Below are 288,358 nucleotides of genomic sequence, written 5' to 3' on the forward strand. Positions count from 1 at the left end.
ACACCTGTTACCCTGGACTGAGGACTACAACTACCATGAGTAAACCAGGTAAAGACTTTGCACACCTGTGTCCTCGTTCTTTGCTCATTTATCACCTTACACCATCTTGCCATACACTTGGGAAGCCCTGGGGACCCCGCTTCACCTGTGGGAAGCGTCACCATCTTGCTGCATACCATCACCCCAGAAGACGCCTTTAAGCAGCATTGGTCCTCACTGACCGAAATCCACAGGTGGCGTCACAAACATAGACATTACAAATTCCCTTAGAAGACCTTACCTTTTAATTGGACACCCAGGGCCACGGACCGGGTCGTAGCCACCGTGACAACCCCTTTAAGACCGGACCCGGTACCGAGTATCCCACGGCCCTGGCAGGGCACTCCAAGAGAGGTAAAGAAGAACGCCAAGATCACTGTGGCTGAGCTCCAGAGATGCAGTAGGGAGATGGGAGAAAGTTCCACAAAGTCAACTATCACTGCAGCCTCCACCAGTCAGGCCTTTATGGCAGAGTGGCCCGACGGAAGCATCTCCTCAGTGCAAGACATCTGAAAGCCCGCATAGTTTGCTAAAAAAAAGACATGAAGGACTCCCAGAGTATGAGAAATAAGATTCTCTGGTCTGATGAGACGAAGATAGACCTTTTTGGTGATAATTCTAAGCGGCATGTGTGGAGAAAACCAGGCACTGCTCATCACCTGCCCAATACAATCCCAACAGTGAAACATGGTGGTGGCAGCATCATGCTATGGGGGTGTTTTTCAGCTGCAGGGACAGGATGACTGGTTGTCATTGATGGAAACATGAATGTGGCCAAGTACAGAGATATCCTGGATGGAAACCTCTTCGGAGTGCTCTGGATCTCAGACGTGGCCGAAGCTTCAACTTCCAACAAGACAATGACCCTAAGCACACAGCTAAAATAACAAAGGAGCGGCTTCAGAACAACTCTGAGACCATTCCTGACCGGCCCAGCCAGAGCCCTGACCTAAACCCAACTGAGCATCTCTGGAGAGACCTGAAAATGGCGTCCACCAACGTTCACCATCCAACCTGACGGAACTGGAGAGGATCTGCAAGGAAGAATGGCCGAGGATCCCCAAATCCAGGGGGGGAAAACTTGTTGCATCATTCCCAAGAAGACTCATGGCTGTACGAGCTCAAAAGGGGCTTCTACCCAATACTGAGCAAAGGGGCTGAAGACTTATGACAATGTGATAGCTCAGTTTTTCTTTTTTAATAAATTTGCAAAAATTTCTACATTTCTGGGTTTTTTTCAGTCAAGAGTGTACATTAATGAGAAAAAAATGAACTTTTTTGAACTTACCAAATGGCTGCAATGAAACAGAGTGAAAAATTTAAAGGGGTCTGAATACTTTCCGTGCCCAATGTATAATCTCTGGTACTGTCACATATGGTCACCGGTACTATCACATACAGTTGTGGCCAAAAGTATACACACCCTGGCAGAATTTTTGCTTTCTTGGCCTTTTTTCAGAGAATATGAATGCTAGCACCAAAACCTTTTCTCCCCTCATGGTTAGTGGTTGGGTGAAGCCATTTATTGTCAGACTACTGTGTTTTCTCTTTTTAAATCATAATGACAACCCAAAACATCCAAATGACCCTGATGAAAAGTTCTCATCCCCCATTTCTTAATACCGTGTATTGGCCCTTTAACATCAATGACAGCTTGAAGTCTTTTGTGGTAGTTGTGGATGAGGTTCTTTATTTTCTCAGATGGTAAAGCTGCCCACTCTTCTTGGCATAAAGCCTCCAGTTCCTGTAAATTCCTGGGCTGTGTAGCATGAACTGCGCACTTGAGATCTCCCCAGAGTGGCTCAATGATACTGAGGTCAGGAGACTGAGATGGCTGTGATTGAAGACATTTTTGTTGGTCTACCTGACCGTGGTTTTTTTTTTTATAGAGCCCCTGATTTTCTATTTGTTAATTACTAGTGATGAGCGAGTATACTCGTTGCTCGGGTGGTCTCTGAGTATTTGTAAGTGCTCGGAGATTTAGTTTTTGTTGATGTAGCTGCATGATTTATGGCTGCTAGCCAGCCTGAGTACATGTGGGGGTTGCCTGGTTGCTAGGGAGTCCCCACATGCATTCAAGCTGTCTATCAGCTGTAAATCATGCAGCTGAGGCAACGAAAACTAAATCTCCGAGCACTTACAAATACTCGGAGATCACCTGAGTGTGCTCGGGAAAACCTGAGCAACGAGTATACTCGCTCATCACTATTAATACCAGTCAGCAGCGTTGAAACTGTGATTATCAGTTCCTTGGATATCTTGTTGTATCCCTTTCCTGTTTTTATACAGTTCAACTACCTTTTACTGTAGATCCGTTGACAATTCTTTTGTTCTCCTCATGACTGACAATCCAGAAATGTCAGTGGCTGGATGAAAGATGCAAGAGTCTGTCTGGATCCCAGAAACTCACTCCGCATTTATGCACACACTGATTACAAGCAAACAGGTCACAGGTGAGGATGTTACCTTTAGTAGTGTCACACCCAATTGTGTCACCTTCTGTGACAGATTCCTATGATCAGGTGTGGTAGGAGTCCCTGCCCCTTTGTATAATGTTATTAAAATATGAGCCTGTCTGAATGTGTGGTAGGAAGCTCCACTGCTGATTAGAATGTTAGAACAGATGCCTGTGAGCATGTGTTGTAGAAAGCGCCGCACGTGCATAGATTGTTATTAGGACAGGTGACTGCGAGCATGTGTGAGAGGAAGCTCTGCTCCTGCATAGAATGTTATTGGGACAGGTGCCTGTGGGCATGTGCAATAGTAAGTTCAGCCCTTGCGTAAAATGCTAGTAGGACAGGTGCCTATGTGCATGTGTGGTAGGAAGCTCCGCCCATGTGTAGAATGTTAGGATTGGTGCCTGTGAGCATGTGCGGTAGGAAGCTCCGCCCATGTGTAGAATGTTAGGATTGGTGCCTGTGAGCATGTGCGGTAGGAAGCTCCACCCATGTGTAGAATGTTAGAATTGGTGCCTGTGAGCATGTGTGGTAGGAAGCTCCGCCCCTGCATAGAATGCTAGGAAGATATTTACCCATGAGCATGTGTGGGGTAGAAGCTTCACCTGTGTAGAATGTTAGGACAGGTGCCTGTGAGCATGTGGTAGGAAGATCCGCCCCTGCATAGAATGTTAGGACAGGTGCCTGTGAGCATGTGGTAGGAAGCTCTGCCCCAGCATAGAATGTTAGGACAGGTGCCTGTGAGCATGTGGTAGGAAGCTCTGCCCCAGCATAGAATGTTAGGACAGGTGCCTGTGAGCATGTGTGGTTGGATGCTCCACCCCTTTGTAGAATATTATAAAGATAGGTGCCTGTGAGCATGTGTGGTAGGAAGCTCCACCCCTACATAGAATGTTATTACAGGTGCCAGTGAGCATGTTTGGTAAGCAGCTCTGCCCCTGTGTAGAATGTTAGGAGGGCAGTTGTTTGTGAGCATGTGTAATAGGAAGCTCCGCCCCTGTATAGAATGTTAGGCAGACTATTGTCTGTGAGCATGTGTGGTAGGAATCTCCACCGCTGTGTAGAATGTTAGTATGACGTGTGCGTGTGAGCATGTGCGATAGTAAGCTCCGCCCCTGCATAGAATATTAGGACAGGTTCTTCTGAGCATGTGTGGTAGGTAGGAAGCTCTGACCCTGCACAGAATGTTGAAGTAGAGTTGTCTGCGAGCATGTGTGGTAGGAAGCCCCACCCATTTGTAGAATGTTATTAGGATATGTGCCTGTCTGAATGTGTGGTAGCAAGCTCCACTGCTGCATAGAATGTTAGAACAGGTGCCTGTGAGCACATGTGGTAGGAAACTGCGCCCCTGTGCAGAATGTTATTAGGAGACGTTCCTGGGTGTTACAGTGGCATTGATTTCCTTACAGAGAGAGTGATGTCATGCTTGGAAGCGAGAAAGGATTCTCCTGTCTGTGTGTATATATATATATATATATATATATATATATATATATATATATATATATACACTCACCGGCCACTTTATTAGGTACACCATGCTAGTAACGGGTTGGACCCCCTTTTGCCTTCAGAACTGCCTCAATTCTTCGTGGCATAGATTCAACAAGGTGCTGGAAGCATTCCTCAGAGATTTTGGTCCATATTGACATGATGGCATCACACAGTTGCCGCAGATTTGTCGGCTGCACATCCCAAAGATGCTCCATACAAGGCAGGATGGATCCATGCTTTCATGTTGTTTACGCCAAATTCTGACCCTACCATCCGAATGTCGCAGCAGAAATCGAGACTCATCAGACCAAGCAACGTTTTTCCAATCTTCTACTGTCCAATTTCGATGAGCTTGTACAAATTGTAGCCTCAGTTTCCTGTTCTTAGCTGAAAGGAGTGGTACCCGGTGTGGTCTTCTGCTGCTGTAGCCCATCTGCCTCAAAGTTCGACGCACTGTGCGTTCAGAGATGCTCTTAGGCCTACCTTGGGTGTAACGGGTGGCGATTTGAGTCACTGTTGCCTTTCTATCAGCTCGAACCAGTCTGCCCATTCTCCTCTGACCTCTGGCATCAACAAGGCATTTCCGCCCACAGAACTGCCGCTCACTGGATTTTTTTTCTTTTTCGGACCATTCTCTGTAAACCCTAGAGATGGTTGTGCGTGAAAATCCCAGTAGATCAGCAGTTTCTGAAATACTCAGACCAGCCCTTCTGGCACCAACAACCATGCCACGTTCAAAGGCACTCAAATCACCTTTCTTCCCCATACTGATGCTCGGTTTGAACTGCAGGAGATTGTCTTGACCATGTCTACATGCCTAAATGCACTGAGTTGCCGCCATGTGATTGGCTGATTAGAAATTAAGTGTTAACAAGAAGTTGGACAGGTGTACCTAATAAAGTGGCCGGTGAGTGTATATATATATATATATATATATATATATATATATATATATATATATATATATATACACACACACACAGTATATATATATTCTGGTCTGTGAGAGGAGTTGGTCAGTCTGTCAGAGACAGGGAATGAGACAGTCTGTCAGAGGGACAGAACGGAGAGGAAGCGAACGGTGAGAGTGTGAGAGAGAAAGAGGGGGCCGTGCAGCCACAAGAGGTGCTGCAGCTCCTAGAAGGAATGAGAACAGAACACTTTGTAGAGACAGTGAAGGAGGAAAAGGAGCAAAGAGTTAAGAGCTGGAGCGAGAAGCTGCGACTGGGCTTCCTCTACGCTGAGCGCAGATACCAGTAGCCGGAAGACCGAGGTTGTGGGGGTAACTCTATGCCCCATGGCAGAATCCAGCGGTCAGCGGATTGCAAGTTACCTGTCCACCATTGACACCCGAGGACACAGTAGCAGATAGAGCCCGGGTCGTGTTAGAGATCCTGTAAAAAGGCTCGAGCTACCTGTTGTAAGGGTAGTGTCCTACCAACAAGGAGGACAGAAAAGAAATGTGAGGACCTTGTGTGAGGCCTAAGGCAGCAAGGGACTACAACGCAGCGCCAGTAGGAAGGCTTCCAACCCCACCTGGAAAAGGGGATTCCAGATTCGTTTCCAAGCCAGCCGGACCTTACCTGTACCTCTGATCCAGTCCCATGGACTGTGGCTACCTGAATTCATCAGTAAACCAGGTAAAGAGACTGCAACCCTGTATTTTCTGTTTATTTTCCAGCACCACACCATCCTTGCCAAACATCTCGGGAGCCCTGGGGACCCAGCTTCACCTGTGGGAAGCCATACTATCCCTGCTGCCATAACATCACTGTCACGATAATGTAAAAAATGCCATGCTCTGAGTAATTTTTTAGAAGGTACCATTGTGGCAGACACACGCTGTGGGCTCTCTGACCCACCCTCTTCACACTGCCTCGAAAGCTCTTCTCTCTTGGCCTGCAGGCAACTCCCTCCCCCTGCATGCAGCTGGAATGTGAAACCAGTGTACTGTGAGCAGGCCTACTCAGCCACCTGCAAAAAGCACATGGCCGGTGGGGCTTTCCCTTTGTTCTCTTAAACTGGTACATAATCGCGCAGGTTAGGTCTGGAAGGAGGACAAATACATTTTTGGCCTCTGCATCAGCCAGGCCATCACCCAGTGCATTTTCCAATTTCTTGTACCCTTGGTATCCGAGAAACGAAATACTGCTTACCCACGTGGCATAGCCAGGTCATGTTTGGTCTTAAAAGAATGCTAGTCGCAAAACAAGATCAATACTAATTCCGTTATCACTATACGAGGTTGCATCCTGGAGCTACGGTGGATATGAATGTTCCATAACTCTGAGTCCCTCTGAGAAAGTAAGAGTGCAATCCATAGCTCTGCCCACTCAGTGATGTAACGACCAGGGGTTATAAGACCGTGAGAGCTCATTTTTCACTAGTCTTTGCCCAGGAAAAGAGCTAACAGCAGCTCTGCACGCTGCTCCGATGCATTCTGATGTTTGCCCCTCCCCCAGCCACATGGTTTACCATGATCTGAAATGATATGAGAGAACTGTGGTTTGTTTCCAACTTTAATCCCTTTTTATTTGTAATCGTCTGTATATACATAATCGTCTCATTTTCTAATATCTTTTTACCCTTTTGTAAACACTGCCTATTTTTTTGGAGTAAAATACATAAAATTGCTAGCTTCGTTAGTCCTTGCTGTATAACGTACTGTCACGTCCTCTGAAGAGAATTACACTACTAATTGGGTTGGCTCCTGACCCCTTCATTCATAGATAGGAGCTGGTGGCAGCAGATTTGTCTTGCACGTTCGGGAAACCTGGCAGCGATGGACGGTGTTGATAATTATTATTCCCGCCTGAGTAAGAGTAGTTATATTGCCCTCGCTGCAGTGTGCCCATTAGCCAGTGCAAAGTAAGGCAGCCTTTCTGGCGACTAATTATCCTAGGTGCAGTACCCTAAATACAACAACCACTGATGCATGTCATTTGCAAAGCTCCAACCGGGAGTAGGCCCCGCAATAGACATGAAGGATAACAGGGAAACTCCACTAATACATAAATCCTATAGAAAAACTACGGAGTATAGATACCCATTGAATCATAAGTAAAAAATGATAACTTTTATTAAGCATAATCAAATCACATAAGTTACAAACATTACAGACAAAGTGCACGTATAATGCATGTGCGGCGGACAAACCACACTGTAGATATCACCTGGGGTATAGAAGAGGCAGAAATAGCTGACTACTCTGGGCCTGCTAATAAATCAATAGAGCATGTTTATCAATTTAAAGTGCATAGTGCTCCTTAAAAAACGGCATGTGCCTGGTCCTTCCATCCATATCACTGTTCCATAACCCACAGTAGGTATAAGTGCTAGTCATATACTACTGCCAATCTTACCCAAATGTCGTTGGTGTCAGTGTGTGTCCGGCGGCCCCGACGCGCGTTTCGCGTGAGCTTCCTCGGGGGGACGTCCACACTGACACCAACGACATTTGGGTAAGATTGGCAGTAGTATATGACTAGCACTTATACCTACTGTGGGTTATGGAGCAGTGATATGGATGGAAGGACCAGGCACATGCCGTTTTTTAAGGAGCACTATGCACTTTAAATTGATAAACATGCTCTATTGATTTATTAGCAGGCCCAGAGTAGTCAGCTATTTCTGCCTCTTCTATACCCCAGGTGATATCTACAGTGCGGTTTGTCCGCCGCACATGCATTATACGTGCACTTTGTCTGTAATGTTTGTAACTTATGTGATTTGATTATGCTTAATAAAAGTTATCATTTTTTACCTATGATTCAATGGGTATCTATACTCCGTAGTTTTTCTATAGGATTTAGGTGCAGTACCCTGTCTGACCTGAGGATAAGGGGGAGCCAGATAGCTGCGAGGTCCAAACCAGAACTGGGAAGTGGGATATAGATAATAGAACCAGGGGCAACCAAACAACCCCGATTCATGACATATTAGTGTGAGTGGTGGGGATGATAGAAATATCCTCCCTGTGTTTCGTGACATATTGGTGGCAGCGGTGGGATGATAACGTTATCCTCCCTGTGAATCCTGAGAATCACCCCAGAGGACCCCTTTAAAGCAGCGTCGGTCACCCCTGACCGAGTACCACAGGTGGCGTCACAAACTTTTATTATTTCACAAACCCCTTTAATGACCGTCCTTTTAACATGGGCGCCCAGGGCCACGGACCGGGTCACCGCCGCCGTGACACATCCCTTTAAGTACCGGACCTGGTACCGAGTACCCCACGGCCCTGGCGGGTGTTCCACCTGCATAGAATATTAGGACAGGTGCCTGTGAGCATGTGGTAGGAGCTCCGCCCCTGTATAGAATGTTAGGGCAAGTTGTATGTATGTGTGGTAGGATGGTCCGCCCCTGCGTAGAATGTTATTACAGGTGCTTGTGAGCATGTGTGGTAGGCGCTCCATCCCTGTATAGAATGTTAGGAGGACAGTTGTCTGTATGTGTGGTAGGAAGTTTCGCAGCTGCATAGAATGTTAGGATGACAGATGTCAGTGAGTATGTGTGGTAAGCAGGTCCGCCCATGCGTAAAATGTTTCTACAGGTGCCTGTGAGCATATGTTGTTAGTTCTCCACCCCTGCATAGAATGTTAGGACAGTTGTCTGTGAGCATGTGTGGTAGGAAGCTCCGCCCCTGCATAGAATGTTAGGACAGTTTTCTGTGAGTATGTGTGGTAGGAAGCTCCGCCCCTGCATAGAATGTTAGGACAGTTGTCTGTGAGCATGTGTGGTAGGAAGCTCCGCCCCTGCATAGAATGTTAGGACAGTTGTCTGTGAGCATGTGTGGTAGGAAGCTCCGCCCCTGCATAGAATGTTAGGACAGTTGTCTGTGAGCTGGGCTGTGCTTGGTATAGGTTATCTCCAGGTCATAGCAGCCACTCAGCAATTGAAAAGATGATGGGCTGCAGCATGAACTGCTTCTTACCTGAGCACCTCTGATATTTCCAGTGTGAGATTAGAATTTCCACTGGGGGCAGATCTTCTTACATTTGGCGGCAGGGTGGAGCTTCCTACCACACATGCTCACAGACATCTGTCCTAACACTCTATGCAAGGGCTGAGCTTCCTAGTGCACATGCTCACAGACAACTGCCCTAGCACTATGCATGGGCGGAGCTTCCTACTGCACATGCTCACAGATGATTATCCTAATATTCTACAAAGGGGTGGTGCTTCCTGCAGCACATGCTCACAGATGACTGTACTAACACTCTATGTCCCGCGGCGCTCATGTCAACTCTCGCCCCTCAAATTCCCACCATCCCTCATGTCCCCAGTTTCCCTTCATGTCCTCAGATCCCCTGGCACCATTCCTTTCACCCATCACCTCTCTTGTCCCCCAACACCCTTCTTGTCCCCTGGCGACCATCTTGTCCTCCGTGCTCCTCATGTCCTCCGTTGCTCCTCATGTCCTCCGGTCCCCTGGTGCCCCTCCTGTCACACATCAACACTCCATTGTCCCTCAGCACCCCTAATGTCCTCAGGTCCCCTGGTGCCAGGGTTGGATTGGCCCACCAGAGAACCAGACAATCCTCCGATGGGTCCTGGCTTCTCCTTGAGGAGAGTTCATAGTGCAAACCTTGTAATTGCTATGTGGCTCTTCAGTGAGGGGGAAAGGTGGGCCCTCAGAATCAAATCCTCCGGTGGGCCCACTGTTCTTCAGTCTGACACTGCCTGGCACCATTCCTGTCACGCATCACCTCTCTTGACCCTCGGCACAGCTCATGTCCTCCAGCACTCCTTTTGTCCCCTGGCACCCCTCTTGTTTCCCGACACCCTTATTGTCCCCTGGCGCCCCTATTGTCCCTCGGCGCAACTCATGTCCACCTGCAACCCTCTTGTCCCCCTCTGCCCCTCTTGTCCCCTGGAGCCCCTCATGTCCCCCGACACCCCTCTTGTCCCCCTCTGCCCCTCTTGTCCCCTGGAGCCCCCTCATGTCCCCCAGCGCCTCTAATGGCCAGTTGCAGATTCAGCGACACCTTCATAGAGAAGTATAAGATGAATTCTGCATGAGACGATACAAGTCGCCGGAGCCATCTGCTGATATGTCTCGTGTAGTGTTTGCAGCAGGCGGCATGTCTCACAGAACAGCACACACTTTGCACCCACCTGTAAAGTGGGGAAACACTACTAACAATGAGCCACTTTCTCCAGCATTGGTGGTGTGGATTGTGCTGGGAGATGTGACGGTTATTTTAGCTTTACACAAAGCGCAAATGATTGGACTCAGATTGAGAGGAGGAATATATAGGAAGAGAAAAAGGAGAAAGGGCATCAGCAAGGATTCGTGACGGCAATCACTGTATTCATGTATACGAAACTAAGACATGGATCGCCCCCACGCTAAGGGCAGTGGGGTACTCGGTACCGGGTCCTTCTCAGTTCTGGGGATGTCACGGTGGCCTGACCCGGTCCGTGGCCTTTCTGAGGGGCGTCCAATTAAAGGTGAAGTTTGTCTAGTGTTCGTGACGCCACCTGTGGTGTTCGGTCAGGGTGACCGATGCTGCTTAGCGGTCCGCTGGGGTGATGGAATGGCATCTAGATGGTATACCTTCCCACAGGTGAAGTATGTCCCCAGGGCTTCCCAGATGTGTAGGTGGTGATGGTGGACGATGTAAGGCACAATGAACAATGAGGACACAAAGGTTGCAGTCTCTTTACCTTTTACTGAAGACTTCAGCATCCACAGTCCAGGGTGCAGATCACAGGGTAGGCAGAGTCCGGCCGGTCCGAAGGCAAATCCAGAGTTCTCTTATCCAGGTGGAAATCAGTAGCCTTCCTACTAGCGCCTGTGTGTTGTAGTACCTCCCTGCTGAGCCCCACGGGAAAGTCCTCACAACCTTTGTAGATGTTCTAGATGTTATCTCTTCCTCTCTGACCACCAGATGGTATGGATAGGACAAACCCGTATGACTGATGGCCTGAGGCTTGTTTATAGGGACCCTAGAGACGCCCCGACCCCCACAATTTGCCACTGTGTCTTCTTAGGTATTAAGGTCGGGCAGCCAACTTGGAATTGACTGTCCTGCCAGTCTCTGAAGTAATGCGTAGAGTCAATTACTCCCTCGGTGTTCCGGCCACCGGCTACGCGCCTCAGAAGGAGGCAGCCTCTTACAGGACAGAACTCCTCCTGGTGTTATCTCCTTGTGCTGTGACTTCGTTTCTCACTCTCTGCAACACAGTTCTCTTCGTGTCCTTTCTTAGGATGCTGCCTCACGTGAGGCAGGCGCAGCTCCATGTTTTTCTGTCTCGTGCTAGGCCTCTGTCAGGATCCCACCCATGACAAGGCCCTCTGTCTGCAGCTCAGATGTTCCTCCTTTCCCCCTGTCTGCCTGACAGGTGTTGCCTGGGCTGAGCCCAGCCAGCTTTTCTCTCACTTTCTATCCAGCCCACCAGTTTTACCCTTCTGTGAGGAGTGCCCTACTAGATAGGAGCATGGCTCCCCCTGGTGGTCTGGAGTGTCAAGTGTAGTGTATGGTTTGTGATACCTGGAAAGATGAACTCCTTTATTACCTTCAGACGTAATATTACTCCCCCTGGTGGAAGAATGACATTACTGCAGCAACCAGGACTCTGGGTGGCCTGTCTTGCAGCGCCCTATGGAGACCCCGCTGTCTGCATCATCACCAACCCTGGCGCCTTCCCCGGAGGAGTGGAGTGGCACTGGAAGAGTCGTCCCATGTGCAGGTACTCGGTGCCATGATGTTCCGGGAGTCCGCCTTCCCCCCGCAATTGCCCCGTGCACCACCGCTACTGCTGGAGCCCCGGCGTCCCCGCCACCTGACCCCAGACCATCGGGAGGGCATGAGCTTGGGCCCTTTCCCTGGGGAGAATACCGGCAGCATCTGATCGCGGAATACCAGCGGGAAGTGGAGCGGGAGGCGCGAGGTGGATTGCTAGATGACTCGCCACCGAAGTGGGGTGTGGTGGTGGTCAACCAACCTCAGAAAAGAAAGGGATTCATACAAGAGATTGGGTCGTCGGTGAGAGTCCATGTTACCCGGGATGAGGTGGAGTCCTGCCTGTTGTCATGCACGCGCCGAGACTGGTTGGCGCGGGCGTGCGGGGGTGTGGCCCCACTGGACCACAGACCAAACTTCCCTGGAAGGGGCGTAACTAAGTAGCTTCCTAGGTGTTCGCTGGAGCCTCTGATGGTGAGGACAGACTTGTGCAATAGGAAGCTACCAGGTACCACTCCAGGGTGGAGTCGGACTGTGGATGCTGATCCCACTGGGGACAAGACACAGGCAGGCAGGCACGGCTGTGACACTGGCTGACGGACGGGTATGGCAGAGGTCCTGACGGGCAGACTGGCTTGACGGAGATACAGGCAGGCAGACGGCGCGGCTGGTACTCAGGCAGATAGGCGGGCACGGCTGGCACTGGCAGACAGGGCTGATACTCTGGTAGGAACTGGTATTCAGGTGCATGTATGGAAACAGGAAAGAACCTATTCAGACTGAAGAACATAAAGAAACAGGTAGAGACCCGTACGGCAAGTTGTAGAATAAAAGTAGAGCAAGAGTGGAAGCAAAGCAGAATCACAGGAGGCGGAGTAAGAGCAGGAGGTGGAGCTAAGAGCAGAGAAGGAGAAGGCAGAGAAAAGAGTAGAGAAAGAGAAGGCAGAGCCAAGGACGGAGCCGCTGGGGGCGGAGACGCTGGAGGCGGAGCCAAGAGCGGTGACGCTGGAGGCGGAGCCAAGAGCCAGAACCGCAGAAGGTAACGCCAAGAGCAAAAGAGCACAGAACCACAGGTTGTGGCAGTACTGAGCAGAGTAGCGCAGAACCACGGGTAGTGGCGAACAGAGCAGAGAGATGCACAACCACTGATAGTGGCGAACAGAGCAGAAAGATAAGGCGGAGGTACACACAAAACTTAGAAAGAAGGAATATAAACCAGCTCACCCGTGATGCAAGAACCAAACCTCGGGAGCACGGACCCGCTGTGTCCAGGCGTATAAAGTCCAAAAAAGAAGAGAATGTCCAGCTTCACCGAGTCCGTAAAAAAGAGTTTTCTTTATTCACAAACTTTAAACATGGAGGATACAGACTTCAGCACAACCATAATGGTAAGAATCGCAATGAGTTTCTGGAGACTAAGCTCCCTTAATCATGACAACTCAGACTTTTATTGCCGCGCACGACCTGACCGTGCAGGAAAAACAAACTCATGGAGTGTACCAGGCACCGGGAGGGAATCTGGATTCGAGTCATCCTAAGCCACAGAGGGCTACATGTCAGGTAAAGCCCTGGTGGAGACCTCCAGAACTACAATAAACCTCGAAACTACGACCATGTAAATAGTTAACTGTTCCTTCTTTGCTGCCTGTAACTGTTTCTTTGCTGCTTTACAAGTACTGAACCCGTCCAGGGTTATTTCCTTAAAGGGATCCCCTGTTTAAAGGGATCCTAAGTTTTTACACAAGTTCATCGTTGCTTTTAAAGAACTGCCGAATCATGGACGGTGAATGATTCACAAACTGTTGCTGTAAATAGTTTGCACCTTCTTAACCCCTTAATCCCATATGACGTACTATCCCGTCGAGGTGACCTGGGACTTAATTCCCAGTGACGGGATAGTACGTCATAGCGATCGGCTGCACTTCCGGGGGGAGCGCGGCCGATCGCGGCCGGGTGTCAGCTATCGCAGCTGACATCTGGCACTATGTGCCAGGAGCGGTCACGGACCGCCCCCGGCACATTAACCCCCGGCACACTGTGATCAAACATGATCGCAGTGTTCCGGCGGTATAGGGAAGCATCGCGCAGGGAGGGGGCTCCCTGCGGGCTTCCTTGAGACGATCGGTACAAGGCGATGTACTCACCTTGTACCGAGCGTCTCCTCCCTGCAGGCCCCGGATCCAAAATGGCCGCGGGGCTGCATCCGGGTCCTGCAGGGACTACTTCCGGGTCCAGAGCAGGCGCTGGTAAGCCTGCAGCACTGTAAGTCAGAAGAGAATATAATGGGCACACTGTAGAGTTCAATGAAGAAGGTGCTGGCTAGACATCCAACGTCAAATACACAAAAAGTAGCCGCACTCAAGTCTTGGAAATGTGGAGAATTTTCTTTGTTTTTATTCAAGTGTACAGGCACCACCAAGTGATTTTACAGAAACAACAAGTGGTTGCGGACCATAAGGTAAGGTAACGTTTCGACCTGGCACGGTCTTTTTCAAACCTCACTGCAATAATAAATACAACATATTACTGTGCTGTACATATATACATGTGTGTGAAAGAACATGCAATTAATAAAGACAAAAATAAAAATCAAACTTCCTAAATAAAGCTACAAAATATACGTAAAAAAAATTATATATATATATACATCCATGAAAATATACATGTATACCCACAGTTTGCAATGTACTGAATACGGATACGTCTATGCCTTTGGGCAATAAATCGTGGCATACAAAGAACAAGATAGAGATGCCCTGAAGCCAGGTTACATGTAAGGACTATTCAAAAGGACGTCACTGCACTGAGACCTGATCCTGGGCTGGAAGTGGGCACATAAATGTAAAAAACACTGTTCAAGATGCCATAATGATATACTGACCTTGAGTGAGAGGAGTGGTTTAGGAGGAAAGGAAGATAGAAAGAGAGTCTCCAAGGACTAGAGAAAAGCAGAAAGGATATGGTTAAATATATGATAAACTGAAAAAGGAGGGGAAAAAAGGTATAAAACATAGTGAAAGCGCAGTTTTTACCAGCTCACGGTAGATTTCAGGAGTAAGATGTCCGTCTTATTGGTGGTGCAGTGGCTGGTATGCACGCTGTTAGCGCTTTAAATACACCGCAGATGCGGTCATGTCCGGTGTGTCGGCGTGCCCCCTGTGTGTTGAAAGCGAGGTCTGACCCGCAGAGCGGCGTGCGCGTCAGCCCAGCGCATGCGCAGTAGTTGCTGGGTTCGGGGATAGATATTATGGCCGCACATTTAGTGCAAGAGGGCCTGGAGCATGCGCGGTGTGTTTAAGGAGACCGGACCAAGCAGCGCTCGTGCAGGGGGAGTGGAGGCAAAAGGTAGCGGCGATCAGGGGGCTGAGAAACCCTGCGCTAGGTATAGGGTGAACTTGTGTGTATGTAGGACCTCTCCTGTCACCTGAGGGCTAAAGGCAGAGACAATAGGAAGGCTGGGGTGTCGTCCTATCAGACAGAATGCGGGTTAGACGGGAAGGAGAAAGGGGAAGGGTTCTATGGGCAATATAAGTGTGAAAATATAGCAGGGAGAAGGATATAGATACATAAGTTCCACACATGGGGACCATAATCATGGTATTGTAGAGAGAAAAAAATATTTAGAACAAATTGGGGATGCATACTCTGCAGAAGTCCAAAATCGAAATGAAAAAATGAAAGAAAATAAAATAAAAAATGTAAAAAATGAAGAAAATGAAAAATTGTGAAAGAAATGAATGAAATGAATAAAATGAAAAAAAATGAAAAAATGGGCAAAGAAAATAAAATAAATATAGAATATAAAATAGAAAAATAATAAAAATAATAAAAATAAAAATGAAAAATAAAAAATAAAAAATAAAAATAAAACAAAACAAAGATTAAGAAACAAAAACGGGGGGAAGGGGGGCGGGAATTGAAAAATAAAAAAAAAAAATATGAAAAAGAAAAAAAAGAAAAAAAAAAAATGATAAAAAATAAAAAATAAATAAAAATAAAAATAAAATAAAAAATAAAAAATAAACCATGATCATGGTAGACTTACCAAGAATGGTAGATTGTGGTGGAAAAACATAGGGATTCCCGGTATTTCCTTCCTAAGAAGTCTAGAAAAGAAGGGGGAAGAAGCAAAAAACGATTATAGAGGCGGTCTTTTTACAGTGACAAAAAGAATAAAACACAAGATGATTAATATACATTCGGCCCATATTATTCTAAAAGGTGAAGTCCAGTTCCCTATTTAGGCCTTTGGGGGCCAAAGTCTGTAATGCGTAGATCCAGAATGATTCTCGTTCCTTGAGAAGTTTTATATGATCACCGCCCCGTCTTGGACGTTCCACTCTTTCTATTACCTGGTAACGGAGTTGAGATACGGAATGGTTGGCTGAGACAAAATGATGGGGGAGTGGAAGCCAGGTTTTCTTGAGTCTAATGGTAGACTTGTGACTGGAGATTCTGTCACGCACATGTTGTATGGTTTCTCCCACGTACATAAGACCACAGGGACACTTGATCAAGTACACAACAAAGTTAGTTTCACAGGTGTAAAATCCCTTAATGTTAAACTTCTTCCCCATGTGTGGATGTGTAAACTCGCTTGATTTAATTACGTTGGCGCAACAGGCACAACCTAGACAGGGAAATGTACCTGTCCTTTGAGTTCCAAGGAATTGTTGTTTTGGTTGTTTGATGAAGCTTCCAATATCGGCCTTGACCAGGTTGTCCCTAAAGTTCCTTGGTCTACGCTTGCACATTAGTGCTGGAGCTTGAAAGGCAGCTACCTGTGGGTAGGCCTCCTTGAGCAGGGGCCAGTGCTTATTAATGGTCTTATAGATCAGAGGCATAGTGGGATGGTGTGTGTGTATGAACGGGATCCGTTCCTGTTTAGGGGATCGTGGTCTAGAGGGGAGGTACTCAAGGGCCCTTGCTTTTCCTTTTTGAAGGATCCTGTCAGGATAATTCCTGTCTCTAAATTTTTGTACCATGTCATCCAGTCTGGACTCCGTCAGGTTAGTGTTTGACACAATGTTGGTCACCCTACGGAATTGGGAGTATGGAAGGCTCTCATGTGTAGACTTAGGATGGCAACTTGAAAACAAGAGCAGGTTGTTGGAATCGGTAGGCTTTGTATAGATATCGGTATCCAAGCCACCTTGGTTGTTCTTTGTAACCAAGGTGTCCAGGAATGGAATCTTATTGGTGTCCCAGTTAGGTGTAAACTGTAATTCGGGTCTGATCCCGTTGATCTGTGATACGAAGAGAGAAAAGGTGTCTGTTGGTCCGTCCCATAGACAAAAAATGTCATCTATGTACCGGAGCCAACATTTCGAGTGTGACTTAAAGAGGGCGTTGTTGTATATATATTTTCGTTCTCAAAGGTGTCCATGTAAATGTTGGCATATGCTGGTGCCATGTTGGACCCCGTGGCGGTACCGCAGGTTTGTAGGAAGAACTGGTCACCGAATAGGAAAAAATTCTCTCTGAGGACAGTGGAGAGGAGATCTAGTATAAGCTGTTGGACTTGTGGACCTAAGTCAGAGGTCTGTAGGAGGCTGCCTACTGCCTCCAGGCCTAAATCATGTTTAATCGCCGTATAAAGGCTTTTGACGTCCAGAGTTGCCAAGAGGCACTGTGGTGATAGGTTGGAGATCCGTTTGGTTATACCGATAAAATGACCCGTGTCGAGGACAAATGATTTGGTCTTTTTGACAAATGGAGTAAGGCATTTTTCCAAAAAAATGGACAAGGGAGAGAGGATAGAATTCGTTGATGCCACGATGGGGCGGCCCGGGGGATTTGACAAGGATTTATGGACTTTTGGAAGTACATAAAAAACCGGTATCGTTGGACATGGATTTGTTAAAAAAGTGGCTGTTTTCTGATCTATACAATTATTGGAGAGATATTTATCAAGAATTCCATTAATTTTGGACTTAATACTGGGGGTGGGGTCATGTGATAGCTTCTGATAGGTAGATGTATCGGCTAGTTGGTTGTTTATTTCTTTAATGTAATCATGACGATTCATGATTACTATGGCCCCACCCTTGTCTGCCGGTTTTATAACTATAGCCTTGTTGGTACGTAAGGATTCTATAGCCTGTTTCTCTATGGGTGTAGTATTATATTTAGTAGGGAAGCCTCCTTTTTGTTGTTTTGAGAGTAAATCCTGAGTGTCCCTTTGAATTAGATCAATCACTGCCTCTGCTGCAGAGAGGCCCATTTTTTCATTTTTTTTCATTTTATTCATTTCATTCATTTCTTTCACAATTTTTCATTTTCTTCATTTTTTACATTTTTTATTTTATTTTCTTTCATTTTTTCATTTCGATTTTGGACTTCTGCAGAGTATGCATCCCCAATTTGTTCTAAATATATTTTTCTCTCTACAATACCATGATTATGGTCCCCATGTGTGGAACTTATGTATCTATATCCTTCTCCCTGCTATATTTTCACACTTATATTGCCCATAGAACCCTTCCCCTTTCTCCTTCCCGTCTAACCCGCATTCTGTCTGATAGGACGACACCCCAGCCTTCCTATTGTCTCTGCCTTTAGCCCTCAGGTGACAGGAGAGGTCCTACATACACACAAGTTCACCCTATACCTAGCGCAGGGTTTCTCAGCCCCCTGATCGCCGCTACCTTTTGCCTCCACTCCCCCTGCACGAGCGCTGCTTGGTCCGGTCTCCTTAAACACACCGCGCATGCTCCAGGCCCTCTTGCACTAAATGCGCGGCCATAATATCTATCCCCGAACCCAGCAACTACTGCGCATGCGCTGGGCTGACGCGCACGCCGCTCTGCGGGTCAGACCTCGCTTTCAACACACAGGGGGCACGCCGACACACCGGACATGACCGCATCTGCGGTGTATTTAAAGCGCTAACAGCGTGCATACCAGCCACTGCACCACCAATAAGACGGACATCTTACTCCTGAAATCTACCGTGAGCTGGTAAAAACTGCGCTTTCACTATGTTTTATACCTTTTTTCCCCTCCTTTTTCAGTTTATCATATATTTAACCATATCCTTTCTGCTTTTCTCTAGTCCTTGGAGACTCTCTTTCTATCTTCCTTTCCTCCTAAACCACTCCTCTCACTCAAGGTCAGTATATCATTATGGCATCTTGAACAGTGTTTTTTACATTTATGTGCCCACTTCCAGCCCAGGATCAGGTCTCAGTGCAGTGACGTCCTTTTGAATAGTCCTTACATGTAACCTGGCTTCAGGGCATCTCTATCTTGTTCTTTGTATGCCACGATTTATTGCCCAAAGGCATAGACGTATCCGTATTCAGTACATTGCAAACTGTGGGTATACATGTATATTTTCATGGATGTATATATATATATATAATTTTTTTTACGTATATTTTGTAGCTTTATTTAGGAAGTTTGATTTTTATTTTTGTCTTTATTAATTGCATGTTCTTTCACACGCATGTATATATGTACAGCACAGTAATATGTTGTATTTATTATTGCAGTGAGGTTTGAAAAAGACCGTGCCAGGTCGAAACGTTACCTTACCTTATGGTCCGCAACCACTTGTTGTTTCTGTAAAATCACTTGGTGGTGCCTGTACACTTGAATAAAAACAAAGAAAATTCTCCACATTTCCAAGACTTGAGTGCGGCTACTTTTTGTGTATTTGGCACTATAAGTCAGATCGCTGATCTGACAGAGTGCTGTGCAAACTGTCAGATCAGCGATCTGTGATGTGCCCCCCTGGGACAAAGTAAAAAAGTAAAAAAAAAAAATTCCCACATGTGTAAAAAAAAAATAAAAAAATAAAATTCCTAAATAAAGAAAAAATATATATATTATTCCCATAAATACATTCCATTATCTAAATAAAAAAAAAACAATAAAAGTACACATATTTAGTATCGCCGCGTCTGTAACGACCCAACCTATAAAACTGTCCCACTAGTTAACCCCTTCAGTGAACACCGTAAGAAAAAAAAAAAAAATGAGCCAAAAAACAACGCTTTATTATCATACTGCCAAAGAAAAAGTGGAATAACACGCGATCAAAAAGACAGATATAAATAACCATGGTACCGCTGAAAACATCATCTTGTCCCGCAAAAAACGAGCTGCCATACAGCATCATAAGCAAAAAAATAAAAAAGTTATAGTCCTCAGAATAAAGCGATACCAAAATAATTATTTTTTCTATAAAATAGCTTTTATCGTATAAAAGCGCCAAAACATAAAAAATGATATAAATGAGGTATCGCTGTAATCGTACTGACCCGAAGAATAAAACTGCTTTATCAATTTTACCAAACGTGGAACAGTATAAGCGCCTCCCCCAAAAGAAATTCATGAATAGCTGGTTTTTGGTCATTCTGCCTCACAAAAATCGGAATAAAAAGTGATCAAAAACTGTCACGTGTCCGAAAATGTTACCAATAAAAATGTCAACTCGTCCCGCAAAAAAACAAGACCTCACATGACTCTGTGGACCAAAATATGGAAAAATTATAGGTCTCAAAATGTGGAGACGCAAAAACTTTTTTGCTATAAAAAGCGTCTTTTAGTGTGTGACAGCTGCCAATCATAAAAATCCGATATAAAAAACGCTATAAAAGTAAATCAAACCCCCCTTCATCACCCCCTTAGTTAGGGAAAATTAATAAAATTAAAAAAAATTATTTATTTCCATTTTCCCATTAGGGCTAGGGTTAGGGCTAGGGTTAGGGCTAGGGTTGGGGCTAGGGTTAGGGCTAGGGTTAGGGTTAGGGCTAGGGTTAGGGTTGGGGCTAGGGTTGGAGCTAAAGTTAGGGTTAGGGTTGGGGCTAAAGTTAGGGTTAGGGTTGGGGCTAAAGTTAGGGTTGGGGTTTGGATTACATTTACGGTTGGGATTAGAGTTAGGGGTGTGTCAGGGTTAGGGGTGTGGTTAGGGTTACCATTGGGATTAGGGTTAGGGGTGTGTTTGGATTAGGGTTTCAGGTAGAATTGGGGAGTTTCCACTGTTTAGGCACATCACGGGCTCTCCAAACGCGACATGGTGTCCGATCTCAATTCCAGCCAATTCTGCGTTAAAAAAGTAAAACAGTGCTCCTTCCCTTCCGAGCTCTCCCGTGCGCCCAAACAGGGGTTTACCCCAACATATGGGGCTAAACATCATTTTTGTGGGAAAAAAAAGGATTTTTTATTTTCACGGCTCTGCGTTGTAAACTGTAGTGAAACACTTGGGGGTTCAAAGTTCTCACAACACAACTATATAAGTTCCTTGGGGGGTCTAGTTTCCAATATGGGGTCACTTGTGGGGGGTTTGTACTGTTTGGGTACATCAGGGGCTCTGCAAATGCAACGTGACGCCTGCAGACCAATCCATCTAAGTCTGCATTCCAAATGGCGCTCCTTCCCTTCCGAGTTCTGCCATGCGCCCAAACAGTGGTTCCACATATGGGGTATCAGCGTACTCAGGACAAATTGGACAACAACTATTGGTGTCCAATTTACCCTGTTACCCTTGTGAAAATACAAAACTGGGAGCTAAAAAATCATTTTTGTGAAAAAAAATTTTTTTACTTTCACGGCTCTGCGTTATAATTTGTAGTGAAACACTTGGGGGTTCAAAGCTCTCAAAACACATCTAGATAAGTTCCTTAGGGGGGTCTACTTTCCAAAATGGTGTCACTTGTGGGGGTTTTAATGTTTAGGCACATCAGGGGCTCTCCAAACGCGACATGGTGTCCCATCTCAATTCCAGTCAATTTTGCATTGAAAAGTCAAACGGCGCTCCTTCCCTTCCGAGCTCTGCCATGCGCCCAAAAAGTGGTTTACCCCCACATATGGGGTATTAGCGTACTCAGGACAAATTGTACAACTTTTGGGGTCCATTTTCTCCTGTTACCCTTGGTAAAATAAAACAAATTGGAGCTGAAATAAATTTTGTGTGAAAAAAAGTTAAATGTTCATTTTTATTTAAATATTCCAAAAATTCCTGTGAAACACCTGAAGGGTTAATAAACTTCTTGAATGTGGTTTTGAGCACCTTGAGGGGTGCAGTTTTTAGAATGGTGTCACACTTGGGTATTTTCTATCATATAGACCCCTCAAAATGACTTCAAATGAGACGTGGTCCCTAAAAAAAATGGGGTTGTAAAAATGAGAAATTGCTGGTCAAATTTTAACCCTTATAACTCCCTAACAAAAAAAATTTTTGTTCCAAAATTGTGCTGATGTAAAGTAGACATGTGGGAAATGTTACTTATTAAGTATTTTGTGTGACATATCTCTGTGATTTAAGGGCATAAAAATTCAAAGTTGGAAAATTGCGAAATTTTCAAAATTTTCACCAAATTTCCATTTTTTTCACAAATAAACGCAAGTTATATCGAATAAATTTTACCATTATCATGAAGTACAATATCTCACGAGAAAACATTGTCAGAATTGCCAAGATCTACTGGTTTTACATAGGAGGCTTTTACAGAGACTGCCTCTTAACAGAAACTGCTGTTAATTATGCTGTAAAAATAACTGCTTTGCCTTACAGACCTGAAGAAAAACCCGTTGGTGCGGCAGAATTCCGGGTCAGGATTACACGTCTTGTAGCTCACCCAAGACCAACGTTCGGGGGTTCGTAACGGGTCCCTCATATTGCATCACGTCACCTTTGAACTGACTTGAATATTGATGATGTGATTGTTTGCCTTACCTCAGAAAAAGACTTGGGTTTCCTCTTAAAGGGAATGTTAGTTTGTTGCACTTTGCTCAAGAGTGATAATGTTGTCTTAGATAGTTAGATCGTAATAATGTTTATACATAGCAGATAGTATGTAGCCGAGAATAGGAAAATTGAGGTTAAATAAATTGAAAGAAGGATACGGTGAGCCCGTAGTGGGGGTGAAGCCTGCTCTGAATTTCAATAAAGTGAACCCGTAGGGGTTAGTGAGTCCTCTAGGGAGCCTTAGGAGGTGAGTTAAAAGATTTTGCACTTAGAGAAGAATAAAAATGTTAATTTATTGTTGTGTAAATGCACTTAGTAGATAGAATACCTGTATGGGTAATTGCGTTCCATAGATAGATAATAACTGCTTCCCAATTGCCTTATGCACAATGTACATATGTTCTTGTTTTGCAACGTTTAAGTGTCCTCACCTCCCATAAAGGGAAACACTGTTAAACTAACTTGTTTTATAGCATTACAAAATTTTGCATGTCTTTTGATAACCTGTAATTGTCGTTTTCTTTTCCCAGTCCCGGAGTACTGGATTTAACAGGGGGGGGGGGGGGGGCAAGACAGGCCACCCAAACTCAACAAAGAACATGCACGAGAACTCTGGAGGAAGAGAAGACAGGACAAAACACAAGATGGGAGATTCTAGAGATTCTAGAGTAACAAGATACTGGGCAAACTAGGAAAGTCAGAGCTAGATATCCGAAACATGACTATATATTCTGGAAGATGGAACATTCTGGAGAAACACAAACAAGATGTTCTGAAGAAACATAAGACTGGATATCCTGAAGGAACCAAAGGTGGGACAATATAGAGGAACAAAGGACTGGATATCTTGGGGGACCACAAGACTGCATAGCCTTTAGGAATATAAGATGGGACAATATGGATGAACACATAATTGGATATCCTGGAGGAGCACAAGCCGACACAATATGGACGAACATAAAACTGGATATTCTGGAGGAACCGAAGACAGGATGTTCTTCAGGAACGCAAGACTGAATATCCTGGAGGAACACAAGACTGGATATCCTTTAGGAACCAAAGATGGGATGTTATTGAGGAACACAAGGCTAGATATCCTGGAGGAACACAAGAAAAAACTATATGGAGGAACATAAGACTGGATATCCTGGAGGAACCGAAGACAGGATGTTCTTGAGGAACATAAGACTGGATATCCTGGAGGAAAATAAGATGGGACAATATGGATGAACACATAACTGGATATCCTGGAGGTGCACAAGCCGACACAATATGGACGAACATAAAACTGGATATTCTGGAGGAACCGAAGACAGGATGTTCTTCAAAAACACAAGACTGAATATCCTGGAGGAATACAAGACGGGACTATATGACGGAACACAAGACTGGATATCCTTTAGGAACCAAAGATGGGATGTTATTGAGGAACACAAGACTGGATATCCTGGAGGAACACAAGACAAAACTATATGGAGGAACACAAGACTGGATATCCTGGAGGAACACAAGATGGGACACTATGGAGGAACACAAGATTGGATATCCTGGAGGAACACAAGACAAAACTATATGGAGGAACACAAGACTGGATATCCTGGAGGAACACAAGATGGGACACTATGGAGGAACACAAGACTGCATATCCTTTAGAAACCTAAGATCGGATGTTAGTGAGGAACACAAGACTGGATCTACTGGAGGAATTGAAGACTGGTTGTTTTAAAGGAAATAAAGATGTGACCTTATTGAAGAACACAAAATGGATCATTCTGTAATACCCAAGTTGGGACATTTTAGAGGAGAAAGCAGGATATTTTGGAGGAACACAAGCTACAACTTTGAACTTTGTTGAGTAACAGAAGATGGAACTTTCTAGATAAGTAAATACAACGGACGGTACAAAAAGAGGAACACTTAAGGGATGCTTTAGTGTAGTGTGCTTCTGCCTGTGGCTGGGGGCCCGTGTGGCCCCAGTTCTTCTGCCTGTGGCTGGGGGCCCGTGTGGCCCCAGTTCTTCTGCCTGTGGCTGGGGGCCCGTGTGGCCCCAGTTCTTCTGCCTGTGGCTGGGGGCCCGTGTGGCCCCAGTTCTTCTGCCTGTGGCTGGGGGCCCGTGTGGCCCCAGTTCTTCTGCCTGTGGCTGGGGGCCCGTGTGGCCCCAGTTCTTCTGCCTGTGGCTGGGGCCCGTGTGGCCCCAGTTCTTCTGCCTGTGGCTGGGGGCCCGTGTGGCCCCAGTTCTTCTGCCTGTGGCTGGGGGCCCGTGTGGCCCCAGTTCTTCTGCCTGTGGCTGGGGGCCCGTGTGGCCCCAGTTCTTCTGCCTGTGGCTGGGGGCCCGTGTGGCCCCAGTTCTTCTGCCTGTGGCTGGGGACCCGTGTGGCCCCAGTTCTTCTGCCTGTAGCTTCAGGTGTTGTCATGTATCGGAGGCTCCATAGATGTGACGGCTCCTGGTAGTCCGGTAAGAGCCGCCTCACTGGGCACCAGACCGACAGATCTGCAGAGAGCAGTGCCTGTGTGATCCACGGTGCCCACCCTCCAGAGTGCAGACCCCAGCTGCCAGTCTCCGTGCAGGGTGCAGCTCCGCGCTCGGGCACCGGGGGGCGCTGCTGCCCATCACTGCTCTGCGCTCGGTGCGCTGTAGTGCGGGGCTGCGCTCAGTGCTGCTCTGAGGATCGCGGGCTGCACATGGCACCGGGAGCGGCGGAGCCGGGCACCGGGAGCGCCACTGACTGAGCTCTGACCGCTGGACATGGAGCCCGCACGGCTGCTGCCCGGGAACCTGAGCGTCCTGCAGGAGCTGCTGTGCCGCCGCAGCCTCCTCAGCCGCCTGCACAACCTGAGCAGCAGCAGCAGCAGCAATGCCACCTGGAACCTGACAGCTGCCCTCAACCTCACCTGTGACCTGGGCGGCAGAAGAGCGCAGAGCCCTGCAGGTGAGAGGACAGGGGGTCTGCGCCCGGGGACGGGGGGCACAGGAGGAGAGAAGGTGCAGACTGGCCGGAGCCAGCTGTCAGTGATCACAGACCCGCACCGGGCATCACCCTGACACCGGGCATCACCCTGAACCAGGGCATCATACTGACACCGGACATCACCCCGACACCGGACATCACCCTGACACCGGGCATCACCCCGACACCGACATCACCCCGACACCGGACATCACCCTGTCACCGGGCATCACCCCGACACCGGACATCACCCCGACACCGGGCATCACCCCGACACCGGACATCACCCTGTCACCGGGCATCACCCCGACACCGGACATCACCCCGACACCGGACATCACCCCGACACCGGACATCACCCTGTCACCGGGCATCACCCCGACACCGGACATCACCCCGACACCGGACATCACCCCGACACCGGACATCACCCCGACACCGGACATCACCCTGACACCGGACATCACCCCGACACCGGGCATCACCCCGACACCGGACATCACCCCGACACCGGACATCACCCTGACACCGGGCATCACCCCGACACCGACATCACCCCGACACCGGACATCACCCTGTCACCGGGCATCACCCCGACACCGGACATCACCCCGACACCGGGCATCACCCCGACACCGGACATCACCCTGTCACCGGGCATCACCCCGACACCGGACATCACCCCGACACCGGACATCACCCCGACACCGGACATCACCCTGTCACCGGGCATCACCCCGACACCGGACATCACCCCGACACCGGACATCACCCCGACACCGGACATCACCCCGACACCGGACATCACCCTGACACCGGACATCACCCCGACACCGGGCATCACCCCGACACCGGACATCACCCCGACACCGGGCATCACCCCGACACCGGACATCACCCTGTCACCGGGCATCACCCCGACACCGGACATCACCCCGACACCGGACATCACCCCGACACCGGACATCACCCTGTCACCGGGCATCACCCCGACACCGGACATCACCCTGTCACCGGGCATCACCCCGACACCGGACATCACCCCGACACCGGACATCACCCCGACACCGGGCATCACCCCGACACCGGACATCACCCTGACACCGGACATCACCCCGACACCGGACATCACCCTGTCACCGGACATCACCCTGTCACCGGACATCATCCTGTCACCGGGCATCACCCCGACACCGGACATCACCCCGACACCGGACATCACCCCGACACCGGACATCACCCCGACACCGGACATCACCCTGTCACCGGGCATCACCCCGACACCGGACATCACCCTGTCACCGGGTATCACCCCGACACCGGACATCACCCCGACACCGGACATCACCCCGACACCGGGCATCACCCCGACACCGGACATCACCCTGACACCGGACATCACCCCGACACCGGACATCACCCTGTCACCGGACATCACCCCGACACCGGACATCACCCTGTCACCGGACATCATCCTGTCACCGGGCATCACCCCGACACCGGACATCACCCCGACACCGGACATCACCCCGACACCGGACATCACCCTGTCACCGGACATCACCCCGACACCGGACATCACCCTGACACCGGACATCACCCCGACACCGGACATCACCCCGTCACCGGACATCACCCTGTCACCGGACATCACCCTGTCACCGGACATCACCCCGACACCGGACATCACCCCGACACCGGACATCACCCCGACACCGGACATCACCCTGTCACCGGACATCACCCCGACACCGGACATCACCCCGACACCGGACATCACCCTGACACCGGACATCACCCCGACACCGGACATCACCCTGTCACCGGACATCACCCTGTCACCGGACATCACCCTGACACCGGACATCACCCCGACACCGGACATCACCCCGACACCGGACATCACCCTGTCACCGGACATCACCCTGACACCGGCATCACCCCGACACCGGACATCACCCCGACACCGGACATCATCCTGTCACCGGACATCACCCTGACACCGGATATCACACTGACACCGGACATCATCCTGTCACCGGACATCACCCTGACACCGGGCATCACCCCGACACCGGACATCATCCCGACACCGGACATCACCCTGTCACCGGGCATCACCCCGACACCGGACATCACCCCGACACCGGACATCACCCCGACACCGGACATCACCCTGACACCGGGCATCACCCCGACACCGGACATCACCCCGACACCGGACATCACCCTTTCACCGGGCATCACCCCGACACCGGGCATCACCCCGACACCGGACATCACCCCGACACCGGACATCACCCCGACACCGGACATCACCCCGACACCGGGCATCACCCCGACACCGGACATCACCCTGACACCGGACATCACCCCGACACCGGACATCACCCTGTCACCGGACATCACCCTGTCACCGGACATCATCCTGTCACCGGGCATCACCCCGACACCGGACATCACCCCGACACCGGACATCACCCCGACACCGGGCATCACCCTGTCACCGGACATCACCCTGTCACCGGACATCACCCTGACACCGGACATCACCCCGACATCGGGCATCACCCTGAACCAGGGCATCATACTGACACCGGACATCACCCTGACAGGGGGCATCACCCCAACACCGGGCATCACCCCGACACCGGGCATCTCCCCGACACTGGACATCACCCTGAACCAGGGCATCATACTGACACCGGACATCACCCTGACAGGGGGCATCACCCCGACACCGGACATCACCCTGACACCGACATCACCCCGACACCGGACATCATACTGACACCGAACATCATCCTGACAGTGGGCATCACCCTGACACCGGACATCACCCTGACACCGGACATCACCCTGACACCGGACATCACCCTGACATCGGACATCACCCCGACACCGGACATCACCCTGACATCGGACATCACCCCGACACCGGACATCACCCCGACACCGGACATCACCTTGTCACCAACATCACCCCAACAACAGACATCACCCTGGTATCTTCTGCCCTACACGGACACCTTTCTCTCCAAGCGACATTTCTTCTCTCCCATTTATGAACTTTCCCATCGTATCTCTTTCTATCCTTGTCATCTCTCCTGGCATACTGTCCTCTCATATCTGACTGTCTCCTCTCGTATCTGTCTCCTCTCGCATCTCTTATTTTCTTTTCTACTGTCGCCTTTTATATCTGACTGTCTTATTCTTTTACCCATCACCTCTTCCATCCCGCTGTCAGTTCTCCTTTCTTTGTCACCTCTTCCATCCCGATGTCAGTTCTCCTTTCTTCCTGTCACCTCTTCATCCCGATGTCAGTTCTTTCCTTCTGTCACCTCTTCCATCCCGATGTCAGTTCTCCTTTCTTTCTGTCGCCTCTTCCATCCCGCTGTCAGTTCTCCTTTCTTTCTGTCACCTCTTCCATCCCGCTGTCGGTTCTTCATTCTTCCTGTCACCTCTTCATCCCGCTGTCAGTTCTCCTTTCTTCCTGTCACCTCTTCCATCCCGCTGTCAGTTCTCCTTTCTTCCTGTCACTTCTTCCATCCTGCTATCAGTTCTTTCCTTCTGTCGCCTCTTCCATCCCGATGTCAGTTCTCCTTTCTTCCTGTCACCTCTTCCATCCCGATGTCAGTTCTCCTTTCTTCCTGTCACTTCTTCCATCCCGCTGTCAGTTCTTTCCTTCTGTCACCTCTTCCATCCCGATGTCAGTTCTCCTTTCTTCCTGTCACCTCTTCATCCCGATGTCAGTTCTTTCCTTCTGTCACCTCTTCCATCCCGATGTCAGTTCTCCTTTCTTTCTGTCGCCTCTTCCATCCCGCTGTCAGTTCTCCTTTCTTTCTGTCACCTCTTCCATCCCGCTGTCGGTTCTTCATTCTTCCTGTCACCTCTTCATCCCGCTGTCAGTTCTCCTTTCTTCCTGTCACCTCTTCCATCCCGCTGTCAGTTCTCCTTTCTTCCTGTCACTTCTTCCATCCTGCTGTCAGTTCTTTCCTTCTGTCACCTCTTCCATCCCGCTGTCAGTTCTCCTTTCTTTCTGTCACCTCTTCCATCCCGCTGTCAGTTCTTCATTCTTCCTGTCACCTCTTCCATCCCGCTGTCAGTTCTCCTTTCTTTGTCACCTCTTCCATCCCGATGTCAGTTCTCCTTTCTTCCTGTCACCTCTTCATCCCGATGTCAGTTCTTTCCTTCTGTCACCTCTTCCATCCCGATGTCAGTTCTCCTTTCTTTCTGTCGCCTCTTCCATCCCGCTGTCAGTTCTCCTTTCTTTCTGTCACCTCTTCCATCCCGCTGTCGGTTCTTCATTCTTCCTGTCACCTCTTCATCCCGCTGTCAGTTCTCCTTTCTTCCTGTCACCTCTTCCATCCCGCTGTCAGTTCTCCTTTCTTCCTGTCACTTCTTCCATCCTGCTATCAGTTCTTTCCTTCTGTCGCCTCTTCCATCCCGATGTCAGTTCTTCTTTCTTCCTGTCACTTCTTCCATCCCGATGTCAGTTCTCCTTTCTTCCTGTCACTTCTTCCATCCCGCTGTCAGTTCTTTCCTTCTGTCGCCTCTTCCATCCCGCTGTCAGTTCTCCTTTCTTCCTGTCACTTCTTCCATCCCGCTGTCAGTTCTTTCCTTCTGTCGCCTCTTCCATCCCGCTGTCAGTTCTCCTTTCTTCCTGTCACCTCTTCCATCCCGATGTCAGTTCTCCTTTCTTCCTGTCACTTCTTCCATCCCGATGTCAGTTCTTTCTTTCTGTCGCCTCTTCCATCCCGATGTCAGTTCTCCTTTCTTCCTGTCACTTCTTCCATCCCGATGTCAGTTCTTTCCTTCTGTCGCCTCTTCCATCCTGCTGTCAGTTCTCCTTTCTTCCTGTCACTTCTTCCATCCTGCTATCAGTTCTTTCCTTCTGTCGCCTCTTCCATCCCGCTGTCAGTTCTCCTTTCTTTCTTCACCTCTTCCATCCCGATGTCAGTTCTCCTTTCTTCCTGTCACTTCTTCCATCCCGATGTCAGTTCTTTCCTTCTGTCGCCTCTTCCATCCTGCTGTCAGTTCTCTTTTCTTTCTGTCACCTCTTCCATCCCGATGTCAGTTCTCCTTTCTTTCTTCACCTCTTCCATCCCGATGTCAGTTCTCCTTTCTTCCTGTCACCTCTTCTATCCCGCTGTCAGTTCTTCATTCTTCCTGTCACCTCTTCCATCCTGCTATCAGTTCTCCTTTCTTTCTGTCACCTCTTCCATCCCGCTGTCGGTTCTTCATTCTTCCTGTCACCTCTTCATCCCGCTGTCAGTTCTCCTTTCTTCCTGTCACCTCTTCCATCCTGCTATCAGTTCTCCTTTCTTCCTGTCACCTCTTCCATCCTGCTATCAGTTCTTTCCTTCTGTCGCCTCTTCCATCCCAATGTCAGTTCTCCTTTCTTCCTGTCACCTCTTCCATCCCGATGTCAGTTCTCCTTTCTTCCTGTCACTTCTTCCATCCCGCTGTCAGTTCTTTCCTTCTGTCGCCTCTTCCATCCCGCTGTCAGTTCTCCTTTCTTCCTGTCACCTCTTCCATCCCGATGTCAGTTCTCCTTTCTTCCTGTCACTTCTTCCATCCCGCTGTCAGTTCTTTCCTTCTGTCGCCTCTTCCATCCTGCTGTCAGTTCTGTTTTCTTTCTGTCACCTCTTCCATCCCGATGTCAGTTCTCTTTTCTTTCTGTCACCTCTTCCATCCCGATGTCAGTTCTCCTTTCTTTCTTCACCTCTTCCATCCCGCTGTCAGTTCTCTTTTCTTTCTGTCACCTCTTCCATCCCGCTGTCAGTTCTCTTTTCTTTCTGTCACCTCTTCCATCCCGATGTCAGTTCTCCTTTCTTCCTGTCACCTCTTCCATCCCGCTATCAGTTCTCCTTTCTTCCTGTCACCTCTTCCATCCCGCTGTCAGTTCTCCTTTCTTCCTGTCACTTCTTCCATCCCGCTATCATTTCTTCATTCTTCCTGTCACCTCTTCCATCCCGATGTCAGTTCTTTCCTTCTGTCGCCTCTTCCATCCTGCTGTCAGTTCTCTTTTCTTTCTGTCACCTCTTCCATCCCGATGTCAGTTCTCTTTTCTTTCTATCACCTCTTCCATCCCGATGTCAGTTCTCCTTTCTTTCTTCACCTCTTCCATCCCGCTGTCAGTTCTCTTTTCTTTCTGTCACCTCTTCCATCCCGCTGTCAGTTCTCTTTTCTTTCTGTCACCTCTTCCATCCCGATGTCAGTTCTCCTTTCTTCCTGTCACCTCTTCCATCGCGATGTCAGTTCTCCTTTCTTCCTGTCACTTCTTCCATCCCGATGTCAGTTCTTTCCTTCTGTCGCCTCTTCCATCCCGCTGTCAGTTCTCTTTTCTTTCTGTCACCTCTTCCATCCTGATGTCAGTTCTCCTTTCTTTCTGTCACCTCTTCCATCCTGATGTCAGTTCTCCTTTCTTCCTGTCACCTCTTCCATCCCGATGTCAGTTCTTTCCTTCTGTCACCTCTTCCATCCCGCTGTCAGTTCTTTCCTTCTGTCGCCTCTTCCATCCCGATGTCAGTTCTTTCTTTCTGTCACCTCTTCCATCCTGATGTCAGTTCTCTTTTCTTTCTGTCACCTCTTCCATCCTGATGTCAGTTCTCCTTTCTTCCTGTCACTTCTTCCATCCCAATGTCAGTTCTTTCCTTCTGTCGCCTCTTCCATCCCGCTGTCAGTTCTCCTTTCTTCCTGTCACTTCTTCCATCCCAATGTCAGTTCTTTCCTTCTGTCGCCTCTTCCATCCCGCTGTCAGTTCTCCTTTCTTCCTGTCACTTCTTCCATCCCAATGTCAGTTCTTTCCTTCTGTCGCCTCTTCCATCTTGATGTCAGTTCTTTCCTTCTGTCACCTCTTCCATCCCGCTGTCAGTTCTCCTTTCTTTCTTCACCTCTTCCATCCCGATGTCAGTTCTCCTTTCTTCCTGTCACTTCTTCCATCCCGATGTCAGTTCTCCTTTCTTTCTGTCACCTCTTCCATCCCGATGTCAGTTCTTTCCTTCTGTCGCCTCTTCCATCCCGATGTCAGTTCTCCTTTCTTTCTTCACCTCTTCCATCCCGATGTCAGTTCTCCTTTCTTCCTGTCACCTCTTCCATCCCGCTGTCAGTTCTCCTTTCTTTCTGTCACCTCTTCCATCCTGATGTCAGTTCTCCTTTCTTTCTGTCACCTCTTCCATCCTGATGTCAGTTCTCCTTTCTTCCTGTCACCTCTTCCATCCCGATGTCAGTTCTTTCCTTCTGTCACCTCTTCCATCCCGCTGTCAGTTCTTTCCTTCTGTCGCCTCTTCCATCCCGATGTCAGTTCTTTCTTTCTGTCACCTCTTCCATCCTGATGTCAGTTCTCTTTTCTTTCTGTCACCTCTTCCATCCTGATGTCAGTTCTCCTTTCTTCCTGTCACTTCTTCCATCCCAATGTCAGTTCTTTCCTTCTGTCGCCTCTTCCATCCCGCTGTCAGTTCTCCTTTCTTCCTGTCACTTCTTCCATCCCAATGTCAGTTCTTTCCTTCTGTCGCCTCTTCCATCCCGCTGTCAGTTCTCCTTTCTTCCTGTCACTTCTTCCATCCCAATGTCAGTTCTTTCCTTCTGTCGCCTCTTCCATCTTGATGTCAGTTCTTTCCTTCTGTCACCTCTTCCATCCCGCTGTCAGTTCTCCTTTCTTTCTTCACCTCTTCCATCCCGATGTCAGTTCTCCTTTCTTCCTGTCACTTCTTCCATCCCGATGTCAGTTCTCCTTTCTTTCTGTCACCTCTTCCATCCCGATGTCAGTTCTTTCCTTCTGTCGCCTCTTCCATCCCGATGTCAGTTCTCCTTTCTTTCTTCACCTCTTCCATCCCGATGTCAGTTCTCCTTTCTTCCTGTCACCTCTTCCATCCCGCTGTCAGTTCTCCTTTCTTTCTGTCACCTCTTCCATCCCGATGTCAGTTCTTTCCTTCTGTCGCCTCTTCCATCCCGCTGTCAGTTCTCCTTTCTTCCTGTCACTTCTTCCATCCCAATGTCAGTTCTTTCCTTCTGTCGCCTGAAATATTTTATCTCTTGCCTCTTTTTCAAGTGTCTCACCTACTGTCAAACTATTCCCTCATTTGTGCCACTGTTGCTCCTCACATCCGTGTTCCCGGCCATAACCAGCTGTCTTTTGTACTATTTCTCATGCTTCTCTCATTTCCTGACTCTTCCTTTCTCACTATCTTTGCCTTTTATCCCTCGTCTCCCCTCTTAGGCTACTTTCACACTAGCGTCGGTACGGGGCCGTCGCGCTGCTTCGGCCCGACTTACCGACGCATACTGTGCAAGCGCCGCACAACGGGGGCAGCGGATGCTGTTTTTCCACGCATCCGTTGCCCCATTGTGAAGTGTGGGGAGGTGGGGGCGGAGTTCCGGCCGCGCATGCGCGGTCGGAAATGGCGGACCGTCGGCACAAAAAAAGTTACAGGTTGCGACGTGTGTCAATACGTCGCAATGCGTCGCTAATGTTAGTCTATGGGGAAAAGACGCATCCTGCAGACGACTTTGCAGGATGCATTTTTTCGCCAAAACGACGCATTGCGACGTATGCAAAAAAACGCTAGTGTGAAAGTAGCCTTACTGCTTTTTTTTTTTCCCACTACCGTGTCTCCTTTCCCAAAGTCTCATCTGTTGTATCTCCAGCTCCTATCCCTCAGTATTTTGCCTTACTCCGCTGACAGCTCTTCTCTTTATACTGATCTGTTTCCTCTCCTACATTCAGTGCTGCTGTAACGTGTTATATTTACTGATGCTGAAACCTGATATAATCTTTGTCACTGAATCATTTTTATACCTCGAGCTGCTGTAACCTGCTGTACTCCATACACTGAACCTTTTATACTCAGTGCCACAGTAACCCTGTGTCGGTGTTGTTGTAATAACATGATATACTTGTTGTTGCTGTAGCTTATTATACTTATTTACTTACTATAATTATAACCTGTTGTATTAATATGATTTACTTAGCACTGCTGTGACCTGTTATTCTTGGTGCAGTTCTGATATATCTAGTGCTGCTGTGACCTGTTATTCTTGGTGCAGTTCTGATATATCTAGTGCTGCTGTGACCTGTTATTCTTGGTGCAGTTCTGATATACCTAGTGCTGCTGTGACCTGTTATTCTTGGTGCTGTTCTGATATATCTAGTGCTGCTGTGACCTGTTATTCTTGGTGCTGTTCTGATATACCTAGTGCTGCTGTGACCTGTTATTCTTGGTGCAGTTCTGATATACCTAGTGCTGCTGTGACCTGTTATTCTTGGTGCTGTTCTGATATATCTAGTGCTGCTGTGACCTGTTATTCTTGGTGCTGTTCTGATATACCTAGTGCTGCTGTGACCTGTTATTCTTGGTGCAGTTCTGATATATCTAGTGCTGCTGTGACCTGTTATTCTTGGTGCTGTTCTGGTATATGTAGTGCTGCTGTGACCTGTTATTCTTGGTGCAGTTCTGATATATCTAGTGCTGCTGTGACCTGTTATTCTTGGTGCTGTTCTGATATATCTACTGCTGCTGTGACCCATTATTCTTGGTGCTGTTCTGATATATCTACTGCTGCTGTGACCTGTTATTCTTGGTGCTGTTCTGATATACCTACTACTGCTGTGACCTGTTATTCTTGGTGCTGTTCTGATATACCTACTGCTGCTGTGACCTGTTATTCTTGGTGCAGTTCTGATATACCTAGTGCTGCTGTGACCTGTTATTCTTGGTGCAGTTCTGATATACCTAGTGCTGCTGTGACCTGTTATTCTTGGTGCTGTTCTGATATACCTAGCGCTGCTGTGACCTGTTATTCTTGGTGCTGTTCTGATATATCTACTGCTGCTGTGACCCATTATTCTTGGTGCTGTTCTGATATACCTAGTGCTGCTGTGACCTGTTATTCTTGGTGCAGTTCTGATATACCTACTGCTGCTGTGACCTGTTATTCTTAGTGCTGTTCTGATATACCTACTGCTGCTGTGACCTGTTATTCTTGGTGCAGTTCTGATATATCTAGTGCTGCTGTGACCTGTTATTCTTGGTGCTGTTCTGATATACCTACTGCTGCTGTGACCTGTTATTCTTGGTGCTGTTCTGATATACCTAGTGCTGCTGTGACCTGTTATTCTTGGTGCTGTTCTGATATACCTAGTGCTGCTGTGACCTGTTATTATTAGTGCTGTTCTGATATACCTAGTGCTGCTGTGACCTGTTATTCTTGGTGCTGTTCTGATATACCTACTGCTGCTGTGACCTGTTATTCTTGGTGCTGTTCTGATATACCTACTGCTGCTGTGACCTGTTATTCTTGGTGCTGTTCTGATATACCTAGTGCTGCTGAGACCTGTTATTCTTGGTGCTGTTCTGATATACCTACTACTGCTGTGACCTGTTATTCTTGGTCCTGTTCTGATATACCTACTGCTGCTGTGACCTGTTATTCTTGGTGCTGTTCTGATATATCTAGTGCTGCTGTGACCTGTTATTCTTGGTGCAGTTCTGATATATCTACTGCTGCTGTGACCTGTTATTCTTGGTGCTGTTCTGATATATGTAGTGCTGTGGTGACCTGTTATTCTTAGTGCAGTTCTGATATACCTAGTGCTGCTGTGACCTGTTATTCTCGGTGCTGTTCTGATATATGTAGTGCTGCTGTGACCTGTTATTCTTAGTGCTGTTCTGATATACCTACTGCTGCTGTGACCTGTTATTCTTGGTGCTGTTCTGATATATGTAGTGCTGCTGTGACCTGTTATTCTTGGTGCAGTTCTGATATATGTAGTGCTGCTGTGACCTGTTATTCTTGGTGCAGTTCTGATATATCTAGTGCTGCTGTGACCTGTTATTCTTGGTGCTGTTCTGATATACCTAGTGCTGCTGTGACCTGTTATTCTTGGTGCTGTTCTGATATACCTAGTGCTGCTGTGACCTGTTATTCTTGGTGCTGTTCTGATATACCTAGTGCTGCTGTGACCTGTTATTCTTGGTGCAGTTCTGATATACCTACTGCTGCTGTGACCTGTTATTCTTGGTCCTGTTCTGATATATCTACTGCTGCTGTGACCTGTTATTCTTGGTGCTGTTCTGATATACCTACTGCTGCTGTGACCTGTTATTCTTAGTGCTGTTCTGATATACCTAGTGCTGCTGTGACCTGTTATTCTTGGTGCAGTTCTGATATATCTAGTGCTGCTGTGACCTGTTATTCTTGGTGCTGTTCTGATATATGTAGTGCTGCTGTGACCTGTTATTCTTGGTGCTGTTCTGATATACCTACTGCTGCTGTGACCTGTTATTCTTGGTGCTGTTCTGATATACCTACTGCTGCTGTGACCTGTTATTCTTAGTGCTGTTCTGATATATCTAGTGCTGCTGTGACCTGTTATTCTTGGTGCTGTTCTGATATACCTAGTGCTGCTGTGACCTGTTATTCTTGGTGCTGTTCTGATATACCTAGTGCTGCTGTGACCTGTTATTCTTGGTGCTGTTCTGATATATCTAGTGCTGCTGTGACCTGTTATTCTTGGTGCTGTTCTGATATATCTAGTGCTGCTGTGACCTGTTATTCTTGGTGCAGTTCTGATATATCTAGTGCTGCTGTGACCTGTTATTCTAGGTGCAGTTCTGATATATCTAGTGCTGCTGTGACCTGTTATTCTTGGTGCTGTTCTGATATATCTACTGCTGCTGTGACCTGTTATTCTTGGTGCTGTTCTGATATACCTACTGCTGCTGTGACCTGTTATTCTTGGTGCTGTTCTGATATACCTAGTGCTGCTGTGACCTGTTATTCTTGGTGCTGTTCTGATATACCTAGTGCTGCTGAGACCTGTTATTCTTGGTGCTGTTCTGATATACCTACTGCTGCTGTGACCTGTTATTCTTGGTGCTGTTCTGATATACCTAGTGCTGCTGTGACCTGTTATTCTTGGTGCTGTTCTGATATACCTACTACTGCTGTGACCTGTTATTCTTGGTCCTGTTCTGATATACCTACTGCTGCTGTGACCTGTTATTCTTGGTGCTGTTCTGATATACCTAGTGCTGCTGAGACCTGTTATTCTTGGTGCAGTTCTGATATACCTACTACTGCTGTGACCTGTTATTCTTGGTGCTGTTCTGATATACCTACTGCTGCTGTGACCTGTTATTCTTAGTGCAGTTCTGATATACCTACTGCTGCTGTGACCTGTTATTCTTGGTGCAGTTCTGATATATCTAGTGCTGCTGTGACCTGTTATTCTTGGTGCAGTTCTGATATACCTACTGCTGCTGTGACCTGTTATTCTTAGTGCTGTTCTGATATACCTAGTGCTGCTGTGACCTGTTATTCTTGGTGCTGTTCTGATATACCTAGTGCTGCTGTGACCTGTTATTCTTGGTGCTGTTCTGATATACCTAGTGCTGCTGTGACCTGTTATTCTTGGTGCTGTTCTGATATACCTACTGCTGCTGTGACCTGTTATTCTTGGTGCAGTTCTGATATATCTACTGCTGCTGTGACCTGTTATTCTTGGTGCAGTTCTGATATACCTAGTGCTGCTGTGACCTGTTATTCTTAGTGCTGTTCTGATATACCTACTGCTGCTGTGACCTGTTATTCTTGGTGCTGTTCTGATATATGTAGTGCTGCTGTGACCTGTTATTCTTGGTGCAGTTCTGATATATGTAGTGCTGCTGTGACCTGTTATTCTTGGTGCAGTTCTGATATATCTAGTGCTGCTGTGACCTGTTATTCTTGGTGCTGTTCTGATATACCTAGTGCTGCTGTGACCTGTTATTCTTGGTGCTGTTCTGATATACCTAGTGCTGCTGTGACCTGTTATTCTTGGTGCTGTTCTGATATACCTAGTGCTGCTGTGACCTGTTATTCTTGGTGCAGTTCTGATATACCTACTGCTGCTGTGACCTGTTATTCTTGGTCCTGTTCTGATATATCTACTGCTGCTGTGACCTGTTATTCTTGGTGCTGTTCTGATATACCTACTGCTGCTGTGACCTGTTATTCTTAGTGCTGTTCTGATATACCTAGTGCTGCTGTGACCTGTTATTCTTGGTGCAGTTCTGATATATCTAGTGCTGCTGTGACCTGTTATTCTTGGTGCTGTTCTGATATATGTAGTGCTGCTGTGACCTGTTATTCTTGGTGCTGTTCTGATATACCTACTGCTGCTGTGACCTGTTATTCTTGGTGCTGTTCTGATATACCTACTGCTGCTGTGACCTGTTATTCTTAGTGCTGTTCTGATATATCTAGTGCTGCTGTGACCTGTTATTCTTGGTGCTGTTCTGATATACCTAGTGCTGCTGTGACCTGTTATTCTTGGTGCTGTTCTGATATACCTAGTGCTGCTGTGACCTGTTATTCTTGGTGCTGTTCTGATATATCTAGTGCTGCTGTGACCTGTTATTCTTGGTGCTGTTCTGATATATCTAGTGCTGCTGTGACCTGTTATTCTTGGTGCAGTTCTGATATATCTAGTGCTGCTGTGACCTGTTATTCTAGGTGCAGTTCTGATATATCTAGTGCTGCTGTGACCTGTTATTCTTGGTGCTGTTCTGATATATCTACTGCTGCTGTGACCTGTTATTCTTGGTGCTGTTCTGATATACCTACTGCTGCTGTGACCTGTTATTCTTGGTGCTGTTCTGATATACCTAGTGCTGCTGTGACCTGTTATTCTTGGTGCTGTTCTGATATACCTAGTGCTGCTGAGACCTGTTATTCTTGGTGCTGTTCTGATATACCTACTGCTGCTGTGACCTGTTATTCTTGGTGCTGTTCTGATATACCTAGTGCTGCTGTGACCTGTTATTCTTGGTGCTGTTCTGATATACCTACTACTGCTGTGACCTGTTATTCTTGGTCCTGTTCTGATATACCTACTGCTGCTGTGACCTGTTATTCTTGGTGCTGTTCTGATATACCTAGTGCTGCTGAGACCTGTTATTCTTGGTGCAGTTCTGATATACCTACTACTGCTGTGACCTGTTATTCTTGGTGCTGTTCTGATATACCTAGTGCTGCTGAGACCTGTTATTCTTGGTGCAGTTCTGATATACCTAGTGCTGCTGAGACCTGTTATTCTTGGTGCAGTTCTGATATACCTACTACTGCTGTGACCTGTTATTCTTGGTGCTGTTCTGATATACCTACTGCTGCTGTGACCTGTTATTCTTGGTGCAGTTCTGATATACCTAGTGCTGCTGTGACCTGTTATTCTTGGTGCATTTCTGATATACCTACTGCTGCTGTGACCTGTTATTCTTGGTGCTGTTCTGATATATCTAGTGCTGCTGTGACCTGTTATTCTTGGTGCAGTTCTGATATATCTACTGCTGCTGTGACCTGTTATTCTTGGTGCTGTTCTGATATATGTAGTGCTGTGGTGACCTGTTATTCTTAGTGCAGTTCTGATATACCTAGTGCTGCTGTGACCTGTTATTCTCGGTGCTGTTCTGATATATGTAGTGCTGCTGTGACCTGTTATTCTTAGTGCTGTTCTGATATACCTACTGCTGCTGTGACCTGTTATTCTTGGTGCTGTTCTGATATATGTAGTGCTGCTGTGACCTGTTATTCTTGGTGCAGTTCTGATATATCTAGTGCTGCTGTGACCTGTTATTCTTGGTGCTGTTCTGATATATGTAGTGCTGTGGTGACCTGTTATTCTTAGTGCTGTTCTGATATACCTAGTGCTGCTGTGACCTGTTATTCTCGGTGCTGTTCTGATATATGTAGTGCTGCTGTGACCTGTTATTCTTAGTGCAGTTCTGATATATCTAGTGCTGCTGTGACCTGTTATTCTTGGTGCTGTTCTGATATACCTACTGCTGCTGTGACCTGTTATTCTTGGTGCTGTTCTGATATACCTAGTGCTGCTGAGACCTGTTATTCTTGGTGCTGTTCTGATATACCTAGTGCTGCTGTGACCTGTTATTCTTGGTGCTGTTCTGATATACCTACTGCTGCTGTGACCTGTTATTCTTGGTGCTGTTCTGATATACCTAGTGCTGCTGAGACCTGTTATTCTTGGTGCTGTTCTGATATACCTAGTGCTGCTGTGACCTGTTATTCTTGGTGCAGTTCTGATATACCTACTGCTGCTGTGACCTGTTATTCTTAGTGCTGTTCTGATATACCTAGTGCTGCTGTGACCTGTTATTCTTGGTGCTGTTCTGATATACCTACTGCTGCTGTGACCTGTTATTCTTGGTGCTGTTCTGATATACCTAGTGCTGCTGTGACCTGTTATTCTTGGTGCTGTTCTGATATATCTAGTGCTGCTGAGACCTGTTATTCTTGGTGCTGTTCTGATATACCTAGTGCTGCTGTGACCTGTTATTATTGGTGCTGTTCTGATATATCTAGTGCTGCTGTGACCTGTTATTCTTGGTGCTGTTCTGATATACCTAGTGCTGCTGTGACCTGTTATTCTTGGTGCTGTTCTGATATACCTAGTGCTGCTGTGACCTGTTATTCTTGGTGCTGTTCTGATATACCTACTGCTGCTGTGACCTGTTATTCTTGGTGCAGTTCTGATATACCTAGTGCTGCTGAGACCTGTTATTCTTGGTGCTGTTCTGATATATCTAGTGCTGCTGTGACCTGTTATTATTAGTGCTGTTCTGATATACCTAGTGCTGCTGTGACCTGTTATTCTTAGTGCTGTTCTGATATACTTAGTGCTGCTGTGACCTGTTATTCTTGGTGCTGTTCTGATATATCTAGTGCTGCTGTGACCTGTTATTATTAGTGCTGTTCTGATATACCTAGTGCTGCTGTGACCTGTTATTCTTGGTACTGTTCTGATATACCTACTGCTGCTGTGACCTGTTATTCTTGGTGCTGTTCTGATATACCTACTGCTGCTGTGACCTGTTATTCTTGGTACTGTTCTGATATACCTACTGCTGCTGTGACCTGTTATTCTTGGTGCTGTTCTGATATACCTAGTGCTGCTGTGACCTGTTATTCTTGGTGCTGTTCTGATATATCTAGTGCTGCTGTGACCTGTTATTCTTGGTGCATTTCTGATATACCTACTGCTGCTGTGACCTGTTATTCTTGGTGCAGTTCTGATATATCTACTGCTGCTGTGACCTGTTATTCTTGGTGCTGTTCTGATATATGTAGTGCTGTGGTGACCTGTTATTCTTAGTGCTGTTCTGATATACCTAGTGCTGCTGAGACCTGTTATTCTTGGTGCTGTTCTGATATACCTAGTGCTGCTGTGACCTGTTATTCTTGGTGCAGTTCTGATATATCTACTGCTGCTGTGACCTGTTATTCTTGGTGCAGTTCTGATATACCTACTGCTGCTGTGACCTGTTATTCTTAGTGCTGTTCTGATATACCTAGTGCTGCTGTGACCTGTTATTCTTGGTGCTGTTCTGATATACCTAGTGCTGCTGTGACCTGTTATTCTTGGTGCAGTTCTGATATACCTAGTGCTGCTGTGACCTGTTATTCTTGGTGCTGTTCTGATATATCTAGTGCTGCTGTGACCTGTTATTCTTGGTGCTGTTCTGATATACCTAGTGCTGCTGTGACCTGTTATTCTTGGTGCTGTTCTGATATACCTAGTGCTGCTGTGACCTGTTATTCTTGGTGCTGTTCTGATATATCTAGTGCTGCTGTGACCTGTTATTCTTGGTGCAGTTCTGATATATCTAGTGCTGCTGTGACCTGTTATTCTTGGTGCTGTTCTGATATATCTACTGCTGCTGTGACCCATTATTCTTGGTGCTGTTCTGATATATCTACTGCTGCTGTGACCTGTTATTCTTGGTGCTGTTCTGATATACCTACTACTGCTGTGACCTGTTATTCTTGGTGCTGTTCTGATATACCTACTGCTGCTGTGACCTGTTATTCTTGGTGCAGTTCTGATATACCTAGTGCTGCTGTGACCTGTTATTCTTGGTGCAGTTCTGATATACCTAGTGCTGCTGTGACCTGTTATTCTTGGTGCTGTTCTGATATACCTAGCGCTGCTGTGACCTGTTATTCTTGGTGCTGTTCTGATATATCTACTGCTGCTGTGACCCATTATTCTTGGTGCTGTTCTGATATACCTAGTGCTGCTGTGACCTGTTATTCTTGGTGCAGTTCTGATATACCTACTGCTGCTGTGACCTGTTATTCTTAGTGCTGTTCTGATATACCTACTGCTGCTGTGACCTGTTATTCTTGGTGCAGTTCTGATATATCTAGTGCTGCTGTGACCTGTTATTCTTGGTGCTGTTCTGATATACCTACTGCTGCTGTGACCTGTTATTCTTGGTGCTGTTCTGATATACCTAGTGCTGCTGTGACCCATTATTCTTGGTGCTGTTCTGATATATCTAGTGCTGCTGTGACCTGTTATTATTAGTGCTGTTCTGATATATCTACTGCTGCTGTGACCCATTATTCTTGGTGCTGTTCTGATATACCTAGTGCTGCTGTGACCCATTATTCTTGGTGCTGTTCTGATATACCTAGTGATGCTGTGACCTGTTATTCTTAGTGCTGTTCTGATATATCTACTGCTGCTGTGACCCATTATTCTTGGTGCTGTTCTGATATATCTAGTGCTGCTGTGACCTGTTATTCTTGGTGCTGTTCTGATATACCTACTGCTGCTGTGACCTGTTATTCTTGGTGCTGTTCTGATATATCTACTGCTGCTGTGACCTGTTATTCTTAGTGCTGTTCTGATATACCTAGTGCTGCTGTGACCAGTTATTCTTGGTGCTGTTCTGATATACCTAGTGCTGCTGTGACCTGTTATTCTTGGTGCTGTTCTGATATACCTAGTGCTGCTGTGACCTGTTATTCTTGGTGCTGTTCTGATATACCTACTGCTGCTGTGACCTGTTATTCTTGGTGCTGTTCTGATATACCTACTGCTGCTGTGACCTGTTATTCTTGGTGCTGTTCTGATATACCTAGTGCTGCTGAGACCTGTTATTCTTGGTGCTGTTCTGATATACCTACTACTGCTGTGACCTGTTATTCTTGGTCCTGTTCTGATATATCTAGTGCTGCTGTAACCTGTTATTCTTGGTGCTGTTCTGATATACCTACTGCTGCTGTGACCTGTTATTCTTGGTGCTGTTCTGATATATCTAGTGCTGCTGTGACCTGTTATTCTTGGTGCAGTTCTGATATATCTACTGCTGCTGTGACCTGTTATTCTTGGTGCTGTTCTGATATATGTAGTGCTGTGGTGACCTGTTATTCTTAGTGCAGTTCTGATATACCTAGTGCTGCTGTGACCTGTTATTCTCGGTGCTGTTCTGATATATGTAGTGCTGCTGTGACCTGTTATTCTTAGTGCTGTTCTGATATACCTACTGCTGCTGTGACCTGTTATTCTTGGTGCTGTTCTGATATATGTAGTGCTGCTGTGACCTGTTATTCTTGGTGCAGTTCTGATATATGTAGTGCTGCTGTGACCTGTTATTCTTGGTGCAGTTCTGATATATCTAGTGCTGCTGTGACCTGTTATTCTTGGTGCTGTTCTGATATACCTAGTGCTGCTGTGACCTGTTATTCTTGGTGCTGTTCTGATATACCTAGTGCTGCTGTGACCTGTTATTCTTGGTGCTGTTCTGATATACCTAGTGCTGCTGTGACCTGTTATTCTTGGTGCAGTTCTGATATACCTACTGCTGCTGTGACCTGTTATTCTTGGTCCTGTTCTGATATATCTACTGCTGCTGTGACCTGTTATTCTTGGTGCTGTTCTGATATACCTACTGCTGCTGTGACCTGTTATTCTTAGTGCTGTTCTGATATACCTAGTGCTGCTGTGACCTGTTATTCTTGGTGCAGTTCTGATATATCTAGTGCTGCTGTGACCTGTTATTCTTGGTGCTGTTCTGATATATGTAGTGCTGCTGTGACCTGTTATTCTTGGTGCTGTTCTGATATACCTACTGCTGCTGTGACCTGTTATTCTTGGTGCTGTTCTGATATACCTACTGCTGCTGTGACCTGTTATTCTTAGTGCTGTTCTGATATATCTAGTGCTGCTGTGACCTGTTATTCTTGGTGCTGTTCTGATATACCTAGTGCTGCTGTGACCTGTTATTCTTGGTGCTGTTCTGATATACCTAGTGCTGCTGTGACCTGTTATTCTTGGTGCTGTTCTGATATATCTAGTGCTGCTGTGACCTGTTATTCTTGGTGCTGTTCTGATATATCTAGTGCTGCTGTGACCTGTTATTCTTGGTGCAGTTCTGATATATCTAGTGCTGCTGTGACCTGTTATTCTAGGTGCAGTTCTGATATATCTAGTGCTGCTGTGACCTGTTATTCTTGGTGCTGTTCTGATATATCTACTGCTGCTGTGACCTGTTATTCTTGGTGCTGTTCTGATATACCTACTGCTGCTGTGACCTGTTATTCTTGGTGCTGTTCTGATATACCTAGTGCTGCTGTGACCTGTTATTCTTGGTGCTGTTCTGATATACCTAGTGCTGCTGAGACCTGTTATTCTTGGTGCTGTTCTGATATACCTACTGCTGCTGTGACCTGTTATTCTTGGTGCTGTTCTGATATACCTAGTGCTGCTGTGACCTGTTATTCTTGGTGCTGTTCTGATATACCTACTACTGCTGTGACCTGTTATTCTTGGTCCTGTTCTGATATACCTACTGCTGCTGTGACCTGTTATTCTTGGTGCTGTTCTGATATACCTAGTGCTGCTGAGACCTGTTATTCTTGGTGCAGTTCTGATATACCTACTACTGCTGTGACCTGTTATTCTTGGTGCTGTTCTGATATACCTACTGCTGCTGTGACCTGTTATTCTTGGTGCAGTTCTGATATACCTAGTGCTGCTGTGACCTGTTATTCTTGGTGCATTTCTGATATACCTACTGCTGCTGTGACCTGTTATTCTTGGTGCTGTTCTGATATATCTAGTGCTGCTGTGACCTGTTATTCTTGGTGCAGTTCTGATATATCTACTGCTGCTGTGACCTGTTATTCTTGGTGCTGTTCTGATATATGTAGTGCTGTGGTGACCTGTTATTCTTAGTGCAGTTCTGATATACCTAGTGCTGCTGTGACCTGTTATTCTCGGTGCTGTTCTGATATATGTAGTGCTGCTGTGACCTGTTATTCTTAGTGCTGTTCTGATATACCTACTGCTGCTGTGACCTGTTATTCTTGGTGCTGTTCTGATATATGTAGTGCTGCTGTGACCTGTTATTCTTGGTGCAGTTCTGATATATCTAGTGCTGCTGTGACCTGTTATTCTTGGTGCTGTTCTGATATATGTAGTGCTGTGGTGACCTGTTATTCTTAGTGCTGTTCTGATATACCTAGTGCTGCTGTGACCTGTTATTCTCGGTGCTGTTCTGATATATGTAGTGCTGCTGTGACCTGTTATTCTTAGTGCAGTTCTGATATACCTACTGCTGCTGTGACCTGTTATTCTTGGTGCTGTTCTGATATACCTAGTGCTGCTGAGACCTGTTATTCTTGGTGCTGTTCTGATATACCTAGTGCTGCTGTGACCTGTTATTCTTGGTGCAGTTCTGATATACCTACTGCTGCTGTGACCTGTTATTCTTAGTGCTGTTCTGATATACCTAGTGCTGCTGTGACCTGTTATTCTTGGTGCTGTTCTGATATACCTACTGCTGCTGAGACCTGTTATTCTTGGTGCTGTTCTGATATACCTAGTGCTGCTGAGACCTGTTATTCTTGGTGCTGTTCTGATATACCTAGTGCTGCTGTGACCTGTTATTCTTGGTGCAGTTCTGATATACCTACTGCTGCTGTGACCTGTTATTCTTGGTGCAGTTCTGATATACCTACTGCTGCTGTGACCTGTTATTCTTAGTGCTGTTCTGATATACCTAGTGCTGCTGTGACCTGTTATTCTTGGTGCTGTTCTGATATACCTAGTGCTGCTGTGACCTGTTATTCTTGGTGCTGTTCTGATATACCTAGTGCTGCTGTGACCTGTTATTCTTGGTGCTGTTCTGATATACCTACTGCTGCTGTGACCTGTTATTCTTGGTGCAGTTCTGATATACCTAGTGCTGCTGAGACCTGTTATTCTTGGTGCTGTTCTGATATATCTAGTGCTGCTGTGACCTGTTATTATTAGTGCTGTTCTGATATACCTAGTGCTGCTGTGACCTGTTATTCTTAGTGCTGTTCTGATATACCTAGTGCTGCTGTGACCTGTTATTCTTGGTGCTGTTCTGATATATCTAGTGCTGCTGTGACCTGTTATTATTAGTGCTGTTCTGATATACCTAGTGCTGCTGTGACCTGTTATTCTTGGTACTGTTCTGATATACCTACTGCTGCTGTGACCTGTTATTCTTGGTGCTGTTCTGATATACCTACTGCTGCTGTGACCTGTTATTCTTGGTACTGTTCTGATATACCTACTGCTGCTGTGACCTGTTATTCTTGGTGCTGTTCTGATATACCTAGTGCTGCTGTGACCTGTTATTCTTGGTGCTGTTCTGATATATCTAGTGCTGCTGTGACCTGTTATTCTTGGTGCATTTCTGATATACCTACTGCTGCTGTGACCTGTTATTCTTGGTGCAGTTCTGATATATCTACTGCTGCTGTGACCTGTTATTCTTGGTGCTGTTCTGATATATGTAGTGCTGTGGTGACCTGTTATTCTTAGTGCTGTTCTGATATACCTAGTGCTGCTGAGACCTGTTATTCTTGGTGCTGTTCTGATATACCTAGTGCTGCTGTGACCTGTTATTCTTGGTGCAGTTCTGATATATCTACTGCTGCTGTGACCTGTTATTCTTGGTGCAGTTCTGATATACCTACTGCTACTGTGACCTGTTATTCTTAGTGCTGTTCTGATATACCTAGTGCTGCTGTGACCTGTTATTCTTGGTGCTGTTCTGATATACCTAGTGCTGCTGTGACCTGTTATTCTTGGTGCTGTTCTGATATACCTAGTGCTGCTGTGACCTGTTATTCTTGGTGCTGTTCTGATATACCTACTGCTGCTGTGACCTGTTATTCTTGGTGCAGTTCTGATATATCTACTGCTGCTGTGACCTGTTATTCTTGGTGCAGTTCTGATATACCTACTGCTGCTGTGACCTGTTATTCTTAGTGCTGTTCTGATATACCTACTGCTGCTGTGACCTGTTATTCTTGGTGCTGTTCTGATATATGTAGTGCTGCTGTGACCTGTTATTCTTGGTGCAGTTCTGATATATGTAGTGCTGCTGTGACCTGTTATTCTTGGTGCAGTTCTGATATATCTAGTGCTGCTGTGACCTGTTATTCTTGGTGCTGTTCTGATATACCTAGTGCTGCTGTGACCTGTTATTCTTGGTGCTGTTCTGATATACCTAGTGCTGCTGTGACCTGTTATTCTTGGTGCTGTTCTGATATACCTAGTGCTGCTGTGACCTGTTATTCTTGGTGCAGTTCTGATATACCTACTGCTGCTGTGACCTGTTATTCTTGGTCCTGTTCTGATATATCTACTGCTGCTGTGACCTGTTATTCTTGGTGCTGTTCTGATATACCTACTGCTGCTGTGACCTGTTATTCTTAGTGCTGTTCTGATATACCTAGTGCTGCTGTGACCTGTTATTCTTGGTGCAGTTCTGATATATCTAGTGCTGCTGTGACCTGTTATTCTTGGTGCTGTTCTGATATATGTAGTGCTGCTGTGACCTGTTATTCTTGGTGCTGTTCTGATATACCTACTGCTGCTGTGACCTGTTATTCTTGGTGCTGTTCTGATATACCTACTGCTGCTGTGACCTGTTATTCTTAGTGCTGTTCTGATATATCTAGTGCTGCTGTGACCTGTTATTCTTGGTGCTGTTCTGATATACCTAGTGCTGCTGTGACCTGTTATTCTTGGTGCTGTTCTGATATACCTAGTGCTGCTGTGACCTGTTATTCTTGGTGCTGTTCTGATATACCTACTGCTGCTGTGACCTGTTATTCTTGGTGCAGTTCTGATTTACCTAGTGCTGCTGAGACCTGTTATTCTTGGTGCTGTTCTGATATATCTAGTGCTGCTGTGACCTGTTATTATTAGTGCTGTTCTGATATACCTAGTGCTGCTGTGACCTGTTATTCTTAGTGCTGTTCTGATATACCTAGTGCTGCTGTGACCTGTTATTCTTGGTGCTGTTCTGATATATCTAGTGCTGCTGTGACCTGTTATTCTTGGTGCTGTTCTGATATATCTAGTGCTGCTGTGACCTGTTATTCTTGGTGCTGTTCTGATATACCTACTGCTGCTGTGACCTGTTATTCTTGGTGCTGTTCTGATATATCTAGTGCTGCTGTGACCTGTTATTCTTGGTGCAGTTCTGATATATCTAGTGCTGCTGTGACCTGTTATTCTAGGTGCAGTTCTGATATATCTAGTGCTGCTGTGACCTGTTATTCTTGGTGCTGTTCTGATATATCTACTGCTGCTGTGACCTGTTATTCTTGGTGCTGTTCTGATATACCTACTGCTGCTGTGACCTGTTATTCTTGGTGCTGTTCTGATATACCTAGTGCTGCTGTGACCTGTTATTCTTGGTGCTGTTCTGATATACCTAGTGCTGCTGAGACCTGTTATTCTTGGTGCTGTTCTGATATACCTACTGCTGCTGTGACCTGTTATTCTTGGTGCTGTTCTGATATACCTAGTGCTGCTGTGACCTGTTATTCTTGGTGCTGTTCTGATATACCTACTACTGCTGTGACCTGTTATTCTTGGTCCTGTTCTGATATACCTACTGCTGCTGTGACCTGTTATTCTTGGTGCTGTTCTGATATACCTAGTGCTGCTGAGACCTGTTATTCTTGGTGCAGTTCTGATATACCTACTACTGCTGTGACCTGTTATTCTTGGTGCTGTTCTGATATACCTAGTGCTGCTGTGACCTGTTATTCTTGGTGCAGTTCTGATATACCTAGTGCTGCTGTGACCTGTTATTCTTGGTGCATTTCTGATATACCTACTGCTGCTGTGACCTGTTATTCTTGGTGCTGTTCTGATATATCTAGTGCTGCTGTGACCTGTTATTCTTGGTGCAGTTCTGATATATCTACTGCTGCTGTGACCTGTTATTCTTGGTGCTGTTCTGATATATGTAGTGCTGTGGTGACCTGTTATTCTTAGTGCAGTTCTGATATACCTAGTGCTGCTGTGACCTGTTATTCTCGGTGCTGTTCTGATATATGTAGTGCTGCTGTGACCTGTTATTCTTAGTGCTGTTCTGATATACCTACTGCTGCTGTGACCTGTTATTCTTGGTGCTGTTCTGATATACCTAGTGCTGCTGTGACCTGTTATTCTTGGTGCAGTTCTGATATATCTAGTGCTGCTGTGACCTGTTATTCTTGGTGCTGTTCTGATATATGTAGTGCTGTGGTGACCTGTTATTCTTAGTGCTGTTCTGATATACCTAGTGCTGCTGTGACCTGTTATTCTCGGTGCTGTTCTGATATATGTAGTGCTGCTGTGACCTGTTATTCTTAGTGCAGTTCTGATATACCTACTGCTGCTGTGACCTGTTATTCTTGGTGCTGTTCTGATATACCTAGTGCTGCTGAGACCTGTTATTCTTGGTGCTGTTCTGATATACCTAGTGCTGCTGTGACCTGTTATTCTTGGTGCAGTTCTGATATACCTACTGCTGCTGTGACCTGTTATTCTTAGTGCTGTTCTGATATACCTAGTGCTGCTGTGACCTGTTATTCTTGGTGCTGTTCTGATATACCTACTGCTGCTGTGACCTGTTATTCTTGGTGCTGTTCTGATATACCTAGTGCTGTGGTGACCTGTTATTATTGGTGCTGTTCTGATATATCTAGTGCTGCTGTGACCTGTTATTCTTGGTGCTGTTCTGATATACCTAGTGCTGCTGTGACCTGTTATTCTTGGTGCTGTTCTGATATACCTAGTGCTGCTGTGACCTGTTATTCTTGGTGCTGTTCTGATATACCTACTGCTGCTGTGACCTGTTATTCTTGGTGCAGTTCTGATATACCTAGTGCTGCTGAGACCTGTTATTCTTGGTGCTGTTCTGATATATCTAGTGCTGCTGTGACCTGTTATTATTAGTGCTGTTCTGATATACCTAGTGCTGCTGTGACCTGTTATTCTTAGTGCTGTTCTGATATACCTAGTGCTGCTGTGACCTGTTATTCTTGGTGCTGTTCTGATATATCTAGTGCTGCTGTGACCTGTTATTATTAGTGCTGTTCTGATATACCTAGTGCTGCTGTGACCTGTTATTCTTGGTACTGTTCTGATATACCTACTGCTGCTGTGACCTGTTATTCTTGGTGCTGTTCTGATATACCTACTGCTGCTGTGACCTGTTATTCTTGGTACTGTTCTGATATACCTACTGCTGCTGTGACCTGTTATTCTTGGTGCTGTTCTGATATACCTAGTGCTGCTGTGACCTGTTATTCTTGGTGCTGTTCTGATATATCTAGTGCTGCTGTGACCTGTTATTCTTGGTGCATTTCTGATATACCTAGTGCTGCTGTGACCTGCTATTCTTGGTGCTGTTCTGATATACCTAGTGCTGCTGTGACCTGTTATTCTTGGTGCTGTTCTGATATACCTATTGCTGCTGTGACCTGTTATTCTTGGTGCTGTTCTGATATAGCTAGTGCTGCTGTGACCTGTTATTCTTGGTGCATTTCTGATATACCTAGTACTGTGGTGACCTGTTATTATTAGTGCTGTTCTGATATATCTACTGCTGCTGTGACCTGTTATTCTTGGTGCAGTTCTGATATATCTACTGCTGCTGTGACCTGTTATTCTTGGTGCTGTTCTGATATATGTAGTGCTGTGGTGACCTGTTATTCTTAGTGCTGTTCTGATATACCTAGTGCTGCTGAGACCTGTTATTCTTGGTGCTGTTCTGATATACCTAGTGCTGCTGTGACCTGTTATTCTTGGTGCAGTTCTGATATATCTACTGCTGCTGTGACCTGTTATTCTTGGTGCAGTTCTGATATACCTACTGCTGCTGTGACCTGTTATTCTTAGTGCTGTTCTGATATACCTAGTGCTGCTGTGACCTGTTATTCTTGGTGCTGTTCTGATATACCTAGTGCTGCTGTGACCTGTTATTCTTGGTGCTGTTCTGATATACCTAGTGCTGCTGTGACCTGTTATTCTTGGTGCTGTTCTGATATACCTACTGCTGCTGTGACCTGTTATTCTTGGTGCAGTTCTGATATACCTAGTGCTGCTGAGACCTGTTATTCTTGGTGCTGTTCTGATATATCTAGTGCTGCTGTGACCTGTTATTATTAGTGCTGTTCTGATATACCTAGTGCTGCTGTGACCTGTTATTCTTAGTGCTGTTCTGATATACCTAGTGCTGCTGTGACCTGTTATTCTTGGTGCTGTTCTGATATATCTAGTGCTGCTGTGACCTGTTATTATTAGTGCTGTTCTGATATACCTAGTGCTGCTGTGACCTGTTATTCTTGGTGCATTTCTGATATACCTACTGCTGCTGTGACCTGTTATTCTTGGTGCAGTTCTGATATATCTACTGCTGCTGTGACCTGTTATTCTTGGTGCTCTTCTGATATACCTAGTGCTGCTGAGACCTGTTATTCTTGGTGCTGTTCTGATATACCTAGTGCTGCTGAGACCTGTTATTCTTGGTGCTGTTCTGATATACCTAGTGCTGCTGTGACCTGTTATTCTTGGTGCAGTTCTGATATACCTACTGCTGCTGTGACCTGTTATTCTTGGTGCAGTTCTGATATACCTACTGCTGCTGTGACCTGTTATTCTTAGTGCTGTTCTGATATACCTAGTGCTGCTGTGACCTGTTATTCTTGGTGCTGTTCTGATATACCTAGTGCTGCTGTGACCTGTTATTCTTGGTGCTGTTCTGATATACCTAGTGCTGCTGTGACCTGTTATTCTTGGTGCTGTTCTGATATACCTACTGCTGCTGTGACCTGTTATTCTTGGTGCAGTTCTGATATACCTAGTGCTGCTGAGACCTGTTATTCTTGGTGCTGTTCTGATATATCTAGTGCTGCTGTGACCTGTTATTATTAGTGCTGTTCTGATATACCTAGTGCTGCTGTGACCTGTTATTCTTAGTGCTGTTCTGATATACCTAGTGCTGCTGTGACCTGTTATTCTTGGTGCTGTTCTGATATATGTAGTGCTGCTGTGACCTGTTATTCTTGGTGCTGTTCTGATATATCTAGTGCTGCTGTGACCTGTTATTATTAGTGCTGTTCTGATATACCTAGTGCTGCTGTGACCTGTTATTCTTGGTACTGTTCTGATATACCTACTGCTGCTGTGACCTGTTATTCTTGGTGCTGTTCTGATATACCTAGTGCTGCTGTGACCTGTTATTCTTGGTGCTGTTCTGATATATCTAGTGCTGCTGTGACCTGTTATTCTTGGTGCATTTCTGATATACCTAGTGCTGCTGTGACCTGTTATTCTTGGTGCTGTTCTGATATATCTAGTGCTGCTGTGACCTGTTATTCTTGGTGCTGTTCTGATATATGTAGTGCTGTGGTGACCTGTTATTCTTAGTGCTGTTCTGATATACCTAGTGCTGCTGTGACCTGTTATTCTCGGTGCTGTTCTGATATATGTAGTGCTGCTGTGACCTGTTATTCTTGGTGCTGTTCTGATATACCTAGTGCTGCTGTGACCTGTTATTCTTGGTGCTGTTCTGATATATCTAGTGCTGCTGTGACCTGTTATTCTTGGTGCTGTTCTGATATATGTAGTGCTGCTGTGACCTGTTATTCTTGGTGCTGTTCTGATATATCTACTGCTGCTGTGACCTGTTATTCTTGGTGCTCTTCTGATATATGTAGTGCTGCTGTGACCTGTTATTCTTAGTGCAGTTCTGATATACCTACTGCTGCTGTGACCTGTTATTCTTGGTGCTGTTCTGATATACCTACTGCTGCTGTGACCTGTTATTCTTGGTGCTGTTCTGATATATCTAGTGCTGCTGTGACCTGTTATTCTTAGTGCTGTTCTGATATACCTAGTGCTGCTGAGACCTGTTATTCTTGGTGCTGTTCTGATATACCTAGTGCTGCTGTGACCTGTTATTCTTGGTGCAGTTCTGATATACCTACTGCTGCTGTGACCTGTTATTCTTGGTGCTGTTCTGATATACCTACTGCTGCTGTGACCTGTTATTCTTGGTGCTGTTCTGATATACCTAGTGCTGCTGTGACCTGTTATTCTTGGTGCTGTTCTGATATACCTAGTGCTGCTGTGACCTGTTATTCTTGGTGCTGTTCTGATATACCTAGTGCTGCTGTGACCTGTTATTCTTGGTGCTGTTCTGATATACCTAGTGCTGCTGTGACCTGTTATTCTTGGTGCAGTTCTGATATACCTACTGCTGCTGTGACCTGTTATTCTTGGTGCTGTTCTGATATACCTACTGCTGCTGTGACCTGTTATTCTTAGTGCTGTTCTGATATACCTAGTGCTGCTGTGACCTGTTATTCTTGGTGCTGTTCTGATATACCTAGTGCTGCTGTGACCTGTTATTCTTGGTGCTGTTCTGATATACCTAGTGCTGCTGTGACCTGTTATTCTTGGTGCTGTTCTGATATACCTAGTGCTGCTGTGACCTGTTATTCTTGGTGCTGTTCTGATATATCTAGTGCTGCTGTGACCTGTTATTCTTGGTGCTGTTCTGATATACCTAGTGCTGTGGTGACCTGTTATTCTTGGTGCTGTTCTGATATATCTAGTGCTGCTGTGACCTGTTATTCTTGGTGCTGTTCTGATATATCTAGTGCTGCTGTGACCTGTTATTCTTTGTGCTGTTCTGATATACCTACTGCTGCTGTGACCTGTTATTCTTGGTGCTGTTCTGATATACCTAGTGCTGCTGTGACCTGTTATTCTTGGTGCTGTTCTGATATACCTAGTGCTGCTGTGACCTGTTATTCTTGGTGCTGTTCTGATATACCTAGTGCTGCTGTGACCTGTTATTCTTGGTGCAGTTCTGATATACCTACTGCTGCTGTGACCTGTTATTCTTGGTGCTGTTCTGATATACCTACTGCTGCTGTGACCTGTTATTCTTAGTGCTGTTCTGATATACCTAGTGCTGCTGTGACCTGTTATTCTTGGTGCTGTTCTGATATACCTAGTGCTGCTGTGACCTGTTATTCTTGGTGCTGTTCTGATATACCTAGTGCTGCTGTGACCTGTTATTCTTGGTGCTGTTCTGATATACCTAGTGCTGCTGTGACCTGTTATTCTTGGTGCTGTTCTGATATATCTAGTGCTGCTGTGACCTGTTATTCTTGGTGCTGTTCTGATATACCTAGTGCTGTGGTGACCTGTTATTCTTGGTGCTGTTCTGATATATCTAGTGCTGCTGTGACCTGTTATTCTTGGTGCTGTTCTGATATATCTAGTGCTGCTGTGACCTGTTATTCTTTGTGCTGTTCTGATATACCTACTGCTGCTGTGACCTGTTATTCTTGGTCCTGTTCTGATATACCTACTGCTGCTGTGACCTGTTATTCTTAGTGCTGTTCTGATATACCTAGTGCTGCTGTGACCTGTTATTCTTGGTGCTGTTCTGATATACCTAGTGCTGCTGTGACCTGTTATTCTTGGTGCTGTTCTGATATACCTAGTGCTGCTGTGACCTGTTATTCTTGGTGCTGTTCTGATATACCTAGTGCTGCTGTGACCTGTTATTCTTAGTGCTGTTCTGATATACCTACTGCTGCTGTGACCTGTTATTCTTGGTGCAGTTCTGATATACCTAGTGCTGCTGAGACCTGTTATTCTTGGTGCTGTTCTGATATATCTAGTGCTGCTGTGACCTGTTATTATTAGTGCTGTTCTGATATACCTAGTGCTGCTGTGACCTGTTATTCTTAGTGCTGTTCTGATATACCTAGTGCTGCTGTGACCTGTTATTCTTGGTGCTGTTCTGATATATCTAGTGCTGCTGTGACCTGTTATTATTAGTGCTGTTCTGATATACCTAGTGCTGCTGTGACCTGTTATTCTTGGTACTGTTCTGATATACCTACTGCTGCTGTGACCTGTTATTCTTGGTGCTGTTCTGATATATCTAGTGCTGCTGTGACCTGTTATTCTTGGTGCATTTCTGATATACCTACTGCTGCTGTGACCTGTTATTCTTGGTGCAGTTCTGATATATCTACTGCTGCTGTGACCTGTTATTCTTGGTGCTGTTCTGATATATGTAGTGCTGTGGTGACCTGTTATTCTTAGTGCTGTTCTGATATACCTAGTGCTGCTGTGACCTGTTATTCTCGGTGCTGTTCTGATATATGTAGTGCTGCTGTGACCTGTTATTCTTGGTGCTGTTCTGATATACCTAGTGCTGCTGTGACCTGTTATTCTTGGTGCTGTTCTGATATATCTAGTGCTGCTGTGACCTGTTATTCTTGGTGCTGTTCTGATATATGTAGTGCTGCTGTGACCTGTTATTCTTGGTGCTGTTCTGATATATCTACTGCTGCTGTGACCTGTTATTCTTGGTGCTCTTCTGATATATGTAGTGCTGCTGTGACCTGTTATTCTTAGTGCAGTTCTGATATACCTACTGCTGCTGTGACCTGTTATTCTTGGTGCTGTTCTGATATACCTACTGCTGCTGTGACCTGTTATTCTTAGTGCTGTTCTGATATACGTAGTGCTGCTGAGACCTGTTATTCTTGGTGCTGTTCTGATATACCTAGTGCTGCTGTGACCTGTTATTCTTGGTGCAGTTCTGATATACCTACTGCTGCTGTGACCTGTTATTCTTGGTGCTGTTCTGATATACCTACTGCTGCTGTGACCTGTTATTCTTGGTGCTGTTCTGATATACCTAGTGCTGCTGTGACCTGTTATTCTTGGTGCTGTTCTGATATACCTAGTGCTGCTGTGACCTGTTATTCTTGGTGCTGTTCTGATATACCTAGTGCTGCTGTGACCTGTTATTCTTGGTGCTGTTCTGATATACCTAGTGCTGCTGTGACCTGTTATTCTTGGTGCAGTTCTGATATACCTACTGCTGCTGTGACCTGTTATTCTTGGTGCTGTTCTGATATACCTACTGCTGCTGTGACCTGTTATTCTTAGTGCTGTTCTGATATACCTAGTGCTGCTGTGACCTGTTATTCTTGGTGCTGTTCTGATATACCTAGTGCTGCTGTGACCTGTTATTCTTGGTGCTGTTCTGATATACCTAGTGCTGCTGTGACCTGTTATTCTTGGTGCTGTTCTGATATACCTAGTGCTGCTGTGACCTGTTATTCTTGGTGCTGTTCTGATATATCTAGTGCTGCTGTGACCTGTTATTCTTGGTGCTGTTCTGATATACCTAGTGCTGTGGTGACCTGTTATTCTTGGTGCTGTTCTGATATATCTAGTGCTGCTGTGACCTGTTATTCTTGGTGCTGTTCTGATATATCTAGTGCTGCTGTGACCTGTTATTCTTTGTGCTGTTCTGATATACCTACTGCTGCTGTGACCTGTTATTCTTGGTGCTGTTCTGATATACCTACTGCTGCTGTGACCTGTTATTCTTGGTGCTGTTCTGATATACCTACTGCTGCTGTGACCTGTTATTCTTGGTGCTTTTCTGATATACCTAGTTCTGTGGTGACCTGTTATTATTAGTGCTGTTCTGATATACCTAGTGCTGCTGTGACCTGTTATTCTTGGTGCTGTTCTGATATACCTAGTGCTGCTGTGACCTGTTATTCTTGGTACTGTTCTGATATATCTAGTGCTGCTGTGACCTGTTATTCTTGGTGCTGTTCTGATATACCTAGTGCTGCTGTGACCTGTTATTCTTGGTGCTGTTCTGATATACCTAGTGCTGCTGTGACCTGTTATTCTTGGTGCTGTTCTGATATACCTACTGCTGCTGTGACCTGTTATTCTTAGTGCTGTTCTGATATACCTAGTGCTGCTGTGACCTGTTATTCTTGGTGCTGTTCTGATATACCTAGTGCTGCTGTGACCTGTTATTCTTGGTGCTGTTCTGATATACCTAGTGCTGCTGTGACCTGTTATTCTTGGTGCTGTTCTGATATATCTAGTGCTGTGGTGGCCTGTTATTCTTGGTGCTGTTCTGATATACCTAGTGCTGCTGTGACCTGTTATTCTAGGTGCAGTTCTGATATATCTAGTGCTGCGGTGACCTGTTATTCTTGGTGATGTTCTGATATACCTAGTGCTGCTGTGACCTGTTATTCTTGGTGCTGTTCTGATATACCTAGTGCTGCTGTGACCTGTTATTCTTGGTGCTGTTCTGATATACCTAGTGCTGCTGTGACCTGTTATTCTTGGTGCTGTTCTGATATAGCTAGTGCTGCTGTGACCTGTTATTCTTGGTGCAGTTCTGATATACCTACTGCTGCTGTGACCTGTTATTCTTGGTGCTGTTCTGATATACCTACTGCTGCTGTGACCTGTTATTCTTAGTGCTGTTCTGATATACCTAGTGCTGCTGTGACCTGTTATTCTTGGTGCTGTTCTGATATACCTAGTGCTGCTGTGACCTGTTATTCTTGGTGCTTTTCTGATATACCTAGTGCTGCTGTGACCTGTTATTCTTGGTGCTGTTCTGATATACCTAGTGCTGCTGTGACCTGTTTTTCTTGGTGCTGTTCTGATATACCTAGTGCTGCTGTGACCTGTTATTCTTGGTGCTGTTCTGATATACCTAGTGCTGCTGTGACCTGTTATTCTTGGTGCTGTTCTGATATACCTAGTGCTGCTGTGACCTGTTATTCTTGGTGCTGTTCTGATATATCTAGTGCTGCTGTGACCTGTTATTCTTGGTGCTGTTCTGATATATGTAGTGCTGCTGTGACCTGTTATTCTTGGTGCTGTTCTGATATATCTACTGCTGCTGTGACCTGTTATTCTTGGTGCTCTTCTGATATATGTAGTGCTGCTGTGACCTGTTATTCTTAGTGCAGTTCTGATATACCTACTGCTGCTGTGACCTGTTATTCTTGGTGCTGTTCTGATATACCTACTGCTGCTGTGACCTGTTATTCTTAGTGCAGTTCTGATATACCTAGTGCTGCTGTGACCTGTTATTCTTTGTGCTGTTCTGATATATGTAGTGCTGCTGTGACCTGTTATTCTTGGTGCTGTTCTGATATACCTAGTGCTGCTGTGACCTGTTATTCTTGGTCCTGTTCTGATATATCTAGTGCTGCTGTGACCTGTTATTCTTGGTGCAGTTCTGATATACCTACTGCTGCTGTGACCTGTTATTCTTGGTGCTGTTCTGATATACCTACTGCTGCTGTGACCTGTTATTCTTAGTGCTGTTCTGATATACCTAGTGCTGCTGTGACCTGTTATTCTTGGTGCTGTTCTGATATACCTAGTGCTGCTGTGACCTGTTATTCTTGGTGCTGTTCTGATATACCTAGTGCTGCTGTGACCTGTTATTCTTGGTGCAGTTCTGATATACCTAGTGCTGCTGTGACCTGTTATTCTTGGTGCAGTTCTGATATACCTATTGCTGCTGTGAACTGTTATTCTTGGTGCTGTTCTGATATACCTACTGCTGCTGTGACCTGTTATTCTTGGTGCTGTTCTGATATACCTAGTGCTGCTGTGACCTGTTATTCTTGGTGCTGTTCTGATATACCTACTGCTGCTGTGACCTGTTATTCTTGGTGCTTTTCTGATATACCTAGTGCTGCTGTGACCTGTTATTCTTTGTGCTGTTCTGATATACCTAGTGCTGCTGTGACCTGTTATTCTTAGTGCTGTTCTGATATATGTAGTGCTGCTGTGACCTGTTATTCTTAGTGCTGTTCTGATATACCTAGTGCTGCTGTGACCTGTTATTCTTGGTGCTGTTCTGATATACCTAGTGCTGCTGTGACCTGTTATTCTTGGTGCTGTTCTGATATATCTAGTGCTGCTGTGACCTGTTATTCTTTGTGCTGTTCTGATATATCTAGTGCTGCTGTGACCTGTTATTCTTGGTGCTGTTCTGATATACCTACTGCTGCTGTGACCTGTTATTCTTGGTGCTTTTCTGATATACCTAGTTCTGTGGTGACCTGTTATTCTTGGTGCTGTTCTGATATACCTAGTGCTGCTGTGACCTGTTATTCTTAGTGCAGTTCTGATATACCTACTGCTGCTGTGACCTGTTATTCTTGGTGCTGTTCTGATATACCTAGTGCTGCTGTGACCTGTTATTCTTGGTGCTGTTCTGATATACCTAGTGCTGCTGTGACCTGTTATTCTTGGTCCTGTTCTGATATACCTAGTGCTGCTGTGACCTGTTATTCTTAGTGCTGTTCTGATATACCTAGTGCTGCTGTGACCAGTTATTCTTGGTGCTGTTCTGATATATCTACTGCTGCTGTGACCTGTTATTCTTGGTGCTGTTCTGATATATCTACTGCTGCTGTGACCTGTTATTCTTAGTGCTGTTCTGATATACCTAGTGCTGCTGTGACCTGTTATTCTTGGTGCTGTTCTGATATATCTAGTGCTGCTGTGACCTGTTATTCTTAGTGCAGTTCTGATATACCTAGTGCTGCTGTGACCTGTTATTCTTGGTGCTGTTCTGATATACCTAGTGCTGCTGTGACCTGTTATTCTTGGTGCTGTTCTGATATACCTAGTGCTGCTGTGACCTGTTATTCTTGGTGCTGTTCTGATATACCTAGTGCTGCTGTGACCTGTTATTCTTGGTGCAGTTCTGATATACCTACTGCTGCTGTGACCTGTTATTATTGGTGCTGTTCTGATATACCTACTGCTGCTGTGACCTGTTATTCTTAGTGCTGTTCTGATATACCTAGTGCTGCTGTGACCTGTTATTCTTGGTGCTGTTCTGATATACCTAGTGCTGCTGTGACCTGTTATTCTTGGTGCTGTTCTGATATATCTAGTGCTGCTGTGACCTGTTATTCTTGGTGCTGTTCTGATATACCTAGTGCTGCTGAGACCTGTTATTCTTGGTGCTGTTCTGATATACCTACTACTGCTGTGACCTGTTATTCTTGGTCCTGTTCTGATATACCTACTGCTGCTGTGACCTGTTATTCTTGGTCCTGTTCTGATATATCTAGTGCTGTGGTGACCTGTTATTCTTGGTGCAGTTCTGATATACCTAGTGCTGCTGTGACCTGTTATTCTTGGTGCTGTTCTGATATATCTAGTGCTGCTGTGACCTGTTATTCTTAGTGCTGTTCTGATATACCTAGTGCTGCTGTGACCTGTTATTCTTAGTGCTGTTCTGATATACCTAGTGCTGCTGAGACCTGTTATTCTTGGTGCTGTTCTGATATACCTAGTGCTGCTGTGACCTGTTATTCTTGGTGCAGTTCTGATATACCTACTGCTGCTGTGACCTGTTATTCTTGGTGCTGTTCTGATATACCTACTGCTGCTGTGACCTGTTATTCTTAGTGCTGTTCTGATATACCTAGTGCTGCTGTGACCTGTTATTCTTGGTGCTGTTCTGATATACCTAGTGCTGCTGTGACCTGTTATTCTTGGTGCTGTTCTGATATACCTAGTGCTGCTGTGACCTGTTATTCTTGGTGCAGTTCTGATATACCTACTGCTGCTGTGACCTGTTATTCTTGGTGCTGTTCTGATATACCTACTGCTGCTGTGACCTGTTATTCTTAGTGCTGTTCTGATATACCTAGTGCTGCTGTGACCTGTTATTCTTGGTGCTGTTCTGATATACCTAGTGCTGCTGTGACCTGTTATTCTTGGTGCTGTTCTGATATACCTAGTGCTGCTGTGACCTGTTATTCTTGGTGCTGTTCTGATATACCTACTGCTGCTGTGACCTGTTATTCTTAGTGCTGTTCTGATATACCTACTGCTGCTGTGACCTGTTATTCTTGGTGCTGTTCTGATATATCTAGTGCTGCTGTGACCTGTTATTCTTGGTGCAGTTCTGATATATCTACTGCTGCTGTGACCTGTTATTCTTGGTGCTGTTCTGATATATGTAGTGCTGTGGTGACCTGTTATTCTTAGTGCTGTTCTGATATACCTAGTGCTGCTGTGACCTGTTATTCTCGGTGCTGTTCTGATATATGTAGTGCTGCTGTGACCTGTTATTCTTAGTGCTGTTCTGATATACCTAGTGCTGCTGTGACCTGTTATTCTTGGTGCTGTTCTGATATATGTAGTGCTGCTTTGACCTGTTATTCTTGGTGCTGTTCTGATATATCTAGTGCTGCTGTGACCTGTTATTCTTGGTGCTGTTCTGATATATGTAGTGCTGCTGTGACCTGTTATTCTTGGTGCTGTTCTGATATTTCTACTGCTGCTGTGACCTGTTATTCTTGGTGCTCTTCTGATATATGTAGTGCTGCTGTGACCTGTTATTCTTGGTGCTGTTCTGATATATCTACTGCTGCTGTGACCTGTTATTCTTGGTGCTCTTCTGATATATGTAGTGCTGCTGTGACCTGTTATTCTTAGTGCTGTTCTGATATACCTACTGCTGCTGTGACCTGTTATTCTTGGTGCTGTTCTGATATACCTACTGCTGCTGTGACCTGTTATTCTTGGTGCTGTTCTGATATACCTACTGCTGCTGTGACCTGTTATTCTTGGTGCTTTTCTGATATACCTAGTTCTGTGGTGACCTGTTATTATTAGTGCTGTTCTGATATACCTAGTGCTGCTGTGACCTGTTATTCTTGGTGCTGTTCTGATATACCTAGTGCTGCTGTGACCTGTTATTCTTGGTACTGTTCTGATATATCTAGTGCTGCTGTGACCTGTTATTCTTGGTGCTGTTCTGATATACCTAGTGCTGCTGTGACCTGTTATTCTTGGTGCTGTTCTGATATACCTAGTGCTGCTGTGACCTGTTATTCTTGGTGCTGTTCTGATATACCTACTGCTGCTGTGACCTGTTATTCTTAGTGCTGTTCTGATATACCTAGTGCTGCTGTGACCTGTTATTCTTGGTGCTGTTCTGATATACCTAGTGCTGCTGTGACCTGTTATTCTTGGTGCTGTTCTGATATACCTAGTGCTGCTGTGACCTGTTATTCTTAGTGCAGTTCTGATATATCTAGTGCTGCTGTGACCTGTTATTCTTGGTGCTGTTCTGATATATCTAGTGCTGCTGTGACCTGTTATTCTTGGTGCTGTTCTGATATACCTAGTGCTATGGTGACCTGTTATTCTTGGTGCTGTTCTGATATACCTAGTGCTGCTGTGACCTGTTATTCTTGGTGCTGTTCTGATATACCTAGTGCTGCTGTGACCTGTTATTCTTGGTGCTGTTCTGATATACCTAGTGCTGCTGTGACCTGTTATTCTTGGTGCTGTTCTGATATAGCTAGTGCTGCTGTGACCTGTTATTCTTGGTGCATTTCTGATATATCTAGTGCTGCTGTGACCTGTTATTCTTGGTGCAGTTCTGATATACCTACTGCTGCTGTGACCTGTTATTCTTGGTGCTCTTCTGATATATGTAGTGCTGCTGTGACCTGTTATTCTTAGTGCAGTTCTGATATACCTACTGCTGCTGTGACCTGTTATTCTTGGTGCTGTTCTGATATACCTAGTGCTGCTGTGACCTGTTATTCTTGGTGCTGTTCTGATATACCTAGTGCTGCTGTGACCTGTTATTCTTGGTCCTGTTCTGATATACCTAGTGCTGCTGTGACCTGTTATTCTTAGTGCTGTTCTGATATATCTAGTGCTGCTGTGACCTGTTATTCTTGGTGCTGTTCTGATATATGTAGTGCTGTGGTGACCTGTTATTCTTGGTGCTGTTCTGATATACCTACTGCTGCTGTGACCTGTTATTCTTTGTGCTGTTCTGATATACCTAGTGCTGCTGTGACCAGTTATTCTTGGTGCTGTTCTGATATATCTAGTGCTGCTGTGACCTGTTATTCTTGGTGCTGTTCTGATATACCTAGTGCTGCTGTGACCTGTTATTCTTGGTGCAGTTCTGATATACCTACTGCTGCTGTGACCTGTTATTCTTGGTGCTGTTCTGATATACCTACTGCTGCTGTGACCTGTTATTCTTAGTGCTGTTCTGATATACCTAGTGCTGCTGTGACCTGTTATTCTTGGTGCTGTTCTGATATACCTAGTGCTGCTGTGACCTGTTATTCTTGGTGCTGTTCTGATATACCTAGTGCTGCTGTGACCTGTTATTCTTGGTGCTGTTCTGATATACCTAGTGCTGCTGTGACCTGTTATTCTTGGTGCTGTTCTGATATATCTAGTGCTGCTGTGACCTGTTATTCTTGGTGCTGTTCTGATATACCTACTGCTGCTGTGACCTGTTATTCTTGGTGCTGTTCTGATATACCTACTGCTGCTGTGACCTGTTATTCTTTGTGCTGTTCTGATATACCTACTGCTGCTGTGACCTGTTATTCTTGGTGCTGTTCTGATATACCTAGTGCTATGGTGACCTGTTATTCTTGGTGCTGTTCTGATATACCTACTGCTGCTGTGACCTGTTATTCTTGGTGCTGTTCTGATATACCTAGTGCTGCTGTGACCTGTTATTCTTGGTGCTGTTCTGATATACCTACTGCTGCTGTGACCTGTTATTCTTGGTGCTGTTCTGATATACCTAGTGCTATGGTGACCTGTTATTCTTGGTGCTGTTCTGATATACCTACTGCTGCTGTGACCTGTTATTCTTGGTGCTGTTCTGATATACCTAGTGCTGCTGTGACCTGTTATTCTTGGTGCTGTTCTGATATACCTAGTGCTGCTGTGACCTGTTATTCTTTGTGCTGTTCTGATATACCTACTGCTGCTGTGACCTGTTATTCTTGGTGCTGTTCTGATATACCTACTACTGCTGTGACCTGTTATTCTTAGTGCTGTTCTGATATATCTACTGCTGCTGTGACCTGTTATTCTTGGTGCTGTTCTGATATACCTAGTGCTGCTGTGACCTGTTATTCTTGGTGCTGTTCTGATATATCTAGTGCTGCTGTGACCTGTTATTCTTAGTGCTGTTCTGATATACCTACTGCTGCTGTGACCTGTTATTCTTGGTGCTGTTCTGATATACCTAGTGCTGCTGTGACCTGTTATTCTTGGTGCTGTTCTGATATACCTAGTGCTATGGTGACCTGTTATTCTTGGTGCTGTTGTGATATACCTACTGCTGCTGTGACCTGTTATTCTTGGTGCTGTTCTGATATACCTAGTGCTGTGGTGACCTGTTATTATTGGTGCTGTTCTGATATATCTACTGCTGCTGTGACCTGTTATTCTAGGTGCAGTTCTGATATATCTAGTGCTGCGGTGACCTGTTATTCTTGGTGCTGTTCTGATATATGTAGTGCTGTGGTGACCTGTTATTCTTGGTGCTGTTCTGATATATCTAGTGCTGCTGTGACCTGTTATTCTTGGTGCTGTTCTGATATACCTAGTGCTGCTGTGACCTGTTATTCTTGGTGCTGTCTTGATATACCTACTGCTGCTGTGACCTGTTATTCTTGGTGCTTTTCTGATATACCTACTGCTGCTGTGACCTGTTATTCTTGGTGCTGTTCTGATATACCTACTGCTGCTGTGACCTGTTATTCTTGGTGCTGTTCTGATATACCTAGTGCTGCTGTGACCTGTTATTCTTGGTGCTGTTCTGATATACCTAGTGCTGCTGTGACCTGTTATTCTTGGTGCTGTTCTGATATATCTAGTGCTGCTGTGACCTGTTATTCTTGGTGCTGTTCTGATATACCTAGTGCTGCTGTGACCTGTTATTCTTGGTGCTGTTCTGATATACCTAGTGCTGCTGTGACCTGTTATTCTCGGTGCTGTTCTGATATACCTACTGCTGCTGTAACCTGTTATTCTTGGTGCAGTTCTGATATACCTAGTGCTGCTGTGACCTGTTATTCTTGGTGCTGTTCTGATATACCTAGTGCTGCTGTGACCTGTTATTCTTGGTGCTTTTCTGATATATCTAGTGCTGCTGTGACCTGTTATTCTTGATGCTGTTCTGATATATCTAGTGCTGCTGTGACCTGTTATTCTTGGTGCTGTTCTGATATATCTACTGTTGCTGTGTCCTGTTATTCTTGGTGCTGTTCTGATATATCTACTGCTGCTGTGACCTGTTATTCTTGGTGCTGTTCTGATATACCTAGTGCTGCTGTGACCTGTTATTCTTAGTGCTGTTCTGATATACCTAGCGCTGCTGTGACCTGTTATTCTTGGTGCTTTTCTGATATACCTACTGCTGCTGTGACCTGTTATTCTTGGTGCTGTTCTGATATACCTAGTGCTGTGGTGACCTGTTATTATTGGTGCTGTTCTGATATATCTACTGCTGCTGTGACCTGTTATTCTAGGTGCAGTTCTGATATATCTAGTGCTGCGGTGACCTGTTATTCTTGGTGCTGTTCTGATATATGTAGTGCTGTGGTGACCTGTTATTCTTGGTGCAGTTCTGATATATCTAGTGCTGCTGTGACCTGTTATTCTTGGTGCTGTTCTGATATATCTAGTGCTGCTGTGACCTGTTATTCTTGGTGCTGTTCTGATATACCTAGTGCTGCTGTGACCTGTTATTCTTGGTGCTGTTCTGATATACCTAGTGCTGTGGTGACCTGTTATTATTGGTGCTGTTCTGATATATCTACTGCTGCTGTGACCTGTTATTCTAGGTGCAGTTCTGATATATCTAGTGCTGCGGTGACCTGTTATTCTTGGTGCTGTTCTGATATATGTAGTGCTGTGGTGACCTGTTATTCTTGGTGCAGTTCTGATATATGTAGTGCTGTGGTGACCTGTTATTCTTGGTGCAGTTCTGATATATCTAGTGCTGCTGTGACCTGTTATTCTTGGTGCTGTTCTGATATACCTAGTGCTGCTGTGACCTGTTATTCTTGGTGCTGTTCTGATATACCTAGTGCTGCTGTGACCTGTTATTATTGGTGCTGTTCTGATATATCTACTGCTGCTGTGACCTGTTATTCTTGGTGCTGTTCTGATATATGTAGTGCTGTGGTGACCTGTTATTCTTGGTGCTGTTCTGATATATCTAGTGCTGCTGTGACCTGTTATTCTTGGTGCTGTTCTGACATACCTAGTGCTGTGGTGACCTGTTATTCTTGGTGCTGTTCTGATATACCTAGTGCTGTGGTGACCTGTTATTCTTGGTGCAGTCTTGATATACCTACTGCTGCTGTGACCTGTTATTATTGGTGCTGTTCTGATATACCTACTGCTGCTGTGACCTGTTATTCTTGGTGCTGTTCTGATATATGTAGTGCTGCTGAGACCTGTTATTCTTGGTGCTGTTCTGATATACCTAGTGCTGCTGTGACCTGTTATTCTTGGTGCTGTTCTGATATACCTAGTGCTGCTGTGACCTGTTATTCTTGGTGCTGTTCTGATATATCTAGTGCTGCTGTGACCTGTTATTCTTGGTGCTGTTCTGATATATCTAGTGCTGTGGTGACCTGTTATTCTTGGTGCTGTTCTGATATACCTAGTGCTGCTGTGACCTGTTATTTTTGGTGCTGTTCTGATATACCTAGTGCTGCTGTGACCTGTTATTCTTGGTGCTGTTCTGATATACCTAGTGCTGTGGTGACCTGTTATTCTTGGTGCTGTTCTGATATACCTAGTGCTGCTGTGACCTGTTATTCTTGGTGCTGTTCTGATATACCTACTGCTGCTGTGACCTGTTATTCTTGGTGCTGTTCTGATATACCTAGTGCTGCTGTGACCTGTTATTCTTGGTGCTGTTCTGATATATCTACTGCTGCTGTGACCTGTTATTCTTGGTGCTTTTCTGATATACCTAGTTCTGTGGTGACCTGTTATTCTTGGTGCTGTTCTGATATATCTAGTGCTGCTGTGACCTGTTATTCTTTGTGCTGTTCTGATATACCTACTGCTGCTGTGACCTGTTATTCTTGGTGCTGTTCTGATATACCTACTGCTGCTGTGACCTGTTATTCTTGGTGCTGTTCTGATATACCTAGTGCTGCTGTGACCTGTTATTCTTGGTGCTTTTCTGATATACCTAGTTCTGTGGTGACCTGTTATTATTAGTGCTGTTCTGATATACCTAGTGCTGCTGTGACCTGTTATTCTTGGTGCTGTTCTGATATACCTAGTGCTGCTGTGACCTGTTATTCTTGGTACTGTTCTGATATATCTAGTGCTGCTGTGACCTGTTATTCTTGGTGCTGTTCTGATATACCTAGTGCTGCTGTGACCTGTTATTCTTGGTGCTGTTCTGATATACCTAGTGCTGCTGTGACCTGTTATTCTTGGTGCTGTTCTGATATACCTACTGCTGCTGTGACCTGTTATTCTTAGTGCTGTTCTGATATACCTAGTGCTGCTGTGACCTGTTATTCTTGGTGCTGTTCTGATATATGTAGTGCTGCTGTGACCTGTTATTCTTGGTGCTGTTCTGATATACCTAGTGCTGCTGTGACCTGTTATTCTTGGTGCTGTTCTGATATACCTAGTGCTGCTGTGACCTGCTATTCTTGGTGCTGTTCTGATATACCTAGTGCTGCTGTGACCTGTTATTCTTAGTGCTGTTCTGATATACCTAGTGCTGCTGTGACCTGTTATTCTTGGTGCTGTTCTGATATACCTAGTGCTGCTGTGACCTGCTATTCTTGGTGCTGTTCTGATATACCTAGTGCTGCTGTGACCTGTTATTCTTAGTGCTGTTCTGATATACCTAGTGCTGCTGTGACCTGTTATTCTTGGTGCTGTTCTGATATACCTAGTGCTGCTGTGACCTGTTATTCTTGGTGCTGTTCTGATATACCTAGTGCTGCTGTGACCTGTTATTCTTGGTGCTGTTCTGATATACCTAGTGCTGCTGTGACCTGTTATTCTTGGTGCTGTTCTGATATAGCTAGTGCTGCTGTGACCTGTTATTCTTGGTGCATTTCTGATATACCTAGTACTGTGGTGACCTGTTATTATTAGTGCTGTTCTGATATATGTAGTGCTGCAGTGACCTGTTATTCTTGGTGCTGTTCTGATATATCTAGTGCTGCTGTGACCTGTTATTCTTGGTGCATTTCTGATATACCTACTGCTGCTGTGACCTGTTATTCTTGGTGCTCTTCTGATATATGTAGTGCTGCTGTGACCTGTTATTCTTAGTGCAGTTCTGATATACCTACTGCTGCTGTGACCTGTTATTCTTGGTGCTGTTCTGATATACCTAGTGCTGCTGTGACCTGTTATTCTTGGTGCTGTTCTGATATACCTAGTGCTGCTGTGACCTGTTATTCTTGGTCCTGTTCTGATATACCTAGTGCTGCTGTGACCTGTTATTCTTAGTGCTGTTCTGATATACCTAGTGCTGCTGTGACCAGTTATTCTTGGTGCTGTTCTGATATATCTAGTGCTGCTGTGACCTGTTATTCTTGGTGCTGTTCTGATATACCTAGTGCTGCTGTGACCTGTTATTCTTGGTGCAGTTCTGATATACCTACTGCTGCTGTGACCTGTTATTCTTGGTGCTGTTCTGATATACCTAGTGCTGCTGTGACCTGTTATTCTTGGTGCTGTTCTGATATACCTAGTGCTGCTGTGACCTGTTATTCTTGGTGCTGTTCTGATATACCTAGTGCTGCTGTGACCTGTTATTCTTGGTGCTGTTCTGATATACCTAGTGCTGCTGTGACCTGTTATTCTTGGTGCTGTTCTGATATATCTAGTGCTGCTGTGACCTGTTATTCTTGGTGCTGTTCTGATATACCTACTGCTGCTGTGACCTGTTATTCTTGGTGCTGTTCTGATATACCTACTGCTGCTGTGACCTGTTATTCTTTGTGCTGTTCTGATATACCTACTGCTGCTGTGACCTGTTATTCTTGGTGCTGTTCTGATATACCTAGTGCTATGGTGACCTGTTATTCTTGGTGCTGTTCTGATATACCTACTGCTGCTGTGACCTGTTATTCTTGGTGCTGTTCTGATATACCTAGTGCTGCTGTGACCTGTTATTCTTGGTGCTGTTCTGATATACCTAGTGCTGCTGTGACCTGTTATTCTTGGTGCTGTTCTGATATACCTAGTGCTATGGTGACCTGTTATTCTTGGTGCTGTTCTGATATACCTACTGCTGCTGTGACCTGTTATTCTTGGTGCTGTTCTGATATACCTAGTGCTGCTGTGACCTGTTATTCTTGGTGCTGTTCTGATATACCTACTGCTGCTGTGACCTGTTATTCTTGGTGCTTTTCTGATATACCTAGTGCTGTGGTGACCTGTTATTATTAGTGCTGTTCTGATATACCTAGTGCTGCTGTGACCTGTTATTCTTGGTGCTGTTCTGATATACCTAGTGCTGCTGTGACCTGTTATTCTTGGTGCTGTTCTGATATACCTACTACTGCTGTGACCTGTTATTATTGGTGCTGTTCTGATATATCTACTGCTGCTGTGACCTGTTATTCTTGGTGCTGTTCTGATATATCTAGTGCTGCGGTGACCTGTTATTCTTGGTGCTGTTCTGATATACCTAGTGCTGCTGTGACCTGTTATTCTTGGTGCTGTTCTGATATATCTAGTGCTGCTGTGACCTGTTATTCTTGGTGCTGTTCTGATATACCTAGTGCTGCTGTGACCTGATATTTTTGGTGCTGTTCTGATATACCTAGTGCTGCTGTGACCTGTTATTCTTGGTGCTGTTCTGATATACCTACTGCTGCTGTGACCTGTTATTCTTGGTGCTGTTCTGATATACCTACTGCTGCTGTGACCTGTTATTCTTAGTGCTGTTCTGATATATCTAGTGCTGCTGTGACCTGTTATTCTTGGTGCTGTTCTGATATACCTACTGCTGCTGTGACCTGTTATTCTTGGTGCTGTTCTGATATACCTACTGCTGCTGTGACCTGTTATTCTTAGTGCTGTTCTGATATATCTAGTGCTGCTGTGACCTGTTATTCTTGGTGCTGTTCTGATATACCTACTGCTGCTGTGACCTGTTATTCTTGGTGCTGTTCTGATATACCTAGTGCTATGGTGACCTGTTATTCTTGGTGCTGTTCTGATATACCTACTGCTGCTGTGACCTGTTATTCTTGGTGCTGTTCTGATATACCTAGTGCTGCTGTGACCTGTTATTCTTGGTGCTGTTCTGATATACCTAGTGCTGCTGTGACCTGTTATTCTTTGTGCTGTTCTGATATACCTACTGCTGCTGTGACCTGTTATTCTTGGTGCTGTTCTGATATACCTACTACTGCTGTGACCTGTTATTCTTAGTGCTGTTCTGATATATCTACTGCTGCTGTGACCTGTTATTCTTGGTGCTGTTCTGATATACCTAGTGCTGCTGTGACCTGTTATTCTTGGTGCTGTTCTGATATATCTAGTGCTGCTGTGACCTGTTATTCTTAGTGCTGTTCTGATATACCTACTGCTGCTGTGACCTGTTATTCTTGGTGCTGTTCTGATATACCTAGTGCTGCTGTGACCTGTTATTCTTGGTGCTGTTCTGATATACCTAGTGCTATGGTGACCTGTTATTCTTGGTGCTGTTGTGATATACCTACTGCTGCTGTGACCTGTTATTCTTGGTGCTGTTCTGATATACCTAGTGCTGTGGTGACCTGTTATTATTGGTGCTGTTCTGATATATCTACTGCTGCTGTGACCTGTTATTCTAGGTGCAGTTCTGATATATCTAGTGCTGCGGTGACCTGTTATTCTTGGTGCTGTTCTGATATATGTAGTGCTGTGGTGACCTGTTATTCTTGGTGCTGTTCTGATATATCTAGTGCTGCTGTGACCTGTTATTCTTGGTGCTGTTCTGATATACCTAGTGCTGCTGTGACCTGTTATTCTTGGTGCTGTCTTGATATACCTACTGCTGCTGTGACCTGTTATTCTTGGTGCTTTTCTGATATACCTACTGCTGCTGTGACCTGTTATTCTTGGTGCTGTTCTGATATACCTACTGCTGCTGTGACCTGTTATTCTTGGTGCTGTTCTGATATACCTAGTGCTGCTGTGACCTGTTATTCTTGGTGCTGTTCTGATATACCTAGTGCTGCTGTGACCTGTTATTCTTGGTGCTGTTCTGATATATCTAGTGCTGCTGTGACCTGTTATTCTTGGTGCTGTTCTGATATACCTAGTGCTGCTGTGACCTGTTATTCTTGGTGCTGTTCTGATATACCTAGTGCTGCTGTGACCTGTTATTCTTGGTGCTTTTCTGATATATCTAGTGCTGCTGTGACCTGTTATTCTTGGTGCTGTTCTGATATACCTACTGCTGCTGTAACCTGTTATTCTTGGTGCAGTTCTGATATACCTAGTGCTGCTGTGACCTGTTATTCTTGGTGCTGTTCTGATATACCTAGTGCTGCTGTGACCTGTTATTCTTGGTGCTTTTCTGATATATCTAGTGCTGCTGTGACCTGTTATTCTTGATGCTGTTCTGATATATCTAGTGCTGCTGTGACCTGTTATTCTTGGTGCTGTTCTGATATATCTACTGTTGCTGTGTCCTGTTATTCTTGGTGCTGTTCTGATATATCTACTGCTGCTGTGACCTGTTATTCTTGGTGCTGTTCTGATATACCTAGTGCTGCTGTGACCTGTTATTCTTAGTGCTGTTCTGATATACCTAGCGCTGCTGTGACCTGTTATTCTTGGTGCTTTTCTGATATACCTACTGCTGCTGTGACCTGTTATTCTTGGTGCTGTTCTGATATACCTAGTGCTGTGGTGACCTGTTATTATTGGTGCTGTTCTGATATATCTACTGCTGCTGTGACCTGTTATTCTAGGTGCAGTTCTGATATATCTAGTGCTGCGGTGACCTGTTATTCTTGGTGCTGTTCTGATATATGTAGTGCTGTGGTGACCTGTTATTCTTGGTGCAGTTCTGATATATCTAGTGCTGCTGTGACCTGTTATTCTTGGTGCTGTTCTGATATATCTAGTGCTGCTGTGACCTGTTATTCTTGGTGCTGTTCTGATATACCTAGTGCTGCTGTGACCTGTTATTCTTGGTGCTGTTCTGATATACCTAGTGCTGTGGTGACCTGTTATTATTGGTGCTGTTCTGATATATCTACTGCTGCTGTGACCTGTTATTCTAGGTGCAGTTCTGATATATCTAGTGCTGCGGTGACCTGTTATTCTTGGTGCTGTTCTGATATATGTAGTGCTGTGGTGACCTGTTATTCTTGGTGCAGTTCTGATATATGTAGTGCTGTGGTGACCTGTTATTCTTGGTGCAGTTCTGATATATCTAGTGCTGCTGTGACCTGTTATTCTTGGTGCTGTTCTGATATACCTAGTGCTGCTGTGACCTGTTATTCTTGGTGCTGTTCTGATATACCTAGTGCTGCTGTGACCTGTTATTATTGGTGCTGTTCTGATATATCTACTGCTGCTGTGACCTGTTATTCTTGGTGCTGTTCTGATATATGTAGTGCTGTGGTGACCTGTTATTCTTGGTGCTGTTCTGATATATCTAGTGCTGCTGTGACCTGTTATTCTTGGTGCTGTTCTGACATACCTAGTGCTGTGGTGACCTGTTATTCTTGGTGCTGTTCTGATATACCTAGTGCTGTGGTGACCTGTTATTCTTGGTGCAGTCTTGATATACCTACTGCTGCTGTGACCTGTTATTATTGGTGCTGTTCTGATATACCTACTGCTGCTGTGACCTGTTATTCTTGGTGCTGTTCTGATATATGTAGTGCTGCTGAGACCTGTTATTCTTGGTGCTGTTCTGATATACCTAGTGCTGCTGTGACCTGTTATTCTTGGTGCTGTTCTGATATACCTAGTGCTGCTGTGACCTGTTATTCTTGGTGCTGTTCTGATATATCTAGTGCTGCTGTGACCTGTTATTCTTGGTGCTGTTCTGATATATCTAGTGCTGTGGTGACCTGTTATTCTTGGTGCTGTTCTGATATACCTAGTGCTGCTGTGACCTGTTATTTTTGGTGCTGTTCTGATATACCTAGTGCTGCTGTGACCTGTTATTCTTGGTGCTGTTCTGATATACCTAGTGCTGTGGTGACCTGTTATTCTTGGTGCTGTTCTGATATACCTAGTGCTGCTGTGACCTGTTATTCTTGGTGCTGTTCTGATATACCTACTGCTGCTGTGACCTGTTATTCTTGGTGCTGTTCTGATATACCTAGTGCTGCTGTGACCTGTTATTCTTGGTGCTGTTCTGATATATCTACTGCTGCTGTGACCTGTTATTCTTGGTGCTTTTCTGATATACCTAGTTCTGTGGTGACCTGTTATTCTTGGTGCTGTTCTGATATATCTAGTGCTGCTGTGACCTGTTATTCTTTGTGCTGTTCTGATATACCTACTGCTGCTGTGACCTGTTATTCTTGGTGCTGTTCTGATATACCTACTGCTGCTGTGACCTGTTATTCTTGGTGCTGTTCTGATATACCTAGTGCTGCTGTGACCTGTTATTCTTGGTGCTTTTCTGATATACCTAGTTCTGTGGTGACCTGTTATTATTAGTGCTGTTCTGATATACCTAGTGCTGCTGTGACCTGTTATTCTTGGTGCTGTTCTGATATACCTAGTGCTGCTGTGACCTGTTATTCTTGGTACTGTTCTGATATATCTAGTGCTGCTGTGACCTGTTATTCTTGGTGCTGTTCTGATATACCTAGTGCTGCTGTGACCTGTTATTCTTGGTGCTGTTCTGATATACCTAGTGCTGCTGTGACCTGTTATTCTTGGTGCTGTTCTGATATACCTACTGCTGCTGTGACCTGTTATTCTTAGTGCTGTTCTGATATACCTAGTGCTGCTGTGACCTGTTATTCTTGGTGCTGTTCTGATATATGTAGTGCTGCTGTGACCTGTTATTCTTGGTGCTGTTCTGATATACCTAGTGCTGCTGTGACCTGTTATTCTTGGTGCTGTTCTGATATACCTAGTGCTGCTGTGACCTGCTATTCTTGGTGCTGTTCTGATATACCTAGTGCTGCTGTGACCTGTTATTCTTAGTGCTGTTCTGATATACCTAGTGCTGCTGTGACCTGTTATTCTTGGTGCTGTTCTGATATACCTAGTGCTGCTGTGACCTGCTATTCTTGGTGCTGTTCTGATATACCTAGTGCTGCTGTGACCTGTTATTCTTAGTGCTGTTCTGATATACCTAGTGCTGCTGTGACCTGTTATTCTTGGTGCTGTTCTGATATACCTAGTGCTGCTGTGACCTGTTATTCTTGGTGCTGTTCTGATATACCTAGTGCTGCTGTGACCTGTTATTCTTGGTGCTGTTCTGATATACCTAGTGGTGCTGTGACCTGTTATTCTTGGTGCTGTTCTGATATAGCTAGTGCTGCTGTGACCTGTTATTCTTGGTGCATTTCTGATATACCTAGTACTGTGGTGACCTGTTATTATTAGTGCTGTTCTGATATATGTAGTGCTGCAGTGACCTGTTATTCTTGGTGCTGTTCTGATATATCTAGTGCTGCTGTGACCTGTTATTCTTGGTGCATTTCTGATATACCTACTGCTGCTGTGACCTGTTATTCTTGGTGCTCTTCTGATATATGTAGTGCTGCTGTGACCTGTTATTCTTAGTGCAGTTCTGATATACCTACTGCTGCTGTGACCTGTTATTCTTGGTGCTGTTCTGATATACCTAGTGCTGCTGTGACCTGTTATTCTTGGTCCTGTTCTGATATACCTAGTGCTGCTGTGACCTGTTATTCTTAGTGCTGTTCTGATATACCTAGTGCTGCTGTGACCAGTTATTCTTGGTGCTGTTCTGATATATCTAGTGCTGCTGTGACCTGTTATTCTTGGTGCTGTTCTGATATACCTAGTGCTGCTGTGACCTGTTATTCTTGGTGCAGTTCTGATATACCTACTGCTGCTGTGACCTGTTATTCTTGGTGCTGTTCTGATATACCTAGTGCTGCTGTGACCTGTTATTCTTGGTGCTGTTCTGATATACCTAGTGCTGCTGTGACCTGTTATTCTTGGTGCTGTTCTGATATACCTAGTGCTGCTGTGACCTGTTATTCTTGGTGCTGTTCTGATATACCTAGTGCTGCTGTGACCTGTTATTCTTGGTGCTGTTCTGATATATCTAGTGCTGCTGTGACCTGTTATTCTTGGTGCTGTTCTGATATACCTACTGCTGCTGTGACCTGTTATTCTTGGTGCTGTTCTGATATACCTACTGCTGCTGTGACCTGTTATTCTTTGTGCTGTTCTGATATACCTACTGCTGCTGTGACCTGTTATTCTTGGTGCTGTTCTGATATACCTAGTGCTATGGTGACCTGTTATTCTTGGTGCTGTTCTGATATACCTACTGCTGCTGTGACCTGTTATTCTTGGTGCTGTTCTGATATACCTAGTGCTGCTGTGACCTGTTATTCTTGGTGCTGTTCTGATATACCTAGTGCTGCTGTGACCTGTTATTCTTGGTGCTGTTCTGATATACCTAGTGCTATGGTGACCTGTTATTCTTGGTGCTGTTCTGATATACCTACTGCTGCTGTGACCTGTTATTCTTGGTGCTGTTCTGATATACCTAGTGCTGCTGTGACCTTTTATTCTTGGTGCTGTTCTGATATACCTACTGCTGCTGTGACCTGTTATTCTTGGTGCTTTTCTGATATACCTAGTGCTGTGGTGACCTGTTATTATTAGTGCTGTTCTGATATACCTAGTGCTGCTGTGACCTGTTATTCTTGGTGCTGTTCTGATATACCTAGTGCTGCTGTGACCTGTTATTCTTGGTGCTGTTCTGATATACCTACTACTGCTGTGACCTGTTATTATTGGTGCTGTTCTGATATATCTACTGCTGCTGTGACCTGTTATTCTTGGTGCTGTTCTGATATATCTAGTGCTGCGGTGACCTGTTATTCTTGGTGCTGTTCTGATATACCTAGTGCTGCTGTGACCTGTTATTCTTGGTGCTGTTCTGATATATCTAGTGCTGCTGTGACCTGTTATTCTTGGTGCTGTTCTGATATACCTAGTGCTGCTGTGACCTGATATTTTTGGTGCTGTTCTGATATACCTAGTGCTGCTGTGACCTGTTATTCTTGGTGCTGTTCTGATATACCTACTGCTGCTGTGACCTGTTATTCTTGGTGCTGTTCTGATATACCTACTGCTGCTGTGACCTGTTATTCTTAGTGCTGTTCTGATATATCTAGTGCTGCTGTGACCTGTTATTCTTGGTGCTGTTCTGATATACCTACTGCTGCTGTGACCTGTTATTCTTGGTGCTGTTCTGATATACCTACTGCTGCTGTGACCTGTTATTCTTAGTGCTGTTCTGATATATCTAGTGCTGCTGTGACCTGTTATTCTTGGTGCTGTTCTGATATACCTAGTGATGCTGTGACCTGTTATTCTTGGTGCTGTTCTGATATACCTAGTGCTGCTGTGACCTGTTATTCTTTGTGCTGTTCTGATATACCTACTGCTGCTGTGACCTGTTATTCTTGGTGCTGTTCTGATATACCTAGTGCTATGGTGACCTGTTATTCTTGGTGCTGTTCTGATATACCTACTGCTGCTGTGACCTGTTATTCTTGGTGCTGTTCTGATATACCTAGTGCTGCTGTGACCTGTTATTCTTGGTGCTGTTCTGATATACCTAGTGCTATGGTGACCTGTTATTCTTGGTGCTGTTCTGATATACCTACTGCTGCTGTGACCTGTTATTCTTGGTGCTGTTCTGATATACCTAGTGCTGTGGTGACCTGTTATTATTGGTGCTGTTCTGATATATCTACTGCTGCTGTGACCTGTTATTCTAGGTGCAGTTCTGATATATCTAGTGCTGCGGTGACCTGTTATTCTTGGTGCTGTTCTGATATATGTAGTGCTGTGGTGACCTGTTATTCTTGGTGCTGTTCTGATATACCTAGTGCTGCTGTGACCTGTTATTCTTGGTGCTGTTCTGATATACCTAGTGCTGCTGTGACCTGTTATTCTTGGTGCTGTCTTGATATACCTACTGCTGCTGTGACCTGTTATTCTTGGTGCTTTTCTGATATACCTACTGCTGCTGTGACCTGTTATTCTTGGTGCTGTTCTGATATACCTACTGCTGCTGTGACCTGTTATTCTTGGTGCTGTTCTGATATACCTAGTGCTGCTGTGACCTGTTATTCTTGGTGCTGTTCTGATATACCTACTACTGCTGTGACCTGTTATTCTTGGTGCTGTTCTGATATACCTAGTGCTGCTGTGACCTGTTATTCTTGGTGCTGTTCTGATATACCTAGTGCTGCTGTGACCTGTTATTCTTGGTGCATTTCTGATATACCTACTGCTGCTGTGACCTGTTATTCTTGGTGCTCTTCTGATATATGTAGTGCTGCTGTGACCTGTTATTCTTAGTGCAGTTCTGATATACCTACTGCTGCTGTGACCTGTTATTCTTGGTGCTGTTCTGATATACCTAGTGCTGCTGTGACCTGTTATTCTTGGTGCTGTTCTGATATATCTAGTGCTGCTGTGACCTGTTATTCTTGGTGCATTTCTGATATACCTACTGCTGCTGTGACCTGTTATTCTTGGTGCTCTTCTGATATATGTAGTGCTGCTGTGACCTGTTATTCTTAGTGCAGTTCTGATATACCTACTGCTGCTGTGACCTGTTATTCTTGGTGCTGTTCTGATATACCTAGTGCTGCTGTGACCTGTTATTCTTGGTGCTGTTCTGATATACCTAGTGCTGCTGTGACCTGTTATTCTTGGTCCTGTTCTGATATACCTAGTGCTGCTGTGACCTGTTATTCTTAGTGCTGTTCTGATATACCTAGTGCTGCTGTGACCAGTTATTCTTGGTGCTGTTCTGATATATCTAGTGCTGCTGTGACCTGTTATTCTTGGTGCTGTTCTGATATACCTAGTGCTGCTGTGACCTGTTATTCTTGGTGCAGTTCTGATATACCTACTGCTGCTGTGACCTGTTATTCTTGGTGCTGTTCTGATATACCTAGTGCTGCTGTGACCTGTTATTCTTGGTGCTGTTCTGATATACCTAGTGCTGCTGTGACCTGTTATTCTTGGTGCTGTTCTGATATACCTAGTGCTGCTGTGACCTGTTATTCTTGGTGCTGTTCTGATATACCTAGTGCTGCTGTGACCTGTTATTCTTGGTGCTGTTCTGATATATCTAGTGCTGCTGTGACCTGTTATTCTTGGTGCTGTTCTGATATACCTACTGCTGCTGTGACCTGTTATTCTTGGTGCTGTTCTGATATACCTACTGCTGCTGTGACCTGTTATTCTTTGTGCTGTTCTGATATGCCTACTGCTGCTGTGACCTGTTATTCTTGGTGCTGTTCTGATATACCTAGTGCTATGGTGACCTGTTATTCTTGGTGCTGTTCTGATATACCTACTGCTGCTGTGACCTGTTATTCTTGGTGCTGTTCTGATATACCTAGTGCTGCTGTGACCTGTTATTCTTGGTGCTGTTCTGATATACCTAGTGCTGCTGTGACCTGTTATTCTTGGTGCTGTTCTGATATACCTAGTGCTATGGTGACCTGTTATTCTTGGTGCTGTTCTGATATACCTACTGCTGCTGTGACCTGTTATTCTTGGTGCTGTTCTGATATACCTAGTGCTGCTGTGACCTGTTATTCTTGGTGCTGTTCTGATATACCTACTGCTGCTGTGACCTGTTATTCTTGGTGCTTTTCTGATATACCTAGTGCTGTGGTGACCTGTTATTATTAGTGCTGTTCTGATATACCTAGTGCTGCTGTGACCTGTTATTCTTGGTGCTGTTCTGATATACCTAGTGCTGCTGTGACCTGTTATTCTTGGTGCTGTTCTGATATACCTACTACTGCTGTGACCTGTTATTATTGGTGCTGTTCTGATATATCTACTGCTGCTGTGACCTGTTATTCTTGGTGCTGTTCTGATATATCTAGTGCTGCGGTGACCTGTTATTCTTGGTGCTGTTCTGATATACCTAGTGCTGCTGTGACCTGTTATTCTTGGTGCTGTTCTGATATATCTAGTGCTGCTGTGACCTGTTATTCTTGGTGCTGTTCTGATATACCTAGTGCTGCTGTGACCTGATATTTTTGGTGCTGTTCTGATATACCTAGTGCTGCTGTGACCTGTTATTCTTGGTGCTGTTCTGATATACCTACTGCTGCTGTGACCTGTTATTCTTGGTGCTGTTCTGATATACCTACTGCTGCTGTGACCTGTTATTCTTAGTGCTGTTCTGATATATCTAGTGCTGCTGTGACCTGTTATTCTTGGTGCTGTTCTGATATACCTACTGCTGCTGTGACCTGTTATTCTTGGTGCTGTTCTGATATACCTACTGCTGCTGTGACCTGTTATTCTTAGTGCTGTTCTGATATATCTAGTGCTGCTGTGACCTGTTATTCTTGGTGCTGTTCTGATATACCTAGTGATGCTGTGACCTGTTATTCTTGGTGCTGTTCTGATATACCTAGTGCTGCTGTGACCTGTTATTCTTTGTGCTGTTCTGATATACCTACTGCTGCTGTGACCTGTTATTCTTGGTGCTGTTCTGATATACCTAGTGCTATGGTGACCTGTTATTCTTGGTGCTGTTCTGATATACCTACTGCTGCTGTGACCTGTTATTCTTGGTGCTGTTCTGATATACCTAGTGCTGCTGTGACCTGTTATTCTTGGTGCTGTTCTGATATACCTAGTGCTATGGTGACCTGTTATTCTTGGTGCTGTTCTGATATACCTACTGCTGCTGTGACCTGTTATTCTTGGTGCTGTTCTGATATACCTAGTGCTGTGGTGACCTGTTATTATTGGTGCTGTTCTGATATATCTACTGCTGCTGTGACCTGTTATTCTAGGTGCAGTTCTGATATATCTAGTGCTGCGGTGACCTGTTATTCTTGGTGCTGTTCTGATATATGTAGTGCTGTGGTGACCTGTTATTCTTGGTGCTGTTCTGATATACCTAGTGCTGCTGTGACCTGTTATTCTTGGTGCTGTTCTGATATACCTAGTGCTGCTGTGACCTGTTATTCTTGGTGCTGTCTTGATATACCTACTGCTGCTGTGACCTGTTATTCTTGGTGCTTTTCTGATATACCTACTGCTGCTGTGACCTGTTATTCTTGGTGCTGTTCTGATATACCTACTGCTGCTGTGACCTGTTATTCTTGGTGCTGTTCTGATATACCTAGTGCTGCTGTGACCTGTTATTCTTGGTGCTGTTCTGATATACCTACTACTGCTGTGACCTGTTATTCTTGGTGCTGTTCTGATATACCTAGTGCTGCTGTGACCTGTTATTCTTGGTGCTGTTCTGATATATCTAGTGCTGCTGTGACCTGTTATTCTTGGTGCTGTTCTGATATACCTACTGCTGCTGTAACCTGTTATTCTTGGTGCAGTTCTGATATACCTAGTGCTGCTGTAACCTGTTATTCTTGGTGCAGTTCTGATATATCTAGTGCTGCTGTGACCTGTTATTCTTGGTGCTTTTCTGATATATCTAGTGCTGCTGTGACCTGTTATTCTTGATGCTGTTCTGATATATCTAGTGCTGCTGTGACCTGTTATTCTTGGTGCTGTTCTGATATACCTACTGCTGCTGTGACCTGTTATTCTTGGTGCTGTTCTGATATATCTACTGTTGCTGTGTCCTGTTATTCTTGGTGCTGTTCTGATATATCTACTGCTGCTGTGACCTGTTATTCTTGGTGCTGTTCTGATATACCTAGTGCTGCTGTGACCTGTTATTCTTAGTGCTGTTCTGATATACCTAGCGCTGCTGTGACCTGTTATTCTTGGTGCTTTTCTGATATACCTACTGCTGCTGTGACCTGTTATTCTTGGTGCTGTTCTGATATATCTAGTGCTGCTGTGACCTGTTATTCTTGGTGCTGTTCTGATATACCTAGTGCTGTGGTGACCTGTTATTATTGGTGCTGTTCTGATATATCTACTGCTGCTGTGACCTGTTATTCTAGGTGCAGTTCTGATATATCTAGTGCTGCGGTGACCTGTTATTCTTGGTGCTGTTCTGATATATGTAGTGCTGTGGTGACCTGTTATTCTTGGTGCAGTTCTGATATATCTAGTGCTGCTGTGACCTGTTATTCTTGGTGCTGTTCTGATATATCTAGTGCTGCTGTGACCTGTTATTCTTGGTGCTGTTCTGATATACCTAGTGCTGCTGTGACCTGTTATTCTTGGTGCTGTTCTGATATATCTAGTGCTGCTGTGACCTGTTATTCTTGGTGCTGTTCTGATATACCTAGTGCTGCTGTGACCTGATATTTTTGGTGCTGTTCTGATATACCTAGTGCTGCTGTGACCTGTTATTCTTGGTGCTGTTCTGATATACCTACTGCTGCTGTGACCTGTTATTCTTGGTGCTGTTCTGATATACCTACTGCTGCTGTGACCTGTTATTCTTAGTGCTGTTCTGATATATCTAGTGCTGCTGTGACCTGTTATTCTTGGTGCTGTTCTGATATACCTACTGCTGCTGTGACCTGTTATTCTTGGTGCTGTTCTGATATACCTACTGCTGCTGTGACCTGTTATTCTTAGTGCTGTTCTGATATATCTAGTGCTGCTGTGACCTGTTATTCTTGGTGCTGTTCTGATATACCTAGTGATGCTGTGACCTGTTATTCTTGGTGCTGTTCTGATATACCTAGTGCTGCTGTGACCTGTTATTCTTTGTGCTGTTCTGATATACCTACTGCTGCTGTGACCTGTTATTCTTGGTGCTGTTCTGATATACCTAGTGCTATGGTGACCTGTTATTCTTGGTGCTGTTCTGATATACCTACTGCTGCTGTGACCTGTTATTCTTGGTGCTGTTCTGATATACCTAGTGCTGCTGTGACCTGTTATTCTTGGTGCTGTTCTGATATACCTAGTGCTATGGTGACCTGTTATTCTTGGTGCTGTTCTGATATACCTACTGCTGCTGTGACCTGTTATTCTTGGTGCTGTTCTGATATACCTAGTGCTGTGGTGACCTGTTATTATTGGTGCTGTTCTGATATATCTACTGCTGCTGTGACCTGTTATTCTAGGTGCAGTTCTGATATATCTAGTGCTGCGGTGACCTGTTATTCTTGGTGCTGTTCTGATATATGTAGTGCTGTGGTGACCTGTTATTCTTGGTGCTGTTCTGATATACCTAGTGCTGCTGTGACCTGTTATTCTTGGTGCTGTTCTGATATACCTAGTGCTGCTGTGACCTGTTATTCTTGGTGCTGTCTTGATATACCTACTGCTGCTGTGACCTGTTATTCTTGGTGCTTTTCTGATATACCTACTGCTGCTGTGACCTGTTATTCTTGGTGCTGTTCTGATATACCTACTGCTGCTGTGACCTGTTATTCTTGGTGCTGTTCTGATATACCTAGTGCTGCTGTGACCTGTTATTCTTGGTGCTGTTCTGATATACCTACTACTGCTGTGACCTGTTATTCTTGGTGCTGTTCTGATATACCTAGTGCTGCTGTGACCTGTTATTCTTGGTGCTGTTCTGATATACCTAGTGCTGCTGTGACCTGTTATTCTTGGTGCTGTTCTGATATATCTAGTGCTGCTGTGACCTGTTATTCTTGGTGCTGTTCTGATATACCTACTGCTGCTGTAACCTGTTATTCTTGGTGCAGTTCTGATATACCTAGTGCTGCTGTAACCTGTTATTCTTGGTGCAGTTCTGATATATCTAGTGCTGCTGTGACCTGTTATTCTTGGTGCTTTTCTGATATATCTAGTGCTGCTGTGACCTGTTATTCTTGATGCTGTTCTGATATATCTAGTGCTGCTGTGACCTGTTATTCTTGGTGCTGTTCTGATATACCTACTGCTGCTGTGACCTGTTATTCTTGGTGCTGTTCTGATATATCTACTGTTGCTGTGTCCTGTTATTCTTGGTGCTGTTCTGATATATCTACTGCTGCTGTGACCTGTTATTCTTGGTGCTGTTCTGATATACCTAGTGCTGCTGTGACCTGTTATTCTTAGTGCTGTTCTGATATACCTAGCGCTGCTGTGACCTGTTATTCTTGGTGCTTTTCTGATATACCTACTGCTGCTGTGACCTGTTATTCTTGGTGCTGTTCTGATATATCTAGTGCTGCTGTGACCTGTTATTCTTGGTGCTGTTCTGATATACCTAGTGCTGTGGTGACCTGTTATTATTGGTGCTGTTCTGATATATCTACTGCTGCTGTGACCTGTTATTCTAGGTGCAGTTCTGATATATCTAGTGCTGCGGTGACCTGTTATTCTTGGTGCTGTTCTGATATATGTAGTGCTGTGGTGACCTGTTATTCTTGGTGCAGTTCTGATATATCTAGTGCTGCTGTGACCTGTTATTCTTGGTGCTGTTCTGATATATCTAGTGCTGCTGTGACCTGTTATTCTTGGTGCTGTTCTGATATACCTAGTGCTGCTGTGACCTGTTATTCTTGGTGCTGTTCTGATATACCTAGTGCTGTGGTGACCTGTTATTATTGGTGCTGTTCTGATATATCTACTGCTGCTGTGACCTGTTATTCTAGGTGCAGTTCTGATATATCTAGTGCTGCGGTGACCTGTTATTCTTGGTGCTGTTCTGATATATGTAGTGCTGTGGTGACCTGTTATTCTTGGTGCAGTTCTGATATATGTAGTGCTGTGGTGACCTGTTATTCTTGGTGCAGTTCTGATATATCTAGTGCTGCTGTGACCTGTTATTCTTGGTGCTGTTCTGATATACCTAGTGCTGCTGTGACCTGTTATTATTGGTGCTGTTCTGATATATCTACTGCTGCTGTGACCTGTTATTCTTGGTGCTGTTCTGATATATGTAGTGCTGTGGTGACCTGTTATTCTTGGTGCTGTTCTGATATATCTAGTGCTGCTGTGACCTGTTATTCTTGGTGCTGTTCTGACATACCTAGTGCTGTGGTGACCTGTTATTCTTGGTGCTGTTCTGATATACCTAGTGCTGTGGTGACCTGTTATTCTTGGTGCAGTCTTGATATATCTACTGCTGCTGTGACCTGTTATTCTTGGTGCTGTTCTGATATATGTAGTGCTGCTGTGACCTGTTATTCTTGGTGCAGTTCTGATATACCTACTGCTGCTGTGACCTGTTATTATTGGTGCTGTTCTGATATATCTAGTGCTGCTGTGACCTGTTATTCTTGGTCCTGTTCTGATATACCTACTGCTGCTGTGACCTGTTATTCTTGGTGCTGTTCTGATATATGTAGTGCTGCTGAGACCTGTTATTCTTGGTGCTGTTCTGATATACCTAGTGCTGCTGTGACCTGTTATTCTTGGTGCTGTTCTGATATACCTAGTGCTGCTGTGACCTGTTATTCTTGGTGCTGTTCTGATATACCTAGTGCTGCTGTGACCTGTTATTCTTGGTGCTGTTCTGATATATCTAGTGCTGCTGTGACCTGTTATTCTTGGTGCTGTTCTGATATACCTAGTGCTGTGGTGACCTGTTATTCTTGGTGCTGTTCTGATATACCTAGTGCTGCTGTGACCTGTTATTTTTGGTGCTGTTCTGATATACCTAGTGCTGCTGTGACCTGTTATTCTTGGTGCTGTTCTGATATACCTAGTGCTGTGGTGACCTGTTATTCTTGGTGCTGTTCTGATATACCTAGTGCTGCTGTGACCTGTTATTCTTGGTGCTGTTCTGATATACCTACTGCTGCTGTGACCTGTTATTCTTGGTGCTGTTCTGATATACCTAGTGATGCTGTGACCTGTTATTCTTGGTGCTGTTCTGATATACCTAGTGCTGCTGTGACCTGTTATTCTTGGTGCTGTTCTGATATATCTACTGCTGCTGTGACCTGTTATTCTTGGTGCTTTTCTGATATACCTAGTTCTGTGGTGACCTGTTATTCTTGGTGCTGTTCTGATATATCTAGTGCTGCTGTGACCTGCTATTCTTGGTGCTGTTCTGATATACCTAGTGCTGCTGTGACCTGTTATTCTTGGTGCTGTTCTGATATACCTATTGCTGCTGTGACCTGTTATTCTTGGTGCTGTTCTGATATAGCTAGTGCTGCTGTGACCTGTTATTCTTGGTGCATTTCTGATATACCTAGTACTGTGGTGACCTGTTATTATTAGTGCTGTTCTGATATATGTAGTGCTGCAGTGACCTGTTATTCTTGGTGCTGTTCTGATATATCTAGTGCTGCTGTGACCTGTTATTCTTGGTGCATTTCTGATATACCTACTGCTGCTGTGACCTGTTATTCTTGGTGCTCTTCTGATATATGTAGTGCTGCTGTGACCTGTTATTCTTAGTGCAGTTCTGATATACCTACTGCTGCTGTGACCTGTTATTCTTGGTGCTGTTCTGATATACCTAGTGCTGCTGTGACCTGTTATTCTTGGTGCTGTTCTGATATACCTAGTGCTGTGGTGACCTGTTATTCTTGGTGCTGTTCTGATATACCTACTGCTGCTGTGACCTGTTATTCTTGGTGCTGTTCTGATATACCTAGTGATGCTGTGACCTGTTATTCTTGGTGCTGTTCTGATATACCTAGTGCTGCTGTGACCTGTTATTCTTGGTGCTGTTCTGATATATCTACTGCTGCTGTGACCTGTTATTCTTGGTGCTTTTCTGATATACCTAGTTCTGTGGTGACCTGTTATTCTTGGTGCTGTTCTGATATATCTAGTGCTGCTGTGACCTGTTATTCTTTGTGCTGTTCTGATATACCTAGTGCTGCTGTGACCTGCTATTCTTGGTGCTGTTCTGATATACCTAGTGCTGCTGTGACCTGTTATTCTTGGTGCTGTTCTGATATACCTATTGCTGCTGTGACCTGTTATTCTTGGTGCTGTTCTGATATAGCTAGTGCTGCTGTGACCTGTTATTCTTGGTGCATTTCTGATATACCTAGTACTGTGGTGACCTGTTATTATTAGTGCTGTTCTGATATATGTAGTGCTGCAGTGACCTGTTATTCTTGGTGCTGTTCTGATATATCTAGTGCTGCTGTGACCTGTTATTCTTGGTGCATTTCTGATATACCTACTGCTGCTGTGACCTGTTATTCTTGGTGCTCTTCTGATATATGTAGTGCTGCTGTGACCTGTTATTCTTAGTGCAGTTCTGATATACCTACTGCTGCTGTGACCTGTTATTCTTGGTGCTGTTCTGATATACCTAGTGCTGCTGTGACCTGTTATTCTTGGTGCTGTTCTGATATACCTAGTGCTGCTGTGACCTGTTATTCTTGGTCCTGTTCTGATATACCTAGTGCTGCTGTGACCTGTTATTCTTAGTGCTGTTCTGATATACCTAGTGCTGCTGTGACCAGTTATTCTTGGTGCTGTTCTGATATATCTAGTGCTGCTGTGACCTGTTATTCTTGGTGCTGTTCTGATATACCTAGTGCTGCTGTGACCTGTTATTCTTGGTGCAGTTCTGATATACCTACTGCTGCTGTGACCTGTTATTCTTAGTGCTGTTCTGATATACCTAGTGCTGCTGTGACCTGTTATTCTTGGTGCTGTTCTGATATACCTAGTGCTGCTGTGACCTGTTATTCTTGGTGCTGTTCTGATATACCTAGTGCTGCTGTGACCTGTTATTCTTGGTGCTGTTATGATATACCTAGTGCTGCTGTGACCTGTTATTCTTGGTGCTGTTCTGATATATCTAGTGCTGCTGTGACCTGTTATTCTTGGTGCTGTTCTGATATACCTAGTGCTGCTGTGACCTGTTATTCTTGGTGCTGTTATGATATACCTAGTGCTGCTGTGACCTGTTATTCTTGGTGCTGTTCTGATATATCTAGTGCTGCTGTGACCTGTTATTCTTAGTGCTGTTCTGATATACCTACTGCTGCTGTGACCTGTTATTCTTGGTGCTGTTCTGATATACCTACTGCTGCTGTGACCTGTTATTCTTTGTGCTGTTCTGATATACCTACTGCTGCTTTGACCTGTTATTCTTGGTGCTGTTCTGATATACCTAGTGCTATGGTGACCTGTTATTCTTGGTGCTGTTATGATATACCTAGTGCTGCTGTGACCTGTTATTCTTAGTGCTGTTCTGATATACCTAGTGCTGCTGTGACCTGTTATTCTTGGTGCTGTTCTGATATACCTAGTGCTGCTGTGACCTGTTATTCTTGGTGCTGTTCTGATATACCTAGTGCTGCTGTGACCTGTTATTCTTGGTGCTGTTATGATATACCTAGTGCTGCTGTGACCTGTTATTCTTGGTGCTGTTCTGATATATCTAGTGCTGCTGTGACCTGTTATTCTTAGTGCTGTTCTGATATACCTACTGCTGCTGTGACCTGTTATTCTTGGTGCTGTTCTGATATACCTACTGCTGCTGTGACCTGTTATTCTTTGTGCTGTTCTGATATACCTACTGCTGCTTTGACCTGTTATTCTTGGTGCTGTTCTGATATACCTAGTGCTATGGTGACCTGTTATTCTTGGTGCTGTTCTGATATACCTACTGCTGCTGTGACCTGTTATTCTTGGTGCTGTTCTGATATACCTAGTGCTGCTGTGACCTGTTATTCTTGGTGCTGTTCTGATATACCTACTGCTGCTGTGACCTGTTATTCTTGGTGCTGTTCTGATATACCTAGTGCTATGGTGACCTGTTATTCTTGGTGCTGTTCTGATATACCTACTGCTGCTGTGACCTGTTATTCTTGGTGCTGTTCTGATATACCTAGTGCTGCTGTGACCTGTTATTCTTGGTGCTGTTCTGATATACCTACTGCTGCTGTGACCTGTTATTCTTGGTGCTTTTCTGATATACCTAGTGCTGTGGTGACCTGTTATTATTAGTGCTGTTCTGATATACCTAGTGCTGCTGTGACCTGTTATTCTTGGTGCTGTTCTGATATACCTAGTGCTGCTGTGACCTGTTATTCTTGGTGCTGTTCTGATATATCTACTGCTGCTGTGACCTGTTATTCTTGGTGCTGTTCTGATATACCTACTACTGCTGTGACCTGTTATTATTGGTGCTGTTCTGATATATCTACTGCTGCTGTGACCTGTTATTCTTGGTGCTGTTCTGATATATCTAGTGCTGCGGTGACCTGTTATTCTTGGTGCTGTTCTGATATACCTAGTGCTGCTGTGACCTGTTATTCTTGGTGCTGTTCTGATATATCTAGTGCTGCTGTGACCTGTTATTCTTGGTGCTGTTCTGATATACCTAGTGCTGCTGTGACCTGATATTTTTGGTGCTGTTCTGATATACCTAGTGCTGCTGTGACCTGTTATTCTTGGTGCTGTTCTGATATACCTACTGCTGCTGTGACCTGTTATTCTTGGTGCTGTTCTGATATACCTACTGCTGCTGTGACCTGTTATTCTTAGTGCTGTTCTGATATATCTAGTGCTGCTGTGACCTGTTATTCTTGGTGCTGTTCTGATATACCTACTGCTGCTGTGACCTGTTATTCTTGGTGCTGTTCTGATATACCTACTGCTGCTGTGACCTGTTATTCTTAGTGCTGTTCTGATATATCTAGTGCTGCTGTGACCTGTTATTCTTGGTGCTGTTCTGATATACCTACTGCTGCTGTGACCTGTTATTCTTGGTGCTGTTCTGATATACCTAGTGATGCTGTGACCTGTTATTCTTGGTGCTGTTCTGATATACCTAGTGCTGCTGTGACCTGTTATTCTAGGTGCAGTTCTGATATATCTAGTGCTGCGGTGACCTGTTATTCTTGGTGCAGTTCTGATATATCTAGTGCTGCTGTGACCTGTTATTCTTGGTGCAGTTCTGATATATCTAGTGCTGCTGTGACCTGTTATTCTTGGTGCTGTTCTGATATACCTAGTGCTGCTGTGACCTGTTATTCTTGGTGCTGTTCTGATATATCTACTGCTGCTGTGACCTGTTATTCTTGGTGCTGTTCTGATATACCTAGTGCTGCTGTGACCTGTTATTCTTGGTGCTGTTCTGATATACCTAGTGCTGTGGTGACCTGTTATTCTTGGTGCAGTCTTGATATACCTACTGCTGCTGTGACCTGTTATTATTGGTGCTGTTCTGATATATCTACTGCTGCTGTGACCTGTTATTCTAGGTGCAGTTCTGATATACCTAGTGCTGCTGTGACCTGTTATTCTTGGTGCTGTTCTGATATATGTAGTGCTGTGGTGACCTGTTATTCTTGGTGCAGTTCTGATATATGTAGTGCTGTGGTGACCTGTTATTCTTGGTGCTGTTCTGATATATGTAGTGCTGTGGTGACCTGTTATTCTTGGTGCAGTTCTGATATACCTACTGCTGCTGTGACCTGTTATTATTGGTGCTGTTCTGATATATCTACTGCTGCTGTGACCTGTTATTCTAGGTGCAGTTCTGATATACCTAGTGCTGCTGTGACCTGTTATTCTTGGTGCTGTTCTGATATATGTAGTGCTGTGGTGACCTGTTATTCTTGGTGCAGTTCTGATATATGTAGTGCTGTGGTGACCTGTTATTCTTGGTGCTGTTCTGATATATCTAGTGCTGCTGTGACCTGTTATTCTTGGTGCAGTCTTGATATATCTAGTGCTGCTGTGACCTGTTATTCTTGGTGCTGTCTTGATATACCTACTGCTGCTGTGACCTGTTATTCTTGGTGCAGTTCTGATATACCTAGTGCTGTGGTGACCTGTTATTCTTGGTGCTGTTCTGATATACAGGTGCATCTCAAAAAATTAGAATATCATCAAAAAGTGAATTTATTTCAGTTCTTCAATACAAAAAGTGAATCTCCTATATTCTATAAAGTCATTACACACAGAGTGATCTATTTCACGTGTTTATTTCTGTTAATGTTGATGATTATGGCTTACAGCCAATGAAAACCTAAAAGTCATTATCTCAATAAATTAGAATACTTTATAACACCAGCTTGAAAAATTATTTCAAAATCTGAAATGTTGTCCTACTGAAATGTATGTTCAGTAAATGCACTCAATACTTGGTTGGGGCTCCTTTTGCATCAATTACTGCATCAATGCGGCGTGGCATGAAGGCGATCAGCCTGTGGCACTGCTGAGGGGTTATGGAAGCCCAGGTTGCTTTGATAGCAGCCTTCAGCTCGTCTGCAGTGTTGTGTCTGGTGTCTCATCTTCCTCTTGACAATACTCCATAGAGTCTCTATGGGGTTAGTGTCAGGTGAGTTTTCTCGACAATCAAGCCCAGCGATACTGTTGTTGTAAACCAGGCATTGGTACTTTTAGCAGTGTGGACAGGGGCCAAGTCCTGCTGGAGAATGACATTTCCATCTCCATAAAGCTTGTCGGCAGAGGGAAGCATGAAGTGCTCTAAAATGTCCTGGTAGACGGCTGCGCTGACTTTGGTCTTGATAAAACACAGTGGACCTACACCAGCAGATGACATGGCTCCCCATGGCTCATGTGTTCCGGCACAAGGATCTTGAAATCACTGATTTGGGGCGATTTGGCATCCGTCCCTCACATTTGTCATGCTTTTCCAAAGATGGATGATATGTCATTAGGTTTTCAATGGATGCCTCAAGTGGTGAGATGCGATGAGTGGTCTTAGTCTCCCCTTGTGATCAGTAACTGGTAGCGTCCTGCCACCAGGAGGACTATTAACGAACTATCATGTCTGCTCCCACGCTCCTCCAGCAGATCTTGGCTCAGATGTAATGGGGATTCCACGTTCTGATTTTTTGGGGGCGATTACTAATTTATTAGCACTTCAAACCCGTGCGCAGCGCTCTCCTTCCTGATCAAAGTGAGATTTCCTGTGAAGAACGCCAGAAGCGAGTGAATTGCGAGTGTCTCCCCGACAGCGAGGCCAGATCCAGGGTTCACGCTGGGGACATCTCCAGCCCATCTCATCGGATCTAAGAGAGATGGAGCGATGGCCTGCAGACTGATGACCGCCCCAGCAGGAGGCCGCGGGAACTGGCGGAGAAGCAGCGTGACATAGGAGTGCATTATGATGCCATCATGGTGTCACATTTTTCCTACTTCATTGCTTTGTGATTACGGTATTTATGGATCTGAAGCTCATAATTTCTGTGAGATCCTGCCAGACAAATCTTCTGACCCGCTCTCATCAGCTGTACCCAAGGACTATAACTCAAGGACGATGAGTTCTGGGGAGAGTAGGTGACCGAGGCACTACAGGCCAGTGACACCTGGACGACCATTCATCACAGCCGCCACCTAGAGGTTCTGTGGATCCCTCGGCCTCAGGATCTGCAGCTATTCCTCATAGCACCGAGTCCCCCAGGTAATGAGGCCACAGGACAATGTGGAGCCGCTGACCTCCTGGAACATCCCTTGATCTGCAGGATGAAGAGAAGCAACGTCCCGCCACGTATCTGGAAACAATCCACAAGGACAACATATAGGGCCGTGGGGCTTCCTACTGCCACAGTGCAGACCACTGCCAGGAATGGGGGAATTTGGGCGGCCATCATGCTTAGACAATCGTCACTGCCCAAACCAGGGCGCACCAAGAAAACCTTCCCCACCATTACTGCACAACCACCAGCCTGACAGGAAGAAGCTATCCATCCGCAGGAGCCAGGCTGCACAAAGAAATCCTTCCCCATTACTGCACAACCACCAGCATGACAAGAAGCAATCCTTATGCAGGAGCCAGGGTGCACCAACAAAACCTTCCCCACCATTACTGCACAGCCACCGGCCTGACAAGAAGGAGCCATTTTTCTGCAGGGGCCAGGGTGCACCAAAAAAAACTTTCCCACCATTATTGCACAGCCACCAGCCTGACAGGAAGGAGCCAGGGTGTACAAGGTAAACTTTACCTACCACTACTGCACTACCATCAGCCTGACAGGAAGGAGCCATCCATCCGCAGGGGCCATGGTGTACCAAGAAAACCTTTCCCACCTTTACTGCATAGCCACCAACCTGACAGGAAGGAGCCATCCATCTGCAGGAGCCTGGATGCACCAAGAAAACCTTCACCACCATTACTGCACAGCCACCAGTCCGACAGGAAGGAGCCATCCATCCGCGGAGCCTGGATGCACCAAGAAAACCTTCACCACCATTACTGCACAGCCACCAGTCTGACAGGAAGGAGCCATCCATCTGCAGGAGCCAGGAAGCAGCAAGAAAACCTTCTCCACCTTTACTGCACAGCCACCAGTCTGACAGGAAGGAGCCATCCATCCGCAGGAGCCAGGGTGCACCAAGAAAACCTTTCCCACCATTACTGCACAGCCACTAGCCTGATAAGAAGGAGCCACCCATCCACCGGAGCCTGGATGCACAAAGACAACCTTCTCCACCATTACAGCTCAGCCACCAGTCCGACAGGAAGGAGCCACCCATCCGCGGAGCCTGGATGCACCAAGAAAACCTTCACCACCATTACTGCACAGCCACCAGTCCGACAGGAAGGAGCCATCCATCTGCAGGAGCCAGGAAGCAGCAAGAAAACCTTCTCCACCATTACTGCACAGCCACCAGTCTGACAGGAAGGAGCCATCCATCCGCAGGAGCCAGGGTGCACCAAGAAAACCTTTCCCACCATTACTGCACAGCCACCAGTCTGATAAGAAGGAGCCACCCATCCACCGGAGCCAGGCTGCACAAAGACAACCTTCTCCACCATTACAGCTCAGCCACCAGCCTGACAGGAAGGAGCCATCCATCCACAGGAGGCACCAAGAAAACCTTTCCCACCATTACTGTGCAGCCTGACAGTAAGGGGTTGTTCCTTCATTCTGCTCTGTGCACAGAAGTCTGGATTCAGCAGATCCAGTGATGCTTCTCCTGTTCCTGCCAACGCCATCTTTGCTTTGTGCAGTTACCTTTCTGTTTCGCTAGCTTCTTCCTCTCTGTGTACCTCCTTTAGCTCCTCCCACTGTGTCTCCTATAGCTCCTCCCCCTGTGTCTCCTATAGCTCCCCCCTGTGTCTCCTATAGCTCCTCCCCCTGTGTCTCCTATAGCTCCCCCCCTGTGTCTCCTATAGCTCCTCCTCCTGTGACTCCTATAGCTCCTCCAGCTCTTCTCTAGCTCCTTCCCCTTGATCCCCTCTCAGGATGGGGTGGTTCGGCTCTGCCATGGCTGGGTCAGGGTTACGTTTGTCCACCTCTCTTTGGTTCTGGGGTGGCTATTTAATGCTGGTAGTTCCTGAATCCAGTGTCGGTGATACTTCTGTTTACTCGGCTAGGGATTGCTGACCCAGGTTACTCGTCTGTAATCGCTGTTCCTCTGCGTGTGTGAGTTTCACTGACCCGGTTTGTCCCTATACTACTGTCTCTGTCTCCCTGCTCGGTACTGCTTTGTCCCTCTTGGTATTCTGACCCCTTGGCTCGTCCCTGTTTCCTCGTCTGTTTCCCCTGGTTACCTCGCACTTGTCTGGCTTCTGACCCTTGGCTTTGCTTTGACTACGTTATTCGGTTTGCGCACCTTTCTCCACACCACGGTTGGCTCTCTGTCCACTCACTGGGTAGCTCCGCCATTGTGGTCCCGTGATCAGCTTAGCCCCGCCCCTGTGGTCATGTGATAGGCCTAGCTCAGGTCTTGTGCGCTCTGCACACCTTGGTCTTCTTGCTCCGTGTGTATCGGCTCGCGTTCCCGGGTAGCGCCCCTGGCCTTAACCCCGGTGACACTATCCCCATGTCACTACAACTCCTTCCCCTTGGTCTCCTCTAGCTCCTCTCCCTCGGTCTCCTCTAGCTCCTCTCCCTCAGTCTCCTCTAGCTCCTCTCCCTCAGTCTCCTCTAGCTCCTCCCCTAGTCTCCTCTAGCTCCTCCCCTAGTCTCATCTGGCTCCCCCTCAGTCTCCTCTAGCTCCTCCCCTAGTCTCCTCCAGCTCCTCCCCCTCAGTCTCCTCTAGCTCCTCTCCCTCAGTCTCCTCTAGCACCTCCCCCTCAGTCTCCGCTAGCTCCTCCCCCTCAGTCTCCTCTAGCTCCTCCCCTAGTCTACTCTAGCTCCTCCCCTAGTCTCCTCTAGCCACTCCCCCTCAGTCTCCTCTAGCTCCTCTCCCTCAGTCTCCTCTAGCACCTCCCCCTCAGTCTCCTCTAGCTCCTCCCCTCAGTCTCCTCTAGCTCCTCCCCTAGTCTCCTCTAGCTCCTCCCCTAGTCTCCTCTAGCTCCTCCCCTAGTCTCCTCCCCCTCAGTCTCCTCTAGCTCCTCTCCCTCAGTCTCCTCTAGCACCTCCCCCTCAGTCTCCACTAGCTCCTCCCCCTCAGTCTCCTCTAGCTCCTCCCCTAGTCTCCTCTAGCTCCTCCCCTAGTCTCCTCCAGCTCCTCCCCTCAGTCTCCTCTAGCTCCTCCCCTCAGTCTCCTATAGCTCCTCCCTAGTCTCCTCTAGCCCCTCCCCTCAGTCTCCTCTAGCTCCTCCCCCTCAGTCTCCTCTAGCTCCTCCCCTAGTCTCCTCTAGCTCCTCCCCTAGTCTCCTCTAGCTCCTCCCCTAGTCTCCTCCAGCTCCTCTCCCTCAGTCTCCTCTAGCACCTCCCCCTCAGTCTCCACTAGCTCCTCCCCCTCAGTCTCCTCTAGCTCCTCCCCTAGTCTCCTCTAGCTCCTCCCCTAGTCTCATCCAGCTCCTCCCCTCAGTCTCTAGCTCCTCCCCCTCAGTCTCCTCTAGCTCCTCCTCTAGCCCCTCCCCTCAGTCTCCTCTAGCTCCTCCCCTAGTCTCCTATAGCTCCTCCCCTAGTATCCTCTAGCTCCTCCCCTAGTCTCCTCCAGCTCCTCCCCTCAGTCTCCTCTAGCTCCTCCCCCTCAGCCTCCTCTAGCTCCTCCTCTAGCCCCTCCCCCTCAGTCTCCTCTAGCTCCTCCCCTAGTCTCCTCTAGCTCCTCCCCTAGTCTCCTCTAGCTCCTCCCCTAGTCTCCTCCAGCTCCTCCCCTCAGTCTCCTCCAGCTCCTCCCCTCAGTCTTCTCTAGCACCTCCCCCTCAGTTTCCTCTAGCCCCTTCCCCTCAGTCTCCTCTAGCACCTCCCCCTCCGTCTCCACTAGCTCCTCACCCTCAGTCTCCTCTAGCTCCTCCCCTAGTCTCCTCTAGCTCCTCCCCTAGTCTCCTCCAGCTCCTCCCCTCAGTCTCCTCTAGGTCCTCCCCCTCAGTCTCCTCTAGCTCTTCCCCTAGTCTCCTCTAGCCCCTCCCCCTCAGTCTCCTCTAGCCCCTCCCCCTCAGTCTCCTCTAGCTCCTCACCTAGTCTCCTCCGGCTCCTCCCCTCCGTCTCCTCTAGCTCCTCCCCCTCAGTCTCCTGTAGCTCCTCTCCCTCAGTCTCCTCTAGCTCCTCTCCCTCAGTCTCCTCAAGCTCCTCCCCTAGTCTCCTCTAGCTCCTCTCCCTCAGTCTCCTCTAGCTCCTCCCCTAGTCTCATCTAGCTCCTCCCCTAGTCTCCTCTGGCTCCTCTCCTCTAGCTCCTCCCCTAGTCTCCTCTAGCTCCTCCCCTAGTCTCCTCCAGCTCCTCCCCCTCAGTCTCCTCTAGCTCCTCTCCCTCAGTCTCCTCTAGCACCTCCCCCTCAGTCTCCGCTAGCTCCTCCCCCTCAGTCTCCTCTAGCTCCTCCCCTAGTTTCCTCTGGCTCCTCTCCTCTAGCTCCTCCCCTAGTCTCCTCTAGCTCCTCTCCTCTAGCTCCTCCCCTAGTCTCCTCTAGCTCCTCCCCTAGTCTCCTCTGGCTCCTCTCCTCTAGCTCCTCCCCTAGTCTCCTCTAGCTCCTCCCCTAGTCTCCTCCAGCTCCTCCCCCTCTAGCTCCTCTCCCTCAGTCTCCTCTAGCACCTCCCCCTCAGTCTCCGCTAGCTCCTCCCCCTCAGTCTCCTCTAGCTCCTCCCCTAGTCTACTCTAGCTCCTTCCCTAGTCTCCTCTAGCCCCTCCCCCTCAGTCTCCTCTAGCTCCTCTCCCTCAGTCTCCTCTAGCACCTTCCCCTCAGTCTCCTCTAGCTCCTCCCCCTCAGTCTCCTCTAGCCCCTCCCCCTCAGTCTCCTCTAGCCCCTCCCCCTCAGTCTCCTCTAGCTCCTCCCCTAGTCTACTCTAGCTCCTCCCCTAGTCTCCTCTAGCCCCTCCCCCTCAGTCTCCTCTAGCTCCTCCCCCTCAGTCTCCTCTAGCTCCTCCCCTAGTCTCCTCTAGCTCCTCCTCTAGTCTCCTCTAGCTCCTCCCCTAGTCTCCTCCAGCTCCTCCCCCTCAGTCTCCTCTAGCTCCTCTCCCTCAGTCTCCTCTAGCACCTCCCCCTAGTCTCCACTAGCTCCTCCCCCTCAGTCTCCTCTAGCTCCTCCCCTAGTCTCCTCTAGCTCCTCCTCTAGTCTCCTCTAGCTCCTCCCCTAGTCTCCTCCAGCTCCTCCCCCTCAGTCTCCTCTAGCTCCTCTCCCTCAGTCTCCTCTAGCACCTCCCCATCAGTCTCCACTAGCTCCTCCCCCTCAGTCTCCTCTAGCTCCTCCCCTAGTCTCCTCTAGCTCCTCCCCTAGTCTCCTCCAGCTCCTCCCCTCAGTCTCCTCTAGCTCCTTCCCCTCAGTCTCCTCTAGCTCCTCCCCCTCAGTCTCCTCTAGCCCCTCCCCCTCAGTCTCCTCTAGCTCCTCCCCTAGTCTCCTCTGGCTCCTCCCCTAGTCTCCTCCAGCTCCTCCCCTCAGTCTCCTCTAGCTCCTTCCCCTCAGTCTCCTCTAGCTCCTCCCCCTCAGTCTCCTCTAGCCCCTCCCCCTCAGTCTCCTCTAGCTCCTCCCCTAGTCTCCTCTGGCTCCTCCCCTCAGTCTCCTCCAGCTCCTCCCCTCCGTCTCCTCTAGCTCTGCCCCCTCCTCCACAGACTCTTATAAGCCATCTCCACGCTGGGTAAGCTGACGGTCTGTCATCAATGATTACAGTTTTTATCTGAATGATCGGTCCTGGAGGAGAGAGGAATGGATCCCTCGGATGCCCTGGAGTGGTTCCTGGTGTCTACTGGCAGCCTATCCTCACCCTCAGAGGCTCTAGTGAATACCCGGTTCACACGTAGCCATTCCCCTCCAGGATAAGCCTGGCCCTTGGCACAGTGGATCTACACCCACCAGTGTTACAGCGTGCACTGCCTGTTCATCAGAACGATTCCTCACATCCTGCTTTGATCCTTCTATTACAGCGATTCCTCACATCCTCCTCTTATACTTTTAAAAGAACGATTTCTTACATTGTCCTCTGATCCTTTTATTAGAACGATTCCTCACATCTTCCTTTGATCATTCTATTACAATGATTCCTCACAACCTCCTCTGATCCTTTTAATAGAAGTATTCCTCACAACCTCCTCTGATCCTTTCCTAGAGAACTTGTTTCAGTCCACAGGATCCGGTGTCTCTTGATATTCTTCCCCACTGCTCGTTATACGCAGTGAGATCCTGGCCTCTGATCCTTCACCGGTCCCTCGGCCTCGTTCCAAGCTTTTCCAATCACTCAATTTTTCCATTTAAATGTCGGTTTTTACCCAATCTGATCTATGGAAAGCTGGATTTATTCTGCGCTCTACGCTGAAGGGTGTGAATTTATTATGGAAGAGCTCCGACATGACAGACGGGACGCATAGTACCCCGAATATCAGAACAGTCCCGGCGGCTTCAGTCACCTGTGATGTGAGGCGCGAGGAGAGGTCGGATCACAAAGCTGCTGACAGCTAGGAAGCAACATGTGGGATCAGCGGCGGCATAACGAGCTCACGAGGGATGGCTCGTCATCATCAGAGGCATCGTCAGGAGAAAACTCAGCTCTTCTTCATAGGAAAAACATCCAAAATAGGGAAAAACAGAATCTGCCAACTCCTTAGTGCAGTTCTTGTGCTGTCTCCTAGAAGAAGAAGACAGAGCGGAGACATGAAGATGTCTCCTGTCACCCGCAGCAACCCAGGACACAACCATATTACTAGTCATCAAAAGTATGGATGTCAAATAATACGAGTATCCAGTGATCATTCATAGTCCACCTTCTGTCCTGTGCAACGAAGAACCGACAGGACGGGAACCCTGTACCGTATCGCCAGTATCAGACCTACAGACACATCGATTATCAGCTCCATCAGGTTGTCGGCTCTGCCGTAGTAATTGTCATGGTTCACGGGGAGGATACCTTCATCATCCCCACCACTCACACCAATTTGTCATGAACCGGGGTTGTTTGGTTGCCCCTAGTTCTTTCTGAAGGGGATTTATCTATTTTCCACTTCCCAGTTCCGGATTGGAACTTGCAGCTCTCTGGCGCCCCCCTTACCCTCAGGTCAGTCAGGGTACTGCACCTAGGGTAATTAGTTGCCAGAAAGGCTGCCTTACTTTGTACTGGCTAATGGGAACACTGCAGTGAGGGCGATATAACTACTCCCACTCAGGCGAGAACAATAATTATCAACGCCGCCGTCACTACAAAGCCTCCCAACGCACAGGACAAATCCGCTGCCACCAGCTCCGATTTCTTAATTAATAACCGGTCCGGAGCCAACCCAGATTGGTAGCGTAATTCACTTCAGAGGACGCGACAGCACATTATAGAGCAAGGGAAGACAAAGCTAGGAATTTTATATTTTACTCCAAAAAAGGTAGGCAGTGTTTACAGAGGTATAAAAAGATATTATAAAGAAGACAAGTATCGTATGTACAGTACAATTACAAATAAAAGGGGATTGAAGTTGAAGAGAACACATACATGGCGTTCAGATTATTTCATCTCATGGCTGATCGTGTGCTGTGGGGGATGGGCGAACATACTGTATATCCAGATGCATAATCACACCTGTCTTGCAGCTAGACCCTGGACAAAAGACTCTGGAAGACTGCTGCTTCACTCACTTATTTCCCAGCCTAAAACCAAGGCACTCCCCCTGTGGTGACTTCACTCAGGGGCTAAATCCTCCCGTTTTTTAGAGCTGTGACTAACCATTTTTATACATAGCTCGCTGTATGAACCTTGTATACGAACGACACAATGATTAGGATTTGCACCCCGTCGGGGAGATTCTTTTAAGTGTAAACACGGTATAGTTACTTGACCTGCTTACGGAGAAACCAGCTCCTTGCACTCGTTGGGTTTAGCTCCTAGCGATTTCCGTGAGATATGGATCTCTCGATGAACATCTAGAATGTATAATCCTTATATCTTTAGCCTTGATCAGTGCCAATATACATAATTTTAAAAGAACAATAGAATCCCATGCTTGCTGTACCAGTTTTGGCCAGTTTCAGATGGGAGGGGGGAATGAGGAGTTTTAAACCGAGTCTGGTTTTCACAGCACCAAGCCATAAACATTCGGTGGGAGGGGGGAAATGAGGGGTTTAAGATTACACACGCAGGCAGAGGCAGAAGGAGAAAATTTGTTTTTTCCCCAGGTGAAGGGGGGCTGTCATCACCCACATGCATGGGTCGGAAAAGCCATGGACCATTTTGGTATGTACTCAAGGCATGTCATATTCATATTATCGTGACAGTGATCATAGTTACTAATCAGCTCTATCACTCTGTCAGCTCTGCCATAGTGATCATAGTCACTTATCCGCTCCATCAGGTGTTCAGCTTTGCCATAGTGATCATAGTCTCTTAGTAGCTCCATCAGGTTGTCAGCGCTGCCATAGTGATCATGATCACTTATCAGCACCATCAGGTGTTCAGCTTTGCCATAGTGATCATAGTCACTTATCAGCTCCATCAGGTTGTCAGCTCTGTCATAGTGATCATAGTCACTTATCAGCTCCATCAGGTGTTCAGCTTTGCCGCGATAGTGATGATGATTCCCTCTTGTGAGTAGTGTATGAGGTTTTGTGCAGAGCTACGTGTGGCAAGTGCCTGTCGGGGCCCCTACATGTTTTGTAATTTAGAGTAGTTTCTGGATTCTCTGGCCACCTCCGGTTATTGATGGACTAATCTCCGTGGAGTCGCTTACATTTTGCGGTAGAGGTTGCAGCTGCAGGTGGTGACACTGACTCCCCGGCAGCCTCCGGTTATTGATGGACTGATCTCCGTGGAGTTGCTCTCGTTTCGCTGTGGACATTTCGGCTGCAGGTGGTGATCCTGACTCCCTGGCAGCCTCCAGTTATTGGTGGACTGATCTCCGTGGAGTCCCTCACGTTTTTCTGTGGACGCTGCGGCTGCAGGTGGTGACACTGACTCCCTGGCAGCTTCCGGTTATTGATGATTTTCTTCGTGAAGTTACGTTTCCCTGTGGGCACTGCAGCTGCAGGTGGTGACACTGACTCCCTGGCAGCCTCCTGTTATTTATGGACTGATCTCCGTGGAGTCCATCACGTTTCGCTGTGGACATTTCGGCTGCAGGTGGTGACACTGACTCCCTTGCAGCTTCCGGTTATTGATGGTTTTCTCCGTGAAGTCACGTTTCCCTGTGGGCACTGCGGCTGCAGGTGGTGACACTGACTTCCTGGCAGCCTCCTGTTATTGATGGACTGATCTCCGTGGAGTCGCTTACATTTTGCTGTAGACGTTGCAGCTGCAGGTGGTGACACTGATTCCCCGGCAGCCTCCGGTTATTGATGGACTGATCTCTGTGGAGTCGCTCATGGTTCACTGTGAACGTTGTGGCTGCAGGTGGTGACACTGACTTCCTGGCAGCCTCCTGTTATTGATGGACTGATCTCCGTGGAGTTGCTCTCGTTTCGCTGTGGACATTTCGGCTGCAAGTGGTGACACTGACTCCCTGGCAGCCTCTGGTTATTGATGGACTGATCTCCGTGGAGTCGCTTACATTTTGCTGTAGACGTTGCAGCTGTAGGTGGTGACACTGATTCCCCGGCAGCCTCCGGTTATTGATAGACTGATCTCTGTGGAGTCCCTCATGTTTTGCTGTGGACGCTGCGGCTGTAGGTGGTGACACTGACTCCCTGGCAGCTTCCGGTTATTGATGGATTTCTCCGTGAAGTCATGTTTCCCTGTGGGCACTGCAGCTGCAGGTGGTGACCCTGACTCCCCGGCAGCCTCCGGTTATTGATGGACTGATCTCCGTGGAGTCGCTCATGGTTCACTGTGAACGTTGTGGCTGCAGGTGGTGACACTGACTCCCCGGCAGCCTCCGGTTATTGATAGACTGATCTCCGTGGAGTCGCTCATGGTTCACTGTGAACGTTGTGGCTGCAGGTGGTGACCCTGACTCCCCGGCAGCCTCCGGTTAGTGATGGACTGATCTCCGTGGAGTCCCTCACGTTTCGCTGTGGACGCTGCGGCTGTAGGTGGTGACACTCATTCCCTGGCAGCCTCCGGTTAGTGATGGACTGATCTCCGTGGAGTCCCTCACGTTTCGCTGTGGACGCTGCGGCTGTAGGTGGTGACACTGATTCCCTGGCAGCCTCCGGTTATTGATGGACTGATCTCTGTGGAGTCCCTCACGTTTCGCTGTGGACGCTGCGGCTGTAGGTGGTGACCCTGACTCCCCGGCAGCCTCCGGTTAGTGATGGACTGTTCTCCGTGGAGTCCCTCACGTTTCGCTGTGGACGCTGCGGCTGTAGGTGGTGACCCTGACTCCCCGGCAGCCTCCGGTTAGTGATGGACTGATCTCCGTGGAGTCCCTCACGTTTCGCTGTGGACGCTGCGGCTGTAGGTGGTGACCCTGACTCCCCGGCAGCCTCCGGTTATTGATAGACTGATCTCCGTGGAGTCCCTCACGTTTCGCTGTGGACGCTGTGGCTGTAGGTGGTGACCCTGACTCCCCGGCAGCCTCCGGTTAGTGATGGACTGATATCCGTGGAGTCCCTCACGTTTCGCTGTGGACGCTGTGGCTGTAGGTGGTGACACTGACTCCCTGGCAGCCTCCGGTTAGTGATGGACTGATCTCCGTGGAGTCCCTCACGTTTCGCTGTGGACGCTGTGGCTGTAGGTGGTGACCCTGACTCCCCGGCAGCCTCCGGTTAGTGATGGACTGATCTCCGTGGAGTCCCCTCACGTTTCGCTGTGGACGCTGTGGCTGTAGGTGGTGACCCTGACTCCCCGGCAGCCTCCGGTTAGTGATGGACTGATCTCCGTGGAGTCCCTCACGTTTCGCTGTGGCTGTAGGTGGTGACCCTGACTCCCCGGCAGCCTCCGGTTAGTGATGGACTGATCTCCGTGGAGTCCCTCACGTTTCGCTGTGGACGCTGTGGCTGTAGGTGATGACCCTGACTCCCCGGCAGCCTCCGGTTAGTGATGGACTGATCTCTGTGGAGTCCCTCACGTTTCGCTGTGGACGCTGCGGCTGTAGGTGGTGACACTGACTCCCCGGCAGCCTCCGGTTAGTGATGGACTGATCTCCGTGGAGTCCCTCACGTTTCGCTGTGGACGCTGCGGCTGTAGGTGGTGACACTGATTCCCTGGCAGCCTCCGGTTATTGATGGACTGATTTCTGTGGAGTCCCTCACGTTTCGCTGTGGACGCTGCGGCTGTAGGTGGTGACCCTGACTCCCCGGCAGCCTCCGGTTAGTGATGGACTGATCTCCGTGGAGTCCCTCACGTTTCGCTGTGGATGCTGCGGCTGTAGGTGGTGACACTGATTCCCTGGCAGCCTCCGGTTATTGATGGACTGATCTCCGTGGAGTCCCTCACGTTTCGCTGTGGACGCTGCGGCTGTAGGTGGTGACACTGACTCCCCGGCAGCCTCCGGTTAGTGATGGACTGATCTCCGTGGAGTCCCTCACGTTTCGCTGTGGACGCTGCGGCTGTAGGTGGTGACCCTGACTCCCCGGCAGCTTCCGGTTAGTGATGGACTGTTCTCCGTGGAGTCCCTCACGTTTCGCTGTGGACGCTGCGGCTGTAGGTGGTGACCCTGACTCCCTGGCAGCCTCCGGTTATTGATGGACTGTTCTCCGTGGAGTCCCTCACGTTTCGCTGTGGACGCTGCGGCTGTAGGTGGTGACCCTGACTCCCTGGCAGCCTCCGGTTATTGATGGACTGATCTCCGTGGAGTCCCTCACGTTTCGCTGTGGACGCTGCGGCTGTAGGTGGTGACACTGATTCCCTGGCAGCCTCCGGTTATTGATGGACTGATCTCCGTGGAGTCCCTCACGTTTCGCTGTGGACGCTGCGGCTGTAGGTGGTGACCCTGACTCCCCGGCAGCCTCCGGTTAGTGATGGACTGATCTCTGTGGAGTCGCTCATGGTTCACTGTGGACGCTGTGGCTGTAGGTGGTGACACTGACTCCCTGGCAGCCTCCAGTTATTGGTGGACTGATCTCCGTGGAGTCCCTCACGTTTTTCTGTGGACGCTGCGGCTGCAGGTGGTGACACTGACTCCCCGGCAGCCTCCGGTTAGTGATGGACTGATCTCCGTGGAGTCCCTCACGTTTCGCTGTGGACGCTGCGGCTGTAGGTGGTGACACTGATTCCCTGGCAGCCTCCAGTTAGTGATGGACTAATCTCCGTGGAGTCCCTCACGTTTCGCTGTGGACGCTGCGGCTGTAGGTGGTGACACTGATTCCCTGGCAGCCTCCGGTTATTGATGGACTAATCTCTGTGGAGTCCGTCACGTTTCGCTGTGGACGCTGCGGCTGTAGGTGGTGACCCTGACTCCCCGGCAGCCTCCGGTTAGTGATGGACTGATCTCTGTGAAGTCCCTCACGTTTCGCTGTGGACGCTGCGGCTGTAGGTGGTGACCCTGACTCCCCGGCAGCCTCCGGTTAGTGATGGACTGATCTCCGTGGAGTCCCCCACGTTTCGCTGTGGACGCTGCGGCTGTAGGTGGTGACACTGATTCCCTGGCAGCCTCCGGTTATTGATGGACTGATCTCCGTGGAGTCCCTCACGTTTCGCTGTGGACGCTGCGGCTGTAGGTGGTGACCCTGACTCCCTGGCAGCCTCCGGTTAGTGATGGACTGATCTCCGTGGAGTCCCTCACGTTTCGCTGTGGACGCTGCGGCTGTAGGTGGTGACCCTGACTCCCCGGCAGCCTCCGGTTAGTGATGGACTGATCTCTGTGGAGTCCCTCACGTTTCGCTGTGGACGCTGCGGCTGTAGGTGGTGACCCTGACTCTCCGGCAGCCTCCGGTTAGTGATGGACTGATCTCTGTGGAGTCCCTCACGTTTCGCTGTGGACGCTGTGGCTGTAGGTGGTGACACTGATTCCCTGGCAGCCTCCGGTTAGTGATGGACTGATCTCCGTGGAGTCCCTCACGTTTCGCTGTGGACGCTGCGGCTGTAGGTGGTGACACTGATTCCCTGGCAGCCTCCGGTTAGTGATGGACTGATCTCCGTGGAGTCCCTCACGTGTCGCTGTGGACGCTGCGGCTGTAGGTGGTGACACTGATTCCCTGGCAGCCTCCGGTTATTGATGGACTGATCTCTGTGGAGTCCCTCACGTTTCGCTGTGGACGCTGCGGCTGTAGGTGGTGGCCCTGACTCCCCGGCAGCCTCCGATTAGTGATGGACTGATCTCCGTGGAGTCCCTCACGTTTCGCTGTGGACGCTGCGGCTGTAGGTGGTGACACTGACTCCCCGGCAGCCTCCGGTTAGTGATGGACTGATCTCTGTGGAGTCCCTCACGTTTCGCTGTGGACGCTGCGGCTGTAGGTGGTGACCCTGACTCCCCGGCAGCCTCCGGTTAGTGATGGACTGATCTCCGTGGAGTCCCTCACGTTTCGCTGTGGACGCTGCGGCTGTAGGTGGTGACACTGACTCCCCGGCAGCCTCCGGTTAGTGATGGACTGATCTCTGTGGAGTCCCTCACGTTTCGCTGTGGACGCTGCGGCTGTAGGTGGTGACCCTGACTCCCCGGCAGCCTCCGGTTAGTGATGGACTGATCTCCGTGGAGTCCCTCACGTTTCGCTGTGGACGCTGCGGCTGTAGGTGGTGACACTGATTCCCTGGCAGCCTCCGGTTAGTGATGGACTGATCTCCGTGGAGTCCCTCACGTTTCGCTGTGGACGCTGCGGCTGTAGGTGGTGACACTGATTCTCTGGCCACCTCCGGTTATTGATGGACTGATCTCCGTGGAGTCCCTCACGTTTCGCTGTGGACGCTGCGGCTGTAGGTGGTGACACTGATTCCCTGGCAGCCTCCGGTTAGTGATGGACTGATCTCCGTGGAGTCCCTCACGTTTCGCTGTGGACGCTGCGGCTGTAGGTGGTGACACTGATTCTCTGGCCACCTCCGGTTATTGATGGACTGATCTCTGTGGAGTCCCTCACGTTTCGCTGTGGCTGTAGGTGGTGACCCTGACTCCCCGGCAGCCTCCGGTTAGTGATGGACTGATCTCCGTGGAGTCCCTCACGTTTCGCTGTGGATGCTGCGGCTGTAGGTGGTGACACTGATTCCCTGGCAGCCTCCGGTTATTGATGGACTGATCTCTGTGGAGTCCCTCACGTTTCGCTGTGGACGCTGCGGCTGTAGGTGGTGACACTGATTCTCTGGCCACCTCCGGTTATTGATGGACTGATCTCCGTGGAGTCCCTCACGTTTCGCTGTGGACGCTGCGGCTGTAGGTGGTGACACTGACTCCCCGGCAGCCTCCGGTTATTGATGGACTGATCTCCGTGGAGTCCCTCACATTTCGCTGTAGACGCTGCGGCTGTAGGTGGTGACACTGACTCCCCGGCAGCCTCCTGTTATTGATAGACTGATCTCTGTGGAGTCCCTCATGTTTCGCTGTAGACGCTGCGGGTAGGTGGTTACACTGATGGCTGCTTGGTGATTCCGTCACCATCGTATGACCACCGGTCATTACCGAGCAGTGAGGCAGAACCGGCGCTCCATGTGATGGGATTTCTTTGTGGATGACCCAGTAATTGATAATATGCGCTTCCATTAAGAGAATGATAAGTGAGGACGGAGCCTGTGAATGGTGACTGGAGGGGACGGCGATAATCCCACCACAGCAGCCTGCCTGGTGGGGAGAGGAATGGAGACTGCGCTGTGGTCTAATGATCGCTGTATTTGGAAACCTGAAACAAATATGAGTGGGGGGGTGTGAATCTGTGTGAGTGTTTTTTGCTTTATTATGTTGAATATGTAGTGGTACAGAAATGTTCCTGCTGGGGTTTCCCTGAAGCTGGAAAGTTTTAAGGACTCTGGTAAAGGACTTCCTTTTGTTGGATTTTAAAAATGCTGTTTATTTTTTTGCTGTTGCAGAATATGTTTTGTGTCTTTTGATTGGTTTTTGTAATGTTTATGTGTTTCGTATTTTTATAATAAAAAAACAGTTCCAGTATTTGGAAACCTTGTCGCCAGCCATCAGTGCATGCTGAGAGTTGTAGTTCTGCAGCAGCTGCATAGGTGAGGTGTGCTCTCCCCCTGGGTCGTCGTCACGCAATTACAGGCCACACATTGTCGTCACCGGTGTCATTCCTGAGCTCTGCTGAGTGCGGCAAGTGTTTGCCCAAAACAAGATAAGATAAAATGTCAGCAGGAGCCGAGAGGCGAAGAACCTGCGTCTGCACCCCGCACCCCCAGATCACGTGACCAGCAGGGGTGGCTGGAATCTGATTGGCTGGAGTGGGATTATTAGGGTCTGTGTATGATCAGAGTCCCCCACATAAGGGGCTAGAGATCAGACTAGGGGGCGTACGGTCAGACTAGGGGGCGTACGGTCAGACTAGGGGGCCTACGGTCAGACTAGGGGGCCTGCGGTCAGAATAGGGGGCCTGCGGTCAGACTAGAGGGCCTGCGGTCAGACTAGGGGGCCGACGGTCAGACTAGGGTGCATACGGTCAGACTAGTGGGGGCATACCATCAGACTAGGGAGCGTATGTTCAGACTAGGGGGAATACGGTCAGACTACGGGGCATACGGTCAGACTAGGGGGGCGTACGGTCAGACCAGGGGGGCGTACGGTCAGACTAGGCAGCGTATGTTCAGACTAGGGAGCGTACCGTCATACTAGGGGGCGTACGATCAGACTAGGGGGCGTACGGTCAGATTAGGGGGTGTACGGTCAGACTACTGGGTGTATGGTCAGACTAGGGAGCGTACGCTCACAGTCTCCTCCTGTCACTGCTGTCACTCAGTCTCCTCCTGCCACTGCTGTCACTCAGTTTCTTCCTGTCACTGCTGTCACTCAGTCTCCTGCTGTCACTCAGTCTCCTCCTGCCACTGCTGTCACTCAGTTTCCTCCTGTCACTGCTGTTACTCAGTCTCCTCCTGTCACTAAAGTTACTCAGTCTCCTGTCACTGCTGTTACTCAGTCTCCTCCTGTCACTGCTGTCACTCAGTCTCCTCCTGACACTGCTGTCACTCAGTCTCCTCCTGTCACTGCTGTCACTCAGTCTCCTCTTGTCACTGCTGTTACTCAGTTTCCTCATGTCACTGCTGTCACTCAGTTTCTTGTCACTGCTGTCACTCAGTCTCCTCCTGTCACTCAGTCTCCTCTTGTCACTGCTGTTACTCAATTTCCTCCTGTCACTGCTGTCACTCAGTCTCCTCCTGTCACTCAGTCTCCTCCTGTCACTGCTGTTACTCAGTTTCCTCCTGTCACTGCTGTTACTCAGTCTCCTCCAGTCACTGCTGTCACTCAGTCTCCTTCTGTCACTGCTGTCACTCAGTCTCCTCCTGCCACTGCTGTTACTCAGTCTCCTCCTGTCACTCAGTCTCCTCCTGCCACTGCTGTCACTCAGTCTCCTCCTGCCACTGCTGTTACTCAGTCTCCTCCTGTCACTGCTGTTACTCAGTCTCCTCCTGTCACTGCTGTTACTCAGTTTCCTCCTGTCACTCAGTCTCCTCCTGTCAGTGCTGTCACTCAGTCTCCTCCTGTCACTCAGTCTCCTCCTGTCACTGCTGTTACTCAGTCTCCTCCTGTCACTGCTGTTACTCAGTCTCCTCCTGTCACTGCTGTCACTCAGTGTCCTGCTCTCACTGCTGTCACTCAGTCTCCTCCAGTCACCGCTGTCACTCAGTCTCCTCCTGTCACCGCTGTCACTCAGTCTCCTCCTGTCACCGCTGTCACTCAGTCTCCTCCTGTCACTGCTGTCACTCAGTCTCCTCCTGTCACCGCTGTCACTCAGTCTCCTCCTGTCACCACTGTCAGTCAGTCTCCTCCTGTCACTGCTGTCACTCAGTCTCCTCCTATCACTGCTGTTACTCTGTTTCCTCCTGTCACTGCTGTCACTCAGTCTCCTCCTGTCAGTGCTGTCACTCAGTCTCCTGCTGTCACTGCTGTCACTCAGTCTGCTCCTGTCACTGCTGTCACTCAGTCTCCTCCTGTCACTCGGTCTCCTCCTGTCACTGCTGTCACCCAGTCTGCTCCTGTCACTACTGTCACTCAGTCTCCTCCTGTCCCTGCTGTTACTCAGTCTCCTCGTGTCACTGCTGTCACTCAGTCTCCTCCAGTCACCGCTGTCACTCAGTCTCCTCCTGTAACTGCTGTCACTCAGTCTCCTCCTGTCACTGCTGTCACTCAGTCTCCTCCTGTCACTGCTGTCACTCAGTCTCCTCCTGTCACTGCTCTCACTCAGTCTCCTCCTGTCACCGCTGTCACTCAGTCTCCTCCTGTCACTGCTGTCACTCAGTCTCCTCCTGTCACTGCTGTCACTCAGTCTCCTCCTATCACTGCTGTTACTCAGTTTCCTCCTGTCACTGCTGTCACTCAGTCTCCTGCTGTCACTGCTGTCACTCAGTCTGCTCCTGTCACTGCTGTCACTTAGTCTCCTCCTGTCACTCGGTCTCCTTCTGTCACTGCTGTCACCCAGTCTGCTCCTGTCACCGCTGTCACTCAGTCTCCTCCTGTCACTGCTGTCACTCAGTCTCCTCCAGTCACCGCTGTAACTCAGTCTCCTCCTGTAACTGCTGTCACTCAGTCTCCTCCTGTCACTGCTGTCACTCAGTCTCCTCCTGTCACTGCTGTCACTCAGTCTCCTCCTATCACTGCTGTTACTCAGTTTCCTCCTGTCACTGCTGTTACTCTGTCTCCTCCAGTCACCGCTGTCACTCAGTCTCCTCCTGTCACTGCTGTCACTCAGTCTCCTGTCAGTGCTGTCACTCAGTCTCCTCCTGTCAGTGCTGTCACCCAGTCTGCTCCTGTCACTACTGTCACTCAGTCTCCTCCTGTCCCTGCTGTTACTCAGTCTCCTCGTGTCACTGCTGTCACTCAGTCTCCTCCAGTCACCGCTGTCACTCAGTCTCCTCCTGTAACTGCTGTCACTCAGTCTCCTCCTGTCACTGCTGTCACTCAGTCTCCTCCTGTCACTGCTGTCACTCAGTCTCCTCCTGTCACTGCTCTCACTCAGTCTCCTCCTGTCACCGCTGTCACTCAGTCTCCTCCTGTCACCGCTGTCACTCAGTCTCCTCCTGTCACTGCTGTCACTCAGTCTCCTCCTATCACTGCTGTTACTCAGTTTCCTCCTGTCACTGCTGTCACTCAGTCTCCTGCTGTCACTGCTGTCACTCAGTCTGCTCCTGTCACTGCTGTCACTTAGTCTCCTCCTGTCACTCGGTCTCCTTCTGTCACTGCTGTCACCCAGTCTGCTCCTGTCACCGCTGTCACTCAGTCTCCTCCTGTCACTGCTGTCACTCAGTCTCCTCCAGTCACCGCTGTAACTCAGTCTCCTCCTGTAACTGCTGTCACTCAGTCTCCTCCTGTCACTGCTGTCACTCAGTCTCCTCCTATCACTGCTGTTACTCAGTTTCCTCCTGTCACTGCTGTTACTCTGTCTCCTCCAGTCACCGCTGTCACTCAGTCTCCTCCTGTCAGTGCTGTCACTCAGTCTCCTCCTGTCAGTGCTGTCACTCAGTCTCCTCCTGTCAGTGCTGTCACTCAGTCTCCTCCTGTCAGTGCTGTCACTCAGTCTCCTCCTGTCACTCAGTCTCCTCCTGTCACTCAGTCTCCTCCTGTCACTCAGTCTCCTCCTGTCACTGCTGTTACTCAGTCTCCTCCTGTCACTGCTGTCACTCAGTCTCCTGCTGTCACTGCTGTTACTCAGTCTCCTCGTGTCACTGCTGTCACTCAGTCTCCTCCAGTCACTGCTGTCACTCAGTCTCCTCCTGTAACTGCTGTCACTCAGTCTCCTCCTGTCACTGCTGTCACTCAGTCTCCTCCTGTCACTGCTGTCACTCAGTCTCCTCCTATCACCGCTGTCACTCAGTCTCCTCCTGTCACTGCTGTCACTCAGTCTCCTCCTGTCACCGCTGTCACTCAGTCTCCTCCTGTCACCGCTGTCACTCAGTCTCCTCCTGTCACTGCTGTCACTCAGTCTCCTCCTATCACTGCTGTTACTCAGTTTCCTCCTGTCACTGCTGTCACTCAGTCTCCTCCTGTCAGTGCTGTCACTCAGTCTCCTGCTGTCACTGCTGTCACTCAGTCTGCTCCTGTCACTGCTGTCACTTAGTCTCCTCCTGTCACTCGGTCTCCTTCTGTCACTGCTGTCACCCAGTCTGCTCCTGTCACTACTGTCACTCAGTCTCCTCCTGTCCCTGCTGTTACTCAGTCTCCTCGTGTCACTGCTGTCACTCAGTCTCCTCCAGTCACCGCTGTAACTCAGTCTCCTCCTGTAACTGCTGTCACTCAGTCTCCTCCTGTCACTCAGTCTCCTCCTATCACTGCTGTTACTCAGTTTCCTCCTCTCACTGCTGTTACTCTGTCTTCTCCAGTCACTGCTGTCACTCAGTCTCCTCCTGTCACTGCTGTCACTCAGTCTCCTGTCAGTGCTGTCACTCAGTCTCCTCCTGTCAGTGCTGTCACTCAGTCTCCTCCTGTCACTCAGTCTCCTCCTGCCACTGCTGTCACTCAGTCTCCTCCTGCCACTGCTGTTACTCAGTCTCCTCCTGTCACTGCTGTTACTCAGTCTCCTCCTGTCACTGCTGTTACTCAGTTTCCTCCTGTCACTCAGTCTCCTCCTGTCAGTGCTGTCACTCAGTTTCCTCCTGTCACTCAGTCTCCTCCTGTCACCGCTGTCACTCAGTCTCCTCCTGTCACTGCTGTCACTCAGTCTCCTCCTATCACTGCTGTTACTCAGTTTCCTCCTGTCACTGCTGTCACTCAGTCTCCTGCTGTCACTGCTGTCACTCAGTCTGCTCCTGTCACTGCTGTCACTTAGTCTCCTCCTGTCACTCGGTCTCCTTCTGTCACTGCTGTCACCCAGTCTGCTCCTGTCACCGCTGTCACTCAGTCTCCTCCTGTCACTGCTGTCACTCAGTCTCCTCCTATCACTGCTGTTACTCAGTCTCCTCATGTCACTGCTGTCACTCAGTCTCCTCCAGTCACCGCTGTAACTCAGTCTCCTCCTGTAACTGCTGTCACTCAGTCTCCTCCTGTCACTGCTGTCACTCAGTCTCCTCCTGTCACTGCTGTCACTCAGTCTCCTCCTATCACTGCTGTTACTCAGTTTCCTCCTGTCACTGCTGTTACTCTGTCTCCTCCCGTCACCGCTGTCACTCAGTCTCCTCCTGTCACTGCTGTCACTCAGTCTCCTGTCAGTGCTGTCACTCAGTCTCCTCCTGTCAGTGCTGTCACTCAGTCTCCTCCTGTCAGTGCTGTCACTCAGTCTCCTTCTCTGTCACTCAGTCTCCTCCTGTCACTCAGTCTCCTCCTGTCACTCAGTCTCCTCCTGTCACTGCTGTTACTCAGTCTCCTCCTGTCACTGCTGTCACTCAGTCTCCTGCTGTCACTGCTGTTACTCAGTCTCCTCGTGTCACTGCTGTCACTCAGTCTCCTCCAGTCACTGCTGTCACTCAGTCTCCTCCTGTAACTGCTGTCACTCAGTCTCCTCCTGTCACTGCTGTCACTCAGTCTCCTCCTGTCACTGCTGTCACTCAGTCTCCTCCTATCACCGCTGTCACTCAGTCTCCTCCTGTCACTGCTGTCACTCAGTCTCCTCCTGTCACCGCTGTCACTCAGTCTCCTCCTGTCACCGCTGTCACTCAGTCTCCTCCTGTCACTGCTGTCACTCAGTCTCCTCCTATCACTGCTGTTACTCAGTTTCCTCCTGTCACTGCTGTCACTCAGTCTCCTCCTGTCAGTGCTGTCACTCAGTCTCCTGCTGTCACTGCTGTCACTCAGTCTGCTCCTGTCACTGCTGTCACTTAGTCTCCTCCTGTCACTCGGTCTCCTTCTGTCACTGCTGTCACCCAGTCTGCTCCTGTCACTACTGTCACTCAGTCTCCTCCTGTCCCTGCTGTTACTCAGTCTCCTCGTGTCACTGCTGTCACTCAGTCTCCTCCAGTCACCGCTGTAACTGTCTCCTCCTGTAACTGCTGTCACTCAGTCTCCTCCTGTCACTCAGTCTCCTCCTATCACTGCTGTTACTCAGTTTCCTCCTGTCACTGCTGTTACTCTGTCTTCTCCAGTCACTGCTGTCACTCAGTCTCCTCCTGTCACTGCTGTCACTCAGTCTCCTGTCAGTGCTGTCACTCAGTCTCCTCCTGTCAGTGCTGTCACTCAGTCTCCTCCTGTCAGTGCTGTCACTCAGTCTCTTCCTGTTACTCAGTCTCCTCCTGTCACTGCTGTCACTCAGTCTCCTGCTGTCACTGCTGTCACCCAGTCTGCTCCTGTCACTGCTGTCACTCAGTCTCCTCCTGTCACTCGGTCTCCTCCTGTCACTGCTGTCACCCAGTCTGCTCCTGTCACTACTGTCACTCAGTCTCCTCCTGTCACTGCTGTTACTCAGTCTCCTCCTATCACTTCTGTTACTCAGTTTCCTCCTGTCACTGCTGTCACCCAGTCTGCTCCTGTCACTACTGTCACTCAGTCTCCTCCTGTCACTGCTGTTACTCAGTCTCCTCCAGTCACCGCTGTCACTCACTCTCCTTCTGTCACTGCTGTTACTCAGTTTTCTCCTGTCAGTACTGTCACTCAGTCTCCTCCCGTCACTGCTGTTACTCAGTCTCCTCCTGTCACTGCTGTCACTCAGTCTCCTTCTGTCATTACTGTTACTCAGTCTCCTGTCACTGCTGTCACTCAGTTTCCTCCTGACACTGCTGTCACTCAGTCTCTTCTTGTCACTGCTGTTACTCAGTTTCCTCATGTCACTGCTGTCACTCAGTTTCCTGTCACTGCTGTCACTCAGTCTCCTCCTGTCACTGCTGTTGCTCAATTTCCTCCTGTCACTGCTGTCACTCAGTCTCCTCCTGTCACTGCTGTTGCTCAATTTCCTCCTGTCACTGCTGTCACTCAGTCTCCTCCTGTCACTCAGTATCCTGCTGTCACCCAGTCTGCTCCTGTCAATGCTGTCACTCAGTCTCCTCCTGTCACTGCTGTCACTCAGTCTCCTCCTGTCACTCAGTCTCCTCCTGTCACTGCTGTCACTCAGTTTTCTCCTGTCACTTCTGTCACTCAGTTTTCTCCTGTCACTTCTGTCACCCAGTCTGCTCCTGTCACTGCTGTCACCCTGTCTGGTCCTGTCACTGCTGTCACGCAATCTGGGGCTGCAGGGTGCGGAGTGGAAGGGGATTGAGCACGATTCCTGCACGCTGGGTGTGGAGTGGGAGGGAGGTGAGCACAATCCTTGCACAAAGAGGTGCGGAGTGGGAGGGGGGTGAGCACGATTCTTGCACACAGGGGTGCGGAGTGGGAGGGGGGTGAGCATGATTCCTGCACACAGGGGTGCGGAGTGGGAGGGGGTGAGCACGATTCCTGCACACGGGTGTGGAGCGGCCCCTATATTATCGGGTGTGACCCCATCACCTATAGAATATTTTACCTGGGCATCCATCGAGGGGGCAAAGCATCCGGCAGCCGTGAGTGCCTCATCTTGCAGCTTCGGCTGTGACTACTGACATCTCTAGTTTTGGCCTCAGATCTGGATGTGGAATTTGACATCAGGGATAATACGGGATTATCGTCGTCATGTGATGGATTATTACAGAAAACAGCACGGTGTGGACGGAGGCCAAGACCCCGAGCAGGGAGGGGGCGACCTACACAGGGCCGCAGTCACACACCTTCACTGGAGACTAGGGGGCACTAGGTCTGTATCTAGTGGGGCACAACGCCTGTAACTAGGGGGGCGCCGTCACCTGGGGCTGGGGGGGGCACAAGGCCTGCAACTTGGGGGGCACCGTCACCTGGGGCTGGGGAGGGCACAAGGCCTCTAACTATGGGGGCGCCGTCACCTGGGGCTGGGGGGGCACTAGGTCTGTAACTAGGGAGGCGCCGTCACCTGGGGCTGGGGGGGGGGGCACAAGGCTTCTAACTATGGGGGCGCCGTCACCTGGGGCTGGGGGGGCACTAGGTCTGTAACTAGGGAGGCGCAATCACCTGGGGCTAGAGGGGGCACAAAGTCTGTAACTGGGGGGGCGCCGTCACTTGGGGCTGGGGGGCACAACGCCTGTAACTAGGGGGGTGCCGTCACCTGGGGCTAGGGGGGGCACTAGGTCTGTAACTAGGGGGGCGCCGTCACCTGGGGCTAGGGGGGCACAAGGCCTGTATCTAGGGGGTCCGGTCAGCTGGGGCTCTGCCTTCTCACCTCTCAGCCGCCCCCGCACGATGGGTGTACAGGTACCCGAGGCTCGCTCGAAATTTGGGAATGAGCTTCCATTACTCGGCCGCTTCCCGCTCGTTGGCTGCGGTGTAAATGCCGAAACACCCAGAGATTGGACAAGAAAAGTGCAGCCTGGAGCTGCCGGTCACATGACACACGATGACCCCAGAACAGCGGAGACCACCTGACAGTACAATGGGAAGCAGATCTGTGTGCATCGGCAACTACACCTCCACCAGTCACCGAATACATCGCCCATAGTGATAGAATAGTGAGTGCAGCTCTGGAGGTGACTGGAGGATAAGACACAATGTAACGGCAGAATAGTGACTGCAGCTCTGGAGGTGACTGGAGGATAAGACACGATGTAACAGCAGAATAGTGAGTGCAGCTCTGGAGTTGGCTGGAGGACAGGTGCCCACAATCAGTCACACCCTGCTGGGAGCAGCACCTGTCTCGTGAGTTCCAGCAGGAGGCCCAGAGTCTGCCTCTCTTCTCCCCAGGGAGAGGCAGGCTTCCTGGGAGGCCGGCATGGCTTCCCAGGCTTCTGTTCCCCGGTCTGTGCCGGCGGGGGACAGAGAGCAGCAGCCGCAACCGGCGCAAGAGGGACTGAGGAGGTCAGGACGGGTGAAGAAAACCTTACCCACCTACTCCAACCCTGAGACGGCTCATTGTCCGCCCAGAGAGGGAGACAGGGGCACCCCAGGCCCCAGGAAGGAGAGCCCAGGAACATCCTGGGGGGAGAGGAGCTCCGGCGAGTCCACGAGTACCTTCTCCTCCCGAGTGGTCGCCATGCTACGTGAGTATGAGGACGCCGGCAAAGCACTGACCGGGCTGAAGGAGAAGCTGCAGGAGGCACGGATCCTGAACACCCGAGCCTCTAACAAGGAGAAACCTGCGACCTCCCAGAGGTTCAGAGCCCTCAGAGATGAGGTGGCCCGGTTAGTGCTCCTCCGGGAGGGGATTGAGAAAAGCGCAGGTCCCTTCCTGGAGAGGTTTAAGAACCAGCGGCGGTTCTCAGAAATGAAGGGGTTAAATACCCCAGGAGAGCCGCCAGCCGGCGTCCTAAGCGACGAGGAGGAGGAGGACGACGACGTGGCTGTAACTGGAGTCCTACAAGCTGGAACCAGCCGGGAGAGTGAGTCGCAGAGCCGACAACAGGGGAGCGGCCTCCCGGCACGGCAGAGGACTCCGACAGCACAGGCTGGAGTGTCAGCGGAGGAAGAGGAGGAGGGCGGTCTGCTACAGGAGATCCGACAGCTGGAGTCTCCAGTGAACCTGGACCGCTTCTCCTTTGGTGAGGACGAGCCAGCAGAGGAAACAAAGAAGAGGAAGAAGACAACGAAGGAGACCGCACGGGAGGTGGTGAGTTACAGATATGTACTGATGGATGATGTTACACCTACCACCTCCTGTGTAAACCCCACCAAACCTAAAGGCACGGGCTCTGCAGTGGGTCCGGGGCATAGGCAAGGTGGGGAGAGGAGGAGGACGTCCGGCGGTGCTGCCGTCTGTGCGGGGAACAGTGCAGGGGGCGAGGCTGTGGAGGTACTCACGGCGCCGGACATAGGGGACCCCGAGGAGTTTCCCTCTCTGCCCTCTGCGGCTAAGCCGGTTATCACCGGGGCTGAGGTGGGTGAGGGGGATGTCCACGCCGTTGCGAAAGGGGGACGGTGTGGGCAGACTCCATCCCTGCTCACTACGGCTGAGCCGGCCGACGCCGGGGCTGTGGGGGGCAGGTCCGAGAAACTTGGTGCGGCGAAAGGGGGGCGCACTGTTGTGGCAGGGACGCAGTGCGCCTCAACAGAAAAGAGGCACGCGGCTGCAATAGGGGAGCAGCGAGTCCAAAAAGGAAACAAAAGCAGGAAAAATCAACTGCAGGGAACACTGGGCGCCCTGCTGCGACGGGAGGACAGATTGCTCCAGCACCCAAATGTGACACCGGGACCCCGAAGTCTGTGGGTGCAGGGCAGGCGGCGCCCCCCAACAAGCAGCAGGCCCAGAATAATAAAATGCAAACTGCTGCAGTGGGGGGGCAAGGCGCTCCAGAGACACAACAGAGCACCAATCAAGGGAAACCGGGTGTGGTGCTGCGCCCCTCCCCCGGTCCAGCAGGTGTGAGTGCAGAGAAGCCAGACACAAGTGAGGAAGGAATGGATGTTACTGTGGAAGGTGCAGAGGACACTGGGACAAATGGTGGTGAGAATACTGGTAATAAAGTGATGGGATGTGGTGAGGGGAATGATGGGAGTAGTGGTGGAGTGAATGATGGGAGTAGTGGTGGAGTAAATGGTGGGAGTAGTGGTGGAGTGAATGATGGGAGTAGTAATGGAGTGAATGATGGGAGTAGTGGTGGAGTGAATGATGGAAGTAGTGGTGGAGTGAATGGTGGGAGTAGTGGTGGAGTGAATGGTGGGAGTAGTGGTGGAGTGAATGATGGGAGTAGTGGTGGAGTGAATGGAGGGAGTAGTGGTGGAGTAAATGATAGGAGTAGTGGTGGAGTGAATGATGGGAGTAGTGGTGGAGTGAATGATGGGAGTAGTGGTGGAGTGAATGGTGGGAGTAGTGGTGGAGTGAATGGTGGGAGTAGTGGTGGAGTGAATGATGGGAGTAGTAATGGAGTGAATGATGGGAGTAGTGGTGGAGTGAATGATGGGAGTAGTGGTGGAGTGAATGATGGGAGTAGTGGTGGAGTGAATGATGGGAGTAGTGGTGGAGTGAATGATGGGAGTAGTGATGGAGTGAATGGTGGGAGTAGTGGTGGAGTGAATGGTGGGAGTAGTGGTGGAGTGAATGAGGAGAGCTTTACTGGTGTTGGTGGAGGGGAAGCAGGTAGTGGTCCCGCTGCCCCCCCAGCGGTGGCGGGGTCTTCAGCCCCAAGCTATTCAGGAGCTGTCACTGCTGGGGGTAGTAGTGTGCCCTTGTCTGGTGACCCTGAGGAAGGTGACTTGCAACAGCGCTTCCTGGACGCCCTGAGGAAAGGGGAGAGTTCTATCAATGTAGAGGGGAGGGAGGTTGATCTGTCTTTCTGGATAGAGAGACACGGTCTTTCCGCCTTCCGAGACAGAGGGGCAGAGACTGTCTGGTCTCTGCCGACACCGGGGCAGAGGAGTAACCGTAGGAACGTGGCCCGTCTCCAGTGGGTAAGCAAGGATGCCTGTCCTGATCGGTCAAAGGTTGCTGAGCTCCTGCTGGGGATGGGTTTCGCGGCATATGACATCTTCGCCTTGATCCATCCCTGTGGGACCTCCTACTTCGATGTCAGCTTCATGAGACCGGAGGGCCTTGAGCTTTTCTGGTCTCGCCATGAGCTGGCTCGGGGTCGCCCCGAATGGCAGGGTTTCCACACTGTAGCAATATCCCGCCAGAATTCGGTCAGGAAGGTGACCGTTTTGACCAGTAACGAGTCACTTTCCTGTGTCGACATCTCCACATGGGTTGGACGATACGGCGACATCGTCGGTATTCCTGAAAAGACCCTCGACGAGCATGGTATCTGGTCAGGAGCCTGGACCTTCATGGTGAAATTGAAGGTTTCAGGAAACACCGTTACCCATATCCCTTCCTCAACATTTTTGGGGAGGGACAGGATCTTGATTTTCTACCGGGGGCAGCCTAAGGTCTGTCACAGGTGCGGCAGCCCCACACACTTCAGTGCGCAGTGTACCACCCAGAAATGCGCACTGTGTGGGGACCTCGGCCATCTTGCTGCTACCTGTGGCAGGATTAGGTGTAACTTGTGTGGTGACCTCGGTCACCCGTTCAGTCGCTGTCCGCGTTCCTTTGCCAATGCGGTCCTGAAAGCGGCGAGTGCGGGACAAGCGAAAGCCGGGACTAATCTCGCCGGTGAAGGGACCAGTAGAGGCAGAGGAGGCAGGGAACCGGTGAGGAGCAGGCTGCCGCCATCCAATATCAGGCGGCAGGAGCAGCGCCATGGGAACGGGGCAGGGAGTAATGACCCTAAACTCTGACCCGGGTGCTTCACTTGCAGCTGAGGATCCTAAAGACGGCGAATTGAACGAGGAAGTCAAGAGACTTGAAAGGGAGGAGCAAAAGGACGCCATGTCTGCCCAGGAACCTTCATCCGGTAACAGTCTGGATGAGGGAGAGGGGGAGTGGTCACAGCAAAAGAAAAAGGGTAACAGGAAAACAACTAAGGATAAGAGGGGGTCCGGGCCTCGAGCCTCCTCCTCGGAGTGCGACCCCTCTGACTCCGTAGTCCTGATACATGTGCCATTGGAAGGTCCAGCCCCCCCCCCTCTGGTGGATCTCTCTAACTGGTTCCGGGCCCTCCAAGACTCCCCTCCAGAGGGGGCGATGGGGACCCGGGGCCGGAGGTTGCGGACAACGTTGTTGGGGCTCAGGAGGTCACTGGGTCTTCTTCTCAGGGGGCAAATACAAAGCCTTCTGGGGGGGGGGACTAACTCAGGACCACCAGACAAGGGCCAGAGTATATGTAAGGAGAGAATGGATGAGTCTGTTTGTCTTAAGCGCACTAAAAACTCATTGTCAGAGGAAGAGGGTGAAACTGTTGGGGGTGGGAAGAAAAAGGCTATCTAATTCAATCAATCATGATGGCGGCACCCACCCCATTGACGCTGGCAACCATTAATGTTGCCAGCATAAAGTCAGAAGCGGCAAGGTACACTGCCTTTCATTTTCTCGGCCAACTTGACGCCGACATTTTGTTTTTGCAGGAGACCAGGTTGACCGACCTATCAACCATGCATAAAGCAAGGCGGGAGTGGAGGCACGGGCCCTCCTACTGGTCTCTTGCTGCCGAGCCGTATAGCGGGGTGGCGGTCCTTTTTATGACCGCAGCGGTTGAATTCAGACGATTGATCGAGTTAGAAATGGGGAGATGCTTGATCCTAGATGTCTCCATGGGGGGACAGGAGCTTCGGCTCATTAACATCTACGGTCCCCAGTCCAAGTGGGACCGCAAGTGTCTCTTCATGAAGATCAAACCTTACTTATTTTCGAGTCGGCAGGTGGTCTTTGGAGGGGATTTCAACAACGTCACGAGACCCTGTGATAGAGGAGGTTCCGGAGACCGGCTGGCTTACGATTGCGTCGCGCTAAATAGGATAGTAAGTGAGGCACGCCTGGTGGATGTCCACATCCGGCACAACACAGGCCACGCGGGGTTCACCTTTTTTAGAGGTAGTCAGTGCAGGTCTAGGTTAGACAGGTTTTATTTGAAGGAGGCCGTTTCCTCGCCATTGTCGGTTGTGGAGGTGGAATTCTCCGATCACTGTTTGATTATGTTTTCTCTGAGCGTTATAGAGACTCCTCGGATGGGAAGAGGTTATTGGAAGCTGAATTCGTCACTCCTTGAGGAAGAAGCTGTAAGACGGTCCTTTGAGGAATTTCTTCAGAGCCAGGTACCGCTGCTAGGCCTAAGTAACACTAAGTCTGAGTGGTGGGAGATGTTCAAACATCGGGTGGCGAGATTCTTCCGGCAAATCTCGAACCTCAGAAGCCTGAACCGGGATCGCCTGTATCAGAGCCTGAGGAGGAAACTCGAGCATCTTGTCTCGACTGGGGGTAGCCGCGAGGCGATCTCCAGTGTGAAATCCTTGCTAAAGAGGTGTCAGTACGATAGGCACGCATCTTTGGTTTTTGAGAGGGACTACGGGAAGTACTACTCGCCCGACCCTTACAGAAGCTGCAAGATGTCAGTGAATAGTAAGATAGTGACAGGGCTGATGGACAGTACGGGATCCCCTGAGAAGGTCCAGATCAGGGATCTTGGAGGTCGTCAGTTCATACTACTCGCACCTCTTGGGAAGGAAGGAACTGGATCGTGACAGGATGTCGGCTTTCCTGGCTGAAGCTGTTCCTGAGCCAGGGGCTGACCTCTCGCTGGGCGGTTTGGCAGAAGCGATCAAAGAAGAGGAAGTGAGACTGGCGATCGATGGGCTCCGGCCCCCAAAATTGCCAGGTCCGGATGGCTTAACATCCGAGTTCTTTAAGACCTTTAGGGACTCCTTGGTCCCCCTCTTGACTCAGGTGTTTAATGAGTGTCTCTCCTCGGGCACTCTGCCGAGATCATTAAGGAGGTCGGCTTTGATCATTTTGTCAAAGGGTAAGGATCCATCACGCATTGAGAATTGGCGTCCCATATCACTTCTCAATGTGGACAGGAAGGTTTTGGCTAAGATGCTCTTCAACAGGCTGGTGAAGTTTGCACCGCGGCTCCTTTCGGAGGCCCAGCACTGTTGTGTTCCTGGCCGTAGCACTTTCAGTGCTGTTCTGGGTGTCCGAGAGGCCGTGGAGCGGGGCAGGGCGGGCCTTTGGAAGGGGTTCTTGCTGACCCTGGATCAGGCAAAAGCCTTTGATCGGGTCGACCACGAGTACCTCTGGTCCACTCTTTTGAGGTATGGTCTACCTGGAGGGTTTGTGGACTGGCTTAAGACCTTGTACGCAGGGGCTGAGACTTTCCCTCTGGTAAACGGGTGGATTGGACAACCTTTCGGGGTGGGATCTGGTGTCCGCCAGGGCTGCCCTCTTAGCCCTTTGCTTTACGCGTTTGCGATCGATCCCTTCCTCAGAAGAGTTGATTGTGGACCGTTGGCGGGGGTGGGGATGGGCGGTTTGGCGCCAGAGGCTATCCTGAGGGTAGTGGCCTACGCGGACGACGTTACCGTTTTTGTTTCTTCGCAAGAGGAGGCGATGGTGGTGATGTCAGAAGTGGAGAGCTACTCGGAGGCATCTGAGTCCAAGGTCAACCAGGACAAGTGTGAGAGTCTCTGGCTGGGAGGCGGGGATCCCACGTTTGATCTTCCGGACACCCTCCCCGAACCCCAAGAACATGCCAAAGTCCTAGGCATCAAATTTGGCCAGGGTGATTACCCCACGAAAAACTGGGAAGGCAGAATCAAAGGTGTCGCCCAAAGAGTGGACCAATGGAAGGTTTGGTCTTTGACCCTGAGGGAAAGGGTTGACCTGTGCAAAGCTTTCCTGCTCCCCTTGTTAATCTATCTGGGCAGCGTCTGTGTCTTGCCGGAGCCTCTCTGGACACGGGTCTACAGTCTGTTCTTCCAGATGTTATGGGGGAATAGACTAAACCTAGTCAAACGGGAGGTCACTTATCGCACGAGGAGACTAGGGGGGTTGAATATGGTAAACCCCGTGGTGTTCCTAGTGAACACCTTTTTGAAAGTTAAAGTGGCAAACCTCTGGAAAGAGAGGGCTCCTCTGTGGGTATTCTCCTGCATGGGATGGTTTCAGCCTTTCTTCCAGGAATGGGAGACAGGGGGAAGATTGAAGGATCTTCGCACACCGCACGGGCATCTCCCGGCTTATGTTACCCTGGTTCTGAAGATGATGCGCCGGTGGGGTCTGGGAATGTGGGAAGTGAGGTCCCTTCCGAGGAAACTCCTCGACATGCGGGTCTTGCTTTTGCATTTTCAGAGACCATTGGTCCTCAAGGACTGCCCGAGTCAGGATCTAGAGGTTGGGTTAAGTTTGTTAAATTCTAGCAGGATCCCCAAGAAGTATTGGGACTTGACTTGGCGCTGCTTCCAAGGTAAGTTGTATGTGAGGGACAATTTGAAGCACAGGAGCTCCATGGACAGGAATTGTCCCCGTGAGGCTTGCGCTACCATGCTGGAAAGCATGGAGCACTTCCTGCTTCATTGTCCCTTTAATACAGAGGTGTACAACAGGGTGGGCGCTTCCATTGGTTGGCCGCGGCTGGCCACTCTGTCCTATGCCGAGTGGGCCTATGGAGCGTTCAGAGACCTCGGGAGAAGAGACCGAGCCACTTTATTCTTAGTCAGCGCAGTGGTCAGGTACTTCACGTGGAACGCAGGAGTTTTAGTTACGACGAAGAGTAAAATCCTCCATGTAGATGAAGTTTGTAGCAGCATCCTAGGTGCCCTGGTGAAGGTGCGTTCTCTGGAGTGCGAAAGACTGGGTGCCCGGAGGGCGGCCCATCTCTGGAGGGGTTTCTCCTTCGGGGTGCCTTAGTCCGTTAGTGCTCCTATATCCTGGTGGTGGGCTGATGTCTTTACACCCTAGGTTTTTGTTTTGTATTTCTGTTCCCTGAATAGAAGGTTTGCAGGCATCGAACTTGAGCCTTGGGTGGTGAGTATGTAGGTTGTGTTCTGTGATGTTGGTTTATGTATATATTGTATATATTGTATATAGTGTGTATAATAGAGGGTCTTAGTTAGGTTGGGTGGGGGGATTGGGGGGTTCAACGGTGGTGATAAGAGACTGATCTGGCCTGGACCAGGCCCCGCCTGGGGAAAAACTTTGGGGCCTGATCCTAGCTTGGATAATTCCTGAACTTTGTGGCCAGAGCTGGATCAGGGGTGGCGGGATAGTTAGAGTAGGTGTGTGTATATATATTAAAAAAGAAAAAAAAAATAGTAAAAAAAAAAAAATGTTAATCTTGTACACTGTATTGTATTTAGGTTTGCTGTAGGGTGAATGTGGTGGTGTAAGGGGGTGGCTGTAAGGTGAGGCAGTGGGACCAGTAGGGTTTTGTTGTGTTTGCGGTGATGTATAATATTTGGTTTAGTATAATGTGTTTATAGTGTATATATTGTATATAATATTGTATATAGGACTGTGTGAATGTAGTTGGGGTTGTATATAGTAGTATGAATGAAGCTGGGCCGGGGGTCTTGCATGATGTTATACTATTTATTATTTATATTTATATTTTTTACAGGGGTATTCATGTAGTTATGAGTATTTTGTTTGTCGTCTTTTAGTTTTGCTTTCTTTATTTTTATTGGAATTTTTCTTTCTCGTCCCTGATTTGTAGGTCATGAACTTTCTCCATTTTTTGGTTCCATTTCCGGTTTATTTCTTTGTGATTTTTGTCGTTTGTTGTCGTCTGATTGGAGCTTTGTTCTTATATTTTGTTCTGTTGTGTTTTATTTGTAATGTATCTTAGTTATTGTCATGTAAAGTATTTTTATTTTATTTAATAAAAGACCTGGAGGATAAGACACGATGTAACCCCCTTGCCCTCAGGTCAGTCAGGGAACTACACCTAGGATTATTAGTCGCCGGATGGGCCACTTCACTGTGGACTGGCTAGCAGGCACACTGCAGTGAGGGAATTATAAGGGCTTGTGCCCATGCTGCGGATTCCATTGCGGAATTTTCCGCAGCGGAATTGATAAATCCGCAGTGCAAAACCGCTGCGGTTTTTACTGCGGATTTATTGCGGTTTCCGCTGCGGGTTTACACCTGCAGTTTATTGGAGCAGGTGTAAACCCGCAGTGGAATCCACACAAAGAATTGACATGCTGCGGAATATAAACTGCTGCGTTTCAGCGCGTTTTTTTCTGCAGCATGTGCACTGCGGATTTCGTTTCCCATAGGTTTACATTGTACTCAAAACTTATGGGAAACCGCTGCGGACCCGCAGCTGCGGAAACGCTGTGGTTCCGCAGCGAAATCCGCAGCGTGTGCACATACCCTTAATGCTCAGGCCACAGCCAGATTATAGCTTATAAAACCCTGTTCCGTTTCTGCCAGCGGCACCCACCTAGCCCAGAACACACTTCGCTGCCACCAGCTCAGATTACTCACAGAGAGGGGTTCGAGCCACCCCAAATTAGTAGCGTAATTACTTCAGGCATGTGAAAAATTCACATAGAACATGAAGAAGACGAACTAGTAGTTTTATATTTTACTCCGAAAAGGTAGGCAGTGTTTACAAAAGGTCTATTAAGATTTTACAATATGAGACAAAGTATATACAAGGCAATCAAAAAATAAACAGGGATTAAAACAGAAATTAACACTTACATGTGCTCAGATCATCCTAGCTTACCATGCTGGTGGGCGGAGCCAAATATCCCAGTTCATCAGGGAGTCTGCATAGTGTGAAATCCCATGCAAGAAAAATGCTGGACTCACTGGCAGTATTAAAATTTGCTTTGTAATGATACCGCCCTCGGACTAGTTGTTCCACACGGTTTAGGAGAAATCCGCACTTTGTACTCGTTGCGTTTAGCAGCTAGCGCTTACAGTGATTGACAGATCTACAGATGGGAATTCGCAATATGTACTCCTTATTTTCCTAGCCCAAATTGGTGGCCCAATATTTCACTATGATAGAACAAAGAACCTCATGTCTTTTGAGAGAGACTATACCAGTTTTAGCTGGTGCTAGATGGGAGGAGGGATAAATGAACAATTTAGGGAGATCGGCTTGCAGCTAGAAGCCATGAACATTCCTGAGGTGGGAGGGAATGAGAGGTTTTGGAGTCACACACACAGCAGCAGAAGCAAAGAAAGAAGGGGGTCAGAGCCCACAGCGTGCGTGATAACAGGGAAAATGATAAATCCTACTCCATTTTATACACTATTGTGACACCTCCCCCTTCTGGTGTGCGCTAAGGAGGCAGAACCCATTGGTATGCCTCCATGCGCACCTCAGCAGGTTCACCCCAGCGGGAAAAAGCTCACAGATGCACAAAGAGGACTTAAAAATCCTCCAGAAAATTGACAAAAAAATCACAGAGAAAAAAGCAGAGATGGTTACCTGCTGAAGCCTGCAAACAAATGCACCAGCAGTGCGCATCGGACCCGATTAATGATGGCAAAAACACAGGTGCAAAAAATACTGATGAAACAACCACTTTCAATCCAGTATTGGTTGTTTGGCATTAGTGCACAAAAAGATAAGCGATAATAGTCTGTATGTTGCATTATTCACACAAGCAATGCAGAGCATCTGGTCTACAGCCTATTACTAACGCACATACAGGCGGGCTGCCCAGTGCTACAAAATGCATGCTGTGTGAACAGAGGCCTACAGTTTACAGAGCCATCTTGGTCTGACTGCGCCCTGCAAGACAAAAGCGCAAAAAAAACACATATCAATGTATGGAAGGTATTCGTTTATATTGGGGCCTCAATACGTAAGCCGGCAACCCACGTCAAGGGTCCTTACATTTTTGCCCGTCCTAACGCTAAACATTGAGTAAAACCTCACAGACATTAGTGCACAAAAAGGTTACCATCTCTGCTTTTTTCTCTGTGATTTTTTTTTTTCACCCCAGCGGGACAACCCATCTGCATTGCCATGCTCCCTGCCTGTTTTCTGTTCGATGGTGAAGTCAAACTGCTGAAGGGCAAGGCTCCAGCGTAGCAACCTTCTGTTGGTTCCACACATGGCGTTTAGCCAGCGCAGAGGGTTGTCTTCAGTCACCACAGTGAAGGTGCGACCGTACAAATAGGGCTGCAAACGTTGCAGGGCCCAGACTATGGCCAGGCACTCCTTCTCGATGGTGGAGTAGGCCACTTCCCTCGGCAGAAGTTTCCGGCTCCGGTACAACATGGGGTGCTATTGGTCCTCCGAGTCAACCTGGCTGAGCACAGCACCGAGGCCAAACTCGCTGGCGACGGTCTGCACCAAGAACGGTCGACGGCTGTCGACTGCTTTCAACACAGGGGCATTACACAGTGCTGTTTTCAATGCCTAGAAAGCCAGCCCCCTCACAGCCGTCGGTCCAGTTGACGATGTGGGGTAGCTTTTTCCTGGTGAGGTCCGTCTGGGTTTTGCCAGGCTACTATAGTGCTTTACGAAGCGCCCATAGTACCCTGCAGTGCCCAGGAAGGACATCACCTGTTTCTTGGTCCTGGGGTGGGCCAGTTCACAATCGCGTCCACTTTCTCAGGCTCTGGCTTTATGGTGCCCCCGCTTACCCTTGCTTAGTCCAAACACAGATAGATATGCTTATTAGGCAGTTCAAATAATATCTTAGCTCAACCAGGGAGGTCTGGGTAATAGTCTCAGGTTCTTGCAGAGCAGAAACAGCTTACATGTCCAGCAAATGCAGATGGAAGCAAACACGAGCAGCAGATGAAGGAGGATTACTGGAACTGGTGTATGCAGCAGGAACTCAGAGCAGAGTAGCAGGATAACCCCACAGGTTCACAGGAGCAGGTATATAGCCAGGGAGTCACCAGAGATCAGGAGCTGGATGCAAGGCAGAATACTCTAGCACAGACTCACGGCTGGGGTGGAGTTTTATAGCAGGAAGACACAGTGCACATGAGACCAAAGATGCCATCTTGGAAAAAGGCAGTAATGCACAAAAAGGCAATAAAAAATGTTCAGAGTCCTGACACTGCTCCTCAGCGTCCCGCCTCTCCACAATAACTGTTCAGGCAGAGGGCGGCGCGCACACTAATACGTCATCGCTCTCTCTGACCTGAACAGTCAGTGCCGAGGACGCGCAAGATGGAGCGTCGGTGGAACGCTGAAAGGAAAATATGAAATACTCACCTGCTCCCGGATCTCCTGACGCGGTCCCTGCATGTCCCATGGTCTTCTGGCACGGCAGCTTCTTCCTGTAGTGAGCGGTCACATGGTACCGCTCATTACAGTAATGAATATGCTGCTCCACCCCTATGGGAGTGGAGTCCATATTAATTACTTTAATGAGCGGTACCAGTGACCACTGAACAGGGGAAGAAGCTGCCGCGCCCGAAGACCGTGGGTCATGCAGGGACCGTGTCAGGAGCTCCGGGAGCAGGTGAGTATTTCACAGTCGTCGCTCACCCGCCGACCCCCCCGCCAACCGTGACTCGAGTATAAGCCCAGAGGGGCACTTTCAGCCTATTTTTTGGGGCTGAAAATCTCAGCTTATACTCGAGTATATACGGTATATACAAGGCAATCACAAAATAAACAGGGATTAAAACAGAAATTAACACTTACATGTGCTCAGATCATTTCAGCTAACGATGCTGGTGGGCGGAGCAAAATATTCCAGTTCATCAGGGAGTCTGGATAGTGTGAAATCCCAGGCAAGAAAAAATGCTGGACTCACTGGCAGTAATTTATACTGGTAGGCTGTGACATCACTAAAGGGGCTGGTTTACCCGCACCCTCCCCTCTCCTCAAAGTTACAGATTTTACCAGCAATACTTAACATTCTCATATCTTGGCTTCAGACCATGGCAGAGTCACTGCACCCCCATCATTCATCTTATATTAAAATTTGCTTTCTAATGATACCTGTTATGACCTGGTGGTTAAGGAGCAACACTGATATGACCTGGTGGTTAAAGAGCAACATGGGACGAGCTCTGAGGAGGTGGTATCTATACTGACCGCAGTTCCTAATCCTAACACCAACACTAGAAATAGCCGTGGGATGTTCCTGTCACTCCCTAGACACCTCGTCACAGCCTAAGAACTAACTACCCCTAAAGATGGAAACTAAAAGCTATCTTACCTCAGAGAAAATCCCAAAAGGGAAGATAGCCCCCCAGAAATATTGACTGTGAGTGGAGAGGGAAATGACATACACAGAAATGAAAACAGATTTTAGCAAAGGAGGCCAATACTAATCTAGATAGACAGAATAGAAAAGGATACTGTGCGGTCAGTATTAAAAACTAAAAATCCACGCAGAGTTTACAAAAATAATCTCCACACCGACTCACGGTATGGAGAGGGCAAATCTGCTTCCCCAGAGCTTCCAGCTAGCCTGAATATATCATAATGACAAGCTGGACAAAAAGAAACATAACATGAGCTGAGCAATAAAGTCCACAGCAAATGGACAACCAAAGAACTAGCAAGAACTTATCTTTTGCTGAAATGGACAGGCCATCAGAGAAATCCAAGGAGAGATCTGAATCCAACCCAGAAACATTGACAGCTGGCATTGAATGAAGACCAGAGCCAAGTTTAATAGTAAAGCCAGGAGAGACGATCAGTGAAAGTAGCTGCTACTGCTAAACCCAAGGAGCAGCAGTTCCACTCGAAACCACCAGAGGGAGCCCAAGGGCAGAACTCACAAAAGTGCCATTAACAACCACAGGAGGGAGCCCAAGAACGGAATTCACAACAGATACCACACTCGGACAAGTTGTTCCACACGGTTCAGGAGAAATCCGCACTTTGTACTCGTTGCGTTTAGTTGCTAGCACTTACAGTGATTGACAGATCTACCGATGGGAATTCGCAATATGTACTCCTTATTTTCCTAGCCCAAATCGGTGGCCCAATATCTTACTATAATAGAACAAAGAACCTCATGTCTTTTGAGAGAGACTCTTCCAGTTTTAGCTGGTCCCTGTGATAACAGGGAAAATGAAAAATCCGACTCCATTTTATACATTATGGTGACATGGAGGATAAGACATGATGTAACAGCAGAATAGTGACTGCAGCTCTGGAGGTGACTGGAGGATGATACATGATGTAACAGCAGAATATTGAGTGCAGCTCTGGAGGTGACTGGAGCACAGGCCTCGGTGACGGATGTCTTGTCTTTTTCAGACCTGAACTGGGTGCGGATCCTCCTTTACTGCCTGATCTTCATGCTCAGCGTCTTCGGGAACACTCTCATTATCATCGTGCTGCTGATGAACAAGCGGCTCCGCACCGTCACTAACTGCTTCCTGCTCTCCCTGGCGGTCAGCGACATCATGGTGTCCCTTCTGTGCATGCCCTTCACCCTCATCCCCAACCTCCTGGGCAACTTCATCTTCGGAGAAGTCATCTGCAAGACGGCTGCCTACTTCATGGGTGAGGATCAGGGCCAGACAGCCGGACTCATGTCTGACACCGTGGGCTCAGGTTCATGTCTGACACCGTGGTTCATGTCTGACACTGTGGGTTCATGTCTAACACTGTGGGCTCATGTCTGACACCGTGGGCTCATGTCTGACACCGTGGGTTCATGTCTTACACCGTGGGTTCATGTCTGACACTGGGTTCATGTCTGACACTGGGTTCATGTCTGACACTGTGGGTTCATGTCTGACACCGTGGGCTCATGTCTGACACCGTGGGTTCATGTCTGACACTGTGGGTTCATGTCTAACACTGTGGGCTCATGTCTGACACCGTGGGCTCATGTCTGACACCGTGGGCTCATGTCTGACACTGTGGGTTCGGGCTCATGTCTGACACGTGGGTTCATGTCTGACACTGTGGGCTCATGTCTGACATCGTGGGCTCATGTCTGACACTGTGGCTCATGTCTGACTCTGTGGGCTCATGTCTGAGACCGTGGGCTCATGTCTGACACTGTGGCTCATGTCTGACACTGTGGGTTCATGTCTGACACCATGGTTTCATGTCTGACACTGTGGGTTCATGTCTGACACCGTGGGCTCATGTCTGACACTGTGGGTTCGGGCTCTTGTCTGACACCGTGGGTTCATGTCTGACACCGTGGGCTCATGTCTGACACTGTGGGTTCATGTCTGACACCGTGGGCTCATGTCTGACACTGTGGGTTCGGGCTCTTGTCTGACACCGTGGGTTCATGTCTGACACCGTGGGCTCATGTCTGACACTGTGGGTTCATGTCTGACACCGTGGGCTCATTTCTGACACTGTGGGTTCATGTCTGACACTGTGGGTTCATGTCTGACACTGTGGGTTCATGTCTGACACTGTGGGTTCATGTCTGACACTGTGGGTTCATGTCTGACACTGGGTTCATGTCTGACACCGTGGGCTCATGTCTGACACTGTGGGCTCATGTCTGACACTGTGGGTTCATGTCTGACACCGTGGGCTCATTTCTGACACTGTGGGTTCATGTCTGACACTGTGGGTTCATGTCTGACACTGTGGGTTCATGTCTGACACTGTGGGTTCATGTCTGACACTGTGGGTTCATGTCTGACACTGGGTTCATGTCTGACACCGTGGGCTCATTTCTGACACTGTGGGTTCATGTCTGACACCGTGGGCTCGGGCTTTTGTCCAACACTGTGGGCTCTGGATCATGTTTGACACCGTGGGCTCGGGCTCTTGTCTGACACTGTGAGCTCATGTCTGAAACCGTGGGCTCATTTCTAACACCGTGGGCTCATGTCTGACACCGTGGGCTCATGTCTGACACCGTGGGCTCATGTCTGACACCGTAGGCTCATTTCTGACACTGGGCTTATTTCTGACACCGTGGGCTCCTGTGTGACACCGTGGGCTAGGGCTCTTGTCTGACACTGTGGGCTCATTTCTGACACCGTGGGCTCCTGTGTGACACCGTGGGCTCATATCTGACACCGTGGACCCTTGTCTGTCACCGTGGGCTCCTGTGTGACACCGTGGGCTAGGGCTCTTCTCTGACACCGTGGGCCCTTGTCTGTCACCGTGGGGTCTTGTCTGACACCGGGGTCTCCTCACCATTTTCAGGATCTCTGCTTGCTGTGACTGAGTTGATGATATCTAGAGGTATAAACCCTCACCGATCTAATCCTTCTGTCAGCTGAGGGTTTGGTGCAGTGTATTAGTCTTGACAATTCTCTGGACTCCACACGTCACAGCACAAGTCTGGGGCTGAGCGCCCTCCACTCCTCGGAGCCGTCACCTGAGGGCGTCTCCTTCCATTCACTGACAGCAATCCGAGATCTTGTCAGTGGTGACTATTGTGGACTTGTCTTCAGCCGTTTGTTGTGGATTTCTTGTAGAGGTGGGAGATGACCAATGTGGCCGCCATAACGCACATCGAGGCTGAGCTGTCAACCAGCGGATGGGGAGCAAGGTCCTGAGCTAATAACTCCTTCCTCATCAGGCAAAACTTCAATGCAGCCATGAATGTGATAGATGTGCAGCATTATGTGTGAGCCCAGCAACCAGCAAAAATAGGACATGGAAATGTAATATCGTCCTGGGATAATAATCCAGAGCCCTGAGATAATAATCCATAGCCCTGAGATAATCCAGAATCCTGAGATAATAATGCAGAGTCCTGATATAACAATCTAGAATCCTGAGACAATAATGAAGAGTCCTTAGATAAACTTGCATGGCCCTGAGATAATAATATAGAGCTTTGGGATGATGATAATAATCCCCAGAGCCCTGAGATAATAATCATGAATCCTGAGATTATAATGAAGAGCCCTTAGATAAAGTTGAAGGGCCCTGAGATAATAATCCAGAGCCCTGAAATAATAATGCAGAGTCCTGATATAACAATCTAGAATCCTGAGACAAAAATGCAGAGTCCTTAGATAAACTTGCATTGCCCTGAGATAATAATCCAGAGCCCTGATGTAATAATCTAGAGCTTTGAGATTATAATAATCTAGAGCCCTGAGATAATAATCCAGAGCCTTGAGATAATACTCCAGAGCCCTGATAATTCAGAGCCTTGAGATAATCCAGAGCCCTGAGATAATAATGCAGAGTCCTTAGATAAATTTGAAGAGCCCTGAGATAATCCAGAGCCATGAAGTAATAATCCAGAACTCCGAGATAATAATACTAAGCCCTAAAATAATCCAGAGCCCTACGATAAAACTGCAGGACCCTGAGATAATAATACAGAGCCCTGAAATAATATCACTAGCCCAGTGAAATAATGCAGAGTGCTGAGATAATGTATAGCCCTGAGATAATAATGCAGAGTCCTGAGATAATAACACAGCCCTGAGATAATGCAGAGCCCTGATGTAATAATGCAGAGCCCTGAGATTATAATGCAGAGCCCTGATATAATAATGCAGAGCCCTGATATAATAATGCAGAGCCCTGAGATAATAATGCAGAGCCCTGATATACTACTGCAGAGTCCTGATATAATGCAAAGCCCGGAGATAATAATGCAGAGCCCTGATGTAATAATGGAAAGCCCTGAGATAATAATGCAGAGCCCTGAGATAATAATGCAGAGTCCTGATATAATAATGCAGAGCCCTGAGATAATAATGCAGAGCCCTCAGATAATAATGCAGAGTCCTGATATAATAATGCAGAGCCCTGAGATTATAATGCAGAGCCCTGAGATTATAATGCAGAGCCCTGAGATGATAATGCACAGCCCTGAGATAATAATGCAGAGCCCTGAGATAATAATGCAGAGCCCAGATATAATAATACAGAGTCCTGAGATAATAATGCAGAGCCCTGAGATTATAATGCACAGAGCTGAGATAATCATGCACTGCCCTGAGATTATAATAGAGTCCTGAGATAATGCAGCGCCCTGATATAATAATTCAGAGCCCTAAGATAATAAGGCATAGTCCTGAGATAATAATGCAGAGCCCTGATATAACAATGCAGAGCCCTTATATAGTAATGCAGAGCCCTGAGATAATAATGAATAGTCCTGAGATAATAATGCAGAGCCCTGAGATAATAATGCAGAACCCTGAGATTATAATGCAGAGTCCTGAGATAATAATGTAGAGCCCTGAGATAATAATGCAGAACCCTGAGATAATGCAGACACCTTGAGATAATAATGCAGAGTCCTGATATAATAATACAGAGCCCTGAGATTATAATGCAGAGCCCTCAGATGATAATGCACAGCCCTGATAGAATAATACAGTCCTGAGATAATAATGCAGAGCCCTGAGATTATAATGCACAGAGCTGAGATAATAATGCACAACCCTGAGATTATAATACAGAGTCCTGGGATAATAATGCAGATCCCTGAGATAATAATGCAGACACCTGAGATAATAATTCAGAGGGCTGAGATAATAATGCACAGCCCTGATATAATAATGCAGAGCCCTGAGATTATAATACAGAGCCCTGAGATGATAATGCAGAGACATGATATAATACAGAGTCCGGAGATAGTAATGCAGAGCCCTGAGATAATAATGCACAGCCCTGATATAATAATTCAGAGCCCTGAGATAATAATGCACAGCCCTGATATAATAATGCAGAGCCCTGAGATTATAATACAGAGCCCTGAGATGATAAAGCAGAGACATGATATAATACAGAGTTCGGACATAGTAATGCAGAGCCCTGAGATAATAATGCACAGCCCTGATATAATAATTCAGAGCCTGAGATAATAATGCACAGCCCTGATATAATAATACAGAGTCCTGAGATAATGCAGTGCCCTGATATAATAATGCAGAGCCCTGATATAATGCAAAGTCCTGAGATAATAATGCAAAGTCCAGAGATAATAATGCTGAGCCCAGATAAAATAATGCAGAGCCTTGATATAGTAATGCAGAGCCCTGAGATAATAATGAATAGTCCTGAAATAATAATGCAGAGCCCTGAGATAATGCAGAACCCTGAGATTATAATGCAGAGTCCTGAGATAATAATGCAGAGCCCTGAGATAATAATGCACAGCCCTGATATAATAATAGAATCCTGAGATAATAATGCAGGCTCCAGAGACAAAAATGCAGAGCCCTAAGATAATAATGCACAGCTCTGATATAATAATACAGAGTCCTGAGTTAATAATGCAGAGCCCTGACATAATAATGCAGAGCCTTGATATAATAATACAGAGCCCTGAGATTATAATACAGTCCTGAGATAATAATGCAGAGTTCTGAGATAATAATGCACAGCCCTGATATAATAATACAGAGTCCTGAGATAATAATGCAGACCCCTGAGATAATAATGCAGAGTCATGAGACAGCAGTTCTGGATGTCTGAGCTAACAATGGAGAGCCCTGAGATTATAATACTGAGTCCTGAGATAATAATGCAGAGCCCTGAGATAATAATGCACAGCCCTGATATAATAATAGAATCCTGAGATAATAATGAATACCCCTAAGATAATAATGCAGAGCCCTAAGATAATGCACAGGATATAATAATACACAGCCCTGATATAATGCAGAGCCCTGAGATTATTATACAGTCCTGAGATAATAATGCAGAACACTGAGATACTAATGCAGAGTCCTGGGATTATAATACAGTCCTGAAATAATAATGCAGAGCCCTGAGATAATAATGCAGAGCCCTGAGATTATAATACAGTCCTGAGATAATAATGCAGAGCCCTGAGATAATAATGCAGAGTCCCGAGTTAATAATGCAGAGTCTTGAGACAGCAGTTCTGGATATGTTGAGAGGGCTGATTTTTTTTTTTTTTTTAAATATCACTTGGGGGGGGGGGGGGGGGTTCCGGTATATGGGACCCCATTGTCACTTCAAAACTAAAATAATTCATTTTGTAAATCTCCTTGAGAACTTGCTGCTCTAATCGTAAAGCTTCTAACATCCTCACAAATGAGAACGTGTTACAGACGGCGCCGACAGGAGGGAGCGTGGAGCATTCATGTGCGGCCTGACTCTGGATCAAAGGGTTAATCATTTCCAGATGGAAAATTGCTCAGTGGTAATGACGTATACCTCTGCCAGGGGGAGCCTGATGTAATAGGGCAGAGCTCCGGGATAATAGGGCAGAGCTCCGGGATAATAGGGCAGAACTCAGGGATAATAAGGCAGAGCTCAGAGATAATAGGGCAGAGCTCAGGGATAATAGGGCAGAACTTGGATAATAAGGTAGAGATCAGGGATAATAGGGCAGAGCTCGTGGCTCATAGCGCCGAACTCGGATAATAAGGTAGAGATCAAGGATAATAGGGCAGAGCTCAGGGATAATAGGGCAGAACTCAAATAGGGCAGAGCTCAGGGATAAAAGGGTAGAGTTCAGGGATAATAGGACAGAGCTCAGGGATAATAGGGCAGAGCTCAGGGATAATAGGGCAGAGTTCAGGGATAATAGGGCAGCACTCAGGGATAATAGGGCAGAGATCAGGGATAATAGGGCAGAGCTCAGAGATAATAGGGTAGAGATCAGGGATAATAGGGCAGAGCTCAGGGATAATAGGCAGAACTCAGATAATAAGGTAGAGATCAGGGATAATAAGGCAGAACTCAGATAGTAACAGATAGTAACAGATCAGGGATAATAAGGCAGAGCTCAGGGATAATAGGGCAGAACTCAGATAATAAGGTAGAGATCAGGGATAATAGGGCAGAGCTCAGTGATAATAGGACAGAGCTCAGGGATAATAGGGCAGAACTCAGATAATAAGGTAGGGATCAGGAATAATAGGGCAGAGCTCAGTGATAGTAGGGCAGAGCTCAGGGATAATAGGGATGAACTCGGATAATAAGGTAGAGATCAGGGATAATAGGGCAGAGCTCAGGGATAATAGGGCAGAGCTCAGAGATAATAGGGTAGAGCTCAGAGATAATAGGGCAGAGCTCAGGTATAATAGGGTAGAGCACATGGATAATAGGGCAGAGCTCAAGCATAATAGGGCAGAGCTCAGAGATAATAGGATAGAGATCAGGGATAATAGGGCAGAGCTCAGGGATAATAGAGCGGAGCTTAGGGATAATAGGGCAAAGCTCAGGGATAATAGGGCAGAATTCAGATATTAAGGTAGTGATCAGGGATAATAGGGCAGAGCTCAGGGTTAATAGGGCAGAACTCGGCTAATAAGGTAGAAATCATGGATAATAGAGCAGGACTCAGATAATAAGGTAGAGATCAGGGATAATAGGGCACAACTCAGATAATAACGTAGACATCAGAGATAATAGGGCAGAGCTCAGGGATGATAGGGCAGAACTCAGATAATAAGGTAGAGATCAGGGATAATAGGGCAGAGCTCAGGGATAATAGGGCAGAGCTCAGAGATAATAGGGTAGAGCTCAGAGATAATAGGGTAGAGATCAGGGATAATAGGGCAGAGCTCAGGGATAATAGAGCGGAGCTTAGGGATAATAGGGCAAAGCTCAGGGATAATAGGGCAGAATTCAGATATTAAGTTAGTGATCAGGGATAATAGGGCAGAGCTCAGGGATAATAGGGCAGAACCCGGATAATAAGGTAGAGATCAGGGATAATAGGGCAGAGCTCAGGGTTAATAGGGCAGAACTCGGCTAATAAGGTAGAAATCATGGATAATAGAGCAGGACTCAGATAATAAGGTAGAGATCAGGGATAATAGGACAGAACGCGGATAATAAGGTAGAGATCAGGGATAATAGGGCAGAGCTCAGTGATAATAGGGCAGAGCTCAGGGATAATAGGGCAGAACTCAGATAATAAGGTAGTGATCAGGGATAATAGGGCAGAGTTCGGATAATAAGGTAGAGATCGGGGATAATAGGGCAGAACTCAGATAGGCCAGAGCTCAGGGATAAGAGGGCAGAGCTCAGGGATAATTGGGTAGAGCTAAGGGTCAGGTATAATAGGGCAGAGCTCAGGGATAATAAGGCAGAGCTCAGGGATAATAGGGCAGAACTTGGATAGGCCAGAGCTCAGGGATAAGAGGGCAGAGCTCAGGCAAAATTGGGCAGAGCTAAGGGTCAGGTATAATAGGGCAGAGCTCAGGGATAATAAGGCAGAGCTCAGGAATAATAGGGCAGAACTTGGATAATAGGGCAGAGCTCAGCGGTAAGAGAGCAGACCTCATGAATAGTAGGGCAGAGCTCAGGAGTGATAGGGTAGAGCTCTGGGATAGTTGGGGCAGAGCTAAAGGTCAGGGATAGTAGGGCATATCTAAGGGATAATAAGGCAGAGCTCAGGGGTAATAGGGAAGAGTTCAGGGATAATACGACAGCTCAGGGATAATAAGTCAGATCTTAGAGATAATAGGTTAGAGCTCAGCTATAATAGGGCAGATCACAGATATGATAGGGCAGAACTCAGGGATAATAAGGCAGAGCTCAGGGATAGTAGGGAAGAGCTCAGGGATAATAAGGCAGAGCTCAGGCATAATAGGGAAGAATTCAAGGATAATAATGCAGAGCTCAAGGATAATACGGCAGAGCTCAAGGATCATAGGGCAGAGCTCAGCTATAATAGGGCAGAGCTCAGGGATAATAGGGCAGAGCTCAGAGATAATAGGGAAGAGATCAGGGCAATAGGGCAGAACTTGGATAATAAGGTAGAGATCAGGGATAATAGCACAGAGCTCAGGGATAATAGGGAAATACTCAGGGATAAGGGCAGAGCTCAGAGATAATAGGGCAGAGATCAGAGCAATAGGGCAGAGCTCATGGATAATAAGGCAGAACTCAGCAATAATAAGGTAGAGCTCAGGGATAATAAGGCAGAGGATGCAGATAAATGTCCAAGATTTAGGGTTTCTGCTGGCTTTTATGTCTCTCCCCATTACTTGTATATAGCCCTCTCTTTATCATGTGCCCCTCAGAAAGTTTGTGAAGTTCTTGTCTTCTCCTCTCTAATCACGTCTCGCCCCTTACAGGTATCTCCGTCAGTGTTTCCACCTTCAACCTGGTGGCCATTGCCATTGAACGGTACAGCGCCATCTGCAATCCCTTGAAATCGCGAGTCTGGCAGACCCGATCCCACGCCTACAAGGTGATCGCTGCCACGTGGATCATGTCCATCTTCATAATGATCCCGTACCTGGTGTACAACACGTTGGTGAGCTTCCCCATGGCCGGGAACCAGGAGGGCTACCAGTGCCGGCTGAGGTGGCCCAATAGCCAGGTGCAGCAGGCATGGTGAGCGATGCCAATGTACATTATATACCTGTTAGCCTCACACGTGGTCATCTGTCTCCTCACTCCTCCTGGTGTTCTCATTTATGCCCCCCTCCCTCGTTATTAAGCTCTTTGTGTGATGTAAGGCTCTTATAGAGCAGGAGGACACAAGCTAGATTACTGCAGGTTCTCCGTGGTGAGACCTGCTGTTGATAAGGTCTCATAAATTCTGTTTCTGGGGACAGACATGATGGCAGGGGTGCAGTGGGAGCGGCTGCCTGGTGTAAGACGATCCAGAGAGGACAATGTCTCCATGGGGAATATAAGGCCGGAGAAGGTCATAAGCTCCACAAGGACACAGTATCTCATATTTACCTCCAGATTACAAGCTCTTAGTAAACAGGAGCGCAGCCATGTTACGCTAGCTACAACACGAGAGAACCAGGGCATCACAGGTCCCTGACCTCCACAGCACTATGACCATCTCTAAGAAGTGAAATCCGGAGCATCAGAGGCTCCTGACCAGGAGCCGGATCTCCACAGCACTGCAACCATCCCCGAAAAGTGAGTACCAGAGGTCCATGACGAGGAGCCTAACCTCCACAGAACTGCAACCTTGTCCAAAAAGTGACAACCAAAGCGTCAGCTGCTCTGACCAGGAGCCTGACCACCACAGAACTGCAACCATCTCCGGGAAATGAGAACCAGTGTCAGCGATCCCTTACAGGACCCTGACCTCCACAGAACTGTGACCATATTTTAAGATGTGAGAACCAAAGCGTCAACAGTCCTTGACCAGAATCTTGACCTCCATCCGCACTGTGACCATACCCGAGAAATTAGAGCTTCAGAGTTCCCTGACCAGTAGCCTGACCTCCATCGACACTACGAACATCTCCAAGAAGTGAGAACCAGAATATCATCTGCTCTGACCAGGAGCCTGACCTCCACAGAACTGCAATCATCTCCAAGAAGTGAAAACCAGAGCGTCAGCAGTCCTTGACCAGAAGCTTGACCTCCACCCGTACTGTGACCATCTAGAAATGAGAGTGTCAACATTCCCTGACTAGGAGTCTGATCTCCACCGGCACTATGAACATCTCTGAGAAGTGAGAACCAGAACGTCAGTAATCCTTGACCAGTAGCTTGACCTCCACAGAACTGCAACCATCTCCAAGAAGTGAGAACTAGAGCATCAGCAGTCCTTGACCAGAAGCTTGACCTCCACCCGCACTGTGACAATCTCAGAGAAATTAGAGTGTCAGCGTTCCCTGACTAGGAGTCTGATCTCCACCGGCAGTATGAACATCTCTGAGAAGTGAGAACCAGAATGTCAGCAATCCCTGACCAGGAGCCTAACCGCCACAGAACTGCAACCATCTCCAAGAAGTGAGAATCAAAACGTCAGCAGTCCCTGACCAGGAGCCTGATTTCCACAGCACTGCGACCATCTCTGAGAAGTCAAGACCGGAGTGCAACTGCAGCTGCTAGAAATGGACGAGTCTGACCAGTGATACGTTCATTTAACCCTCCGATAATGATCAGACAAGAGGAGCCGTCAGTCTTTGAACAAACCTTCCTAAGAAGATTTGTCTTCCATCCGTGTCCAGTTTGTATGGTAGTAACGGGCTGTATGAACTAAAGAGCGTGACTGCACATGTGTGATGATCGTCCACCAAATTGCCCCATCCATGGTAGTTTGACCATTAACGTTCTTCTATATATTGTGGACCTGTCACTCACCATAAATATGTCGTTTACTCGGCGTAATCACCTCTGTTCTCCAGAATCCGGAGATGTTTTTCTTTTGTTCCTGCTCCTCTCAGGTTCCTGAGATACAGTATGGCCCTCTCTTTGAATTATGCAAATCTAGTCCTGTTAACTAAGTGGGTGTGGTCATCCAGACACACCTACAGAGAAGAGCTGAAGACTACACCCACTTGAATAACAAGACTAGATCTATATAATTTGCAGAGGGTAATAACAGAGAGCAGGAAGAAAAGAAAAACATCTCCAGATTCAGAACAGCAGCTCCGACCTCTGATCAGTCCGTGGTTGCAGTCATACTTTTCTTCTGTGGCCAGCATCGTCAGTGTGGCATTTCTCAGATATCCAGGAGTCACACATGGTGGTAGTACAGATCCCACTGGTGTGACGGGACGCACATTGAGCATTAGGCGATCACAGATTAAACTGTTAATGGGCTCTGTTGTGTAGGGGTTTTGTGTAACTTGTGGCCCTTAGGGGCCCTGGCTTTGAACTAATGTTCAGCTGGTGTCCTGTGTCTTGTCTCTTGGCCAGGTACGTCATCCTGCTCACCGTGCTCTTCTTCATCCCCGGGGTGGTGATGATCGTGGCATATGGACTCATCTCACACGAGCTCTACAGAGGCATTCAGTTTGAGATGGACCTAAACAAAGAGGCCAAAGGTACGTAATCCCCAGGGTCCCGCAAATCCACCAAGATCTCCACATTACTATATTCCTGAATTACCGGATGCTATCTTGGAACGGAGGTAGGGTTCTAGTTTTTAATTTTCTTTTTGGGAGGCATGAAAACACGTCACACAGAATAGAAATAGGTATATCATCATCCTACAGTCCCAGGAAGGGCAAGAGTTAATCAAGGGGATCATTATCTGATGGATATAACCCAAGGCAGGACATGGATCAGATTCATTAGCATGACAGCCTCAGATCCACCTCTGCTGACGCCCCAGGTCCACCAAGGCAGACCCCCCAGATCCACCTCTGCAGATGACCCAGATCCACCAGGGCAGATGCACCAGATCCACCTCTGCCATCACCCCAGATCCACCTCTGTAGACACCCCAGATCCACCAGGGCAGATGCCCCAGATCCACCTCTGCCGACACCCCAGATCACACCTCTAAACGCCCCAGATCCACCAGGGCAGAGGTCCCAGATCCACCTCTGCAGACTCCCCAGATCCACCTCTGCAGACACCCCAGGTTCACCTCTGCATATGCCCCAGGTTCACCTCTGCATACACCCAAGATTCACCTCTGCAGACGCCCCAGATCCACCAGTGCAGACACCCCAGATTCACCTCTGCAGACGCCCCAGATCCACCAGTGCAGACACCCCAGATTCACCTCTGCAGACGCCCCAGATCCACCAGTGCAGACACCCCAGATTCACCTCTGCAGATGCCCCAGATCCACCAGTGCAGACGCCCCAGATCCACCAATGGAGAGGCCCCCGATCCACCAGTACAGACGCCCAAGATCCACCAGGGCAGGCGCCCCATACCCACCAATGCAGACGCCCCCGATCCAGCAGTGCAGACTCCCCAGATCCACCAATGCAGACACCCCAGATCCACCAGTGCACACGCCCCAGATCCACCAGTGCACACGCCCCAGATCCATTATCTGCATAACAGTGTGCAGAGTTCACATTGCTGGAAATGAAGACCAGTATAAAGATTGTGATTCCCTCCTGTTTCTGAACTCACGGCTATTATTTTGAACGCTACTGTAAAGATTAAAACCTTTGTATCGTTTCTCTACTTTGCAGCCAATAAGAACGGCGTCAGCGTCTCCATATCGGCATCTGCCAACAGCTGCGACGAGAGTGACGGCTGCTACATCCAGGTTAACAAACGGCGTAACACCATGGAGATGTCCACCCTGACTCCAGGCGACTCCAGCAATATGGACCGCGCCCGCATCAACAACTCCGAAGCCAAACTCCTCGCAAAGAAGCGCGTCATCCGCATGCTGATTGTCATCGTGGCCATGTTCTTCATCTGTTGGATGCCCATCTACGTGGCCAACACCTGGAAGGCCTTTGATGAGAAGTCGGCCTATATCCTGCTGACTGGAGTTCCCATATCCTTCATCCATTTGATGTCTTACACGTCTGCTTGTGTCAACCCCATCATCTACTGCTTCATGAACAAGCGCTTTCGGAAAGCTTTTCTGGCCACGTTTGCAAGTTGCATCAAGCCTTGTCGAAGTTTTCGTGAGCCGGAGGAGGACATTGGCGCCACAGGGGTCTCTCTGTCCAAGTTCAGCTACACCACGGTCAGCAGCTTGGGGCCTCCCTGAGCGTCTCACACAGACGGATTGGGACTCCCCTCTCAGGACTCCAGTATAGACCACACATCCACCATCCTGGCGCCCCATGTAACGTGCGGGCGAGCTGCTCTCTGATGTCGCCCGGCCACTGATGGACCTCACCACTGGTTCCTCCTTTTTCCCTTGTGCTGTCTCGTTTTTTCACTGGAACCAAAATGATAGACACATAACATGAGTGCGGCTCCGAGGACGCAGAGACAATCCGTCATGTCGTACCTGTCTTGTAATCTAGTGTGGAGGCGCTCACGATATCAGACATGGGGCTGCGGACACCATACGGTGCCGTGAGGGTCTGCACCAATCCTTAATCTGTCTCATCAGAACTAGGGATTGTGGGAGTACCAGAGGTTGGTGACAATATAACGCCGGGGTCCTGAGGGTCCACCTGGGGTCCTGTGGACATTCCTGGGGTTCAGAATTCTGCGCCTAGTGCTTGGGTCCGGGGTTCTACGGTCAGCGTCCGGGATTTGGATTTTGTAGCCAGCGCTGGTTTCCAGGGTTCTGTGGGTACAGGATTTCACGGTCAGCGCTGTGATCCGGATTCAGCGGTCAGGGCTGGGGTCCGGATTCAGCGGTCAGGGCTGGGGTCCGGATTCAGCTGTCGGCGCTGGGGTCTGGATTCAGCGGTCAGGGCTGGGGTCCATTCTTGCATCTTCTTGGGTCTTCTCCACAGACTTGGATCCCGTTTTCGTTACACATTTGCACAGCCCTGAGGATTATTGTGAGGATGAATTCACACCTGCCACCCAGGGTGCGGATCACTCCTGTAGATAAGTGGAGGCTCCCGGTCGGGGCGGCTGGCCGTCAGTGTAGGATTGCAGTGCGGCTGCCAGTCTGCTCGCCTGCCAATCTGCATGGACTCTGCGGTTGGGCCGGTGGCGGCTGCGGCCTCACTGCTGGATTTCTGGGTTGCTCTTTGCTTCATTCCAGCATCAGTGATAAATATTTAATCAGCGATGATGAATTATATATCAGTGAGGAGCGGCGATATCCCCTGATATCCAGACGTATCACACGCATGGACGGGCGACGCACGAAATACATTAATTCCTCTCCTAATGGGGCGGCGCAGGGTGAGCTGTGTGTGCAGGCAGGGGTGTAGGAGAACATCTACAGTGTTCTAATACTGCCAGTAATGTGGGGTGTTATCACCTGGGTAGTCACCGTGAGCTGAGACTAATGAGAAGCTCGGCTCTGCTACATTTGACACTCAGCTTTGCTAGATCTGACTCTAAGCTCTGCTACATCTGACTGTCAGCTCTGCTACAACTATACAAAGCTCTCCACAATTACAATACTTAAAGGAGAACTGCAGTCGCCCATGAACCTTCACCTCCATGTCCGTATTAGCGCCTCCTGTGGAATATTAGTGTCCTGCCCAATGTGTTACTCTACTCTGAAGTTGTCGTGTAAACAGTCCTAAGTCCCACCAACAAGTAGAAGGATCCATATAGTCACATTCAATAGGTTTCATGTCTCATCTTCACTCCTTCAGGGATCATTGATGTCACATTATACGTCTGGTTTTCTCTCGTGACTGTCGGGTTGAATAGTAGAAGTGTCCGTGGCCGCTACGTGACCGCATCATTGTCCCTCCTGAGTCACGGTGGATGCTGCCGCACTACGCTATGTCCTTGCTGTGGATTAAGTGCTGCAGGCCGGCGACGAGACCGAGGTTACTGATATTCCCAGGGCCACTCTAACGCCCACGACGCGCGCCGGGGCCTGCATGCTGCGACCTTGGAGGGAGAGTTCCTGTTACACACCCTTTATAGCAGTGCTGGGGACTCCGGGTGATAACTGTGCCGCAGGACAAGTGACACAGCCCGGAACAATCACTAGTTAATGTAAGGAGATCCTGGAGGTCTACAGTGACAGGCGGCTGCACCAGAGACCTTGAGCGACGCGGCCGCCATATAGGAAGTCCGAACATTAATAGGTGCTGGATCTCGTACAGCAACTAGAAATGGCGGCTTCTGGGTGATGGCAACGAAGAATGTCCCATCCATCACAGCTACACCAACATTTATACAAGAAACATGATGTGGGCCTGATCCCAGCCGCCCTCCATGGTGTGAGGTTGACTCCGGCCACCCGCCATAGTGTGGGCCTGACTGCCCTCCATGGTGTGAGCCTGACTCTGGCCACCCGCCATGGTGTGGGCCTGATCCCAGCCGCCCTCCATGGTGTGTGACTTGCACTGGCCACTTTCCATGATGTCGGCCTGACTCTAGCCGCCCTCCATGGTATGGGACTTGTCCTGGCCGTTTTTCATGATGTCGACCAGCCCCCTGCCAGAGCGTTGGTCTGACACTGGCCACCCTCCACAGCGTGGGCTTGAACCCAAGCTACCACCACAGTGTGGACCTGACCCCGGTCGCCCCCTTCATGGTGTGGGCGTGACCCTAGCTGCCATCCATGGTACGGGCCAGACCTTGGCCCGTTGCCACGGTGTGGACCTTACCCTGGCCACCCTCCATGGTGTTTGCTTGACCCCAAATGCCTTCCATGGTGTGCAACTTACTCCAGCTGCCTGCCACGGTGTGGTCCTGACCCTGGCCCCCTTCCTTGGTGTGGGCCACATGTTGGCCAGCTGCCAAGGTGTGGTCCTTGACTCTGGCCGCCCTCCATGATATCGGCCTGACGCCGTTCAGTGTAGGCCTGACACCAGCCGCCCTCCATGTTGTGAGCATAGCCCTGGCCTCTTTCCATGGTGTAACCCTATATAAATCCGCATAATATGATAGCACTACTGCTACATAACCCTATTTAATGTGGATTTTGGGGTCTCTATGTGAAGAAATACAACTGTGGTCAAGGCTCGCGGCCACTGTGCACCTCCATTCCTGCCTCCTGAGTGGTGGCCATCCGTCACAGCCATATTGCCAACTTTCCTGGAATATGGAGGATTGGTCCAAGAAAAGTGAAGACCTTCCAGGTTCCATGGGAGGAACAGTGCCAATAACAGAGGCCGAAGCTTTTCAGGCGAGACTGTCCTTTATTATGCACATATATAAGTTTGTCGCCCCATTGGACTTCGTGCTACCCTGGGGTCGGTGGGTCTTGGCTGCCCATACCTGGATGGTAAAGCTCCACTCCACCCAACAGTTTACACAACCTGATGATCTGCACTCAGATTTGGGTTGAGGTTGCCTCGGCTCTGCACCTCCTCACTGCTATTATTAAGAGCAGTGGTGACAGGAAGTGTTGACATGGTTCCGTGATCCCCTTATATCGGTCTTCGTTGCACTGATGCCAATTGTAAATATGTTGCCATCAGTAAAAGCCAAATCTCTCCATTATATCTTGTATTTGGAATTGTCTTTGTACCTGCATCACCCACCAAACCCGTAGAAAGAGCACACCAGTCAACGGAGGGGCTACACACGTGACTCCGCATATCGAGACCAAACTCGAGTCTGAGACGTCTCCGGCCATATTCACGAAGCGATGGACCTGAAGATGATATATGTGTCTGTACGTGATCATTACTGTGCTGGAATAAAATATCTACAGAGGTCTCATAGCATCCATGTGTATATAGCGTCACATCCATCCCCGGGAGTTACAGAGGCCGCGTGTGTATATAGCGTCACATCCATCCCCGGGAGTTACAGAGGCCGTGTGTATATAGCGTCACATCCATCCCCGGGAGTTACAGAGGCCGCGTGTATATAGTGTCACATCCATCCCCGGGAGTTACAGAGGCCGTGTGTATATAGTGTCACATCCATCCCCGGGAGTTACAGAGGCCGTGTGTATATAGCGTCACATCCATCCCCGGGAGTTACAGAGGCCGCGTGTGTATATAGCGTCACATCCATCCCCGGGAGTTACAGAGGCCGTGTGTATATAGCGTCACATCCATCCCCGGGAGTTACAGAGGCCGCGTGTATATAGCGTCACATCCATCCCCAGGAGTTACAGAGGCCGCGTGTATATAGAGTCACATCCATCCCCGGGAGTTACAGAGGCCGTGTGTATATAGCGTCACATCCATCTCCGGGAGTTACAGAGGCCGTGTGTATATAGCGTCACATCCATCCCCGGGAGTTACAGAGGCCGTGTGTATATAGTGTCACATCCATCCCCGGGAGTTACAGAGGCCGTGTGTATATAGTGTCACATCCATCCCCGGGAGTTACAGAGGCCGTGTGTATATAGCGTCACATCCATCCCCGGGAGTTACAGAGGCCGCGTGTGTATATAGCGTCACATCCATCCCCGGGAGTTACAGAGGCCGTGTGTATATAGCGTCACATCCATCCCCGGGAGTTACAGAGGCCGCGTGTATATAGCGTCACATCCCTCCCCGGGAGTTACAGAGGCCGTGTGTATATAGCGTCACATCCATCCCCGGGAGTTACAGAGGCCGTGTGTATATAGTGTCACATCCATCTCCGGGAGTTACAGAGGCCGCGTGTGTATATAGCGTCACATCCATCCCCGGGAGTTACAGAGGCCGTGTGTATATAGCGTCACATCCATCCCCGGGAGTTACAGAGGCCGCGTGTATATAGCGTCACATCCATCCCCGGGAGTTACAGAGGCCGTGTGTATATAGTGTCACATCCATCTCCGGGAGTTACAGAGGCCGCGTGTGTATATAGCGTCACATCCATCCCCGGGAGTTACAGAGGCCGTGTGTATATAGCGTCACATCCATCCCCGGGAGTTACAGAGGCCGCGTGTATATAGTGTCACATCCATCCCCGGGAGTTACAGAGGCCGCGTGTATATAGCGTCACATCCATCCCCGGGAGTTACAGAGGCCGCGTGTATATAACGTCACATCCATCCCCGGGAGTTACAGAGGCCGTGTGTATATTGCGTCACATCCACTCCCGGGAGTTACAGGGGCCGCGTGTATATAGCGTCACATCCATCCCCGGGAGTTACAGAGGCCGCGTGTATATAGCGTCACATCCATCCCCGGGAGTTACAGAGGCCGTGTGTATATAGCGTCACATCCATCACCGGGAGTTACAGAGGCCGCGTGTATATAGCGTCACATCCATCCCCGGGAGTTACAGAGTCCGCGTGTATATAGCGTCACATCCATCCCCGGGAGTTACAGAGGCCGCGTGTATATAGCGTCACATCCATCCCCGGGAGTTACAGAGTCCGCGTGTATATAGCGTCACATCCATCCCCGGGAGTTACAGAGGCCGCGTGTATATAGCGTCACATCCATCCCCGGGAGTTACAGAGGCCGCGTGTATATAGCGTCACATCCATCCCCGGGAGTTACAGAGGCCGCGTGTATATAGCGTCACATCCATCCCCGGGAGTTACAGAGGCCGTGTGTATATTGCGTCACATCCACTCCCGGGAGTTACAGGGGCCGCGTGTATATAGCGTCACATCCATCCCCGGGGGTTACAGAGGCCGCGTGTATATAGCGTCACATCCATCCCCGGGAGTTACAGAGGCCGTGTGTATATAGCGTCACATCCATCACCAGGAGTTACAGAGGCCACGTGTATATAGCGTCACATCCATCCCCGGGAGTTACAGAGGCCGCGTGTATATAGCGTCACATCCATCCCCGGGAGTTACAGAGGCCGTGTGTATATAGCGTCACATCCATCACCAGGAGTTACAGAGGCCGTGTGTATATAGCGTCACATCCATCCCCGGGAGTTACAGAGGCCGTGTGTATATAGCGTCACATCCATCACCAGGAGTTACAGAGGCCACGTGTATATAGCGTCACATCCATCCCCGGGAGTTACAGAGGCCGCGTGTATATAGCGTCACATCCATCCCCGGGAGTTACAGAGGCCGTGTGTATATAGCGTCACATCCATCACCAGGAGTTACAGAGGCCGTGTGTATATAGCGTCACATCCATCCCCGGGAGTTACAGAGGCCGTGTGTATATTGCGTCACATCCACTCCCGGGAGTTACAGGGGCCGTGTGTATATAGCGTCACATCCATCCCCGGGAGTTACAGAGGCCGTGTGTATATAGCGTCACATCCATCACCGGGAGTTACAGAGGCCGCGTGTATATAGCGTCACATCCATCCCCGGGAGTTACAGAGGCCGTGTGTATATAGCGTCACATCCATCCCCGGGAGTTACAGAGGCCGCGTGTATATAGCGTCACATCCATCCCCGGGAGTTACAGAGGCCGCGTGTATATAGCGTCACATCCATCCCCGGGAGTTACAGAGGCCGCGTGTATATAGCGTCACATCCATCCCCGGGAGTTACAGAGGCCGCGTGTATATAGCGTCACATGTATCCCCGGGAGTTACAGAGGCCGTGTGTCATGATCTCTGCAGGCAGAGATCATAGCAAGCCTATAGAGGGACAAGCTCTCGGAAGATGGAACTATACTGACCATGAACTAAGCCTGCCGCGCAACTAGAAATAGCCAGGTAGCATTTCCTATTTATAGCTAGATGCCCAGCTCTGGCCTAAGACCTAAATAGCTAGCAGAGGGAAATATAAGACCTGGCTCACCTCTAGAGAAATATTCCAAAGAAGACAGTAGCCCCCCACATATAATGACGGTGAGTTCAGATGAAACAACAAACGCAGCAGGAAAATAGTCTTAGCAAATTTGAGGTCCGCTTACTAGATAGCAGAAGACAGATAGTATACTTTCATGGTCAGCAGAAAAATACTAACAAAACACCATCCAGAGATTACCTTAAACTCTGGCATTAACTCATAACGCCAGAGTAGCAATCCCTGATCGACGAGAGCTTTCCAGACACAGTAACAAAACTTCAGCTGCGAACTGGAACAAATAGGCAAAACAAAACATGGACAAAAGTCCAACTTATCAGTAGTTGTCTAGAAGCAGGAACAAGCACTGAGAGGCATCAGATAACATTGTTGACCGGCAAGAAACCACCAGAGAAATGAGCTTAAATAGCGACACCCACTACTGATGGAATCAGGTGAAACAGGAAAGAGGATGACAAGTCCAATTCCACAAGCGGCCACCGGGGGAGCCCAGAATCCAAATTCACAACAGTACCCCCCCCTCAAGGAGGGGGCACCGAACCCTCACCAGATCCACCAGGGCGACCAGGATGAGCCCTATGGAAGGCACGAACAAGATCAGAAGCATGAACATCAGATGCATTGACCCAAGAATTATCCTCCTGGCCGTAACCCTTCCAGTTGACCAGATACTGGAGTTTCCGTCTGGAAACACGAGAGTCCAAAATTTTCTCCACAACGTACTCCAACTCACCCTCAACCAACACCGGAGCAGGAGGCTCAAGAGAAGGTACAACAGGTACCTCATACCTGCGCAATAACGACCGATGAAAAACGTTATGAATGGAAAAGGACGCAGGGAGGTCCAAACGGAAAGAAACAGGATTAAGAATCTCCAATATTCTATAAGGGCCGATGAACCGAGGTTTAAACTTAGGAGAAGAGACCCTCATAGGGACAAAACGAGAAGACAACCACACTAAATCTCCAACACAAAGCCGAGAACCAACACGACGATGACGGTTGGCAAAACGCTGAGTCTTCTCCTGTGACAACTTCAAATTGTCCATAACCTGCCCCCAGATATGATGCAATCTCTCCACCACCGCATCCACTCCAGGACAATCCGAGGATTCCACCTGACCGGAGGAAAATCGAGGGTGAAACCCCGAATTACAGAAAAACGGGGACACCAAGGTGGAAGAACTGGCCCGATTATTGAGGGCGAACTCTGCCAATGGCAAAAAAGCAACCCAATCATCCTGGTCAGCAGAGACAAAACACCTCAGATATGTCTCAAGGGTCTGATTAGTCCGCTCGGTCTGGCCATTAGTCTGAGGGTGAAAAGCAGATGAAAAAGACAAATCTATGCCCATCCTAGCACAGAATGCCCGCCAAAATCTAGACACAAATTGGGTACCTCTGTCAGAAACAATATTCTCAGGAATACCGTGCAATCGGACAACATTCTGAAAAAACAGAGGAACCAACTCAGAAGAAGAAGGCAACTTGGGCAGAGGAACCAAATGGACCATTTTAGAGAAACGGTCACAGACCACCCAGATGACAGACATCTTCTGGGAAACAGGCAGATCTGAAATAAAATCCATCGAGATGTGTGTCCAAGGCCTCTTAGGAATAGGCAAGGGCAACAGCAGTCCGCTAGCCCGAGAACTACAAGACTTGGCCCGAGCACAAACGTCACATGACTGCACAAAGACTCGCACATCTCGTGACAGAGAAGGCCACCAGAAGGATCCTGCCACCAAATCCCTGGTACCAAAAATTCCGGGATGACCTGCCAATGCAGAAGAATGTACCTCAGAGATGACTCTGCTGGTCCAATCATCCGGAACAAACAGTCTATCAGGCGGACAACGATCCGGTCTATCCGCCTGAAACTCTTGCAAGGACCGCCGCAGATCAGGAGAAACGGCCGACAAAATTACTCCCTCCCTAAGGATACCTGTGGGTTCAGAATTACCAGGAGAGTCCGGGTCAAAACTCCTAGAAAGGGCATCTGCCTTAACATTCTTAGAACCCGGTAGGTATGACACCACAAAATTAAAGCGAGAAAAAAAATAAAGACCAGCGCGCCTGTCTAGGATTCAGGCGTCTGGCAGTCTCAAGATAAATCAAATTTTTGTGGTCAGTCAATACCACCACCTGATGCCTAGCCCCCTCGAGCCAATGGCGCCACTCCTCAAACGCCCACTTCATGGCCAAAAGCTCCCGATTCCCAACATCATAATTCCGCTCTGCGGGCGAAAATTTGCGAGAAAAGAAGGCACAAGGCCTAATGACGGAGCAGTCGGAACCTTTCTGCGACAACACTGCCCCAGCTCCGATCTCCGAAGCGTCAACCTCAACCTGAAAAGGCAGATTCACATCAGGCTGACGCAACACAGGGGCAGAGGCAAAACGGCGCTTAAGCTCCTGAAAGGCCTCTACAGCATGAGGGGACCAATTAGCAACATCAGCGCCTTGTCTGGTCAAATCAGTCAGTGGTTTAACGACATCCGAAAAACCAGCAATAAATCGGCGGTAAAAGTTGGCAAAGCCCAAAAATCTCTGAAGACCCTTAAGAGAGGAGGGCTGAGTCCAGTCACAAATAGCTTGCACCTTGACGGGATCCATCTCAATGGAAGAGGGAGAAAAAATATACCCCAAAAAGGAAATTTTCTGGACCCCAAAAACGCACTTAGACCCCTTCACACACAAAGAATTAGACCGCAGAACCTGAAAAACTCTCCTGACCTGCTGGACATGAGAGTCCCAGTCATCAGAAAAAATCAGAATATCATCCAGATATATTATCATAAATTTATCCAGAAAATCGCGGAAAATATCATGCATAAAAGACTGGAAAACTGAAGGGGCATTAGAAAGACCAAAAGGCATGACCAAATACTCAAAGTGGCCCTCGGGCGTATTAAATGCGGTCTTCCACTCATCCCCCTGCCTGATCCGCACCAAATTATACGCCCCACGAAGATCAATTTTAGAGAACCACTTAGCACCCTCTATACGAGCAAACAAATCAGTAAGCAATGGCAATGGGTATTGATACTTAACAGTGATCTTATTCAGAAGCCGATAATCAATACATGGTCTCAAAGAGCCGTCTTTTTTTGAGACAAAGAAAAACCCAGCTCCCAAGGGAGAAGAAGATGGACGAATATGTCCCTTTTCCAAAGACTCCTTTATATATTCCCGCATAGCAGCATGTTCCGGCACAGACAAATTAAACAAACGACCCTTTGGATATTTACAACCCGGTATCAAATCTATGGCACAATCGCACTCACGGTGCGGAGGTAACGACCCAAGCTTGGGTTCGTCAAAGACGTCTTGATAATCAGAGAGGAACTCAGGGACTTCAGAGGGAATGGACGACGAAATAGAAACCAAAGGTACGTCCCCATGAATACCCTTACATCCCCAGCTCAACACAGACATAGCTCTCCAGTCCAAGACTGGGTTGTGAGACTGCAACCATGGCAATCCCAGTACCAAATCGTCATGTAAATTATACAGCACCAGGAAACGAATAATCTCCTGGTGATCCGGATTGATACGCATGGTTACTTGTGTCCAGTATTGTGGTTTATTATTAGCCAATGGGGTGGAGTCAATCCCCTTCAGAGGAATAAGAGTCTCCAAAGGCTCTAAATCAAAACCACAACGATTGGCAAAGGACCAATCCATAAGACTCAGAGCGGCGCCAGAGTCAATATAGGCGTCCGTGGCAATGGATGACAAAGAGCAAATCAGGGTTACAGACAAAATAAACTTAGACTGAATGGTGCCAATGGAAACAGACTTATCAAGCTTCTTTGTACGCCTAGAGCATGCCGATATAACATGAGTAGAATCCCCACAATAGAAACACAATCCATTCTTCCGTCTAAAATTCTGTCGCTCACTCCTGGACAGAATTCTATCACACTGCATACTTTCTGGCGTCTTTTCCATAGACACCGCCAGATGGTGCATCGGTTTGCGCTCCCGCAGACGCCTATCAATCTGAATAGCCATTGTCATGGACTCATTCAGACCTGCAGGCAAAGGGAACCCCACCATAACATCCTTAACGGCATCAGAGAGACCTTCTCTGAAAGTTGCCGCCAAGGCGCACTCATTCCACTGAGTAAGCACAGACCATTTACGGAATTTTTGGCAGAAAACTTCAGCTTCGTCTTGCCCCTGAGATAGTGCCATCAAAGTTTTTTCTGCCTGAAGTTCCAAATGAGGTTCCTCATAAAGCAAGCCCAAGGCCAGAAAAAACGCATCCACATCGCGTAACGCAGGATCCCCTGCTGGCAATGAGAAGGCCCAATCTTGAGGGTCACCCCTGAGCAAGGAAATCACAATCCTAACCTGCTGAGCAGGGTCTCCAGCTGAACGAGACTTCAGGGACAAATAAAGCTTACAATTATTTCGGAAATTCTGGAAGCTAGCTCTATTCCCTGTGAAGAACTCCGGCAAAGGAATTCTCGGCTCAGATACCGGAGCATGTACTACAAAATCTTGTAAATTTTGTACTTTCGTAATGAGATTATTCAAACCCGCAGTTACACTCTGGAGATCCACCATTGTCAGGTGCACACAGAGCACACAGAGATTAGGAGGAGAGAGAGAAAAAAGACTGCAGCAAGGCAGACTGGAGGAAAAAAAAAAAAAAAAAAAAAAATTCCAGCAGACTTCTTATAACTCTCCTTTCTCAACCTGGGTCTTTAACACTTTACTGGCCGGTCAAACTGTCATGATCTCTGCAGGCAGAGATCATAGCAAGCCTATAGAGGGACAAGCTCTCGGAAGATGGACTATACTGACCATGAACTAAGCCTGCCGCGCAACTAGAAATAGCCAGGTAGCATTTCCTATTTATAGCTAGATGCCCAGCTCTGGCCTAAGACCTAAATAGCTAGCAGAGGGAAATATAAGACCTGGCTCACCTCTAGAGAAATATTCCAAAGAAGACAGTAGCCCCCCACATATAATGACGGTGAGTTCAGATGAAACAACAAACGCAGCAGGAAAATAGTCTTAGCAAATTTGAGGTCCGCTTACTAGATAGCAGAAGACAGATAGTATACTTTCATGGTCAGCAGAAAAATACTAACAAAACACCATCCAGAGATTACCTTAAACTCTGGCATTAACTCATAACGCCAGAGTAGCAATCCCTGATCGACGAGAGCTTTCCAGACACAGTAACAAAACTTCAGCTGTGAACTGGAACAAATAGGCAAAACAAAACATGGACAAAAGTCCAACTTATCAGTAGTTGTCAGAAGCAGGAACAAGCACTGAGAGGCATCAGATAACATTGTTGACCGGCAAGAAACCACCAGAGAAATGAGCTTAAATAGCGACACCCACTACTGATGGAATCAGGTGAAACAGGAAAGAGGATGACAAGTCCAATTCCACAAGCGGCCACCGGGGGAGCCCAGAATCCAAATTCACAACAGCCGTGTGTATATAGCATCACATCCATCCCCGGGAGTTACAGAGGCCGCGTGTATATAGCGTCACATCCATCCCCGGGAGTTACAGAGGCCGTGAGTATATAGCGTCACATCCATCCCCGGGAGTTACAGAGGCCGCGTGTATATAGCGTCACATCCATCCCCGGGAGTTACAGAGGCCGCGTGTATATAGCGTCACATCCATCCCCGGGAGTTACAGAGGCCGTGAGTATATAGCGTCACATCCATCCCCGGGAGTTACAGAGGCCGCGTGTATATAGCGTCACATCCATCCCCGGGAGTTACAGAGGCCGCGTGTATATAGCATCACATCCATCCCCGGGAGTTACAGAGGTCGTGTGTATATAGCGTCACATCCATCCCCGGGAGTTACAGAGGCCGCGTGTATATAGCGTCACATCCATCCCCGGGAGTTACAGAGGCCGCGTGTATATAGCGTCACATCCATCACCGGGAGTTACAGAGGCCGCGTGTATATAGCGTCACATCCATCCCCGGGAGTTACAGAGGCCGCGTGTATATAGCGTCACATCCATCCCCGGGAGTTACAGAGGCCGCGTGTATATAGTGTCACATCCATCCCCGGGAGTTACAGAGGCCGTGTGTATATAGCATCACATCCATCCCCGGGAGTTACAGAGGCCGCGTGTATATAGCGTCACATCCATCCCCGGGAGTTACAGAGGCCGTGAGTATATAGCGTCACATCCATCCCCGGGAGTTACAGAGGCCGCGTGTATATAGCGTCACATCCATCCCCGGGAGTTACAGAGGCCGCGTGTATATAGCGTCACATCCATCCCCGGGAGTTACAGAGGCCGTGAGTATATAGCGTCACATCCATCCCCGGGAGTTACAGAGGCCGCGTGTATATAGCGTCACATCCATCCCCGGGAGTTACAGAGGCCGCGTGTATATAGCGTCACATCCATCCCCGGGAGTTACAGAGGCCGCGTGTATATAACGTCACATCCATCACCGGGAGTTACAGAGGCCGCGTGTATATAGCGTCACATCCATCACCAGGAGTTACAGAGGCCGTGTGTATATAGCGTCACATCCATCCCCGGGAGTTACAGAGGCCGCGTGTATATAACGTCACATCCATCCCCGGGAGTTACAGAGGCCGCGTGTATATAGCGTCACATCCATCCCCGGGAGTTACAGAGGCCGTGTGTATATAGCGTCACATCCATCCCCGGGAGTTACAGAGGCCGCGTGTATATAACGTCACATCCATCACCGGGAGTTACAGAGGCCGCGTGTATATAGCGTCACATCCATCACCAGGAGTTACAGAGGCCGTGTGTATATAGCGTCACATCCATCCCCGGGAGTTACAGAGGCCGCGTGTATATAACGTCACATCCATCCCCGGGAGTTACAGAGGCCGCGTGTATATAGCGTCACATCCATCCCCGGGAGTTACAGAGGCCGTGTGTATATAGCGTCACATCCATCCCCGGGAGTTACAGAGGCCGTGTGTATATAGCGTCACATCCATCCCCGGGAGTTACAGAGGCCGCGTGTATATAGCGTCACATCCATCCCCGGGAGTTACAGGGGCCGCGTGTATATAGCGTCACATCCATCCCCGGGAGTTACAGAGGCCGCGTGTATATAGCGTCACATCCATCCCCGGGAGTTACAGAGGCCGCGTGTGTATATAGCGTCACATCCATCCCCGGGAGTTACAGAGGCCGTGTGTATATAGCGTCACATCCATCCCCGGGAGTTACAGAGGCCGTGTGTATATAACGTCACATCCATCCCCGGGAGTTACAGAGGCCGTGTGTATATAGCGTCACATCCATCCCCGGGAGTTACAGAGGCCGTGTGTATATAGCGTCACATCCATCCCCGGGAGTTACAGAGGCCGTGTGTATATAACGTCACATCCATCCCCGGGAGTTACAGAGGCCGCGTGTATATAACGTCACATCCATCCCCGGGAGTTACAGAGGCCGTGTGTATATAGCGTCACATCCATCCCCGGGAGTTACAGAGGCCGCGTGTATATAGCATCACATCCATCCCCGGGAGTTACAGAGGCCGTGTGTATATAGCGTCACATCCATCACCGGGAGTTACAGAGGCCGCGTGTATATAGCGTCACATCCATCCCCGGGAGTTACAGAGTCCGCGTGTATATAGCGTCACATCCATCCCCGGGAGTTACAGAGGCCGCGTGTATATAGCGTCACATCCATCCCCGGGAGTTACAGAGTCCGCGTGTATATAGCGTCACATCCATCCCCGGGAGTTACAGAGGCCGCGTGTATATAGCGTCACATCCATCCCCGGGAGTTACAGAGGCCGCGTGTATATAGCGTCACATCCATCCCCGGGAGTTACAGAGGCCGCGTGTATATAGCATCACATCCATCCCCGGGAGTTAGAGAGGCCGCGTGTATATAGCGTCACATCCATCCCCGGGAGTTACAGAGGCCGCGTGTATATAGCGTCACATCCATCCCCGGGAGTTACAGAGGCCGCGTGTATATAGCATCACATCCATCCCCGGGAGTTACAGAGGCCGTGTGTATATAGCGTCACATCCATCCCCGGGAGTTACAGAGGCCGCGTGTATATAGCGTCACATCCATCCCCGGGAGTTACAGAGGCCGTGTGTATATTGCGTCACATCCACTCCCGGGAGTTACAGGGGCCGCGTGTATATAGCGTCACATCCATCCCCGGGGGTTACAGAGGCCGCGTGTATATAGCGTCACATCCATCCCCGGGAGTTACAGAGGCCGTGTGTATATAGCGTCACATCCATCACCAGGAGTTACAGAGGCCACGTGTATATAGCGTCACATCCATCCCCGGGAGTTACAGAGGCCGCGTGTATATAGCGTCACATCCATCCCCGGGAGTTACAGAGGCCGTGTGTATATAGCGTCACATCCATCACCAGGAGTTACAGAGGCCGTGTGTATATAGCGTCACATCCATCCCCGGGAGTTACAGAGGCCGTGTGTATATAGCGTCACATCCATCACCAGGAGTTACAGAGGCCACGTGTATATAGCGTCACATCCATCCCCGGGAGTTACAGAGGCCGCGTGTATATAGCGTCACATCCATCCCCGGGAGTTACAGAGGCCGTGTGTATATAGCGTCACATCCATCACCAGGAGTTACAGAGGCCGTGTGTATATAGCGTCACATCCATCCCCGGGAGTTACAGAGGCCGTGTGTATATTGCGTCACATCCACTCCCGGGAGTTACAGGGGCCGTGTGTATATAGCGTCACATCCATCCCCGGGAGTTACAGAGGCCGTGTGTATATAGCGTCACATCCATCACCGGGAGTTACAGAGGCCGCGTGTATATAGCGTCACATCCATCCCCGGGAGTTACAGAGGCCGTGTGTATATAGCGTCACATCCATCCCCGGGAGTTACAGAGGCCGCGTGTATATAGCGTCACATCCATCCCCGGGAGTTACAGAGGCCGCGTGTATATAGCGTCACATCCATCCCCGGGAGTTACAGAGGCCGCGTGTATATAGCGTCACATCCATCCCCGGGAGTTACAGAGGCCGCGTGTATATAGCGTCACATGTATCCCCGGGAGTTACAGAGGCCGTGTGTATATAGCATCACATCCATCCCCGGGAGTTACAGAGGCCGCGTGTATATAGCGTCACATCCATCCCCGGGAGTTACAGAGGCCGTGTGTATATAGCGTCACATCCATCCCCGGGAGTTACAGAGGCCGTGAGTATATAGCGTCACATCCATCCCCGGGAGTTACAGAGGCCGCGTGTATATAGCGTCACATCCATCCCCGGGAGTTACAGAGGCCGCGTGTATATAGCGTCACATCCATCCCCGGGAGTTACAGAGGCCGCGTGTATATAACGTCACATCCATCACCGGGAGTTACAGAGGCCGTGTGTATATAGCGTCACATCCATCCCCGGGAGTTACAGAGGCCGTGTGTATATAGCGTCACATCCATCCCCGGGAGTTACAGAGGCCGTGTGTATATAACGTCACATCCATCCCCGGGAGTTACAGAGGCCGTGTGTATATAGCGTCACATCCATCCCCGGGAGTTACAGAGGCCGTGTGTATATAGCGTCACATCCATCCCCGGGAGTTACAGAGGCCGCGTGTATATAGCGTCACATCCATCCCCGGGAGTTACAGAGGCCGCGTGTATATAGCGTCACATCCATCCCCGGGAGTTACAGAGGCCGCGTGTATATAACGTCACATCCATCACCGGGAGTTACAGAGGCCGTGTGTATATAGCGTCACATCCATCCCCGGGAGTTACAGAGGCCGTGTGTATATAGCGTCACATCCATCCCCGGGAGTTACAGAGGCCGTGTGTATATAACGTCACATCCATCCCCGGGAGTTACAGAGGCCGTGTGTATATAGCGTCACATCCATCCCCGGGAGTTACAGAGGCCGTGTGTATATAGCGTCACATCCATCCCCGGGAGTTACAGAGGCCGCGTGTATATAACGTCACATCCATCCCCGGGAGTTACAGAGGCCGCGTGTATATAACGTCACATCCATCCCCGGGAGTTACAGAGGCCGCGTGTATATAGCGTCACATCCATCCCCGGGAGTTACAGAGGCCGTGTGTATATAGCGTCACATCCATCCCCGGGAGTTACAGAGGCCATGTGTATATAGCGTCACATGTATCCCCGGGAGTTACAGAGGCCGCGTGTATATAGCGTCACATCCATCCCCGGGAGTTACAGAGGCCGCGTGTATATAACGTCACATCCATCCCCGGGAGTTACAGAGGCCGTGTGTATATAGCGTCACATCCATCCCCGGGAGTTACAGAGGCCGCGTGTATATAGCATCACATCCATCCCCGGGAGTTACAGAGGCCGCGTGTATATAGCGTCACATCCATCCCCGGGAGTTACAGAGGCCATGTGTATATAGCATCACATCCATCCCCGGGAGTTACAGAGGCCGCGTGTATATAGCGTCACATCCATCCCCGGGAGTTACAGAGGCCGCGTGTATATAACGTCACATCCATCCCCGGGAGTTACAGAGGCCGCGTGTATATAGCGTCACATCCATCCCCGGGAGTTACAGAGGCCGCGTGTATATAGCGTCACATCCATCCCCGGGAGTTACAGAGGCCGTGTGTATATAGCGTCACATCCATCCCCGGGAGTTACAGAGGCCGCGTGTATATAGCGTCACATCCATCCCCGGGAGTTACAGAGGCCGCGTGTATATAGCGTCACATCCATCCCCGGGAGTTACAGAGGCCGCGTGTGTATATAGCGTCACATCCATCCCCGGGAGTTACAGAGGCCGTGTGTATATAGCGTCACATCCATCCCCGGGAGTTACAGAGGCCGTGTGTATATAGCGTCACATCCATCCCCGGGAGTTACAGAGGCCGCGTGTATATAACGTCACATCCATCCCCGGGAGTTACAGAGGCCGCGTGTATATAACGTCACATCCATCCCCGGGAGTTACAGAGGCCGCGTGTATATAGCGTCACATCCATCCCCGGGAGTTACAGAGGCCGTGTGTATATAGCGTCACATCCATCCCCGGGAGTTACAGAGGCCATGTGTATATAGCGTCACATGTATCCCCGGGAGTTACAGAGGCCGCGTGTATATAGCGTCACATCCATCCCCGGGAGTTACAGAGGCCGCGTGTATATAGCGTCACATCCATCCCCGGGAGTTACAGAGGCCATGTGTATATAGCGTCACATGTATCCCCGGGAGTTACAGAGGCCGCGTGTATATAGCGTCACATCCATCCCCGGGAGTTACAGAGGCCGTGTGTATATAGCGTCACATCCATCCCCGGGAGTTACAGAGGCCGCGTGTATATAGCATCACATCCATCCCCGGGAGTTACAGAGGCCGCGTGTATATAGCGTCACATCCATCCCCGGGAGTTACAGAGGCCATGTGTATATAGCATCACATCCATCCCCGGGAGTTACAGAGGCCGCGTGTATATAGCGTCACATCCATCTCCGGGGGTTACAGAGGCCGCGTGTATATAGCGTCACATCCATCCCCGGGAGTTACAGAGGCCGCGTGTATATAGCGTCACATCCATCACCGGGAGTTACAGAGGCCGCGTGTATATAGCGTCACATCCATCCCCAGGAGTTACAGAGGCCGTGTGTATATAGCGTCACATCCATCCCCGGGAGTTACAGAGGCCGTGTGTATATAACGTCACATCCATCACCGGGAGTTACAGAGGCCGCGTGTATATAGCGTCACATCCATCACCGGGAGTTACAGAGGCCGCGTGTATATAGCGTCACATCCATCCCCGGGAGTTACAGAGGCCGTGTGTATATAGCGTCACATCCATCCCCGGGAGTTACAGAGGCCGCGTGTGTATAGCGTCACATCCATCCCCGGGAGTTACAGAGGCCGCGTGTATATAGCGTCACATCCATCCCCGGGAGTTACAGAGGCCGTGTGTATATAGCGTCACATCCCTCCCCGGGAGTTACAGAGGCCGTGTGTATATAGCGTCACATCCCTCCCCGGGAGTTACAGAGGCCGTGTGTATATAGCGTCACATCCATCTCCGGGAGTTACAGAGGCCGCGTGTATATAGCGTCACATCCATCCCCGGGAGTTACAGAGGCCGTGTGTATATAGCGTCACATCCATCCCCGGGAGTTACAGAGGCCGTGTGTATATAGCGTCACATCCATCCCCGGGAGTTACAGAGGCCGCGTGTATATAGCGTCACATCCATCCCCGGGAGTTACAGAGGCCGCGTGTATATAGCGTCACATCCATCCCCGGGAGTTACAGAGGCCGCGTGTATATAGCGTCACATGTATCCCCGGGAGTTACAGAGGCCGCGTGTGTATAGCGTCACATCCATCTCCGGGAGTTACAGAGGCCGCGTGTATATAGCGTCACATCCATCCCCGGGAGTTACAGAGGCCGCGTGTGTATATAGCGTCACATCCATCCCCGGGAGTTACAGAGGCCGTGTGTATATAGCGTCACATCCATCCCCGGGAGTTACAGAGGCCGTGTGTATATAGCGTCACATCCATCCCCGGGAGTTACAGAGGCCGCGTGTATATAGCGTCACATCCATCCCCGGGAGTTACAGAGGCCGCGTGTATATAGCGTCACATCCATCCCCGGGAGTTACAGAGGCCGCGTGTATATAACGTCACATCCATCCCCGGGAGTTACAGAGGCCGCGTGTATATAGCGTCACATCCACTCCCGGGAGTTACAGAGGCCGCGTGTATATAGCGTCACATCCATCCCCGGGAGTTACAGAGGCCGCGTGTATATAGCGTCACATCCATCCCCGGGAGTTACAGAGGCCGCGTGTATATAACGTCACATCCATCACCGGGAGTTACAGAGGCCGTGTGTATATAGCGTCACATCCATCCCCGGGAGTTACAGAGGCCGTGTGTATATAGCGTCACATCCATCCCCGGGAGTTACAGAGGCCGTGTGTATATAACGTCACATCCATCCCCGGGAGTTACAGAGGCCGTGTGTATATAGCGTCACATCCATCCCCGGGAGTTACAGAGGCCGTGTGTATATAGCGTCACATCCATCCCCGGGAGTTACAGAGGCCGTGTGTATATAACGTCACATCCATCCCCGGGAGTTACAGAGGCCGTGTGTATATAGCGTCACATCCATCCCCGGGAGTTACAGAGGCCGCGTGTGTATATAACGTCACATCCATCCCCGGGAGTTACAGAGGCCGCGTGTATATAGCGTCACATCCATCCCCGGGAGTTACAGAGGCCGTGTGTATATAGCATCACATCCATCCCCGGGAGTTACAGAGGCCGTGTGTATATAGCGTCACATCCATCCCCGGGAGTTACAGAGGCCGCGTGTATATAGCGTCACATCCATCCCCGGGAGTTACAGAGGCCGCGTGTATATAGCGTCACATCCATCCCCGGGAGTTACAGAGGCCGTGTGTATATAGCATCACATCCATCCCCGGGAGTTACAGAGGCCGCGTGTATATAGCGTCACATCCATCCCCGGGAGTTACAGAGGCCGCGTGTATATAGCGTCACATCCATCCCCGGGAGTTACAGAGGCCGCGTGTATATAGCGTCACATCCATCCCCGGGAGTTACAGAGGCCGCGTGTATATAGCGTCACATCCATCCCCGGGAGTTACAGAGGCCGCGTGTATATAGCGTCACATCCATCCCCGGGAGTTACAGAGGCCGTGTGTATATAGCGTCACATCCATCCCCGGGAGTTACAGAGGCCGTGTGTATATAGCGTCACATCCATCCCCGGGAGTTACAGAGGCCGCGTGTATATAGCGTCACATCCATCCCCGGGAGTTACAGAGGCCGTGTGTATATAGCGTCACATCCATCCCCGGGAGTTACAGAGGCCGTGTGTATATAGCATCACATCCATCCCCGGGAGTTACAGAGGCCGCGTGTATATAACGTCACATCCATCCCCGGGAGTTACAGAGGCCGCGTGTATATAGCGTCACATCCATCCCCGGGAGTTACAGAGGCCGCGTGTATATAGCGTCACATCCATCCCCGGGAGTTACAGAGGCCGTGTGTATATAGCGTCACATCCATCCCCGGGAGTTACAGAGGCCGCGTGTATATAGCATCACATCCATCACCGGGAGTTACAGAGGCCGCGTGTATATAGCATCACATCCATCACCGGGAGTTACAGAGGCCGCGTGTATATAGCGTCACATCCATCCCCGGGAGTTACAGAGGCCGCGTGTATATAGCGTCACATCCATCACCGGGAGTTACAGAGGCCGCGTGTATATAGCGTCACATCCATCCCCGGGAGTTACAGAGGCCGCGTGTATATAGCGTCACATCCATCCCCGGGAGTTACAGAGACCGCGTGTATATAGCGTCACATCCATCCCCGGGAGTTACAGAGGCCACGTGTATATAGCGTCACATCCATCCCCGGGAGTTACAGAGGCCGTGTGTATATAGCGTCACATCCATCCCCGGGAGTTACAGAGGCCGCGTGTATATAGCGTCACATCCATCCCCGGGAGTTACAGAGGCCGCGTGTATATAGCGTCACATCCATCCCCGGAAGTTACAGAGGCCGTGTGTATATAGCGTCACATCCATCCCCGGGAGTTACAGAGGCCGTGTGTATATAACGTCACATCCATCCCCGGGAGTTACAGAGGCCGTGTGTATATAGCGTCACATCCATCCCCAGGAGTTACAGAGGCCGTGTGTATATAGCGTCACATCCATCACCAGGAGTTACAGAGGCCGCGTGTATATAGCGTCACATCCATCCCCGGGAGTTACAGAGGCCGTGTGTATATAGCGTCACATCCATCCCCGGGAGTTACAGAGGCCGTGTGTATATAGCGTCACATCCATCCCCGGGAGTTACAGAGGCCGCGTGTATATAGCGTCACATCCATCCCCGGGAGTTACAGAGGCCGTGTGTATATAGCGTCACATCCATCCCCGGGAGTTACAGAGGCCGCGTGTGTATAGCGTCACATCCATCCCCGGGAGTTACAGAGGCCGCGTGTATATAGCGTCACATCCATCCCCGGGAGTTACAGAGGCCGCGTGTATATAGCGTCACATGTATCCCCGGGAGTTACAGAGGCCGCGTGTATATAGCGTCACATCCATCTCCGGGGGTTACAGAGGCCGCGTGTATATAGCGTCACATCCATCCCCGGGAGTTACAGAGGCCGCGTGTATATAGCGTCACATGTATCCCCGGGAGTTACAGAGGCCGCGTGTATATAGCGTCACATCCATCCCCGGGAGTTACAGAGGCCGTGTGTATATAGCGTCACATCCATCACCGGGAGTTACAGAGGCCGCGTGTATATAGCGTCACATCCATCCCCGGGAGTTACAGAGGCCGCGTGTATATAGCGTCACATCCATCACCGGGAGTTACAGAGGCCGCGTGTATATAGCGTCACATCCATCCCCGGGAGTTACAGAGGCCGCGTGTATATAGCGTCACATCCATCCCCGGAAGTTACAGAGGCCGTGTGTATATAGCGTCACATCCATCCCCGGGAGTTACAGAGGCCGCGCGTATATAGCGTCACATCCATCCCCGGGAGTTACAGAGGCCGCGTGTATATAGCGTCACATCCATCCCCGGGAGTTACAGAGGCCGCGTGTATATAGCGTCACATCCATCCCCGGGAGTTACAGAGGCCGTGTGTATATAGCGTCACATCCATCCCCGGGAGTTACAGAGGCCGTGTGTATATAACGTCACATCCATCCCCGGGAGTTACAGAGGCCGTGTGTATATAGCGTCACATCCATCCCCAGGAGTTACAGAGGCCGCGTGTATATAGCGTCACATCCATCACCGGGAGTTACAGAGGCCGCGTGTATATAGCGTCACATCCATCCCCGGGAGTTACAGAGGCCGTGTGTATATAGCGTCACATCCATCCCCAGGAGTTACAGAGGCCGCGTGTATATAGCGTCACATCCATCCCCGGGAGTTACAGAGGCCGCGTGTATATAGCGTCACATCCATCCCCGGGAGTTACAGAGGCCGTGTGTATATAGCGTCACATGTATCCCCGGGAGTTACAGAGGCCGCGTGTATATAGCGTCACATCCATCACCGGGAGTTACAGAGGCCGCGTGTATATAGCGTCACATCCATCCCCGGGAGTTACAGAGGCCGCGTGTATATAGCGTCACATCCATCCCCGGGAGTTACAGAGGCCGCGTGTATATAGCGTCACATCCATCCCCGGGAGTTACAGAGGCCGCGTGTATATAGCGTCACATCCATCCCCGGGAGTTACAGAGGCCGCGTGTATATAGCGTCACATCCATCCCCGGGAGTTACAGAGGCCGCGTGTATATAGCGTCACATCCATCACCGGGAGTTACAGAGGCCGTGTGTATATAGCGTCACATCCATCCCCGGGAGTTACAGAGGCCGCGTGTGTATATAGCGTCACATCCATCCCCGGGAGTTACAGAGGCCGTGTGTATATAGCGTCACATGTATCCCCGGGAGTTACAGAGGCCGCGTGTATATAGCGTCACATCCATCACCGGGAGTTACAGAGGCCGCGTGTATATAGCGTCACATCCATCCCCGGGAGTTACAGAGGCCGCGTGTATATAGCGTCACATCCATCCCCGGGAGTTACAGAGGCCGCGTGTATATAGCGTCACATCCATCCCCGGGAGTTACAGAGGCCGCGTGTATATAGCGTCACATCCATCCCCGGGAGTTACAGAGGCCGCGTGTATATAGCGTCACATCCATCCCCGGGAGTTACAGAGGCCGCGTGTATATAGCGTCACATCCATCCCCGGGAGTTACAGAGGCCGCGTGTATATAACGTCACATCCATCACCGGGAGTTACAGAGGCCGTGTGTATATAGCGTCACATCCATCCCCGGGAGTTACAGAGGCCGTGTGTATATAGCGTCACATCCATCCCCGGGAGTTACAGAGGCCGTGTGTATATAACGTCACATCCATCCCCGGGAGTTACAGAGGCCGTGTGTATATAGCGTCACATCCATCCCCGGGAGTTACAGAGGCCGTGTGTATATAGCGTCACATCCATCACCGAGAGTTACAGAGGCCGCGTGTATATAGCGTCACATCCATCCCCGGGAGTTACAGAGGCCGCGTGTATATAGCGTCACATCCATCCCCGGGAGTTACAGAGGCCGTGTGTATATAGCGTCACATCCATCCCCGGGAGTTACAGAGGCCGCGTGTATATAGCGTCACATCCATCCCCGGGAGTTACAGAGGCCGCGTGTGTATATAGCGTCACATCCATCCCCGGGAGTTACAGAGGCCGTGTGTATATAGCGTCACATCCATCCCCAGGAGTTACAGAGGCCGCGTGTATATAGCGTCACATCCATCACCGGGAGTTACAGAGGCCGTGTGTATATAGCGTCACATCCATCCCCGGGAGTTACAGAGGCCGCGTGTATATAGCGTCACATCCATCCCCGGGAGTTACAGAGGCCGTGTGTATATAGCGTCACATCCATCCCCGGGAGTTACAGAGGCCGCGTGTATATAGCATCACATCCATCACCGGGAGTTACAGAGGCCGCGTGTATATAGCGTCACATCCATCCCCGGGAGTTACAGAGGCCGTGTGTATATAGCGTCACATCCATCCCCGGGAGTTACAGAGGCCGTGTGTATATAGCGTCACATCCATCCCTGGGAGTTACAGAGGCCGCGTGTATATAGCGTCACATCCATCACCGGGAGTTACAGAGGCCGCGTGTATATAGCGTCACATCCATCCCCAGGAGTTACAGAGGCCGTGTGTATATAGCGTCACATCCATCCCCGGGAGTTACAGAGGCCGCGTGTATATAACGTCACATCCATCCCCGGGAGTTACAGAGGCCGCGTGTATATAGCGTCACATCCATCCCCGGGAGTTACAGAGGCCGCGTGTATATAGCGTCACATCCATCCCCGGGAGTTACAGAGGCCGCGTGTATATAGCGTCACATCCATCACCGGGAGTTACAGAGGCCGCGTGTATATAGCGTCACATCCATCCCCGGGAGTTACAGAGGCCGTGTGTATATAGCGTCACATCCATCCCCGGGAGTTACAGAGGCCGCGTGTATATAGCATCACATCCATCACCGGGAGTTACAGAGGCCGCGTGTATATAGCGTCACATCCATCCCCGGGAGTTACAGAGGCCATGTGTATATAGCGTCACATCCATCCCCGGGAGTTACAGAGGCCGCGTGTATATAGCGTCACATCCATCCCCAGGAGTTACAGAGGCCGCGTGTATATAGCGTCACATCCATCCCCGGGAGTTACAGAGGCCGTGTGTATATAACGTCACATCCATCACCGGGAGTTACAGAGGCCGCGTGTATATAGCGTCACATCCATCACCGGGAGTTACAGAGGCCGCGTGTATATAGCGTCACATCCATCCCCAGGAGTTACAGAGGCCGTGTGTATATAGCGTCACATCCATCCCCGGGAGTTACAGAGGCCGAGTGTATATAGCGTCACATCCATCCCCGGGAGTTACAGAGGCCGTGTGTATATAGCGTCACATCCATCACCAGGAGTTACAGAGGCCGCGTGTACATAGCGTCACATCCATCACCGGGAGTTACAGAGGCCGCGTGTATATAGCGTCACATCCATCCCCGGGAGTTACAGAGGCCGCGTGTATATAGCGTCACATCCATCCCCGGGAGTTACAGAGGCCGCGTGTATATAGCGTCACATCCATCCCCGGGAGTTACAGAGGCCGCGTGTATATAGCGTCACATGTATCCCCGGGAGTTACAGAGGCCGCGTGTATATAGCGTCACATCCATCTCCGGGAGTTACAGAGGCCGCGTGTATATAGCGTCACATCCATCCCCGGGAGTTACAGAGGCCGTGTGTATATAGCGTCACATCCATCCCCGGGAGTTACAGAGGCCGTGTGTATATAGCGTCACATCCATCCCCGGGAGTTACAGAGGCCGCGTGTATATAGCGTCACATCCATCCCCGGGAGTTACAGAGGCCGCGTGTATATAGCGTCACATGTATCCCCGGGAGTTACAGAGGCCGCGTGTATATAGCGTCACATCCATCCCCGGGAGTTACAGAGGCCGCGTGTATATAGCGTCACATCCATCCCCGGGAGTTACAGAGGCCGCGTGTATATAACGTCACATCCATCCCCGGGAGTTACAGAGGCCGTGTGTATATAGCGTCACATCCATCCCCGGGAGTTACAGAGGCCATGTGTATATAGCGTCACATCCATCCCCGGGAGTTACAGAGGCCGCGTGTATATAGCGTCACATCCATCCCCGGGAGTTACAGAGGCCGTGTGTATATAGCGTCACATCCATCACCAGGAGTTACAGAGGCCGCGTGTATATAGCGTCACATCCATCCCCGGGAGTTACAGAGGCCGTGTGTATATAGCGTCACATCCATCACCGAGAGTTACAGAGGCCGTGTGTATATAGCGTCACATCCATCCCCGGGAGTTACAGAGGCCGTGTGTATATAGCGTCACATCCATCCCCGGGAGTTACAGAGGCCGCGTGTATATAGCGTCACATCCATCCCCGGGAGTTACAGAGGCCGCGTGTATATAGCGTCACATCCATCACCGAGAGTTACAGAGGCCGCGTGTATATAGCGTCACATCCATCCCCGGGAGTTACAGAGGCCGTGTGTATATAGCGTCACATCCATCCCCGGGAGTTACAGAGGCCGTGTGTATATAGCGTCACATCCATCCCCGGGAGTTACAGAGGCCGTGTGTATATAGCGTCACATCCATCCCCGGGAGTTACAGAGGCCGCGTGTATATAGCGTCACATCCATCCCCGGGAGTTACAGAGGCCGTGTGTATATAGCGTCACATCCATCCCCGGGAGTTACAGAGGCCGCGTGTATATAGCGTCACATCCATCCCCGGGAGTTACAGAGGCCGCGTGTATATAGCGTCACATCCATCACCGAGAGTTACAGAGGCCGCGTGTATATAGCGTCACATCCATCCCCGGAAGTTACAGAGGCCGCGTGTATATAGCGTCACATCCATCCCCGGGAGTTACAGAGGCCGCGTGTATATAGCGTCACATCCATCCCCGGGAGTTACAGAGGCCGCGTGTATATAGCGTCACGTATCCCCGGGAGTTACAGAGGCCGCGTGTGTATAGCGTCACATCCATCCCCGGGAGTTACAGAGGCCGTGTGTATATAGCGTCACATCCATCCCCGGGAGTTACAGAGGCCGTGTGTATATAGCGTCACATCCATCCCCGGGAGTTACAGAGGCCGCGTGTATATAGCGTCACATCCATCCCCGGGAGTTACAGAGGCCGCGTGTATATAGCGTCACATCCATCACCGAGAGTTACAGAGGCCGCGTGTATATAGCGTCACATCCATCCCCGGGAGTTACAGAGGCCGTGTGTATATAGCGTCACATGTATCCCCGGGAGTTACAGAGGCCGTGTGTATATAGCGTCACATCCATCCCCGGGAGTTACAGAGGCCGCGTGTATATAGCATCACATCCATCCCCGGGAGTTACAGAGACCGCGTGTATATAGCGTCACATCCATCCCCGGGAGTTACAGAGGCCGCGTGTATATAGCATCACATCCATCCCCGGGAGTTACAGAGGCCGCGTGTATATAGCGTCACATCCATCCCCGGGAGTTACAGAGGCCGTGTGTATATAGCGTCACATCCATCCCCGGGAGTTACAGAGGCCGTGTGTATATAACGTCACATCCATCACCGAGAGTTACAGAGGCCGCGTGTATATAGCGTCACATCCATCCCCGGGAGTTACAGAGGCCGCGTGTATATAGCGTCACATCCATCACCGGGAGTTACAGAGGCCGCGTGTATATAGCGTCACATCCATCCCCGGGAGTTACAGAGGCCGCGTGTATATAGCGTCACATCCATCCCCGGGAGTTACAGAGGCCGCGTGTATATAGCGTCACATCCATCCCCGGGAGTTACAGAGGCCGCGTGTATATAGCGTCACATCCATCCCCGGGAGTTACAGAGGCCGCGTGTATATAGCGTCACATCCATCCCCGGGAGTTACAGAGGCCGTGTGTATATAGCGTCACATCCATCCCCGGGAGTTACAGAGGCCGTGTGTATATAGCGTCACATCCATCACCGGGAGTTACAGAGGCCGTGTGTATATAGCATCACATCCATCCCCGGGAGTTACAGAGGCCATGTGTATATAGCGTCACATCCATCACCGGGAGTTACAGAGGCCGCGTGTATATAGCGTCACATCCATCCCCGGGAGTTACAGAGGCCGCGTGTATATAGCGTCACATCCATCCCCGGGAGTTACAGAGGCCGCGTGTATATAACGTCACATCCATCCCCGGGAGTTACAGAGGCCGCGTGTATATAGCGTCACATCCATCCCCGGGAGTTACAGAGGCCGCGTGTATATAGCGTCACATCCATCTCCGGGAGTTACAGGGGCCGCGTGTATATAGCGTCACATCCATCCCCAGGAGTTACAGAGGCCGCGTGTATATAGCGTCACATCCATCCCCGGGAGTTACAGAGGCCGCGTGTATATAGCGTCACATCCATCCCCGGGAGTTACAGAGGCCGCGTGTATATAGCGTCACATCCATCCCCGGGAGTTACAGAGGCCATGTGTATATAGCGTCACATCCATCTCCGGGAGTTACAGAGGCCGTGTGTATATAGCGTCACATCCATCACCGGGAGTTACAGAGGCCGTGTGTATATAGCGTCACATCCATCCCCGGGAGTTACAGAGGCCGTGTGTATATAGCGTCACATCCATCCCCGGGAGTTACAGAGGCCGCGTGTATATAGCGTCACATCCATCCCCGGGAGTTACAGAGGCCGCGTGTATATAGCGTCACATCCATCCCCGGGAGTTACAGAGGCCGCGTGTATATAGCGTCACATCCATCCCCGGGAGTTACAGAGGCCGTGTGTATATAGCGTCACATCCATCCCCGGGAGTTACAGAGGCCGCGTGTATATAGCGTCACATCCATCCCCGGGAGTTACAGAGGCCGCGTGTATATAGCGTCACATCCATCCCCGGGAGTTACAGAGGCCGCGTGTATATAGCGTCACATCCATCCCCGGGAGTTACAGAGGCCGTGTGTATATAGCGTCACATCCATCCCCGGGAGTTACAGAGGCCGCGTGTATATAGCGTCACATCCATCCCCGGGAGTTACAGAGGCCGCGTGTATATAGCGTCACATCCATCCCCGGGAGTTACAGAGGCCGCGTGTATATAGCGTCACATCCATCCCCGGGAGTTACAGAGGCCGCGTGTATATAGCGTCACATCCATCCCCGGGAGTTACAGAGGCCGCGTGTATATAGCGTCACATCCATCCCCGGGAGTTACAGAGGCCGCGTGTATATAGCGTCACATCCATCCCCGGGAGTTACAGAGGCCGTGTGTATATAGCGTCACATCCATCACCAGGAGTTACAGAGGCCGTGTGTATATAGCGTCACATCCATCCCCGGGAGTTACAGAGGTCGCGTGTATATAGCATCACATCCATCCCCGGGAGTTACAGAGGCCGCGTGTATATAGCGTCACATCCATCACCAGGAGTTACAGAGGCCGTGTGTATATAGCGTCACATCCATCCCCGGGAGTTACAGAGGCCCCGTGTATATAGCGTCACATCCATCCCCGGGAGTTACAGAGGCCGCGTGTATATAGCGTCACATCCATCCCCGGGAGTTACAGAGGCCGTGTGTATATAGCGTCACATCCATCCCTGGGAGTTACAGAGGCCGCGTGTATATAGCGTCACATCCATCACCGGGAGTTACAGAGGCCGCGTGTATATAGCGTCACATCCATCCCCAGGAGTTACAGAGGCCGTGTGTATATAGCGTCACATCCATCCCCGGGAGTTACAGAGGCCGTGTGTATATAACGTCACATCCATCCCCGGGAGTTACAGAGGCCGTGTGTATATAGCGTCACATCCATCCCCGGGAGTTACAGAGGCCGCGTGTATATAGCGTCACATCCATCACCAGGAGTTACAGAGGCCGCGTGTATATAACGTCACATCCATCCCCGGGAGTTACAGAGGCCGCGTGTGTATATAGCATCACATCCATCCCCGGGAGTTACAGAGGCCGCGTGTATATAGCGTCACATCCATCCCCGGGAGTTACAGAGGCCGTGTGTATATAGCGTCACATCCATCCCCAGGAGTTACAGAGGCCGCGTGTATATAGCGTCACATCCATCCCCAGGAGTTACAGAGGCCGCGTGTATATAGCGTCACATCCATCACCAGGAGTTACAGAGGCCGCGTGTATATAGCGTCACATCCATCCCCGGGAGTTACAGAGGCCGCGTGTATATAGCGTCACATCCATCCCCGGGAGTTACAGAGGCCGCGTGTATATAGCGTCACATCCATCCCCGGGAGTTACAGAGGCCGCGTGTATATAGCGTCACATCCATCCCCGGGAGTTACAGAGGCCGCGTGTATATAGCGTCACATCCATCCCCGGGAGTTACAGAGGCCGCGTGTGTATATAGCGTCACATCCATCCCCGGGAGTTACAGAGGCCGCGTGTATATAGCGTCACATCCATCACCGGGAGTTACAGAGGCCGCGTGTATATAGCGTCACATCCATCCCCGGCAGTTACAGAGGCCGTGTGTATATAGCGTCACATCCATCACCAGGAGTTACAGAGGCCGCGTGTATATAGCGTCACATCCATCCCCGGGAGTTACAGAGGCCGCGTGTATATAGCGTCACATCCATCCCCGGGAGTTACAGAGGCCGCGTGTATATAGCGTCACATCCATCCCCGGGAGTTACAGAGGCCGCGTGTATATAGCGTCACATCCATCCCCGGGAGTTACAGAGGCCGCGTGTATATAGCATCACATCCATCCCCGGGAGTTACAGAGGCCGCGTGTATATAGCGTCACATCCATCCCCGGGAGTTACAGAGGCCGCGTGTATATAGCGTCACATCCATCCCCGGGAGTTACAGAGGCCGCGTGTATATAGCGTCACATCCATCCCCGGGAGTTACAGAGGCCGCGTGTATATAGCGTCACATCCATCCCCGGGAGTTACAGAGGCCGCGTGTATATAGCGTCACATCCATCCCCGGGAGTTACAGAGGCCGTGTGTATATAGCATCACATCCATCCCCGGGAGTTACAGAGGCCGCGTGTATATAGCGTCACATCCATCCCCGGGAGTTACAGAGGCCGCGTGTATATAGCGTCACATCCATCCCCGGGAGTTACAGGGGCCGCGTGTATATAGCGTCACATCCATCCCCGGGAGTTACAGAGGCCGCGTGTATATAACGTCACATCCATCCCCGGAAGTTACAGAGGCCGCGTGTATATAGCGTCTCATCCATCCCCGGAAGTTACAGAGGCCGTGTGTATATAGCGTCACATCCATCCCCGGGAGTTACAGAGGCCGCGTGTATATAGCGTCACATCCATCCCCGGGAGTTACAGAGGCCGTGTGTATATAGCGTCACATCCATCCCCGGGAGTTACAGAGGCCGCGTGTATATAGCGTCACATCCATCCCCGGGAGTTACAGAGGCCGCGTGTATATAGCGTCACATCCATCCCCGGGAGTTACAGAGGCCGTGTGTATATAGCGTCACATCCATCCCCGGGAGTTACAGAGGCTGCGTGTATATAGCGTCACATCCATCCCCGGGAGTTACAGAGGCCGCGTGTGTATAGCGTCACATCCATCCCCGGGAGTTACAGAGGCCGCGTGTATATAGCGTCACATCCATCCCCGGGAGTTACAGAGGCCGCGTGTATATAGTGTCACATCCATCCCCGGGAGTTACAGAGGCCGTGTGTATATAGCGTCACATCCATCACCGGGAGTTACAGAGGCCGCGTGTATATAGCGTCACATCCATCCCCGGGAGTTACAGAGGCCGCGTGTATATAGCGTCACATCCATCCCCGGGAGTTACAGAGGCCGCGTGTATATAGCGTCACATCCATCCCCGGGAGTTACAGAGGCCGCGTGTATATAGCATCACATCCATCCCCGGGAGTTACAGAGGCCGCGTGTATATAGCGTCACATCCATCCCCGGGAGTTACAGAGGCCGCGTGTATATAGCGTCACATCCATCCCCGAGAGTTACAGAGGCCGCGTGTACATAGCGTCACATGTATCCCCGGGAGTTACAGAGGCCGCGTGTATATAGCGTCACATCCATCCCCGGGAGTTACAGAGGCCGCGTGTATATAGCGTCACATCCATCCCCAGGAGTTACAGAGGCCGCGTGTATATAGCGTCACATCCATCCCCGGGAGTTACAGAGGCCGCGTGTATATAGCGTCACATCCATCCCCGGGAGTTACAGAGGCCGCGTGTATATAGCGTCACATCCATCCCCGGGAGTTACAGAGGCCGTGTATATAGCGTCACATCCATCCCCGGGAGTTACAGAGGCCGCGTGTATATAGCGTCACATCCATCCCCGGGAGTTACAGAGGCCGTGTGTATATAGCGTCACATCCATCCCCGGGAGTTACAGAGGCCGCGTGTATATAGCGTCACATCCATCACCGGGAGTTACAGAGGCCGCGTGTATATAGCGTCACATCCATCCCCGAGAGTTACAGAGGCCGCGTGTATATAGAGTCACATCCATCCCCGGGAGTTACAGAGGCCGCGTGTATATAACGTCACATCCATCCCCGGGAGTTACAGAGGCCGCGTGTATATAGCGTCACATCCATCCCCAGGAGTTACAGAGGCCGTGTGTATATAGCGTCACATCCATCCCCGGGAGTTACAGAGGCCGCGTGTATATAGCGTCACATCCATCCCCGGGAGTTACAGAGGCCGCGTGTATATAGCGTCACATCCATCCCCGGGAGTTACAGAGGCCGTGTGTATATAGCGTCACATCCATCACCAGGAGTTACAGAGGCCATGTGTATATAGCGTCACATCCATCCCCGGGAGTTACAGAGGCCGCGTGTATATAGCGTCACATCCATCACCGGGAGTTACAGAGGCCGCGTGTATATAGCGTCACATCCATCCCCGGGAGTTACAGAGGCCGCGTGTATATAGTGTCACATCCATCACCGGGAGTTACAGAGGCCGCGTGTATATAGCGTCACATCCATCCCCGGAAGTTACAGAGGCCGTGTGTATATAGCGTCACATCCATCCCCGGGAGTTACAGAGGCCGTGTGTATATAACGTCACATCCATCCCCGGGAGTTACAGAGGCCGTGTGTATATAGCGTCACATCCATCACCGGGAGTTACAGAGGCCGCGTGTATATAGCATCACATCCATCCCCGGGAGTTACAGAGGCCGCGTGTATATAGCGTCACATCCATCACCGGGAGTTACAGAGGCCGCGTGTATATAGCGTCACATCCATCCCCGGGAGTTACAGAGGCCGCGTGTATATAGCGTCACATCCATCCCCAGGAGTTACAGAGGCCGCGTGTATATAGCGTCACATCCATCCCCGGGAGTTACAGAGGCCGCGTGTATATAGCGTCACATCCATCCCCGGGAGTTACAGAGGCCGTGTGTATATAGCGTCACATCCATCCCCGGGAGTTACAGAGGCCGTGTATATAGCATCACATCCATCCCCGGGAGTTACAGAGGCCGCGTGTATATAGCGTCACATCCATCCCCGGGAGTTACAGAGGCCGCGTGTATATAGCGTCACATCCATCCCCGGGAGTTACAGAGGCCGTGTGTATATAGCGTCACATCCATCCCCGGGAGTTACAGAGGCCGCGTGTATATAGCGTCACATCCATCACCGGGAGTTACAGAGGCCGCGTGTATATAGCGTCACATCCATCCCCGAGAGTTACAGAGGCCGCGTGTACATAGCGTCACATCCATCCCCGGGAGTTACAGAGGCCGCGTGTATATAGCGTCACATCCATCCCCGGGAGTTACAGAGGCCGTGTGTATATAGCGTCACATCCATCCCCAGGAGTTACAGAGGCCGCGTGTATATAGCGTCACATCCATCCCCGGGAGTTACAGAGGCCGCGTGTATATAGCGTCACATCCATCCCCGGGAGTTACAGAGGCCGCGTGTATATAACGTCACATCCATCCCCGGGAGTTACAGAGGCCGCGTGTATATAGCGTCACATCCATCCCCAGGAGTTACAGAGGCCGTGTGTATATAGCGTCACATCCATCCCCGGGAGTTACAGAGGCCGCGTGTATATAGCGTCACATCCATCCCCGGGAGTTACAGAGGCCGCGTGTATATAGCGTCACATCCATCCCCGGGAGTTACAGAGGCCGTGTGTATATAGCGTCACATCCATCACCAGGAGTTACAGAGGCCATGTGTATATAGCGTCACATCCATCCCCGGGAGTTACAGAGGCCGCGTGTATATAGCGTCACATCCATCACCGGGAGTTACAGAGGCCGCGTGTATATAGCGTCACATCCATCCCCGGGAGTTACAGAGGCCGCGTGTATATAGCGTCACATCCATCCCCAGGAGTTACAGAGGCCGTGTGTATATAGCGTCACATCCATCCCCGGGAGTTACAGAGGCCGCGTGTATATAGCGTCACATCCATCCCCAGGAGTTACAGAGGCCGCGTGTATATAGCGTCACATCCATCACCGGGAGTTACAGAGGCCGTGTGTATATAGCGTCACATCCATCCCCGGGAGTTACAGAGGCCGCGTGTGTATATAACGTCACATCCATCCCCGGGAGTTACAGAGGCCGTGTGTATATAGCGTCACATCCATCACCGAGAGTTACAGAGGCCGTGTGTATATAGCGTCACATCCATCACCGAGAGTTACAGAGGCCGTGTGTATATAGCGTCACATCCATCACCGGGAGTTACAGAGGCCGCGTGTATATAGCGTCACATCCATCCCCGGGAGTTACAGAGGCCGTGTGTATATAGCGTCACATCCATCCCCGGGAGTTACAGAGGCCGCGTGTATATAGCGTCACATCCATCCCCGGGAGTTACAGAGGCCGCGTGTATATAGCGTCACATCCATCCCCGGGAGTTACAGAGGCCGTGTGTATATAACGTCACATCCATCCCCGGGAGTTACAGAGGCCGCGTGTATATAGCGTCACATCCATCCCCGGGAGTTACAGAGGCCACGTGTATATAACGTCACATCCATCCCCGGGAGTTACAGAGGCCGCGTGTATATAGCGTCACATCCATCCCCGGGAGTTACAGAGGCCGCGTGTATATAGCGTCACATCCATCCCCGGGAGTTACAGAGGCCGCGTGTATATAGCGTCACATCCATCCCCGGGAGTTACAGAGGCCGTGTGTATATAGCGTCACATCCATCACCGGGAGTTACAGAGGCCGCGTGTATATAGCATCACATCCATCCCCGGGAGTTACAGAGGCCGCGTGTATATAGCGTCACATCCATCACCGGGAGTTACAGAGGCCGCGTGTATATAGCGTCACATCCATCCCCGGGAGTTACAGAGGCCGCGTGTATATAGCGTCACATCCATCCCCAGGAGTTACAGAGGCCGCGTGTATATAGCGTCACATCCATCCCCGGGAGTTACAGAGGCCGCGTGTATATAGCGTCACATCCATCCCCGGGAGTTACAGAGGCCATGTGTATATAGCGTCACATCCATCCCCGGGAGTTACAGAGGCCGTGTGTATATAGCGTCACATCCATCCCCGGGAGTTACAGAGGCCGCGTGTATATAGCGTCACATCCATCACCGGGAGTTACAGAGGCCGCGTGTATATAGCGTCACATCCATCCCCGGGAGTTACAGAGGCCGCGTGTATATAGCGTCACATCCATCCCCGAGAGTTACAGAGGCCGCGTGTACATAGCGTCACATCCATCCCCGGGAGTTACAGAGGCCGCGTGTATATAGCGTCACATCCATCCCCGGGAGTTACAGAGGCCGTGTGTATATAGCGTCACATCCATCCCCAGGAGTTACAGAGGCCGCGTGTATATAGCGTCACATCCATCCCCGGGAGTTACAGAGGCCGTGTGTATATAGCGTCACATCCATCCCCGGGAGTTACAGAGGCCGTGTGTATATAGCGTCACATCCATCACCGGGAGTTACAGAGGCCGCGTGTATATAGCGTCACATCCATCCCCGGGAGTTACAGAGGCCGCGTGTATATAGCGTCACATCCATCCCCAGGAGTTACAGAGGCCGCGTGTATATAGCGTCACATCCATCCCCGGGAGTTACAGAGGCCGCGTGTATATAGCGTCACATCCATCCCCGGGAGTTACAGAGGCCGTGTGTATATAGCGTCACATCCATCCCCGGGAGTTACAGAGGCCGTGTGTATATAGCGTCACATCCATCCCCGGGAGTTACAGAGGCCCCGTGTATATAGCGTCACATCCATCACCGGGAGTTACAGAGGCCGCGTGTATATAGCGTCACATCCATCCCCAGGAGTTACAGAGGCCGCGTGTATATAGCGTCACATCCATCCCCGGGAGTTACAGAGGCCCCGTGTATATAGCGTCACATCCATCACCGGGAGTTACAGAGGCCGCGTGTATATAGCGTCACATCCATCCCCGGGAGTTACAGAGGCCGCGTGTATATAGCGTCACATCCATCCCCGGGAGTTACAGAGGCCCCGTGTATATAGCGTCACATCCATCCCCGGGAGTTACAGAGGCCGCGTGTATATAGCGTCACATCCATCCCCAGGAGTTACAGAGGCCGCGTGTATATAGCGTCACATCCATCCCCGGGAGTTACAGAGGCCGTGTGTATATAGCGTCACATCCATCCCCGGGAGTTACAGAGGCCGTGTGTATATAGCGTCACATCCATCCCCGGGAGTTACAGAGGCCGTGTGTATATAGTGTCACATCCATCCCCGGGAGTTACAGAGGCCGCGTGTATATAGTGTCACATCCATCACCGGGAGTTACAGAGGCCGCGTGTATATAGCGTCACATCCATACCCGGAAGTTACAGAGGCCGCGTGTATATAGCGTCATATCCATCCCCGGGAGTTACAGAGGCCGTGTGTATATAGTGTCACATCCATCACCGGGAGTTACAGAGGCCGTGTGTATATAGTGTCACATCCATCACCGGGAGTTACAGAGGCCGCGTGTATATAGCGTCACATCCATCCCCAGGAGTTACAGAGGCCGCGTGTATATAGCGTCACATCCATCCCCGGGAGTTACAGAGGCCATGTGTATATAGCGTCACATCCATCCCCGGGAGTTACAGAGGCCGTGTATATAGCGTCACATCCATCCCCAGGAGTTACAGAGGCCGTGTGTATATAGCGTCACATCCATCCCCGGGAGTTACAGAGGCCGCGTGTATATAGCGTCACATCCATCCCCGGGAGTTACAGAGGCCGCGTGTATATAGCATCACATCCATCCCCGGGAGTTACAGAGGCCGCGTGTATATAGCGTCACATCCATCCCCGGGAGTTACAGAGGCCGCGTGTATATAGCGTCACATCCATCCCCGGGAGTTACAGAGGCCGCGTGTATATAGCGTCACATCCATCCCCGGGAGTTACAGAGGCCGTGTGTATATAGCGTCACATCCATCCCCGGGAGTTACAGAGGCCGCGTGTATATAGCGTCACATCCATCCCCGGGAGTTACAGAGGCCGCGTGTATATAGCGTCACATCCATCCCCGGGAGTTACAGAGGCCGCGTGTATATAGCGTCACATCCATCCCCGGGAGTTACAGAGGCCGCGTGTGTATATAGCGTCACATCCATCCCCAGGAGTTACAGAGGCCGCGTGTATATAGCATCACATCCATCCCCGGGAGTTACAGAGGCCGCGTGTATATAACGTCACATCCATCCCCGGGAGTTACAGAGGCCGCGTGTATATAGCGTCACATCCATCCCCAGGAGTTACAGAGGCCGCGTGTATATAGCATCACATCCATCCCCGGGAGTTACAGAGGCCGCGTGTATATAACGTCACATCCATCCCCGGGAGTTACAGAGGCCGCGTGTATATAGCGTCACATCCATCCCCAGGAGTTACAGAGGCCGTGTGTATATAGCATCACATCCATCCCCGGGAGTTACAGAGGCCATGTGTATATAGCGTCACATCCATCACCGGGAGTTACAGAGGCCGCGTGTATATAGCGTCACATCCATCCCCGGGAGTTACAGAGGCCGCGTGTATATAGCGTCACATCCATCCCCGGGAGTTACAGAGGCCGCGTGTATATAGCGTCACATCCATCCCCGGGAGTTACAGAGGCCGCGTGTATATAGCGTCACATCCATCCCCGGGAGTTACAGAGGCCCCGTGTATATAGCGTCACATCCATCCCCGGGAGTTACAGAGGCCGCGTGTATATAGCGTCACATCTATCCCCGGGAGTTACAGAGGCCGCGTGTATATAGCGTCACATCCATCCCCGGGAGTTACAGAGGCCGCGTGTATATACCGTCACATCCATCCCCGGGAGTTACAGAGGCCGCGTGTATATAGCGTCACATCCATCCCCGGGAGTTACAGAGGCCCCGTGTATATAGCGTCACATCCATCCCCGGGAGTTACAGAGGCCCCGTGTATATAGCGTCACATCCATCCCCGGGAGTTACAGAGGCCCCGTGTATATAGCGTCACATCCATCCCCAGGAGTTACAGAGGCCGCGTGTATATAGCGTCACATCCATCACCGGGAGTTACAGAGGCCGCGTGTATATAGCGTCACATCCATCCCCGGGAGTTACAGAGGCCGTGTGTATATAGCGTCACATCCATCACCGGGAGTTACAGAGGCCGCGTGTATATAGAGTCACATCCATCCCCGGGAGTTACAGAGGCCGTGTGTATATAGCGTCACATCCATCCCCGGGAGTTACAGAGGCCGCGTGTATATAGCATCACATCCATCACCGGGAGTTACAGAGGCCGCGTGTATATAGCGTCACATCCATCCCCGGGAGTTACAGAGGCCGCGTGTATATAGCGTCACATCCATCCCCGGGAGTTACAGAGGTCGTGTGTATATAGCGTCACATCCATCCCCGGGAGTTACAGAGGCCGCGTGTATATAGCGTCACATCCATCCCCAGGAGTTACAGAGGCCGCGTGTATATAGCGTCACATCCATCCCCGGGAGTTACAGAGGCCGTGTGTATATAGCGTCACATCCATCCCCGGGAGTTACAGAGGCCGCGTGTATATAGCGTCACATCCATCCCCGGGAGTTACAGAGGCCATGTGTATATAGCGTCACATCCATCCCCGGGAGTTACAGAGGCCGCGTGTATATAGCGTCACATCCATCCCCGGGAGTTACAGAGGCCGTGTGTATATAGCGTCACATCCATCCCCGGGAGTTACAGAGGCCGTGTGTATATAGCGTCACATCCATCCCCGGGAGTTACAGAGGCCGCGTGTATATAGCGTCACATCCATCCCCGGGAGTTACAGAGGCCGCGTGTATATAGCATCACATCCATCCCCGGGAGTTACAGAGGCCGCGTGTATATAGCGTCACATCCATCCCCGGGAGTTACAGAGGCCGTGTGTATATAGCGTCACATCCATCCCCGGGAGTTACAGAGGCCGCGTGTGTATAGCGTCACATCCATCCCCGGGAGTTACAGAGGCCGTGTGTATATAGCGTCACATCCATCACCAGGAGTTACAGAGGCCGTGTGTATATAGCGTCACATCCATCCCCGGGAGTTACAGAGGCCGTGTGTATATAGCGTCACATCCATCCCCGGGAGTTACAGAGGCCGCGTGTATATAACGTCACATCCATCCCCGGGAGTTACAGAGGCCGCGTGTGTATAGCGTCACATCCATCCCCGGGAGTTACAGAGGCCGTGTGTATATAGCGTCACATCCATCACCAGGAGTTACAGAGGCCGCGTGTATATAGCGTCACATCCATCCCCGGGAGTTACAGAGGCCGCGTGTATATAGCGTCACATCCATCCCCGGGAGTTACAGAGGCCGCGTGTATATAGCGTCACATCCATCCCCGGGAGTTACAGAGGCCGTGTGTATATAGCGTCACATCCATCCCCGGGAGTTACAGAGGCCGCGTGTATATAGCGTCACATCCATCCCCGGGAGTTACAGAGGCCGCGTGTATATAGCGTCACATCCATCCCCGGGAGTTACAGAGGCCGCGTGTATATAGCGTCACATCCATCCCCGGGAGTTACAGAGGCCGCGTGTGTATATAGCGTCACATCCATCCCCGGGAGTTACAGAGGCCGCGTGTATATAGCGTCTCATCCATCCCCGGAAGTTACAGAGGCCGTGTGTATATAGCGTCACATCCATCACCAGGAGTTACAGAGGCCGCGTGTACATAGCGTCACATCCATCACCGGGAGTTACAGAGGCCGCGTGTATATAGCGTCACATCCATCCCCAGGAGTTACAGAGGCCGCGTGTATATAGCGTCACATCCATCCCCGGGAGTTACAGAGGCCGCGTGTATATAGCGTCACATCCATCACCGGGAGTTACAGAGGCCGCGTGTATATAGCGTCACATCCATCCCCGGGAGTTACAGAGGCCGCGTGTATATAGCGTCACATCCATCACCGGGAGTTACAGAGGCCGTGTGTATATAGCGTCACATCCATCCCCGGGAGTTACAGAGGCCGCGTGTATATAGCGTCACATCCATCACCGGGAGTTACAGAGGCCGCGTGTGTATAGCGTCACATCCATCCCCGGGAGTTACAGAGGCCGCGTGTATATAGCGTCACATGTATCCCCGGGAGTTACAGAGGCCGTGTGTATATAGCGTCACATGTATCCCCGGGAGTTACAGAGGCCGCGTGTATATAGCGTCACATCCATCCCCGGGAGTTACAGAGGCCGCGTGTATATAGCGTCACATCCATCACCGGGAGTTACAGAGGCCGTGTGTATATAGCGTCACATCCATCCCCGGGAGTTACAGAGGCCGCGTGTATATAGCGTCACATCCATCCCCGGGAGTTACAGAGGCCGCGTGTGTATAGCGTCACATCCATCCCCGGGAGTTACAGAGGCCGCGTGTATATAGCGTCACATGTATCCCCGGGAGTTACAGAGGCCGTGTGTATATAGCGTCACATGTATCCCCGGGAGTTACAGAGGCCGCGTGTATATAGCGTCACATCCATCCCCGGGAGTTACAGAGGCCGCGTGTATATAGCGTCACATCTATCACCAGGAGTTACAGAGGCCGTGTGTGTATAGCATCACATCCATCCCCGGGAGTTACGGAGGCCACATGTATATAGTGGCTGTCACGAATACCACCAATATGTCACGGTTCACGGGGATAATTCCTTTATCATCCCCATCACTCACACCAATTTGTCAGGAACCGGGGTTGTTTGGTTGCCCCTGTTTCTTTCTGAAGGGGATTTATCTATATCCCACTTCCCAGTTCTGATTTGGAACTTTCAGCTCTCTGGCGCCCACCTTACCCTCAGGTCCGACTGAGTACTGCACCTAGGATAATTAGTCACCAGAAAGGCTGCCTTACTTTGCCAACCCAGATTAGGTTAGTAGCGTAATTCAACCCAGAGGACATGACAGTACGTTATAGAGCAAGGAGAGTCAAAGCTAGTAATTTTATCTTTGGCTCCAAAAAAGGTAAGCAGTGTTTACAGAGGTATAAAAAGATCTTATAAGGAAGACAAGTATCGTATGTACAGTACAATTACAAATAAAATGGGATTCAAGTTGAAAAGAACACTTACACTTGTAATTTCATCTCATGGCTGACCGTGTGCTGTGGGGAAGGGTGAGCATATATCCAGATGCATCACCCCTGTCTCTCAGCTAGACCCCAGACAAAAAACCCTGGAAGACTCCTACTTCACTCACTTATTTCCCAGCCTAAAACCAAGGCACTCCCCCTGTGGTGACCTCACTCAGGACTGAATCCTCTCCTTTCTTAGAGCTGTGACAAACAATTTCTTACACATAGCTCGCTGTATGAACCTCGCATACGAAATTCACAATGATCAGTAGGAGCACCCCGTTGGGGGGATTCTTTAAGTGTAAACACGGCATAGTTACATGACCCGCTTAAGGAGAAACCAGCTCCTTGCACTCGTTGGGTTTAGCTCCTAGCGATTTCGGTGAGCTCTAGATCTCTCGATGGCCATCCGGAATATATTCCTTATATCTCTAGCCCTGATCGGTGCCAATATATATAAATTGAAATGAACAATAGAATCCCATGCTTTCTGTATCAGTTTTGGCTGATATTAGGTGGGAGGGGGGAATGAGGAGTGCAGGGAGACTTGTCTGTCACAGCACAAAGCCAAAAAAATTCTTGAAGGAGGGGGGAAATGAGGGGTTTAGGATTCCAGCCTTCTGCTGTCAGGCACAGGAAACTGCAGCTGAGAGCCCTGTATGTGTAATTGCAGTAATCAGAACTTCTTCCAATTTCCTGACACCTCCCCTTTTTGAACTGTGCTATGGAGGCAGAACCTCGCGGTACTCCTCCATGTGCACCTCGGCAGGTTCGCCCCGGCAGGACAACCCATCTGCATTACCATGCTCGCTGCCCATTACGTGTTTCACGGAAAAGTCGTACTGTTGGAGGGCAAGGCTCCAGCGTAGCAACCTTCCGTTGGTCCCACACATGGCTTGTAGTCAGCGCAGAGGGTTGTGTTCAGTCACCACAGTGAAGGTGCAACCATACAGGTAGGGCTGCAAATGTTGCAGGGCCAAGACTATGGCCAGGCACTCCTTCTCGATGGTGGAATAGGCCACTTTCCTCGGCAGAAGCTTTCAGCTCAGGTACAACACGGGGTGCTCTTGGTTCCCCGAGTTGACCTGGCTGAGCACAGCACCGAGGCCAAACTCGCTGGCGTCGGTCTGCACCAGGAACGATCTACTGCTGTCGACTGCTTTTAACATGGGAGAGTGTGGCACAGGGCTGTTTTCAAAGCCTGGAAGGCCCCCTCACAGCCATCTGTCCAGTCGACTATTTGGGGTAGATTCTTCCTGGTGAGGTCCATCAAGGGTTTTGCCAGGCTACTATAGTTCTGTACAAAGCGCCTATAGTACCCTGCAGTGCCCAGGAAGGACATCATCTGTTTCTTGGTCCTGGGGGTGGGCCAGGACGCGATCGCGTCCACTTTCCCGCGCTCTGGCCTTATGGAGTTCCTGCCTACCCGGTGTCCCAGGTAGTGGACCTCTCTCATGCCCATCTGGCACTTTCCTGGCTTGACGGTCAGACCTGCTTGATGAATTCGCCTGAGCACCTCCTGAAGATGCTGCAGGTGTTCATCCCAGGATGAATTGAAGATGGCAGTGTCATCCAAGTACGCCACCGCGTACTTCTCCAGTCCCTAAAGCAGGTGGTTGACCATCCGCTGGAAAATGGCAGGAGCATTCTTCATGCTAAAGGGCATGACCGTGTATTCGTACAGTCCGAAGGGTGTGATAAAGGCAGACTTCTCCTGCGCCTCGGGGGATGTGCGGCATTGGATGCGCGTCAGAGGCTGTGATGGCATTGCGCCCCCTGTAGTCCACGCAGAACCGGGTGGTCCGATTCTCCTTTGGCACGAGAACTACAGGTGAGGCCTACGTGCTCTTTGACCGTTGAATCACCCTCCGCTGTAACATCTCATCGATCTCATAACCTGCTGCACCTCGTCGGAGATCCGATAGGGTGTTCGCCGTAGTGGGGCATGATTTCCGGTGTCCACCTCGTGGACCACTAACTCAGTCCTTCCAGGTCGGTCGTAGAACACGGCCCGGAAGGGTTCCAGCGTGGTCCGCAACTGCGACCGCTGGGGTTCGGTTAACAAGGCGCTTACCTCCACTTCCTCGATGGACCCACCAGCCATGGCTTGGGCCAGCATGTCCAGGAGGGGGTCTTCCTGTCTTCGGGCAGGCTGCAGACTGGTAGGATGCAGGCTTCACGTTAGTGATGATCCTTCATCATATTGACATGAAAGGCCTTTCGCCTACCCTGAGCGTGGTCAAGCGTGACCACGTAGGTGACTGGGTTGAGCTGTTGGTGGGAGATGTACGGGCCTTTCCAGGCTGCCTGAAGCTTATCCTTTGGTACGGGGACCAGCACCCACACCTTTTGACCCACCTGGTAGGTCCGCTCTTGGGCATTCTGGTCGTACCAGTGCTTCTGATCAGCTTGAGCCTGCGTCATGTTGTCATGCACTGTGTCAAGGTCTGCATTTTGTCATGGAAGCGCATGACATACTCCACTATGGACCCTTCAGAAGGGTTCGGCTCCTCTTTCCAGGATTCCATTATCAACCCAAGAGGTCCCCGGACTCGCCTGCTGTACAGGAGTTCGAAGGGGGAGAACCCCGTCGAGGCCTGCGGAACCTCTTGGTAAGCGAATAGAAGGTGTGGGAGGTACCGCTCCCAGTCGCGTCCTTGGGTCTCAACCAGCATGTGTAGCATCTGTTTGAGGGTATTGTTGAAGCGCTCACACAAGCCATTGGTCTGGGGGTGATACACACTCGATACCAGACGCTTCACCTGCATTCTCTTACAGAGAGCCTCCATTAGGCGAGACATGAATTGGGTCCCTTGATTGGTAAGCATCTCCATGGGAAATCCTACCTGTGAAAAGATAGCCAACAGTGCATCCACCACCTTATCCGCCCTGGTTGAGGACAGAGCCACTGCCTCTGGGTACCGGGTAGTGTAGTCTACCATGGTGAGGACAAATTGCTTTCTAGAGCTGCTGGGGATGGCCAGCGGGCCCACAATGTCCACCGCAATCCTATGGAAAGGTTCCTCTATCACTGGCAACATGATCAGGGGAGCCTTAAGAGCAGGCCCCGTCTTCCCCACTCTTTGGCAGGTGATACAGGAGCAGCAATGGTTTGTCACATCTGTCTCCATCTTGGGCCAATAGAAGTGTTGAGACAGCCGGGCCTTAGTTTTGCTGACCTCCAAGTGTCCAGCTAGTGGGATCTCATGGGCAACACGCAACAACTCACCCCGGTATTGGTACGAGACGACCAGCTGTCTTTCTCTCAACCACTCCTTTTGGGATTTTCCGGGTATTATCTCCCGGTACAACCTCCATCTTTCCCAGAACACCCTCTCCTTATCCATCACGGAGGTGGGCATCTCGGCAAGGTGTCTCAAATTCTCCAGTCTCGCATCTGAGTGTAGAGCGGCCTGGAACTCCTGACTAGGGGTAGCCAGAAGCGATGTCAGTGTCCCTTCCCCACGGGAACCCTTTGGGACCTGCTCTGGTTCAGTCACGCCTGTGACTGAGGAGGGTCCAGAAGGCAGAACGTTGTCTGCATTCCGGGCACTCTGACTGCGGGTGACAGCAGTTACGTAGGCAGTTTCCAAGGGGATTTCGACAGACCCATCATCCGGCGCTGCAATGGGTACTACCTCCTCATCCAACCCCAACATCCCAGGAGCAGTGCTACTTATGGGGCAGTTACCTTCCTCTGCGGCACTGGTCAGTTGCACGGCATCACCTTCCTCAAGGTTCCCATGCATCTCCCCATTTCCCTTAGCACCATCGCTTGCTCCTGTTAGGGGTTCCTCAGTCATCCCACCCCGCAGAGCACTCCTGCACCTGTGAACACATCATTTTTAGGAAACAAATGGTTAGCAGGTAAAACATGCATATTAGCATCATCAGTATTACCCTCGGCATTTTCAGAAAAATGATTATCATGTACATCATTAATCGGTAAAGCATTGTCAGGTAACACATGCTGTAACGAATCCCACCAGAAATGTCAGGGATCCCTACAATCTGTCACGGTTCCCGGGGAAGATACCTTTATCATCGCCACCACTCACATCAATTTGTCACAAACCGGGGTTGTTTGGTTGCCCCTGGTTCCTTCTGAAGGGGATTTATCTATATCCCACTTCCCAGTTCCGGTTTGAAACCTGCAGCTCTCTGGCGCCCCCTTATCCTCAGGTCAGACCAGGTACTGCACCTAGGGTAATTAGTCGCCAGAAAGGAAGCCTGCTATGTACTGGCTAATGGGCACACTGCAGTGAGGGCGATATAACTACTCCCACTCAGGCGGGAATGATAATCAACGCAGCAGTCGCTACAAAGCCTCCCAAACGCACAGGACAAATCCCGCTGCCACCAGCTCCGATTTCTTAATTATTAAGGGGTCCAGAGCCAACCCAGATTAGGGATGCACTAAGCAACATTATTATGTTGTGGCAAACCTAAGGACTATGTGGCGATAGGCAAAAAGCAGTCGCTACAAAGCCTCCCAGCCGCATAGGACAAATCCACTGCCACCAGCTCCGATTTCTTAATTATTAACGGGTCCGGAGCCAACCCAAATCAGTAGCGTAATTCACCTCAGAGGACGCGAGAGTTTGTTATAGAGAAGGGAGAGACAAGCTAGTAGCTTTATATTTTACTCCAGAAAAAAGGTAGGCAGTGTTTACAAAGTGGAGCAGACCCGACCACACAGTGTCCTCTATACACGGCAGGTGGAGAATACCTGACCCCACAGTGTCCACTATAAATGACAGGTGGAGCAGAGCCGACCCCACAGTGTCCGCTATACACGGCAGGTGGAGCAGACCCGACCCCACAATGTCCACTATACACGGCAGGTGGATCAGACCCGACCCCACAGTGTCCTGTATATACGGCAGGCGGAGCAGACCCAACTCGAAACCACAGTGTCCGCTATACTCAGCAGGGATCCCACAGTGTCCACTATACACGGCAGGTGGAGACCTGACCCCACAGTGTCCGCTATACACAGCAGGTGGAGACCTGACCCCACAGTGTCCGCTATACACGTCAGGTGGAGACCTGACCACACAGTGTCCACTATACACAGCACGTGGAGACCTGACCCCACAGTGTTCGCTATACACGTCAGGTGGAGACCTGACCACACAGTGTCCACTATACACAGCACGTGGAGACCTGACCCCACAGTGTCCGCTATACACGGCAGGTGGAGACCTGCCCACAGTGTTCTCTATACACGGCAGGTGGAGACCTGACCCCACAGTGTCCGCTATACACGGCAGGTGGATACCTGACCCCACAGTGTCCGCTATACACGGCAGGTGGATACCTCACCACACAGTGTCCACTATACACGGCAGGTGGAGACCTGACCCCACAGTGTCCGCTATACACGGCAGGGACCCCACAGTGTCCACTATACATGGCAGGTGGAGACCTGACCCAACAGTGATCGCTATACACGGCAGGGACCCCACAGTGTCCGCTATACACGGCAGGTGGAGACCTGACCCCAGTGTCCTCCATACACGGCAGGGACCCCACAGTGTCCGCTATACACGGCAGGTGGAGACCTGACCCCACAGTGTCCGCTATACACGGCAGGTGGAGACCTGACCCCACAGTGTCCGCTATACACGGCAGGGAGACCTGACCCCACAGTGTCCGCTATACATGGCAGGGACCCCACAGTGTCCGATATACACGGCAGGGACACCACAGTGTCCACTATACATGACAGGTGGAGACGTGACCCCACAGTGTCCGCTATACACGGCATTTGGAGACCTCACCACACAGTGTCCACTATACACGGCAGGTGGAGACCTGACCACACAGTGTCCACTATACATGGCAGGTGCAGACCTGACCCCACAGTGTCCACTATACACGGCAGGTGGAGACCTCACCACACAGTGTCCGCTATACACGGCAGGTGGAGACGTCACCACACAATGTCCACTATACACGGCAGGTGCAGACCTGACCCCACAGTGTCCACTATACACGTCAGGTGGAGGCCTGACCACACAGTGTCCGCTACACACGGCAGGTGGAGACCTGACCCCAGTGTCCGCTATACATGTCAGGTGGAGACCTCACCACACAGTGTCCGCTATACACGGCAGGTGGAGACCTGACCCCACAATGTCCGCTATACACGGCAGGTGGAGACCTGACCCCACAATGTCCACTATACACGGCAGGTGGAGACCTCACCACACAGTGTCCGCTATACACGGCAGGTGGAGACCTGACCACACAGTGTCCACTATACACATCAGGTGGAGACCTGACCTTACAGTGTCCACTATACACGGCAGGTGGAGACCTGACCCCACAGTGTCCACTATACACATCAGGTGGAGACCTGACCTTACAGTGTCCACTATACACGGCAGGTGTAGACCTCACCACACAGTGTCCGCTATACACGGCAGGTGGAGACCTGACCCCACAATGTCCGCTATACACGGCAGGTGGAGACCTGACCCCACAATGTCCACTATACACGGCAGGTGGAGACCTCACCACACAGTGTCCACTATACACATCAGGTGGAGACCTGACCTTACAGTGTCCACTATACACGGCAGGTGGAGACCTGACCCCACAGTGTCCACTATACACATCAGGTGGAGACCTGACCTTACAGTGTCCACTATACACGGCAGGTGGAGACCTGACCCCACAGTGTCCACTATACACATCAGGTGGAGACCTGACCTTACAGTGTCCACTATACACATCAGGTGGAGACCTGACCCCACAGTGTCCGCTATACACGGCAGGTGGAGACCTGACCCCACAGTGTCCGCTATACACAGCAGGTGGAGACCTGACCCCAGTGTCTTCTATACACAGCAGGTGGAGACCTGACCACACAGTGCCCGCTATACACAGCAGGTGGAGACCTCACCTCAAAATGTCCGTTATATACATGGCAGGTGGAGACCTCACTTCAGTGTCCACTATACACGGCAGGTGGAGACCTGATCCCACAGTGTCCACTATACACGGCAGGTGGAGACCTGACCCCAGTGTCCGCTATACACGGCAGGTGGAGACCTCACTTCAGTGTCCACTATACACGGCAGGTGGAGACCTGACCCCACAGTGTCCGCTATACACGGCACGTGGAGACCTGACCACACAGTGTCCGCTATATACACGGCAGGTGGAGACCTGACCCCAGTGTCCGCTATACACGGCAGGTGGAGACCTCACCTCACAGGGTCCACTATACACGGCAGGTGGAGACCTCACCTCACAGTGTCCGCTATACACGGCAGGTGGAGACCTCACCTCACAGTGTCCACTATACACGGCAGGTGGAGACCTGACCCCAGTGTCCACTATACACGGCAGGTGGAGACCTCACCTCACAGTGTCCACTATGCACGGCAGGTGGAGACCTCACCTCACAGTGTCCGCTATACACGGCAGGTGGAGACCTGACCCCACAGTGTCCACTATACACGGCAGGTGGAGACCTCACCCCACAGTGTCCGCTATACACGGCAGGTGGAGACCTGACCCCACAGTGTCCGCTATACACGGCAGGTGGAGACCTCACCTCACAGGGTCCACTATACACGGCAGGTGGAGACCTGACCCCACAGTGTCCGCTATACACAGCAGGTAGAGACCTGACCCCACAGTGTGCACTATACATGGCAGGTGGAGACCTGACCACACAGTGTCCACTATACACGGCAGGTGGAGACCTGACCCCACAGTGCCCGCTATACAAGGCAGGTGGAGACCTGACCCCACAGTGTCCACTATACACAGCAGGTGGACACCTGACCACAGTGTCCGCTATACAAGGCAGGTAGAGACCTGACCCCACAGTGTCCACTATACACGGCAGGTGGAGACCTGACCCCACAGTGTCCGCTATACACGGCAGGTGGAGACCTGACCCCAGTGTCCGCTATACACGGCAGGTGGAGACCTGACCCCACAGTGTCCGCTATACATGGCAGGTGGAGACCTGACCCCACAGTGTCCGCTATACATGGCAGGTGGAGACCTGACCCCACAGTGTCCGCTATACACGGCAGGTGGAGACCTGACCCCACAGTGTCCGCTATACACGGCAGGTGGAGACCTGACCACACAGTGTCCGCTATATACACGGCAAGTGGAGACCTGACCCCACAGTGCCCGCTATACACGGCAGGTGGAGACCTGACCCCACAGTGCCCGCTATACAAGGCAGGTAGAGACCTGACCCCACAGTGTCCACTATACACGGCAGGTGGAGACCTGACCCCACAGTGTCCACTATACACGGCAAGTGGAGACCTGACCCCACAGTGTCCGCTATACATGGCAGGTGGAGACCTGACCCCACAGTGCCCGCTATACATGGCAGGTGGAGACCTGACCCCACAGTGTCCGCTATATACACGGCAGGTGGAGACCTGACCCCAGTGTCCGCTATACACGGCAGGTGGAGACCTCACCTCACAGTGTCCGCTATACACGGCAGGTGGAGACCTGACCCCACAGTGTCCACTATACACGGCAGGTGGAGACCTGACCCCACAGTGTCCGCTATACACGGCAAGTGGAGACCTGACCCCACAGTGTCCGCTATACATGGCAGGTGGAGACCTGACCCCACAGTGTCCGCTATACACGGCAGGTGGAGACATGACCCCACAGTGTCCGCTATACACGGCAGGTAGAGACCTGACCCCACAGTGTCCACTATACACGGCAGGTGGAGACCTGACCCCACAGTGCCCGCTATACAAGGCAGGTGGAGACCTGACCCCACAGTGTCCACTATACACAGCAGGTGGACACCTGACCACAGTGTCCGCTATACAAGGCAGGTAGAGACCTGACCCCACAGTGTCCACTATACACGGCAGGTGGAGACCTGACCCCACAGTGTCCGCTATACACGGCAAGTGGAGACCTGACCCCACAGTGCCCGCTATACACGGCAGGTGGAGACCTGACCCCACAGTGTCCGCTATACAAGGCAGGTAGAGACCTGACCCCACAGTGTCCACTATACACGGCAGGTGGAGACCTGACCCCACAGTGTCCACTATACACGGCAAGTGGAGACCTGACCCCACAGTGTCCGCTATACACGGCAGGTGGAGACCTGACCCCACAGTGCCCGCTATACATGGCAGGTGGAGACCTGACCCCACAGTGTCCGCTATATACACGGCAGGTGGAGACCTGACCCCAGTGTCCGCTATACACGGCAGGTGGAGACCTCACCTCACAGTGTCCGCTATACACGGCAGGTGGAGACCTGACCCCACAGTGCCCGCTATACACGGCAGGTAGAGACCTGACCCCACAGTGTCCGCTATACATGGCAAGTGGAGACCTGACCCCACAGTGTCCGCTATACATGGCAGGTGGAGACCTGACCCCACAGTGCCCGCTATACACGGCAGGTGGAGACCTGACCCCACAGTGTCCGCTATATACGGCAGGTGGAGACCTGACCCCACAGTGCCCGCTATACACGGCAGGTAGAGACCTGACCCCACAGTGTCCGCTATACATGGCAGGTGGAGACCTGACCCCACAGTGTCCGCTATACATGGCAAGTGGAGACCTGACCCCACAGTGTCCGCTATACATGGCAAGTGGAGACCTGACCCCACAGTGTCCGCTATACACGGCAGGTGGAGACCTGACCCCAGTGTCCGCTATACACGGCAGGTGGAGACCTGACCCCACAGTGTCCGCTATACATGGCAAGTGGAGACCTGACCCCACAGTGTCCACTATATACACGGCAGGTGGAGACCTCACTTCAGTGTCCACTATACACAGCAGGTGGAGACCTGACCCCAGTGTCCGCTATATACACGGCAGGTGGAGACCTGACCCCAGTGTCCGCTATACACGGCAGGTGGAGACCTGACCCCACAGTGTCCGCTATACATGGCAGGTGGAGACCTGACCCCACAGTGCCCGCTATACACGGCAGGTGGAGACCTGACCCCACAGTGTCCGCTATATACGGCAGGTGGAGACCTGACCCCACAGTGCCCGCTATACACGGCAGGTGGAGACCTGACCCCACAGTGTCCGCTATACACGGCAGGTGGAGACCTGACCCCACAGTGTCCGCTATACATGGCAGGTGGAGACCTGACCCCACAGTGTCCGCTATACACGGCAGGTGGAGACCTGACCCCACAGTGTCCGCTATACACGGCAGGTGGAGACCTGACCACAGTGTTCTCTATACACGGCAGGTGGAGACCTGACCCCACAGTGTCCGCTATACACGGCAGGTGGAGACCTGACCCCACAGTGTCCGCTATACACGGCAGGTGGAGACCTGACCCCACAGTGTCCGCTATACACGGCAGGTAGAGACCTGACCCCACAGTGTCCGCTATACACGGCAGGTAGAGACCTGACCCCACAGTGTCCACTATACACGGCAGGTGGAGACCTGACCCCACAGTGTCCACTATACACGGCAGGTGGAGACCTCACCTCACAGTGTCCGCTATACACGGCAGGTGGAGACCTGACCCCACAGTGTCCACTATACACGGCAGGTGGAGACCTGACCCCACAGTGCCCGCTATACAAGGCAGGTGGAGACCTGACCCCACAGTGTCCACTATACACAGCAGGTGGAGACCTGACCCCACAGTGTCCGCTATACACGGCAGGTGGAGACCTGACCCCACAGTGTCCACTATACACGGCAGGTGGAGACCTGACCCCACAGTGCCCGCTATACACGGCAGGTGGAGACCTGACCCCACAGTGTCCGCTATACACGGCAGGTGGAGACCTGACCCCACAGTGTCCGCTATACACGGCAGGTGGAGACCTGACCACAGTGTCCGCTATACACGGCAGGTGGAGACCTGACCCCAGTGTCCGCTATACACGGCAGGTGGAGACCTGACCCCACAGTGTCCGCTATACACGGCAGGTGGAGACCTGACCCCACAGTGTCCGCTATACACGGCAGGTGGAGACCTGACCCCAGTGTCCGCTATACACGGCAGGTGGAGACCTGACCCCACAGTGTCCGCTATACACGGCAGGTGGAGACCTGACCCCACAGTGTCCGCTATACATGGCAGGTGGAGACCTGACCCCACAGTGTCCGCTATACACGGCAGGTGGAGACCTGACCCCACAGTGTCCGCTATACACGGCAGGTGGAGACCTGACCACAGTGTTCTCTATACACGGCAGGTGGAGACCTGACCCCACAGTGTCCGCTATACACGGCAGGTGGAGACCTGACCCCACAGTGTCCGCTATACACGGCAGGTGGAGACCTGACCCCACAGTGTCCGCTATACACGGCAGGTAGAGACCTGACCCCACAGTGTCCGCTATACACGGCAGGTAGAGACCTGACCCCACAGTGTCCACTATACACGGCAGGTGGAGACCTGACCCCACAGTGTCCACTATACACGGCAGGTGGAGACCTCACCTCACAGTGTCCGCTATACACGGCAGGTGGAGACCTGACCCCACAGTGTCCACTATACACGGCAGGTGGAGACCTGACCCCACAGTGCCCGCTATACAAGGCAGGTGGAGACCTGACCCCACAGTGTCCACTATACACAGCAGGTGGAGACCTGACCCCACAGTGTCCGCTATACACGGCAGGTGGAGACCTGACCCCACAGTGTCCACTATACACGGCAGGTGGAGACCTGACCCCACAGTGCCCGCTATACACGGCAGGTGGAGACCTGACCCCACAGTGTCCGCTATACACGGCAGGTGGAGACCTGACCCCACAGTGTCCGCTATACACGGCAGGTGGAGACCTGACCACAGTGTCCGCTATACACGGCAGGTGGAGACCTGACCCCAGTGTCCGCTATACACGGCAGGTGGAGACCTGACCCCACAGTGTCCGCTATACACGGCAGGTGGAGACCTGACCCCACAGTGTCCGCTATACACGGCAGGTGGAGACCTGACCCCAGTGTCCGCTATACACGGCAGGTGGAGACCTGACCCCAGTGTCCGCTATACACGGCAGGTGGAGACCTGACCCCACAGTGTCCGCTATACACGGCAGGTGGAGACCTGACCCCACAGTGTCCGCTATACACGGCAGGTGGAGCAGACCTGACCCGGCCTCAGTATTACAACCTTCAGGACTTTATATGAGGTTTATTTAGTCTTCTTTACATGCTGCAGACATTGGGGGAGGACTGAGGCCCCTGCAGGGACCATGGCGGCTCCATCTGTCCTCAGCGTTGACCGTCTCCTGACCCATGTGATGATCTGTCCATACAGTGAGCAGCACGGGGACAGATGGCGCGTCCTCAACAACAAGCGCTGGGTAAATAAACAGGAAGGTGGCGGCGACCTCTGCAGACATCATCATAATAACAAAAGTGTGTCCCCACCCCAATGTACAGGCCTAGAAGGAGGGAGGTGGACAGAGGAGCCTGGAGGGAGGAGGATAGAGGAGCCTGGAGGGAGGAGGATAGAGGAGCCTGGAGGGAGGAGGACAGAGGAGCCTGGAGGGAGGAGGATAGAGGATCCTGGAGGGAGGAGGACAAAGGAGCCTGGAGGGAGGAGGATAGAGGAGCCTGGAGGGAGGAGGACAGAGGAGCCTGGAGGGAGGAGGATAGAGGATCCTGGAGGGAGGAGGACAAAGGAGCCTGGAGGGAGGAGGATAGAGGAGCCTGGAGGGAGGAGGACAGAGGAGCCTGGAGGGAGGAGGACAGAGGAGCCTGGAGGGAGGAGGACAGAGACGTGTGGAAGGAGGAGGACAGAGGAGCCAGGTGGGAGGAGAATGAGGACAGAGGAATCTGGAGGGAGGAGGACAGAGGAGCCTGGAGGGAGGAGGAGGACAGAGGAGCCTGGAGGGAGGAGGAGGACAGAGGAGCCTGGAGGCAGGAGGAGGACAGAGGAGCCTGGAGGGAGGAGGAGGACAGAGGAGCCTGGAGGGAGGAGGATAGAGGAGCCTGGAGGGAGGAGGATAGAGGAGCCTGGAGGGAGGAGGATAGAGGAGCCTGGAGGGAGGAGAATGAGGACAGAGGAATATGGAGGGAGGAGGACAGAGGATCCTGGAGGGAGGAGGAGGACAGAGGAGCCTGGAGGGAGGAGGATAGAGGAGCCTGGAGGGAGGAGGATAGAGGATCCTGGAGGGAGGAGGACAGAGGAGCCTGGAGGGAGGAGGACAGAGGAGCCTGGAGGGAGGAGGACAGAGACGTGTGGAAGGAAGAGGACAGAGAAGTCAGGAGGGAGGAGAATGTGGACAGAGGAATCTGGAGGGAGGAGGACAGAGGAGCCTGGAGGGAGGAGGATAGAGGAGCCTGGAGGGAGGAGGACAGAGGAGCCTGGAGGGAGGAGGACAGAGACGTGTGGAAGGAGGAGGACAGAGGAGCCAGGTGGGAGGAGAATGTGGACAGAGGAATCTGGAGGGAGGAGGACAGAGGAGCCTGGAGGGAGGAGGATAGAGGATCCTGGAGGGAGGAGGACAGAGGAGCCTGGAGGGAGGAGGACAGAGGAGCCTGGAGGGAGGAGGACAGAGACGTGTGGAAGGAAGAGGACAGAGAAGTCAGGAGGGAGGAGAATGTGGACAGAGGAATCTGGAGGGAGGAGGACAGAGGAGCCTGGAGGGAGGAGGATAGAGGAGCCTGGAGGGAGGAGGACAGAGGAGCCTGGAGGGAGGAGGACAGAGACGTGTGGAAGGAGGAGGACAGAGGAGCCAGGTGGGAGGAGAATGAGAACAGAGGAATCTGGAGGGAGGAGGACAGAGGATCCTGGAGGGAGGAGGAGGACAGAGGAGCCTGGAGGGAGGAGGAGGACAGAGGAGCCTGGAGGGAGGAGGAGGACAGAGGAGCCTGGAGGGAGGAGGATAGAGGAGCCTGGAGGGAGGAGGACAGAGACGTGTGGAAGGAAGAGGACAGAGAAGTCAGGAGGGAGGAGAATGTGGACAGAGGAGCCTGGAGGGAGGAGGATAGAGGAGCCTGGAGGGAGGAGGATAGAGGAGCCTGGAGGGAGGAGGATAGAGGAGCCTGGAGGGAGGAGGACAGAGGAGCCTGGAGGGAGGAGGATAGAGGAGCCTGGAGGGAGGAGGATAGAGGAGCCTGGAGGGAGGAGGACAGAGGAGCCTGGAGGGAGGAGGACAGAGACGTGTGGAAGGAGGAGGACAGAGGAGCCAGGTGGGAGGAGAATGAGGACAGAGGATCCTGGAGGGAGGAGGAGGACAGAGGAGCCTGGAGGGAGGAGGAGGACAGAGGAGCCTGGAGGGAGGAGGAGGACAGAGGAGCCTGGAGGGAGGAGGATAGAGGAGCCTGGAGGGAGGAGGATAGAGGAGCCTGGAGGGAGGAGGATAGAGGAGCCTGGAGGGAGGAGAATGAGGACAGAGGAATATGGAGGGAGGAGGACAGAGGATCCTGGAGGGAGGAGGAGGACAGAGGAGCCTGGAGGGAGGAGGAGGACAGAGGAGCCTGGAGGGAGGAGGACAGAGACGTGTGGAAGGAAGAGGACAGAGAAGCCAGGAGGGAGGAGAATGTGGACAGAGGAATCTGGAGGGAGGAGGACAGAGGATCCTGGAGGGAGGAGGAGGACAGAGGAGCCTGGAGGGAGGAGGAGGTGTCATGATTCTCAATGGTGAGAGAACATAGCCCAGCATATATGAGAACTAGCTCTTGCAAGATGGAAACTATACTGACCATGAACTAAACCTGCCGCACAACTAGAAGTGGCCGGGTAGCATGCCTACGTTTTTTAACCCTAGATGCCCAGCGCCAGCCGGAGAACTACCTAATCCTAGCAGAGGAAAAGACAGTCCTGGCTCACCTCTAGAGAAATTTTCCCAAAAGGCAGACAGAGGCCCCCACATATATTGGCGGTGATTTTAGATGAAATGACAAACGTAGTATGAAAATAGGTTTAGCAAAATTGAGGTCCGCTTACTAGATAGCAGGAAGACAGAAAGGGCACTTTCATGGTCAGCAGAAAACCCTATCAAAACACCATCCAGAAATTCCTTTAAGACTCTAGCATTAACTCATAACACCAGAGTGGCAATTTCCGATCACAAGAGCTTTCCAGACACAGTAACGAAACAGCAGCTGTGAACAGGAACAAAATGCAAAAACACACAAGGACAAAAGTCCAACTTAGCTGGGAGTTGTCTAGTAGCAGGAACAAGCACAGAAGGCTTCTGATTACATTGTTGACCGGCAAGAAACTGACAGAGGAGCAAGGTTATATAGCGACTCCCACATCCTGATAGGAGCAGGTGAACAGAGGGGATGATGCACACAAGTTCAATTCCACAAGTGGCCACCAGGGGAGCCCAGAATCCAATTTCACAACAAGGAGGACAGAGGAGCCTGGAGGGAGGAGGACAGAGACGTGTGGAAGGAAGAGGACAGAGAAGCCAGGAGGGAGGAGAATGTGGACAGAGGAATCTGGAGGGAGGAGGACAGAGGATCCAGGAGGGAGGAGAATGTGGACAGAGGAGCCTGGAGGGAGGAGGACAGAGGAGCCTGGAGGGAGGAGGACAGAGACGTGTGGAAGGAAGAGGACAGAGAAGTCAGGAGGGAGGAGAATGTGGACAGAGGAATCTGGAGGGAGGAGGACAGAGGAGCCTGGAGGGAGGAGGATAGAGGAGCCTGGAGGGAGGAGGATAGAGGAGCCTGGAGGGAGGAGGACAGAGGAGCCTGGAGGGAGGAGGACAGAGACGTGTGGAAGGAGGAGGACAGAGGAGCCAGGTGGGAGGAGAATGAGAACAGAGGAATCTGGAGGGAGGAGGACAGAGGATCCTGGAGGGAGGAGGAGGACAGAGGAGCCTGGAGGGAGGAGGAGGACAGAGGAGCCTGGAGGGAGGAGGAGGACAGAGGAGCCTGGAGGGAGGAGGATAGAGGAGCCTGGAGGGAGGAGGACAGAGACGTGTGGAAGGAAGAGGACAGAGAAGTCAGGAGGGAGGAGAATGTGGACAGAGGAATCTGGAGGGAGGAGGACAGAGGATCCTGGAGGGAGGAGGAGGACAGAGGAGCCTGGAGGGAGGAGGACAGAGACGTGTGGAAGGAAGAGGACAGAGAAGCCAGGAGGGAGGAGAATGTGGACAGAGGAATCTGGAGGGAGGAGGACAGAGGATCCAGGAGGGAGGAGAATGTGGACAGAGGAATCTGGAGGGAGGAGGACAGAGGATCCTGGAGGGAGGAGGAGGACAGAGGAGCCTGGAGGGAGGAGGACAGAGACGTGTGGAAGGAAGAGGACAGAGAAGTCAGGAGGGAGGAGAATGTGGACAGAGGAATCTGGAGGGAGGAGGACAGAGGAGCCTGGAGGGAGGAGGATAGAGGAGCCTGGAGGGAGGAGGATAGAGGAGCCTGGAGGGAGGAGGACAGAGGAGCCTGGAGGGAGGAGGATAGAGGAGCCTGGAGGGAGGAGGATAGAGGATCCTGGAGGGAGGAGGACAGAGGAGCCTGGAGGGAGGAGGACAGAGACGTGTGGAAGGAAGAGGACAGAGAAGTCAGGAGGGAGGAGAATGTGGACAGAGGAATCTGGAGGGAGGAGGACAGAGGAGCCTGGAGGGAGGAGGATAGAGGAGCCTGGAGGGAGTAGGATAGAGGAGCCTGGAGGGAGGAGGACAGAGGAGCCTGGAGGGAGGAGGATAGAGGAGCCTGGAGGGAGGAGGATAGAGGAGCCTGGAGGGAGGAGGACAGAGGAGCCTGGAGGGAGGAGGACAGAGACGTGTGGAAGGAGGAGGACAGAGGAGCCAGGTGGGAGGAGAATGAGGACAGAGGAATCTGGAGGGAGGAGGACAGAGGATCCTGGAGGGAGGAGGAGGACAGAGGAGCCTGGAGGGAGGAGGAGGACAGAGGAGCCTGGAGGGAGGAGGAGGACAGAGGAGCCTGGAGGGAGGAGGATAGAGGAGCCTGGAGGGAGGAGGATAGAGGAGCCTGGAGGGAGGAGGATAGAGGAGCCTGGAGGGAGGAGGAGGACAGAGGAGCCTGGAGGGAGGAGGAGGACAGAGGAGCCTGGAGGGAGGAGGACAGAGACGTGTGGAAGGAAGAGGACAGAGAAGCCAGGAGGGAGGAGAATGTGGACAGAGGAATCTGGAGGGAGGAGGACAGAGGATCCTGGAGGGATGAGGAGGACAGAGGAGCCTGGAGGGAGGAGGACAGAGACGTGTGGAAGGAAGAGGACAGAGAAGCCAGGAGGGAGGAGGACAGAGGGGCCTGGAGGGAAGAGGACAGAGGAGGAAGGAGGAGGACAGTGGAATCTGGAGGGAGGAGGAGGACAGAGGAGCCTGGAGGGAGGAGGAGAACAGTGGGCCTGGAGGGAGGAGAATGAGGACAGAGGAATCTGGAGGGAGGAGGACAGGAGTCTGAGGAAGATACAAGAGTCTAAATGGCTGACAGAAGGTTCTAGAGAAGATGGCAGCCCCCTCCACCGCGTTGTCCTCGTTGAGCCCACGATTCCTCGTACAATTGCCAGCCTCAAAGTGATGTGAACAGAAGCTAAACCTGACGAGCAGATTATTAGTGGATGAGATCCTGTGGTTACGGATCTGTTTGTACTAAGGATCCTTGGTGACGTCAGTGACTGGGTCCTGAGGCTTTTATAGAGGTCTTGTCCTGTACCCTGACCATGGAGCCTCTGCGCCCCAGGACCCGCTGTGTTAGGCTACGTTCACAACGCAAACAAAAACGCAGCAAAACGCATGCACAACGCTGCATTTTGCGACGCATGCGTCCTTTTTTTGGTTGATTTTGGACGCAGCAAAAATGCAACTTGCTGCGTCCTCTGCGCCCGGACGCGTGCGCCGCAGTGACGCATGCGTCGCAAAACGCAAGTGCAACGCATGTCATGCGCCCCCATGTTAAATATAGGGGCGCATGACGCATGCGGCGACGCTGCGGCGCAGACCGCAAATGTGAACGTAGACTTACTCTGACCCGTTATGTGTGTACCGGGATCAGGTTACCCGTTTGCTCCGGGACCGGTGAGATCAGTGACGTCAGAATCAGGGGCAGCGAGACCCAGAAGACGGGATGAGCCGAGGACGCGGAGCACACAATCTGCCCTCCTAATAATAAAGGACCCTTCACATTGCATTTTGTCACATGCTCGGTGGTCCCATCGGGGCTTATGTCAGAACCCCCCACAAAACGGGATTAAGGCGTATCTGATGATGGGGCGATAAACTATAATGGTGCCGATAGGGTGGACGTGCCTCATCTTCAGGCGTGTACATCTACTGGAGGCAGACGTTCAGATGCAGTCTACTATGCCTGGGTGTCCGCCTCCAGTAGACATTCACACCCCGACGGGACCAAGGAACGTGTGACAGCTCCCTAACCGCTGTGAGACCATAAAATCCTCTGTCCTCTCCCACGTACGAGCCTCAGACTGATCCGCACGTACCCGGGGTGTGAGCATTGGACTGATTAGCCCAGACCCGGGGTACGAGCCTCAGACTGATCCGCACATACCTGGGGTACGAGCCTCAGACTGATCCGCACGGACACGGGGTGTGAGCATTGGACTGATTAGCCCAGACCCGGGGTACGAGCCTCGGACTGATCCGCACATACCTGGGGTACGAGCCTCAGACTGATCCGCACGGACACGGGGTGTGAGCATTGGACTGATTAGCCCAGACCCGGGGTACGAGCCTCGGACTGATCCGCACATACCTGGGGTATGAGCCTCAGACTGATCCGCACGTACCCGGGGTGTGAGCATTGGACTGATTAGCCCAGACCCGGGGTACGAGCCTCAGACTGATTAGCCCAGACCCGGGGAACGAGCCTCGGACTGATCCACACATACCTGGGGTACGAGCCTCAGACTGATCCGAACGTACCCGGGGTACGAGCCTCGGACAGATCAGTATGAGCCTCAGACTGATCCACACGCACCCGGGGTGAGCATTGGACTGATTAGCCCAGACCCGGGGAACGAGCCTCGGACTGATCCACACATACCTGGGGTACGAGCCTCAGACTGATCCGAACGTACCCGGGGTACGAGCCTCGGACAGATCAGTATGAGCCTCAGACTGATCCACACGCACCCGGGGTGAGCATTGGACTGATTAGCCCAGACCCGGGGAACGAGCCTCGGACTGATCCGCACGTACCCGGGGTGAGCATTGGACTGATTAGCCCAGACCCGGGGTACGAGCCTCGGACTGAGCCGCACATACCTGGGGTACGAGCCTCAGACTGATCCGCACGCACCCGGGGTGAGCATTGGACTGATTAGCCCAGACCCGGGGAACGAGCCTCGGACTGATCCGCACGTACCCGGGGTGTGAGCATTGGACTGATTAGCCCAGACCCGGGGTACGAGCCTCGGACTGAGCCGCACATACCCAGGGTGAGCATTGGACTGATTAGCCCAGACCCGGGGAACGAGCCTCGGACTGATCCGCACGTACCCGGGGTGTGAGCATTGGACTGATTAGCCCAGACCCGGGGTACGAGCCTCGGACTGAGCCGCACATACCCGGGGTGAGCATTGGACTGATTAGCCCAGACCCGGGGAACGAGCCTCGGACTGATCCGCACGTACCCGGGGTGTGAGCATTGGACTGATTAGCCCAGACCCGGGGTACGAGCCTCGGACTGAGCCGCACATACCTGGGGTTTCAGCCTCAGACTGATCCGCACATACCCGGGGTATGAGTCTCGGACTGATCCGCATGTACTCGGGGTACGAGCCCCAGTGATATGTAGTTATAGCACGGCGCTATTATTTAATCTTCTATTGCGGTATTTGTCAGGAACATGAGGTATTTGATTGTGTATTATCACGCACACAGAGCGGTGCTACATCCAAAAACGGAGGCCAGACACCCGCTGCAGATTCGACCCCCCATTCTTTTCTCTGCCTGCAGCGCAGTGGAATTCAAGCCACTCGTTTTCCACTCCCTCAGGAATGTCTTTGTTTACCACTGTGAAGCCAAACATAAAGAGTAGAAAAGCATGGCAATTCCTTTGTGTAGCTACAGTGGTCCAATAAGACCAAATATAACAGGCTAGGCATAGAAATAGGCTGTCCATATTTCGGAAACCGCAAGGACAGGGCTCCTAGCTGGTGGAATTGGGGAGCCCAGCGCGCAGCCCAAAGTGAGAAACGCATTACTGCTTAACTGGGGCTCCCAGCCAAGACGTGTTTCCATTTACTGTAAATTAACCTTCAGGACTTGCTGAGCATAGTGATAACTGTGTCTTTCTGCTACGAGGTGCATACGCCGAAATATGGATAAAAATGGCATTTCATAACTCTGAGAAAAGAGGAGTGCATTTCATAACTCTGCCCACTCAGTGATGTCATGACGAGAGGGCATATCTTTACCCTGCTTAGTTATGAGTGTGTCTTTGTCTTGGGGTCTAGCTGAGAGACTGGGGTGTGATGCATCTGGATATATGCTCGTCCTCCCTCCTCCACAGCACACGGTCGGCCATGAGATAAGATGACATAACGAAATGTAAGTGTTAATTTTCAACCTTAATCCCATTTTATTTGTAATTGTATTGTACATATCATATTTGTCTTCTTTATTATATCTTTTTAAACCTCTGTAAACACTGCCTACCTTTTTTTGGAGTAAAATATAAAATTACTAGCTTGTCACTCCTTGCTCTATAACGTACGGTCACATCCTCTGTAGTGAATTACGCTACTAATCTGGGTTGGCTCCGGACTCATTAATAATTTGAAAATCGGAGCTGGTGGCTGCAGAATTTGTCCTGTGCAATTGGGAGGCTTTGAAGCGACGGCGGCGTTGATAATTATTGTTCCTGCCTGAGTGGGAGTAGTTTTATCGCCCTCGCTGCAGCCTTTCTGGCGACTAATTACCCTAGGTGCAGTACCTCGTCTGACCTGAGGGTAAGGGGGGCGCCAGAGAGCTGCAAGTTCCAAACCGGAAGTGGGATATAGATAAATCCCCCTTAAGAAAGAACCAAACAACCCCGGTTCATGACACATTGGTGTGAGTGGTGGGGATGATAACGATATCCTCCCCGTGGACTGTGACATATTGGTGGCAGCAGGGTGGGATTCATGACAGTATTGTCAGTCATTTTAGTTTTCCAATAGATCATGTGCCCTCCAGCATCAGAGAGGGTCATGTTTGTAATAGAGACCCCCTTCTGGGGAGTGAGGGAGGGTCAGCATGGCCCCAGGTGCTTTCACATGCCAGCGCTGGATTTCAGTCCCTGTCCTGTTTTGGGAACATGGCAGCGATTGCTCTTGATGAACATGGATTATGTCAGTGCTGAAGACCCCGCAATGTAAGATCCATCGAGAGAGATGACTAATCTGATAATAGGGGATCACGTAGGGGCATGGTAACGACTACAGTATTCCACGTAAGATTGGAGACTGAAAGCTGGGGGAAAGTAATTCATCATCCAGGACTCAATACTGTGATCATCTGATCGGCCTTAGCAGCAGCCGCTTGGCACTGAGCACTCACTGTCACAGCTCCGATCCCTCCAGTTCTCACTCTCATGTATCCATAGGTTTCTATTACAAGTCATTTGTATCCGCAGGAGGAACATGGAACCCGCACAGAAGAACTGTCATCCTTTATAAGATAAGGTTTATATCGTCCAGTAATAGAAGACATAATGTCATTGATTATAGGATAATGGCATCTTCTTCTGATTCGATTATTGTAAGGAGCAAATAAGAAAAGAGGAATCTCACAGCTGCCGAATAGTAATGAATATACAATATAAAGGAAAGGGAACAACACCGTGCCTTGGGGTCACCACCAGTAATTGTAATGTAATACCACCCCCTGTGATCACCACCAGAAATTATCTACTACCGCCCCCTGGGGTGATCACCAGTAATTATCTAATACTGCCCCCTGGGGTCACCACCATTAATTGTGATCTAATACTGCTCCCCTGTGGTCACCACCAGTAATTATCTAATACCGCCCCCTGGGGTGATCACCAGTAATTGTGATCTAATACAGCCCCCTGTGATCACCACCAGAAATTATCTACTACCGCCCCCTGGGGTCATCACCAGTAATTATCTAATACTGCCCCCTGGGGTCAACACCATTAATTGTGATCTAATACTGCTCCCCTGTGGTCACCACCAGTAATTATCTAATACCGCCCCCTGGGGTGATCACCAGTAATTGTGATCTAATACAGCCCCCTGTGATCACCACCAGAAATTATCTACTACCGCCCCCTGGGGTCATCACCAGTAATTATCTAATACTGCCCCCTGGGGTCAACACCATTAATTGTGATCTAATATTGCTCCCCTGTGGTCACCACCAGTAATTATCTAATACCGCCCCCTGGGGTGATCACCAGTAATTGTGATCTAATACAGCCCCCTGTGATCACCACCAGAAATTATCTACTACTGCCCCCTGTGATCACCACCAGTAATTATCTAATACTGTTCCCTGGTGTCATCACCAGTAATTATCTAATACTGCCCCCTGGTGTCATCACCAGTAATTATCTAATACTGCCCCCTGGGGTGATCACCAGTAATTGTGATCTAATACAGCCCCCTGGAATAAGTGATCTAATACTGACCCCTGGGATAAGTGTGATCTAATACCGCTCACTGGCATAAGTGTGATCTAATATCACCCCCTGGCATAAGTGTGATCTAATACGGATCCCTGGGATATGTGTGATTTAATACAGCCCCCTGGGATAAGTGTGATCTAATACAGTCCCCTGGGATAAGTGTGATCTAATACCGCCCCCTGTGGTCACCACCAGTAATTGTGATCTAATACAGCCCCCTGGGATAAGTGTGATCTAATACAGTCCCCTGGGATAAGTGTGATCTAATACTGCCCCATGTGGTCACCACCAATAATTGTGATCTAATACAGCCCCCTGGGATAAGTGTGATCTAATACCACCCCCTGTGGTCACCACCAGTAATTGTGATCTAATACATCCCCCTGGGATAAGTGTGATCTAATACAGTCCCCTGGGATAAGTGTGATCTAATACCGCCCCCTGTGGTCACCACCAGTAATTGTGATCTAATACAGCCCCCTGGGATAAGTGTGATCTAATACAGTCCCCTGGGATAAGTGTGATCTAATACCGCCCCCTGTGGTCACCACCAGTAATTGTGATCTAATACAGCCCCCTGGGATAAGTGTGATCTAATACCGCCCCCTGGGATAAGTGTGATCTAATACTGCCCCCTGTGGTCACCACCAATAATTGTGATCTAATACAGCCCCCTGGGATAAGTATGATCTAATACCGCCCCCTGGGATAAGTGTGATCTAATACTGCTCCTTGGGATAAGTGTGATCTAATACTGCCCCTGGGATATGTGTGATCTAATACAGACCCCTGGGATATGTGTGATCTAATACCGCCCTCTGGGGTCCCCACCAGTAACTGTGATCTATTACTGCTCACTGGGATAACTGTGATCTAATACTGCTCACTGGGATAAGTGTGATCTAATACCTCCCCCTGGGGTCACCACCAGTAACTGTGATCTAATACTGCCCCCTGGGATAAGTGTGATCTAATACTGCTCCTTGGGATAAGTGTGATCTAATACAGTCCCCTGGGATATGTGTGATCTAATACAGACCCCTGGAATATGTGTGATCTAATACCGCCCCCTGTGGTCACCACCAGCAATTGTGATCTAATACTGCCCACTGGGATAAGTGTGATCTAATACTGTCCACTGGGATAAGTGATTTAATGTCTCCCCCTGGGGTCACTACCAGTAATCATGAGCTAATACTAACTTCTGGGATAAGTGTGATCTAATACCGCCCTCTGGGGTCACCACCAGTAACTGTGATCTATTACTGCTCACTGGGATAACTGTGATCTAATACCTCCCCCTGGGATAAGTGTGATCCAATACCTCCCCCTGGGATAAGTGTGATCTAATACCGCCCCTGAGATAAGTGTGATCCAATACCGCTCCCTGGGATAAGTGTGATCCAATACCTCCCCCTGGGATAAGTGTGATCTTATACAGACCCCTGAGATAAGTGTGATCCAATACCGCTCCCTGGGATAAGTGTGATCCAATACCTCCCCCTGGGATAAGTGTGATCTAATACCATCCCCTGGTATAAGTGTGATCTAATACTGCTCCCTGGGATAGGTGTGATCTAATTCTGCCCCCTGGGATAAGTGTGATCTAATACACCCCTGGGATAAGTGTGATCTAATACAGCCCCCTGGGATAAGTGTGATCTAATACACCCCTGGGTTAAGTGTGATCTAAAACTGTCCCCTGGGATAAGTGTGATCTAAAACAGCCCCCTGGGATAAGTGTGATCTAAAACAGCCCCCTGGGATAAGTATGATCTAATACCGCTCCCTGGGATAAGTGTGATCTAATACTGCCCCTGTGGTCCCCACCAGTAACTGTGATCTTGTGCTGCTCCCTGGGATAAGTGTGATCTAATACCACCCTCTGGGATAAGTGTGATCTAATACAGACCCCTGGGATAAGTGTGATCTAATACTGCTCCCTGGTATAAGTGTGATCTAATACTGCTCCCTGGGATAAGTGTGATCTAATACTGCCCCTGTGGTCCCCACCAGTAACTGTGATCTTGTGCTGCTCCCTGGGATAAGTGTGATTTAATGTCACCCCCAGGGGTCACTGCCAGTAATCATGATCTAATACTGACCTCTGGGATAAGTGTGATCTAATACTGCTCCCTGGGATAAGTGTGATCTAATGTCGCCCCCTGGGGTCCCCACCAGTATCATGATCTAATACTGACCTCTGGTATAAGTGTGATCTAATACTGCCCCTGTGGTCCCCACCAGTAACTGTGATCTTGTGCTGCTCCCTGGGATGTGTGATCTAATACTGACCCCCTGTGGTCACCACCAGTAACTGATCTCATACTGCCCCCTGTGGTCTCGACCTGTAACTTTGATCTAATACCGCCCCCTGTGTGGCCGAGCTGTTGGGTCCCACATTCGGGCTGTAGATAGCACCCCCGAGGGGTGGTGGGAGTTAGTGGAGTCGCTCGCCTCAGGGGTGGGTGACTCGTGGTCTCTCTGAATTGAGCTAGATCTTTTTCCTGCAGGATTTTTCTGTCCGCAGCGCCTGGAGCAGCAGAGCTGACGATTCGCGCTGACGTATTATGGCGGAGATGGAGGAGATCATTTCTGTAATTGAATTTGTGTTTGTCCCGTATTTGTAATATGGAGATAATGAGATCAGCGCGGGCCTCGGGGCTGACGCCGCACCCCGTATTTACAGAAGATCTCATTCTCTCGCTGATAAGTCTCCGCTCTGATTGCCATGGACGTTGTTTACCTCGAAGAAATCTGTGTTTATTCTATTGTAGGAGGGCAAATATTCAGGTGGCATCATCACAGACGAACCGAGCACCGACTAACGTCACCGAAAGTCCACAGGGTCCTCACCAGAGGTCCACAGGGTCCTCGCCAGAGGTCTACAGGGTCCTCACCGAGGTCCACAAGGTCCTTACCAGAGCTCCTCAGGGTCCTCGCCAGAGGTGCACAGGGTCCTTACCAGAGGTGCACAAGGTCCTCACCAGAGGTCCACAGGGTTCTCACCAGAGGTCCACAGGGTTCTCACCAGAGGTCCACAGGGTCTTCACCAGAGGTGCACAAGGTCCTCACCAGAGGTCCACAGGCAGCGTCGGACTGGGGTGTCTGGGGCCCACCAGAGGAATGGACTCTAGGGGCCCACCCTACAGCTATATGCAAATATCTGTCATTATAGTGGAGCATCGGCTGTAAAACACCGGCGGCTGCTGCACATCTACCGTGTGCCCCAATAACTGGGATGTATAATTACGGTAGTTTACATTAAAGGGAACCTGTCACCTGAATTTGGCGGGACCAGTTTTGGGTCATATGGGCGGGGTTTTCGGGTGTTTGACTCACCCTTTCCTTACCCGCTGGCTGCATGCTGGCCGCAATATTGGATTGCGCAGGCGTGTACTCCGGAGGACAGAGAATGAACTTCAATCCAATATTGCGGCCAGAACGCAGCCAGCGGGTAAGGAAAGGGTGAATCAAACACCCGAAAACCCCGCCCCTATGACCCAAAACTGGTCCCGCCAAATTCAGGTGACAGGTTCCCTTTAATGTGGTTCTTGGTAAAACAAGTTATCACTGATCCATGGGCTCCACAGGATTGGTGATCGCTTAGATCCGACCATTAGAAACTGGGGAAGTTTTATCCCTGACAGGACACTTTTATCACTATTTTAAAATGCAGCGGCAGGTGGGATTTCTGACCGCAGCTCCATTCATTCTCTTTGGGGCTTCCAGAAAAAAACAAGTGCAGCCACTGAGGGAATGAATGGATCAGTGATCTAGTCGGACATGCCACTCCAGTCTAATGGGGATAATAAGTTCCACATTTTGCTGAGTGGGTCCAAGCAGTCAGACCCCCACCAATCAATATGTTATCACTTATCCTGTGGAGAGGTGATTCCTTTTTCCACAGGAAACCCCCTGTAAGTGCATCTCCGCCGCTGTGTACAAAGCATTAAAACTCTAAGGCTGCGTGTCCACGGTCAGGATGGCCGGCGGTATCGCCGGAGCGGAGAAGCCGCTCGGCGCTAAGCCCCGCCCCCTTTCTGGGACGCGATGATGCCGGATGTGTACTGTACACATCCGGCATCATCGCACCCCTCGCCATAGGGCCCTGTGATATTACTTGCAGCGACGCAGCGTCGCCGCAGGTAGCACGGACATGCTGCGCGTCTTTTCAGATCGCAGCATGTCCAGAGTCGCAGGGCCGCCGCGTGCGGGTTTCCACGCATAGTGGACACGGGATTTCAAAAAATCCCCTCCACTATGCTGGAACATCTGGATGCTGCGTGTTTGACGCTGCAGCGTCAAACACGCAGCGTTTACTTACCGTGGACACTCACCCTAATGGAAATAAAGAATCTTCTCCTAATTAATATCAGAGAGAACAAATGACCGCCATACACAACACAATCCACTATACCAAGACCAATATTACCACATACAGGAAGAAATACCACCACACCATGACCAGACCACATAGTGACCGAATAATACTACATACAAGGGACAAATACCACCGCACCATGTCAAGACCACATATTACCACCACATAGTGACTGAATACTACAATACTGATCAGAAATAAAAAAAAACAAAAAAAAACACAATACTATCACCATAAGGCTGCTGTCACACTAGCAGTATTTGATCAGTATTTTACATCAGTATTTGTAAGCCAAAACCAGGAGTGGAACAATTTGAGGAAAAGTATAATAGAAACATGTGCACCACTTCTGCATTTATCACCCACTCCTGGTTTTGGCTTACAAATACTGATGTAAAATACTGACCAAATACTGAATGTGTGACGGCAGCCTAAGTGACATTATACACAGGAGATCTGTACTTAGTATGCAGTGTCTGTGTAGAGGTAATACAGAGATCACTGGTGGTATTATACACAGGAGCTCTGTATATAGTATACAGTGTATAGTGTCAGTGTATAGGTAACACTGACTCACCAGTGACGTCTCTAGGTGAAGTCCTTCATCTTTCATCCAGCACAGACCGCCATCACTTCATCCAGCCAGGACTCATTTCTGCAGGAAATAACACAGTTATCTCGAGCTCCGCTTGCAGAACACATTACTTAATTTTTCACAACTTCTACATTACACCACATGAAGAAAAAAAGGCGACAGTGTCACTCTACACAGTAACAGGACCGCCCCCCCAATTAAAACAGTATACTCAAAAAATAAAATAAATACATCACTGCAGTAATAATATCCCTTAATTAGCCCCTATGGTAATAATATTCCCCACCCTGGCCCCGTTTATCTCATTCCTGGCTCCAGCCATATGTTCTCGCATCCTGCCCTCATGAGTATCCATCCTGCCCCATATGATCTCCCCATCCTGCCCCATCTGTCTCCATCCTATCCATCCTGCCCCATGATCCAATCCTGCCCCCATGTCTTTCATTCTGCCCCGTGTCTCCAATCATGTCCTGTATCTACATTCTGCCCATGCCTCCAGTCCTGCCCCCAGTGTGTCCAGCAATCTACCCCAGTGTGTCCAGCATATTACCCCCAGTGTGTCCAGCAACCTGCCCCAGTATGTCCAGCATATTGCCCCAGTGTCCAGCAATCTGCCCCAGTGTGTCCAGCATTGCCCCCAGACAGTGTGTCCAGCAATCTGCCCCAGTATGTCCGGCAATCTGCCCCAGTGTCCAGCAATCTGTCCCAGTATGTCCAGCATTGCCCCCAGACAGTGTGTCCAGGAATCTGCCCCAGTATGTCCGGCAATCTGCCCCAGTGTGTCCAGCAATCTGCCCCAGTATGTCAAGCATATTGCCCCAGTGTGTCCAGTATTGCCCCCAGTGTGTCCAGCAATCTGCCCCAGTGTGTCCAGCATATTACCCCCAGTGTGTCCAACAATCTGCCCCAGTATGTCCAGCACTGCCCCCAGTGTGTCCAGCATTCTGCCCCCAGTGTGTCCAGCATTCTGCCCCCAGTGTGTCCAGCATTCTGCCCCCAGTGTGTCCAGCATTCTGCCCCCAGTGTGTCCAGCATTCTGCCCCCAGTGTCCAGCACTGCCCCTAGTGTGTCCAGCACTGCCCCTAGTGTGTCCAGCGTTCTGCCCCCAGTGTCCAGCGTTCTGCCCCCAGTGTCCAGCGTTCTGCCCCCAGTGTCCAGCGTTCTGCCCCCAGTGTCCAGCGTTCTGCCCCCAGTGTGTCCAGCGTTCTGCCCCCAGTGTGTCCAGTATTGCCCCCAGTGTGTCCAGCAATCTGCCCCAGTGTGTCCAGCATATTACCCCCAGTGTGTCCAACAATCTGCCCCAGTATGTCCAGCACTGCCCCCAGTGTGTCCAGCATTCTGCCCCCAGTGTGTCCAGCATTCTGCCCCCAGTGTGTCCAGCATTCTGCCCCCAGTGTGTCCAGCATTCTGCCCCCAGTGTGTCCAGCATTCTGCCCCCAGTGTGTCCAGCATTCTGCCCCCAGTGTGTCCAGCATTCTGCCCCCAGTGTGTCCAGCATTCTGCCCCCAGTGTCCAGCACTGCCCCTAGTGTGTCCAGCACTGCCCCTAGTGTGTCCAGCACTGCCCCCAGTGTCCAGCGTTCTGCCCCCAGTGTCCAGCGTTCTGCCCCCAGTGTCCAGCGTTCTGCCCCCAGTGTCCAGCGTTCTGCCCCCAGTGTGTCCAGCGTTCTGCCCCCAGTGTGTCCAGCGTTCTGCCCCCAGTGTGTCCAGCGTTCTGCCCCCAGTGTGTCCAGCGTTCTGCCCCCAGTGTGTCCAGCGTTCTGCCCCCAGTGTGTCCAGCGTTCTGCCCCCAGTGTGTCCAGCGTTCTGCCCCCAGTGTGTCCAGCGTTCTGCCCCCAGTGTGTCCAGCGTTCTGCCCCCAGTGTGTCCAGCGTTCTGCCCCCAGTGTGTCCAGCGTTCTGCCCCCAGTGTGTCCAGCGTTCTGCCCCCAGTGTGTCTCCAGCATTCTGCCCCAGTGTGTCTCCAGCATTCTGCCCCAGTGTGTCTCCAGCATTCTGCCCCAGTGTGTCTCCAGCAATCTGCCCCTAGTGTGTGTCCAGCATTCTGCCCCCCCAGTGTCCCCCAGTGTCCCCCACTGCTCCGGGGGCCCCCACCGGCCGCCCTCCTTGAAGACGATACTCACCCTGCTCCAGCGATGGTCTCGGGCTCTCAGCGTCTGCTCTGCACTGCATCTTCTTCCTGCTTGTTCTTGTGAGGTCATGTGATACTGATTAAAGTCATGAATATGCGCATATTCATGACCTTAATGAAGCGGTACCACGTGACCGCACAAGCAGGAAGAAGATGCAGTGCAGAGCAGACGCCGAGACCATCGCTGGAGCAGGGTGAGTATCGTCTTCAAGGAAGGTGGGTGGGGGGCGGCCGGGGGGGGCCCCCGGAGCAGTGGGGGCCCCTGGAGCAGTGGGGGCCCTGCCAGCAGATGTCAATGCCTGGGCCCACCGGAGGATCCTCCGGTTCTCCGGTGGGCCAGTCCGAGCCTGTCCACAGGGTTGTCACCTGAGCCCCACACCGTCCTTGCCAAAGCTGTACACCGTCCTCGCCAAAGCGGCACACGCGATCCTCATTTGAGCTAGCATGTGCTCCAAACAGTCATAGTTATAGTTACATAGTTATTAAGGTTGAAGGAAGACTTTAAGTCCATCTAGTTCAACCCATAGCCTAACCTAACATGCCCTAACATGTTGATCCAGAGGAAGGCAAAAAAACCCATGTGGTAAGAGTAACTCCACCATGGGGAAAAAAATTCCTTCCCGACTCCACATACGGCAATCACACTAGTTCCCTGGATCAACGCCTTATCAAGGAATCTAGTATATATACCCTGTAACATTATACTTTTCCAGAAAGGTATCCAGTCCCCTCTTAAATTTAATTAATGAATCGCTCATTACAACATCATACGGCAGAGAGTTCCATAGTCTCACTGCTCTTACAGTAAAGAATCTGCGTCTGTTATTATGCTTAAACCTTCTTTCCTCCAGACGTAGAGGATGCCCCCTTGTCCCTGTCACCGGTCTATGATTAAAAAGATCATCAGAAAGGTCTTTGTACTGTCCCCTCGTATATTTATACATTAACATAAGATCACCCCTTAGTCTTCGTTTTTCCAAACTAAATAGCCCCAAGTGTAATAACCTATCTTGGTATTGCAGACCCCTCAGTCCTCTAATAACCTTGGTCGCTCTTCTCTGCACCCGCTCCAGTTCAGCTATGTCTTTCTTATACACCGGAGACCAGAACTGTGCACAGTATTCTAAGTGTGGTCGAACTAGTGACTTGTATAGAGGTAAAATTATGTTCTCCTCATGAGCATCTATGCCTCTTTTATCCTCTTGGATCCCTGTGTGGATCCTCTTATTGGATCCACACAGCTCTCACCTGAGCTCCATACAGTCCTTATCTGTCCACCTCCACACAGTACTGACCTGTCCTCAACATTCCTCACCTGAGCTCCAGAAGAACCTCATGTGGCACATAGTCCTCACCTGGGCACCACACAATCCATACATGGCCTTTACATACTACTCATTTGGCCTCCACATAATTTTCCCTTGGCCACCAACATTTCTCAGCTGAACAATGTCCTCACCTGGGAAATACAGTTCTCACTTGACCATCAGACAGTCCTTGAATGGCCTCCACACAATGTTCATCTGGGGTCTGCAATCTTCCATGGCTAAGGCTGGAGTCACACACATCCTATAAAAATACGGTCTGTTTTTTACGAACCAAATACGCAGAAATGTTCCCTGAACAGTGATCCGTAAGTCATCCGGTGGGAACTCAACACCTAACATATACAGTCTGTATATAAAGAAAAAAACAAAAAGAGCATGAACCGCACCTCCAAAAATCATACATTGATCTAAAGCCGCTCGGCAAAAATTTATATAACTGAACATGAGGTTTTCAGTTTAACATTCTGATCAGACTGTATGAAGCCCACTGCCACGTCACGGCAAACCTCGTAGTGGGTCCTACCTCCCTGAGGGAGCGGAGCCGTGCGGTGACAACCGCCACAGCGGCAATGCACCAGCAGGGCAGACGGCCTGTTGCCCCACAGCACCCATAATGCAAGACTGAGCCCCCATGACTCCAGACCGCGCCAGCCCAAAGCCACGGCAACAATGGCCACCACCCAGCACCAGGATTTTTGGAGGTGCGGTTCGTGCTCTTTGTTTTCACACACATATATATATATATATATATATATATATATATATATATATATATGTCAGTGAGACACATATATACAGTATATATATTTATATTTCACACAGTAAACCATCTCATATCCCTTATATTTTTACATATTCCTCAATAATAATGTTAGAAGTGTCTGTGTGTAAAATTTTGAGTCTCTAGGTGTTAAAATAAAGGGTTAAATCGCAGAAAAAACTGGTGTGGGCTCCCGCGCAATTTTCTCCACCAGTGACTGAGGGCAGATTTTAATAGCCTAGAGAGGGACCATAGATATTGCCCCCCCCCCCCCCCCCCGGCTAAAAACATCTGCCCCCAGCCACCCCAGAAAAGGCACATCTGGAAGATGCACCTACTCCGGTGCACTGCCCCAGAGTCCTGGTCGTTGCAGTAATGTCGCTCTTCCACAAGGGGGAGTGATGTTGCGTCTGATGGTACTAAAGGAGTTCACCTGACCAGGTATCACAGTCACACACTACACTTTACACTCCAGTCCAACAGGGGGAGCAAAGCTTCTATCTACTAGGGCATTCCTCACACATGGGTAAAACTGGTGGGCTGGATAGGAAGTTAGTCAGAAAGAAGCAGACTGGGCTTCGACCAGATAACATCGAGGGAGAAGCAGCCTGGGTTTGACCCAGAGAGGTCCCTGTCAGGGGTGGGATCCTGACAGAGGTCTAGTAAGAAATAGAACGTTACGGAGCCGCGCCTGCACTTCATTGCGGCAGCATCCTAAGGAAGGACACGAAGCGAAGTATATTGTGGAGAGTGAGAACCGAAGTCACAGCACAAGGAGATAACACCAGGAGGAGTCCTGTCCCGAGGTAGGCAGCCTCCTTCCGAGGCGCGTAGCCGGTGGCCGGAACACCGAGGGAGTAATTGGCTCTACGCATTACTTCAGAGACCGGCAGGACAGACAATTCCAAGTTGGCTGCCCAACCTAAATACCTAAGAAGACACGGAGGCAATTGTGGGAGAGGGGCGTCTCTAGGGTCCCTATAAATTAACTCTAGGCCTACCCCGTCATACGGGTTGTCCTATCCATTTCATCTGGGGGACAGAGAGAGAGAACATCAGAAATATTCGCGAAGGTTGTGAGGACTTTCCCGTGGTGCTCAGCAGGGAGGTACTACAACACACAGGCGCTAGTAGGAAGGCTACTGATTTCCACCTGGCTAAGGGAACTCTGGATGTGCCTTCGGACCGGCCGGACTCAGCTCGCCCTGTGAACGGTACTGTGGACTCTGAAGTCTTCAGTAAAAGGTAAAGACTGCAACCTTGTGTCCTCATTATTCATCGTGCCTTACAACGACCACTATCATCATCCACACACTTTGGGAAGCCCTGGGGACATACTTCACCTGTGGGAAGGTATACCATCTGGCTGCCATTCCATCACCCCAGCGGACGCCCAGCAGCGTCGGTCACCCTGACCGAATACCACAGGTGGCGTCATGAACACGGTACAAACTTACACCTTTAATTGGGCACCCCTCAGCAAGGCCACGGACCGGGTCGGGCCACCGTGACATCCCCAGAACCGAGACCGAGGGACCCGGTGCCGAGTACCCCATTGCCCTGCGCCTGGGGACGTTCCACCGGCACTTAGCCTCTCTCTTCCCACTCCCGTGTAGCGGTGGGATATGGGGTAATAAGGGGTTAATGTCACCTTGCTAATGTAAGGTGACATTAAGCCGGGTTAATAATGGAGAAATGTCAATAAGATGCCTGCTCTGTATTAAATATAAATATATGTACAGTATGTGTGTGTGTGTCACTGACATACCTATATATATATATATATATATCTATTCTATGTGTAGTCATTTATTCTACCTATTCTATTCTAACCTGTCAGTGTGATTTTACTGTACACCGCACTGAATTACCGGCTTTTCTAGAGAACACGCACACAAGTCACACGCATGGTCCGTGTGTAATCCGTATTTTTCTCGCCCCCATAGTCTTTCATTGGTGGATTTTTTGCGCAATAGGGCTCATACTCACTTGCGAGAAACTCAGATGAGTCTCGCACAGCAATACCCGGCACTCATGAGCGGAGTGTGCAGCTCCAAGTATTGCTATGTGGCCGCACGCTCCGCTCCTGAGTGCCGGCAGCAGCGCTGGGTATTGCCGTGCGAGAATCATCCGAGTTTCTCGCAAGTATGAGCCCATACGCTGACATACATGCCATGATTTACTTAGCCCGTAAAATACGTCCGAGAAATATACGGCTGATAGGAGCTGCCCCATTGGTCCGTGTGCAATGCGTTGTTTTTGCGCCTCTCACTCGTCCATATTCCTCTCTAGTGTGACCCCGGCCTAACAGTCAGTCCTTACCTAGGCTTCACACAGTACTTAAAGAGCCACCAACAATCATCACAAGGGCTCCACATAATCATTAGCTGACCTCAAACAGCCTTCACCTCGCCACCAGACAATCCATTTATGGCCTTCACTCGGTACTCAACTGACCTCCATTCATTTTTCATTAGGTCACCAAAATTTCTCAGTTAAGCTCCATGTGGCCCTCCTGGGATACTCATATCCCTTACTTCTCTATCAGACAGTTCATTTATGGCCTCCACGCAGTCCTCAGCTGGCCACCACACTGTCTTAAAATGGTCTCCATACAGTCCTTTCATGGCCAACAAAAAATCTTTACATGGCCTCCACACAGTCCTCACCTGGTCTCCACACAAAGTGTGGGGCAAGAATTATCTCCTATCGATGGTCATCTGCCACCCACTAGTCTTGTCCGCTTGTGTTCATGGGCAATGGTGGAGTTTCAGGCATTGCACTGAGACCTTTCTGATCAGCTGCCTTCCCTTGTCAGAGTCCACCGAGTGACTACTGATGTACTGATGGCCTAGCCGGGCCCTGCACCCTGGAGCCCACACCGCCAGGAGATCAACAGCAACTCCTGGGCTCCAACGTAAAATCTGATGCAGGTTTACCATGTGTAATGCTGGGGTCCATACAGTTGGCAGCAGATATCACTGTCAGTACTGGACAGGGTGTCCCAGAGGTGGCGGGCAGAGGAGCTCTCAGGTGAGGAGCAGGAAACACCACTGACTGAGGGTGTGGAGCGATAAGCCTCCATCACAGCTGGTAGCGGAACGATCAGTATCTGATGGGATCATGGCTACATGTCCTTAGCAAAGCGGCCGAGCGCTCCTGAGGTAAATCACAGAATTGCTGCAAGACCCCTCTGTCCCCCTCCTCTAGACTCCTCTGTCCTCCTCCACACTCCTCTGTGCTCCTACAACTGCAGAACCCTGTTGTGCTCTTCATCCAGACTACTCTGTCCTCCTCCAGACCCCTCTGTCCCCCCCCTCAGACCCCTCTGTCCTCCAGGTACCTCTGTTCTCCTCCAGTCTCCTCTGTCCTCCTCCTCCATACCCCTCTGTCCTCCTCCAGACCCCTCTGTCCTCGTCCTCCTCCAGACTCTTCTATCCGCTTCTTCTTTCAGACCCCTCTATCCTCCAGGCTCCTCTGTTCTCCTCCAGTCTCCTCTGTCCTCCTCCATACCCCTCTGTCCTCCTCCCCCCAGACTCTTCTATCCGCTTCTTCTTTCAGACCCCTCTGTCCTCCTCCAGACCACTCTCTCCTCCTCATCATACCCCTCTGTCCTCCTCCTCCAGGCACCTTTGCCCTCCTCCAAGCTCCTCTATCCTACTCTTCCAGGCTCCTCTGTCCTCCTCCTCCTGCAGGCTTCTCTGTCATCCTCCTCCAGACCCCTCTGTCCTCCTCCTCGACCTCCAGGCTCCTCACTTCTCCTCTTCCTCCAGACTCCTCTGTCCTCCTCCAGGCTCCTCTGTCCTCCTCCTCCAGACTCTTCTATCAGCTTCTTGTTTCAGACTTCTCTGTCTTCCTCCTCCTTCTCCAGATCCCTCTCTTCTCCAGATCCCTTCCTCCTCTGCCAGATCCCTCCTCCTCAAGGCTCCTCTGTTCTCCTCCTTCAGACCCCTCTGATCTCCTCCTCCTTTAGACCCCTCTGTTCTCCAGACTCCTTATATATTTCTTCCTCCAAAACCCTATCATCAAGCTCCAGACTCTTCTGTCTTCTTCCCCCTCCAGATTCATCTGTCCTACTCCAGACTCCTCTGTCCTCCTCCTTCAGACTCCTGTGACCGAGTCCTCCTCCAAACACCTCTGTCCTCCTCATCTTCCAGATGCCTCTAACCTCCTCTAACACCTCTGTCTTCCTTTTCAAAACTCTGTCCTCCTCCAGATCCCTGTCCTCCTCCTTCGCCAGATCCCTCTGTCCTCCTCATTCAGATCCCTCTGTCCTCCACCTCCTTCATAATCCTGTTTTCTTCCTCCGGAACCATCTGTCCTCCTCCAAAACCTGATCCTCAACCTCCAGACTCCTCTGCCCCACTCTGCCTCCAAACTCCTGTTTTCCTCCTCCAGGCCCCTCTATCCATGTCCTCCAGACTCCTCTGTCCACCTCCTCTAGACTCCCCCTTGTCTTCCTCCTCCTCTAGACCCCTCTGTCCTCGTCCTCTAGACTCCTCTGCCCTCCTCCTCTAGACTCCTCTCCTCATCCTCGAGACTCATCTGTCCTCCTCTTCCTTGAGACTCCTCTATCCTCCTCAAGACTCCTCTGTCCTCCTCGAGACTCCTCTGTCCTCCATCTCCTCCAGACTCCTATGTTCTCCTCCTCTGTCTTCTTCCTCCTCCTACAGGCTCCTCTGTCATTCTCCTCCTCCATGTTCCTCTGCTGTCTTCCTCCTCCAGGCTCCTCTGTCATCCTCCTTCTCCAGAGTCGTCTGTCCTTGTCCTCCTCCTCTAGACTCCTTTGTCCTGCTCCTCCTCCTCCAGGATCCTCTGATCTACTCTTCCAGACTCCTCTGTCCTCCTCCTCCAGTCTCCTCTGTCCTCCTCCAGGCTCCTCTGTCCTTGTCTTCCTCCTCCAGACTCCTCTGTCCTCCTACTCCTTGTCCTGCTCCTCCTCCTTCTCCAGGATACTCTGTGCTCCTCCAGGCTCCTCTGTCCACCTCCAGAGTCCTCTGTCCTTGTACTCCTCTTCCAGACTTCTCTGTCCTCCTTCTTCAGGATCCTTTGTCCTCCTGTAACGATCCCACCAGGGGGTCGGTCAGCGCATGGCACGACATGCACAAAGGGATAGAAATGGGAAGAGGTAGGCCCTACTGATAGGGAATGATGGACGGGACACTTCCTGAGCTCCAACTGAAGCCTGTCCCTACACTCCCCTAACGCCCTAACCAGGTCCTTCCCCCTGCTGCCGTCACGAACCTTGTCCCTCACTGTCACCTTACACTGTTCTGGCTAATGCACTGGCTGGCAAGGGCACTAGCCTCACTATTGCAGATGGTACAACACAAGGGGTGGTGACAAGCACAAGACAGACAAGGTACAAACACCACACTTAGCGTCCAGACACCGCTGCCAAGCTCCATACCACAGAGGACACAGAAGCAGGACTCGAAACTCCAGAAGTAGCTGACACCAGAGAGCTGCCACTGCACAGCTGGTCTCCATAGAATAACTGTATCAGCTGATGCATCAGGTGACCATTTAAAGGATGGTGGGAGTGGTCACCACATCAGCTGACCTAGCAATTCTGCAATTGCAGCAGGCTGCCAGCAAGGGAAACTGACATTAATCCCCGCTGGCCTGAAAGGAAAAATGCTACATTTAAAACTGTAACAAAGGCGACCTGGGGTGGTAGTTGTGGGCGAGTTCACTAAGCAACAGTCAGTGAGAACCCCGGCACCTTGCACATGAAGGTATGAATCCTCACTGTGTCTGCTGGAATCCTAGTCCCATGAAGCACCACAGAGTCACAGTCTTCGTTTCAACGGTTAAACTCTACTAAACAGCAGCATATTCATCTCAAAAACAGCACAGTTCAAACACAGAGACACCTTCTTATCTTTCCCTGCCGTCCGGGTAGACTCGATTCTTCCTGTCAAGTCTGTCTATAGCCTTGGTCAATCACTGACCCACTATTGAGCAATCCCTGTCCCTCTTCTGGCCAATCTCTGCCCCATTCATGCTCCAGGCCCACCAGCTTACTACAGTTTCCCTGGTCCGGCTGCGAGTTATAGGGTAATGGGCTCATCGACTCAGCTGCCTCCTAATCCCAGCCGCAAGCTTTGGATCCTTCCTTGGAATGGTTCTTGTTTAAGCTGGTGACCACCTGCACGATTCTCAGCCTGGGGCCCCTTACTGAAACAGCTTAATCCCCACGGCCTGTAACACTCTGCTCACACAACCTGCCCTTGGGCAATGTGCCCGGGCATCTGTCTCTAATCAGGAAGTGCCTTTCCTATACCTCCCTGCTCTGTGACTCCTCCCATCTGCTTAACTCCTATTGTCCTGCACTACTTACTAATCTATACCTAAGCTAAAGCACAATATATCACATTACGGTACATGACAAATACATTACAGTGCAGACCATAGCAAAACATTAGTAAAACATCAGGAGAGAGAAGGTACATGAGGGTCCCCGCCACCTCTTTACAAAACATAGTGGAAGCAGAGCTGCCACAAATCCAAAAATGGATCGTGACAGTACCCCCCTTTCAACGAGGGGTCTCTGGACCTCACCAGACACGACGTACGGTGAGGACGCCTCGATCCACAAAGATTCACCTCCGCAGTCATCTGATCCTCAGGTATACGGTAAAGTGACCGCAGCTCCGGAGGTGACTAAAGAATAAGATAGGATGTAACAGCATAATAGTGAGTGCAGCTCTGGAGGTGACTGGAGGATAAGACAGGTTGTAACAGTAGAATAGTGAGCGCAGCTCCGGAGGTGGCTGGACTATAAGATGTGATGTAAGTTCTCTGCTTGCAGATTTGGCTGTGATTGGGGTGTTTCCATGATGTTGCTCAGGATGCGGATTCTCTTGGAGTCTCTGGTCAGATTCATTGAGCAATGTTGTATCTCGCAGATAATTGGGTCCTGATTAGCTGGATGCTAGGAAGTCTTATTATGAGAAGACCCCTATTTTATCCTAGGGCCTCCATGTCACAATCTGTGTTCTCCTCCCTGGGCTTCTCCTTCAGATGCTGAGAGGTGAGCAGACGTGGTCCTTGGCTCCTCGCCCCGCGGTCCTGTGACCTAATTACACTTCGTAGATTTTGTAGACGTTCCGGACCCCTGAGGTCACTCTGCAGTTTCATAAAGTCTTTGCCAGAACAAATAGAGGTAAATTTATTAAGACCTTAATGTTCCAAGTCCCCAAAAAGGGCCACAAATGTCCCTCAACCTCCCCCTTTGAGACTGGGGTCAGCGTTCGCCCTGACGAGTTTGCGTTGTGGGTTGAGGGATGTTTCTTATTAATCTGTCGGATCTATAACCCCCTGGGTAATCTAGATGTTTGTAGGACTTCTTTTCTGGGTGGCTTAGAGGTGAAGTGATGGCTGATAAAAGTAATCTAGGTCAGATAGAGGGTGAGGACTGGTGCCTCCCTCAAAAGAGGGCCTTTGAACCCCTCTTGGGCCTTCGTTCAAATATTGGAGGACGTCGTTGCCTCTACACATCCTTTATGGTCTCCTGCGTCTGACATCATCTTCTGCCTCCCAGAAGGTCTTCATCTTTAGCTCGTTTGGGTGACCTATGAGCAGGTGAAGACCATCCTGATTTTTGGGATTTTCAGGCATGACTTCTGTCCTTTTGGTTAGATGTCTAGAGCGCAAGATTGTACCCAAAAAGAGACATCTTAACATGGCTATGTCACTGAGGTGAAGTGGTCCCCAAAAAGACCATTGTTTGGTCCAGCAGGATGTTTGGTCAGGGGCTGGGATCTTTATGGACAATCTGATAAAAATCAGACAATTCCGTAGGACATTTTTCTTCTACAACATTTCTGGGGTGAGACATAAAGCAAATCTACGACGCTCTGGGAGTAGATCAAAATAAAGGTTAACCATGGCCCAGGAAAGCTGTGACCATTCCGAGGGCAGAGATCTGGAGGAGAAAAAGAGATCATTTCAGACCAGCTCTGAAAATTCTACTCTTGTTGACCGAAGGAAGACAATGAGGAATCACTAGGAAAAGAAGGCCAAAAACAGGTACAAGATAACACCCCTCTTGAGACATCAGGAAATATGTGCATGAATGCAGAGCCCCTCTATTGAGTGTTTTACGTAGTATGATGATCACCTGAATGAAGCTTCATTCCCAATCCTTGCCCAGTGTACCCTGCCCTGATGTCCATCACTGATCTCCTGTGATTTCACAGATAATTGCCCCTCGTTAGGGTCATAATTGCTGGATGCTATGAGGTCTTATTATGAGAAGACCCCAATTTTCTCCTAGGGCCTCCATGTCACAATCTGTGTGTTCCTCCCTGGGCTTCTCCTTCAGATGCTGAGAGGTGAGCAGACGTCCTCAGCTCCTTGCCCCGCGGTCATGTGACCTAATTACACTCCGTAGATTTCGTAGACATTCTGGACCCCCGAGGTCACTTTGCAGTTTCATAAAGTCTTTGCCAGAACAAATAGAGGTAAATTTATTAAGACCTTAATGTTCCAAGTCCCCCAAAAGGGCCACAAATGTCCCTAAACCTCCCCCTTTGAGACTGGGGTCAGCATTCGCACTAACGAGTTTGCGGCATCTTAACATGGCGAGACATAAAGCTAATCTACGACACTCTGAGAGTAGGCCAAAATAAAGGTTAACCACGGCCCAGGAAAGCTGTGACCACTTTGAGGGCAGAGATCTGGAGGAGAAATAGAGATCGTTTCAGACCAGCTCTGAAAATTCTACTCTTGGTGATCGAAGGAAGACAATAAGGAATCACTAGGAAAAGAAGGCCAAAAACAGGTACAAGATAACACCCACCCCTCTTGAGACATCGGGAACTATGTGCATGAATGCAGAGCCCCTCTATTGAGTGTTTTAAGTAGTATGTTGACCCCCTGAATGAAGCTTCATTCTCAATCCTTGCCCAGTGTACCCTACCCTGATGTCCCTCACTGATCTCTTGTGATTTCACCATTGATCCTTTCTGTGGAAGCACTGACCATGGACTTCTGGTGGAAATCGGATTGATTTGGATCTTGGAAGAAACTCTGAAGGAGGTTGATGGTTCACTCAGGAGAATGTGCTGGGTGGGTAATGTCTGGAATTTAATGGTAAGTGGTATTTGGACCCAGGGTCAACTGCAGGCCTCTTACTGGAAGAAGATCATGTGTGTCCTTGGCCGGATCTTGGATCTCAATAGTATCCACCGTTTACCACAACCACAGGGTTCATATCTATAACCTATCTTCCCAGGTGTTGTGTGTGAAAACATTGAACCTGGTCAGGAAAGAAACAAGGGCAAGTGACGGACCACCGAACAGTACATGGCTACCTGCCAGCTTATCATACTTTGTGCCAGAAGGGAATTTGCAGACGGATTCTAGGAATGAGGGAGATCAGAAATTGATCAGAGAAGTTCCTGGTGAGCCATTTCTAGAAATCTCTGGAGCAGCATGGAAATACCACTGGTGAAAGCTATGCAGCCCTACAATGCCCTGGAGGTAAGGGGTCACTTCCACTCCCAAAGAAAGTGCAATTGTGCATTTGATGTTGGATTGTAGAGGAACCAAGAGCAGTTCTTGCACAGGGGCCTATTCTATCTGTGTCTGCCTCTGCTCTGGAGAACTGGCCAAGTAATATGATTGTTGGGCATAATTTATCTAATTCAGAAATAATTCAGAAGAAGTTTGTCTCCTTCCATAGTGGGCAGATGTAGCATAAAGTCCAAAAGATTTAATGTAGTCGAATTCTAGTACCCTAGAATGTTAGAGTTGGAAGGGACCTCCGGGGTCATCATGTCCATTCCCCGGCTCAATGCAGAAGTCACTAAATCATTTCAGACAGATGTCTGTCCAGCCTCTGTGTGAAGACTTCCATTGAAGAAGAACTCACCACCTCTCTTGTCAGCCTGTTCCATTCATTGATCACCATCACTGTCAAAAAGTTTTTTCTAATGTCTAATCTGTATCTTCTCCCTTTCAGTTTCATCCCATTGCTTCTCTTATTTCCATGTGCAAATCAGAATAATGATGATCCCTCTACGCTTTGACAGACCTTCGGATATTTGTAGATGGCTATTAAATATCCTCTTCTTGGCAGCTAAATATTCCCAGATTCTTTAACCGTTCCCTGTAGGACATACTTTGCAGTCCGCTCACCATCCTGGTAGCTCATCTCTGAACTTCCTCCAGTTTTTCAATGTCTTTTTTAAAATGTGTTGCCCAGAACTGGACTCAGTATTCCAGATGAGGTCTGACAGAGGAGGAGCAGAGGGGGATAATTACTTCACGTGATCGAGACTCTATGCTCCTCCTAATACATCCTAGAACTGTATTTACCTTTTTTGCTGCTACATCACACTGATGACTCATGTGCAGTCTGTGATCTAATAGTATACCCAAGTATTTTTTTACATGTGCTTTTGCTTAGTTCTATTCCTCCCATTCTGTAGATGTCCTTTTCGTTTTTCTTGCCCAGATGTAGAATCTTGCATTTCTCCACCATTCTATTGGTCACTGCTTGTGATGGGCAAACCCGAACAGTAAAGTTCGGAGTCTGTACCGAACAACTAGTGTCCGTGCACAGACCCCAAACACGGACTTCTCCAGGAATTCAGTGTTACTGTTTGGGTTCTGCACCCCAAACATCCCAGGCTGTCATTTGTGTGACAGCATGAGAAACACCGGCAGCTCTGATCGACAGTAAGTTAGTTACCCCCAGTCAGAGAGCTGCGGTACCCACATTGTCAGATGACAGCGTGAGCAAGCAGCTGTGACCAGCGGTAAAAAGGTTACCACCGATCACAGGCGCCAACTGATGAGAGAGTCTCATCAGCCTACACCTGCTATCTCTTATAACAGCAAGAGCAGGTGCCACTGTGGCGCCTGTCATGATTCCCCAATGGCATGGGAACATCAGAAACACAAAATAACAGACTAGCCCTCGGGTGATGGAAACTCAAGCTGACCGTGACCTAAATCTACCACACAACTAACAGTAGCCAGGAAGCATTCCTACGGCTGCCTAGATGCCATGCGCCAGCCGGAGAACTAACTACGCCTGGAAGAGGAAGGAACAGACCTGGCTTACCTCTAGTGAAATTCCCCAAAGATGATAGTAGCCCCCACATATATTAACGGTGAGTTCAGAGGAAAAGACATACACAGTATGAAGGTAGATTTAGCAAAGCGAGGTCCACTTACTAGATAGAGGAAGGATACAAAAGAGGACTTCACGGTCAGCTGAAAAACCCTTTCAAAAACCCATCCTGAAATTACTTTAAGACTCCTGTGTCAACTCATGACACAGGAGTGGCAATTTCAGTCCACAAGAGCTTCCAGTAACAGGAAATGACAAACTGTAAACTGGACAAAAAATACAAAACAAAAAGGACAAGAGTCCACTTAGCTGATCAGCAGACTGGTAGCAGGAACATGTAACTGAAAGACTCAGGTTACAATGATGACCGGCAAGGAAGTGACTGGAGAGCAAGGCTAAATAGGGAACTCCCAAAACTGATGGAAGCAGGTGAGCTGAGGCAGAAAAGAACACACAAGTCTCCAGTACCACCAGCCACCACTAGGGGAGCCCAAAAAGCGGATCACAAAAGTACCCCCCCCTTAAGGAGGGGGCACCGAACCCTCACAAGAACCGCCAGGGCGACCTGGATGAGCCCTATGAAAGGCACGAACCAAATCCGAGGCATGAACATCAGAGGCAGTTACCCAAGAATTATCTTCCTGACCATAGCCCTTCCATTTAACCAGATACTGGAGTCTCCGCCTGGAAATACGGGAGTCCAAGATCTTCTCTATAACGTACTCCAATTCACCCTCAACCAGCACAGGAGCAGGAGGCTCAGCAGAAGGAACCACCGGCACCTCGTATCTCCGCAACAACGACCGATGGAACACATTATGGATAGCGAAAGATGCCGGGAGGTCCAAACGAAAGGAAACAGGGTTAATAATCTCCAAAATCCTATAGGGACCGATGAACCGAGGCTTAAATTTAGGAGAAGAAACCCTCATTGGGACAAAACGGGAAGACAACCACACCAAGTCCCCAACACGAAGGCGAGGACCAACCCGACGCTGGCGGTTAGCAAACCGCTGAGTCCTCTCCTGGGACAAATTCAAATTGTCCACCACTTGTTCCCAAATCCGATACAACCGATCCACCACAGCATCTACTCCAGGACAATCCGAAGACTCCGCCTGACCAGAAGAAAAACGGGGATGAAACCCCGAATTGCAAAAGAAAGGGGAAACCAAAGTGGCCGAACTAGCCCGATTATTAAGAGCAAACTCCGCCAACGGCAAAAAGGCAACCCAATCATCCTGATCCGCAGACACAAAACACCTCAAATACGTCTCCAAAGTCTGATTAGTTCGCTCCGTCTGGCCATTAGTCTGAGGATGGAAGGCAGACGAAAAAGACAAATCAATGCCCAACCTGGCACAGAATGCCCGCCAAAATCTAGAAACGAACTGGGTACCCCTATCAGAAACGATATTTTCAGGAATACCATGCAAGCGAACCACATTTTGAAAAAACAAAGGAACCAACTCAGACGAGGAAGGCAACTTCGGCAATGGCACCAAATGAACCATCTTAGAAAAACGGTCACACACCACCCAGATAACAGACATCCTCTGAGAGACAGGAAGATCAGAAATAAAGTCCATCGAGATGTGCGTCCAAGGCCTCTTCGGAATAGGCAAGGGCAACAACAACCCGCTAGCCCTAGAACAACAAGGCTTGGCCCGAGCACACACATCACAAGACTGCACAAAAACACGCACATCTCGAGACAGAGATGGCCACCAGAAGGATCTAGCCACCAAATCCCTGGTACCAAAAATTCCAGGATGACCCGCCAGCGTAGAAGAATGAACCTCCGAGATGACTCTACTGGTCCAATCATCAGGAACAAACAGTCTACCAGGTGGACAGCGATCAGGTCTATCCGCCTGAAACTCTTGCAAAGCACGTCGCAGATCTGGGGAAATAGCGGATAATATCACCCCATCCTTAAGGATACCTGTAGGTTCCGAATCACCAGGGGAATCAGGCTCAAAAATCCTAGAAAGGGCATCTGCCTTCACATTCTTAGAACCTGGTAGATATGAGACCACAAAATTAAACCGAGAGAAAAACAACGACCAGTGCGCCTGTCTAGGATTCAGGCGCCTGGCAGACTCAAGATAAATCAGATTCTTGTGATCAGTCAAAACCACCACCTGATGTCTAGCACCCTCAAGCCAATGACGCCACTCCTCAAATGCCCACTTCATGGCCAAAAGCTCCCGATTACCGACATCATAATTTCTTTCGGCGGCAGAAAATTTTCGAGAAAAGAACGCACAAGGTCTCATCACTGAGCAATCGGAACTTTTCTGCGACAAAACCGCCCCCGCTCTGATCTCGGAAGCATCGACCTCAACCTGAAAGGGGAGAGAGACATCAGGCTGGCGCAACACAGGGGCAGACGAAAAGCGGCGCTTAAGTTCCCGAAAGGCCTCCACGGCAGCAGGGGACCAATTGGCAACATCAGCACCCTTCTTAGTCAAATCCGTAAGAGGCTTAGCAACACCAGAAAAACCAGTTATAAATCGACGATAAAAATTAGCAAAGCCCAAGAACTTCTGAAGACCCTTTAGAGAAGTAGGCTGCGTCCAGTCACAAATAGCCCGAACCTTGACAGGGTCCATCTCAACAGAAGAAGGGGAAAAAATGTACCCCAAAAAGGAAATCTTTTGAACCCCAAAAACACACTTAGAACCCTTTACACACAGAGAATTCTCCCGCAAGACCTGAAAAACCCTCCTGACCTGCTGAACATGAGACTCCCAGTCCTCAGAAAAAATCAAAATATCGTCCAAATACACAATCATAAATTTATCCAGATATTCACGGAAAATATCATGCATAAAGGACTGAAAGACTGAAGGTGCATTAGAAAGGCCGAAAGGCATTACTAAATACTCAAAGTGGCCCTCAGGCGTATTAAATGCGGTTTTCCACTCATCCCCTTGCTTAATTCGCACCAAATTATACGCCCCACGGAGATCAATCTTGGAGAACCACTTAGCCCCCCTTATGCGAGCAAACAAATCAGTAAGCAGCGGCAACGGATACTGATATTTGACAGTAATTTTATTCAGGAGTCGATAATCAATACAAGGCCTCAGCGAGCCATCCTTTTTAGAGACAAAGAAAAACCCAGCTCCTAAAGGTGATGAAGAAGGACGAATATGTCCCTTTTCCAGGGACTCCTTAACATACTCTCGCATGGCAGCATGCTCAGGTACAGATAGGTTAAACAAACGACCCTTTGGAAATTTACTGCCTGGAATCAGATCTATGGCGCAATCACACTCTCTGTGGGGAGGGAGAGAACCAATTTTAGGCTCTTCAAAAATATCCCCAAAATCCGACAAAAATGCAGGAATCTCAGAGGGAATAGATGACGAGATAGGAACCAAAGGTATGTCCCCATGAGCCCCCCGACATCCCCAGCTTAACACAGACATAGTTTTCCAGTCCAGTACTGGGTTATGAGATTGCAACCATGGTAATCCAAGCACTAACACATCATGTAAATTATGCAACACGAGGAAGCGAATCATCTCCTGATGGTCTGGAGTCATACGCATAGTCACTTGCGTCCAGAACTGTGGTCTATTACAAGCCAGAGGTGTAGAATCAATACCCTTCAGAGGTATAGGAACTTCCAGAGGCTCTAAATCAAACCCACAGCGCCTGGCGAAGGACCAATCCATGAGACTCAGAGCGGCGCCAGAGTCCACATAGGCATCCACGGTAATAACTGATAATGAACAAATCAGAGTTACAGACAGAAGAAATTTAGACTGTAAAGTGCCAATAGAAACAGACTTGTCAACCTTCCTAGTACGTTTAGAGCATGCTGATATAACATGCGCGGAATCACCACAATAGAAGCATAACCCATTTTTGCGCCTATAATTCTGCCGCTCGCTTCTTGACAGAATTCTGTCACATTGCATTTTCTCTGGCGTCCCTTCAGAAGATACCGCCAAATGGTGCACGGGTTTGGGCTCCCGCAAACGCCGATCAATCTGAATCGCCATTGTCATGGACTCATTCAGACCTGTGGGCGTAGGAAACCCCACCATGACATCCTTAACGGCATCAGAAAGGCCTTCTCTGAAAATCGCCGCTAGGGCACACTCATTCCACTGAGTAAGCACAGACCATTTACGAAATTTTTGGCAGTATATCTCAGCTTCATCTTGCCCTTGAGACAGGGCTATTAATGCTTTTTCAGCTTGAATCTCCAAATTAGGTTCCTCATACAGCAACCCTAAAGCCAGAAAAAACGCATCCACATTGAGCAACGCAGGATCCCCTGGTGTCAATGAAAATGCCCAATTTTGGGGGTCACCCCGCAGTAAAGAAATCACAATCTTAACCTGCTGAACAGGATCTCCAGAGGAGTGAGGTCTGAGAGAAAGGAATAATTTACAGTTACATTTGAAATTCAGAAACCGAGATCTATCTCCGGAAAATACCTCTGGTGTAGGAATCTTAGGTTCAGAAATAGGAGTACGTATAACATAATCTTGTAAATTCTGAACCTTCGTAGCAAGATTATTTAAACCTGCAGCCAAACTCTGAGAGTCCATCCTTAAACCGGAGAGATCAGAGCCATTCAAGGATTAGAAGGAGAGAAAGGCAAGGCTGTAAATAGAGCAGAAATACAACTGAGCCAACTAAGTAGCAAACATGTGAGGGAAAAAAAAAAAATAAATCTACAGACTTCTTTTACTCTCCTTTCTTCTGCCAATTACTTTAACAGTGGCCGGTCATACTGTCATGATTCCCAAATGGCATGGGAACATCAGAAACAAAAAAATAACAGACTAGCTCTCGGGTGATGGGAACTCAAGCTGACCGTGACCTAAATCTACCACACAACTAACAGTAGCCAGGAAGCATTCCTACGGCTGCCTAGATGCCATGCGCCAGCCGGAGAACTAACTACGCCTGGAAGAGGAAGGAACAGACCTGGCTTACCTCTAGTGAAATTCCCCAAAGATGATAGTAGCCCCCACATATATTAACGGTGAGTTCAGAGGAAAAGACATACACAGTATGAAGGTAGATTTAGCAAAGCGAGGTCCACTTACTAGATAGAGGAAGGATACAAAAGAGGACTTCACGGTCAGCTGAAAAACCCTTTCAAAAACCCATCCTGAAATTACTTTAAGACTCCTGTGTCAACTCATGACACAGGAGTGGCAATTTCAGTCCACAAGAGCTTCCAGTAACAGGAAATGACAAACTGTAAACTGGACAAAAAATACAAAACAAAAAGGACAAGAGTCCACTTAGCTGATCAGCAGACTGGTAGCAGGAACATGCAACTGAAAGACTCAGGTTACAATGATGACCGGCAAGGAAGTGACTGGAGAGCAAGGCTAAATAGGGAACTCCCAAAACTGATGGAAGCAGGTGAGCTGAGGCAGAAAAGAACACACAAGTCTCCAGTACCACCAGCCACCACTAGGGGAGCCCAAAAAGCGGATCACAACAGGCGCCCCAGGGTCCTGGTCATCACAGTAGTATTACTTTCTTCACGGAAAAAGTGATGTTACACTTGAGGCAAGAAGGGATAACTGTAACCAGGTACCACAAACATGCAACACATTCACACTCCAGGCCACCAGGGGGAGATTTTGATCCTATTTACTAGGTGACTCCCTATATATATATATATATATATATATATATATATATATATAAGTAGTCTGTAGGGAGAGTGGAGAACAGTTCTTGCCAGGAGACAGAATGGATCAGTCTGAGGCAGAGGAGGGTTTGCAGAGCTGTGTAGCCGCAGTGCAGCAGTTCCCGGACATTCAGAAAGCCGAATAGATTGCAGTGAACTTGCAAAGCACAGGAGAGGATATCAGGGGGAGACCAGCCTCAAGCAGGCTGCCTCCTTCTGAGGCGCAGAGACCGGTAGCTGGAACACCGAGGTTGTTAAGACCTCTATGACTTACAGCAGAGACCGGCAGGACAGCTGAGCTCCAAGTTACCTGTCCGACCTAACACGCAGGAGGCACGGTGACACCCTTAGAGGCTGGAGCGTGCTAGAGTCCCTATAAACCGCCTCAAGTCACCAGTCATACGGGTTATGTTCTATCCTATCCGGGGGACAGAGGGAGAGATAACATCTGAGAGGACCTTATGTGAAGCCATAGGCAGTAAGGGACTACACCACCATGGCGCTAGAGGAAGGCTTTGATTTCCTCCTGGATAAGGGGACTCTGAATTCGCTTCCAAGTCAGCCGGACCCTGCCTGCCCTGTGATCTGGTGCCCTGGACTGTGGCTGCCTGAAGTCTTCAGTAAACAAGGTAAAGAGACTGCAACCTTGTGTCCTCATTCCTTACTGCGCCATTCACCATCTACCATCCACACCCCGGGAGCCCTGGGGATACACTTCACCTGTGGGAAGGTAAACCATCTAGCTGCCATAACATCACCCCAGAGGACTCCTTAGAGCAGCGTCGGTCACCCTGACCGAATACCACAGGTGGCGTCACGAACATATACTTTATTCCTTTTAAAGACCTTTCCCTTTTAAATGGGCGCCCAGGGCCACGGACCGGGTCACAGCTACCGTGACTTTCCCGTGTGAAACAGTGGACCCAGTACCGAGTACCCCATGGCCCTGGCGGGCGACTCACCACTGATGAGAGTATGTGTCAGCCGGTGAATGTACTATAAATAAAAGAGAAATGGTGTGGACTCTCTTCTATTTTTCATAACCAGCGCAGACAAAACCGACAGCTGCTGGCTGTGACCCTCATCTGTCAGCCTTTTCATGGCTGGTTATCAAGAATACAGAAGAGGTAGCATGGTGGCAGCACCGTGGCTCTGTGGATAGCACTGCAGCCTTGCAGCGCTGGAGTCATGGGTTCAAATCCCACCAAGGATGAAATCTGCAAGGAGTTTGTATGTTCTGACATACTGATAGGCAATTTAGATTGTGAGTCCCATTGGAGACAGCGATGATAATGTGTGTAAAGCGCTGCGGAATAAGTTAGCACTATATAAAGATTATTATTATGAGGTCTGGTATACTCAGACTGGGAAAAGGCCATGGATATTGCCCCTCCCCAGCCTTAAAATAGCAGCCTCAAGTCGCCCTGATGCAGTGGTAAGTCCTTTAATTGAAATAAAGATAGTGACAACTTTTTTTTTTCCTTTAAAATAAAACAGCACAGTTAGGGTACTGTCACACAGTACCATTTTCATCGCTACGACGGTACGATTCGTGACGTTCTAGCGATATCGTTACGATCTCGCAGTGTCTGACACGCAGCAGCGATCAGGGACCCTGCTGAGAATCGTACGTCGTAGCAGATCGTTTGGAACTTTCTTTCGTCGCTTGATCACCCGCTGACATCGCTGGATCGTTGTGTGTGACAGCGATCCAGCGATGTGTTCGCTTGTAACCAGGGTAAACATCGGGTTACTAAGCGCAGGGCCGCGCTTAGTAACCCGATGTTTACCCTGGTTACCAGCGTAAACGTAAAAAAAAACAAACAGTACATACTTACATTCCGGTGTCCGTCCTCCGGCGTCTCAGCTTCTCTGCACTGTGAGCACCGGCCAGCCGGAAAGCGAGCACAGCGGTGACGTCTGACGTCACCGCTGTGCTTTCCGGCTATGGCGCTTACACAGTGCAGAGAAGCACAGCGCCGGGGGACGGACACCGGAATGTAAGTATGTACTGTTTGGTTTTTTTTACGTTTACGCTGGTAACCAGGGTAAACATCGGGTTACTAAGCGCGGCCCTGCGCTTAGTAACCCGATGTTTACCCTGGTTACCCGGGGACTTCGGCATCGCTCCAGCGCCGTGATTGCAACGTGTGACCGCAGTCTACGACGCTGGAGCGATAATCATACGATGCTACGACGTCACGAATCGTGCCGTCGTAGCGATGTAAATGGTACTGTGTGACGGTACCCTTAGACTCACCTTATGCCTAATCCACTGAAGCCCTTGTCGCCTGTAAAAGAATTAAAATAACAACCAGGAGTGGGCTGAGATTAACCGCACAGGGGTGGGCTGAGATTAACCGCACAGGGGTGGGCTGAGATTAACCGCACAGGGGTGGGCTGTGATTAACCATTGTGAAGAATATTGGAGATTTAATTTCCTTCCAATCATTTGTATCCTATAGGGCATGGAATTATAAGAACCCCTTCAGTGTGAACCTAGCTCGGCAGTGGTTGAGATCTCACACCTTGAGTTAAGGTACCGTCACACTAAACGATATCGCTAGCGATCCGTGACGTTGCAGCGTCCTCGCTAGCGATATCGTTTAGTTTGACACGCAGCAGCGATCAGAATCCTGCTGTGATGTCGCTGGTCGCTGAATAAAGTCCAGAACTTTATTTGGTCGTCCGATCGCCGTGTATCGTTGTGTTTGACACCAAAAGCAACGATACCAGCGATGTTTTACACTGGTAACCAGGGTAAACATCGGGTTACCAAGCGCAGGGCCGCGCTTAGTAACCCGATGTTTACCCTGGATACCAGCGTAAAAGTAAAAAAAACAAACAGTACATACTCACCCAGCGTCATACCTCCCCCAGCGTCTGCTTCCTGACACTGACTGAGCGCCGGCCCTAAAGTGAAAGTGAAAGCCGCTGTGCTGTTAGGGCCGGAGCTCAGTCAGTGTCAGGAAGCAGAAGCTGGGGGACGCGCAGGTGAGTATGTACTGTTTGTTTTTTTTACTTTTACGCTGGTAACCAGGGTAAACATCGGGTTACTAAGCGCGGCCCTGCGCTTAGCAACCCGATGTTTACCCTGGTTACCCGGGGACCTCGGCATCGTTGGTCGCTGGAGAGCGGTCTGTATGACAGCTCTCCAGCGATCAAACAGCGACGCTGCAGCGATCGGCATCGTTGTCGCTATCGCTGCAGCGTCGCTTAATGTGACGGTACCTTTAGCTCAGAGCCTGGCAACACACCAGTTATATTTCTGAGATCCCCATAACATTGATCTAGCTCGGCTGGGTCTCGACCTGTTTTAGCACCCAAGGGTATGGAGATACCCAGAACAGCCAATAGAAACTAGGTAGCAAAGCTGTGTTTGGGCTTAACACATAGCAGGGGCCCTGTTGGATCCGATGGCGCCAGAACTGCCGCCCTATTACTGTGCAGAAAAGAGTTATGGTCTTTCATAGATTTTGGAGTTTGAAGCTATAGAGGTAACGGAGGGGATTTAGGTTCAGCCCAGAGGGCAGGAGGGGAGTGACCCCAAGGGAATAAAGGGTAGTGTAAGGCCATGTGATCCCTGTCACTTCAGAAGTGGGGGCCGCGTCCAGTAATGTGCTGGATAGAAGGTAGGAGCCAGCTGGCAGCCCATGCCCCTTGCGTCCCAGTGCACCCATGATCTAACATCACCCAGTAATTGACATATATTCTGCTTACACCCTTTGTCTTACCACAATTGTATTTGCATATCTGACCATTATATATGTGTAACCATTGTGTATATAGTGTACTAGACTGTGGCCCGATTCTAATGCATCGGGTATTCTAGAATATGCATGTCCCCGTAGTATATGGACAATGATGATTCCAGAATTTGCGGCAGACTGTGCCCATCGCTGATTGGTCGAGGCAACCTTTATGACATCATCGTCGCCATGGCATGTGCCCGTCGCTGATTGGTCGAGGCGAATTCGCGGCAGACTGTGCCCGTCGCTGATTGGTCGAGGCAACCTTTATGACATCGTCGCCATGGCAACCATTATGACATCTACGTCGATACTGTGCCCGTCGCTGATTGGTCGAGGCGAATTCGCAGCAGACTGTGCCCGTCGCTGATTGGTCGAGGCAACCTTTATGACATCATCGTCGCCATGCTGTGCCCGTCGCTGATTGGTTGAGGCCTGGCGGCCTCGACCAATCAGAGACGCGGGATTTCCAGGACAGACAGACAGAAAAACCCTTAGACAATTATATATATAGATAGTCTATAGTCTAGACTATATATCTAGTCTGCACCTAAGGCGATTAAATATATAATTTAACCTTGTGCTGCTCCACTATCTCGATGCACATGTCCGTTTCTCGGTACCAGGGCTGGCTTCTGGCCCGATATAATCCTGTTAACGGATCGGGAGTATATATAACGAGGAGCTGGTGGCAGTACTACCGGGCTGGTAGCGCTCTGTTTCACTGCTGCCAGTGAAAGGGGTCTCTCGGCCTGTCAGGGTTGTGGGCGAGTGTGGTGCCACGTCAGTCACTGTGAGGGCCACATCCTCTCACTCCCTGTACCCCTCTGCACCCATGTGGACTTGGGGTGTGCGTAATCCTGCACCAAGCTGACCTTATGTGTCCTCAGGAGGTGCGGAACGTTACGTTGGTTAAGGTGAGGAGGCGTAACACGTGATCTCTCAGATGTAATAGTGACGTCAGGTGGGGTGGCGATGTGCGGGGTCTTCACATGTTGTGGCAGTGGTGGGATCATGTGTGATCTCTCTGATGTCATCCTTCACACCTATACAGGGGTCCGCTGAGATTACCCGTACAGGGGTGGGCCAAGATTACCCATACAGTGGTGAGCCAAGATTACCCGTACAGAGGTGGGTAAAGATTACCCATACAGGGGTGGGCTGAGATTACCCATACAGTGGTGAGCCAAGATTACCCGTACAGAGGTGGGTGAAGATTACCCATACAGGGGTGGGCCTAGATTACCCATACAGGGGTGGGCTGAGATTACCCATACAGGGGTGGGCCGAGATTACCCGTACAGGGGTGGGCCGAGATTATCCATACAGTGGTGGGCCGAGATTACCCGTACAGGGGTGGGCCGAGATTACTCCTACAGGGATCAGCTGAGATTACCCGTACAGGGTACAGGGGTGGGCCGAGATTACCCGTACAGGGGTGGACCGAGATTACTCGTACAGGGGTGGGACAAGATTACCCGTACAGGGGTGGGCTGAGATTACTCCTACAGGGATCAGCTGAGATTACCCATACAGGGGTGGGCCGAGATTACCCATACAGGGGTGGGCTGAGATTACCCATACAGGGGTGGGCCGAGATTACCCGTACAGGGGTGGGCCGAGATTATCCATACAGGGGTGGGCCGAGATTACCCGTACAGGGGTGGGCCGAGATTACTCCTACAGGGATCAGCTGAGATTACCCGTACAGGGTACAGGGGTGGGCCGAGATTACCCGTACAGGGGTGGACCGAGATTACTCGTACAGGGGTGGGACAAGATTACCCGTACAGGGGTGGGCTGAGATTACTCCTACAGGGATCAGCTGAGATTACCCATACAGGGGTGGGCCGAGATTACCCATACAGGGGTGGGCTGAGATTACCCATACAGGGGTGGGCCGAGATTACCCGTAAAGGGGTGGGCCGAGATTATCCATACAGGGGTGGGCCGAGATTACCCGTACAGGGGTGGGCCGAGATTACTCCTACAGGGATCAGCTGAGATTACCCGTACAGGGTACAGGGGTGGGCCGAGATTACCCGTACAGGGGTGGACTGAGATTACTCGTACAGGGGTGGGACAAGATTACCCGCACAGGGGTGGGCTGAGATTACTCCTACAGGGATCAGCTGAGATTACCCATACAGGAGTGGGCCAAAATTACCCGTACAGCGGTGAGTCGAAATTACCCATACATTGATTAGCTGAGATTACCCATACAGGGGTGGGCTGAGATTACCTGTACAGGGGTTGGCCGATGTGACGATTCCTCACCTCTGCCACCAATATGTCACGGATTAGGGTGACTTTAGGCCAACAGATGGCTATCACATGTGCAGGGGGGCTTATCTTAGTTATCCCTCCACTGCCACAATGTGATAAAAAAAACACACACAAGGCTATTGACCTCTTAGTTTACAGCAGGGGCTTATTTTAGGTATCCCACTGCTCTTCAATATACCACGAACTGCAGGGATCTATAAATATCCCGCTTACAGTTCCGCTTAAAACTTGCAGCTCTCTGGTGCCCCCCTTACTCTCAGGTCAGATTAGGTACTGCACCTAGGGTAATTAGTCGCCAGAAAGGCTGCCTGCTATGTACTGGCTATTGGGCACACTACAGCGAGGCAATTTGACTACTCCCGCTCAGGCAGGAACAATAATTATCAATGTCGCCGTCGCTACAATGCCTCCAACAGGCACAGTGCACACGGTAAGCTGCCACCAGCTTCGATTAAACGGGTCCGAAGCTAACCCAACACAGTAGCGTAATTCCCTTCAAGAGACAGGGTACGTTTTAGAGCATGAAGAACGAACTAGTATTAATTATTATACTCCATAAAGTTTAGGCAGTGCTTTATCAAAATATTTTACAAAGATGTTACAAAAGAGACAATTGCAAATATGTACAAGGTAATTATAACATAAAGGGATTAAAGGAGAAAAGATAACACTCACATGTTCTCAGAGCATTGCAGGCAACCAGGCTAGTGGAGTTCCCATACGTCCCAGTGCATTAGGACTTGCTCAGGGCTCTTCAGGTAAAAAAAACTGAACTCACTGCTGGAAGCCTACCAGAAACTTATAACCTGCAGCCTATGACATCACAGAAAGGGCTGGCTTATCCAGACCCTCCTCTCTCTTCAGTCTGAGTAATTCAACCTTAAATTTGTCTAATTTCTATAACTCCGCTACAAAACAAGTCATAGTCATAACAAACCCAGCATTCATCTCGTATTAACGTTGGCATTCTAATGAGATCAAATATGTCCTATGTGTGATGCCTAATTACAGAGAAATCCCTACTTCTTTACCAGATGGAGTTAGAAGCCCGTGTTTAGAGTGGCGGATAGCTCCACCAAGGGAGATTAAGAGTATATATTTTCCAGTTCCTAACTTAAATGGTTTGCCTAATATCTTACAAAAACAGAACAAAGGACTTTCATGGATTCTGGAAGCTTCTCTACCAGTTTAAGCTGGTCACTTTCCACTGCAGGGATGCCGGTCGTAAATACCTTGGCGAGGGGGATGAGGGGCTTGGGAGCTGAAAGTCAGGAATTTGCAGCTACAAGCCATAAAAGCTGTTGCAGAATCACTCCAAGAAGGGGGGCTTAGCCCACAGCATGCTAGCAAGAGAAACTAAACTTACATTATATTTCATACCATATCGTGACAGCCGAGATTACCCGCACAGGGATGGGCCGAGATTACCTGTACAGGGGATGGCCGAGATTACCCGTAAAGGGGTGGGCCGAGATTACCTGTACAGAGGTGAGCCGAGATTATCCGTACAGGGGCGGGCCGAGATTACCTTACAGGGGTGGGCCAAGATTAACCGTACAGGGATGGGCCGAGATTACCTGTACAGGGGTTGGCCGAGATTACCTGTAAAGGGGTGGGTCGAGATTAACCGTACAGGGGTGGGATGAGATTACCCATACAGGGGTGGGCCGAGATTACCCGTACAGGGGTGGGACGAGATTACCCGTACAGGGGTCGGCCGAGATTATCCGTACAGGGGTCGGCCGAGATTACCTGTACAGGGGTGGGCCAAGATTACCCGTACAGGGATGGGCCGAGATTACCTGTACAGGGGTTGGCCGAGATTACCCGTAAAGGGGTGGGCCGAGATTACCCGTACAGGGGTGGGATGAGATTACCTGTACAGGGGTGGGCCGAGATTACCCGTACAGGGGTGGGACGAGATTACCTGTACAGGGGTGGGCTGAGATGACCTGTACAGAGGTGAGCCGAGATTATCCGTACAGGGTTGGGCCGAGATTACCCGTACATGGGTGGGCCAAGATTACCCGTACAGGAATGGGCTGAGATTACCTGTACAGGGGTTGGCCGAGATTACCCATAAAGGGGTGGGCCGAGATTACCCATACAGGGGTGGGACGAGACTACCTGTACAGAGGTGGGCCGAGATTACCCGTATAGCGGTCGGCCGAGATTACCCATATAGGGGTGGGCCGAGATTACCCGTTCAGGGGTTGGTCAACGTTACCCGTACAGGGGTGGGCACTGAGTACCCTCATCTTTGGGGGTCACCTCTGGTAGGAGGCCTTATCGTTAGCGCGGACCTCCACCAGCGCCATCTGTTGGCCGCTCTCAGTCATATTTTCCTTTTCCCAGGATCCTCCTCCTTCTAGAGCTCAGGAGCAGAGCATGGATGTAGAGCCACTGTTGGTCCACTAGGGGGCTCCACTCCAGCACCATTTCTGCGATCTGGAGGCACAAGTCCCCTCATTTGTCCTCAGCCCTCACTTCTGCGGGGCTTTCGTCTGATTGTCCCTGGTGGACGGTGGGATGCCCCTGCCCGGGCAGCTATGGGTCTGACACTTTCTGCTGCCTCTGCCTTCCATCAGACAGGAAGGAAACATCTAATGAACCATAATGGATCCCGAGCTCCCGATAATCCCATGTGAGCTCTGTGGCATCCCACCACGTACGTCTTCCATACGTAGCTATAGGACATGCAAAGATGGGAATGAAACCCGGGTCCTAACGTGAGAGGGGCCAATATCCCCTGTGCCACATAAGAAGACCCCCAGACATATAATTGGCGGGGTCTCTGGGATATAGCATGGTCTGCCTAACACCTCAGCAGTCAGCCCCATGCTACCTGCTGGACTATCACCTCCGTCATCCTCCAGTCATGACTGATAAGCTGGATGCCAAATTGGTTCCTACTGACCCCATAAACGACCCTATCGCTCCGCTGTCGCCTGGCACTGATGTTTGCTCAGCCGGTGCCGGTCCCACCCTGGTGTCTACACACTCAGATATGGAGACGCTGATTCTTCATTACCACATGTGAGTGGAAAATGCCACAATGAGCAGCGGTGACCCTGAGACCGCCTCCATCGATAATGTCCCCACCTCAGCCCCTCTACAGGGGAACAGAAACATAATCTCACAATGAGCAGCGGTGACCCTGAGAACTCGTCCATCCATAATGTCCCCACACTCAGCCCCTCTACAGGGGAACAGAAACATAATTCCACAATGAGCAGTGGTGAACTGAGACCTCATCCATCCATAATGTCCCCACCTCAGCCCCTCTACAGGGGAACAGAAACATAATCCCACAATGAGCAGCGGTGACCCTGAGACCTCGTCCATCCATAATGTCCCCACACTCAGCCCCTCTACAGGGAAACAGAAACATAATACCACAATGAGCAGCAGTGACCCTGAGACCTCGTCCATCCGTAATGTCCCCACACTCAGCCCCTCTACAGGGGAACAGAAACATAATCCCACAATGAGCAGCAGTGACCCTGAGACCTCATCCATCCATAATGTCCCCACACTCAGCCCCTCTACAGGGGAACAGAAACATAATTCCACAATGAGCAGCGGTGACCCTGAGACCTCGTCCACCCATAATGTCCCCACACTCAGCCCCTCTACAGGGAAACAGAAACATAATACCACAATGAGCAGCAGTGACCCTGAGACCTCGTCCATCCGTAATGTCCCCACACTCAGCCCCTCTACAGGGGAACAGAAACATAATCCCACAATGAGCAGCAGTGACCCTGAGACCTCGTCCATCCGTAATGTCCCCACACTCAGCCCCTCTACAGGGGAACAGAAACATAATCCCACTATGAGCAGTGGTGACCCTGAGACCTCGTCCATCCATAATGTCCCCACACTCAGCCCCTCTAGAGGGGAACAGAAACATAATCCCACAATGAGCAGCGGTGACCCTGAGACCTCGTCCATCCATAATGTCCTCACACTCAGCCCCTCTACAGGGGAACAGAAACATAATCCCACAATGAGCAGCAGTGACCGTGAGACCTCGTCCATCTATAATGTCCCCACACTCAGCCCCTCTACAGGGGAACAGAAACATAATCCCACAATGAGCAGCGGTGACCCTGAGACCTCGTCCATCCATAATGTCCTCACACTCAGCCCCTCTACAGGGGAACAGAAACATAATTCCACAATGAGCAGCGGTGACCCTGAGACCTCGTCCACCCATAATGTCCCCACCCTCAGCTCCTCTACAGGGGAACAGAAACATAATCCCACAGTGAATAACCGAGACACTGAGACCTCATCCATCCATAATGTCCCCACACTCAGCCCCTCTACAGGGAACAGAAACATAATCCCACAATGAGCAGCGGTGACCCTGAGACCTGGTCCATCCATAATGTCCCCACACTCAGCCCCTCTACAGGAGAACAGAAACATAATCCCACAATGAGCAGCGGTGACCCTGAGACCTCGTCCATCCATAATATCCTCACACTCAGCCCCTCTACAGGGGAACAGAAACATAATCCCACAATGAGCAGCAGTGACCCTGAGACCTTGTCCATCCATAATGTCCTCACACTCAGCCCCTCTACAGGGGAACAGAAACATAATCCCACTATGAGCAGTGGTGACCCTGAGACCTCATCCATCCATAATGTCCCCACACTCAACCCCTCTACAGGGGAACAGAAACATAATCCCACAGTGAATAACCGAGACCCTGAGACCTCGTCCATCCATAATGTCCCCACACTCAGCCCCTCTACAGGGGAACAGAAACATAATCCCACAATGAACAGCGGTGACCCTGAGACCTCGTCCATCCATAATGTCCCCACACTCAGCCCCTCTACAGGGGAACAGAAACATAATCCCACAATGAGCAGCGGTGACCTGAGACCTCGTCCATCCATAATGTCCCCACACTCAGCCCCTCTACAGGGAAACAGAAACATAATCCCACAATGAACAGCGGTGACCCTGAGACCTCATCCATCCATAATGTCCTCACACTCAGCCCCTCTACAGGAGAACAGAAACATAATCCCACAATGAGCAGCAGTGACCCTGAGACCTCGTCCATCCATAATGTCCCCACACTCAGCCCCTCTACAGGGAAACAGAAACATAATCCCACAATGAACAGCGGTGACCCTGAGACCTCGTCCATCCATAATGTCCCCACACTCAACCCCTCTACAGGGGAACAGAAACATAATCCCACAATGAGCAGCGGTGACCTGAGACCTCGTCCATCCATAATGTCCCCACACTCAGCCCCTCTACAGGGGAACAGAAACATAATCCCACAATGAGCAGCGGTGACCTGAGACCTCGTCCATCCATAATGTCCCCACACTCAGCCCCTCTACAGGGGAACAGAAACATAATCCCACAATGAGCAGCGGTGACCTGAGACCTCGTCCATCCATAATGTCCCCGCACTCAGCCCCTCTACAGGGGAACAGAAACCTAATCCCACAATGAGCAGTGGTGACCCTGAGACCTCATCCATCCATAATGTCCCCACACTCAGCCCCTCTACAGGGAAACAGAAACATAATCCCACAATGAGCAGCAGTGACCCTGAGACCTCGTCCATCCATAATGTCCCCACACTCAACCCCTCTACAGGGGAACAGAAACATAATCCCACAATGAGCATCGGTGACCTGAGACTTCGTCCATCCATAATGTCCCCACACTCAGCCCCTCTACAGGGGAACAGAAACATAATCCCACAATGAGCAGCGGTGACCCTGAGACCTCGTCCATCCATAATGTCCTCACACTCAGCCCCTCTACAGGGGAACAGAAACATAATCCTACAATGAGCAGAGGTGACCCTGAGACCTCGTCCATCCATAATGTCCCCACACTCAGCCCCTCTACAGGGAAACAGAAACATAATCCCACAATGAGCAGCAGTGACCCTGAGACCTCGTCCATCCATAATGTCCTCACACTCAGCCTCTCTACAGGGGAACAGAAACATAATCCCACAATGAGCAGCGGTGACCCTGAGACCTCGTCCATCCATAATGTCCCCACACTCAGCCCCTCTACAGGGGAACAGAAACCTAATCCTACAATGAGCAGAGGTGACCTGAGACCTCGTCCATCCATAATGTCCTCACACTCAGCCCCTCTACAGGAGAACAGAAACATAATCCCACAATGAGCAGTGGTGACCCTGAGACCTCGTCCATCCATAATGTCCTCACACTCAGCCTCTCTACAGGGGAACAGAAACCTAATCCTACAATGAGCAGTGGTGACCCTGAGACCTCATCCATCCATAATGTCCCCACACTCAGCCCCTCTACAGGGGAACAGAAACATAATCCTACAATGAGCAGCAGTGACCCTGAGACCTCGTCCATCCATAATGTCCTCACACTCAGCCTCTCTACAGGGGAACAGAAACATAATCCCACAATGAGCAGCGGTGACCCTGAGACCTCGTCCATCCATAATGTCCTCACACTCAGCCCCTCTACAGGGAAACAGAAACATAATCCCACAATGAGCAGCAGTGACCCTGAGACCTCATCCATCCATAATGTCCCCACACTCAGCTCCTCTACAGGGGAACAGAAACATAATCCCACAATGAGCAGCAGTGACCCTGAGACCTCGTCCATCCATAATGTCCCCACCCTCAGCTCCTCTACAGGGGAACAGAAACATAATCCCACAATGAGCAGCAGTGACCCTGAGACCTCGTCCATCCATAATGTCCTCACACTCAGCCCCTCTACAGGGAAACAGAAACATAATCCTACAATGAGCAGTGGTGACCCTGAGACCTCATCCATCCATAATGTCCCCACACTCAGCCCCTCTACAGGGGAACAGAAACATAATCCCACAATGAGCAGCAGTGACCCTGAGACCTCGTCCATCCATAATGTCCTCACACTCAGCCCCTCTACAGGGGAACAGAAACATAATCCCACAATGAACAGCGGTGACCCTGAGACCTCATCCATCCATAATGTCCTCACACTCAGCCCCTCTACAGGGGAACAGAAACATAATCCCACAATGAGCAGCGGTGACCTGAGACCTCGTCCATCCATAATGTCCCCACACTCAGCCCCTCTACAGGGGAACAGAAACATAATCCCACAATGAGCAGCGGTGACCCTAGGACCTCGTCCATCCATAATGTCCTCACACTCAGCCCCTCTACAGGGAAACAGAAACATAATCCCACAATGAGCAGCGGGGACCCTGAGACCTCATCCATCCATAATGTCCCCACACTCAGCTCCTCTACAGGGAAACAGAAACATAATCCCACAATGAGCAGCGGGGACCCTGAGACCTCGTCCATCCATAATGTCCCCACACTCAGCCCCTCTACAGGGGAACAGAAACATAATCCCACAATGAGCAGCGGTGACCCTGAGACCTCGTCCATCCATAATGTCCTCACACTCAGCCCCTCTACAGGGGAACAGAAACATAATCCCACAATGAGCAGCAGTGACCCTGAGACCTCGTCCATCCATAATGTCCTAACACTCAGCCTCTCAACAGGGGAACAGAAACATAATCCCACAATGAGCAGCGGTGACCCTGAGACCTCGTCCATCCATAATGTCCTCACACTCAGCCCCTCTACAGGGGAACAGAAACATAATCCTACAATGAGCAGAGGTGACCCTGAGACCTCATCCATCCATAATGTCCCCACACTCAGCCCCTCTACAGGGGAACAGAAACATAATCCTACAATGAGCAGAGGTGACCCTGAGACCTCATCCATCCATAATGTCCTCACACTCAGCCCCTCTACAGGGGAACAGAAACATAATCCCACAATGAGCAGCAGTGACCCTGAGACCTCGTCCATCCATAATGTCCTAACACTCAGCCTCTCAACAGGGGAACAGAAACATAATCCCACAATGAGCAGCAGTGACCCTGAGACCTCATCCATCCATAATGTCCTAACACTCAGCCCCTCTACAGGGGAACAGAAACCTAATCCCACAGTGAATAACCGAGACCCTGAGACCTCGTCCATCCATTATGTCCCCACACTCAACCCCTCTACAGAGGAACAGAAACATAATCCCTGCTAAACTGTGGATAATAATAATAATAATGTCCCCCATCCTGGGACCCTTCCTGTAATAATGTCCCCCATCCTGGGACCCTTCCTATAATAATGTCCCCCATCCGGGGATCCTTCCTGTAATAATGTCCCCCATCCTGAGACTCTTCCTATAATAATGTCCCCCATCCTTAGACCCTTCTTATAATAATGTCCCCTATCCTGGTACCCTTCCTGTAATAATACTCCCCATCCTGGGATCCTTCCTGTAATAATACTCCCCATCCTGGGATACTTCCTGTAATAATACTCCCCATCCTGGGATACTTCCTGTAATAATACTCCCCATCCTGGGATACTTCCTGTTATAATACTCCACATCCTGGGACCCTTCTTGTAATAATGTCCCCCATCCTGGGACCTTCCTGTAATAATGTCTCCCATCCTGGGACCCTTCCTATAATAATGTCCCCCATTCTGGGACCCTTCCTGTAATTATGTCCCCCATCCTGGGACCCTTCCTGTAATAATGTCCCCCATCCTGGGACCCTTCCTGTAATAATGTCCCCCATCCATGACCCACTTGTCCTCTGTTCTCCAGCACATTTAAAAATAAATAGTAAATGATTCTTCTTTCCCTCCTCCGCAGCCATAACGTGCGGCGTCCTCTTCCATTGTAGCTGGCTCAGAGGCCAGCAGTTCATTCTGGTGTCCTCGGTCAATTACTTGTTTAGGGCCCCACTTTACCTATAATTGGCCCTCGTAACTTCATCATTTCATTGTTGTTAGAGCTGGAATAGTTCTGTTTAGCATGCTGGGCCCTGTGGTTCCACACAGGCAGAGAGCACATGGGTTAGTTTCTGAACTCTGTTGTCCACAATGGCTCCGGCTCTGAGTCTCCGGTCAGCGCCCTGCTTCCAGTTGCCAGTTATAGGTGGCACTTACCCTGGTTCGCTCCTGATTCCCAGCTCTGACTCGGCCTGTTTATACCCCGGCCTGTGATTTTCACTCCCCTAGGGCCATTCGATTTTGTCCTGCCTTTGATTTCTTGGTTCTGACCTGACTTTTCTGACCATTCTCTGTCAGACCGCTCCACCTGCCAGGAGCCCCTAAGTGCATGCACAGTATTCCGGAGAGCTCTCGTAGATCGGCTCGCTCCGCTGCTTGATGACTCACTCACAGGAAAGCTTTTCAATTAAATCTTCAACTGATTTAACAAAACAGCCATCATAAACCAGTCCAAAAAAACGAACGAAACCAAAAACAGCGCTCACTACAGTCCATATAACTGCGGGGTCCGTCCTCTCAGACATAGGGTTCACTTTTATCTCCTGGACCACATCCTACGGTGGAGACATGATGAACAGCCTTCCCAACCAACTCTTTACTGTTCACAAAACCCCAGACCTGTAATAGCTGATTAACCCCTATCAGCACATGACATGCTGGAGCAAACTTCCAGCTTTATATCACTGAAGCTAATAACCTCAGTGAAGCGGATCTCCCCTCCAGTGTTTCACCAGTGACCCTCTTACAGGGTCTTCTATAGGATTTAGAGTCTTAAGGCCAGGAATTCTCTGGTATCTACAAGATTAAGAGGCTAGCGCACAGCCTGTCCATCAAAGCTTTCTTAACAGTTGCTGATCTTCCTCTGACCAAGCACCCGGCACAAGAACTTTTTAGGATTATTTCTCATATTCTAGTACTGCAGCAATCGCTCAGACTACTGAATGGCCTCTGTATATGGGACTATTGCACTGTCTCTGTGACCCTGGGGATAAATTGGTTGATTCTCTGTACACAGCTGATACTCACTGGTCCATTTTTATATTCCGATTTTGTCGGCATCACCATCTACAATCATCTGATATCTGATCACCCTCTAAAATTGTCTGACCATTGGTCACTGTCTACAATCATCTGATTTACGGTCACCTTTTATAATTGTCTGACCATTGGTCGCCATCTACAATCATCTGATATCTGATCACCCTCTAAAATTGTCTGACCATTGGTCACTGTCTACAATCATCTGATTTACGGTCACCTTTTATAATTGTCTGACCATTGGTCGCCATCTACAATCATCTGATCTCCGGTCACCCTCTAAAATTGTCTGACCATTGGTCACCCTCTACAATCATCTGATCTCCGGTCACCCTCTATAATTGTCTGACCATTGGTCACTGTCTACAATCATCTGATCTCTGGTTAGCCTCTATAATTGTCTGACCATTGGTCACTGTCTACAATCATCTGATTTACGGTCACCTTTTATAATTGTCTGACCATTGGTCGCCATCTACAATCATCTGATCTCCGGTCACCCTCTATAATTGTCTGACCATTGGTCACTGTCTACAATCATCTGATTTACGGTCACCTTTTATAATTGTCTGACCATTGGTCACCCTCTACAATCATCTGATATCCGGTCACCCTCTATAATTGTCTGACCATTGGTCACCCTCTACAATCATCTGATCTCCGGTCACCCTCTATAATTGTCTGACCATTGGTCACTGTCTACAATCATCTGATCTCTGGTTACCCTCTATAATTGTCTGACTATTGGTCGCCATCTACAATCATCTGATCTCTGGTCACCCTCTATAATTGTCTGACGATTGGTCACTGTCTACAATCATCTGATCTCCGGTCACCCTCTATAATTGTCTAACCTATAGTCACCGTCTACAATCATCTGATCTCTGGTCACCCTCTATATTTGTCTGACGATTGGTCACTGTCTACAATCATCTGATATCTGATCACCCTCTATAATTGTCCGACCATTGGTCACCATCTACAATCATCTGATCTCCGGTCACCCTCTATAATTGTCTAGCCTATAGTCACCTTCTACAATTATCTGATATCTGATCACCCTCTATAATTGTCTGACCATTGGTCACCCTCTACAATCATCTGATCTCTGGTCACCCTCTATAATTGTCTAGCCTATAGTCACTGTCTACAATCATCTGATTTACGGTCACCTTTTATATTTGTCTGCCCATTGGTCACCATCTACAATCATCTGATCTCTGGTCACCCTCTATAATTGTCTGACCATTGGTCACCCTCTACAATCATCTGATCTCTGGTCACCCTCTATAATTGTCTAGCCTATAGTCACTGTCTACAATCATCTGATTTACGGTCACCTTTTATATTTGTCTGCCCATTGGTCACCATCTACAATCATCTGATCTCTGGTCACCCTCTATAATTGTCTAGCCTATAGTCACTGTCTACAATCATCTGATTTACGGTCACCTTTTATATTTGTCTGCCCATTGGTCACCATCTACAATCATCTGATCTCTGGTCACCCTCTATAATTGTCTGACCATTGGTCACTGTCTACAATCATCTGATCTCCGGTCACCCTCTATAATTAATATACAGAAAGCGAGACTCATATTAAAGGATTAGCCAAGAACATAAACTTGGCCCCTAAGAAAACAACTTTAAAAATCAGTACACAAATCTTTATTAGACACTAAAAAGTTAGTTAGAAAAACACATACATATAAAATACAGATTAAGGATACCATTAGGTGGAATCCAGTACTGTATCAATCATGGAAATCACATGTAAACAATATGGAAAGAAGAAACCCTAAATTGTATATATCCCAAGCTTTAAAGCCATATCCCGCTCTATTTCATAATAACAATGACTGTGTAACCTATTATACCTTGTCAAGAAAGGGAATATTTCCTTTAGGTTCCTGTGTAAGCCATACCAAATTGTTCCCAATTGTACCAAGAAAACCTAAGGGTGATAGAGCAAAATCCTCTTATCCAGTACGTGAGTCCACAAAAAAAAAAAAGTACAACCCCGACGCGCGTTTCGCTGCTTTACCACATGCTTTCTCAACGGTAGTTGTTCATTCATTTACCAACCAGACCTTTTATCCCAGAAATGCCCGGTCACGTGTTCATCAACTGACCGGGCCGCTGATTGGCTGTGTGGCAGCGGTGCATGAACCCGCGGCCCACCCCACCACGACCACGTGACCCAGCCAGGTCCTGCAGCGATACGAGTGGGAGCACAGCGTCGCACGCCAAGGATACCGCGCGGCTGAGCCCGGTGGGGCGAAGGAGAAAGACAAGCGTGCACATGCGCACCACAGCCAGACCAACACATAGAATTTAAAGCAGTAATAGACAGTGGTGATGCATGGATATAAGAAATCAATAAATATAAAGTTACAGCGAACTGATTCTATAAATAGCTGTCCACATGTAAGTTCCCATCCATGGATCTGTATTCAGCCACATGTCCATAACACTTCAACCATGATAAGATCTTCCTGTAACAAGTAGTAACGTCCATTGTCACACACCAAGAAGAACAATTCAGAGAGGTGTAACTGAGGGAGCCCAACATGGCTCAGGTAACGGTAGGATAGAATATCAAAAATATTAAAAACAAAAATAAAAAAGGTGAATGATAGTACCAAAAGGGAGGAGAACCACAACAATTAAAGGGTTCATTTTACAGGAATGGCGAGAAGTTCAAAGATTCAATCAGACCCTCTGGGTTAACTGTTCCTAAAGTAACTATCCTCTTGAGTTCACGCCTGGCCAAAAGTTGCTTAATATTCCCTCCTCTTATCCCGATGTGAGCCAGATCAATCCCCCTCACACTGAACTCTTTCGGGTCACAGTTGTGGGCAGATCTATAGTGTCTGGGGATGGTTCATAGTCCAGACACATCAACCACTGTCCTGGCCGCGCCAAGGTCTCGCACGTGCTCCCTTACCCTCACTCTCAATTCTCCAGATGTTAATCCCACATATATCAGTGGGCAGCTACATGTAGCGTAACATAAGACATGTTTACTGTTACAAGAGATCTGTTCTCAGATTTTAAATTCCTTTTTCCCATCGGCAGAGCAAAATGAGATACTGCGCAGGACATTGGTGGGGGCAAGACAATGGCCACCAGTGTAACATCCCCTCAGAGGCCTTTCTGAACCAAATAAACTGGTAGTCAGTGCAGTGTAATGACTCCTGATTAGAAGGTCCTTACGGTTTCTTGCCCTACGTGGGGTCATCAGCGGGTTCTCAGACAGAAAGGGACCCAGGGAGGGCTCAATACTCAATATACACCAATGTTTTTTCAAAATGGCTCTGATATTATCCCATTTGTGATTATGCACGGATATAAACCAGGTTGTATCATCAACTTTATCCTTCGTCTTTTTGTGATATAGAAGATTTGGCTCTATTATACCCGTATCGAACACACCGCTTACTATATCCCCGACGTGTCCTCAAATCTCCAGCCTGTCTCTCAAATGTCTGATTAGTAGAGCAGATCCGCCTCATCCTAAGGAACTGTCCGACCGGGACGGCCCTAATCGTGGCCTGTCTGTGCGCAGATGCTGCATGAATTAAAGAATGCACAGCAGTTGTCTTGCGAAAGACATCAGTCTGGATAGAGGCGTCAGCCCCCACCTCCAGACTGATGTCTAAAAAATCAATTACACAAGGATCATACCTAGAAGTTAAATTTATATTAAAGGAATTCGAATTGTGCACAGCCATAAAATCCTCGAGCAGCTGCACCGTTCCACGCCAAAAAAACAAAATATCATCAATATAGTGTAGCCAACATAGCACATGGTCAGCGGCCCCTGCGTCTCCATCTGATCTCTGGTCACCCCCTATAATTTTCTAACCTATAGTCACTGTCTACAATCATCTGATCCTTGGTCAACCTCTATAATTGTCTCACCATGGGTCACCGTCTACAATCATCGGATCTACGGTCACCCTCTATAATTGTCTAACCTATAGTCACCGTCTACAATTACCTGATCTCCGGTCACCGTCTATAATTGGCTAACCTGTAGTCACCATCTACAATCATGTGATCTCCGGTCACTGTCTATAATTGTCTGACCATTGGTCACCGTCTACAATTACCTGATCTCCGGTCAACCTCTATAATTGTCTGACCATTGGTCACCATCTACAATCATCTGATCTCTGGTCACCCTCTATAATTGTCTGACCATTGGTCACCGTCTACAATCATCTGATCTACAGTCAAATTCTATAATTGTCTGACCATTGGTCACCATCTACAATCATCTGATCTCCGGTCACCGTCTATAATTGTCTAACCTATAGTCACCGTCTACAATTACCTGATCTCCGGTCACCATCTATAATTGGCTAACCTGTAGTCACCATCTACAATCATGTGATCTCCGGTCACTGTCTATAATTGTCTGACCATTGGTCACCGTCTACAATTACCTGATCTCCGGTCAACCTCTATAATTGTCTGACCATTGGTCACCGTCTACAATCATCTGATCTCCGGTCACCCTCTATAACTGTCTGACCATTGGTCACCGTCTACAATCATCTGATCTCCGGTCACCCTCTATAATTGTCTGACCATTGGTCACCATCTACAATCATCTGATCTACGGTCACCCTCTATAATTGTCTAACCTATAGTCACCGTCTACAATTACCTGATCTCCGGTCACCGTCTATAATTGGCTAACCTGTAGTCACCATCTACAATCATGTGATCTCCGGTCACTGTCTATAATTGTCTGACCATTGGTCACCGTCTACAATTACCTGATCTCCGGTCAACCTCTATAATTGTCTGACCATTGGTCACCATCTACAATCATCTGATCTCTGGTCACTCTCTATAATTGTCTAACCTATAGTCACCGTCTACAATCATCTGATCTCCGGTCACCCTCTATAATTGTCTGACCATTGGTCACCGTCTACAATCATCTGATCTACAGTCAAATTCTATAATTGTCTGACCATTGGTCACCATCTATAATCATCTGATCTCTGGTCACCCCCTATAATTTTCTAACCTATAGTCACTGTCTACAATCATCTGATCCTTGGTCAACCTCTATAATGGTCTCACCATGGGTCACCATCTACAATCATCTGATCTACGGTCACCCTCTATAATTGTCTAACCTATAGTCACCGTCTACAATTACCTGATCTCCGATCACCGTCTATAATTGGCTAACCTGTAGTCACCATCTACAATCATCTGATCTCTGGTCACTGTCTATAATTGTCTAACCGATAGTCACCGTCTACAATCATCTGGTTTCCGGTCACCCTCTAGAATTGTCTGACGATTGGTCACTGTCTACAATCATCTGATCTACAGTCACCTTCTATAATTGTCTGACCATTGGTCACCGTCTACAATCATCTGATCTCTGGTCACCCTCTATAATTGCCTGACCATTGGTCACCATCTACAATCATCTGATCTCTGGTCACCCTCTATAATTGCCTAACCTATAGTCACCTTCTACAATCATCTGATCTCCTGTCATCCTCTTAATTATGTAACCTATAGACACCGTCTACAATCATCTGATCGCCGGTCAGCGTCTACAATTATCTGATCTCTGTTCACCAGCTACAATCATCTTATCCCCAGTTACTGTGTGTAACCATCTGACGCTGGTCACCCTCTAAAATCATCTGATCTCTTGTCACTGTCTACAATCGTCTGATCTCTGGTCACCATCTATAATTGTCTAACCTATAGTCACCGTCTACAATCATCTGATCTCCGGTCACCCCATATAATTGTCTGACCATTGGTCACCATCTGCAGTCATCTGATCTCTGGCCACCATTTATAATCATCTGATCTCTTGTCACCGTCTACAATCATCTCTTCTCCAGTCAGCGTCTACAATTGTCTGATCTCTGTTCACCAGCTACAATCATCTCATCACCAGTTAGGGTACCGTCTCACAGTGGCACTTTGGTCGCTACGACGGCACGATCCATGACGTTCCAGCGATATAGTTACGATATCGCAGTGTCTGACACGCTACTGCGATCAGGGACCCCGCTGAGAATCGTACTTCGTAGCAGATCGTTTGGAACTTTATTTCGTCGCTGGATCTCCCGCTGACATCGCTGCATTGGCGTGTGTGACGCCGATGCAGCGATGTCTTCACTGGTAACCAGGGTAAATATCGGGTTACTAAGCGCAGGGCCGCGCTTAGTAACCCGATGTTTACCCTGGTTACCATTGTAAATGTAAAAAAAACCAAACACTACATACTTACATTCCGGTGCCTATCACGTCCCCCGGCGTCCGCTTCCCTGCACTCCTCCTGCATCCTGTGTCAGCGCCGGCCGGCCGTACATCAGAGCACAGCGGTGACGTCACCGCTCTGCTTTACGGCCGCGCTTACACAGGATGCAGGAGGAGTGCAGGGAAGCGGACGCCGGGGGACGTGATAGGCACCGGAATGTAAGTATGTAGTGTTTGGTTTTTTTTACATTTACAATGGTAACCAGGGTAAACATCGGGTTACTAAGCGTGGCCCTGCGCTTAGTAACCCGATGTTTACCCTGGTTACCCAGGGACTTCGGTATCGTTGGTCGCTGGAGAGCCGTCTGTGTGACAGCTCTCCAGCGACCACACAAGGACTTTCCAATGATCACGGCCAGGTCGTATCGCTGGTCGTGATCGTTGGAAAGTTGCTGAGTGTGACGGTACCCTTACTGTGTATAATCATCTGACGCTGGTCACCCTCTAAAATCATCTAATCTCTTGTCACCGTCTACAGTCATCTGATCTCCAGTCACCATCTACAATCATCTGATCTCCAGTCACCATCTACAATCATCTGATCTCCAGTCACCATCTACAATCATCTGATCTCCGGTCACCATCTACAATCGTCTGATCTCCGGACACCATCTATAATCATCTGATCTCCAGTCACCATCTACAATCATCTGATCTCCGGTCACCATCTACAATCGTCTGATCTCCGGACACCATCTATAATCATCTGATCTCCAGTCACCATCTACAATCATCTGATCTCCGGTCACCGTCTACAATCGTCTGATCTCCGGACACCATCTATAATCGTCTGATCGCTGGTCACGTGTATAATTTTCTGATGCTCGATCACCGTCTATGATCATCTGATCACTGTGTATAATCTTCTGATAGCCAGTCAGCGTCTACAATTGTCTGATCTCTGGTCACCGGCTACAATCATCTCATCATCAGTCATCATGTACAATCATCTGATGCTGGTCACCCTCTACAATCATCTAATCTCTTGTCACCGTCTACAGTCATCTAATCTCCAGTCACCGTCTACAGTCATCTGATCTCCAGTCACCATCTACAATCATCTGATCTCCAGTCACCATCTACAATCATCTGATCTCCAGTCACCATCTACAATCATCTGATCTCCGGTCACCCTCTACAATCATCTAATCTCTTGTCACCGTCTACAGTCATCTGATCTCCAGTCACCGTCTACAGTCATCTGATCTCCAGTCACCGTCTACAGTCATCTGATCTCCAGTCACCATCTACAATCATCTGATCTCCAGTCACCATCTACAATCATCTGATCTCCGGTCACCGTCTACAATCGTCTGATCTCCGGACACCATCTATAATCGTCTGATCGCTTGTCACGTCTATAATTTTCTTATGCTCGATCACCATCTATGATCATCTGATCACTGTGTATAATCTTCTGATAGCCAGTCAGCGTCTACAATTGTCTGATCTCTGGTCACCGGCTACAATCATCTCATCATCAGTCATCATGTATAATCATCTGATGCTGGTCACCCTCTACAATCATCTGATCTTTGGTCCCTGTCTATCATCGTCTGATTGCCAGTAATCATCAATAATCGTCTGAGCACCAGACATTATCACAGGTTACTAGATGCTCTGTACAGACTTTCCTGCTTAGTTCTCCAGCTGATGACTTTGGTGTTCAGTTTCTCTCTGGTTGGCCTCTATCTTTTCCCACCTCGGGACAGCCTCTCCTCAGTCCCATCACTTCTCTGTGGCTTTAATAATAACACTCTCAATGAGCATCACTTACTGATAGTTAATTAGAAAATTACTACGATATTGTTGCTGTCATTTACTGCAGTTATTGAAAGCAGTTACAATCTCTTTCAGTCTTTAATTATCCAGATGGGTTAATTATGGCCATGGGGATGTTTTATCTCTTCGTGATTCTCAGATGCAGCACAGATAATGAGTCGGTAATTGCTCCCTGGGGATTGCATCATGATGGGAGGTTGTATGTGCTGGGGCCATCACCGTGCCCATCGCTGTACCCCCTCTTCATTTCATGGAGAGCCCAGCTGCATTATTAATGAGAGATCATCAAAACTTGCCTCTCAGGCTTCATTGAACATTGGCAGCTCATTAAGGCCACATCACTGAAAGTGGGGGTCATATGGCGACCATGAAGGGATCCTGAGATTGTGGGACATTGTATTCTGGCCCAGATGAGAATCATAATACTTTTGGGCCCCAATACCACATATGTGACAAAAGCCCATATCACACAAGTGCCATTTATAATACCAGAGCCCTCGTATGTGGCAAACGGGCATTTAGTTACCAGACCCTGTGTATGACAGCTACTGATGGGACTCTACTAGCTGCACCCCTGCACCAAAATCTTATTGTATGGATCATGGACTGATCCCCAATGGAGGAATCATGGAGCTGTACTTGTAACTGTATATAACTGCAACTAATCAGTGCTGTATTATTTTTACACTACAAGGTGATAATACTAAGCAAATCTCCTGTGTACTCATGGTATCTGTCCACTACATGTCACTGTATGGCGGTATTATAAGTTATATTGGTGCTTGTATAGTCTGTGGGTGTAATACTCTGCAAATCTCCTGTGTACACCTGGTATCTGACCACTACATGTCACTGTATGGCGGTATTATTAGTTATATTGGTGCTTGTATAGTCTGTGGGGTGTAATACTCTGCAAATCTCCTGTGTACACCTGGTATCTGACCACTACATGTCACTGTATGGCGGTATTATTAGTTATATTGGTGCTTGTATAGTCTGTGGGGTTTAATACTCTGCAAATCTCCTGTGTACACCTGGTATCTGACCACTACATGTCACTGTATGGCGGTATTATAGGTTATATTGGTGCTTGTATAGTCTGTGGGTGCAATACACTGCAGATCTCCTGTGTATATTTTGTATCTGGCCACTATATGTCACTGTGTGGTGGTATTAACAGTTATGTCACTGTATGGCGGTATTATAAGTTATATTGGTGCTTGTATAGTCTGTGGGTGTAATACTCTGCAGATCTCCTGTGTACACCTGGTATCTGACCACTACATGTCACTGTATGGCGGTATTATTAGTTATATTGGTGCTTGTATAGTCTGTGGGGTTTAATACTCTGCAAATCTCCTGTGTACACCTGGTATCTGACCACTACATGTCACTGTATGGCGGTATTATTAGTTATATTGGTGCTTGTATAGTCTGTGGGGTTTAATACTCTGCAAATCTCCTGTGTACACCTGGTATCTGACCACTACATGTCACTGTATGGCGGTATTATAGGTTATATTGGTGCTTGTATAGTCTGTGGGTGCAATACACTGCAGATCTCCTGTGTATATTTTGTATCTGGCCACTATATGTCACTGTGTGGTGGTATTAACAGTTATGTCACTGTATGGCGGTATTATAGTTTATATTGGAGCTTGTATAGTCTGCGTGGTGTAATACTCTGCAGATCTCCTGTGTACTCCTGGTATCTGACCACTATATGTCACTGTATGGCGGTATTATAGGTTATATTGGTGCTTGTATAGTCTGTGGGTATAATACAAAATATACACAGGAGATCTGCAGTGTATTATACCCCACAGACTATACAAGCACCATTATTATTATTTATTTATATAGCACCATTGATTCCATGGTGCTGTACATGAGAAAGGGGTTACATACAAGTTACAGATATCACTTACAGCAAACTAACAATGACAGACTGATACAGAGGGGCGAGGACCCTGCCCTTGTGGGCTTACATTCTGCCGGATTATGGGGAAGGAGACAGTAGGTTGGGGGTTGCAGGAGCTCCGGTGTTGGTGAGGCGGTAGCTTCGGTAGTGGTGAGGAGGCAGCGGGGTCAGTGCAGGATGTAGGCTTTCCTGAAGAGATGGGTTTTCAGGTTCCGTCTGAAGGATCCGAATGTGGATGATAGTCGGCTGTGTTGGGGCAAAGAATTCCAGAGGATGGGGGATATTCGGGAGAAGTCTTGGAGGCAATTAGGTGAGGAGCGAATAAGTGTGGAGGAGAGAAGGAGGTCTTGGGAGGACCGGAGATTACGTGAGGGAAGATATCGGGAGATTAGTTCAGAGATATATGGAGGAGACAGGTTATGGATGGCTTTGTAGGTCAGTATTAGTCATTTGAACTGGATACGCTGGGGGAATGGGAGCCAGTGAAGAGATTTGCAGAGGGGGAAGCAGAGGAATAGCGAGGAGAGAGATGAATTAGTCGGGCAGCAGAGTTAAGGATGGACTGGAGAGGTGCAAGGGTGTTAGCAGGGAGGCCGCAGAAAAGGATGTTGCAGTAGTCACGGCGGGAGATGATGAGGGCATGCACAAGCATTTTAGTAGATTGAGGGTTGAGGAAAGGACGGATTCTGGAGATATTTTTGAGCTGGAGGTGACAGGAGGTGGAAAGAGCTTGGATGTGCGGTTTGAAGGACAGGGCAGAGTCGAAGGTTACTCCGAGGCACCAATATAACTAATAATACCGCCATACAGTGACATGTAGTGGTCAGATACAAAATATACACAGGAGATCTGCAGTGTATCTGACCACTACATGTCACTGTATGGCGGTATTATTAGTTATATTGGTGCTTGTATAGTCTGTGGGGTATAATACACTGCAGATCTCCTGTGTATATTTTGTATATATTTTGCGGTATTATTAGTTACGGTTAGTTGCTGCTTGTATAATGGTACTTTGCACCTGTCACTGACCATGTGCTCTGAGCAGAGGAGCCGACGCTCGGCCGAGGTGCGACACGTATGTCGTCCGGCTCACAGGCAGAACTATCTGCGGAGGACAATAATCTTCTGCAGCGCCTCTAATGTCACCACCTGCAGCCCGGACCGAGAGGCCCTGCAGGAGCATCATTGCTCTGTGCTGCTCACACAGCTGAGGGATCGTTACAGTGTATTGTATGTGACTCTGTAGATGGGATAATATTATGCCGTGCTGTAGTGTAATCTCACTGATAATATCACCCGCTGTACGGTGTTACGTGCTGTCCAGGCTGTGGACGCCTCTGGACGTGACTCGCAGCTGCTCCTGGTATTAATATTCATCGCACGGTTCCCATCTCCTGGTGTTGCTGCTTTCACAGAGCGAGAGGATGGCGGCGCTGCATCCTGCAGAGCATCGCGGAGAAATGATGGAAGGATCAATATTTACTTACAGAAAGAGACAGAAAAAGTCATTTAATCCAAATCCCAGGAGACTTGTGCGGTGCAAAACCCATCATTCACTGAGCAAATAGAGGAGACGGGAGGGACCGGCGCCACCTGTACGGGAGGGACCGGCGCCACCTGTACGGGAGGCACCGGCACCACCTGTACGGGAGGCACCGGCACCATCTGTAAGGGAGGAACCGGCACCATCTGTACAGGAGGGACCGGCGCCATCTGTACGGGAGGGACAGCACCATCTGTACAGGAGGGACCGGCGCCATCTGTACGGGAGGGACAGCACCATCTGTACAGGAGGGACCGGCGCCATCTGTACGGGAGGGACAGTGCCATCTGTACGGGAGGGACCGGTGCCATCTGTACGAAAGGAAATAGTGCTATCTGTACGGGAGCAAACGGCGCCATCTGTACGGGAGCAAACTGCGCCATCTGTACGGGAGCAAATGGCGCCATCTGTCTTGGAGGAAATAGTGCCATCTGTACGGGAGCGAACAGCGCCATCTGTACGGGAATCGCAGAGAGGCCTTATAACTCACTTCATACCCCATCTTGTGCCTTGTTACACCTGAAACATCGTGTTATACCTCCTCTAAAACAGGGGGATACAGATTGGGGGACACAGATGGAGGGATATAGACTGGGGGATACAGATCCCCCTATCTGTATCCCCCAGTCTATATCCCTCCATCTGTGTCATATGCAGGATAAAGACAAGTTGATATAAATGAGATATACAGATAGGGTGATACAGACAGGGGAATACAGATGGAGGAGACAGTAGGGAATATCGATGGAGGGATACAGATGAGGATGCAGAAGGGGGAAACAGATAGGGCAGAGGTCCCCAACCGCCGGTCCGCGGACCAGGACCGGGCCGTTGGGGTTTTTCAGCCGGTCCGCGGCGCCCCTGTTCAGCGGTCACGTGGGACCGCTCATTAGAGAAATGAATAGGCGGCTCCACCTCCCATAGGGGCGGAGCCGCATAATTCATTTCTCTAATCAGCGGTGCCGGTGACCGCTGACAGAGGAAGAGGCTGCGGCACCGAAGACCAGCTGTCCGGGGGAAGGAGCGGGACGCCGGGAGCAGGTAAGTATCGCATATTCACCTGTCCTCGTTCCACACGCCGGGCGCTGTCTCCATCTTCCCGGAGTCTCTCCGCACTGACTGCAGGCAGAGGGCGCGATGACGCATATAGTGTGCGCGGCGCCATCTGCCTGATCAGTCAGTGCAGAGAGACGCCGGGAAGATGGCGCCGAGGAGCTGCAAGACAGGTGAGTATGTGTTTTATTATTTTTATTGCAGCAGCAGCAGCACAGCTATGGGGCAATAATGGTGCAGAGCACTATATGGCACAGCTATGGGGCAATAATGGTGCAGAGCACTATATGGCACAGCTATGGGGCAATAATGGTGCAGAGCACTATATGGCACAGCTATGGGGCAATGGTGCAGAGCACTGTATGGCACAGCTATGGGGCAACGGTGCAGAGCACTATATGGCACAGCTATGGGGCAATAATGGTGCAGAGCACTATATGACACAGCTATGGGGCAATAATGGTGCAGAGCACTATATGGCACAGCTATGGGGCAATAATGGTGCAGAGCACTATATGGCACAGCTATGGGGCAATGGTGCAGAGCACTGTATGGCACAGCTATGGGGCAATAATGGTGCAGAGCACTATATGGCACAGCTATGGGGCAATAATGGTGCAGAGCACTGTATGGCACAGCTATGGGGCAACGGTGCAGAGCACTATATGGCACAGCTATGGGGCAATGGTGCAGAGCACTGTATGGCACAGCTATGGGGCAATGGTGCACAGCACTATATGGCACAGCTATGGGGCAATTATGAACGGTGCAGAGCACTATATGGCACAGCTATGGGGCAATTATGAACGGTGCAGAGCACTATATGGCACAGCTATGGGGCAATAATGGTGCAGAGCACTGTATGGCACAGCTATGGGGCAATGGTGCAGAGCACTATATGGCACAGCTATGGGGCAATTATGAACGGTGCAGAGCACTGTATGGCACAGCTATGGGGCAATAATAAACGGTGCAGAGCACTGTATGGCACAGCTATGGGGCAATAATGGTGCAGAGCACTATATGGCACAGCTATGGGGCAATAATGGTGCAAAGCACCAGGGAAACAAGCATGGTGCTCCCACTCATTCTCAACCTATGGTAAGTTGAATCACATTCTCATTATAAATGTCATAATTATATGATAAGTATGCACTAAGCTCCATCCCTCCATAACCCCACCCCCATATGACCAAAGCCCCGCCCCTGCCCCACCCCCACCGGGCCATGGAAAACTGGTCTTGCTTAAAGCCGGTCCCTGGTGCAAAAAAGGTTGGGGACCTCTGAGATAGGGGATATAGATGCAGGGGGATACAGACCAGGAGATACAGAGGGGAGGACATAGATGGGGGGGGACAGACTATAGAATACAGATGAGGCGTGAAGAATATGGGAGATATAATTTCATGTCAATTATTTGTATTCTATTTGGCATGGGATTATATAACACCCTTCAGTGTGCAGCTGTAACAGAACACCTAGCTCAGCATGGGGTCAAGCCTCAAAAGGCTGTGATTGACAGACCTCACACCTTGAGCCAGCGAATCTAAGAACAAAAGGCTTGCTTGCCATGTGGGTACCAGAAGGTCTAACTGCTTTGTTGAGTCAGCTATGATTTCATAAGGAGAATATGGACTTATCGTATGTCCTGGCCACATGCCAGATACATTTTCGAGATCTGTGGAACAGACTGGACATCTTCCAGGGTCTCGTTCGCTTCTAGCACTACAGGGTGGGAGGATACGTAGAATGGCTAATAGGAACCAGATAGCAATGATGTATTTATTGTCAATTAGTAGGAAGAGCCCGGCTTAATCCAATGGTGCCAAAACAGAGTCCCTAGGATAGTCCATTAAAGAGTTATGACCCATCTTAAGTTTTATAGTTTTTAGATGCTAGAGGCAAGGGGAAGAGATTTAGGTTTAGACCAGAAGGGAGTCACCCAAAGGTTCCAATCTTTGAAATCCTGGATATTAGGAGAAGTCCCTGAAAATTGGAGAAGGGTAAATGCTGTCCCTATCTTCAAAAAAGGAAAGAAGATGGAGCCAGGAAATTACAGGCCAGTGATGCTTACTTCTATACCAGGAAAGATATTTGAACAAATTATTACACAGCATGTATGTAAGTACTTGGATAAGAGTACAGTAATTAACCAGAGCCAGCATGGGTTTGTACCAAACAAGTCATGCCAGTCTAATCTAATTTCTTTTTATGACAGAATCACTGACTGGGTGGATCAGGGAAATGCGGTAGATATAGTATATCTCGACTTCAGCAAAGCATTTAACAAAGTATCTCATACTATCCTTATTCAAAAAAATAAGCAAGTATGAGATTGACATGGCTACGGCTAGGTGGATACATAACGGGCTCAGTGATCGTACTCAAAGAGTGGTAATAAATAATTGCACATTGAATTGGCCTCAGTGTTGTTCAACATCTATATAAATGATCTAGATAAGAGAACTGAAGGTAAACTAATTAAATTTGCAGACAATGCAAAGCTAGGAGGGATAGCGAACACTAGAGAAGACAGAGAAAGGATTCAAAAGGATCTAGAGAAGCTTGAACAATGGGCAGCGACTAATAGAATGGCATTTAACAGGGAGAAATGTAAGATTCTACATCTGGGCAAGAAAACCGAAAATTACATCTACAGAATGGGAGGAATAGAACTAAGCAACAGCACGTATGAAAAAGACTTGGTTAATACAAATAGATGTTAGAGCAGAATCCATTTTATTTTGCTTGCCTCCATTTTGTATAAGTGTTACCTAAGGTCAGCAAAATAAGACATAATTCACTATTCTTCATTGTGCTGTTATCGCTGATTCATAAGAACTAATTGTAGCAGGGAATGTCCTTGGTAAAATAACGAATAATGTACTGTGTAGTGTTGAGCGATACCGTCCGATACTTGAAAGTATCGATATCGGAAAGTATCGGCCGATACCGGCAAAGTATCGGATCCAATCCGATACCAATACAAGTCAATGGGACTCAAGTATCGGACGGTATCCCTGATGGTTCCCAGGGTCTGAAGGAGAGGAAACTCTCCTTCAGGCCCTGGGATCCATATTAATGTGTAAAAGAAAGAATTAAAATAAAAAATATTGCTATACTCACCTCTCCGACGCAGCCTGGACCTCACCGAGGGAACCGGCAGCGTTGTTTGCTTAAAATTCGCGGGTTTACTTCCTTACGTGAAGTCCCGGCTTGTGATTGGTCGCGTGCCGCCCATGTGGCCGCGACGCGACCAATCACAGCAAGCCGTGACGTAATTTCAGGTCCTTCAGGATTTTAAAATTACGTTCCGGCTTTGTGATTGGTCGCGTCGCGGCCACATGGGCGACGCGACCAATCACAAGCCAGGACGTCACGGGAGGCAGGACCCGCGCGCATTTTGTCAAGCTCGAAGGAAAACCTAGTTGGATCTGTACGCATTCACCGACGTCAGCCACAAGTATCCCCTTCCTAGCTATCCCTGTGTCACCTGAGGAACTGCTTGCCTGGACTGATTGTTCTGACACACTTTCCAACAATGCCACGAACAATGTTCAGTTGTGGAACACTACTGTCGGACAGCTGGTGGTCAGATACTTTCTCTTTCCTCAACCCAGCCAATTGGTTTAAGGGGATCGGGGGCTGGGTAGCTGGGATTTTACAAAGCTTATTGCATATAGTTGCGATTGTCCTTATTGCATATATAGTGTTCAAAATAGTTTTTTTTTAAGTGTATCTCTGTATGTGCTGGGAGATCTGTGTTTTGTTTAAAGCAACAATATTGTTTTGCAGTAGAAAGAAATATTGTAAGTTGAAGTTGGAAGTTGAAGGTGAAATATGGTGCCTAGTTTTAGAAGGAAACTTGTAAGTGATTGTTTGGTTATCAGTGTGATTGAAAGATTGGTAAAAGATTCACCTGCTTCAAGTTGAGTGGTTGATATATAGCAAATTGAGGATCAACAGAGGAAGTGAATTCTGATTGTTATTGTTATGTTGAAAAAAGGAAAGTTGTCTATTACTATGACAAAAAACTGGATGTTTTGTGGTGCAAGAAGGAACTGAGAAAGTGACTGAGATTAATGTGTCGGGAAAGCAAACAGTTAAAAATTTGGGACAGAGGGTCTCCCTGCTAGATAATCAGTTTCCGTAGAAGAAGACGACTTTGAATTTGTTTGATGAAGGTTTTGTAGAAATTAATTAAGTCTGAGAACTGCTGTATTCCGTTTCTGTGTGAAATTTCTAAAATACCTGATGGAGGGGGCTCGTAGCTGCGTTCCAGTTTTCTCTGTATTTTCTGTTTTTGGTGTAGTACGCGCTGGGAAATTCTGCACTCACACAGCTGATGATGATATATACTAACAAATCCTACAGCCAGGAAACAGTACAGCTTATTCAGAATAGTGAATAAAATGGGGGAATGTTAGAGCAGAATCCATTTTATTTTGCTTGCCTCCATTTTGTATAAGTGTTACCTAAGGTCAGCAAAATAAGACATAATTCACTATTCTTCATTGTGCTGTTATCACTGATTCATAAGAACTAATTGTAGCAGGGAATGTCCTTGGTAAAATAACGAATAATGTACTGTGTAAAAATGTGTTTGCGAAACCATAGGGAGTCAAGGGAGTAATACACTCCGACGCTTAGCCAATATATGGAGAATCCGCCTCCAACACAAGAATGCATAAAAAGTGTGTGTAAGCTTAAATAAACTAGAGATATTTCAGATACAGCCCTGGCGTACTGTGTCATGTCTCTCCGGTGCCGTGACGTCATCTCTACAGTGGACTCATCAGAAAGTAGGTCGAGACCTGCGACAACATAGATCACAGACTGCACATGAGTCAACAGTGTGATGCAGCAGCAAAAAAGGCAAATACAATTCTGGGATGTATTAACAGAAACAGAGTCTAGATCACGTGAAGTCATTATCTCCTGTTCTCCTCGGTCAGGCCTCATCTGGATACTGGGTCTAGTTCTGGGCACCACATAAAAATGGAGCAAGTTCAGAGAACAGCGACCAGGATGGTGAGCGGACTGCAAAGTATGTCCTACGAGGAATGGGTAAATGATCAGGGAATGTTTAGCTGCAAAAAAAGACTAAGAGGAGACTTAATAGCCATCTACAAATATCTCAAGGGCTGTCACATTGTAGAAGGATCATCATTATTTTCATTTGCACAAGGAAAGACTAGAAGCAATGCGATGAAACTGAATGGGAGGAGACACAGATTAAAGATTAGAAACTTTCGGACAGTGATGTTATCAATGAGTGGAACAGGCGGCCACGAGAGGTGGTGAGTTCTCCTTCAATGGAAGTCTTCACACAGAGGCTGGACAGACATCTGTGAGTTGATTTAGTGAATCCTGCTTTGAGCAGGGGGTTGGAGCAGATGACCCAGGAGGTCCCTTCCAACTCTAACATTCTATGATTCTATGACAGTATCACACAGGATAGGATTAGATACACGGCTCAGCAGACAGTATTACACAGGACTGGATTAGATACATGGCTCAGCAGACAGTATCACACAGGAGATTAGATACATGGCTCAACAGACAGGAGAGGATTAGAAACACAGCTCAGCAAACAGTATCACACAGGATAGGTTAGATACACAGCTCAGCAGACAGAGTCACACAGGATAGGATTAGATACATGGCTCAGCAGACAGTATCACACAGGAGAGGTTTAGGTACAAGGCTCAGCAGACAGTATCACACAGGAGAGGATTAGATACACAGCTCAGCAGACAAAGTCACACAGGATAGGATTAGATACACGGCTCAGCAGACAGTATGACAGGTCAGGATTAGATACACTGCTCAGCAGACAGTATCACACAGGAGAGGATTAGATACACGGCTCAGCAGTCAGTATCACACAGGAGAGAATTAGATACACGGCTCAGCAGTCAGTATCACACAGGAGAGGATTAGATACACAGCTCAGCAGTCAGTATCACACAGGAGAGGATTAGATACATGGCTCAGCAGACAGTATCACACATTATAGGATTAGATACACGGCTGAGCAGTCAGTATCACACAGGAGAGGATTAGATACACGGCTCAGCAGACAGTATCACACAGGAGAGGATTAGATACGCAGCTCAGCAGACAGTATCACACAAGAGAGGATTAGATACACGGCTCAGCAGACAGTATCACACATTATAGGATTAGATACACGGCTGACCAGTCAGTATCACACAGGAGAGGATTAGATACACGGCTCAGCAGACAGTATCACACAGGAGAGGATTAGATACGCAGCTCAGCAGACAGTATCACACAGGATAGGATTAGATACATGGCTCAGCAGACAGTATCACACAGGAGAGGATTAGATACACGGCTCAGCAGACAGTATCACACAGGAGAGGATTAGATACACAGCTCAGCAGTCAGTATCACACAGGAGAGGATTAGATACACAGCTCAGCAGACAGTATCACACAGGAGAGGATTAGATACACGGCTCAGCAGTCAGTATCACACAGGAGAGAATTAGATACACGGCTCAGCAGTCAGTATCACACAGGAGAGGATTAGATACATGGCTCAGCAGACAGTATCACACATTATAGGATTAGATACACGGCTGAGCAGTCAGTATCACACAGGAGAGGATTAGATACACGGCTCAGCAGACAGTATCACACAGGAGAGGATTAGATACGCAGCTCAGCAGACAGTATCACACAGGAGAGGATTAGATACACGGCTCAGCAGACAGTATCACACATTATAGGATTAGATACACGGCTGAGCAGTCAGTATCACACAGGAGAGGATTAGATACACGGCTCAGCAGTCAGTATCACACAGGAGAGGATTAGATACGCAGCTCAGCAGACAGTATCACACAGGAGAGGATTAGATACACGGCTCAGCAGACAGTATCACACAGGAGAGGATTAGATACACGGCTCAGCAGTCAGTATCACACAGGATAGGATTAGATACACGGCTCAGCAGTCAGTATCACACAGGAGAGGATTAGATACACGGCTCAGCAGTCAGTATCACACAGGATAGGACTAGATACACGGCTCAGCAGTCAGTATCACACAGGAGAGGATTAGATACGCAGCTCAGCAGACAGTATCACACAGGAGAGGATTAGATACACGGCTCAGCAGTCAGTATCACACAGGAGAGGATTAGATACACGGCTCAGCAGTCAGTATCACACAGGAGAGGATTAGATACACGGCTCAGCAGTCAGTATCACACAGGAGAGGACTAGATACACGGCTCAGCTGTCAGTATCACACAGGATAGGATTAGATACGCAGCTCAGCAGACAGTATCACACAGGAGAGGATTAGATACACGGCTCAGCAGTCAGTATCACACAGGATAGGTTTAGACACACAGCTCAGCAGTCAGTATCACACAGAAGAGGATTAGATACACGGCTCAGCAGTCAGTATCACACAGGAGAGGATTAGATACACGGCTCAGCAGTCAGTATCACACAGGATAGGACTAGATACACGGCTCAGCAGTCAGTATCACACAGGAGAGGATTAGATACGCAGCTCAGCAGACAGTATCACACAGGAGAGGATTAGATACACGGCTCAGCAGTCAGTATCACACAGGAGAGGATTAGATACACGGCTCAGCAGTCAGTATCACACAGGAGAGGATTAGATACACGGCTCAGCAGTCAGTATCACACAGGAGAGGACTAGATACACGGCTCAGCTGTCAGTATCACACAGGATAGGATTAGATACGCAGCTCAGCAGACAATATCACACAGAAGAGGATTAGATACACGGCTCAGCAGTCAGTATCACACAGGAGAGGATTAGATACATGGCTCAGCAGACAGTATCACACATTATAGGATTAGATACACGGCTGAGCAGTCAGTATCACACAGGAGAGGATTAGATACACGGCTCAGCAGTCAGTATCACACAGGATAGGATTAGATACACGGCTCAGCAGTCAGTATCACACAGGAGAGGATTAGATACACGGCTCAGCAGACAGTATCACACAGGAGAGGATTAGATACACGGCTGAGCAGTCAGTATCACACAGGAGAGGATTAGATACGCAGCTCAGCAGACAGTATCACACAGGAGAGGATTAGATACACAGCTCAGCAGACAGTATCACACAGGATAGGATTAGATACACGGCTCAGCAGTCAGTATCACACAGAAGAGGATTAGATACACGGCTCAGCAGTCAGTATCACACAGGAGAGGATTAGATACATGGCTCAGCAGACAGTATCACACATTATAGGATTAGATACACGGCTGAGCAGTCAGTATCACACAGGAGAGGATTAGATACACGGCTCAGCAGACAGTATCACACAGGAGAGGATTAGATACACGGCTCAGCAGTCAGTATCACACAGGATAGGTTTAGACACACAGCTCAGCAGTCAGTATCACACAGGAGAGGATTAGATACACGGCTCAGCAGACAGTATCACACAGGATAGGTTTAGACACACAGCTCAGCAGTCAGTATCACACAGGAGAGGATTAGATACACGGCTCAGCAGTCAGTATCACACAGGAGAGGATTAGATACACGGCTCAGCAGTCACTATCACACAGGAGAGGATTAGATACACTGCTCAGCAGTCAGTATCACACAGGATAGGATTAGATACACGGCTCAGCAGACAGTATCACACAGGAGAGGATTAGATACATGGCTCAGCAGTCAGTATCACATAGGATAGGATTAGATACACGGCTCAGCAGTCAGTATCACACGATAGGATTAGATACACAGCTCAGCAGTCAGTATCACACAGGAGAGGATTAGATACACGGCTCAGCAGTCAGTATCACACAGGAGAGGATTAGATACACGGCTCAGCAGTCAGTATCACACAGGAGAGGATTAGATACACGGCTCAGCAGTCAGTATCACACAGGAGAGGACTAGATACACGGCTCAGCAGTCAGTATCACACAGGAGAGGATTAGATACACGGCTCAGCAGTCAGTATCACACAGGAGAGGATTAGATACGCAGCTCAGCAGACAGTATCACACAGGAGAGGATTAGATACACGGCTCAGCAGTCAGTATCACACAGGAGAGGATTAGATACACAGCTCAGCAGTCAGTATCACACAGGAGAGGATTAGATACACGGCTCAGCAGTCAGTATCACACAGGAGAGGATTAGATACATGGCTCAGCAGACAGTATCACACAGGAGAGGATTAGATACACAGCTCAGCAGTCAGTATCACACAGGAGAGGATTAGATACGCAGCTCAGCAGACAGTATCACACAGGAGAGGATTAGATACACGGCTCAGCAGTCAGTATCACACAGGAGAGGATTAGATACACAGCTCAGCAGTCAGTATCACACAGGAGAGGATTAGATACACGGCTCAGCAGTCAGTATCACACAGGAGAGGATTAGATACACGGCTCAGCAGTCACTATCACACAGGATAGGATTAGATACACGGCTCACTATTTTTGGAGATTATTTTATAATGATACTTGGTGGATTATTCTGCTATTTTCTTACACATCTTCTCTCTTGCTCTAATTCTCTCATCTACCGAAGGAAGGAAAAGTGTCCGTTTCTCTCCCCTCTGTTCCGTCTTTTCGCTTTTTCCATTATTCCTCCTTCTCCTACTCTTCCCCGTCTCCTCTTTTTGCTCTTCTCTCTCTCCTCTTCCCACTCACCTTTTCCCTCATGTTTTTCCCCATCCTCATTTTGATCTTCTCTCCTCTTCTTCCTGCTTTCCCTCTCTCCCTTTTTGCTCTTCCCTCTTTCCTCCTGCTCTTCTCGTTGTCCTCTTCCCTCCCTCCTCTTCCTGCTTCCCTCTCTTCATCATCTTCCTTCTCATGCTCTTCTTTCTTATCTTCTCGCTCTTCATCTCTCTTCACTATCTTCCTTCTCATACTGATCTTTCGTTTCTGCCCGCTCTTCATTCTTTTCACCATCTTTCTTTTCTTCCCACTCTTCTGTCTCTATTTCATCTTACAACTAATATTGATGTTTTCTTCCTGCTCTTAGTTCTCTTCAACATCTTACTTCTCATGCTGCTCTCTCTTTTCCTCCAGCTCTTCACCATCTTCCTTTAATAAAAACTTGATTCCAGCTCACCTAGCAGCTCTATGCTCATCCATCTGGTGCTCAGACTCCGGCCTCGCACTGGCCTCACATCAAGGAAAATAAAAAAAATTGGAGTCCGACTCAACAGGACTGGATTTTCTTTTTCAAAAGAAAATAAATATAGTGCATACAAAAGAAAAATGTCCTCTCTCCCCATCTTCCTTCTCATACTGATATTTCTGTTCTTCCCTCTCTTCACCATCTTCCTTCTCATACTGATCTTTCTTTTCTTCCCCGCTCTTCACCATCTTCCTTCTCATACTGATCTTTCGTTTCTTCCAGCCCTTCCCTCTCTTCAACGTCTTCTGCCTTTTACCGATCTTTATTTTTTCCTGTCACCTGCACTGCATTCTGTCCTTATGTCATGTCCTATTCGGTACTTTCCTTCCACTTCACGTCATCTCCTGGTGCCCCGGATCAGACACATTTTGTGGTACTTCCTGCCTCATTTCTAGAACCTAAGTCTAGTTTATAGGGGCATATTTCGACCTTATGACTTCTTACTTGAAGGCTGCCCCCATTTCTTACTGTATTGTTCCATGTTCTGGTCCAATCTGTTCTTGTCCTGTGAGGTGACAGAGGAGTAACGAGAAGGTCTGGGCCTCAATGCAACATGTGCAGAACCGTCCTCCCTCATTTTATCATGGGCCTTATGCAATACCAGTGCCTTCTTTTGTGGCTCATGAGCTTTTGGATCATCTTGGGCACCTGGGCCTGGGAGTGACAACCACCTTTGCACCCTAGGAGATAGTCAGCGGCTGGAAACATAGCCCTCATCAGTAGTTCCAGCAGTCGTACATTATATAGCCCCATTTGCTTTCTCTGATTTTTCATGAATGCGGCTGAGTAACTGAACTGATATAAATGGAGTTTATCCGGATGAGAAAGTATTTGTGGATAATGAGAATCTCCTGCTCTCGGTTCAATTTCTACTCACTTTCTTATTTGCAGAGCAATCCCTGGCCGAGGCCGCAGGGGACAGAGACGCACCGAGGTGGACTGGCTGGAGAAGCCGCTCTGACAGCTAAATCCCACCTGATCCTGCCAGGTTATTAACCCCGAGGTAATCCGGGTCTGAAGATGACAGCTCAAGAGATTGCTTTTTATTTCAAAACATCGTTGCTCCTGCCGCCCCCATAAAACCTGCCGGATCTTTAATGGCCATGTAATCCACCACTCAATGGCGAGACTAATGCATAGCAGCCAAGGACAGACAGACACCAGGAATGGCAGGATCTCCGGTCATCCCCTGAATAAACGTGCGACTGTCTGCCATTTCTACACACACCTTTAGGCCGGGATCACACATACGCAAGATACGGCCGAGTCTCGCAGGTGAAAACCCAGCTCTGAAACCTGCACTCCGGAGTGGAGCGTGCAGCCGCACAGCAATACATGGAGCCGCACGCTCCGCTCCGGAGTGGTGGCGCCAGAGCTGGGTTTTCACCTGCGAGACTCAGCCGTATCTCGCTTATGTGTGATCCCGGCCTTACTGAAATACTCTGTGGAACTGGAAAGACCTTCAACTACGTAATTTTTACATTTTAACTCATCACAAGATCACCATGTTCCTTTCATTTGTGGTTCTCCTTAAGAAGATGGAATAATTTGAATCGCATCAAGAATAAACTGCACTATCAATACTTTTGGCTGATTCTGACTCCTTTATCGGATGCACACCTGCAGAGCAGGTCACCGGCTATCTTCAAACTACCCATATTCCTTTCCTGAAATACATATGTGCTGCTGGTTACCTAGGCATTTGGTGGTTTAGATAAGTTACAGATAGCGTCCTTCCTGGAGAAGCCGTGTTACCAGTTGTGGCATTAATTTGGTTCTCATTTCTAGAAGACTTTCATGAGTGTAAAGGCTGCAGCCTCTACAGAAGTCTAGAGGCAATACGAGGCTTCATCTGTGAAGGCCTCTTTCCATGTTCCTGGACAGAAGCAGTTCTATGTTATGTGAAGAGCAGTTTAACAGCATCTTCTAGGAGTTATACCAAAGAGTAGAAAGTAAGCCAGGAGCAACCTGAAATATTGGATGAACAATGGGTAAGAACAAGGAGTGGGGATGAAGCCCAAGGATGAATGATGGAAGGCGAGTAGGAAAACAAACATTAGGACCTGCTGTTTTGGGTAATAGAAACTTACGCCATAATGGATTCCCAGGGTGAATTTTGGGGGCCAATCTGTTCTATATTTATGATTATAGAATATTGAAAAAAAGAAACTGGTTTACTTGGAAAAAGGCAATTCTTAGATTTAGTGAACTGACCAAGGTCTTGTCTTGAATAGTTTCAGTTATGTAAACAAAACCAATGGCTTCATAAAGAAGGTGATGCCAGGAGCAATGTCCAGCTGAGACGTGAACATGTTTAACATGCAGGAAAAAGGTAAACTATACCGAGAACGTTACATGTAAATCTGTCGACTCCTCTCCAGAATAATACTGTACATCCATCACGGGCATCATTGACTCATCTACACGTCCCCTTTCTCTCCGATGGCGTCAGCGGGTCACACTGGAGAGCAAAACCAAGAGCAGTCATGTCTTAAGGTACCGTCACACTAGGCGATATCGCCAGCGATCCGTGACGTTGCAGCGACCTGGATAGCGATATCGCTGTATTTGACACGCAGCAGCGATCTGGATCCCGCTGTGAAATTGCTGGTCGCTGCTAGAAGGTCTGCACTTTATTTGGTCGCTAGGTCGCCGTGTATCGCCGTGTTTGACAGCAAAAGCAAGGATACCAGCGATATTTTACACTGGTAACCAGGGTAAACATCGGGTTACTAAGCGCAGGGCCGCGCTTAGTAACCCGATGTTTACCCTGGTTACCAGCGTAAAAGTTAAAAAAACAAACAGCACATACTCACCAGCGCGTCCCCCAGCCTCTGCTTCCTGACACTGACTGAGCGCCGGCCCTAAAGTGAAAGTGAAAGCACAGCGGTGACGTCACCGCTGTGCTGTTAGGGCCGGAGCTCAGTCAGTGTCAGGAAGCAGACGCTGGGGGACGCGCAGGTGAGTATGTACTGTTTGTTTTTTTAACTTTTACGCTGGTAACCAGGGTAAACATCGGGTTACTAAGCGCGGCCGTGCGCTTAGCAACCCGATGCTTACCCTGGTTACCCGGGGACCTCGGCATCGTTGGTCGCTGGAGAGCGGTCTGTGTGACAGCTCTCCAGCGACCAAACAGCGACGCTGCAGCGATCGGCATCGTTGTCGCTATCGCTGCAGCGTCGCTTAATGTGACGGTACCTTTACAGTTCTGAGGATGTACAGAAAATGTAATTCTCTCCAAGACGCTCTGCTCATAATAACATCTAATAACCTGGAAGATGTTATCAATTTTTTTTAATGATTCTCATGTTCCACAAGTCTGATATTACCTTCTAAATGTTATCAGAGGGACCTTAGGTCTAAGGTTCCGCTAGTCCTCAGCTGTTAATAACCTCTTTGATTCTGTCTTGTCAAACTCTTAAAGGACTGACAAAGATTTATGCAGCTGTCAGACATCCCGCTCCTTCCTTGGTTTCTGGTCTTAGACAAACTTAGGTTTCGGTCCTTGGAGAGATGGTCTTTATAAAACATCTGAAGAGGAAACAAGCTTCAGGAATCCTCATGTAAGCAGTCATTTCAGTCATGGAAGACAGTAAAAACTGTATGGTTACTTTTCTAGACATCAGTCCAGCTTCGTCCATCCCAAGCACTAAAGAACCCGAGATATCTTTCCATTCTCTGCTTAAGTCCAACGTATGGGGTAAAGCAAGTAGCAGAATGTAGGATGGACACATATGGGAAAAGCGAATCAAGGCTTCTCCAGTACCAGATTTATACTGGCGACCTGGACTTCTGCTCAACCAATGTATTGAAGTCTGCTTCGACCCATGCTTGTTAACTGGATGGATCTCCTGTATTCCTGATTTTATTACAAAGCAGCAAAACTCCAGGCAATATTAACCCAGAGGACCTAGGCAGTACTAGAAAAGTTCATAGTAGAGAAAAGCTTAAGGGGAATTAAATGCCGGCTGTTGGTTGTAGCGTTGGTGACTTGTGTCAAAGACCAGAAGACCATATTACTAGACTTCCCTCGAAAGCATGAGTAGAGGACAAATAATTCCAGGTACATTGTATTATTTTTAGCAGGAAAGTCCATCAAGGCAACTCTGAAAGTGAGCTTCTATTAACCACATAGGGGAGGGAGCACCGAACTGCTCCATGGGTCATTCCGAGAAATCAGTCTCTGCTATTATCCGCCATGTGCAGAGGTTTAAATGTGATTCCGCGAGGCAGCTGATGGAGCCGATCTGCAAGGAACCTTTCAGAGAATGTTTAATTTATCGAGCCCTAATAAATTTCTATTTAAAAGCTTCTGTAAATAATTCAGCGAAAGATTAAAATCCTCCAAACACAAATCACAGAATATTTCTTCAAAATGAATCTGAAAATGTCCTAGACAGGTAAGACTTTAAGAAAAGTCTCAGAATTGGTTAGAAGTTCTTGTGAGAAAATGAATAGATTTAATAGGAAATCATTCTGCAAATATCCCTCCATGTGAATTCATCTGGTATATACTAGGTCAGAGCTCAGACGAAGAAGAGATCCTGGAGGACACCATGGTGGTGATGAATTGTTCCTGGTCTATATATAATGACGGTCAGGAGGTGCGATCACGATGTAACCACATCCCTGGTAGTCCAGTGGTAATCAGAATTACATCTGGTAGTACACAAGCTATGGTAAGCTCAGTCTGGTCTGAAAACTCACATAAGAACCCTTGTGGTTCAGAAGCATTGATAAAATCTCTGGTGGAGCAGAGGATCTCATGAGATTTATGGATGGTGGTTTAGAGATCCAGAGGCTTTTATTAAAATCGTGAAGGTGGGGCTTTCCAAAGATCCCATATGTTCTACATGTTCTCATGTGATCACTGCTGACATAATAGTTTAAATGGCATCTTTGGGCATCAGAAGTTCTGATAAGATCCATGGTGGTCAAAGGGCTTCTATTTTAATTACAAGTAGATTAGTGGCTTTCATAAGAACCCTGATGGTCCAGAAGTTCTCATGAAATCTAGGCTATTCTAGTGGTCCCGAATCATTTCTTAAAATCCGTGTGGTCTAGCAGTTTACATAAAATCTCTGGTGGTCCAGAGGTTCTCATAATATCCTTGTGTTCTAGTGGGTCACAGACTTTCAATAAAATCCCTAGTGGAGCCGTGGTTTTCATAAGATCCCTGGTGGTCTATGATGGAATCACTGACTGTGTGGATTAGGGAAATGCGGTAGATATAGTATATCGCGATTTCAGCAAAGCAGCTGATAAGGTATCTCATACTATCCTCATTGAAAAAATTATCTTACTCAAAGAGTGGTAATAAATGGTTGCACATCCAATTGGAAAAGTGTTTTAAGTGGGGTACCACAAGGCTCTGTCCCGGCCCGTGTTACAAGTGGGGTACCACAAGGCTCTGTCCCAGCCCCAGTGTTGTTAAATATTTTTATGAATGATGTAGATAAGGGAACTGAAGGTAAACTGATCAAATTTGCAGACGATGTAAAGCTAGGAGGGATAGCTAACACTAGAGAAGGCAAAGGATTCTGAAGGATCTAGTGAAGCAGGAACAATGGGCAGCAACTAATAGACTGGTATTTAACAGGGAGAAATGCAAGATTTTACATCTGGGCAAGAAAAACTAAAAAATACATATCTAGAATGGGAGGAAAAGAACTAAGCAACAGCACGTGTGAAAAAGACTTGTGTAGACTAATAGATCACAGACTGCACAAGAGTCAACAGTGTGATACAGCAGCAAAAAGAGCAAACACAGTTCTACGATGTATTGAGAAAGAATAGAGTCTAGATCACGTGAATTCATTATCGCCCTCTACCCCTCCTTGGTCAGACCTCATCTGGAATACTGTGTCCAGTTCTGGGCAGCACAGTTTAAAAAAAAGACATTGAAAAACTGGAGCAAGTTCAGAGAAGAGGGACCAAGAAGGTGTGTGGACTGCAAAGTATGTCCTCGAGGAACGGTTACAGGATCTGGAAATGTTTAGCTTGTAAAAAAGAAGAGGAGACTTAATAGCTGTCTACAAATATCTGAAGGGCTGTCACAGTGTAGAGGGGTCATCATTATTCTCATTTGCACTTGGAAACACGAGAAGCAATGGAATGAAACTGAAAAGGAGAAGATACACATAGATATAAAAAAAACTTTATGACAGTGAGGGTGACCAATAAGTGGAACAGGCTGCCACGAGAGGTGGCGAGTTCTCCTTCAATGGAGATCTTCACACAGAGGCTGGACAGACATCAGTCCGAGATGGTTTAGTGAATCCTGCGTTGAGCTGGGGGTTGGACACGAGGACCCTGGAGGTCCCTTCCAAATCTGACATTATAGGGTTCTATGTCCACCCAATACAAGGAAACTGTCTAACAAGGAGTAAAGTCACCCTCCAAACTGAGAAACCCAGAAGAAGCAGGAATTTACATCTGGGACTTGTGGGACTGTTCTGTGGAGAAGAGGTCAGGACAGTGGACCCTCCTTTGTTCCTGCTTGCTTTGATACTGCCCATAAGCAGTATTCCTGCTGACCAGCGGGGGGTGCACTGTGACCTGCACCCTCTAATACATAGTGAGGACATGGGTGACATATGTTCCTCCTGCCTTACATGTGGTGACCTCCGCTCCTGCTAAACACAACAAAATCTCATTACATGAGAAATTACTCCCTCCATTGGCTGGTTGTGCTACTACAAAACGGGACACTCACTGGCGGTGGTACTGTATATAGGGGCACTCACTGGCGGTGGTACTGTATATAGGGCACTCACTGGCGGTGGTACTGTATATAGGGGCACTCACTGGCGGTGGTACTGTATATAGGGGCACTCACTGGCGGTGGTACTGTATATAGGGGACACTCCCTGGCGGTGGTACTGTATATAGGGGACACTCCCTGGCGGTGGTACTGTATATAGGGGCACTTACTGATTGTGTTACTGTATATAGGGGCACTCGCTGGCACAGTGGCTATGGTGGGGCAGATGTGCCACTCGCTGTCTGTGCTGGATTCTCCCTTACGTCCAGTAGTGATGATGCGGGAGGTGTAGGGCGAGGAGTCGCAGCCATCCGCCTTCCTGGGATGAGAGTTTCCTCCTCACTCAGGACCTCAGCGCTGAGATCAACGAATAATTGCAGAATTCATCAGTGACGGATGTGAAAACGCTGCGTGAAATATAGATCAGAGCCGATCACCGGGTCATCAGCGGCGGCAGCACCCCGCCGGGGCAATGAATCACGGATCCTACTGCCTGCGGAGAGTCCTGAGGAGGATGATGACGAAGAGGAGAATGACGATAATGAAAAGGAGAACGACGGCGAGGAGAACAACGACGACGAAGAGGAGAACGACGACGATGAAGAGAAGGATGACGAAGAAGAGGAGAATGACGATGATGAAGAGGACGATGATGGGTAGGAGGATGCTGAGGATAATAAAGATGATGATGAGGATGAAGAGAACGATGATGAGGATGATGATAAAGAGGACGATGATGAGGAGGATTGAGGAGGATGATGAAGAGGATGATGGTGGAATGTGATGACATATCAACTAGTTACAATAATAAATTATCAGTGACTGATGGTGGCTGCGTGACCGGAGACCGCACTGTGATCGATGTTTTCCTACAATATTACGTGGGTTAAAACACCACAGAAAAACAGGCAGAGGAGCTCACCTGTCCAGGCCTCAAATCAAATGCACTATCATGGTGCAGCGGCCCGAGTAAAGATGGCGACTGCACAGGTGCGGTAATACCGATGAGGCAGCCGGCCTACAATCAGGGATTGGCCGCTTGGCACACCAGTGCTAATAAATCATCCGCAGCAGTGTTCACACCGAGTATGCACAGAATCTGGATCACAGCCTATTAGTAACACCCTGCGGCGGGCTGCCCAGTGCTAACTGTAATGCATCCATGTGAACAGAGGCCACAACTTACAAAGCCATCAGGGCCCAACTGCACCTCAAAAAGTAAAAAAGTGCACAAGAACATATCAAAATATGTAAGGTATTAGTTAATATTATGGCCACAATACGTAAGCTGGCAACCTACGTCACGGATCCTCATACTTGCCAGTCCTACTCTAACAGCAAAAACCACAACAGGAGGAAAAAAAAGGAGGAAAAAACCTCCACTGTTCTAGAGAAAACACCACAGAAAAACGGGCAAAGGTGCTTACCTGTCCAGGCCTCAAATCAAATGCACTATCATGATTAGGGGTGTGGGAATCTAAGGGTGCAGACTGGGGGTGCAGGGGAATCTAGGGGTGCAGACTTGGGTTGCAGGGTGGAGGTGTGGGAATCTAGGGGTGCAGACTCTGTGGGTGCAGGGTGGTGGTGTGGGAATCTAGGGGGGCAGACTTGGGATGCAGGGGAGAACACACAGCGACTCCTACCTGTGACATTGGTCACTGCTTCACCATTGCAATCACAGCTACACCTATGACTGCAATACCCCCTCATGGCCTCACTACACCTCTGAGTGCATTCTGGGGAGCACAAACAGCGCCCCCTAGCTGTAACAGGGGTCACTGCCTCACATATCCTCCCCCCATTCATACCTGTGGGTTTGAACACTTGTTACCCCGTATGGGTGCGAGACAGGGCTTCTGCATGATCCTGTGACATCCCCGCCCAACATTACACTAAAAAACCAAAGTAGGGACCGGAACCATCGATCGATGCATGCATCCTTTGTGTTTCTCCATACTTCATTCTGGGACCACCCACAACCCCGATGTCTGTTGCTGACAACATGCTCACTTTGATGTTTTACCATAGGTTTTGGCCGGTTGTGGGTGGTCTCAACCTTGATTATTTGGGGTTCACTATCCCTCTAGCTCATCCTGTCGCCTAAATACCTGCCTTCGGGCCCCTGGTACGGGTTCATCCGTACCCTTACCCATGCCTCAATGACTATGCCACGTTGAAACGTCACGGTCTGCGCCGGCAACTCCAAGCATACATCTGCATTACGCTGCACCTGAACCTGCCAATACTGCCGTCTAGTGAGCGCTCTTACCCTGACCCCCAGCCACATTCTTGGCCGGTGCCAGAGGGTTCCTTGTGCGCATGTCCCCAGTCTTGGCGACCATACACTCCAAGCTCTTCTCAGCGCCAGTTATATTTGCACGGTTCTTATACCTGCGTCTCCATGTGGGATCCTGGAACTGAGCTGTACCGACCTTACCAGGGAACACCTCCAGCTCGGGGTTCAATGGGGTCCCCACGACCTCTACGCGGAGCCTATCGGGGTTATACGCTATCCCTAAAATGGTGACCCATGTGGCAGACATCTTAGCATCTTCAGGTTCTATGCCCAAACATTTTCAGTCTCTCCTGCCAACACCTCTCGGGGGAGCCTACCGGGATTACACTCTGTCCCTAGGTTGGCGACCCTACGGCAGGTATCTCACATCTTTGGGTTCTGCACTCGGCACAACTTTTACAGTGAGAGGGTCGACCCTAGACTCTTACAAGGACCAAAATAGGGCAAGTCTCTCCCCAACACAGTCCCATATGGAAGGGTCTTTGCCACTCCCACCACCTGTTTACAGTCCCCACACAGCATGGAAAAATTAACCTCTGTGATCGGGTACTCCTGGATTTCCCCATGGATACCCATCACCTTCACTTTCTGTCCTTTGGGGCTGTCCCCGGCAACAAGAGACCTATGGACCAAAGTCACATTACTCTCCGAGTCCAGGAGAGCCTCTGTTCGGCACCCATCCATGAGTACCTGGCACAATTGTGGTTTGTTGCCAACAGTGCCCGTAGAGATGGTAGATACTGGCTGGGCACACAGACTCATGGTAAGTGTTCCTGCAGTCCATGGGCTTAGATGTCACTGAACAGTTACTAACCCCATGCCCGGGCTCTGGTACAGCGTCCTGAGTGGGTTTGTACCACTGAATCAACTCTATCAGCAGTTCCAGGTGGCCTAGGTCCATCAGCCCGACCCAACGCTGCATGGAGGCCGGCAGAGCCCTCACCATCCAGTCAGCCACAATTCTCTCCACCATCTCGAATGGGGAAAAAAAGAAAACTCAGGCTAGAGCCATTCCTCCACCAACAAGTAATTTGCCTGAGACCTGGTGGATTGAGACGCTACATAGGACCACTGGTACACCCAATGATCACCCTTCACCTTTGGGGTCTCTTCAGGACTCTGCTGATCGCCCCTCACCTTAGGGGGTCTCCTCTTTATAACAATGAAGCTGTGGTAGCTGCCACTGCAGCGCCTCTTGCTGCAACTGCAGCTCTTGCAGAACCTCTTGCTGCGACTGCTGAAACTGCAGCGCCTCTTGCTGAAGCCTTTGCTGATTGGGCACAACCTGCTCCAAAAGTTTCTCCATTTCTCCAGCAGACTTGCACAACGATCTGCAGCTCTCTCTGGGTTATGCCTCAGTTCACACTGCCCGCATTCTTTCCACCACATGTAGTGCACCAGTTGCACTGTACGCAGTGAAGAGGCAGTGACCCACAAAGTTCAAACACAAAAGTCTCTTAATTTGTTACTTCACACATAAAAGTCAAATCCACACAAGTGCATATAAACTCAGTATCCACTTCACACAAGTGCATGTAACAACAGTGTCCTTTTCACAGCACAATCTACAGGGCATCCTTTATATTGCAGTCACTGGGCACGCTGGTCCTCTCCTTGTCCAGTAAACATGGGTGGTCGCGCGCCATGTCAGTGTCTCTCGTACACAACTTCATAGGTTTGCAGCCACTAAACACGCTGGTCCTTTCTTATCCAGTTCCCGTGGGTGGCGGCAGCGCTGTGTTAGCTGTGGATGCTCGGCTATTCAGCTGCCCTGGCTGCTGGCTCCGCTGCTTCGTACACACAGCCAGCGCTCTGCAGGCCTCGGCTCTGCACAATGGTACACACCAGACTCTGGCCCTGACACCTGAGACTCCTCCCAATCCCCCTCCTGCAGGGCTTTTAACATAGAAACCTGGGGCTTCCTGCCAAATGGAAAACCTGGACCGGAAAAAAAACAGCCCGCACCATTATCATACTGCAGTCTCAGAACACAAGACCCAGAGCAGGATTTCCCTAAATCTGTATTGGACAAACAGTATTATTACATTTATCCTGCACTGCAGTCACCACTATGGCTGTCACTGCCATGCACACCTATGGACGTCATACGTCTCCATGCATAACCTGGGGAGAACACACAGCGACCCTTACCTGTGACATCAGTCACTGCTTCACCATTGCAATCACAGCTACACCTGCGACTGCAATACCCCCTCATGGCCTCACTACGCCTCCTGGGGAGCACAAACAGCACCCCCTAGCTGTAGCAGGGGTCACTGCCTCACAGGGTGCAGAGTTGGGATGCAGGGTAGTGGTGTGGGATTCTGAGGGTTAACTCTCCATACTAAATAATAAAGAACAAAGTAAGACGAGAAGTCGGAATCCACCGAAGGCTGACACTATTGTGTGGACACACGTGTAGAAACCAGAGATGGCAGCTAAGAAAATGACAGCGTTCTAGAAATCTTAGAGAGTGCAACCATGACTGCTCTCTCTCTGGCTGATCTCCCTCTGTCTGTCTCTCCCTCTGTCTGTCTCCTCTCTCCCCCTGGACCTGCACTCTGACCTACAGACCGGTGTGAGGAGCGGCCCGTGCTCTCTGCCGCCAGTAGGGGGCGCGGGAGCTGCAGTCCTCCTCTCATGTGAGACCCCCGGAGAGCCCGCGCCCCTCACTGTGGGGGTAACGGACCGGGACCAGCGGCTGTGGGTGAGGGGCAGCTCCGTGCTTCACGCGGCTCCTTCTCTCGGCTCCTCCGCCCGTCCTGTGCCCGGATGTAGCGCGGCTGCCAGCAAGTCACTTACAGGATGTTACTGCAGCCCGACTGCCCGCACCGAGCGCCGCCTGCGATCCCGGGAGAGGCCGCTGGCAGGAATGGAGGAGCCGCGTCCCCAGCAGCGCGTCCATCATTCATGAGGCTCCGGAGCCCACAGTGAGGAGCGGGCGGGAGACGGAGGGGCGGGTGGTCCGACCGCAGCACAGCCCTGCCGACCGCTGACCACCACCTGCCACCTGCCAACCGCTGACCGCCACCTGCCGACCGCTGACCACCACCTGCCACCTGCCAACCGCTGACCGCCACCTGCCGACCGCTGACCACCACCTGCCACCTGCCAACCGCTGACCACCACCATCTGCCCACCGCTGACCACCACCTGCCGACCACCACCTGCCGACCGCTGACCGCCACCTGCTGACCGCCACCTGCCGACTGCCAACCGCTGACCACCACCTGCTGACCACCATCTGCCCACCGCTGATTGACACCTGTTGACCGCCACCTGCTGACCGCCACCTGCCGACCGCTGACCGCAACCTGCCGACCGCCACCTGCCGACCGCCACCTGCCGACCGCCACCCGCTGACTGCCACCTGCTGACCACCACCTGCCAACTGCTGACCACCAACTGCCACCTGCCGACCACCATCTGCCCACCGCTGATTGCCACCTGTTGACCGCCACCTGCTGACCGCCACCTGCCGACCGCTGACCGCCACCTGCCGATCGCCACCCGCTGACTGCCACCTGCCAACCGCTGACCACCACCTGCCAACCGCCACCTGCCAACTGCTGACCACGAACTGCCAACCGCCACCTGCCAACCGCTGACCACCACCTGCCAATCGCCACCCGCTGACTGCCACCTGCTGACCACCACCTGCTAACCGCCACCTGCCAACTGCTGACCGCCACCTGCCGACCGCCACCTGCCGACCACCACCTGCCAACCGCCACCTGCTGACCGCCACCTGCCAACCGCTGACCACCACCTGCCAACCACCACCTGCCAACCGCCACCTGCCAACTGCTGACCGCCACCTGCCGACCGCTGACTGCTGACTGCCACCTGCTGACTGCCACCTGCTGACTGCCACCTGCTGACTGCCACCTGCTGACTGCCACCTGCTGACTGCCACCTGCTGACCGCCACCTGCCAACCGCTGACCACCACCTGCCAACCGCCACCTGCTGACTGCCACCTGCTGACTGCCACCTGCTGACTGCCACCTGCTGACCGCTGCCCACCACCTGCCAACCGCCGACCGCCACCTGCTGACCGCCACCTGCTGACCGCTGACCACCACCTGCCGATCACCTATCAACCACCACTAGGGGGATATCCACACTATTGTATGCACCGTAGCACCACGTATATACTGCACTACTATGTATACATCACACTGCCCCATATACACCGTACAGTCATACACACTGCCCCATATACACCGTGCAATCATACACACTGCCCCATATACAATCATACATACTGCCCCATATGCTCCATACATACTGCCCCTTTGCACCATTCTGCCCTGTAACCACTCAGCATTTTATCTTAATTACCCAGACGTCTATTTTTACTAAAGGTACCGTCACATTAAGCGACGCTGCAGCGATATAGACAACGATGCCGATCGCTGCAGCGTTGCTGTTTCCCCGTTGTGTGGTCGCTGGAGAGCTGTCACACAGACAGCTCTCCAGCGACCAACGATGCCGAAGTCCCCGGGTAACCAGGGTAAACATCAGGTTACTAAGCGCAGGGCCGCGCTTAGTAACCCGATGTTTACCCTGGTTACCATTGTAAATGTAAAAAAAAAAATCACTACATACTTACATTCCGGTGTCTGTCACGTCCCCCGGCGTTCTGCTTCCCGCACTGACTGTGAGCGCCGGCCGTAAAGTAAAAGCAGAGCACAGCGGTGACGTCACCGCTGTGCTGTGCTTTACGGCCGGCACTGACACAGTCAGTGCGGGAAGCTGACGGCGAGGGACCTGACGGACACCGGAATGTAAGTATGTAGTGATTTTTTTTTTTACATTTACAATGGTAACCAGGGTAAACATCGGGTTACTAAGCGCAGCCCTGCGCTAAGTAACCCGATGTTTACCCTGGTTACCCGGGGACCTCGGCATCGTTGGTCGCTGGAGAGCTGTCTGTGTGACAGCTCCCCAGCGACCACACAACGACTTACCACGATCACGGCCAGGTCGTATCGCTGCTCGTGATCGTTGGTAAATCGTTTAGTGTAACGGTACCCTTAGATGGAATGCGGGCATCATGTCGCGTTTGCAGAGCCCCTGATGTGCCTTACCAGTGGAAACCCCCCACAAGTGACCCCATTTTGGAAACTACACCCCCCAATGAACTTATCTAGATGTGTGGTGAAAACTTTGAATCCCCAGGTGTTTCACTAAAGTTTATAACGCCCGAGCATGAAAATAAAAAAAATCATATTTTTTCCACAAACATGATCTTTTAGTCCCCATTTTTTTTATTTTCTCAAGGGTAACAGGAGAAATTGGACCCCAAAAGTTGTTGTGCAATTTGTCCTGAGTACGCGGATACCCCTTATGTGGGGGTAAACCACTGTTTGGGCGCACGGCAGAGCTCGGAAGGAAAGGAGTGCCATTTGACTTTTTCAACGCTGAATTGGCTGGATTTGAGAAGAGACGCCATGTTGCGGTTGCAGAGCCCCTGATGTGCCTAAACAGTGGAAACTCCCCAATTCTAACTCCAACCCTAACCCCAACACACCCCTAACCCTAATCCCAACCATAACCCTAACCACAAACCTAAACCTTACACCCCTAATCCCAACACTAATCGTAACCGTAATCCTAACTCTAGCCCCAACCCTAACCCTAATGGGAAAATGGAAATAAATACATTTTGTTTATTATTTTTCCCCAACTAAGGGGGTGATAAAGGGGGATTTGATGTACTATTTATAGCGAGTTTTTATAGTGGGTTTTTATGTTTGGCAGCTGTCACACACTAAAAGTCTTCACCTTAGTGTGAGACTTTCTCCATTATTTGTACATACAGTTAGGTCCATATATATTTGGACAGAGACAACATTTTTCTCATTTTGGTTATAGACATTACCACAATGAATTTTAAACAAAACAATTCAGATGCAGTTGAAGTTCAGACTTTCAGCTTTCATTTGGGGGGATCCACATTAAAATTGGATGAAGGGTTTAGAAGTTTCAGCTTCTTAACATGTGCCACCCTGTTTTAAAAGGGACCAAAAGTAATTGGACAGATTCAATAATTGTAAATAAAATGTTCATTTCTAGTACTTGGTTGAAAACCCTTTGTTGGCAATGACGGCCTGAAGTCTTGAACTCATGGACATCACCAGACGCTGTGTTTCCTCCTTTTTGATGCTGGGCCTTCACTGTGGTGGTTTTCAGTTGCTGTTTGTTTGTGGGCCTTTCTGTCTGAAGTTTAGTCTATAACAAGTGAAATGCTGCTCCATTGGGTTGAGATCAGGTGACTGACTTGGCCATTCCAGAATATTCCACTTCTTTGCTTTAATAAACTCCTGGGTTTCTTTGGCTTTATGTTTTGGGTCATTGTCCATCTGTAGGATGAAATGACGACCAATCAGTTCTGCTGCATTTGGCTGGATCTGAGCACACAGTATGGCGGCTCTGAAGACCTCAGAATTCATTCCTGTGTCACATCATCCATAAACACTAGTGACCCAGTGCCACTGGCAGCCATGCATGCCCAAGCCATCACACTGCCTCCGCCGTGTTTTACAGATGATGTGGTATGCTTTGGAACATGAGCTGTACCACGCCTTTGCCATACTTTTCTGTTATGACCCCAGTGGACAGGGTCTCAGAGGAACGTGTAAGTCTGCAAGATACAAAAATCCAGCTCATAGGGCTGTGGTAACTGGGTTGACCAAATAGCTACTCCTAACGCCAACACTAGAAGTAGCCGGGGATCATGCCTACGGTGATCGCTAGATGACTCGCGCCAGCCGGAGAATCTAACTACCCCTAGGAGAAGAAAACAAAGACCTCTCTTGCCTCCAGAGAAAGGGACCCCAAAGCAAGATACAAGCCCCCCACAAATAATAACGGTGAGGTAAGAGGAAATGACAAACACAGAAATGAACCAGGTTCAGCAAAGAGAGGCCAGCTTACTAATAGCAGAATATAGCAAGATAATTTATCTGGTCAACAAAAACCCTACAAAAATCCACGCTGGAGATTCAAGAACCCCCGAACCGTCTAACGGTCCGGGGGGAGAACACCAGCCCCCTAGAGCTTCCAGCAAAGGTCAGGATACAGATAGGAACAAGCTGGACAAAAATACCAAACAAAACAAAAGCAAAAAGCAAAGAAGCAGACTTAGCTTGAAAAACAGGAACCAGGATCAGAGGACAAGAGCACAGCAGATTAGCTCTGATTTCAACGATGCCAGGCATTGAACTGAAGGTCCAGGGAGCTTATATAGCAACGCCCCTGAACTAACGGCCCAGGTGAGGATATAGGAAAAGACAGACGCTCCAGAGTCAAATCACTAATGACCACTAGAGGGAGCAAAAAGCAAAATCACAACAGTACCCCCCCCTTAGTGAGGGGTCACCGAACCCTCACCACGACCACCAGGGCGATCAGGATGAGCGGCATGAAAGGCACGAACTAAATCGACCGCATGAACATCAGAGGCGACCACCCAGGAATTATCTTCCTGACCATAGCCCTTCCACTTGACCAGGTACTGAAGCCTCCGCCTGGAGAGACGAGAATCCAAGATCTTCTCCACCACGTACTCCAACTCGCCCTCAACCAACACCGGAGCAGGAGGCTCAGCAGAAGGAACCACAGGCACAACGTACCGCCGCAACAAGGACCTATGAAACACGTTGTGGATAGCAAACGACACAGGTAGATCCAGGCGAAAGGATACAGGATTAAGAATTTCCAATATCTTGTAAGGACCAATAAAACGAGGTTTAAATTTGGGAGAGGAAACCTTCATAGGAACAAAGCGGGAAGAAAGCCACACCAAATCCCCAACACGTAGTCGGGGACCCACACCGCGGCGGCGGTTGGCAAAGCGCTGAGCCCTCTCCTGTGACAACTTCAAGTTGTCCACCACAAGATTCCAGATCCGCTGCAACCTATCCACCACAGAATCCACCCCAGGGCAGTCAGAAGGTTCCACATGACCCGAAGAAAAACGAGGGTGGAAACCAGAGTTGCAGAAAAACGGCGAAACCAAGGTGGCGGAACTAGCCCGATTATTAAGGGCAAACTCAGCTAACGGCAAGAAGGTCACCCAATCGTCCTGATCAGCAGAGACAAAACACCTCAAATAAGCCTCCAAAGTCTGATTAGTTCGCTCCGTCTGTCCATTAGTCTGAGGATGGAAAGCAGACGAAAACGACAAGTCAATGCCCATCCTACTACAAAAGGATCGCCAGAATCTGGAAACGAACTGGGATCCTCTGACACAATATTCTCAGGGATGCCGTGCAAACGAACCACGTTCTGGAAAAACACAGGAACCAGATCGGAAGAGGAAGGCAGTTTAGGCAAAGGAACCAAATGGACCATCTTGGAGAAGCGATCACATATCACCCAGATAACAGACATGCCCTGAGACACCGGAAGATCAGAAATGAAATCCATGGAGATATGTGTCCAAGGTCTCTTAGGGACAGGCAAGGGCAAGAGCAACCCGCTGGCACGAGAACAGCAAGGCTTAGCTCGAGCACAAGTCCCACAGGACTGTACAAATGACCGCACATCCCTAGACAAGGAAGGCCACCAAAAGGATCTGGCCACCAGATCTCTGGTGCCAAAAATTCCTGGGTGACCTGCCAACACCGAGGAATGAACCTCGGAAATGACTCTGCTGGTCCACTTATCAGCCACAAACAGTCTGTCAGGTGGACAAGAATCAGGCCTATCAGCCTGAAATCTCTGCAACACACGTCGCAGATCAGGAGAAATAGCTGACAAGATAATACCATCCTTAAGAATACCAACAGGTTCAGCGACTCCAGGAGCATCAGGCACAAAGCTCCTGGAAAGAGCATCGGCCTTCACATTCTTTGAACCTGGTAAATACGAGACAACAAAGTCAAAACGGGAGAAAAACAATGACCAGCGGGCCTGTCTAGGATTCAGGCGTTTAGCAGACTCGAGATACATCAGATTTTTGTGATCAGTCAAGACCACCACACGATGCTTAG

At 49.4% G+C, this 288,358-nt stretch overlaps 1 protein-coding gene across 3 annotated transcripts; it reads left to right on the plus strand.

Moving 5' to 3' along the window:
• Positions 1 to 25,038: 25,038 nt before the first annotated feature.
• CCKBR (cholecystokinin B receptor) lies at positions 25,039 to 145,353 on the plus strand. Of its 3 annotated transcripts, XR_013224165.1 has the most exons (6): positions 25,039 to 25,300; positions 128,792 to 129,040; positions 137,494 to 137,755; positions 140,036 to 140,163; positions 141,274 to 143,915; positions 143,970 to 144,033. XR_013224165.1 is itself a non-coding variant. In XM_077298978.1 (5 exons), the coding sequence occupies exons 1-5, from the start codon at positions 25,117 to 25,119 to the stop codon at positions 141,804 to 141,806; spliced, it is 1,356 nt and encodes a 451-aa protein (XP_077155093.1). In that variant the 5' UTR covers positions 25,039 to 25,116; the 3' UTR covers positions 141,807 to 145,353. The 3 variants fall into 3 exon arrangements, 2 of the variants coding, with proteins under 2 accessions (XP_077155093.1, XP_077155094.1); XM_077298978.1 differs by having other exon boundaries at positions 141,274 to 145,353; XM_077298979.1 differs by lacking the exon at positions 25,039 to 25,300 and adding an exon at positions 128,588 to 128,690 and having other exon boundaries at positions 141,274 to 145,353.
• The last annotated feature ends 143,005 nt before the right edge of the window (positions 145,354 to 288,358 follow it).

This window comes from Ranitomeya variabilis, chromosome 3 (assembly GCF_051348905.1).
Source record: "Ranitomeya variabilis isolate aRanVar5 chromosome 3, aRanVar5.hap1, whole genome shotgun sequence".
Taxonomy (NCBI): Eukaryota; Metazoa; Chordata; class Amphibia; order Anura; family Dendrobatidae; genus Ranitomeya; species Ranitomeya variabilis.

Bases quoted from the DNA above. Each gene is read 5' to 3' on its own strand.
- CCKBR (XM_077298978.1), top strand. From the start codon at position 25,117: ATGGAGCCCGCACGGCTGCTGCCCGGGAACCTGAGCGTCCTGCAGGAG. The intron at 137,756-140,035 runs GTGAGCGATGCC...TCTCTTGGCCAG, and splicing joins AGCCAGGTGCAGCAGGCATG to GTACGTCATCCTGCTCACCG. The intron at 140,164-141,273 runs GTACGTAATCCC...TCTACTTTGCAG, and splicing joins CCTAAACAAAGAGGCCAAAG to CCAATAAGAACGGCGTCAGC.